General features: G+C 35.0%; 9 protein-coding genes, 2 long non-coding RNA genes and 1 other non-coding gene across 67 annotated transcripts; 5 read left to right on the plus strand and 7 right to left on the minus strand.

Moving 5' to 3' along the window:
- Positions 1–6,855: 6,855 nt before the first annotated feature.
- Positions 6,856–9,697, minus strand: LOC126707668 (disease resistance protein RGA2-like). Its single transcript, XM_050407487.1, has 4 exons — positions 7,907–9,697; positions 7,739–7,769; positions 7,539–7,592; positions 6,856–7,087 (listed from the first exon to the last, which is right to left on the minus strand). Exons 1-3 carry the CDS (start codon positions 9,544–9,546, stop codon positions 7,554–7,556), a joined length of 1,710 nt encoding a protein of 569 aa, XP_050263444.1. The 5' UTR covers positions 9,547–9,697; the 3' UTR covers positions 6,856–7,087; positions 7,539–7,553.
- Positions 9,582–11,452, minus strand: LOC126704740 (putative disease resistance protein RGA3). Its single transcript, XM_050403755.1, has 2 exons — positions 9,718–11,452; positions 9,582–9,596 (listed from the first exon to the last, which is right to left on the minus strand). The coding sequence occupies exons 1-2, from the start codon at positions 11,332–11,334 to the stop codon at positions 9,582–9,584; spliced, it is 1,632 nt and encodes a 543-aa protein (XP_050259712.1). The 5' UTR covers positions 11,335–11,452.
- Positions 11,453–24,425: 12,973 nt separating this feature from the next.
- LOC126707672 (uncharacterized) lies at positions 24,426–25,816 on the plus strand. Its single transcript, XR_007649043.1, has 2 exons — positions 24,426–24,625; positions 25,471–25,816. It is a non-coding gene; the product is annotated as an uncharacterized LOC126707672 (long non-coding RNA).
- Positions 25,817–35,717: 9,901 nt separating this feature from the next.
- On the minus strand, positions 35,718–103,855 carry LOC126707665 (putative disease resistance protein RGA4). The gene is made up of 7 exons (XM_050407485.1): positions 100,673–103,855; positions 37,596–38,168; positions 37,202–37,487; positions 36,934–37,090; positions 36,289–36,375; positions 35,955–36,132; positions 35,718–35,852 (listed from the first exon to the last, which is right to left on the minus strand). The coding sequence occupies exons 1-2, from the start codon at positions 103,685–103,687 to the stop codon at positions 37,746–37,748; spliced, it is 3,438 nt and encodes a 1,145-aa protein (XP_050263442.1). The 5' UTR covers positions 103,688–103,855; the 3' UTR covers positions 35,718–35,852; positions 35,955–36,132; positions 36,289–36,375; positions 36,934–37,090; positions 37,202–37,487; positions 37,596–37,745.
- Positions 91,392–170,690, minus strand: LOC126707661 (disease resistance protein RGA2-like). 50 transcript variants are annotated; one of them, XM_050407465.1, is made up of 24 exons: positions 166,925–170,690; positions 166,531–166,816; positions 165,147–165,303; positions 164,802–164,863; positions 164,397–164,484; positions 164,061–164,161; positions 163,174–163,844; positions 162,944–163,061; positions 162,464–162,610; positions 162,338–162,373; positions 162,165–162,252; positions 161,953–162,014; positions 98,821–98,907; positions 98,493–98,665; positions 98,169–98,370; positions 97,651–97,840; positions 96,992–97,540; positions 96,674–96,902; positions 96,471–96,563; positions 96,070–96,156; positions 94,412–94,520; positions 93,258–93,370; positions 92,271–92,471; positions 91,392–91,932 (listed from the first exon to the last, which is right to left on the minus strand). In XM_050407465.1, exon 1 carries the CDS (start codon positions 170,513–170,515, stop codon positions 167,075–167,077), a length of 3,441 nt encoding a protein of 1,146 aa, XP_050263422.1. In that variant the 5' UTR covers positions 170,516–170,690; the 3' UTR covers positions 91,392–91,932; positions 92,271–92,471; positions 93,258–93,370; positions 94,412–94,520; positions 96,070–96,156; positions 96,471–96,563; positions 96,674–96,902; positions 96,992–97,540; positions 97,651–97,840; positions 98,169–98,370; positions 98,493–98,665; positions 98,821–98,907; positions 161,953–162,014; positions 162,165–162,252; positions 162,338–162,373; positions 162,464–162,610; positions 162,944–163,061; positions 163,174–163,844; positions 164,061–164,161; positions 164,397–164,484; positions 164,802–164,863; positions 165,147–165,303; positions 166,531–166,816; positions 166,925–167,074. The 50 variants fall into 50 exon arrangements, 49 of the variants coding, with proteins under 49 accessions (XP_050263422.1, XP_050263430.1, XP_050263428.1 ...); XM_050407473.1 differs by lacking the exons at positions 94,412–94,520; positions 96,070–96,156; positions 96,471–96,563; ... (4 more) ...; positions 98,493–98,665; positions 98,821–98,907 and adding exons at positions 153,879–153,987; positions 157,150–157,465; positions 157,805–157,893; ... (3 more) ...; positions 161,173–161,345; positions 161,560–161,676; XM_050407471.1 differs by lacking the exons at positions 94,412–94,520; positions 96,070–96,156; positions 96,471–96,563; ... (4 more) ...; positions 98,493–98,665; positions 98,821–98,907 and adding exons at positions 153,879–153,987; positions 157,150–157,465; positions 157,805–157,893; ... (3 more) ...; positions 161,173–161,345; positions 161,560–161,676.
- On the minus strand, positions 113,246–113,405 carry LOC126707841 (U1 spliceosomal RNA). The gene has a single exon (XR_007649140.1). It is a non-coding gene; the product is annotated as a U1 spliceosomal RNA (small nuclear RNA).
- Positions 148,967–156,261, plus strand: LOC126707671 (uncharacterized). Its single transcript, XR_007649042.1, has 2 exons — positions 148,967–149,198; positions 155,878–156,261. It is a non-coding gene; the product is annotated as an uncharacterized LOC126707671 (long non-coding RNA).
- Positions 170,691–185,096: 14,406 nt separating the features above from the next.
- LOC126707740 (UDP-N-acetylglucosamine diphosphorylase 1-like) lies at positions 185,097–195,424 on the plus strand. Its single transcript, XM_050407607.1, has 15 exons — positions 185,097–185,481; positions 186,020–186,074; positions 186,166–186,317; positions 188,352–188,391; positions 189,483–189,575; positions 189,712–189,824; positions 189,945–190,019; positions 191,086–191,125; positions 191,252–191,334; positions 191,433–191,510; positions 192,716–192,859; positions 193,468–193,535; positions 194,381–194,495; positions 194,608–194,764; positions 195,131–195,424. The coding sequence occupies exons 1-15, from the start codon at positions 185,302–185,304 to the stop codon at positions 195,226–195,228; spliced, it is 1,491 nt and encodes a 496-aa protein (XP_050263564.1). The 5' UTR covers positions 185,097–185,301; the 3' UTR covers positions 195,229–195,424.
- Positions 195,425–197,059: 1,635 nt separating this feature from the next.
- On the minus strand, positions 197,060–203,473 carry LOC126706346 (urease accessory protein D). Of its 3 annotated transcripts, none has more exons than XR_007648560.1 (10): positions 203,307–203,473; positions 201,891–202,019; positions 201,684–201,749; positions 201,483–201,557; positions 201,188–201,232; positions 200,494–200,727; positions 199,780–199,862; positions 199,476–199,644; positions 198,672–198,850; positions 197,060–197,205 (listed from the first exon to the last, which is right to left on the minus strand). XR_007648560.1 is itself a non-coding variant. In XM_050405766.1 (9 exons), the coding sequence occupies exons 2-9, from the start codon at positions 201,990–201,992 to the stop codon at positions 198,737–198,739; spliced, it is 888 nt and encodes a 295-aa protein (XP_050261723.1). In that variant the 5' UTR covers positions 201,993–202,019; positions 203,307–203,473; the 3' UTR covers positions 198,275–198,736. The 3 variants fall into 3 exon arrangements, 1 of the variants encoding a protein (XP_050261723.1); XR_007648559.1 differs by having other exon boundaries at positions 197,060–197,290; XM_050405766.1 differs by lacking the exon at positions 197,060–197,205 and having other exon boundaries at positions 198,275–198,850.
- Positions 203,474–204,046: 573 nt separating this feature from the next.
- Positions 204,047–212,181, plus strand: LOC126707283 (potassium transporter 11-like). The gene is made up of 8 exons (XM_050406877.1): positions 204,047–204,471; positions 205,677–205,902; positions 206,879–207,124; positions 207,909–207,959; positions 208,349–208,609; positions 208,722–208,889; positions 209,936–210,190; positions 211,021–212,181. The coding sequence occupies exons 1-8, from the start codon at positions 204,343–204,345 to the stop codon at positions 212,064–212,066; spliced, it is 2,382 nt and encodes a 793-aa protein (XP_050262834.1). The 5' UTR covers positions 204,047–204,342; the 3' UTR covers positions 212,067–212,181.
- Positions 212,182–229,557: 17,376 nt separating this feature from the next.
- LOC126705736 (uncharacterized) lies at positions 229,558–241,279 on the minus strand. Of its 3 annotated transcripts, none has more exons than XM_050404909.1 (9): positions 241,088–241,279; positions 236,702–239,778; positions 236,526–236,606; positions 234,308–234,460; positions 232,918–233,081; positions 232,672–232,819; positions 232,130–232,252; positions 231,802–231,889; positions 229,558–230,059 (listed from the first exon to the last, which is right to left on the minus strand). In XM_050404909.1, exons 2-9 carry the CDS (start codon positions 239,582–239,584, stop codon positions 229,857–229,859), a joined length of 3,843 nt encoding a protein of 1,280 aa, XP_050260866.1. In that variant the 5' UTR covers positions 239,585–239,778; positions 241,088–241,279; the 3' UTR covers positions 229,558–229,856. The 3 variants fall into 3 exon arrangements, with proteins under 3 accessions (XP_050260866.1, XP_050260864.1, XP_050260865.1); XM_050404907.1 differs by having other exon boundaries at positions 241,027–241,279; XM_050404908.1 differs by having other exon boundaries at positions 236,702–239,792; positions 241,027–241,279.
- A 16,442-nt stretch (positions 241,280–257,721) lies between these two features.
- On the plus strand, positions 257,722–279,250 carry LOC126705659 (protein CHROMATIN REMODELING 4). 3 transcript variants are annotated; one of them, XM_050404770.1, is made up of 11 exons: positions 257,722–258,096; positions 259,425–259,766; positions 261,209–261,310; positions 261,456–262,217; positions 262,401–262,502; positions 262,627–265,404; positions 266,091–266,248; positions 270,912–271,026; positions 275,099–275,181; positions 275,614–276,274; positions 276,378–279,250. In XM_050404770.1, exons 2-11 carry the CDS (start codon positions 259,548–259,550, stop codon positions 278,400–278,402), a joined length of 7,005 nt encoding a protein of 2,334 aa, XP_050260727.1. In that variant the 5' UTR covers positions 257,722–258,096; positions 259,425–259,547; the 3' UTR covers positions 278,403–279,250. The 3 variants fall into 3 exon arrangements, with proteins under 3 accessions (XP_050260727.1, XP_050260726.1, XP_050260728.1); XM_050404769.1 differs by having other exon boundaries at positions 257,723–258,096; positions 262,398–262,502; XM_050404771.1 differs by lacking the exon at positions 261,209–261,310 and having other exon boundaries at positions 257,723–258,096; positions 262,398–262,502.
- The last annotated feature ends 7,775 nt before the right edge of the window (positions 279,251–287,025 follow it).

The following is a 287,025-nucleotide window of genomic DNA, read 5'->3' on the forward strand; positions in this document are numbered from 1 at the left end:
GTCTTCAAGCAAAACTGAATGATATTGCAAAACCCATTTGAGAAGGCTCTTGGAACCACAGCACATGAACTTCACTCTCATCTCAAACCTCCATGCAATGTCTCTCTACAAAATTTGTACTAAATATAATATTAATAAATGCTATTCAGGAATTTACAAACAAAGAAAATGATAAATTAAAACAAATAGAAAATGTACTCATATCTAACTATGAATTTAAATGGAAACATGAAAAATTTCCTATTTATGCATGTGTCTTTATCTATATCATGCAATGACTGCATTTTTGTAGCTCAATTGAAGTGGTACTTTCTCCCACTGGGGAACAAGATCAAGAGGTCTCTAATATATATCAGTCATCTTAATTATCAAGCCAACCAAGAAGAAAGAAATGAATGCATTGCAATTGCATGATCATCAATTAAATAAATAAATGAAGTTCATGCTTACATGTTCGTGACATAATGTGCATATCTTGCACTTGAACTCATAGCAAGGAACTCCAAGCCATTTATAGCATCCACCCATGTTTATGCAGCTTCATAAAGGATAGAATGTTCACTAGTGATGTTATATTTCTCTGGATATTTTTTGAACACAAAATCCATAACAACAGCTCCGGCATATTTCAATGCAAGTTATCTTGTAAAGCTAAAATTTCCTACAGTAATATATAGGAGATGACTACATTAGAGTTAAGATTATTAACCAAAGACTAAATTTCAATCTGATCACAAATTGGAGGACATAACAGTATGAGAAGAAAAACTAGTCTCAAAATTAAGAACAAACAATAATAATTACTTAACATAAACTTGACGGCCACCTCCATGCAAAGAGAGAGAGAGAGATCAATAGTTTATAAATAAACCTAAAAGAATACAAATCAGATGAACCAAACATACCACACAATGCTCACCATCAGATAGGAGTCTACAGAGCCACAACATGCCAATGCATAAGTACATGTTGAAAAGTGATTGATACAAACCCATGGGTCGAACTCACCCTTAAAAACTGGCTTGCAAGGGGAGGGTACCCAAAAGCTTATATACACATTGTTAAGCTCATGCTTAATCCATGCGGGACGCTAGGATCATAATAGTAAAGGACCGTAAACCCAACATACAAGTTTAATATATGTACTCTTCTTCCATATCAAATACAACCTCTCTTTCAATAACATTAGTCTACAATCAATTTTCGCTTGTCAATAGTGATAACAATGGAAGATGCATTACAACTACTACAAATGAGACATTAAACAAATAGAACACTAGGTTTTTCCTATGCCTCAATTGGTTTTGCATATGAGATCAAGCAAAATGTCACTCATCAGATGAAAATAGCCCAAGAGTTTCTTAGAAGAATAGGATAAATAATTAAGCACACACACAATGGACAAGTTCATCAATTCATCCCCACCAACCCCCAGGGCGTGAGCAATTTTTAGCAGCTGTTCCTTGTTTCCTACTGGCACCCTTTCAAATGTTTTCTCTATGCTTCAAACTGTTTCTACATATTCAAATCTATATCAGATGGTATGGCTATTTATGGAAGCAAGATATGGATAATTAAGAAACTTATGTGGTTGTCCTTAATTGACAATAAGATTCTTGTAATTAATATCCTGTTGAAACATCAAAAAGGCCTTCTTTTGATTCTCATGCAATCTTATCTCTTCTCTTTACCTATTTTTCCCTTTATTCCTCACTATCTTGTTTGCATCATTCTGCAAAGTTTTTAACCATGCACCTAATTATCAATGCACTAAGATGCATGATGCCTGGAACCTTAAAATTACTAGAAAAGGTCTGTTGATTTAAGGCACAACACCTACCCCAAGGTGACTTCAAAGGCAAAAGGCAACCTTAAGGTGCCAAATAGACTCGCTAACATGTGCGCGCACACACACACACATATATATTTCTATGCTCTACAGAAATTTAGCCACAACCAGCTATTCCTTAAGCCAAATCTCAAACTTAAAATCCTTAACACTTCTGATTGTTACAACAGTACAATGGCAGATGCTGTTGAAGACCAGCTCACATACTTTTCTTCTAAAACTATAATCACCATTGTAAAACCCAAATTTATTGGAGAAGGCCAATGAATCTTTAACGCAACAAAAAACCAGGAAGGAATCTTAAATTTCGAAACTCTTAAGGATGACAGAAAAGGAGACACCTATGGATGGAGCCTAAAAGACACTATAACCTTGATTCTATCCTGTATGTACTCCATTGTTCATTACATCTATAATTTCAACTCTTGTTCTTGTACGCCTTATGAACTAAGCTACGATTGTAAGCTATGTAAACTTGATTTCACTGTGCTTCAATAGCTAACTTGCTGCACAATTACACAGTCCTAAAGGATTGAATAAGCACCAACTTTGATGGAGAGATTTTTACTATGTCTCAATTAATCTTGCATATGAGATCAACTAAAATGCTTCCCATCAGAAGAAAATAGCATAAGAGTTTCTAAGAATAATGGGATGAATAATTAAAAATATACCTGATGGACAAGTTCCTTCCCTCCAAACTTTAGGTAAGCAAATTTTACTAACCGTCCCCAGTTTCTTGCTGGCACCCTTCCAAAGTTTGCTTTGTGCTTCAAAATATTTCTGCATATCAAATATGAAATTGTAAATAAATCATCCAAAACATATGCAGGGGAAGGAAAAAAAAAAAAAAAAAAAAAAAAAACCTAAATGTTCTGGATAGTATACCCTCATCAATTCATTAATAACCCTAAACCCTTTGTATGATACCTAAAAGACACTGTAAAGTAGAATTTGTTCTGGATAGTATACCCTCCTCAATTCATTAGTTCAATATTTCAACTCTTTTTCTTATAACCATATGAACTTGTTAACCAAGAGAAAGTTGAAACTCAACAGTGGTTCTAGCGCACTGAAGGTGTCAAAAGCCATAGTGTAATCCTAAGGATACTAAAACTAATAATGACTATATATTATATTACTACTGTGCCATCTAGTGCAAAAATATGCCATTTCAAGTGGAAAATAAGAAAGAATAACGCAGGCAGGAGGAGGTTTTTATGTTAGCAAATTCTTCACCCTTCTACAAGGTTATTACATTAATCAAAAACTTCACAAGTCTTCATCAAATATAATGAGTTGATTGGTTGTTCCTCTTCAACCATCAAATTCCCCCTTCTCATATTCAAACCACTTGATTTATCTCACTAATTGGGTTAACCTCCACATCTTTGTGGGACATTCTGTATTCATAGTTGTTGAGAATGGCTGATATGGAAAGAAAATATTTCCAACATGTAAAAGTAAAATAAAAAAACTAATAACAGAACAACACAACAAATTGATTTTATCCTTTCTACTCCTTTAATATAAAACTCACAACTCAGCAATGTAAGCAGCCTAATCAATGACACATTCCCCTTTAGAGAGGAAAAGGCTGAATCTTTCTCCAATGCTCTAGTTAATCAATGGCGGCCAATTTCAAAATTCTAGAGGAAAAGAGAAATATTAGGATCAACACCATCTATTTGAACCAAAGTTGGATTTCTTTTTCTGAGTTCAGAACTTCTTGTAGAGAACAATGGATAAAGAAAGCTTGGTATTCATTTTTTCGTTGCGCAATTTTTTTCCCAATGCAACAATATTTTCAGTAGGGGCTCTCCAAATTTCCTGACCCTGATGGACATAAAAACAAGAAATTAGTAGAAAACAAGGGACTGTTACGATAGAATTGAACTAGGTAACATATTTCTTTAGTACCTTTTGTTTTCCCCCAATTGCAAGGTTTTTTTTTTTTTTTTCTTTTCTGAGTTCTGAATAACTTTCTTCTAGAGATCATTGAAGAAAGAAAGCTTTTTTGTTCATTTTTCCTCGTGAAATTTTCTCCCATCGCAACAATATTTTCAACATGGGCTCTCCAAATTTCTTGACACTATGGGACATAAAACAATAAATCAGTAAAAAAAAAAGGAACTTGTTTACGATAAAATTGAACTAGGTGACACATTTCTTTAGTCCCTTTTTTTCCACCCAGTTGCAAGAAATTGTTATTTTATTTACTTTTATGAGGCATTCAATTTTAAAACTTTTAAACAGCCAACCTGTTTAACTAGCAAAACAACTATAGTGAGAAAAAAAAAATTAAATAACTGATTACCTTAGCAATATTCTGATACGAAGAAAAGACTATGTTCTAGAAGGTAGTGCTCGAACATCCCAAGTATCACCCGCCCAAAAATAAAGCTATTTTCAAAAAGGTAGAAACTTGTAATGTTGCATAACATCATTCTAGCAAACATAAGTTTGAGAATTTCAATAAAAAGAAGAAGATAATGTAGATTATGGAACTTGTAATGCTGCATGCAAAATTGAATAACTTATCCCATTTATCCCTATTGAGTAGAAATGTCCATTGTCAGCCATCATCCAAGCATCAAATAGGTGAAAAGGACAACCAAATTGGTGTCCCCCCCCCCCCCTCTCTTTTTAAGTAGACTATATTGTTTATAATATATACCATATGACACTGAGGAAATAAAAATGGATGGAAACATGGTACCTTATAATTGTGTATGGAATACCAAAGTCAACCAAATATTGCTCAATTTTTCTATTCCACACCTGTAATATAGTAAACAAGATAAAGCATTTGGCCTAGCATTTTGTTTTTATAAACTATAATATTAGCAAAGAATCAATAACCAAAGAAAGGGAAGAAAAAAAAAAATTGATATTAAAAAATTAAGTGGTCACAAACCAATATATTGTCTGTCACCCAAGCTATTTCTAAGGTATGATTTGAGTTTGTTCCACCCATAGAGCAATTTGCTTCACTCCCGTAGCCTTAACTGTCATATAAATCATATAACTCAAAAAAATAGAAATAAATAAAAATAAATAAAAAGCTGTTGTCAACAAAATTCAACTAAGTGAAAATGAGAAGAGCAAAAACTTCCCCAGCATCTATTTGGTTTTCTACCTAATCCAATCAACCTAAGAAGAAAAAACATTACATCAACAATATGAAGAGTAATAAAAACTAAAACATGAAACCATCCAAAAACCAGCAAATGTACTAATGACCAGTTCAGGATATGCTCCATCTTCAAAAAAGATCTCGGGCTTTCCAAGTTCCACCTTTGCTTGGATCAAGATCAGGTTTCATCTTTGGCACAGCACTTGGATTATAGGAACTATGCGGCTGGCATCCCTCATGTCAATCTCTTTTTGCACTTAAATCAATATAAACCAGCCAAGTAAAACATCTTATCAAGTCATAATATCTAGAAAGACCATCTTTATAAATTAAGAAAAAAAGAAAAAGAAGGTAATCAGCAATTAAATATTGAAAAATGTAAAACCCAAAAGTGTTCAACAAGAACAAGTTATGAGGCCCAGGCTTTTTCTAGGCTTCAATTTCTTCTTCATATCAAATCAACTCAAACATTTCTCATTCAAGAAGAAGAAGAAGAAGAAGAAGGTAATCAACACTTAAATATTGAAAATTGTAAAGCCCGAAAGTGTTCAACAAGAACCAGTTATGAGGCCCAAGCTTTTTCTAGGCTTCAATTTCTTCTTCATATCAAATCAACTCAAACATTTCTTATTCAAGAAGAAGAAGAAGAGGAAAGAAAGAAAGAAGAGAAAGAAGAGGAAAAACAGTGGAATTGGTATTTGTAAAGAGATTTGAGATTAATCATTAAACTTACACCGAAAAAGATTGATGATTGACCAAATTCATCCACTCCCAACATTAGTTTGAGGATGTGACCAATTTTGGGCTGCCCTCCATTGTTTCCCTTGACTCCTATTCAATTCTTTGTAGTGTGCTTCTAAAATTTTGCATATGAAATTGCATATAAATTGCAAAAAAAACATCAGCATTAAAGAAGATAAAGAATAAAAAAAAGAAGTGCAATGAGTGCCAAAAAAAGACATGTAGAAGTACATACTCATTGGAAGCAAATCTCTAGTTGAACAAGAATTTAGCTACTTGGAATTATTTTCAAACACAATGTTACTCCAACATTAGCAAGTTCCGCAGCAATGACTCGTTTGCCAAGTCTGAATTCCCACTTTATCATCAATAGTGACTCTCATTGATTCTAGAAACTTTTTTGGGCTCTTTTATTAGCCTTCCAATCTATTTATGCAGTTAAATCAAAAAACCAAGCATGTAAATCATCTTATCAATACTTAACATGTGAAGAAATCATATATAGAATGATTTTTTTTTTTAAGAAGAAAAAGAAGGGAATCACCACTTAGTTGTTGAAAATTGCAAAGCCCCAAAGTTTTAAAACAAGCACCAACTATATTTTTTTAAAAATATAAAATATTTTAAAAGAAAGCCATAAGTGATTTATAGAAAATTTTCAATTTTTTGACATAAAAACAGTTAAAATCAAAACAAATTAATTAGATCCTATTTGAAAGTAAATGGAAAAAAAGATAATGATACTTATGCTTTTCTTCTTCTCTCACTTCTTTCCCTCCAAAATCATCTTCTTCTTCTACAAAAACCCAGATAATGAGACCCAAGCTTTTTTCCAAGGTTTCAATTGTTTCTATATGGGTCAATAGAGTTTTTTCTTTTCTTTTTCAATAGACAAGAACAGTTCATATTGATTTATCATATCGGAGTAAGGGAGATGATTACCTGAAAATATGTTCTCGATATCAAGAATTGCTGATTGAGACGCTTCATAATTGCAAATAAATTTCCCAAACATAAGAAGATAAAACAAGTTGAAAAAGCAAATGGATTGCTCAAACATAAGAAGTGAAAAAAAAAATTAAAAGAAAAAAATTCTCTGATCAATGGTTATATTGATACGTACAAATTATAAGGCCAGAAGTATGTATTGAAATATTTTGGTACATAAGCAATCTTATTCCAGTCCTCACCAATATCCTTTTGGCATCTTTTCTCCAAACAGGGGCAATCAATGATGCTTAGTATCTGTTAAGAGGTGAGGCATCTCATTTCTTCAGGAAGATGTCAGATTAGGGCAATCATCAATTACAAAGTTTTAAAGTGATGTGAGGCTGCCGATCCACTCTAGTAATGTCATCAAGCTGGGACAAAAAAACAAGAAATTAGTAGAAAACAAGGGACTTGTTTATGATAAAATTGAACTAGGTAACACATTTCAATGGCAACTATCATTCTAGAAACTTTGTTGGACTCTTTATTAGCCTTCCAATCTGTTTATGCACTTAAATCAATAAAGCTACCAAGTAAATCATCTTATCAATAAATAACATGTGCAGAAATCATATCTAGAATGATTTTTTTTTTTTTTAAACAAAAAGAAGGGAATCACCACTTAGTTGTTGGAAATTGCAAAGCCCTAATGTTTTAAAACAAGCATCAACTATATTTGTTTAAAATATATAATATTTTAATAGAAAGCCATAAGTGATTTATACAAAATTTTCAATTTTTTGACATAAAAACAATTAAAATAAAAAAAAAAAATTAATCAGATCCAATTTGAAAGTAAATGGAAGAACAGATGATACTTACGCTTTTCTTCTTCTCTCACTTCATTCCCTTCAAAATCTTCTTCTTCCTCCTTACCTGCAAAAACCCATATAATGAAAACCAGCTTTTTTCCAAGGTTTCAGTTGCTTCTATATATGGGTCAATAGAGTTTTTTCTTTTCTTTTTCAATAGACAAGACAGTTCAGATTGATTTATGGTATTGGAGTAAGGGAGAAGATTACCTGTTCTATATATCGGGAACTGAGGATTGTTCTGCTTCAAAATTTCAAATAAATTTCCCAAACATAAGAAGTGAAGAAGATAAAAGAAGTTAAAAAAGCAAATAAGTTGCCCAAACATAAGAAGTGAAGGAAAAAATTTTTAAAAATCTCGGTTATATTGATACGTACAAATCATAAGGTACGTAGTATGTATTGGAATATTCTGGTACACGAGCAATCTTATTCCATTCCTCACCAATTTCCTTTTGGCATCTTTGTTCCAAATGGGGACAGCGAAGGATGCTTAGGATCTGTAAAGAGGTGAGGCAACTGATTTCTTCGGGAAGTGATGTCAGATTGGGGCAATCGTCAATTACAAGGTTTTGAAGTGATGCGAGGCTACCGATCCATTCTGGTAAAGTCATCAGACTGGGACATCTGGAAATCATGAGATATTGGAGAGTAGTAACGTGTTGAAGATACGTAGGGAGACACTTCATTTTGGTAACTTGTTTCAAGATCAAACACTGGAGGCGCTTAGGGCGACCTGCGCCATCATCATCCACATCGCTAAATAGATCAACTTCTTCGCAGCACCTAATGTCCAGCATCGTAAGAGAGTTGTTATGTCTGAGATATTGGGACAGAGATGTTAGTCTAGGGCACTCCCAAATCTTTAATTTTTTAAGAGAAGTCAGGTTCTGAAGCCACTCCTCTGGCAGATACTCTGTGTCCCGCATGTCTTCTAAATGTAGATACTTCAATTTGGAGAGAGGAGGGAAGGAGGAGGGAAGTGAAGAAGCTCCTGCCGTATTCATCTTCAACGCCATTGTTTGTTGCAATGCCTTCCAGCTAGCGCTTTTCAAATAAAGCGTGTTATCAAGATATGGAAACAGTGGCATGGAAGTCAGCAAACTGCAATGACATATTTCCAAGTAACAAAGACGAGGAAAGGAAGGCACCGATATGTGTTGTTGATATTGATGACTCCATGATGTGGATGTCATTGTTGTCTGATCGCTATTATCCACAATATCCCCCTTCCACCATCCCTTTAGATTGCAACAAGAGCTGAGCACGAGTGACTCTAGGGATGGAAAAAACACTGTCAATAATGAAGCAGAGACCTCATCGTTGATATCCGAATTTGATATGTACTCCAAACTATCCATATCTGAAAGAGACAGCGTTTGGAGAGACGGGAGTTGATACAACGGTGGCAATTGTTGGCATTTCTTGCAATTGTATATATATAATTCAGAAAGGTTTGTTAACGAAGAAAGCCAAATTGAAAATCTGGCACCACCATACCCGTGCACAGTCAAAGATTTTAAATTTCTGTGTGGTTGTAGGCCATCCAACAAATTTTCATCATCACCGGCATCGGCAACATTGCCACGCCCCCATCCTAATGACAAGGTATTGAGATGCTGCTTCCCCTTCAAATTTGCAGCCTTGGTATCTGAGGAAGCATCTTTCACCCATTTCAAAATTTTAATCACTATTTCTCCTCTCAAGTCATTAAGCTTGTTCAATTCTGCTAGTCCACCACAATGCTTGGAGGAACCGACAGGATCCTCACTAACAATAAATAAAGTTAATGTCTGAAGAGGAGTCAACCGCCCCAATCCATATGGCATATGAGTCAAACTGTAACATTCAGTTATCTCAAGATGCTTGAGGTTCACCAATTTTTGAATGTCTATTGGTAACTCCCTAAGTTTTTCACATGAAATGAGTTTCAATGTGTGCAAATTCACCAGTCTCGTAATAGAATCAGGGAGAACCTCAATATCATTATAGGAAAGGTCAATGTACTTTAGTTGCATCAACTTACCTATGATATTTGGCAACGTCTTAATTTTTAAGCCGTGTAGATCTAATGCACGGATATATCTAAAAGCAGAAATAAGTTTTCTGAGAGTTGATTCTTCCACTTCCACTTGATGGTTCAATTCATGGGATGTCAAAATGAATGTTCGTATCTTATTTGCTTTAACCAACGAGTTTAAATTCTCTCTAAAGAATGAATCATTATAAAATGAGAAAGATATATGACGAACTTTTTCGTTCACATGTTTTGCATTAGAATTAACCATTGTACACTCAATACTTGAAATCAACTGTGCAAGATCGTGGATTAAGTCATGCATTTTAAAGTTCATGAACATGCCTTTGTCTTCTTCTACTACTTGGAAGAAGGACCTCCACAATAGATCCTCGAAGTACTCATTCGCAATATCCTCCAATCGTAAGTTCTCTTCTTGTGATTGGATAAATCCTTGTGCTATCCATAATCGTATCAATGTCAACTTCTCAATCAAATAATCTTTGGGAAACAACGAACAATATGCGAAACAACACTTTAAATGTGATGGGAGATGATCGTAACTCAATTTTAAAACAGGGAAAATATCATCCTTTAGCTTAATTACATTTTTGAGTTCATTATCCTTAATATATGACCATTCAGATTCTGTCTTTTTGTAGTATAATACTCTTCCTATTGCCTTTATAGCAAGAGGCACACCACAACATTTTGCTACAATGTCTCTTCCAATTGCTTCAAAGTTAGGATTGATAGTATCTTGCTTTTTTTCAAATGCCATTTGTTTCAATAAAGACCAAGATTGATCGTTTGACAAACCTTTTAGAAAATACTGCATTGTGCCGGCAATATCTGCAACCAAATTGTTCCGTGTAGTTATCACCACCTTACTTCCCTTTGAGCCATCCAACAAAAGTGTTTTCAAATTACCCCATATTTCTTTGTCCTCATTCCAAACATCATCCAATACAAGTAAGTACTTCTTTTGGTTGAGACTTTTGCGAAGTTCAATTTGCAATTGATCCATTTCAAGGTTGTTAGGACTTTTAGGGTTTGCCGATGCAAGTATCTTTTCAGCAATTGTTTTCACATCAAAGTCATCGGAGACACACACCCACATCTGCAACTCAAAATAAGCCTTGACCTTCTCATCATTGTATATATATTGAACAAGTGTGGTCTTCCCTAGCCCCCCAATTCCTACTATGGATATGAACGAAACGTTCTCCCCCACATCAAAGTCCAACAATTGACCTATGATGGCCTTCTGATCCTCCTCCCTCCCGATAACGTCTTCTTCACGTACAAATGAGTGAGTCTGGTCCCTCTTCCTAGTCACAACTGCTGTCCCTAAAGGACGCTCTACCAACTGGAAATTGTTCCTATCCTTTGCTATATCATTAAGCCTCTCCCTCATGGCCTTTATTTTGCGAGCCATCTTAAAACCAAAAGCAAGTTGATTTGAGCTAGAAAAGAAAACGCGTACCTTCTTTGTCATTTTACCGCCACCCATCACATTTTGCCGCAAAACATGAGTGGAGAACTCGCTCAACAAGTCATCTGCATCAAAAACTGCATCTCTGAGCTTTGTAAGCCAGTCCCTGACTTGACGGCTATGGACCTGCTGGTCCTCTGCATCCTGAAGAACAGCTTGAATGGTGGAAACAGTGTTTGACATTTTTTCGAGGTCATCTTTGAAAACCCAGATTGATCCAACCTGTTGGAGAGTGGAGGAGGCCAAGCTTTCAATGATCTTCTGCGCAACGCCATACAGGATTGCATCGGCCATTTCTTCTTGTTGGGTGAAAGAAAGCACTGAGAGATAGACAAGAAAGTTGAAAAGACAAGGATGAAATGTGGTAGAAAGAAAGAAAGAAGATTAAAGTTTTGTAAAGGCAAAGACTGCTCAATTTCGCATTCACGTGGAAAGAAGGGCACTGATTGATGATGAATTTAATGATTCTGCGAGAAGTACAAGTGAGTGTATGTGAACATATGACTTTTTTTTTAGATCTAATGTGAGCATACGAGTGTCGGTGGGTAATGATTCCGCGTGAACATTAAAGAAGTATAATTGAGTTTTATAATTAACTAAATGCATTTTGTTTATCCAAAAAAAAAAAAAACTAAATGCATCTTAACATATGACTATTAGATTCACAAATTACGAGCATAATGTTTTGAATGACTTTTAACCCCCAAAAAAAAAAAGTTTTGAATGACTGTTAGTTGGCCATTGGTGACAAATTGCAATTTTTTTTTTTTTTTTTTTTTATGATGGGATAGTTACAATGGAGAGAAAAATGTTTTGAAAATATCAAGAAGTACCAACTAGTGAAGACACAGACATAAACAAACAACTAGCTGTATACCAAATTTTAGATTAAATATGCACATGCCATAATGATTTTGGCGGTAGATTTTAGTTTTTCTATTAAAACATGGGAGATTATTATTTTATGATAATTATTTTATATTATCTTATAAGATTCAACACATTAATAATTATTTTTAAGGAAAATTATTATTGCATGGGTTTGCATAAAAATGTAACATACATTTCTTTAGTTTATAATGTAGATCTTACATGAATAATATATTGTCCTATTTTTTAATGGATAAAACTTATATACAATACCTTAAGTACTGTTCTTTAGGTTCTCCTCTTAAAATTCTGTCATGTAACTATTTAACTAAAAAATACACTTTCTTCCCACGAGAAAAATGACACATAACAAAATCTTAAGAAATGAACCTAAAGAACAGTACCTACGTACTATACCAAAGTCTTACCCTTTTATTTTTTTGGAACATAAAGTCTTGCCCTTTTTTAATATAGACAGTTGCATCATCTGTATGTGTCAACTTCCAATCGTGAACCCTTTTGGCATGTTTCAGATGACAAGAAAAAGGTTCTAAGGGAGAAAAAATAAAAAGTAAAAATAAATAAATATATATATATATATATATAGAGAGAGAGAGAGAGAGAGAGAGAGAGAGAGACCTTTGGAAATATAAGGAAGATGTTGGAGCGGAAAAGAATCGAATTAGCTAACAGCTTCATTTTAGTCCAAATCTCAAATCTGACAGTTGAAATTAAATTTATAAATTGAATTTATTTCTCAAAAAATAAATTGATCATCCAACCCATTCTTGTGGCCAATGATCCCTACCAAAACGTAAACCCCTTTTTACATTAAAAAAAATAAATTAAAAATTAGATATTAAAAAAAAAAAAACATGTTTTCAGTTTTTAAACAATATTACACTCATTTCCACACTTTTTCACTCATACGTATTTTCAAAAAACTGAAAACAATTGTTTAAACACACGTATCAAACGGGCCTTAAGTGTTACTAGTATCATTTTGTTTTGTTTTTTTCCAAGTAAGATGATTGTGTTTGATTTTTTTTTTTTTTTTTTTTTTTTTTTTTTTTGATTCGAGTGATTATGTGTTTGACAGTTTAGTTGTTTTTTTTTTTTTGGTGAATTACAGTTTAGTTGTTTGTTGTCCACAATTAATAGTTTAGGACTTCGAGATTAATTAAGTGCTATTTTGCTGCTCTTTGATTTACATAACAGATTTATTATTATTATTATTTTTTTACTTGGCAATACGTTAAGAAAAATATTGGACATATTATAAAACGTAATGCTAAGCAATTGAGGTTATGTAGTTTCAAACTCTTTTTTGTATGTTTGGAATCTTTTAATTTTATTTTTTCCTTTTACTTGGCAACACTAATAAATTATTGTACATGGTTTTTGAGTGAGGTTTGCAGTGTGATTTTGTGTTAAACATTTTTCCTTCTTCCTTGTGTATATGTTTATTTCTCAAAAAAATAATAATAAATTATTTTTAGTAGAATAATATTGGACATATAAAATATAAAAAATTATTTGAATTATAGATTATAGGGAAGTTAACTTTAATATATGAATTTTTTTTACTTATGAATCTTGGCAAAACTAGATTTCACAATAAGATGGAAAATGATTTTTTAATGAAGTTTAAGTGTTATACATTGAAGGGAAATTGTTGCGAAATTAAATGTAAAAATATTAATCCAAATGCACACTTATTTACTAGACAATTTTCCTGTTTGACATCACTAATAAAAATTAATTATTTCAGTTTTTTATTGATTGTGCAACCTCAACAAAATATATTCATTCTCTCTCAATGGTATTTCTGAAGTTTTGATAATATTAAACGCAATTAAATATAAATTAATATTACAATTAAATAAAGATATAAATATAGACTTGTCACAATTTGAATTATATATTGGATGTATTCAAAATGACACTACCATATATAATTAAATTTCGAGTAGCTCACTAATCATCCGTAGACATATAACACGCTTTGAAAATGTGATCTCTAATGAAATATTTGACTTTTTATATATAACTCCTTGATTACAAAGACTTTTGTTAGTAATTAATTGCATGCACCTCCAAATTCAGGCATATTACTACATTTGATGGATAAGAAGTTTTATGAAGTTGTTATTGAGAAAAGTCAGCAATTTTAATTCTTTACTCCGAACTTGGTCAAACTTGAGATGCTTTTTCCATACATAGGGTAACTTTCTTCATGAGAATAATACCCACCAAACCTCAAAAATATTTTAATAAAAAATTTAGTGTTAGATAAATTTCCATGAACAAAACTCTAAGATTAGATTTGTTTAGATTAATCATCGGATAGTGACTTTGGTTGTGTGTCAGCTGTTCAATGAACAAGGTTTGAGTTGGTTTATTGATTTGATTTGAAAACCATTACACTCAAAGCTGTTGTAGAGTAATCTAGAGATCGAAAACCACACATTGATTTTATTAGGGTTGGGAATCCCCATTTTAGCTATTACTCTCTTCCATTTTTAGCTTATTCCTTAGAGCATTAGCATTAGCATGGGGTGTAAACACCCCCAATTGCTATTTTACCACCAAAACCTCAAAAATATGCTCCATCCGGGTATGGGGTTTTATAATTTTTTACATCCTGTAAACAGTTGATTCTTATATATAGAACCAATTGTAGCATAAGATGTAAGAAAAATATATTATTTTATTTGAAATATCTCCTCACTCTCTCTCTTGTCTCTGACTCTCTGCTCACTCTCCTTTCTCCGTTTCTTTTTTTCTCTCTCTCTCTCTCACTGGATTCGGTGGTACTTGGCATAGATTTTGGTGGCTCAGGTTTGAATCGGTGGCCGGGTTTTAAATTAGTGGCTAGGGCTTGGGTTTCTCTCGATGGTTTTGGTGGCCATTTCGGTGGCTGGGTTTTGTGGGGATCGACGTGGTGGTGAGTTTGAGTTTGTGGGGATCGGCATAGTGGAGGGTGTGGGTTTGTGGAGGAGGGTGTGGAGCAGTAGACATTGGTTTCTGTGGTGGACATCGGCGTCTATGGTGGAGCCGTGGAGGCAGTGGGTGTGGGTCATGGTGATTGTTAGGTATGTGGCTGGAGTGTTTCGATGATGGGTGGGTGTGGGTGAGACGGGCTTTGCCGTTTTTCTTTAATTTTTGTATGTGGGTATTTGTGCATCTGCAGGTTCGAGGTGGGTGGGGATGGGTTTGGCTTTTCTCTTGGATTTGGATTGAGGTTTGGGTCAGAATGGTGGTGGGTCTTGGTGTTTTGCTGGGTTTGTAGTGGTGATTCGGTTGTTTTTTGTATGGGTTGTGGTCTTATGGGTGATGTTGGCGGGTAGCAGTGGAGAAGTTTTTTTTTTTTTTTTTTTTTTTTGGCTGAATAGCCGTGGAGAAGTTTGTTGGGCAGAATAGAGAGACAAGAGATAAGAGAGAGAAATAGATTTTTATTTTTTTATATTTGTGTAGGTTATATTATTTTAATGATTTGAACGTAAAAATAGAAACTGAAACTAACTGTGAGTTGTAAAATGAAATAATAAAATAGATAAAGTAGGTTTTAAAGATATTTTACATCCTCCATGCATTGTGAGTATTTTATCTCTTTTTAGTGTTCTCGTTAGGTTTAAAGTGCTTCTTATGTGAGAATTTCATGTTAGATCTTTAGGATCTTCATGTTTCCTTGGAAAACCTCAGTGTGTAGTTTCTCTAGTGATGGGCTAGACTTTTGATGGTGATGGGCTAAATTTTAAGTGGTTGCTTGCTTGCCATTAACTTGCTTGTTAGAAGGATGAGCCTTGAAGACTTATTTTGTCTAATGGGCCCATTTAGCTAGCTTACGTACTTCATAAAAGAAGTGGGCTCTAAGTACATAATGACCCCTTGCCTACTTGGTATAAAAGAACCATGGGCTTTGGTGTTGTTTTAATGAAGTAGTCCACTAGGTTTTTCTTTTTCTTTTTTTTTCTTTTTTTTTGGGCAAATGACATGGGTCAGGGTTAGATGTTTTCCACAAAGTGACCCGTTTTGTGCAAAAAGGGCTATGAGGAAGGTTATCAGTCATGACCCAATCTGTATAGTAAAAGTCTATGGGTCATTAAGCCCATTTATAGAACCAAAATTCATGGGTCATAAAGCCCATCTCTAAAGTAGAAAATTTGGTTTGCAAGGCCTATCACGTGTAGTGGAGTAATTGGGCTTGATAAATGGCCCACCTGTATGAGAAAACCTTGAGTAACAAATCCCAACATGAAAAACAATTAATTGGACTGTGGGTCTTGCCCATTGTTTGCCAATTTTTATTCTTTTTGACTTGGCATTAATTGATGAATGAGACTATCAAACAAGGCCGGAAACAGTGAACCCACATCTATTGAAATTTGTAGATAACAGTTAACTAATGGAGTGCAATCATATTTTTCTTTGTTTAAATTTGCACTTAGGGACTAGGGAGAGTGGGATACATGATTGAATAAATCAACTAAAGGGTGTAATGAGCTAGCTCATTGCTAGTTGCTTTGTAATTAAAAGCAAAACCCAAAAAGAGATTCTTCTATAAGCCAAGCTCTATATCCAAGAGAAGATCTTCTATCTCATCCCCTCTCTCATTCCCAAATTCACTAATTAAATTCATTCCTCTTCTCCAACCCAACTGTGCTAAGCAAACAAAAGATTGGCTATTGTGGTGGCAAAGAGGGAAGGTGGCAGTAGTGACTAGTGAGACAAAAAAGAAGAAATAACTACAGTAAGATATAAATTCCCAAGATATCAAACAGCATCATGAGAGTTTTATATTCTCAAGGATAAATAATCTTACCAATCGTACATTCTCGAAATAAAAATTCTCCATTTGAATCTAATGATGGGAATCTTTTTATATCACAAGTAATACTTCCCAAACTTTTCTTAACTTTTATTTGAGTTTAATTATTTACCAGGCATGGAACTTCTTCATAACGACTTTGTTCCATGCCTCATTTCATAGAGAACCTCCTAAGTACACTCCAAAAAATACATTTAAATAAATAAATTTTTTTTCTAAGTAACTTTAAATAATTGATGCAAATAATAAATCAACTTAACACAAATCAAATATATATATATATATATATATATAAACCCAATTTCTTTGAGTTTTTTTTTTTTTTAAGTAAATAAAGAATAGATAGACTAAATAAAATATTGAAGATGGAGACTAACACCTACTAAATTATAAAAAATAAAAAATAAATAAAAAAGAAGTAATAATACTTTTGAAAGTAGAGGGAGAATAAGGGAATAAATCAAAATCTTTAACCTATGTTCTCCCCAAAGTAGCCAAGGTATTAGTGCAATTATTTGCTTCCCTAAACACATGCATGCTTGACTTTTGTGTGAGTGATCCTCCATAAAAGTCACTTGCAATCATCTCAAACTAGCATTAACATTAAAGCTTAAATGCATTAGAGCATTCCCATCAAGTGTGTCAAATGTCAAATATTTGACATTTGACACACCAAACTCTAAAAAACCACTTTCATCAAGTGTTTTAAATGCCATAATATTTGGCATTGATGAACAGTGCAATCTTAAATTTGAGACCGCATTGTTCACAAATTGTAAAACTTATATTATTTTTTTACTCAGGTGGGGCCCGCTTTCTTTCCTTCTTTATTTTTTCTACCTTTCTCATTTCCTTGTCTTTCTTCCCTATCTCTCATTCTTACTTTGAGCCTCCAACCATTTCTCTCTCTCTTTCTCTCTCTCTCTCTCTCTGACGAAACCCAGGCCGGAGCATCAAACCAAGCCGATCTCTATCGCAGTGGTTTTTTTTTTTTTTTTTCCTTTTAGTTTGTGATTTGATGGTAGATTCGACAGTGGTTGTGTGGGTTATGGATTTGGTGTTTTGGGGTATCTCATGCCTTGGGTTCCAATTTGGGCATATTTTGGTGGGTTTGTGATTTGGTTTTGGATGGGTATGGTTTGTGGTGGTCGGTGGTGGTGGGTATTTGTTTGATGGTTTTTTGCGATGGACCAGTGGTGGTTGATGGTGGGTGGGTATGAGTTTTATGGTTTGGTTTTGGGTTTGGGTTTGTGATTTGATTTTGGGTTTGTTTTTGTTTTGTGATTTTGGTGGTTGGGGGTTGAGGTTGTAGGCGGTGGTGTTTGGCTGTGGGTGTGGTTTTGGTGATCAGTTTTTGGCCATGGATGGTGATGGGTCATGGGTTTGGTTGGGTTAAGTTGGGTATGGGTGGTGGTGGGTTTTTTGGTGGCTGTTATGGCTGTTGGTATTGGGGTGAGGCTAGGCTGTGGCGGTGGCTAGCAGTGGCTAGACGTGGGTGTGGGTTGTGTCATGGGTTGAGAAAGATGGAGAGACAGTGGGAGAGAGAGACAAGGGGAGAGTGAAAAATTAAAAAAAAAAAATGAATAAAAATATTAAAGAAAGAATATTTAAATGAAGTTGTAAAAAAAAAAATAGAATGTTTGATGTTTGGTATTGCGGGGCCAGAGAATTTGGGGCCCTGGCCCACTTTACATCAACGCCCAAGGCCCGAGCCGAGGAGAGGAATTGCCGAGGACACACAATGAAAGTCCAAGTAGCTTTGATACATAGCCGAGGATGATTCTGCCTCGGCATCCCCAAGGCATTCCTAAAAGAAATGACAAGAACGGCATAGGAACAGTTTTGGGAAGAGCCGAACACATCCGCATCGATAGATAAAGGAGCCCTGGACAGTATGGCGACAAAAGACAAAAGAAAGGCTGCCATTACTGCCATTAAATACTCTGCGTCAAACAGAGCAATACTTTTCAGCTTTTACAACCACCCCCAACCACTCTGGGTATGGGCTGATTGGACAAGTATCAGTCCTGGAAAGTTGAACCTACACGTGGACATTGGGAGGGGAGTGAAAGCTACTATAAAAGGAAAAATAAGCAGTCCAGGAAAAGGGGCTGGGAAAAAAGGCCAAGAACCAGAGCCTCGCAGACCGTATCGAGGAGAAAGACTCCTCAAACGAACATCGTTTAATTCTGTATGAACACCATGACCAACCACCGTTCGGTGACCAAGGCCTAGCCTCTCAAACCCACGCTCTCTACAAATTATATTGTTTGGGCCCTCAACGTGCGAACCCAATACTATTTTGGGGCCGTCGCGAATTGAGTCCTTACAATTGGCGCCGTCTGTGGGAAGGCTTGTGTATTGGCACAGGCGGTGGGTCGAGAAAGTCCCCCCATCACTCCCAACAGCCTTTTGTAGTGCCCTAAAATAAAGTTCTGTTAGAGGCTACGCTTTTCCATTAGGGGCTATGCGTCGAAGCGTCAGTAGCGCGAAGGGTTCTAGGGGCTTGGCCGAGGGGCTAATCCCCCCAAACCAATGTCCCACGGCTTGGCCGAGGGGCTAATTCCCCAACTACTTAAAAAGCTAAGTTTTGGACATAACCAAGGTATTGCATGGTCCTCGGACTCAAACCTATAGGGAAACCAACTACTTAAAAAATTAAGTTTTGGGCAGAACTAAGGTATTGCATGGTCCTCGGACTCAAATCTATGGAAAAACCAACTACTTAAAAAATAAAGTTTTGGACAGAACCAAGGTATTACATGGTCCTCGGACTCAAACCTATGGGGAAACCAACTACTTAAAAAACTAAGTTTTGGACAGAATCAAGATATTGCATGGTCCTCGGACTCAAACCTATGGGGAAACCAACTACTTAAAAAATTAAATTTTGGACAGAACCAAGGTATTGCATGGTCCTCGGACTCAAACCTATGGGGAAACCAACTACTTAAAAAGCTAAGTTTTGGACAGAACCAAGGTATTGCATGGTCCTCGAACTCAAACCTATGGGGAAACCACCTACTTAAAAAATTAAGTTTTGGACAGAACCAAGGTATTGCATGGTCCTTGAACTCAAACCTATGGGGAAACCAACTACTTAAAAAATTAAGTTTTGGACAGAACCAAGGTATTGCATGGTCCTCGAACTCAAACCTATGAGGAAATCAACTACTTAAAAAGCTAAGTTTTGGACAGAACCAAGGTATTGCATGGTCCTCGGACTCAAACCTATGGGGAAACCAACTACTTATAAAGCTAAGTTTTGGACAGAACCAAAGTATTGCATGGTACTCAGACTCAAACCTATGGGGAAACCGCCTACTTAAAAAATTAAGTTTTGGACAGAACCAAGGTATTGCATGGTCCTCGGACTCAAGCCTATGGGGAAACCAACTACTTAAAAAATTAAGTTTTGGACAGAACCAAGGTATTGCATGGTCCTCGGACTCAAACCTATGGGGAAACCAACTACTTAAAAAGCTAAGTTTTGGACAAAACCAAGGTATTGCATGGTCCTCGGACTCAAACCTATGGAGAAACCAACTACTTAAGGAGAATTCTAAATTGCTCAGACCTATGGGATGATCATATACTAGAAGTCGGATTAAGTCCTAGACGGAATGAAAATCCCGACCTGTCCTCGGATCCTCAGTTCTAAGGGAACTGATGCAAACGAGCGTTTAAGTTCAGTACGATCGTACTTCAATCCTCGGACTGGATGCCAAAAATGGCTAAGGATAGGAAGGATATTAAGAAGGTGGCAAAGTACCCTAGTACTTGGCGACCTGTATGGGCAGCTCATTTTGGGTCACCCCTCCTCGGATGATTACCTCCTACACAGTACCGAGCATTCAGCTGTCATTTTGGTTAGTCTGGGGTATGTAACCTTTTTCAGGTCGGCATTATTGTGCCGAATAGTTTCAATAAGCTCGGAATAATATATTTTTCTTAACAAGGTCCTTGGCCCTAAGTATCGTTTTTTCAGGTCGGCATTATTGTGCCGAATAGTTTCAATAAGCTTATAAAGAAATCTTCTTCTTAACAGGGATTTCGGCCCTAAGTATCATTCAGAATTAAAAAAAAAAAAAAAAAAAAAAAAAAAAAAAAAAAAGAGAGAGGAGTCATATAATAGCACATCCATTCACAACATAACTATTACAGAAAAGAAAGAATACATAGAATAGAATAACGTCAACTTTTATTAATATAAAGAAGTAATACAGTGTATAATGAGGGGCTTAAACAAGCCTATATAGGAAGGTAATTACAAAAGAAAAAAAAAAAAAATACAATACAATAAAACGATGAATCTTTCTAAACTCTGCTCCAGTAGTGATCGTGTATGAGAGGGTGACCCCCTTTGATGGATGAGGAGAAGAAGAGGAAGAAGTAAAAGCACCTGGATGGATCTGGTGATGGGAAAGAAGAAGAAGGGGAGGCAAAAGGAGGTACTAGTGAAGGAAGAGAGGAAGAAGCAGGGATACTTAATCCCTGCGTCAACCCTGACTCCTATCACGCTAGTACCATATTAGCTATGCTCGAAAGAGAGCGGATGGTACTGATGATGAGCAACCCCAGCTTAGTTGCTCCAAAAATTTGATGCGATTAAGACCTACTTCGAATTTTGGCTAAAGGAAGATGAAAAATATCTTGAGTCTCTGCCTACCTTGTCCTGACCGAGCCATCTTAAGCTTCAGAGGGACACGGTGCTTCTGGAGAAGATGTGGTTCCTTCACCCCCACTTTTACCTCAGACATATCACACTCTAAGGTTTGATTGCGCTGATAAGGAAAACTTTGAGCGCAGCTGGAGGTTTAAGACTTTAGAAAGATTAAAGGGTCTCTATGTAAAGGAAGTAACTTCTTGCCTTGCTTCTTATATGGAAGGCAAGTTTAGTGGCATTTAATCCATTCAGATTTCCAAGAAGAGCTGCAAACGAGATAGTATCCATTTAACTCCCCAACGCCGTCTATAACCGTCAGATTTGATTGGCCTCGTAAAAGGAAGTTATTGAAGACGCGCCTCGTACACGGAAACGGCAGGAACGCATCGTGAGTAAATCTAAAAGAATGTCTCGTAACTCATTTTCTAGGCAGATGAAGAGACACCAACATTAATGAAGGACAACGCTGGGCAAGCCATGAGATAGGCCCGACATCACCAAAACCCTCCTCCCCGACTAAGAGGTCGGGCAGCTGGATTTTGAGGGGCTATTTTGGGGCCAGAGAATTTGTGGCCCTGGCCCACTTTACATCAGGGCCCAAGGCCTGAGCCGAGGAGAGGAATTGCCGAGGACACACAATGAAAGTCCAAGTAGCTTTGATACATAGTCGAGGATGATTCTGTCCTCAGCATCCCCAAGGCATTCCTAAAAGAAATGACAAGAACGACATGGGAACAGTTTTGGGAAGAGCCGAACACATCCGCATCGATAAATAAAGGAGCCCTGGACAGTATGGCGACAAAGGACAAAAGAAAGACTGCCATTACTGCCATTAAATACTCTGCGTCAGACAAAACAATGCTTTTCAGCTTTTACAACCACCCCCAACCACTCTGGGTATGGGCTGATGGGACAAGTATCAGTCCTGGAAAGTTGAACCTACACGTGGACGTTGGGAGGGGAGTGAAAGCTACTATAAAAGGAAAAATAAGCAGTCCAGGAAAAGGAACTGGGAAAAAAGGCCAAGAACCAGAGCCTCCCGACCGTATCAAGGAGAAAGACTCCTCAAACGAACATGGTTTAATTCTGTATGAACACCATGACCAACCACCGTTCGGTGACCAAGGCCTAGCCTTTCAAACCCACGCTCTCTACAAATTATCTTGTTTGGGCCCTCAACGTGCGAACCCAATACTATTTTGGGGCCGTCGCGAATTGAGTCCTTACAGGTATATTGTAAAATGAGGAGTTAAAATTGTAAATGCTAAAATTTTTATAATTGTTAATGAGAATGCTCTTAGTGAGAAAGAAAACCACGACAAGGGGATCCAATTCCAAATCCAATTCAACAATCAAATCATTAAAACCCATAAATGACATGAGAATGAGTTCATCTTACCATTTAGCAATGGTAGGTTTCAAAGTGTGGGGCTTATGGTTGAAGGCCAAAGCCAAGAACAACTAAAAGGCCCCATAAAAAGCACTTCCACAACGCAAAGAACTCGTTCCTAATTTCCTAAAGTATAAACTCACAGAAAATCAACATATTTCTTTCCAACCATAATGACCATAGTCCAAATGAAAATAAGATTCTCTAGGCAAAACATGCTTGTGAAATAGAGTTACAATTGGCTTATCTCTCTCTCTCTCTCTCTCTCTCTCTCTCTCTCTCTCTCTCTCTCTCTCTCTCTCTCTCTCTCTCTCTCTCTCTCTCTCTCTCTCTCTCTCTCTCTCTGAACAAACAATCAAACAAACAACCACCTCACAATGGGCATAGGGCATAAGGGGGAAACAATATCCATGCATCTAGATGCTATGACTTCTATTACATAGCATATCAAATTCATGAAGAAAACAAAAGAAATGAAGAAGAACTTGTGCATAAAAAAGAACCTGACCACAAGAGATGTGAAACAAGAAAGAAGAATAAAGATGAAAAATGACAGTAGCTTTATATTAGAATTTAGCTGATAGTGCAACAGCTTGTAGCTTAGCTATATGTAAATACAGCTTAGTGTTCACACGTAGTTTTGTTTTGTTATTTTTGTTTTGCATTCTGGCGTGTATGTTAATTAGGCTTTGTTTATATATTGGTGCACTCTATTATCTTATCCAAATAATGAAATTGACCAAAGTGGACTGTAAAATATCAAAGTAGACTAAAATAGACCAAATGGAGGAAATGAGTAACAAAATTGGGACAGAGAAGAAATTTGGATGGACTAAAATCTTATTTTATGGAAATAAGAGTGTTGACAGAGAAATTATTAGGTCCACCTAGAAAATTGCGGAGGTGGTCTTCCCTATCCTCCTAACCAATAAAACGTAGTCATTCATGCAAATGTGATATCACCTAATGATTTTTTATTTTTTATACTGATTAGGAAGCTGATTCACACATTTGCATAGATAAAGTCATTTTATTGGTTGGAATGACCAATAAAATGATGGGTTTGACTTACCTCCAGTACTTTTTTTTTAACTGGAATCTTCTTTTATTTTAATGAAAAACTGTCACATCACCCACTAACTAAATAAAAAGTGAAGATTAAAACCTACCACCACTTGTAATTGTTATTTAAAACAAAAAGAGATGTCCAGTTAAAAAAAATACTAAAGGTGAGCCAAACCCTAAAATGATTATCAACAAAATTTGGTATTTGAGCATCTAAAAATAGCTTCTTCTTTTTTTGGATGGATTTTGTTGTATTTGTGGCCATTGTTTATTCTTTTTCCCACTAGTTTAATTTGGTATTTGAGGTTCAAAAATAGCATCTTTTTGTGAATTTTGTTGTATCCGTGGCATTGTTTATTTATTTTTCCCACTAGCTTGCTTTAGATGAGCCCTTGGTAATCCCATTACGATCACATATATGATTATGAGGTCCATTACCCGCTAGGTTCAATTATTGGGGAACGATTAATGTCCTAATATAGTTTTAATTGGCAAAATAAGAAGCAAATTCTCTATGCTCTTTTAAAATGACAATTTACTCCTTGAACTTTAGACACCTGCCAAATCAATACCTCTGTTATTCTTCTGCTAATAAACTAACGGTAAAACTCACGTGAGAGGCACGTGGGAATAAAAACCAAAGCTGAATAACCTGAACCGTTGAGAGAGAGGGGAGATGATCCAACCAAAAGTCCATAACCACCTCGGTATCCTCTCTCCAGTGCCGGAGTTCCGCCGTCGTCTCACTGGCTGTTCACCGCTGGTATACATTTCTCTTTCCTTTTTTTTTTTTTTTTTTTTTGGCTGCTCTCTATTTTTTCAATTCTCCTTGTGCGATGTTTTTTTTTTTTCTTGGCTTGATAGCTAGTTGTGGTGGATTGGGTAGGCTTGGTTGTGGTAAAATGCCCATTGTTGGTTGTTTTTCCAATTCATTGCTCTTTGTATGTAAAATGCAATGCTTTTTGAGAATGCTACATAGCTGTTTGATGAAATGCCTAAGAGGGATATGACCATTAGAGGGGTTGGTTGTTTGGTAGGATTTTAGATGGGTTTGAAATTTCTTGATAATAGTACTAGTTTATTTTGATGCATTTCTAATAACTTAATCTTTTTGAGTATATTATTATGATGAATCCGTTGATGAGAATTTACTTTGGCACCATATGGTTGTGAGCTAATTGGTGGGAGAACAGGCTGGGCTACTATTATTAACTATTTACTTGGCTCTTCTGTAGTGAATGTGGTATTTGTAGTGTAGTCGATGATTAATAAGTGAGCTTGATTGTTTCATATAAGCTAATGGAAATTAAAAATGAAGCAAATGTTAAATTTGGGACTTAAAATTACTGTGACTCATCCAGTTGAGGTTGATGAAATGTAGAAAACTATTTTTTCATTATGTATTTCTTCTATATGCTGATCATTTTCATTAATTTTCATGACATGTGACACAAAGTTCTACTTTTTTGAATCATGTGGTGAAAGTACCAGGTTTGGGGGGTGTTCATTTGTTTCTTTTAGGTTTCATTTACTTGTGTTGGTTTCTAAGTTGTGCATAGTCTAATAAATATATATTTTTTGTTTATTTAAATTTTTTTTGTTGTGTAGGATCATAATGTATGCTATTGGAGAAGAGCAAAGTTGAAATGCACATAGAGGATCCCTAAGTGGCTTGGAGGACATATCAATATATTTTACCAAAATGTCAAACTCGTTTGTCATGTGAAGAAAATCAATCAACATGGAGGAGATGTTTTCAATGGCTTTTGTAAATCTGGACTCTAGTACCAGCTTACTATATATACATTGCAGTGACTATCTATGTAGGAGCCCTAAAAACAAGGCTTGTGATGTAAAAACAGGGCTTGTGATGTAATATACCTACTAGTTGTGGAATGATTCAAGCAGAAGATGATTGAGAAGAAACTCAGACACATTCTCGAATTTTATTTTATTTCATTTTCTTGTTTGTTTAGTTTTGGTCATGTGGCTATCTATGTAGAGTCCTAGGTGGCATAAATTTTTTTTTTTCGCCAATTGCCATTTTAGCATTTGTCCTCCATTATTTAACGACTAGTTTGTAGCTTGGTGCATATGCACAAGTACAATTAAAAATAATCACAGTTACACCGTTCAAATTTTTATTTTTATTTATTTTAAAAGATGTTCAAATTATATATGGTATTAGTTTACACTTTTTTTAAACCTTCATTTCTGAAATATATAATGGTTTCTCATATATATATATATATATATATATATATATATAAGGATTATTTTGACATAATACCAAAAAATTAAGTACTAAACTAACACATTTAACAATATAAACATTAGGACCAAAATAATAATTTACCCTATAAACAAAAGAAAAGAATAGCATTGGACTAACAAAAGAATAGATAGCATTTTTAATACACCACATTTTGGAAGATACTAGATAACAAGGATTTGGGAGAATATCCTATCACACTCATTAACTAAAATGAAATAGAGGTTCCCATTTATCACACTCATATTTCTACTCATACCCGAAATTCATTATTAATGAAAACAACATCCACTCCAGATATATACATGTTCTATTCCTTTCATATGATTACTTTAACGTGAGAAACAACAAGAATAACATGGACATGGAGTACATAGTCATCAGCATGCAACAAAACAAAATGAAATGCAGAAGCACCAAACAAGAGCTTAATAACCTCAGCTAAAATAGCAAATCCCCCAACAGCAACACAATGAAGTGTCCTGGTCCATCCAAACCACAAGCCTTGTTAACATCAATGCGACTGGTTTCAACTTTCAAGAATATAATTCAAGACACCCTTCCTTCCATGTATCCCAAGCTTGCCTCATCAGCATCATGACCCTCTTCTTCCATAGCATTTTTGAAACCAATTAAATCATCAAATTGTCTTCAAGCAAAACTAAATGATATTGCAAAACCCATTTGAGAAGGCTCTTGGAACCATAGCACATGAACTTCACTCTCATCTCAAACCTCCATGCAATCTCTCTCTACAAAATTTGTAATAAATATAATATTAATAAATGCTATTCAGGAATTTACAAACAAAGAAAATGATAAATTACAACGAATAGAAATCTACTCATACCTAACTATATTTAAACAGAAACATGAAAAATTTTCCTATTCATGCATGTGTCTTTATCTATATCATGCAATGACTGCATTTTTGTAGCTCAAATGAAGTGGTACTTTCTCCCACTGGGGAACAAGATGGAGAGGTCTCTAATATATATCACTCATCTTAATTATCAAGCAAACCAAGAAGAAAGAAATGAATGCATTGCATGATCATCAATTAAATAAATAAATGAAGTTCATGCTTACAAGTTCGTAACATAATGTGCTTATCTTGCACTTGAACTCATAGCAAAGGAACTCCCATCCAATTATAGCATCCACCCATGTTTATGCAGCTGCATAAAGGACAGAATGTTCACTGGTGATGTTATATTTCTTTGGATATTTTTTTGAACACAGAATCCATAACAACTCTGGCATATTTCAATGCAAGTTATCTTGTAAAGCTAAAATTTCCTACAGTAATATATAGGAGATGACTACATTAGAGTTAAGATTATTAACCAAAGACTAAATTTCAATCTGATCACAAACTGGAGGACATAAGATTATAAGAAGAAAAACTGGTCTCAAAATTATGAACAAACAATAATAATTACTTAACATAAACTTGAAGGTCACCACCATGCAGAGAGAGAGAGAGAGAGAGAGATCAATAGTTTATAAATAAACCTAAAAGAATACAAATCAGATGAACCAAACATACCACACAATGCTCACCATCAGATAGGAGTCTACAAAGCCATAACATGCCAATGCATAAGTACATGTTCAAAAGCGATTGATAAAAACCCATATGTAGAGCTCACCCTTGAAAACCGACTTGTAAGGGGAGAGTGCCCAAGAACTTATATACACATGGTTACGCTCACGCTTAATCCATGCGGGACACTAGAATCATAATAGTGAAGGACCGTAAATCCAGCATACAAGTTTAATATATGTACTCTTCTTCCATATCAAATACAACCTCTTTCAATAACATTAGTCTACAATTAATTTTCACTTGTGAATAGTGATAACAATGGAAGATGTACTACAACGACTACAAATGAGACATTAAACAAATAGAACACTAGGTTTTTCCTATGCCTCAATTGGTTTTGCAAATGAGATCAAGTAAAATGTCACTCATCAGATGAAAATAGCCCAAGAGTTTCTTAGAAGAATAGGATAAATAATTAAGCACATACACAATGGACAGGTTCATCGGTTCATCCCCACCAACCCCCGGGGTGTGAGCAATTTTTAGCAGATGTTCCTTGTTTCTTGCTAGCACCCTTTCAAATGTTTGCTCTATGCTTCAAACTGTTTCTACATATTCAAATCTATATCAAATGGTATGGCCATTTATGGATGCAAGATATGGATAATTAACAAATTTATGTGGTTGTACTTAATTGACAATAAGATTCTTGTAACTAATATCCTATTGAAACATCAGAAAGGCCTTCTTTTGATTCTCATGCAATCTTTTCTCTTCTCTTCACCTTTTTTTCCCTTTATTCCTCACTATCTTATTTGCATCATTCTGTAGAGTTTTTAACCATATACCTAATTATCAATGCACTAAGATGCATGATGCCTGGTACCTTAAAATTACTAGAAAATGTCTGTTGATTTAAGGCACAACACCTAACCCAAGGTGACTTCAAAGGCAAAAGGCAACCTTAAGGTGCCAAATAGACTCACTAATATATATATATATATATATATATATTTTTTTTTTTTTTTTGTGCTTTGCAGAAATTTAGCCACAACCAGCTATTCGTTAAGCCAAATCTCAAATTTAAAATCCTTAACACTTCTGATTGTTACAACAGTAAAATGGCAGATGCCGTTGAAGACTAACTCACATAGTTTTCTTCTAAACTATAATCATCATTACGAAACCCAAATTCATTGGAGAAGGCCAATGAATCTTTAATGCAACAAAAAACCAGGAAGGAATCTTAAATTTCAGAACTCTAAGGATGATAGAAAAGGAGACACCAATGGATGGAGCCTAAGAGACACTATAACCTTGATTTTGTCCTGTATGTACTCCATTGTTCATTACATCTATAATTTCAACTCTTGTTCTTGTACGCCTCATGAACCAAGCTATGATTGTAAGCTATGTAAACTTGATTTCACCGTGCTTCATTAGCTGACTTGTTGCACAATTACACAGCCCTAAAGGATTGAATAAGCACCAACTCTGATGGACAGGTTTTTACTATGTCTCAATTAACCTTGCATATGAGATCAACTGAAATGCTTCCCATCAAAAGAAAATAGCATAAGAGTTTCTAAGAAGAATAGGATAAATAATTAAAAATATACCTGATGGACAGGCTCCTTCCCTCCAAAATTTAGGTGAGCAAATTTTACTAATTGTCCCCAGTTTCCTGCTAGCACCCTCTCAAAGTTTGCTTTGTGCTTCAAAATATTTCTGCATATCGAATATGAAATTGTAGATAAATCATCCAAAACATAAAAAATAAAAATAAAAATAAAAAAAAAATAAAAAATAAAAAATAAAAACTAAATGTTCTAGATAGTATACCCTCCTCAATTCATTAATAACCCTAAACCCTCTGTATGATACCTAAAAGACACTGTAAACTTGAATATGTTCTGGATGGTATACCCTCCTCAATTCATTAGTTCAATATTTCAACTCTTATTCTTATAACCATATGAACCTGTTAACCAAGAGAAAGTTAAAACTCAATGGTGGTTCTAGCGCATTGAAGGTGTCAAAGGCCATAGCGTAATCCTAAGGATACTAAAGCTAATAATGACTATATATATTATTACTACTGTGCCGTCTAGTACAAAAATATGCCATGTCAAGTGGAAAATAAGAAAGAATAACACAGGCAGGAGGAGGTTTTTATGTTAGCAAATTCTTCACCCTTCTATGAGGTTATTACAATAATCAAAAACTTCACAAGTCTTCATCAAATATAATGAGTTGATTGGTTGTTCCTCTTCAACCATCAATTTCCCCCTTCTTATATTCAGACCAATTGATTTATCTCACTAATTGGGTTGACCTCCACAAATTTGTGGGGCATTCTATATTCACAATTGTTGAGAATGGCTGATATGGCAAGAAGATATTTCCAACTTGTAAAAAAAAAAAAAAAAAAAGAATGATGACAGAACAACACAACAAAATGGACACTAATTCTTTCCTTTCTTTTCCTTCCCAAAAGATTGATTTTATCCTTTCTACTCCTTTAATATAAAACTCACAACTCAACAATGTAAGTAGCCTAATCTTTCTCCAATGCTCTAGTTAATCAATGGAGGCCAATTTCAAAGTTCTAGAGGAAAAGTGAAATATCAGGATCAGCACCTTCTATTTGAACTAAAGTCGAATTTCTTTTTCTGAGTTCAGAACTTCTTCTAGAGAACAAAGGATAAAGAAAGCTTGGAATTCATTTTTTCCTTGCGCAATTTTTTTCCCAATGCAACAATATTTTCAGCAGGAGCTTTCCAGATTTCCTCACTCTAATGGTCATAAAAACAAGAAATTAGTAGAAAACAAGGGACTGTTTACGATCGAATTGAACTAGGTAACATATTTCTTTAGTACCTTTTGTTTTCCCCCAACTACAATTTTTTTTTTTTTTATGAGTTCTGAATAACTTCTTCTAGAGATCATTGAAGAAAGAAAGCTTTTGTGTTCATTTTTTCCTTGCAAAGTTTATCCCATTGCAACAATATTTTCAGCAGGGTCTCTCTAGATTTCCTGACACTGTTGGACATAAAAACAAGAAATTAGTAAAAAACAAAAGACTTGTTTACAATAAAAAAAGGGACACATTTCTTTAGTCCCTTTTTTTCCCCCAACTGCAAGCTATTGTTATTTTATTTACTTTTATGAGGCATTCAATTTTTAGACTTTTAAACAGCCAACCTGTTTAACTAGTAAAACAACTATAGTGAGAAAAAATTAAATAACTGATTACCTTAGCAATATCTGATATGAACAAAAGACTGATGTTCTAGATGGTAGTGCTTGAACATCCCAAGTATCACCCACCTAAAAATAAAGCTATTTTCAAAAAGGTAGGAACTTGTAATGTTGCATAACATCATTCTAGCAAACATAAGTTTGAGAATTTCAATAAAAAGAAGATCATGTAGATTATGGAACTTGTAATGTTGGATGCAAAATTGAATAACTTATCCCATTTATCCCCATTGAGTAGAAATGTCCATTGTTAGCCATCACTCAAGCATCATATAGGTGAGAAGGTCAACCAAATTGGTGTCCCCCCCCCCCCCCCTCCCTTTTTAAGTAGACTATATTGTTTATGGTATGTATCATATGACATTGAGGTAATAAAAATGGATGGAAACGTGGCACCTTATAATTGTGTATGGAATACCGAAGTCAACCAAATATTGCTCAATATTTCTATTCCACACCTGTAATATAGTAAACAAGATAAAGCATTTGGCCTAGCATTTTGTTTTTATTAATTATAATATTAGCAAAGAATCAATAACCAAAGAAAGGGAAGAAAAAAAAAAGTCATTTGATATTAAAAAATTAAGGGGTCACGAACCAATATATTGTCATCACCCAAGCTATTTCAAAGGTCGACTTGGGTTTGTTCCACCCATAGAGCAATTTGCTTCACTCCCGCAGCCTTAGCTGTCATATAAATCATATAACTCAGAAAGAAAGAAAAAAATGTTGTAAACTGAATTCAACTAAGTGAAAATGAGAAGAGCAAAAACTCCACTGGCAGCTATTTGGTTTTCAGCCCAATCCAATCAACCTAAGGAAAAACATTACATCAACAATATGAAGAATAATAAAAATTAAAGCATGACACCATCCAAAAACCAGCAAATGTACTAATGACCTGTTCAAAATATGCTCCATTTTCAAAATAGAACTCAGGCCTTCCAAGTTCCACCTTTGCTTGGATCAAGATCAGGTTTCATCTTTGGCACAGCACTTCGATTATAGGAACTATGTGGCTGGCATCCCTCATGTCAATCTCTTTATGCACTTAAATCAATATAAACCAGCCAAGTAAATCATCTTATCAAGTCATAATATCTAAGAAGACCATCTTTATAAATTAAGAAAAAAAGAAAAAGAAGGTAATTTGCACTTAAATATTGAAAATTGTAGAGCCCAAAAGTGTTCAACAAGAACCAGTTATGAGGCCCAGGCTTTTTCTAGGCTTCAATTTCTTCTTCATATCAAATCAACTCAAACATTTCTCGTTCATGAAAAAAAAAATGAAGAAGAAGAAAGAAAGAAAGAAGAAATAGAGGAGGAAAAACAATGGAATTGGTGTTTGTAAAAAGATTTGAGATTAAGTAATAAGCTTATACCAAAAAAGATTGATGATTGACCAAATTCATCCGCTCCCAACATTAGTTTGAGGATGTGACCAATTTTGGGCTGTCCTCCATTGTTTCCCTTGACTCCCATTCAATTCTTTGTAGTGTGCTTGCATATGGAATTGCATATAAATTGCAAAAACATCAGCATTGAAGAAGATAAAAGAATAAAAAAATAAATAAATAAATAAAAAAAAGAAGTGCAATGAGTGCCTAAAAAAGATATGTAAAAGTACATACCCATTGGAAGCATATCAGTTGTTGAACATGAATTTAGTTATTTGCAATGATTTTCAAACACAATGTTACTCTAACATTAGCAAGTCCCACAGAAACAACTCGTTTGCCAAGTCTGTTTATGCACTTAAATCAATAAACCCACCACGTAAATCATCTTATCTATACTTAACATGTGAAGAAATCATATCTAAAATGATTTTTTTTTTTTTTTAAAGAAAAAAAAGAAGGGAATCACCACTTAGTTATTGAAAATTGCAAAGCTCCAAAGTTTTAAAACAAGCACCAACTATATTTGTTTAAAAATTTAATATTTTAAAAGAAAGCCATAAGTGATTTATACAAAATTTTCAATTTTTTTACATAAAAACAGTTAAAATCAAAACAAATTAATCAGATCCAATTTGAAAGTAAATGGAAAAATAGATAATTATACTTACGCTTTTCTTCTTCTCTCACTTCTTTCCCTTCAAAATCTTCTTCTTCTTCTTCAAAAACTCAGATAATGAGACCCAGGCTTTTTTCCAATGTTTCAATTGCTTCCATATATGGGTCAATAGAGATTTTTCTTTTCTTTTTCAATAGACAAGAACAATTCAGATTGATTTATCATATCGGAGTAAGGGAGAAGATTACTTGAAAAAAGCAAATAGATTTCCCAAACATAAGAAGTGAAGAAAAAAAGTTTAAAAAGGAAAAAAAACTCTCTGATCAATGGTTATATTGATACATACAGCAATCTTATTCCAGTCCTCACCAGTATCCTTTTGGCATATTTTCTCCAAATGGGGGCAACCAATGATGCTTATTATCTATAAAGAGGTGAGGCGACTCATTTCTTCGGGAAGTGATGTCAGATTGGGGCAATCATCAATTACAAGGTTTTAAAGTGATGTGAGGCTGCTGATCCATTCTGGTAAAGTCATCAAGCTGGGACAAAAAAACAAGAAATTAGTAGAAAACAAGGGACTTGTTTACGATAGAATTGAACTGGGTAACACATTTCTTTAGTCCCTTTTTTTGTTTTCCCCCAACCTATTTAACTAGGAAAACAACTATAGTGAGAAAAAATTAAATAACTTTACCTTAGCAATATTCTGATATGAACAAAAGACTGATGCTCCAGAAGGTAGTGTTTGAACATCCCAAGTATTACCCTCCTAAAAATAAAGCTATTTTCAAAAAGGTAGGAGTGTTAGCACCAAGCTATGGTCCTCTAACATCATTCTAGCAAACATAAGTTTGAGAATTTCAATAAAAAGAAGAAGATCATGTAGATTATGGAACTTGTAATGTTGCATGCAAAATTAAATAACTTGTCCCATTTATCCCCATTGAGTTGAAATGTACATTGTCAGCCATCATCCAAGCATCATATAGGTGAAAAAGTCAAGCAAATTGATTTCCACCCCTTAAATCTTAAGTCAACTATATTGTTGATAGTATTTCATAAGACACGGACGAAATAAAAATGGATAGAAACACCGTACCTTATAATTGTGTATGGAATACCAAAGTCAGCCAGATATTGCTCAGCCTTTCTATTTCATGCCTGTAATATGGTAAACAAGATAAAGCATTTGGCCTAGCATTTTGTTTTTATTAATTATAATATTAGCAAAGAATTGATAACCAAAGAAAGGAAAGAAAAAACAAATAAGAAAAGAAGTCATTGATATTAAAAAATAAAGGGGTCACAAACAAAGAATAACTTAATGAAATAAGCGCAAAAAAATAAGTAAAATAACTTAGGTGAGTATAAATACCTTGAAACAAAAAAATTACATAAACAATACATGACAACATCCAAAAATAAGTGCAAATGTAGTAATGACCTGTTCAGGATATTCTCCATATTCGAAATAGAACTCAGGCCTTCCAAGTTCCACCTTTACTTGGATCAAGATCAAGTTTCATCTTCAGCACAACACTTGGAATGTAGGAACCATGCGGCTAGCATCGCACATGTCAATCTCTTTGTGGCTTTATACACTTAAATCAACAACCCAACCAAGTAAATCATCTTGTCAAGTCATAATATCTAGAAAGACCATCTTAAATAATTTTAAAAAAGAAAAGAAAAAGAAGGTAATCAGTACTTAAATATTGAAAATTGCAGCGCCCAAAAGTGTTCAACAAGAACCAGTTATGAAGCCAAGGCTTTTTCTAGGCTTCAATTGCTTCTTCATATTCAGATCAACTCAAACATTTTTCATTCGGACAATAAATAAATAAATAAAGGGAATAGAAAGAGGAAATAGAAGAAGAAAGAAGAAATAGAGGAAAAACAATGGAATTGGTGTTTGTAAAAAGATTTGAGATTAATTATTAAACTTATACCAAAAAAGATGGATGATTGACCAAATTCATCCGCACCCAACATTAGCTTGAGGATGTGAGCAATTTTGGGCTGCCCTTTATTGTTTTCCTTAACTCCTATTAATTTCTTTGTAGTGTGCTTGCATATGGAATTGCATATAAATTGCAAAAACGTCAGCATTGAAGAAGATAAAGAATAAAAAAAAGAAGTGCAATGAGTGCCGAAAAAAAATATGTAGAAGTACATACCCATTGGAAGCATATCAGTTGTTGAACAAGAATTTAGTTATTTGCAATGATTTTCAAACACAATGTTACTCTAACATTAGCAAGTCCCACAGAAACAACTCATTTGCCAAGTCTGAATTCCCACTTTATCATCAATGGCAACTATCATTTATTCTAGAAACGTTGTTGGACTCTTTTATTAGCCTTCCAATCTGTTTATGAATTAAATCAATAAACCCACCACGTAAATCATCTTATCAATACTTAACGTGAAGAAATCATATCTAAAATGATTTTTTTTTTTTTTTAAACAGAAGAAAAAGAAGGGAATCGCCACTTATTTGTTGAAAACTGCAAAGCCCCAATGTTTTAAAACAAGCACCAACTATATTTGTTTAAAATATATAATATTTTAAAAGAAAGCCATAAGTGATTTATACAAAATTTTCAATTTTTTTACATAAAAACAGTTAAAATCAAAATAAATTAATCAGATCCAATTTGAAAGTAAATGGAAAAACAAATAATGGTACTTACACTTTTCTTCTTCTCTCACTTCTTTCCCTTCAAAATCTTCTTCTTCTTCTTCAAAAACCCAGATAATGAGACCCAGGCTTTTTTCCAAGGTTTCAATTGCTTCTATATATGGGTCAATAGAGTTTATTCTTTTCTTTTTCAATAGACAAGAACAATTCAGATTGATTTATCATATCGGAGTAAGGGAGAAGATTACCTGAAAAAAGCAAATAGATTTCCCAAACATAAGAAGTGAAGAAAAAAAAGTTTAAAAAGGAAAAAAAAAAACTCTCTGATCAATGGTTATATTGATACATACAGCAATCTTATTCTTTTGGCATATTTTCTCCAAATGGGGGCTACCAATGATGCTTATTATCTGTAAAGAGGTGAGGCGACTCATTTCTTCGGGAAGTGATGTCAGATTGGGGCAATCGTCAATTACAAGGTTTTAAAGTGATGTGAGGCTGCCGATCCATTCCGGTAAAGTTATCAAGCTAGGACAAAAAAAACAAGAAATTAGTAGAAAAGAAGGGACTTGTTTTCGATAGAATTGAACTAGGTAACACATTTCTTTAGTCCCTTTTTTTGTTTTCCCCCAACCTATTTAACTAGCAAAACAACTATAGTGAGAAAAAATTAAATAACTTTACCTTAGCAATATTCTGATATGAACAAAAGACTGATGCTCCAGAAAGTAGTGTTTGAACATCCCAAGTATCACCCTCCTAAAAATAAAGCTATTTTCAAACAAGTAGGAGTGTTAGCACCAAGCTATGGTCCTCTAACATCATTCTAGCAAACATAAGTTTGAGAATTTCAATAAAAAGAAGAAGATCATGTAGATTATGGAACTTGTAATGTTGCATGCAAAATTAAATAACTTGTCCCATTTATCCCCATTGAGTTGAAGTGTACATTGTCAGCCATCATCCAAGCATCATATAGGTGAAAAAGTTAAGCAAATTGATTTCCTCCCCTTAAATCTTAAGTCAACTATATTGTTGATTTCCTCCCCTTAAATCTTAAGTCTACTAAAGCATTTGGCCTAGCATTTTTTTTTTATTAATTATAATATTAGCAAAGAACTAATAACCAAAGAAAGGAAAGAAAAAACAAATAAGAAAAGAAGTCGTTGATATTAAAAAATAAAGGGGTCACAAACAAAGAATAACTTAATGAAATAAGCGCAAAAAAATAAGTAAAATAACTTAGGTGAGTATAAATACCTTGAAACAAAAAAATTACATAAACAATACATGACAACATCCAAAAATAAGTGCAAATGTAGTAATGACCTGTTCGGGATATTCTCCATATTCGAAATAGAACTCAGGCCTTCCAAGTTCCCCCTTTGCTTGGATCAAGATCAAGTTTCATCTTCAGCACAGCACTTGGAATGTAGGAACCATGCGGCTAGCATCGCACATGTCAATCTCTTTGTGGCTTTATGCACTTAAATCAACAACCCAACCAAGTAAATCATCTTGTCAAGTCATAATATCTAGAAAGACCATCTTTATAAATTAAGGGGAAAAAAATAATTAGGAGGTAATCAACACTTACATTTTGAAAATTGCAGAGGCCAAAAGCGTTCAACAAGAACTAATTATAAGACCCAAGCTTTTTCTAGGCTTTAATTGCTTCTTCAAGTCTACTCAAACATTTATTCTCATTGGAGGACAAGAAAGAGCCGGAGGACAAACAATGGAATTGCTGTTTGTATAAAGATTTGAGGTCAATTATTAAACTTATTCCGAAAAGAATTGATGTTTGATCAGATGCATCCGCTCCAAACGTGAGCAATTTTGGGCAACCCCTTGACTCATCTTTGTAGTTTGCTTCTGAAATTCTGCATATGGAATTGCATATAAATTGCAAAATCATCAGCATTGAAGAAGATAAACAGTAAAAAAGAAGTTCAATGATTGCTGAAAAAGGAAATGTAGAAAGGACATACCTAGTGGAAGCATATCTATAGTTAAACCCGAAATTTGTTGGAATATTTTGGGACATCAGAAATTTTAGGCTCGCCAACACAATGTTACTCCAATATCAACGAGTCCCACAGCAACAGCTCGTTTGCCAAGTCTGAATTTTGACTTTATCATTAATACATCCAAGGATTATTGGAATATTTTGGGACGTGGGCAATCTTTTTCCAATCCTCCCCAATTTCCTTCTGACACCTTTGCTCTAAGTGGGGACATTTATAGATCCTCACGGACTGTAACAAGGTGAGGCGATGCATCCCTTCAGGAAGGGATGTCAAATTAGGGCAATCTTTAATTTCAAGGTTTTGAAGTGATGTGAGGTTGCCGATCCATTCTGGTAAAGTCATCAAGCTTGGACATTTGACAATCGAGAGGTTTCGGAGAATAGTAGCGGATTGAAGATATGCAGGAAGAGACTCGAGTTTAGAAATTTTTATGAAAGACAGAGACTGAAGGCACTTAACATGTTGAAATTTTGTACCATCATCGTCCGCATCACTAAATAGATCAACTTCCTCGCAGTCCTCAATGCTCAACTCCTTAAGAGAGGTGAGATGTCTCAGAATTTGAGACAAAGATGTAGAGCAACTCAAAATAATTAATTTCTCAAGAGAAGTTAGGTTTTGAAGCCACTCCTCTGGCAGAGGATCTTTGTCTAGCATCCTGTCCAAAACCAATTTCCTTAATTTGGAGAGAGGAGGGATGGAGGAGGGAAGTGAAGAAGCTCCTGCCGTATTCATCTTCATCGCCATTGTTTGTTGCAATGCCTTCCAGCTAACCCTATCCAAATAAAGCTGTTCTTCGAGATATGGAAACAGCGGCATGGAAGTCAACTTACTACAATCAGATATATACAAGTCAAAAAGACAGGGAAAGGAAGGCAGTGACATGCGTTGGTGATATTGATGACTCCATGATGATGTGGATGTCATTATTGTTGCATCGCCGTTATCAACAATATCCCTCTTCCACCATCCCTTTAGATTAGGACAATATTTTAGCGTAAGTGACTCTAGGGATGGGAAAAATGTTGTCAATGATGAAGCAGAGACTTCATTGGTGATATCCAAGTCTGATATGTACTCTAGACTATGCATTCCCCAAAGAGATATATTTCGAAGAGAGGGGAGTTGATACAATGGTGGCAAATGTTGGCATTTCTTGCAGAAGTGTATATATAATTCAGTAAGATTTTTTAGCGAAGAAAGCCAAATTGAAAATCTCACACCCCCGTACCGTCCTACAGTCAAATATCTTAAATTTTTGGGGGGTTGTAGGCCATCTAACAAATTTTCATCATCACCAACATTGATAACATCATCAACCCTAGAATTCCAACTTAATGACAAGTCACTGAGATGCTGCTTCTCCTTCAAGTACGTAGCCTCTGTTTCTAAGATAGCATCTTTCACCAATTTCAAATTTTTAATCTCTATTTTTCCTCTCAAATCATTTAGCTTGTTCAATTCTGCTAGTCCACAACAGTGCTTGGAGGAACCTATGGGGTCCTTACTAACAACAAATAAGGATAATGTTTGAAGAGAAGTCAACTGCCCAACTCCATATGGCATATGAGTCAAATTGGAACATGAATTTATATCAAGATGCTTGAGGTTGACCAATTTTTGAATGTCTGTTGGTAACTCCTTAAGTTTAAAACAATATTGTAGTATCAATGTGTGCAGATTCACCAATCTCGTAATAGAACCAGGGAGAACCTCAATATCATTCTTGGAAAGGTCAAGGTACTTTAGATGCATCAACTTACCTATGATATTTGGCAACGTCTTAATTTTTAAGCCGTGTAGATCTAATGCACGGATATATCCAAAAGTAGAAATAAGTTTTCTGAGAGTTGATTCTTCCACTTGATGGTTCAATTCATAGGATGTCAAAATGAATGTTCGTATCTTGTTTGCTTTAACCAACGAGTTTAAATTCTCTCCAAAGAATGAATCATTGTAACATGGGAATGATATATGACGAACTTTTTCGTTGACATGTTTTGCATTAGAATTAACCAATGTACACTCAATACTTGAAATCGATTGTGCAAGATCGTGGATTAAGTCATGCATTTTAAAGTTCATGAACATGCCTTTGTCTTCTTCTACTACTTGGAAGAAGGACCTCCACAATAGATCCTCGAAGTACTCATTGGCAATATCCTCTAATCGTAAGTTCTCTTCTTGTGATTGGATAAATCCTTGTGCTATCCATAATCGTATCAATGTCAACTTCTCAATCAAATAATCTTTGGGAAACAACGAACAATATGCGAAACAACACTTTAAATGTGGTGGGAGATGATCGTAACTCAATTTTAAAATAGGGAAAATATCATCCTTTAGCTTAATTACATTTTTGAGTTCATTATCCTTAATATATGACCATTCAGATTCTGTTTTTTTGTAGTATAATACTCTTCCTATTGCCTTTATAGCAAGAGGCACACCACAACATTTTTCTACAATGCCTCTTCCAATTGCTTCAAAGTTAGGATTGATGGTATCTTGCTTTTCTTCAAATGCCGTTTGTTTCAATAATGACCAAGATTGATCTTTTGATAGGCCTTTTAAAAGATAAGGTGAGATTGTACTGGTAATATCTGCAACCAAGTTGGTCCGTGTGGTTATCACCACCTTACTCCCCTTTAAGCCATCCAATAGAAGTGTTTTCAAATCACACCAAATTTTTTTGTCCTCGTTCCAAACATCATCCAATACAAGTAAGTACTTATATTGGCTGAGCTTTTCACGAAGTTTATTTTGTAATTGATCCATTTCAAGGTTTTGAGGTTTTTCACCGGTTGCGGAAGCAAGTATCTTTTCAACAATTGTTTTCACTTCAAAGTCATCAGAGACACACACCCACATCTGCAACTTAAAATAAGCCTTGACCTTCTCATCATTGTATATATATTGAACAAGTGTGGTCTTCCCTAGCCCCCCAATTCCTACTATGGATATGAACGAAACGTTCTCCCCCACATCGAAGTCCAACAATTGACCTATGATGGCCTTCTTATCCTCCTCTCTCCCGATAACGTCTTCTTCACGTACAAATGAGTGAGTCTGGTCCCTCTTCCTAGTCACAACTGCTGTACCTAAAGGACGCTCTACCAACTGGAAATTTTTCCTATCCTCTGCTATATCATTAAGCCTCTCCCTCATAGCCTTTATTTTGCGAGCCATCTTAAAACCAAAAGCAAGTTGATTTGAGCTAGAAAAGAAAACGCGTACCTTCTTTGTCATTTTACTACCACCCATCACATTTTGCCGCAACACATGAGTGGAGAACTCGCTCAACAAGTCATCTGCATCAAAAACTGCATCTCTGAGCTTCGTAAGCCAGTCCCTGACTTGACTGCTCTGGACCTGCTGGTCCTCTGCATCCTCAAGAACAGCTTGAATGGTGGAAACAGTTTTTGACATTTTTTCGAGTACATCTTTGAAACCACAGATAGATCCAACCTGTTGGAAAGTGCAGGAGCCCAAGCTTTCAATGATCTTCTGCACAACGCCATACAGGATTGCATCGGCCATTTCTTCTTGTTGGGTGAAAGAAAGCACTGAGAGATAGACAAGAAAGCTGAGAAAAAAAAGGATGAAATGTGGTAGAAAGAAAGAAAGAAAGAAAGAAGATTAAAAGTTTTGTAATGGCAACACTGCTCAATTTCGCTTTCACGTGGAAAGAAGAGCACTGATTGATGATGATGATTCCGCATGAAGAATAAAGAAGTATATTTGAGTTTTACAAATGACCATTTGAACATGACTGTTTACTGTTTAGTTTTACAAAGAAGATCACAGTTTTCACTACCGAGTTTCCAAAACGCGTGGTTGCACCGAAAAAATTTTGTCTGACTTGGTTTTTGAGATGTTTCTATCACTCAAAACTAACAAATTTAAGTGGTGATTATGGAAATTGAAAATAGAATTTTGGTCTTTTCAGTTTCTAAAATATGAGTTATAATGTCAAAAAGTGAGTTATGTGACTGAATTATGTGACTAAACAATTAAAGTTTTTAATAACTGTACTTGGGACATTTGGTGACAAATTGCAAATTTAATAACACTCCATTGCTATATGCATGTGAACATGTGACTGTTAGTGAGAGTCGGTATAAATGTGATAATTCAATTGAGGACTTTTATAGGTTTACTTTATAGTAACAAGGTAAACTAAGAATTTTTCTTTACTTAAACAGTCCTATTAACCAATAATGGTTCTTCCCATCAAAAAAAAAAAAAAAAAAAAAACCAATAATGGTTCTACGTGGAAACTGGAAAGAAAAGGACCCCTGTCGGTCGGCAATGATTCCGCGTGAAGATTGAAGAAGTATAATTGAGTTTTACAGTTTGACTAAAGGAACGTGAACATATGACTGTTAGATTGAGTTTGACAATTTGACTAAATTCTCAAAATTACAAGCATGTAGTATAATTGAGTTTGACAATTTGACTAAAGGGATGTGAACATATGACTGTTAGATTGAGTTTGAGTTTGACAATTTGACTAAAGGGATGTGAACATATGACTGTTAGATTGAGTTTGAGTTTGACAATTTGACTAAAGGAATGTGAACATATGACTGTTAGATTCTCAAAATTACGAGCATGAAGTATAATTGAGTTTGACAATTTGACTAAAGGGATGTGAACATATGACTATCAGATTCACAAAATTACGAGAAGTTTTGAATGATTGTTGGGGTCTGTTTGGATAGAATTTATTTTGTTGAAATTGAAAACTGAAAACACTGTAACAAAATAATTTTTAAATGTGTGAATAGTGCTATGAGTCCCATTTTTAATGAAAAAATTGATAAAAAAATGAAATTTGTGGGTCCGTGAACAGTGCATACGGAAGACCGGTCAAAAGTTGCGGCTACTGTTCATGTACCGTACATGAACAGTACCGCTTGTTGGGGGAAAAGGCGTGAAAAAAAAAAAAAAAAAAAAAAAAAAAGGAAAACGCAGAAACTTAAAACGGAGCAAACGTGGATCCAAACTGTGCCATAGTGGCACATTGGTGGCAAATTGCAATATATTTTTTTTTTTTTTTGGCGTAAATGCACTTTTAGTCCCTATATTTTGGGTCATTTTTCGATTTGATCTCTAAACTGATTTTGTTCCTAGTTCAGTCCCTGAAATTAGAAAATTGATTTTATTTTAGTATCTGCCGTCAACCCACTAATAGAAAATACATACGTGGCAAACGGCGTGTCCTACTTGCTGACATGGATATTAAAATATTATTAAAAAAACTTATTTAGCATTTTTGAAATACCACGTCAGATTTAAATTAATAAAAAATTAAAACGAAAAATCCAGGTAAGAAATTTTAAAATAAATAAATAAATAAACATTAATTTAATTAAATTGAGAAAAAAAAACTTTTTCAATTTAAAAAATTGAGTTCCTATCACAAAAAATCCCATGAACCCCAACCCAAATCAAAATTGAGTTTCTATCTCTCCGATTTCTTTTTCATCTGCTCCAAACCCAAACCACCCATGGCCAGAGAACCATCCCAAAATCAAAACAACCATCCCAAAATCCCTACCCTAACCCGACCGAGAGAGAAAGAGGGCAGAGGAGATTAAGAACATGAGGGAGAGGGAGATACAAATCGATCGAGAGAACCAATGAGTAGATGCCAGAGAGGGTTTGGGTGGTGGATCAGTTTGGAGTCGGCGAGTTTTTGGCTTTCCTAGAGAATCTGAATCCTGGAGAAACTGAGTTTTTGGGTTTTTTGGAGTTTTTGAGTTTCTGGGTTTCTTGAAGCAATCGAGCTTTTGGGTTTGAAGCCACTGAGTTTTTGGGTTTCTTGGAGAATCCAAAAATAGCTCTCTTAATGAAGGCAGTGGAGTCGGTTAGGGTGGTGAGTCGATTTGGGTGGCGAGTGTGCTGTGTTCACCAAGACGATAGGTGTGCTATGTTGTGTTGAGCTGTGTTGTTGTGGCCCAGATTGGCAGTGGTGCTGTGTTGTCGTGGCCCAAATCGGTGGTGGTTTTTTGTTGTTGTGAAGCCTAGATCAGTGGTTCTCACACCTCTCTCTACCTCACCCTCACTCTTTTCCTCTCTCTCTAATGGCTTGTTTGGAAGTTTAAAAAAGGAGGAGGAGTAGAGTAAAGAGAGGGAGAGTAATTCAATTACCTTATTTGGAAGTTTTTTAAGGAAGGAGGGGAAGGAGTTTGAAGGAGTTTGGAGGGGTTTCAACCACCTTTAACCCCTCATTTTTAATTCCCCCAAATTGGAGAGATTTGGAGGGAGAGTAAAGTAGATAAATTATTAACTAGATAAATTTCCTAATTTACCCTTTCTAAATTAATAATAGACCAATGTTGCAAGTCCATTTTCAAATAGCGGTAAATTTGTCTATTTTAATAATTTTCTCTCCTCTCCATCCTAATTTTTAAAATATCCAAGTAAGGGGAATGACTAATTACTCCTTTCTCACTTACTAATTTTAAAAATATCCAAACAAGATGGAGGGGAACCATTCCCCTCTACTCTCCTCCCCACCCCTCTACTCCCCTCTACTCTCCTCCCTCTCTAAACTTCCAAACAGGCCATAAGGTTGATTTGGAAGTTTTTAGCGTAGGATTTTTGTGGATTTGATGTTAAGGCTTTGTTGGTAGCTGGGAAATTTTGGAAGATTTAGGAAGATTGATTCGGTGGTGGTGCTTTACTGGTTGCTTGGGTTTATGGAATTGATTGTTGGAGATATGGGTTTGGGGTTTGGTTCTTTGCTTTGGAGATTGATTTGGGGAAGAACACAAAGAACAAGAACACGTTTTAAAAAAACAATGGAAGGAATTAAAAAAAAAAAAAAAAAAAGACAAGAAAGACATTCAATTAATTTATTTTGTTTTGATGTATTTAGTTATAAAGAAAGCACAAGAAAGAAACCGAAAATGATAAGAAAATAAATATTAATTTGCTAAGAATATGAATCATAGTATGAGGAAGAACACAAAAGACATGAATATGTTCTTCTGAAAGGAAAAAAAAAAATAAAAAAATTAGATTTCAGATTAAAAAAAATTAGATAAAAATTTTTTTAACTCAATTTTGTAAACTGAAAAAGCTTTTTTTTCCTTAATTTAATTAAATTAATGTTTATTTATTTTAAAATTTCTGACCTGGATTTTTTGTTTTAATTTTTTATTAATTTAAATCTGACATGGCATTTCAAAAATGCTAAATAAGTTTTTTTAATAATATTTTAATATCTGCGTCAGCGTCATGTCAGCAAGTAGGACACACCGTTTTCCACGTATATATTTTTTGTTAGTGAGTTGACGGCATGGACCAAAATAAAATCAATTTTCTAATTTCAAAGATTGATCTAGGAGCAAAATCAGTTTAGGAACCAAATCGAGAAATTACCCAAAATGTAGGGACCAAAAGTGCATTTACGCCTTTTAGTTTTAATGATTAGATAGTTATAACGCAAGAACATAAGGGCCTGTTTGGTAGAGGAGTTTGAGTAATGTTGTTTGTAATTTTTTGAAATACGTGTGGGTAAAAAAGTATATGAAAATGTGTGTAATATTGTTTAAAAACTAAAAATGAGTTGTTTAACAACTCTACCAAACAGGGTCTAAATATTTTGAAAGCGCTAAAATGTACCTACCGCAATCAGTTAAGCTACAAATATAAACAATGAACCTGCAGTATACTGTATTTTAGTTTTCAGATTAAATATACGCAGGCCATAATGGTTCCAGTTGTAGATTTTAGTTTTTATATTAAAACGTCTGCGATGATTGTTTTATGAGGATTATTTTATTATCATATCAAGATTCAAGACATTAATAATTTTTTTTAAGAAAAATTATTATTGTACACATTTGCATAAAAGTATACACTATATTGCACACATTTGTTTAATCTATAATGCAAATCTTATATTAATAGAATGTACAATATAAGGCAATAATTGTCCTATTTTTTTAATATAGACGGGTGCATCATCTGTATGTGTCAACTTCCAATCATAAACCCCTTTGGCTAGTTTCATATAACGAGAATTTGAGGTCCTATCGAAAAAATACATCCTTTCGTTTTGATTCCGTTTGGCTGAAGGATGAGCATTGTGGAGATATTGTTAATTTGTTAAGGAAGCATGGAACAGAGCGGCTTATAAGCATGGACAAGACTGAAGACTCTCCTTAAAATTCATAATTGCAGCAATAGATTGGTCTCTTGGAATAAAAAAATCTTTTGGAAATATAAGGAAGATGTTGGAACGGAAAAGAATAGAATTAGCTAACAGCTTGTTCATAAAAAATAAAAAGAATTAGCTAACGGTTTCATTTTAGTCCAAATCTCAAATCTGACAATTGAAAATTTATAGATTGAATTTATTTCTCAAAAAAAATAAACTGATCATCCAACCATTCCTGTGGGACTGTGGCCAAATGATCCTACCAAAACATAAACCACTTTTTACAAAAATAAATAAATAAATAAACTAAAAATTATTTATTTATTAAAAAAAACACTATTTGTTACTAGTATCATTTTGTTTTTTGTTTTTTTTCCAAGTCAAATGATTGTGTGTTTGATTTTTTTTTTTTTTTTTTTTTTTTTTAAATTCAAGTGATTATGTGTTTGACAGTTTAGTTGTTTGTTGTCCAAAATTAATAGTTTGGGACTTTGAGATTTAGGGGCTGTTTGGATTCATTTTTTTGGTCACTCAATTTTCATCACTCACCACTCATAACTCATCACTCATCACTCATCACTCTAAAATATCATGTTTGTTTGGCACCATCACTCACTTCCCATCACTCAATATTTTTCACACTATTTGTGGGCCCTATAACTGCCACTGGTGTAGCTTTTTCATTTTTTTTTTTCCAGTATCCAAACTCACTGAACCCAGTGAAAAAAAAAAAAAAAAAAAAACCGAACAGCCAACCCAGGAAAAAAAAAGTCAAAAGATGGTCAAAAGTTGCAGCTGTGAGTCCCTTATGTATGTTTAATTACAATATTGTCATTGAGTTATGAGTTATGGAAACTGAAAACAGTGGCCTTGTTTGGTTTGTTTTTTCCCATCACTCAAAATTCATCACTCAATTTTCATCACTCATCACTTATCACTCAAAAATACCCAATTTCTTATAACTTTGTTTATGGCTTGTTTGGGTGAAATATCTCAGTGAGTTTTTCAATTCCATCACTCACCTTTATGTCAACTCACTGGGTCCCACAAATATCAATTACAAATCTACTGTACAAAACGGTCATCAATCTCTCTCTCTCTCTCTCTCTCTCTCTCTCTTCATGCCCTTTCCACCCCAAAACGGTCCCCAACATCCAGAAACCCAAAATTGGCAAAATTATCAAAATCAAACTGTGCAAAAGCCCAGCATCATAAATCGGAGTGATGCTCATCTTCCTTATCTCAAACCTGTTTGCACAATACCCCAATTCCTCTCAGCATTTGGACCTGGCTTAAGGATCTCGTTGCCCCTCACTTCCCTGCCTCCACTACGTTAGATCCCTCCCTCATCTCGAACTCCAGAAAACTCACACGAAGGAATTCTAGACTCCCAACTCTAAACACAACCCAGGTATCCGACGTTGCTCATCTTCCTCACCTTCAACTTGTAAACCCATCGCGGCACTGTGGGTCTGCTGAAGAGAAACTCGTGAGCCCTCTGTTGGTACATGCACTAAATTTCTCTCTGTTCTCATGATTTTGCCTTTATATTTCATAAATATTTTACTGCAGATCTTGTAAATTGGATTTGAACAATCAAATGCTGTGAATACTCTGCTTGGATTTGAACATTCGTATGTTAGGTTTTTTTTAATATGAAGATTGTAAGACCTTTGTCTTTTGAGACCTCTGTCTTTTGCTTATTATGATGGGTGATTTCCCTCTGCTTTCAACTATAATCCATGGGTCTGCTGAGGTCAGAGAGTTTTGTTTGGGTAAAAGATGATAATTGTTAGTATATAATATTTTAGACATATATTTGACATGCGTTCTTTATCTCTTTGAACATTTGTTTTTAAAAAATTTTGAGAAACAATTATCTCTTTGAACTGCAACATTCAATTTTACTGCTATGTGAAAGAAGTGCTGAAAAGTAATGCTGAATATAGGATACTTATTCAACATGAAAGTGAAACCCTTGGAGACCACCCTCGTCCCCCTGTTCATTTTTCATTTTTTAAAATGAAATTGATGATTTCAGTTTTAGGGGAAAGTATGCTTAGAGAGTACAGTTCATAGTTAAGTTGCTCCTAATTTTAGTTGTCATTTCATGGTTAAGCTGTCTCTAGTTTTAGTTGTCATTTCATGGTTAGTTGTAGAGTTGGTACTTTTTGATATTGCTAAGCCTACACTTATAAGTATAGCAATTTATGCCAACCATGAACCATCATTGAAGACATAATAAGAGCAAATTCACAAACATCTAAGGGAATTTAGGACCAGGAACTGGTATAAGATGCGTGAAAAGACCAAGGGGAAAAAAAAAACTTTAAGGATACTGTAATTAGATTCATATGCCATACATATACGCAGAACATGAAAATGCCATTAACATATGCACAATATGCAATACATCCCTAATGTGTCACCACTACACAACTTTTACTGCTATTAATGACAGAAAAACATAAACACAATTTACTTCATTGACAGAGTCCCATGAATCAACATGAGTAAAATATGTGTGAAACCTCATACCATTGATCAACATGCAGCATGCCCTGAATGGGGCACCATGCATCCAGGTTATAAAATAAGAAGCAAAATATGCATGAAACCTCATACCATGATCAACATGGGCAATGATAGACATGTTACAAATGTTATGTTTGTAGTCCATAATTCTGCGAAGCTCATCAGCTGTGAACTTCACCTGCAAGTATCAAGATAACACTAAGACACATCTTGTCAATATTTTGAAGGTATGCCCTATTGCATATTAAAGCTTACTCGTTCTGCTTTCATTCCCTCAAATACTGCATAATCCATTATTTAGCTAAAAATATCATTTAGGATGTCTTGTCAAAGTTTTTCTAGCATTGGTGACATGTTTTTGCTCCACCCTCTTTTCAACATGTCTAAAAATATCGTTGAAATTAAGTCCAACCTGACTTAAGAGAATTTCTAAAGTCCAACCAAAGCAAGATTGTATGTTTGTATGGATGTGAATCATATGTTTAGTTTGCAAGAATCGGATACTGCTTTGAAATCAAGAAAGCCAGAATCTCATGTCATTGGTTAATTCTATTGTTACATCTTGCATGTCAATCGAATTGGTAACTCTTTACTTACCTGAATTCATGTATCTAATTGGAGTTGATTTGAAGCATTGGATTTGCAATAAAGGATTTGATTAATATTGTAACTTTATAGGCACCACTGTACCTCTTTATTTGAAGAAATGCCTTTAAATTTTCATATCTTATTAAGTGTAGCACTCATCCTAAAAATAAACACCCAAACAACATAAGTTCATAACAGGCAAAGAAGGGCAGGCTGGCTGGGCTGGTCTGGTCAGAATTTGCAGGCATTCTTTCTAAATTCAAGGGTGTGATAATAAGCTAAACTTAAAAACAAAAATAAAACTATAGCAAGACTACAATCTGCACTAGTGTCATTGACCAAAATAGGATATAAAATCTGCATTACTGTCATCTCTTACTGCATACATGTTGATGAAAACTTTTAGTACATGGTTGGCTATGTGTTGAATGATAGTGAATATGCCTTGTAGGGCTGGACGATTCACCACAATGTCAGAGGCAAGTGCCAGTAGCTATAACTCCAATTATAGGGGGCATGTGTGTGACATGGATTAGTGCGTGTTGCGGACATCTTTGCAGCTCAATAATTTTGGTAGACGGTTTTATGGTTGTAGACATTGGAAGCCTGTAAGTATCAACTGCGCGCTTACTATCATTGTTGTTTCATGGTTAAAGTTGCTATGCTCCTCAGCTCATGTACTTACCAGCTTTGTTTAATATGCAGGGCAGTGACGAACATTGTAAGTCCTTTAAATGGCTGGATGGCATCCCATGTAGGCGTGGAGCTGAAACAGCACCGATTGTCATTACGAAATTTACTAGGCTTAAGGTCGAGGCAGCTATGGCAAAAAACAATGAGATGGAAGCCCGTGCAGTGATAGCAGACCTATCCACAAGGAAGGAGTAGCAAAGCGTAGTGCTGAAAAAGCAAGGGTTTCCCTTCGTATGGCCAATGTGCGAGCACTTAAATATCAAGTTGCTCTACTTATGTCATGGTTGGCAATTGTGGTGTTTATTATATTTTCACTAGGTAATAGGGAGGTTGATTACGGCAAATGCGTCTGCCATGACCTTTTTAATTTTTATTAGTGGTTTGGAAATGTATTGTACATGTTGGGATGCCTTTTAGTGTAGGTGTTCGACCTGGCAATTGTATGTGTTGAATGACAAACTTATTGTATGATTCGTATACATATAATTGCTGTTTTGTAATGGTAGACATTCTGGTAGCATTCTGATTTTTTGCCATTCCTATTGTTTATGATTCAATTGCGTTGTTAGTATATTTAAGCATTAATATGAATAAAAACAGGGCAAGCAGAATAAATTGTGCTTGGTTCAGTTGTGTTGTATTTGGCTGTACCAGGATAATAAGTGTACTATTAATAAAAATCTACATGTTTATCAAAAAAAAATCTACACTCTTAAACAAAATAAAAATTAAGAATCTATTATTATCTAAAAAAGAAAAAGAAAAAGTGCACTATATATATATATGTTAGGTTTGTAATATGTTTCAAAAGAATAAATTACTTATTACAAACAAAATACTAGTATAAAAAAATTAGTCCGTTAAAGAAAAACTTTTTTGATAAAGCCTTTAAAGAAAAACTTAGAGAAACTCCTGATATGTTATATCATTCGCAAATAAGAATGTGAATATCATGATCTATAGCTCAAGTATGAAAAATATTTTTTAAAACTTAGCAAAAAGGAGATTACAAAAAATAAAAATAAATAATATAATTTGTTTATAACCATGTAATATATAGCTTACTATTTATTAAATATAAGAATATGTGAACAAAATCATTTTAAGAAATTTAAATAATAGATCTATTGACAATAGATAGAAGGGGTGAAGTGAACATGTCATCACAATTAGGAGAATAAAATCAACCTATTTCCAATCATCCCAAGACTTTTCAAAATTAAAAAATGATTTCGAACCATACAAATGAGTTTTGATCGAAATCATACAGAGAGTGTTCACAAATGTACTAGAAATGTAGTCTTACATGTCAATAGATTTTTAAATATATAATCATCTCACATTGCCACGGGCAATATAATCATTCCACATTGTGTTAGTGATATTGTCCCTAAATTCGCCCATTGCTCTCTTTGATGCACTTGACATTTCTAGTACATGCCTTTGGGTCGTTGGGCTTGTTGATGCTTCGACATTGCCACTGCTTTCGCTATTGGTCACACGTTCTTCGCCAACACTCTCCCCTATTGTTCTGAACAATTCATCACTCCGATTATTCATACGTATGAAATTGTGTAGAGCACAGCACACAATAACCACGTAACGCTGCCTATGTAGCTTGAAGTTTGGCATTGAATTCAAAATCGGGAAACGGGCCTTCAGCACTTTGAAAGACCGCTCAATGACCATCCGCAAGGACGAGTGCCTGTAGTTGTACAACTCTTTCTTTGATGTTATCCGTCTACTGCTTGAGTGAAATTCCTACGCATGGTACTTAGTTGACTTGTGCGGGGGGAGAAAACTAGTGCCAATTGGTAGACCTGAATCCACCAAGTAGTACGACTCTACACACACACAAAACCAGCTAGCACGTAATTAAGTTGTTTATAAACATACTTCTTAGAAGTGGATGATAAAATAACTTTAGTTAAAGTCACAGTAATGTATGGTACCTGTTGGTGGCCATGGGAATCCATGCTTCTGGTCACTGATTGCTTCCTCGAAAACCCTTTAGTCATTCGCATTGCCTTCCCACCCACCATGGATAAATGTAAACTGCATGTCCATGTTACACACACACAGCACATTAGTTGTTATAAGGCTCTTGCGGTCCCTATGTGCTTAAGTCGCATTTGAAGGAGGTCGGGCACTCACGTGCATTCCATCAATTGCTCCTATACATCTCTACACATGAAAGTTTTTGTTAATCTTAGCAAGCACATATCGATTTATCATATTATTTTCAGATTTATACAAAGTTAGTTAAGGGAATGTTTTGTACCTCAAACCATGGCCAGTACTTATTCACTTGAAGATGTTCGGGAAGGCCTGTGACATTCTGATTAGGTTTAATTAAATGCTTCGCATAGTGGTGGACAGCCCGCAATGCCTTACGAAAATGCCGACACACGGTTTCTGTTGAGTGTTAAAACCTGTTTGCAACAGGTCTAAAACGGGTGTTGTGTCCAAGTATATACAATAACATGGCCACGGCCTGAGTGGCATTCACCTTACCTCGTCCATTCGGAGGCAAGTAACCATGTTAAACCAACTCGTCCACTAAATGTAACAGTAATTCAGGCATCATACGGAACATCTCGTAACACTTAGCTGAATTACCTTCAATGACCTCGTCCATATACGCCTTGTCGGTCAACGTACTTGTTCGCATTGGTTCTTCATCATAATGGCGCTGCATATACACATACATCTCCCTAACTATAGGATTCACTAAATTAACCTCTGCTTCTTCTTCGCGTTCGGACTCTGAATCGGTCCAGTCATCATCATTATCTTCACAGTCATTGTTGGAACCAACGTCGTTGAAGTATGCATCATCGAATTCATAATCTTGGATTGCCTGCCACCAAGCATTTCCGGACGCCATAGGTGACCTACACATTAGCACAAACACACACTTCAAGTAGGTTATGTAAATAGAAACCTATCAAATAATCCTACTGATAACATCAACCATAGATTATAATTGTTATAAAAAATATAATCATAACAACTACATCGCATAACCTATCTTGTATAATATATATAAACGCCTAATTCAACAGTCATCATAATAAACGTATAAAAATCAACAATCATCCCAATAATCCATCACATAATATAACATAAACCATACAATCATCCCAAATCTGTCACATAATATAACACAAACCATACAATCATCCGAAGTTCATAAATAACACAAACCCGAATATTATCCATACGAAAAAAAATAGTGGCAAATAAATAGAACGACTCGAATCCATAGTACATAAAAACATAATATTTTAGTCTTAATGCAATACTGCTATCCCTCAATCCTCCTCTGGATTTAGAATGTCCTCAATCCAAGACTTTCTCCTATGTTCCAGCATACACATAAACACTACCCTATTATCCTTTTGCTGCAAAACCTTTGACATCTTGATATAGGCCTTGTTTGTCAAATCTGCATACGAATTCAGGACATCCATTGCCTTGCCAAATGAACAAGGATCATCCCCTATGGCGGATTGAGCGAATTGGTCGGATGAACAGCAAGACTTGCTGAGTTTACCACTGAACCTATCCTTCGTCATAGCGGTGCACTCCTTTAGAGCCACAATCATTTCACTTACCCTCTCCCCTTTCTTCAAGACCTTTTTACCCTTGCCACTTGCATCTTACACAGGACGTTTTCCCACCCGTTGGGTTACCTCCTCAACCTCATCATCCTCCACATTTTGCGGGAAACTCTCAAAGTTAGGGGTGTAACAGTCATCGTCCAGATGGGTGGGTGCACTTGCATCAGCATTGGCATTGGCAATCTCTTCCCCTAAGGCACGCTCCTTGTCACTATTCAAGGGAGGAGTGTTTGAGGAGATCTATAGGTTCCTAGTCACAGTACTAGAGGCAAACAACTGCTGCAATGATGGGTAGTCTGGGCATCCATGTTTCCTTAAGTTAGCTGCACCACGATTGCCCTACAATGTCCTTGGAAACATTAGTACACTAAACACAGTAGTTCATATATTACAAACTTGGAGGCAAATTGCATAAATAAAAAATTGCAATAAGTTATTTGATATTAATAAGCAACAATAAACATACCGCAAGCACATTTTGCCACACCTCGTCAGAACAAGTCACTGTTTAGGTCTGCCGGTCCCACCCCAACCCTATGCGTCTTAGCAATTGGCTCCACTTGCGTTGTTTGAGTCAGAGCCTATTGTGCTTCTGTTGAACTTGCTTAGTGATAAAGTCTTTCCCAGTCCTTTCATTAAGATCACGTTTAATTGATGCCCACGTAGAACCCTTGAACACACCGTTTGGCATGTTACCCTTAAGTTGATCCTCCAACATGATATCAATTAATGTATGTTTTACATGGGGAGGCCACTTTTTCTCATCCGTCTCTTGTGATTCATTTTCCATCTATTTCAAATATCTCACGTGATAAGCTCATCACAGATAATAAATAAATAAATTGATTAATAGGACTATAGGATTCATGTGCCATGTAGGTAGGTTTAAGGGGTAAAAAATTGAAAAATATTCCATAGTTAAATCAACACTAAGAAAAAGCATGCACAGAAACAGTAGTAATATATAAATCCTTCATCAAGGTTTACGATATATACAATGTGACCAGATATACAAAAGATGGAATATCGAAGCAATGAGTTAGTAAACTGAATAAGTGGTCACAAATACAACTACATTAGTGCATGATTAAGTACATGATAATCCATAAGAAAGTACGCTACTGAACATAATGGGAACAAAATATGGCAGTAGTATATCAAAAGGGACATGCACTAAATTGCTTCGAGTACGCATCTGCCTCTTACTGAGGCGGGTTATCAGCCAATCGGTTTGGAGAGGACACGGGGGAATCCTCATAGCGAAGAGACATGGTACGGACCTCCATTGCTCTGCGATAATTGGTACTAATACGCTTCCACCTCCTAAGTACCCGCCTCACAGTGAAGGCCTTCCCCATGGGAGCATTAAGATTGTCTGTTATCTCCTCCCACATTGGCGCATTGGCACAAAAACAAAGCAAATTCCCACAAATATAGTGTCCAAGTATAGAGTCACACAACACATCCTCGCAATTGGCATCCAACTCCGCAGCCATCTTAAAGAACAACACACACATCTCACACACAATCATATCACAATCATATCATCCTCTATTAACATGAGCTTGATTTATATTGACATCTTGAATGCAGAAGCTAAAGATAGCTACCAAAAAACTATTTTAAATATGACAAATGAATTATATCACAATCATATCATCCTCTATTAACATGAGCTTGATTTATATTGACATCTTGAATGCAGAAGCTAAAGATAGCTACCAAAAAACTATTTTAAATATGACAAATGAATTATAGAAGATTCAAATTTCTAAGAGGAAAGGAAATAACTTAAATGTCTAACGGGATTAAGTACAATCTGCACTAATGCTATTTGTCAATCAAGCACTAATTATTGCTATTTTTCAATGAGCAAGCATATACAACTAGCCATTACAATGCAACAACAATCAAACTGTACACCACAATTCTTTACAATTCAATGCACCCATTTGCACCCACAATGCAACTAGTCGGAATTGTTAATACTATTTTGAGGTTTTCGTTGATAATGGTGTTACACATTTGCAATTAGGAAATGGTAAATATAGAAGAAAGACTGATGTTAATAATTTATATTGCTATGACCATTTTTCTGGAAACAATGCACATGACTATATTTGTGAATCAAAGCCCCTTTCTTTTGAAAATTATGTAGAATACCCTGAAAATCCACAACGGATCAATCCTTTGAACTGTAACAATCTAATTACAGTTCAAAACCATACAAATCATCACGCCCCAACTGCATCAATAATGCTGCATGCACAAAATGTCACAATCCTTCTACTGTATAGTGCAAAAGCTGGCAGCCTAGCCAATTGCTTAATTTGTACTGCATAACTCTAAAGAGTGAGCCTAGCCATTTCAAAATTAATATTAATTTTTTTCATTACCAACCACACATTCCATCCATCTCAATGATCAGAAAATTATGACCCCACCAAATAAATTTTCATGTATCCACAGCATTGCTGTGTCTTCCCTTACTCTCATGGATGAGTCTTCCCTTACTCTCATAAGAATTTATGCTTATTAATGGACCAATCCATGTCATCAGGAATCACATTGTTGCTAATACTCAATCAGCTTCCAAGAAATACAATTCCTCAAAATGCCTAGAACAGACCCTTAACATTACTGGAATTGAGACCATCTACTTGATTACCTTAATAAGAGACAGATAGGCATGCACGTCTTGCACTAAGATGACAGATGTTTCATCAACAATTTGGTCATTAACCATGGCAGATTTTTTGTAAATTTATCTAAATTAAATACTAATGAGAAATGGAATATCATTGCTAATATAAAGTGTGAATAAGCAAAATCAACTGATAATTAAAAAAACTAGTGTTCAAATCCCATAAAACCCACAAAATAAAAAAATCAACATGTGCATCTGCTTTAATATCATAACTCAGTTAATAGTCATGTAGCTGCTCTTATAACTTGGAGAAGACCACAATGGCAAGCTAATCCACATGTCTGGAATGATAACCCATTTCTCCATTTTGGCAAAAATTTACTTAAAACAACAGAGCCAATAAGTTCTAACAATAAAATAATAAACCCAGTTCCTGTTGAAAAAATCAAAGCCCTATAACACAAAACCTAACACCCAAAAGCCATACAAATCCAGCGAAAAAAAAAAGAAAACTAACATGGGTGATTTGGTCCGCATCTATAGGGTAATGGTTCGAATCAGATGCGAAAACTCTGCTTCTTACAAACAAAGAAAAAAAAGGAGGGAAAAAAAACAGAAAAGCAAGCTTCTCATCACCATTGTAGCTAATTCGATGTCCAAAGATGCGAAATACCTTGCTAAATACAACAAATCAGTATATAAAATAGCTCAAATGTAAAGAATACCTTCGGAAAAAGCTGAGAAAGGGCTGAGAAAGAGGTCTGTCCATGACACAGCGTCGCGGTCTGGCTGAGCTCAGATCAGTGAACCGCTGTGTGAGGAGGTGAAGGCAGTGAGATGAGAGAAGTTTGAGATGAGGAATGGAGATGAGAGAAGTTTTTTGACGAGGGAGTTCTGTTTTACTAAAGAGAGAAGTCTGAGATGACAAGCTGAAGAGAGCCGTTGAAGACTGCATCAAAAAGAGCACTTTCACGTGTATGGGTTCTGACTGTGGGACCAGGAATGTAACGTTATTTACAAAAAGGAATGTAACGTTATTTACAAAAATGCCTTTGAGTTATGAGTTTTGGAAACTGAAAACACATCACTCAAAAATCAGAGAATTGAGTGATGGAAACAGAGTGATAGTGATACCAAACTGACTTTTAGCTATGAGTCCCACTATTTTTGAGTTATGAGTTATGGAAACTGAGTTATGAGTTATGGAAATTGGCAAACCAAACACCCCTTAGCTGTTTTCAGTTTCCATAACTCATAACTCAAAAATCAAATAATTGAGTGATGGAAACAGAGTGATGGTAATACCAAACAGACTTTTAGCTATGACTCCCACCATTTTTGAGTTATGAGTTATGGAAACTGAGAATTGAGTTACGGAAACAGCTAAACCAAATAGTCTCCTATTTTGCCGCTCTTTGGTTTACCTAACAGATTTGGGTTTTTTTTTTTTTTTTTCACTTCGCCATACGTAGAAAACTATTGGACATATTATAGAACATAATGCTAAGCAATTGAGGCTGTGTATTTTCAAACTCCTTTTGTATGTTTGGAATCTTTTAATTTTATTTTTTCCTTTTACTTTGGCATTCAACACTAATAAGTTATATTTAGTAGAATAATATTGGACATATAAAATATAAAAATTTATTTGAATTATAGATTATAGGAAAGTTAACTTTAATATTTGACTTTTTTTACTTATGAATCTTGGCAAAAGTAGATTTCACAATAAGATGGAAAATGATTTGTTAACGAAGTTAAGTACTGTATAGGGAAATCGTTGCGAAATTATACAAAATCAATCATAAATGATTTTATAATATATAAAAAAATAAAAAATAAAAAAACTTCAAGTTCTATTTTACTAGATGATTAAATGAAAATGTATTAAGAAATAATTATTATGGACTTTTCTTTTATTTTTATTTTGTTCATATTGAATATACAAAGTATAATTACACTTTTGCCAATTTCAACAGATGAACAAATTTTTTTTAATAAAAATATTAATCCAAATGCACACTTAATCACTAGACAATTAAAAGTAGTTATTTCAATTTTTTATTGATTGTGCAACCTCAACTAAATATATTCATTCTCTTCTCTCTATTTCAATTTTTTATCGATTGTGCAACCTCGACTAAATATATTCATTTTTTTTCGTTCTTGATAATAGTTCTTTATTATTAGACCAAGACACTAATTAGTTTTTAGTATAGGCGAAGATTGAATCCTATATCTCTTACCAGTTGAGTTAACTGGAACCCACTCATTATCTCTCAATTGCATATGCCTAATAGGATATTTCTGAAGTTCTAATAATATTAAATGCAATCAAATATAAATTAATATTGCAATTAAATAAAGATTTAAATATAGACGGGTCATAGTTTGAATTATATAGGATGTATTCAAAATGACACTACCATAATTAAATTTCCAGTAACTCACTAATCATCCGTAGACATGTAACATGCTTTGAAAATGTGATCTCATTATGAAATATTTGACCTTCTATATATAACTTCTTGATTACAAAAACTTTTGTTAGTAATTGCATGATGAAATGCACCTCCTGACCTCCAAATGCAGGCATATTACTACATTTGATAGATAAGGAGTTTGATGAAGTTGGTATTGAGAAAAATCAAACAACTTCATCGGAATCTGAATCCAACCCAAACCCCATTAGAACCCACTCATTACGCTGTGAACACACCAATCTCCACTACGCCGTGACCATGCTGTGACCACGCCGATCGCCATGCCGTGACCACTCCGAATCCAACTCAACTCCGCTAACAAGCTTTGAGAGAGAGAGAGAGAGAGAGAGAGAGAGAGAGAGAGAGAGAGAGAGAGAGAGAGAGAGAGAATTAGAGAAAAAAATAAAAGAAAGGAAGAAGTAGAACTGAATGGCTGACAAAGAGAGGAAAAAATAATATAATATTATACAACATGCTACAGTACCGTCATAAAAGTAAGACAATACTGTAGCACTATTGTAAAAATTTTTGCAATTAGAAGTCCAGGTAATACATGTTATTTGTGATTTAATGCTAAAATATACCACATTTTACCATTCAGTAGCCCAAATACTGATGCTCTTACTAGCTATAAGAGCTTTTATAGGTTAGAAATCCTTTGTGAGTATTTTATCTATTTTTAGTGTTCTCATTAGGTTTAAAGTCTTTATTATGTGAGAATTCTAATTATTCATGTTAGATTTTTAAGTTCTTCATGTTTCCTTGGATAAGAAAACCTTGACGTGTGTACTTTCTCTAGTGATGGGCTAGACTTCTGAAGATGATGACGGGCTAAATTTTAGGGGCCAAAATGGCCCATTAGCATGTTTTTTTGAAATATTTAGCAACAGAGCACTGTTTCGGAAATAATTAGGGAAATACCACTTTTTCTGGTACTCGAGCTTGGTGAGCTCGAGTACCATGTTTTTTACTGGTCAAACATCTTCTAAAAAAAAACGCCGCTATAGGGCCCGAAAACGTCACTATAGGGCTTAAAAACGCCACTATAGGGCCCTTGAACCTGTTATAGGATTTATAAAAAAATTTTGCAGGAAAACGCCGCTATAGGGCCCAAAAACGTCACTATAGGGCTTAAAAACGCCACTATAGGGCCCCTTGAACCTGTTATGGGGACTTATAAAAAAAATTTTGCAGAAAAAACGCCGCTATAGGGCCCGAAAACGTCACTATAGGGCCCCTTAACCTGGTATGGGGGCTTAAAAACGCCGCTATAGGGCCTGAAAACGTCACTATAGGGCTTAAAAACGCCACTATAGGCCTCCTTGAATATGGGGCGACAGTGGATTAAAAAAACATGGTACTCGAGCTCACCAAGCTCGAGTACCAGAAAAAGTGGTATTTCCCTAATTATTTCCGAAACAGTGCTCTGTTGCTAAATATTTCAAAAATTAATGCTAATGGGCCATTTTGGCCAAATTTTAGGTGCTATCTTGCTTGTTAGAAGGATGAGCCTTGAAGACTTATTTTGTCTAATGAGCCCATTTAGCTAGCTTACTTACTTCATAAAAGAAGTGGGCTCTAAGTACTTAATGACCCCTTGCCTACTTGAGATAAACGAACCATGGGCTTTGGTGTTGTTTTAATGAAATAGTCCACTAGATTTCTTTTTTTTTTTTTTGGTTGGTTGCAAATGGCACGGGTTAGATGTTTTCCACAAAGTGACCTGTTTTGTGCAAATAAGGGCTATGAGGAAGGTTATTAGTCCAATCCATGAAGTGAAATTCATGGGTCAAAAAGCCAATCTCTGAAGTAGAAAATTTGGTTGCAATGCCCAACAGGTGTAGTGGAGTAATTGGGTTTGATGATGGCCCACTTGTATGAGAAAACCTTGGGCGACAAAGCCCAACATGATAAACAATTAATTGGGCTGTGGGTCTCGCCCATTGTTTGCCCAATTTTTATGCCTTTTGAGTTGGCATTAATTGATAAATGAGACTATCAAATGACCAAAGAAGAAAAACAAGGCCAAAACAGTGAACACACATCTATTGAAATTTGTAGATAAAAGTTAACTAATGGAGTGCAATCATATTTTTCTTTGTTTAAATTTCCAATTAGGGAGAGTGGGATATAAATCATATGCTACATGATTGAATAAATTTACTAAAGGGTGTAATGAGCTAGCTCATTGCTAGTTGCTTTGTAATTAAAAGTAAGACGCAGCTGTGCTATGCAAACAAAAGATAGGGTACGGTGGTGGCAAAGAGGGAAGGTGGTAGTGGTGACTGGTGAGGCAAAAAAGAAGAAATAAATACATTAAGATATAAATTCTCAAGATTTCAAACAACAGGGATCATGAGAGTTTTATATTCTCAAGAATAAATAAAATAAAATAATCTTACCAGTAGCACATTCTCGAAATGAAATTCTCCATTTGAATCTAATGATGGGAATCTTTTTATATCACAAGTAATTCCCAGACTTTTCTTAACTTTTATTTGGATTTAATTATTTACCATTCATTAACCCCTAAGTACACTTCTTTCAGGAACTTCTTCATAACAACTCTCATTTCATAGAGAACTTCCTAAATAATTCACTCTAAAAAATACATTTAAAATAACTTCTTCTTCTTTTCTAAGTGACTTAAAATAATTTAAACAGATAATAAATCAACTTAATACAAATCAAATATTAAAAACAACCCCAATTTCTTTGGGATGCTACACAAGAGCCACTTGCAATCACCTCAAACTAGCATTAACATTAAAGCATAAATGCATTAGTGAGAAAGAAAACCACAACAAGAGGATCCAAATCCAATTCAACAATCAAACCGTTAAAACCCATAAATGACATGAGAATGAGCTCCTCTTGCCATTTAACAATGGTATTGGTAGGTTTCAAAGTGTGGGGCTTATGGTCGAAGCCCAAAACCAAGAACAACTCAAGCCCCAAAAAAAGCACTTCCACAAAGCAAAGAACTCGTTCCTAATTTCCTGAAGTATAAACTCACAGAAAACAAACCTATTTCTTTCCAACCATAATGACCATAGTCCAAATGAAAATAAGATTCTCTAGGGCAGACCATGCTTGTGAAATACTACTGTAGAGTTACAATTGGCTTGTAACTAGCTAAGGAGAAGTAAACCGGAAAAGGAAATGTGAAAGTTCAATTAGTGTATAAAACACCTTGAACATTTAGACCCCTAATTTACAAATTATCAATTCAAACTTATTATCAAACAATTAATGTGCGAAATATGAACATAAGCATATAACAGAATTGATAAACAATCTTAGACCAAATAAAATCACATTCACAACAAAAATTAAATGGCAAAGATTAAGGAAGAGAGATGCAAACACAAGGACAACACACGATGTGTTATCGAAGAGGAAACCGAAGCCCTCGGCGTAAAACCTCTCTGTCGCCCTCCAAGCGATAAATAATCCACTAAAGAATGTAGTTGAGATACATGAACAGCAAAAGATCCTTCAAGCTTAATCTACCCAGTGTACCTAAGCCCTCCAGGCTCCTACTCCAACGAGGTTTCGCCGAACCTAATTCTTTTTTAACTTCCCGGATTCCGCTACTTGACCATAGCATCAACCAATATGAAATTGGTCCATTCTTAACTGCTTCCCAGACACCAAATGACCTTCTCACAGATATGGGTATGGTGAGAAAAGGTTTTCGTAATGTACCTCTCAAGAATTTGACAATAGAGAGGAAAAGAGTAGAGAAATTTGAAGAGTCTCTATATGAAGATTGTGGATGAATCAATCTTATTTTTCTCTAGGGTTTCTCTCTCAAAATTCTCTCTGTGAGCTCTCTACATTTCGTGGGTATAAGGGTCTATATATAGTAGGATGAGAAAGGAATGTGAAGAGTCAGTTTTTCCCAAATAGGGTGGTCTAGCGAATTGGCCTCGCGACTGGACTAAGTCGCAAGTTCAAGCCACAAGCTAACGGCCTGGCCAGCCTGGGACTTTTGTCCTGTAGTGTAATAGCTAGCATGACTCTTCAGCTCCCCTGCATGCTTCACACGTGTGCCAACTTTGGTGGCTTTCCAGTCACGAGTCACCCGCGAGTTCCAACTGCGAGTCTTTGCGTCCTTGCACAATCTTGAGCATTTCTTCACATTCTCTCACTCACTACTCTTACATGATTCCCACCTAAATACAAAGTTACTAATTGCTAAAATACATGCAAATTTGATACGGAATAAAGCCAACAAGATGATTGATAAAATTCAACCTTACAAAATGCATTAACCAGGGATCCTCAACGGATTCCAAAACGAATAGATCTCATGGCTCTCTTTCTCACAACAATGGGCTAAAAAAACAAACCAAAAAAAAACAACCACCACCACACCATGTGCATAGGGTAGAAATCAATAATGTCCAAACTTCTAGATGTTATAACTTCTCTTACGTGGCACGATGCTATATTTAAGGTTCAAACTCTCACATGATACACTAAGGGTCCGTTTAGATAGAGAGAGGAAGGAGGGAGAATAGAGGAGAGCGGAGTAGAGTTGGCTAAAAATAGACTAATTTTGAGCCAAATTTACTTTACTCTACTCTCCCTCCCTTCCCTTCAATCCTAACGGATAAGAGTCTTGCAGATCAAATGGTTAACACTTTTGATATTTCTAACCAAATATTTAAGGTTCAAATTCCCTAATCATTTATTATTGATATAAAACAATAAATAAATAATGAAGACATGACACGGGAAGAATATGACTTTAGGAACTCTCTAACATTTTTCTAAACCCCAAATTCACTCCAACCCCAATTATTTATTTTCAAATTTATTCCATTTGATTAGGATTAAAATGAGTGACCAAATTAAATACATTTTCACTTAATTCAACTAATAAAGTCTTTTATCCTCGAATAAGAGATATATAATTCAAATTCTGAAGCTCTATACCCACACCAAAAACCAACTGATATCTTAACATGATGATGATAAAAATAATTATTACATCATAGGTTTAAAGTCTACCACATCTGTCATTCTATCAAAATCAAATCAAATACATCTCACTATCATCTCTAGTGGGAATGGACCAACATGTGGTTCATATAGTCACATCACATGAGGGCGAGAGCCTAACTAGTGACTTCGATCTCATTTTCTACGTTGATTTCAATTGTCTTGACAAGTACGCTGCTTCATGGGCACGCATGGAAAAGATACTCACGCAGTGTATAAAGTGGAGGCATATTCCTTTTCTTTGTTCCCAACAAACACAAAAATAACGAAACAACGAAATTATAGATAAAATAAAAGGTTGGCATATCCCTCTATATATATATATAGCCCCAGGAGGGGTGGCCCAGTTGGGAGAGATCCCACATGCAAGCATAAGGTCCCTTGTTCGAGTCGTGGCGGGTACCGTGTGGGAGGAGGGTTTCCTAGCTTGCATTGTGCCTCTCTTGCTGGCTCTCTTGGGGTGCTAGGGTGAGGTCTGTGGCGTCCCGGCCACAGTAGCTATGGCTCAATCCAACATTCCCTAGCGGGGGGGTGCCCCTATTAGGTCACGCCCTGGGGGGTTAGTCACAAATGGTCGCCCCCGCCCCCCTTTTGTTCATCAAAATATATATATATATATATATATATGCAAATTATGCGATCATCATAATTAATTGGTACAAACAAGAGTGCTACATATGCAGAAGGCCACAGATATATACGTGAGAACCATTTCACTAGAGAAAATCACTTCTAGAATCAGTATAAACTAGTAAATAGGCATATTTTTCTTTTCAATAAGTAGTCGAATAACACAAAAATTTTCATTTTTTTTTTAATAACTGTTAAAGTGACAGGTTCTTATTGATATAGAATAAAAATATTGTCAATGATAATACTATGTGAAAATGATGTTACACTAATCATATATGTCATCTTAAAAATGAGTTACACTGTTAGCTTAACAACAAAGATGTGAAATTTATTATGCCATCCTTGGTATTATTAATATCTTTTTCTAACTTTTTTTTTTTTTTTTTGGGAGAAGATATCTTTTTCCAACTTGCTTACTTTAGAAGAGCACTAGATAATTACTTCCATTGAGATTAAATATATGGGGTCCTTTAATACCTGCTGGGTTCCATTATTAGGGAATGAACAATGTTCTTGTAGGGCTTTGGGCATAAAGAAAAGAGTTTTAGTTAAGAACGCTAAAGGTCTTTTTGAAAAATAAAAATTAAGTTTTTTTGAGGAAAAATTAAAAAATAATAATAATAAAACTTCACAATCTAATATTCATAATTTCATATAATATGAATATATATTTTTATATATCCATAACCTTAAAGCACTATTTCACTATAATTTGCTAAACACTTAGAACACAAAATAGTTTTTTAGTTAAAGTTCTATATCACAAATGATTTATTACTAAAACTTTAATGTTAAAGTTGTACTTCCTACATTTATTCGAGTCGTGAGGCCAAAATGGGGATATACCCCTTTCGCTAAACTTTCCAGCAAAATGCCTCTGTCTGAAACTATTTAGGGATATGCTCCTGTTTTAAACTCGATTTTTTAAAAATTAAGTTTCAATGAAAAACTCGATTTAGCAAAAATCGAGTTATAAGCAATCAAACTTTAAAAAATTAAAAAAAAAATTAAAAAAATCTTGCATGGAACTCGAGTTCCATGCAGGATTTTTCAAACAACTCGATTTTCAGCAAATCGAGTTTTTCATTGAAACTCGATTTTCTAAAAAACGAGTTTCAAAATTGGGGCATATCCCTAAATAGTTTCAGATATGTGACATTTTGTTGGAAAGTTTCGGGAAAAAGGAGTATTTTGCCATTTTGGTCCGAGTCTTGGACATATTCCTAGGACTATATATATAGTGCATTCGAGCTGGCAATCAATACAATGAAATTGCAAAAGCTAGTAAAGTGTAAGTCGTGCAATATGTACATGGAGCCTGTTCTTGAGTTGATTGTTGCTGTGGATTATTCAAGAAGAGAAGAAGAAGATAGGATCATCATCACCTATATCTTTATGTTGGCATAAAAGAATGTGCAGGGAATGGGCACTATCCACTAGCTAATAGATCAATAAGTTAAAGAAATGTGACATCCAAAACATGCGTAGATGTGTTTTTTCCTCGCATTATTGCTACAAAGTTACAAACACTTTTTTTTTTTTCTTTTTTGACAATATTGATGATGACTGTGGAAATAATTGGCATTTACAAATTTACCGTTCACAGTTAACTACTTTAACAATTATTAAATTTGTTGTGAACAAATTTGTATTCATTACGTTATTGTTTTCCAAAATGAGATTTGGAAAATTCTGAGTTTGCATGAACAATACAATGTAAAGTCTATATTACAGGTAAAAAATTCTTCCAATGTAGCTATTAGTTGTCATTTTGAGAGAAAGTGTATAATCTTTTTGCCTATAATGTACACTTTACATTATACTGTATATGTAAACTAATAATTATTGTTAGTACTAATTGTTTGTTATGGTGTGAATGGTCAACTAAATAAACCGTAATTTGTTTCATTGTCATTTAATATTAGCTTTTGGGATAATTAGTCATGATAAGCTAACACGGTTTCCACAAAAATTTACCATAGAAAGTTGTTGAGAACTATCGACTGGTAGAGAAACTGATCAGAAAGTTCCACTTAAACTTTAATTAATGTCGGTAGCTGGGAAGGTTTAGTATATTCCCAATCTTTTCAAGAAAGGATTTCAAAAATAAAAAGGGAAAATTATTTCTTTTTTACATTAAAGTATTAATCCAAATAAGTATTAAATAATTTGAAAAGATTCAAATGATATCCTTCATTTCTTCGTGCATGTTAAGCTTAATAAGCATTTATCTACCTGTTAAAGTTTTTGGAAAATTTGATAACCCAATTATCTACCATGTTTTTGAGTACTTCCAAGACCCAACCCTAACTATATATTTTTTTCTTAATTTGTTAATAGATAGTTTGGTCAATTGATAGTTAAAAAATAAGCTAGATATCAAAACATACCTTTTCTTTTTCCTTTTTTTTTTTTTTTTTTTTTTAATGTGACCACTTTCTGCTTTACCCTTTTCTTTAATGAAATTTTCTTCTTTACCTTAAAACCCTGTTCATTAAGTTATATTATGTAGCAAACAACTGCCCAAATCTTTTGTTGACTGGTCCTCGCCAATTAGTTTCTACTGCAGCAATGATTTTACACAATTCACCTGAGTTCTTTTCCCGTTTGGCCCTATTTTCATAGTTAGGTTTCACCTCTAAGGCCCCATTTGATGGGGTGATTTTGGAGGATAAAAATGGGGAAGAAAAAATAGGGAGAATTTTAGATAGTGCCTTTGCTAGATTGAGGGAGTGATTTTGGTGGAATCGAGTGTTTTCTTTCTAGACTCACAATTTTGGGTATTTTGTTTTCTCCCCAAGTTAAGGAGAAAATTGGAAAGAAAAAGTGGTTTAGAGCTTTAGATGAGAATTTACGTATCGTCTCCTCTTTTTCCTCCACGTTACTTTCCTTTTCTATCTCTTACTTTTCCAAGCCTTTTTGGTCAATACCCAATTTTGTTATACGTGCTACACTTGTACTATAGTATTATTATAGGAAATATTACACTTTGTACTCTTATTTTGGACCTTTGTAGTTTGTACTTGCCCCATTTAACATACTTCTAGATTTTAACAAATGATGACTTAGATTTCTCCTCATTCTTTTTTTTTTTTTTTCCTTTATATCTACTTTTCAGTTCATAAAACATGATTGAACTCTCTGTTTTTTTTTTTCATCTCTAGTTTGGATTTGTAATTTTAAAATTAAGAAAAATGAAATTAAGATAATCCATTTTACGGTATTCATTTTATTATTTACATTTAGCGGTATATATATACACCGCTAAGTCATTTAAAATTATAGATCAGGCCATCATCACATACACTTTAAATTTTGCAAAATTTAATCTTATTAAAAAAAAATTATAAACTTTAGTCTAGATGAAATAGTATGGAAGACTTTTATTAAAAAAAAATAGTATTCAAGACCAAATTTGGAGTGGGAAGCTTGACTTCATTAAAATATGGTTATTAATAAATATACTACAAATAACTTATGAATGATTAAGAGAAGCCAACCCTCAAATAACTTGCCAAGTTCGTTAGTATTTACAAAATTCCAAACAATGTTTGTAACAACTGAAAAATCATGGGACCCTAGGCGACTTTGCTCATCATAATGAGAATATAGTAGTTATGTTTATTAGTTGCAATTTAATGCATTTGCTTACTTAAAATATATATATATATATTCTCAAAAAAAAAAAATTTAAAAAAAAAAATAAATAAATAAAGAGACAGCACACCCAAAAGATAAAAAAGAAAACCCAAAACAACAGTGTCAAGAAATTCCTTGTAGATCCAATGCTGTTGAAGGTGGCCCCATCATTATTGAACATGTAAACACTAAACAGAAGGCAAAAAATCATAATAATAAATAATGATGAAGTGACAACCGATAAGTATGATTAGGTGATGAATCTTAATCATGTACAACCTCTCTGATTAGTAGATGATGATGGTACATGTGGCCAGAACTGGTGGCCCATTCTTTGGTATATATTTTGATCTTCATATCTTAATTCACAATTGTTTTGGTACGTGGGAGGCACGCAGTGAAAAGCTGATCCTACTAGGAACCCCTTTTTTTCTTCTATTTCTTGGTCCATATCCTACAAGGCTACAAGTCTTTTCTTTTGTATTGAATACCCTACAAGTCTAATACTTCACTCTTTAAGTAGTATTAAGTTTTTTCTCATTAAAAAAAAAAAAAAAGAGAGTAATATCATGTTGTATTTAATCCTCAAAGAAATTCTTGAAGTTCCCAACCAAAAAAAAAGGGTATAAGTTGGGCAATTTAAATTATTAAGGGCAAGTAATTTCAATATATTATTTCAATTATAACGCGTTATCAAAAGTGAACATGTGTTATCGTTGTAACAAGTCCGGTGCACTATAACATTATTAGACTCAAGCCAAGTTCAATTATTAATTTTTTTTCAATATGTATCCCATGTAATGACCTCCAAACTCTATTTCCGTAATGCATGGAAGGAAAGGAGAAGAAAAGACTTGATAAAAATAATGATAATGATAATAATAATAAATCAAATAATAATAATAACAGGAGAAGTAAGCATTGGCTTTAAGCTGTTTTTCAAAACTATTCTAATTCTAAGGAGCAGAAGCCACCTTTAACTTATTGAAAAAATGTAGGTAGTACTAGTTATACATTTTATAATAGTTGAAGCTACCCACAAAATCTGTCCACCGAATGGAACCATAGTCTCCCGTGAATTAAGAATTGGACAAGTAAACCAATTTAAATACCGCATTATCAAGTATCAACCGTATCAATTGTAAACTATTAGATTGACAAACAGTCAACTGAGCACATGCTTCTGACAGTGATTAATTACGAGTTTTAATTTTGATAAAATTATCAGAGTTTTAATTTTGTTTTTCACATATCAATATTTCTCTTTCTTTTTTTTCTTTTTTCTTTTTTTGAGAAACATTTCTCTTTCTTTTTATACTAGGTATTCATGATTTTTTTTAAACAACCAAATAATTGTTAGGATATGTGTAACCTCACCACCAACACAATCAATTATAACAAAAATGTCGGCGTGATCATATTAGGCCTAAACATACAATTTAACTCCTTTTATTTTTCCTCTTAAAAAAAAAAAATTGGGTGTCACGTTAAACTAAAATTTAGATACACTTAATTGCTCATAATTAGTAACAACTCTTTCATGCATTGCCTGTGAATCCCACGATTATGTTATGTGAACAGTTTGAATTTGACAAGGATGAGATGTAAAAACTTACACCATCTAATAAGAGATTGTCACATTAGTTTTTTACTTAAAATTCAATAGATCCTACCACCCGTAATAACATCTCAATAAACTCACAGTTAAGTTAGATTTTCAAATAAGTATTAAAATCAATTGAGTATGATGATATGGCATATTGAGATTGAAGGGATAAAACTTGAGTTTTACGCTACTTTCTTATAGAATTTAATCTCTTGCGTGAAATCCATGATCAAACGAGACTCACAAATTATGATAGGGAAAGTCATACCCCCTTCCCCACCCCCCCCCCCAAAAAAAAGAACAATTTTTGGAAATTTTAATGTGAACCTATTTATGGTAAAAGCTAAAAAGGTTTAAATTATAGATATGGATTTGCTTATGTGACTAAATCTAATTATAATGATCATGGGACCCATCTTATACGACATAAGATTTACTCCACCAAAAATTCTTAAAATCTTATCCATTCTGTTTGAGGTGAGTAGAATATATTTTATTGCATCATTGACATTAAATAATTTTAAAAAAAATATTGACTATCACAATTTTTGTTATTTATTTAAACTATTGATAACATGGTAAAAGATAATCTACTCAATTCAAAATGAATGATAAAATTTTAAGAATTCTACAGCGGAGTTAACCTAACAAGTCTAGATGATCATAGCCCATAATTCAAATGGTAGACTAAGAGCACATCTCCAAATTGCATGCACATTAATTTATATAATTGTTATCTAATCTTACCCATGTATCCAATTTATTTTTCTTAATTTTGGTGTCATTTATTATACTCAGTACAAAATATGAGATAACAGTTTAGTTATAATTAATTATAAACATAACTTAAACACCTCCTAAATTCCTAATGTTCTATTTTAATTCCTAGAATATTTTTTTTTTTTAAAAACTATATTTTCCCCTTCAAATTTTAAATATCCCTCATTTGCTCTAACTTTGGGTAGAAGATGTTCCTTTCACCATCCTAATGTTATCTTATAGTCAATCCAGGCAAACTTTTCAGATTAATGATATTCTTTTGTCTTTCTTCTCCCCCAAAAAAGGGGGGCTTTTAAAATATATTGGGAAGAAAAATTCAACTTCAAGCAAACTCTACCTCAAGGGTTTGAAAAAAATCATTATTTACGTGGTTTTAGATCTGTTGGGACGATTGGGGCCCATCTTTATTGAACGGATCAGAATGGCCACGTGCAGATTCTTTGCATATCAAAGAAGCATATAAAACAGAAGTATAATTAACAACTGAAGCTGAAGCTGAACAAGCTACGGCAATAATACGTTTACACTTCACACCTTTAATTAATTAATGGTTGTTTTTATTTTAATTCTATCCCCTTTAGCAATCTATCCCTGAAGTGCCAAGTAAATATTAAATAAATGCCGTCCATTAAGAGAAGTTAGCTATATATGATCAATTTCTGTTAATAATCAAATGGCATAAGTTTGGTCCTAAAGTTACATTAGTTTTATAAATATTGAACCAAACTGTTTATAAACAGTTTGAATTTGGCTTGAAAAAAAAAATGTGTTTATGTTCGTTTATTTAGAAAACAAGTTAAGTTCAAGCCTAAAGTTTAGACTCGATTATTAAACGATTCAAGCTCAAACATGATTATTTGTTTGTGAACAAACTCGTGAATATGAAAAATCAATTTAACTATATATAATATTATATTTTTATATGTATATTTAGCCAAAAATATATTTATATAAACTTTAAATTAGATTATATAAATTTCTCAATATGTTCATATGGTATTAAATTATTATTTGTAACTTATTTAAGTCAAGATTTCATAATATATATAGGAAAAAAAATAGGCTAGTTAAATAACTTGTGAACAAACTCATGCTTGCTACCTTTATAGTCCTACCCAAAAATGTTAAGTCCGTAACCTAAGAAACACATACATGGATACAAGTACACAAAATGGCAATATGAGTAATTTTTGAAAAATTATAACATGACACGGCTAATACAATATTTGTATAATACGAGTGTGACATTAGTATTGTACGGCACCGAGCTCCCAAAGCCCATACTGGCCTTGGGCCCAGACCCATCTAGGCCCCGAGCTCCCAAAGCCCATACTGGCCTTGGGCCCAGACCCATCTAGGCCCCGGGCCCAAGCCCATACCGGCCTTGGGCGCAGGCCCAGCAGAAAGTTCCAGTTACCTTATGCCCTTCTTGAAACTGCCTTAGAGCCAAAAACAAGTTTTGGGTATTAAGTTCTCGGGGTTGACCGGTTAATATTTCCCGGTAGAGCGCATGAGTCAATACCCGGGAAGGTCATGATATGCACGGGAACGTGAGTTGCCGAACACAATCAGTGAAAATGGAGCCAAGTTCCAAGATCATAAATGTTGCACCGCCCTTTCACCTAAACAACCACTTTAACCAGATAATACTGGACCTTCAATAGCACTAACGGTGAATGTAATCATGATCTCCCCACTAACCTTGGCTATAAATAGAGGAAAGTTGGGAGAAGAAGGGGTTCAGAAAAATTGAGAGAAAATAGTCAAGGAGAGAGCATTTCAACTGAGTGTTGCTTTGAGTCTCTCTGCCGAGAACGACCCATTGTAGGAAATCCTTAAACCCACTACAAATAAATTGTGAGCCCAAGGGATTTAAGGCCCAGAACTCTTGTACTTGGTTCTTACAATTGGCGCCCACCGTGGGGCCATCCTACGAAGCTGTGGTTCGAGTGAGACTCAAGCAAAGAAGATGTCTGAGGAGCGTTCAAGAGGGCACGTTCCGAGCAATTCCGCAGGATCTTCTCGGGGATCGACGTGGAGGGAGAGAAGGCAGAAGCGGCTGGAGGATAGGGAGCATTCAAGAGGAGAGGAAAGGTCCGGATTGGGAGAAGGATCGGCCCAAACGCACCGGACGATTTCAAACGCCTCAGCACATCGGCAACATGATGATAGAGACCGGGAGCTGGAGCGGTTGCGCAGATTGGTAATGGACTTGGAGCTGGAGGCAAGGGGTCGGCGCCACGAAAGGAACCACAACCCCCAACCCAGGAGGAACCGTGGCGAGGAAGGTTCCAGCCGATCTGTTACACAACAACACCGAGACCGATCCTATTCTCAAGAGTCACGTCGTCACTCCCGGGATATTCGTCGTAGACGGGACCGTTCCCGGTCGCATGGATATGATAACCGAGGGTCAGAGTCGCCAGAGGAGCGGCAGCACCACAACGCCGCGATGGACGCCATGAGCAGGGCCTTGCGGATGGCGGCCCGGTCTCCATTCTCTGATGAGATTGAACGGGCACCCATGCCGAGTAGATTCACGCGTCCACCATTCAATTCCTATGAGGGGAGGACAGACCCCGTGGAGCATGTTAGTCATTACATCCACATGATGTCGTTGCATGCGCACAACGATGCATTGATGTGTAAAGTATTCCTCTCTAGTCTCGGCTCTACCGCACTGAGATGGTTCAATGGGTTGCGGAAAGGTTCTATACACAGCTTCGCCGAGCTGATTCAGGAGTTCGGCAGCAGGTTCGTAACATGCAGCCGAGTGCAACAACCGGTCGACGCGTTGCTTTCCATGAAAATGAGGGTCGGGGAAACCCTTCGGAGTTATGCCAGCCGATACTGGGAACTCTACAATGAGATTGGTGGGGGAAACGAGAAAATTGCGGCTAGCACCTTCAGGATGGGGCTTCCCGAGGATTCTGAACTACGGGAGTCGCTGACAAGAAGACCCCCGGAGGACATGAGGCAACTGATGAGACGCATAGAGGAGTACAAACGCCTGGAGGATGACCGGCTGCAAAGCAGGGGGAAAGCCCCTTTTACGGGGAGATCTCGGCAAAGCATCTTACCGCCAAAGTCGAAAAGGGACTTCAGAATGCAGGAACCAGAGGTGCAGATCGAAGGGGTTAATGTGTTGTTTAAAGAGCTCGTGCACAAGATACTGGAACGGATAAGGAACGAGCCATTCTTCAGATGGCCGAACAAAATGGGGGGCGACCCATCTCGGAGGAACCAAAGTCTATACTGCACTTATCACAGAGACAAGGGGCACACCACCGAGCAGTGTAGGGTATTGAAAGATCATCTCGGGCAGTTAGTGAAGGCAGGGCACCTGAAAGAGTTTGTAGCAGATTCCACTGACCGGGAGACCGAGCAGGGCGCCCCACAGAGAAGGAATCCACTTCCACCACCCCGGGGGGTAATCAACGTCATTCATGCCGCACCGAGAGGGGCAACAGCGGCAAGGATGGTGATGACAGTGGCTTGCGCGGAGGGAGAATCATCCAAGAAGCAAAAGAAAGTTGGACGGCTAGACATCTCGTTCGGAGAAGATGATTTCGAAGGAACCATCCAACCTCACGACGACGCTTTGGTGGTGACCGCCCGGATAGGCGGATTCCTGGTGAAGAGGGTGATGATTGATCAGGGTAGCGGGGCTGACGTCATGTACCCGGACCTCTTCGAAGGGCTCGGGTTAAAAACCCAGGATTTGGCAAAGTATAACACGCCATTGGTCTCGTTTGACGGGAGAATTGTGATTCCCGAGGGGCAAATCTCACTCCCAGTGGACATGGAGGGCAAGGAAGTTGTAGTTACGTTCATAGTAGTCCGATCGTTCGCACCTTACACCGCAATCCTGGGGAGGCCGTGGATTCACGCCATGGGGGCTGTTCCGTCCACCCTTCACGTGAAAGTAAAATTTCCTACTGAGCACGGAGTTGTAGAGGTAAGGGGAAATCAGCAGGTGGCGAAGCAATGCCTCGTAGCCGCGGTCCAGTGGGAAAAGGAGCAGCTCGGCCAAGCTGAGCACGCCGAGAAAGAGACTGCATAGCAATTACAGATACCCCAGGAAAAGGGGGCGGACGTTGCCGAGGAGGTACTGAAGAGATGTTGTTGTTCCTGTTGCAGAACATAGATGTCTTCGCATGGAACCCGTATGAAGTGCCCGGCGTAGACCCCGAGTTCATTATTCACAAACTCAATGTGGACCCATCATTTCCTCCGAAAAAGCAGAAGCCGAGAAGAGCATCAAAGGAGCACGTCGATGCAGTAAACCTGGAGGTCCAGCGACTGAAGGAAGCCGGGGTCATAAAAGAAATATTCTTCCCGAGATGGCTAGCAAACACTGTCGTAGTAAAGAAGAAGAGCGGTAAATGGAGAGTTTGCGTGGACTTCACCGATTTAAACAGAGCGTGTCCCAAGGATCCGTTCCCGATGCCCAAGATTGATCAGTTGGTGGATGCCACGTACGGGCACCCGAGAATGAGTTTCCTGGACACCTTCCAAGGCTACCACCAGATTGCCTTAGCACCCGAGGACCGAGAGAAGACAGCATTTATATCCCCGAACGCAAACTATCACTACGAGGTCATGCCGTTTGGATTGAAGAATGCCGGGGCCACCTACCAGCGTATGATGACAAGGATGTTCCGGGAAAAAATTGGTTGCACGGTTGAAGTTTATATCGACGACATGGTAGTAAAGAGCAGAAAAGAGTCGCTGCATACTGAAGACCTTCGGGGAGTATTCGAGATACTACGACGACACAGGCTGCGCCTCAATGCCGAAAAGTGCACTTTCGGAGTGGGGGCTGGCAAGTTCCTGGGTTATCTGATCTCCACTCGGGGAATAGAGGCTAACCCCGACCAAATAGAGGCAATCAATCGCCTAAAACCACCGAGCAACCCTAAGGAGGTGCAGGTGCTCACCGGGATGTTGGCCGCCCTGAACCGATTCATCTCCAAGTTTGCCGATCGCTGCCGGCCATTCTATCAACTTCTGAAGAAGTGGAAGGGGTTTCAGTGGGACGAGAGCTGCGATGAAGCTTTTCGAGAACTAAAGGAGTATTTGGCAAAGGCGCCGAGGTTGACGGCCCCGGAACCCGGGGAGGATCTGTTTATGTACCTTGCAGTCACCAATCATGCCGTAAGTGCTGTATTACTAAGGGACCGGGGAGTGCAAATACCGGTGTATTACGTAAGCAAGACCTTGGTCGACGCCGAGACGAGGTACCTGCCTCTTGAAAAGTTGGTTTTGGCCTTGGTACACACCACGAGGAAGTTACCACACTACTTCCAGGCACACACAGTGTTCGTCCTCACCGAGTATCCATTGCAATCACTGTTGAAGAGATCCGATTTCACAGGACGGATTGCTAAATGGGGGACTCGGTTGGGATCGTTTGACATAAGATACCGACCTAGAAGCTCGGTGAAAGGGCAGATTCTCGCTAATTTCATCGCGGAGTTTACACCTAAGAATGAAGGCCAGGTAATCTGTAGTGCGGAGATTCGCCCGTGGAGGTTATTTGTGGACGGCGCATCAAACGCTATGGGGGCCGGGGCTGGTATTGTCATAATCACCCCTGAAGGTATGCGACTGGAACATTCCTTCAGATTGGGGTTCAAAGCCTCGAACAACGAAGCCGAATATGAGGCCCTGTTGGCCGGACTAAGGGCAGTATTGCATCTGGGCGCCAGGGACGTGGAAATCTACTCAGACTCTCGGCTGGTTGTTTATCAGATCACTGGGGACTTCGAGGCTCGGGATCCCCGAATGAAAGCTTATCTGAGTACGGCAAAGCAGATTATCGGTCAGTTTGGAACGATAAAGATATCCCAGGTGGCCCGGTCGCAAAACAAGCATGCTGACTCTCTTGCCACGTTAGCCTCATCGGCTACCGAGGACACCCCGAGGCTTATCACGATTGAACTTGTAAGGGAACCAAGCATCTGTGTGAAGACTGCCCTCGACCGGGCCGGAGTAGAGGTTGCGCAGGTGGCGGTGGCCGGACCATGCTGGATGAACCCGATCATAGACTTTCTTTCCGAAGATAAAGTTCCAGAGGATGAGGCCGAGGCCAATAAGATTCGACGAATGGCTCCCAGGTACTGGTTGTCTTCGAACCGAAAGTTGTACAGAAGGTCCTTCGCTGGCCCTTACCTCTTGTGCCTGCATCCTGAAAAAGTCAAGGAGCTTCTAACCGAGCTGCATGAAGGAGTATGCGGCGGGCATGCCGGGGGACGATCTTTAGCACACAGAGCAATGACGCAGGGGTTTTGGTGGCCACAGATGCAGAAGGACGCCGCCTAATACGTTCGGAGTTGCGAACAATGTCAAAGGCACGCCCCAATGATCCATCAGCCGGCCGGACATCTAAACCCTGTCAGCAGCCCGTGGCCATTTGCACAATGGGGGCTCGACATCCTCGGGCCATTCCCCCGAGCAACGGGGAACCGCCATTTTGTACTAGTGGCCGTGGATTACTTCACAAAGTGGGCTGAAGCCGAAGCCTTGGCCAATATCCGGGATACCGACGTGAAAAAGTTTGTGTGGAAAAACATAGTTACAAGGTTTGGGGTGCCGAATTCACTAGTGACAGACAACGGGCTACAGTTCGACAGCAACGCTTTTCGGACCTTTTGCAGCGAGCTCGGCATCAAGAACAAGTATTCAACCCCGGCATACCCCCAGAGTAACGGCCAAGCTGAAGCAGTAAACAAGACTATTTTGAACGGGCTCAAGAGAAGGTTGGATGGAGCGAAAGGAAGGTGGGCAGAAGAACTACCCAGTGTTTTGTGGGCCTACCGCACGACCCCCAGGAGATCCACGGGGGAAACCCCATTTTCTCTGGCATACGGAGCAGAAGCAGTGATACCAACCGAGGTGAGCTTGTGCAGTGCGCGGGTCGTCGGGTTTGACCCCGTACAGAACGCCGACCTTATGATGGAGCAGTTGGATTGGCTAGAAGAATGCAGGGAGGCCGCGACCGTACGTCTTGCCGAGTATCAGCAGAAGCTGGAGCAAAGGTACAACCGAAATGTAAGGACCAGGGAATTCAGTGCCGGGGAATTGGTGTTAAGAAGGGTAGTAGGGAACATGCGGGACGTGGCTGCAGGGAAGCTTGCTCAGAGTTGGGAGGGACCATACAGAGTCACAGCCATCGCAGGGGCAGGGGCTTACTACTTGGAGGACCTGGACGAGAGGCCGCTCCCCCGACCATGGAACGCCAACAACCTGAAGAAATTCTACGCGTAACCATCGATGTAAGCCGAAACTTGTATTCTATGAAGATTAAGAGTATGATGAACTTTTTTGTCTTTGCTGTTTTTGACCCTGTAGCCGCGCACCAAGAGAATCGCCAACAGAACCTAAGGACAGAAACCTGACTCTCGGCTCGATCAATATCGCCGAGCAGGTGAAAACCTTACAAACAAAAACCTAAGGACAGAAACCTGACTCTCGGCTCGATCAATATCGCCGAGCAGGTGAAAACCTTACAAACAAAATCCTAAGGACAGAAACCTGACTCTCGGCTCGATCAATATCGCCGAGCAGGTGAAAACCTTACAAACAAAAACCTAAGGACAGAAACCTGACTCTCGGCTCGATCAATATCGCCGAGCAGGTGAAAACCTTACAAACAAAATCCTAAGGACAGAAACCTGACTCTCGGCTCGATCAATATCGCCGAGCAGGTGAAAACCTTACAAACAAAATCCTAAGGACAGAAACCTGACTCTCGGCTCGATCAATATCGCCGAGCAGGTGAAAACCTTACAAACAAAATTCTAAGGCCAGAAACCTGACTCTCGGCTCGATCAATATCGCCGAGCAGGTGAAAACCTGACGAATAAATCTTAAGGGCAGGAACCTGACCCTCGGTTCGGTCAAAATCACCGAGCATGTGTGAACCTTGCAATTAAATCTATGAAGATAAAAACTTGATTCTCGGTTAAAATCGAATATCCGGACAAACGGAAACTTTGCAAACAAATGCTCGAAGGACGGAAACTCAATTCTCGGTCAAACCAAAACCTGATAAAAACCTAACCCTTTTTACAAAAACTAAGTCCAAATAGCGCTCTCAAAACTACCCACAGCTCCGCACAACAGGTTCTCGGGGGTACCATTCTATTAAGCGGCCATAGCACAGGTATAATTCAAGCAAAGCACAAACGGATATAATTTCATTCAACAAATTGAAACAGGAAAAGAAAACGGACTACCAATTAAACAAGTAAAAGCAATTGTTCAATCACCACATCCCGGTGACATGGGCAAATAAAACCAATAAAATTAAAACAACGGTTCAATCACCACATCCCGGTGACATAGGCAAATAAAGATGAAATAAAAATAAGCTAAAATAAAATCAACTAGGAGGTTGAGTCGGCGGTGGCACTTCCTATTGGAAGATCACGAAGAAAGGCTGGGCCTCGTCAAGAAGTTCCTGCACAGTAGGTATGCTCGTGGCCTCCAGTTCCTCGGGCTCGGCATGAGAGTCGATTTGCTCAACCAACTCCCTCATACTGGCCGTCTCCTCCTCGTCTAGAGAAGCCGGGGCATTCTGGACGGCAGGTACAGGGTTCGGAAATGGAATCTGGTCAGGGTCTCTCAGCTGCGAGTCTTCAGGAACTCCCATTGCCTGAAGAGCAGCAAACCACCCGGCTTCGAAACCCATATGCCGAGCCCGAGCCACCACCGGCTCTGCGGAGTTCTCGGCATCGGCGAAGCCTATGTCGTACCACTTTTGCTCCGCGGCCGCCAAGCCTGCCCTGAGATCAGCTATCTCGTTGGTATGAGAAGTGTTGAGGCTGAGGGCTTCGGCCAATTTGAATTCCGTCTCATTTTGCCTGGCCAGGAGGTCAGTACACCTCTGTTCGGCCGATGCTCGGAACTTCTCCGCGACAGCAACCTTCTTCTCGGCAGCCTCAGCAATCTTGGCCTTTTCCTTAGCCGTTTTTACTGCTGCCTCCCGCGCCCTCTTCTCGCGCTCATTTTCCTCATCAAGCTCCCGTGCCCGGGCAACCACAATGTGAGCCAGTTGAGCGGCCTAGCAAGCGCGAAGGTTAGCAAAGTGACAAAAGGAAATCTACAGGTGACAAAAGGAAATCTACATGGAGCAAATAGACAAAAGAATTACCGCAATGGCGTGCCACTCTAACTGGCGCCCCACGGACTCCTCGGACCCATCATCAAAGGCGTGCACGTCCTCGGGAAGTTGGAGAGCTCCGGCCAAGGTTTGGGCAATACGGCCGCCCTCGCCCTTATCCCACATCTGAACAGAGGCCGTCGATGGCAATGGCTTGCCGTCCAGAAGGAACTTTGGCTCCCACGCTGGAGCCACTTGGGAGGAGGACGCGCCCCCCGTGCCGGCTTCGGTCGGCGGCTCGCGGATGACAATCCCCCCTGTTGGTCGGGGAGGAGTCTTGGCAGCGGCGTCCCCCGAGGCCGTGGAATGTTGCTCGGTTACTTTCTGTTTCTTCTGGGCACGTCCGGACTGCGAGGGGGGAGGAGGTTGAGAAAGTGGACCCCGACCCTGAGTAGGCGGGGGCTGGTTGGTCGGCCGGGCACCAGGCACGAACCTGTCAAGGGTCATTACTCTCCTTGCCACCATTCTTGCACCAGGCTGGATCGCTTCAGCTAGCAGGTTAGCCGCGTCTGTCACTTGCTGTTGATGCTCAGCGGGTGGATCCTCGGGATGGGGCTGCTCTTGGGCTTGGTCCCCTTGTTGTATAGCTTCGTGAGCTCTCTCTCTAAGGCGCCGGGATACCTGTTCCGCGGAATCGTCTCGAAGGGGAACTAGTTCGTCCGCGGCAGTGAACCGCCGACCAAATTCCCTCGCTTCCCCGGTTGTAAGCTTCGGCGGCAAGAAATTCACGTACCTGACGTCTATGTACGAGAGCAGGGGGCTGTCAACTATCAACGCCTGCTTGAAAGGTTGCCAAGTAGAGTAAACCGGTTCCACGCCGAGGATCAGGTGTGAGGCCCGGAGTTGCCCGTCCCAATGCACGTAGATCTCGGAACGAAGGACGAAGTTTAGGTCCCTGACGTGGACGGCTCTGAGGTCCTGAGCAAACACGTTGCCGTCTGCAAAAGAACAGATAACGCGTTAGCTTTTAACAATAAAAGATTTTCTTTTACTCAAACAACTATAAGAAGGGGAGGGTACGAACCCACTTCACGCCGTGTGAGGGGGCAAGGGATCTCCCCGGCAAACCAATTGCCGCGCACCCTGACAAACTCCCCGGCGGAGTTCCTGTTCGAATCGGGTAGGCACGATATCAGCCGTACCCGAGCATCCCTTGTCTTTAAGTAGTAATTTGTGGATTTGCTCCCACAGAGGCTGTACATTTGGTTAATATCATGGTGGTCTAGTTGTAAGTTAAAGGTATGGTTCAACTGGCCGACACAACTAACTACCCGGTAAAAATTGGGGGGAAGCTGGTCGGGGCACAGCCCATAGTAGGTGAGTGTGCTTATCAGGAGGGGATCTACCGGGAACCTAACCCCACCTTCTAAGATGGACATCAAAGGAAAGAAGGCTGTACCCTGCCCTCGGTGGAGTTCCATATCACTCTCATGGCAGTAAGCCACGTCCACGTCACTGGGGATACTAAATTTACTCCTAAAGGTGGCTAAAGCAGCCGGGGTATCTAGAAGGTAAGAATAACCCATCTATAAAGCCTAAAACTACAAGAATAAACTCAAAGAAACAAAGCTGAAGGAACAGGAAGGGGAAGAAAGACTTACTTTGGGTTCTAAGGAGGAAAAGAACGCTGAGCAAGCAAGCACACAGAAATGTGGTCGGCAGAGAGTAGGCACTAAAGATCAGAGGCGAAGGAAAAATGGAGTGACGTTTGGAGAAGAACTATTTATAGAGCCAGAAGAAATGGGGAAAGAAGAAACGCTTGATCAAGCAATAAATGGGCACAGCGAACGAGCGACCCAGCAAATGCCAAGCGTAACCGATTTGCGCGCCGCTTCGGTTCACGAACCGTCAGGCAATAATGACGACTGCGCCTGGCGCCGCGAAACGGCGCGTCTTTTGAGATGACTATTAATGAGAAGTGACAGCCAGAAGTCCCAGACTAAAAGATTCCCGAGGTCAAAAGGCCCGGGCAGCTCCTTGATTCTCCTCGGCGACCGAGTATGAATCAAGGGGGGGCTATTGTACGGCACCGAGCTCCCAAAGCCCATACTGGCCTTGGGCCCAGACCCATCTAGGCCCCGAGCTCCCAAAGCCCATACTGGCCTTGGGCCCAGACCCATCTAGGCCCCGGGCCCAAGCCCATACCGGCCTTGGGCGCAGGCCCAGCAGAAAGTTCCAGTTACCTTATGCCCTTCTTGAAACTGCCTTAGAGCCAAAAACAAGTTTTGGGTATTAAGTTCCCGGGGTTGACCGGTTAATATTTCCTGGTAGAGCGCATGAGTCAATACCCGGGAAGGTCATGATATGCACGGGAACGTGAGTTGCCGAACACAATCGGTGAAAATGGAGCCAAGTTCCAAGATCATAAATGCTGCACCGCCCTTTCACCTAAACAACCACTTTAACCAGATAATACTGGACCTTCAATAGCACTAACGGTGAATGTAATCATGATCTCCCCACTAACCTTGGCTATAAATAGAGGAAAGTTGGGAGAAGAAGGGGTTCAGAAAAATTGAGAGAAAATAGTCAAGGAGAGAGCATTTCAACTGAGTGTTGTTTTGAGTCTCTCTGCCGAGAACGACCCATTGTAGGAAATCCTTAAACCCACTACAAATAAATTGTGAGCCCAAGGGATTTAAGGCCCAGAACTCTTGTACTTGGTTCTTACAGTGTCAATCAACTAATATTTATTGTATGATCTATAAGTTTATATTTTATATATAATTTTAAATTATAAAAACTTACAATTTAAAAAATTTATTGATAACATAGCTAGTGATCTTTAATTTTCTTGAAATTTTGCAAACATAAAAAATATAAGAAGAAGATGTAATCCAATGATAGATTTGTCAAAATTCACCTCTACTAAAAAAAAATATTGAATAAGATTGTAATCTAAAACTACAACCAATTTTGTAATTAAACTTTGTCCATTTTAATAAAAAAATAGCTAGTTGTTATTGAGAAAAGATAGTCAATTAGTGCAATTATAACAACAAGGTTACCAAAAATAATTTCTAGAAAATTAAAGATTAATAGCTGTGTTATCAATAAATTGTTTAAATTTTAAATCTTTGTAGTTTAAAAATAAGTATAAAATATAAGCTTATAGATCATCTGTGTTAAAAGTGTAAAGAACATACAATCCAACAGGTATATTTTCAAAATGACAAAATTTAGTTACAAAATTAGTTGTAACTTAAGGTTTCAACCTTACTTAATAAAATAAACATTACTACATATTTTAAAAATCTAATCATTGAATTGCATATTTTTTATGCTCTTAATACAGATGTCAAATTTTGTATCAATCAGATGTTATCTACTATATGATCTATTATTTTTAATGCATAATGTTATTCTACAAAAATTTGCAATTTAAACAATAAATTGATGTATAGCTATTGATCTTTAATATTTTGGAAATTTTACAATAATTGAGAATATTAAAAAAAAATGTAATCTAATAGTTGATTTGTCAAAATTTACATCCAATAAAAAAGATATTGAATGAAGTTGTAATCTTAGGCTACAATCAAGTTTGTAGCCAAACTTTGTCCTTATTATTATTTGTATATTGATGTGCATGAAATATATACAATTAATGAAGTATCCTCATATATGCATCTTTAACCTCATTATTATGTTAAGTTGTGACTAATTATAATCTATCTTTTGTTTTATAGGTTATTAAGGATTTACATGCTAACGAGAATTGGTGAAAAAAAGAAGAAAAAAATGTGATCATCATCATCCTTCATGAACACATGACATCCACAAGGAAGTTGAATGCTCCAAGGTGAGTCTAGGCCAATTGAGTCCTGCCATTTTGAGAGATCCCGACCAGACATATGTGAGAGAAAAGAATTCAGAGAAGAAATAATAAAGAAAGAAAAAGAAGTCCAGGCGTGAAGTTTAGAAAGCAAAGGAAAAAATGAATAAAAAAATAATAATACATTAGGCGTGAAGTGGACAAGGGATGTACAGATGAGCTTGTGGTCATAATTGCACGTATGAGCTTTCCTCTTACTCCACCGAAACTAAATAAGGAGTTTCCATTGGTCCACTTCAGTCTTGGTTTTGTAAAAAGAAAAGTTTTAGGTCGGTGTGACTTGGTGAGAACATAAATAGAGAGCAAAACAGAAAATACAGGAGGCTGAACGTATAGAGCCGCTGCTACCACTTTGGTTCTCTTTGGTTTTCCTCTATAATAGTTAGTTTTATTTTATTTGTTTAGTTTAATATTTAGTATTTTATTTTTGTGTTTTATTTTAATTATTATTAGTAGCTAAATTCTAATTAGGGTTGAGGATGACATCTTGTTAAAGATTATTAATAGTATTTATGTGATTTAATTTTTCTCACAATATTTTAATGATTTGAATTGTTCTTGCTTCATATCAATTGACTAAGATGAGATTCTAGATATGAGTTCAATTATGTTTTTCCTCATGATTTAGGATTTATCTTAATTAATTGAATGCTTAGATTATGATTGTTTGATTTTAAAACTAGATATCTCTCATGATTTGTTCGTCAACGGATACAATTAATGATTTAATTTTATACCTAAGAAGAGAAAAAGAGTATTGCTTTATATTTTTAAACATAAGTTTTAATGATAATATTTTCTATGATAACAAGATTGATTTCTAGATTATCATGCATTGGTTGGAAAAAATTAATGATCATAGATATATGCTAATATGAATTAATAAAGCGGATTCTAAAACCTTAATTCCTTTCTCTTGATTGTTTACATCTTTCTACTGCTTTATATCACATCTTTGCTTTGTTTAATTATTTGCTTTGTTTAATTATTTGCTTAGCTTTATTTAATTTCAAACAACCAATTTTTATTAAACTAAATTAGGATTAATTTGGTTAAAATTTCATTAATTTTCCTATGTTCATACAAGTCCTTGTGGGTTCAACCTCATTCTTGTCAAACTATACTTCGGTATGGTTCGTGAACTTGTGAGTACTTTAAAATTTCACAACAGATATGATGTTTGCCCATAATTTTTTTTAGGGAGCCCTTAAATTTATTTTAAACCAAGTCAACTTTATAACCTATTAAGTTAGAGTTCTTATACACTCACACCATTTACTACAATACCTTGAAAAGGTTGACTATTAGAGGTGGAGAATCACTTCCACATAGATTTATTATTTTTTCTCCTTCACCCACAATTTTCTACCTCAGAATTGTGGCACAAAAATTGTGTAATCAAGTTGATACTTTGTTGGCCTGAATACAGTTCTTTTAAGCACAATAAAATTGATGCTTTCTTAAATTTTTTTATGATAAAACTGAAACCTTTTACAATTATCAAACTTTGGATAATATTTCAAAGACAAAAAGTAAATTTAATACCTAATGTGGTGACTATTGACTAAAATTCTTTCCAAATCTAATCACACATGAATTTTCTAGTTCAAATATAATAATATATCATAATATCTAAATAAAAAAATGTATTGTCTTATTTCTAATGTTCTATTTTATGCTCTTCAAGTCGGCAATTTGTTTCTTTTTTTTATTAGGACAGAAAATTTTTATTCAAAATGTTTTGAAACTTTCACTTTTACTATTTTGGCAATTTTTTTTACGTATTAAAGGTTATGTAGTAATGTTTATTTTATTAAGTAAGGTTGTAATCTCAGGCTACAATTAATTTTGTAATTAAACTTTGTCATTTTGAAAATATAATTGCTGGATTGCATGTCCTTTACACTTTTAAATCAAATTTTATGTTAATAAGATGTTATTTACTATATGATCTATAAATTTATTTTTTATACATAATGTTATACTACAAAAAACTTGCTATTTAAACAACAGATTGATGCATAGCTATTGATTTTTAATTTTCTGGAAATTTTACAAACATTGAGGATATAAGAAAAAAAATGTAATTTAATAGTCGATTTGTCAAAATTTACACCCAATAAAAATATATTGAATAGAGTTGTAATCTTAGGCTACGACCTAGTTTGTAGCAAACCTTTGTCCTTATTATTATTTGTATATGATGTTTGTCCATAATTTTAGTGCGCGCCAAAAATAAGGCTATTGGGCTTGACCTCACTTGGGATCACAACTTACTTATAAGGTGAGCTTAGGATTTCCTACTTTGGGTCGTTCTCGGCACAGAGACTCAACGTAGTTTATTCATCCTCTTGTTGAATCACTGTTTCTCTCTACTCTTTATTTTTTGTGAACCTCTCCACAACCCTTTTTCCTTTTCATCTTCGTATATTTATAGCTCTGGATTAGTGGGGAGACTATAATTACAACCTTAGTTAGTGCAATTGGGGGTCCAATATCATTAGTTGTAAGTGGGTGGTTAGGTGGGGGTGGAATATAGTGAATGTGGCCTTGGAACTTGGTTCCAACTCAAGTAATAATGCTCGGTAGTTTTTTCCTGGAAACTACTGAGCATGCTATGGTGTATTCGGATTTCAGTCTTTCTTTATTATTCGGGAACTTTACGCCAAGCAATGGTTAAGTGATGAGATTTGGACTTGTAGTTTGTGAGGGTAGAGTAGAAAGAGATTGAAAGTGTGGGCCGTGCTGCTGGGCCTGAATCCAAGGCCCAATTGGGTTCGGTAACCTCGGTGCCGTACATGATCTATAAAATTATTTTTTATGCATAATGTTATTTTTTTAAAATGGATATTAACTTGATCAAAGTGAAGTTTTATATTCGCATTTTTTCTTCTTCTTCTTCTTCTTCTTCTTTTTTTTTTTTTTTTTTTTTTTTTTTTTGAACTTTGGCATATATGGACAACCCAGTTTTGACGACTACCACAGTACAATGCCAACTTGAACAATTATTTACAAGAAAGAGTCAGCTTCTTTAACGTTCCAATAAGGTTGAAGCTGAGATTTTCTATAAAAATAACTCCTCATTTCCTTCTCAAAATGTCTTCTTCACAGTTCACCTTCACCATCTACCTTCTAACCCTTGCTCTCTTTCTCCAAACCATTTTTGGAGCCATCCCTGTCTTCCATTATTGTTTAAGCTCAGCTGGAAACTTCACCTCCGATGACCCGTATGGATCAAACCTAAATGTGCTTTTGGGTAATCTTTACAACCAAACCCCTCCCCAAGGTTTTGGCCTCGGTTCAGTTGGTTTGAACCCATACCAAACTTATGGACTTGCTCTTTGTCGTCGTGATGTTGGGCAAACTATCAAAAGAAGCAACTCTCACCCCTGAACTCTATGCAGGTGAATTGCTAGACTTAGCAGGTGGAGATTCAAAGAAGCTCTATGGTATGGTCCAATGCACTAGGGATCTTTCCTGCAATAACTGCTTTAAGTGTCTTGAGAGCATAATTGCTAAACTTCCTTCTTGTTGTAGTGGTAAAGTTGGAGGAAGAGTTGGCGCTGGGAGTTGCAACATAAGATATGAGATGTACCCTTTCTTCAGTTTTTAGGTAATATATGCATAAAATAATAAGGGGTGTTTGTATGAACACATCCTTTCTGCAAGTATGTAGCATTACCAGTTGCCATGTATCTTTGTTGCATTTTTCAACCTATTTTTGAATAAAATTTATGTGTTTCTTACTATGATTGTTGTGGATAAATGAAAATTTCCTCATCAAGTTTTGGACAAGAGGGTTGGATTAATAGTTCGAAAACATAGGTAAACACCAAATTCAAATTTTACAACTTTTGCATGATAGATTAGGAGTGTCAATTCGGGTTAGTGTGTAGTATCGAGATAAGGGTATTCGGTTAAATAACTCAACTTGAACTCAACCCATTTAATAATTGGGTTATGACCCTTCAACCCTAACACAACATATTAATAAAATGGGTTGACATAGCACAACTCACTTAACATGCTTAATAAACGGATCGTGTTGAGTTGACACAAATGTAACATGACCCACTTCATCCCACCTAATATTAAACAAGCCAGCTTGGTTGACACAAATTCAAACCATTTAACCTGCTTCAAAAAAAAAAAAACCTAATTAATATTGTTGCAAATTTAATACAAACTCATAACATCAAAATACCTATTAAGTATACAATTTGAAAGTTAATAATAAAATCAAATACTTAAAACACATCATCCAAAAGTTCAAAATAACATCAAATTACTTAATAAATATTAACTTCATAATGTTGTACCATCTATCTAGAAATAGGTTCTTTACATCCCAAAAGAAGTGCATACACTTCAACCCAAATCAAAATAACAAAGATCAACAAAAATATAACATTCATCTATAGATAAGTTTTTTACATCCCAAAAGAAGTACATACACTTCAACCCAAATTCAAAATTGCATTGTTCAATAAAACTCGTCAAATGCTAAGTATCAATATTGAAAGAGTTAGAACAACCAGTAGACTGATCATGACTATGACTATGAGTATCATCCATAAATTCTTTTGGATTTGTAAAGTTTCAACTTACAATTATATTACTTATAAGTGTTTGTAATTTGTCATTTTATTTTTAAGTTTAAAATATAGGTTGGATATAAAGGGTATTGACAAATCTAAAATAAACTAAATATTTATTTGTCATATGAGTTAAACAGGTTGTGTTAAACGGGTCATTACGGGTTGACACGAATAAATTGGCATATCAAACATGTCAATTGTGAGTCACACGAATTGACTTGCTTATGACATATTTCTTATCGTGTCACTCTCGGGTCGACCCATTTATAACCCAAACCCGCTAAGACCCAACCCTAATCTACAAAAATATGTGTCGTGTTTGGGTTGTATTCGTGGGTCATGTTAAACATTGGCACCCCTATGATAGATGCAGACTAATAGACCGAGTTTTTTTTGTCTTTCTATTTTTTTAATGAATAAAAAATTGAAATTCAATCCACTTTGAGTCTTATGCAACTATGAAAATAGGGGACATTGAACACTTGCCTAAAGAATGCCACAAAGGCTTTAAGTCCAAAACTTGTCTCAAAAGATTACATTCTTATAAAATGTTCAGTAGGGGTGGCAAAATTCGACACCACCTACGAACTCAACATGACACAACATGAAATTAGCAAATTCTGGGGTTGAGGTTTAATGGATTTGTGTCATATTTGGGTTGACACGACTGATCTATTTAATAAACATGTCAAGTTTGTGTCCAACCTATGGAACCTGTTTGACCTGTCTGACCCGTTTGATTAAATGACATTTTACCAATATACCATTCAGACCTTAGACATAAAAACTTATTATTTGTTGTGGTTTATTTTCTTTAACATATTGTGATTGATTATTTGTGATATTGAGATATGCTTTAGTTTTGAATAATTATTTGTGATGCAGTTACTCGTTAGTTCTACATTTTATATTTAAAAAAATTATCTGTTTAGTTCTTCATAGTTCTAATCAATTTGATTAATACTAAAATTTGTATTTTTTTTTTTTTTCGTATTGATAAAATCTAAAAAATTGGTCAACATGACTGACTCGTTTAATAAACAGGTTGTGCTAGGGTTGAAGAATTTTGACCCGTTTAATAAACGTGTCAGGTTAGTGTTGACCCATATAGTCAAATAATCATGAGTTGACACGACACATGAACACAAATTGTCATCCCTAACATTTAGTACATTGAATAGAAATTACGTTAGGAATAATAATTTTGAGGAAAAAAAAAAAAAAAAGATGTAACTTTTTTTTTTATATAAGAAAGATGTTGTAACTTGTAATATAATAACTATATATTCCTATCCATAACTTTGGCTACTACCTATGAAAAATTTATAAAATATGATTAATATCGAAAGTTTGTATTTTTCTTAAAATATATTAATTTTAAGAGTTCTTACGTGTATTGAGGAATAGTTTATAGTCATTTTAGAGAGGAATATATATTCCTCAATTTAAGGCATAAGTACTCCTCAAGTTAAGGATTAGTAGCTACTACTAAATAATTATTCTCTATAATAAAGATGAAACCAAATATCGGAATATTTATTACAAATGATTAATCATCATTTCATTATAAGAGCTATTATAGTATACCAAATGTGTCCATAAAATCCCATAAAAAAATGTGTACTTAAAAATTAACCCAGCAGAAAAATTAGAACATATTATAGAAAATTTTACACCAAAACAGAACACCTCCTAAACATCAAGAATACACAAATATTTGGCACAGCAGAATAATTTATCCCCAAATAATAGCAGAGAACATTGTTCAAATATTTGGTTCAGGACTCTAATCTTCCTCCAACATCCTTCATAATTATTCTCAAAATCTGATCTTCAAATTAAACCAGTGACCCATTATATATGTACAATGGCATTTCTATGAGACCAAACATAATACAGTGGCCCATGGAATCTTACAAATAGATGATCTCAGATTTCTCCCTCTCAAGTTGGTAATGCCCTAGCTCATCAGATCATGCCAGCCGTACTTAGTATCTGAAAGACTTGAAACTCAGCATTACCCAATGACGGTGGACCGAAATGGACCAAAAGTGTACCAAGTAGACCAAAATAAATTGAATGGACCGAAGTGAACTAAAATAGACTGAATGGACTGAATTTATTGAACTAAAATAAACTAAAATGGACCGAAATAGATCGAATGGATCGAAGTGGACCAAATTGACCAAAATTGACCAATGGATTGAATTTAACCAAAGTGGACCGAACGGATCAAAGTGGATTGAAACAGACCGAATTGAACAAAAATAGACCAAATGGACCGAAGTAGACTAAATGGACCAAATGACAGTTTGATATGCTCACACATTTTTTGGGTCTAGACAGTGGAGGAAATAAGTAACAAAATTGGGACAGAGAAGAAATTCAAATGGACTAAAACCATATTTTATGGAAATAAGAGGGTGTTGATGCCTCTGCATATATATGGGAAATAAAAAACAAAACTTCCAAAATCAATAAGTCGAGCATACTTGACATATTTGAGGCAAACAAGGAGTTTTCAGCCTTTCGTACCCATAACAGCTGCTGCCTAGCCTTGTGACAAGATGCTGCCTTTAGATTCATGCCAAATCTCATTGGAAAGATTGGAATTTTTACTTGTTCATCATGACCTATTCTGAGTTTGAGGAATATGTAAAAAGTACTTACTTAATAAAACAAAAGGATTTCATTCTATAAAAAAGAGCGAATTACGATTTTATTTCTTAACATCTACATTATTTGTCAACTTGGTTCTTAATCGTTTCAAGTAAGTCAATTTAGTGTCTTACTTATTTTCTTCTCTCTTTTTAATGGGAAATGACTTTTTGGTATTATTATGTCAAAATAGTCATTTTTGCTAAATGATAGATAAAAAAAAAAATGGTTAGTCACACACTTGGCTAAAAGCACAAAATCGTAAAAACCCGATATTTCAGCTCAATGAAAGATATCCACATTGTCACTTCTTTTCTTTTTTTTTTCTTTCTCTTTTTTTTTTTTTTTTTTGTCTCTAACAAAGATTAACAAAAATCTGGATGGTCAGTGTGGTTTCATAGTTTAGTAACTGAAACACAATTACCATATTGTAGAGGAAGTACAACCCAAAATAGTCCAAACCCAGCAAACAACATTGATGCCCAGTTGAAGTAAAAAGTATATATATATAATTAGTAATTACAACCCTAACTTAAACAGAATCAATATTCGTATAGAAGATACAAGGGTGAAATAGGGAAACCCAGATATGATGATTGAGAAGAAACAAAAACACAGACCTCTATTTTTTTTTTTTTTTGGCCATTAGCCATTTTAGCAATTTTCCTCAATTATTTAACGATAAGGATTAATTTGACACGATACCAAAAGATTAAGAATTAAACTAACACATTTGAAATGTTGGAGACCAATTTGACAGAGTGTAAACATTAGAACTAAAATATTAATTTATCCTATAAACAAAAGAAAGGAAAATGACATGCTAGCATTAATGCCATTTTTATACACCACAATTTGGAAGATACTAGATAACAAGGATTTGGGAGAATATCCTATTTTAACCCATTTAGCCCTCATTGGGATTTTCTATTTGTTTTGTTTTTAACTTCTATATAAATTACTTTTTAAATCCTATCATTTGGTATGATGCTTAGAAAAAAATCTCTCAAGCTAAAAAGTTTCTTACTTATTGAAGTTGCATTTGGTATAATATTGAAAAGGTACCCTTTTTTCAGCACGACATTATAACTGAAATGAAATAGAGGTTCCCAATTTTCACTTATGTTTCGATTCATACCCAAAATGCTTATTAATGAAAACAACATCCACTCCAGATATATACATGTTCTATTCCTTTCATATTCCTTTCATATGATTACTCTAATGCGAGAAACAACAAGAATAACATGACCATGGAATACATAGTCAACAGTATGCAACAAAACAAAATAAAATGCAGAAGCACCAAACAAGAGCTTAATAACCTCAGCTGAAATAGCAAATCCCCCAGCTGCAACACAATGAAGTGTCATGGTCCATCCAAACCACAAGCCTTGTTAACATCAACGCGACTGGTTTCAACTTTCAACTATATAATTCAAGATATCCGTACCGCAAGCTTGCCTCATCAGCATCATGACCCTCTTCTTCCATAGCATTTTTTACACCAATAAAATCATCAAACTATCTTCAAGCAAAACTGAATGATATTGCAAAACCCATTTGAGAAGGCTCTTGGAACCACAGCACATGGAATTCACTCTCATCTCAAACCTCCACGCAATCTCTCTCTACAAAATTTGTAATATATATAATATTAATAAATGCTATTCAGGAATTTATAAACAAAGAAAATGATAAATTACAACAAATAGAAAAAGTACTCATACCTAACTATGAATTCAAATAGAAACATGAAAACTTTCCTACTTATGCATGTGTCTTTATCTATATCATACAATGACTGCATTTTGTAGCTCAATTGGAGTGGTACTTTCTCCCCACTCGGGAACAAGATGGAGAGTTCTCTAATATATATCACTCATCTTAATTATCAAGACAACCAAGAAGAAAGAAATGAATGCATTGCATGATCATCAATTAAATCAAAAATGAAGTTCATGCTTACATGTTCGTAACATAATGTGCTCATCTTGCACTTGAACTCATAGCAAGGAAGTCCCAGCCATTTATAGCATCCACTATGTTTATGCAGCTTCATAATGTTCACAGGTGATGTTATATTTCTTTGGATATTTTTTGAACACAAAATCCATAACAACAGCTCCAGCATATTTCAGTGCAAGTTATCTTGTAAAGCTAAAGTTTCCTACAGTAATAGGAGATGACTACATTAGAGTTAAGATTATTAACCAAAGACTAAATTTCAATTTGATCACAGATTGGAGGACATAAGAGTATGAGAAGAAAAACTGGTCTCAAAATTAAGAACAAACAATAATATTTACTTAATAAAACTTGATCATCACTGGCCACTTTCATGCACAAAGACAGAGAGAGAGAGAGTGATCAATAGGTCATAAATAAACCTAAAAGAATACAAATCAGATGAACAAAACATACCACACAATGCTCACCATCAGATAGGAGTCTACAGAGCCACAACATGCCAATGCATAAGTACATGTCCAAAAGTGATATTTTTTTTTTTTTTTTTATAACTTAGCATTTTTCAAAAGTGATTGATACAAATCCATAGGTAGAACTCACCCATGAAAACCGGCTTGCAAAGGAAGGATGCCCAAGAGCTTATATACCATGATTAAGCTTACGCTTAATCCATACGGGACACTAGGGTCATAACAATGAAGGACCCCAAACCTAACATACAAGTTTAATATATGTACTCTTCTTCCATATCAAATACAACCTCTCTTTCAATAACATTAATTTAGAATTTATTTTGGCTTGTGATTAGTGATAACAATGGAAGATGCACTACAACTACTAGAAATGAGACATTAAAATAATAGAACACCAGGTTTTTCCAGTGCCTCAATTGGCTTTGCGTATGAGATCAACAAAAATGTCACTCATCAGATGAAAATAGCCCAAGAGTTTCTTAGAAGAAGAGGATAAATAATTAAGCACATACCTGATAGACAGGCTCATCCCCAGCAAGCCCCAGGGTGTGAGCAATTTTTAGCAGCTGTTCCTTGTTTCCTACTGGCACCCTTTCAAATGTTTGCTTTGTGCTTCAAACTGTTTCTACATATTCAAATCTATATCAGAAGGTACGGCCATTTACGGAAGCAAGATATGGATAATTAAGAAATTTATGTGGTTGTCCTTAATTGACAATAAGATTCTTGTAATATTATCTTGTTGAAACATCAAAAAGGTCTTCTTTTGATTCTGAGGAAATCTTATCTCTTCTCTTCTTCTTTTTTCCCTTTATTCCTTACTATCTTGTTTCCATCATTCTGCAGAGTTTTTAACCATATACCTAATTATCAATGCACTAAGATGCATGATGCCTGATACCTTAAAATTACTAGAAAAGGTCTATTGATTTAAGGCGCAACACCTAACCCAAGGTGACTTCAAAGGCAAAAGGCAACCTTAAGGTGCCAAATGGACTCACTAATATATATATATATATATATATATTTCTGTGCTCTTCTGAAATTTAACCACAACCAGCTATTCCTCAAGCCAAATCTCAAATTTAAAATCCTTAACACTTTTGATTGTTACAACAGTACAATGGCAGATGTTGAAGACGTACTCACATACTTTTCTTCAAAAACTATAATCACCACTATGAATCCCAGATTCATTGGAGATGGCCAATGAATCTTTAATGCAACAAAAAACCAGGAAAGAATCTTAAATTTTAGAACTCTGAGGATGACAAGAAAGGAGACACCTGTGGATGCAGCCTAAAAGTAACTACAGGGTATACTCTTCCTCATGTTTCATTATTCATATTTTATGTCCTGGGACATAATAGATATTATATATACCAATTATGAATCGCCAAAGTCTTCCTACTTCTCCATTGTTCCAATCTGATCTGAAAGACAAGCTACGATTGTAAGCTATGAAAACTTGATTTCACTATGCTTCAATAGCTGATTTGTTGCACAATTACACAACCCTAACAGATTGAATAAGCACCAACTCTGATGGACAGTTTTTTCCTATGTCTCAATTAATCTTGCGTATGAGATCAACTGAAATGTTTCCCATCAAAAGAAAATAGCATAAGAGTTCTAGGAAGAATAGGATAAGTAATTAAACATATACCTGATGGACAGGTTCCTTCCCTCCAAACTTCAGGTGAGCAAATTTTACTAATCGTCCCCAGTTTACTGCTGGCACCCTTTCAAAGTTTGCTTTGTGCTTCAAAATATTTCTGCATATCGAATATGAAATTGTAAATAAATCATCCAAAACATAAGCAAGGGGAAAAGCAAAGAAAACTAAATGTTCTAGATAGTATGCCCTCCTCAATTCATTAATAACCCTAAACCCTTTGTATGATACCTAAAAGACACTATAAACTTGAATTTGTTCTGGATAGTATACCCATATGAACTGGTTAACAAAGAGAAAGTTGAAACTCAACAATGGTTCTAGCGCACTGAAGGAGTCAAAATCCATAGTGTAATCATAAGGATACTAAAGCTAATCATGACTATGTATATTATTACTTCCGTGCCATCTAGTGCCAAAATATGCCATTTCAAGTGGAAAATAAGAAAGAATAACACAGGCAGGAGGAGGTTTTTATGTTAGCAAATTCTTCACCCTTCTACAAGGTTATTACAATAATCAAAAACTTCACAAGTCTTCATCAAATATAATGAGTTAATCGGCTGTTCCTCTTCGACCTTCAATTTCCCCCTTCTTATATTCAAACCACTTGATTTATCTCACTAATTGGGTTGACCGTCATAACTTTGGGGTATTCTGTATTCATAATTGTTGAGAATGGCTAATATGACAAGAAAATATTTCCAACTTGTATAAAAAATTAAAAATGAATTGATGACAGAACAACACAACAAAATGGACACTATTAATTCTTTCCTTTCTTTTCCTTCCCAAAAGATTGATTTTATCATTTCTACAAAAGATTGATTTTATCATTTCTACTCCTTTAATATAAAAACTCACAAACTCAGTAATATAAGTAGTCTAATCAATGGCACATTCCCCTTTGGAGAGGAAAAAGCTGAAGCTTTCTCGAATTCTCTAGTTAATCAGTGGATGCCAATTTCAAAATTCTAGAGAAAAAGGGAAATATCAAGATCAGCACCTTTGATTTGAACTAAAGTCGGATTTTTTTTTTCTGTGTCCAAAATAACTTCTTCTAGAGAACAATGGAGAAAGATAGCTTGGTATTCATTTTTTCCTTGTGCAATCTTTTTCCCAATTCAACAATATTTTCAGCTGGGACTCTCCAGATTTCCTAACACTGATGGACATAAAAACAAGAAATTAGTAGAAAACAAGGGACTTGTTTACAATAGAGTTGAACTAGGTAACATATTTCTTTAGTACCTTTTGTTTTCCCCCAACTGCAAGCTTCTTCTTTTTTTTTTTTTTTTTTGAGTTCTAAATAGCTTCTTCTAGAGATCATTGGAGAAAGAAAGCTTTGGTGTTCATTTTTTCCTTGCAAAATTTTTTCCCACTGCAACAATATTTTCAGCAGGGGCTCTCCAGATTTCCTGACACTGTTAGACATAAAAACAAGAAATTAGTATAAAATAAGGGACTTGTTTACAATAAAATTGAACTAGGTAACACATTTCTTTAGTCCCTTTTTTGTTTTCCCCCAACCGCAAGCTATTGTTATGTGATTTTGCTTTTATGAGGCATTCAATTTTAAGACTTTTAAACAGCCATCCTGTTTAACTAGCAAAACAACTATAGTGAGAAAGAACTAAATAACTGATTACCTTAGCAATAGTCTAATATGAACAAAAGACTGATGCTCCAGAGGGTAGTGCTTGAACATCCCAAGTATCAACCGCCTAAAAATAAAGCTATTTTCAAAAGGTAGGAGTGTTAGCATCAAGCTATGGTCCTCAATAACATCATTCTAGCCAACATAAGTTTAAGAGTTTCAGTAAAAAGAAGAAGTTCGTGTAGATTATGGAACTTTTAATGTTGCAAAATTGAATACTTATCCCATTTATACTCATTGAGTATAAATGTCCATTGTCAGCCATCATCCAAGCATCATATAGGTGAAAAGGTCAACCAAATTGGTTTTCCCCACCTTTTTAAGTCGACTATATTGTTTATAGTATATATCACATTACACTGAGGAAATAAAAAATAGATGGAAACACGGTACCTTATAATTGTGTGGAATACCAAAGTCAGCCAAAAATTGCTCAACCTTTCTATTCCACACCTGTAATATGGTGAAAAAGACAAAGCATTTGGCCTAGCATTTGTTTTTATTAATTATAATATTAGCAAAGAATCAATAACCAAAGAAAGGGAAGGAAAAAAAATAAGAAAAGAAGTCATTTAAAAAATTAAGGGGTCACGAACCAGTATATTGTGGTCACCTAAGCTATTTTCAAGGGTCAATTTGGGTTTGTTCCACCCATAGAGCCAACCAACAAATTTTTCTTCGCTCCTGTAGCCTTAGTTGTCATATAAATCATATAACTCAGAAAAATAAAATAAAAAACTGTTGAAACAGAATTCAACCAAGTGGAGATGAGAAGAGCAAAAACTCCACCAGCATCTATTTGGTTTTCTGCCCAATCCAATCAACCTAAGAAGGAAAAAAATTACATCAACAATAGGAAGAATATAGAAATTAAAACATGACACCATCCAAAAACCAGCATATGTACTAATGACCTGTTCAGGATATGCTCCATCTTCGAAATAGAACTCAGTCCTTCCAAGTTCCACCTTTGCTTGGATCAAGATCAGGTTTCATCTTCGGCACAGCACTTGGATTATAGGAACTATGCTGCAGGCATCCCTCATGTCAATCTCTTTATGCACTTAAATCAATAAACCAGCCAAGTAAATCATCTTATGAAGTCATAATATCTAGAAAAAATAATTTAAAAAAAAAAAGAAAAAGAAGGTAATCAATACTTAAATATTGAAAATTGCAGCGATCAAAAGTGTTCAACAAGAACCAGTTATGAAGCCAAGGCTTTTTCTAGGCTTCAATTGCTTCTTCATATTCAGATCAACTCAAACATTTTTCATTCGGACAAAAAATAAATAAAGGGAATAGAAAGAGGAAATAGAAGAAGAAAGAAGAAATAGAGGAAAAACAATGGAATTGGTGTTTGTAAAAAGATTTGAGATTAATTACTAAACAATAAAGAAGAAAAGATTTTTGGGCTGCCCTCCATTGTTTTCCTTGACTCCTATTCAATTCTTTGTAGTGTGCTTGCATATGGAATTGCATATAAATTGCAAAAACATCAGCATTGAAGAAGATAAAGAATAAAAAAAAGAAGTGCAATGAGTGCCGAAAAAAAATATGTAGAAGTACATACCCATTGGAAGCATATCAGTTGTTGAACAAGAATTAGTTATTTGCAATGATTTTCAAACACAATGTTACTCTAACATTAGCAAGTCCCACAGAAACAACTCGTTTGCCAAGTCTGAATTCCCACTTTATCATCAATGGCAACTATCATTTATTCTAGAAACGTTGTTGGACTCTTTTATTAGCCTTCCAATCTGTTTATGAATTAAATCAATAAACCCACCACGTAAATCATCTTATCAATACTTAACATGTGAAGAAATCATATCTAAAATGATTTTTTTTTTTTGTTTAAACAGAAGAAAAAGAAGGGAATCGCCACTTAGTTGTTGAAAACTGCAAAGCCCCAATGTTTTAAAACAAGCACCAACTATATTTGTTTAAAATATATAATATTTTAAAAGAAAGCCATAAGTGATTTATACAAAATTTTCAATTTTTTTACATAAAAACAGTTAAAATCTAAATAAATTAATCAGATCCAATTTGAAAGTAAATGGAAAAAGAAATAATGATACTTACGCTTTTCTTCTTCTCTCACTTCTTTCCCTTCAAAATCTTCTTCTTCTTCTTCTTCTTCAAAAACCCAGATAATGAGACCCAGGCTTTTTTCCAAGGTTTCAATTGCTTCTATATATGGGTCAATAGAGTTTGTTCTTTTCTTTTTCAATAGACAAGAACAATTCAGATTGATTTATCATATCGGAGTAAGGGAGAAGATTACCTGAAAAAAGCAAATAGATTTCCCAAACATAAGAAGTGAAGGAAAAAAAGTTTAAAAAGGAAAAAAAACTCTCTGATCAATGGTTACATTGATACATACAGCAATCTTATTCCAGTCCTCACCAGTATCCTTTTGGCATATTTTCTCCAAATGGGGGCAAGCAATGATGCTTATTATCTGTAAAGAGGTGAGGCGACTCATTTCTTCGGGAAGTGATGTCAGATTGGGGCAATCGTCAATTACAAGGTTTTAAAGTGATGTGAGGCTGCTGATCCATTCCGGTAAAGTCATCCAGCTGGGACAAAAAAAAAGGAAATTAGTAGAAAACAAGGGACTTGTTTACGATAGAATTGAACTAGGTAACACATTTCTTTAGTCCCTTTTTTTGTTTTCCCCCAACCTATTTAACTAGCAAAACAACTATAGTGAGAAAAAATTAAATAACTTTACCTTAGCAATATTCTGATATGAACAAAAGACTGATGCTCCAGAAGGTAGTGTTTGAACATCCCAAGTATCACCCTCCTAAAAATAAAGCTATTTTCAAAAAGGTAGGAGTGTTAGCACCAAGCTATGGTCCTCTAACATCATTCTAGCAAACATAAGTTTGAGAGTTTCAATAAAAAGAAGAAGATCATGTAGATTATGGAACTTGTAATGTTGCATGCAAAATTAAATAACTTGTCCCATTTATCCCCATTGAGTTGAAATGTACATTGTCAGCCATCATCCAAGCATCATATAGGTGAAAAAGTCAAGCAAATTGATTTCCTCCCCTTAAATCTTAGGTCAACTATATTGTTGATAGTATTTCATAAGACACGGATGAAATAAAAATGGATAGAAATACCGTACCTTATAATTGTGTATGGAATACCATAGTCAGCCAGATATTGCTCAGCCTTTCGATTTCATGCCTGTAATATGGTAAACAAGATAAAGCATTTGGCCTAGCATTTTGTTTTTATTAATTATAATATTAGCAAAGAACTGATAACCAAAGAAAGGAAAGAAAAAACAAATAAGAAAAGAAGTCATTGATATTAAAAAATAAAGGGGTCACAAACAAAGAATAACTTAATGAAATAAGCACAAAAAAGTAAGTAAAATAACTTAGGTGAGTATAAATACCTTGAAACAAAAAAATTACATAAACAATACATGACAACATCCAAAAATAAGTGCAAATGTAGTAATGACCTGTTCAGGATATTCTCCATATTCGAAATAGAACTCAGGCCTTCCAAGTTCCACCTTTACTTGGATCAAGATCAAGTTTCATCTTCAGCACAACACTTGGAATGTAGGAACCATGCGGCTAGCATCGCACATGTCAATCTCTTTGTGGCTTTATGCACTTAAATCAACAACCCAACCAAGTAAATCATCTTGTCAAGTCATAATATCTAGAAAGACCATCTTTATAAATTAAGGGGGAAAAAATAATTAGGAGGTAATCGACACTTACATTTTGAAAATTGCAGAGGCCAAAAGCGTTCAACAAGAACTATTATAAGGCCCGAGCTTTTTCTAGACTTTAATTGCTTCTTCAGGTCTACTCAAACATTTCTTCTCATTGGAGGAGAAGAAAGAGCCGGAGGACAAACAATGGAATTGCCGTTTGTATAAAGATTTGAGATCAATTATTAAACTTATACCGAAAAGAATTGATGTTTGATCAGATGCATCTGCTCCAAACGTGAGCAATTTTGGGCAACCCCTTGACTCATCTTTGTAGTTTGCTTCTGAAATTCTGCATATGGAATTGCATATAAATTGCAAAATCATCGGCATTGAAGAAGATAAACATTAAAAAAGAAGTTCAATGACTGCTGAAAAAGGAAATGTAGAAAGGACATACCTGGTAGAAGCATATCAGTAGTTAATCCCGATATTTGTTGGAATATTTTGGGACGTGGGCAATCTTTGTCCAATCCTCTCCAATTTCTTTCTGGCATCTTTGCTCTAAGTGGTGACATCCACAGATCCTTAGGGACTGTAACGAGGTGAGGTGACGCATCCCTTCGGGAAGGGATGTCAAATTAGGGCAATATCTAATTTCAAGGTTTTGAAGTGATGTGAGGTTGCCGATCCATTCCGGTAAAGTCATCAAGCTGCTACATGTGACAATCGAGAGATGTTGGAGACTAGTAACGGATTGAAGATATGCAGGAAGAGATTCGAGTTTAGAAATTCTTGTGAAAGACAGAGACTGAAGGCACTTAACATGTTGAAATTTTGTACCATCATCGTCCGCATCACTAAATAGATCAACTTCCTCGCAGTTCCGAATGCTCAGCACCTTAAGAGAGGTGAGATGTCTCAGAATTTGAGACAGAGATGTAGAGCACCCCCCAATTTCTAATTCCTCGAGAGAAGTTAGGTTTTGAAGCCACTCCTCTGGCAGAGGCTCTTTGTCTGGCATCTCCCACAAAACCAATTTCCTTAATTTGGAGAGAGGAGGGATGGAGGAGGGAAGTGAAGAAGCTCCTGCCGTATTCATCATCATCGCCATTGCTTGCTGCAATGCCTTCCAGCTAACCCTTCCCAAATAAAGCACTTCTTCGAGATATGGAAACAGCGGCATGGAAGTCAACTTACTACAATCATTTATACGCAGGTTAGAAAGACAGGGAAAGGAAGGCAGTGACATGTGTTGGCGATATTGATGACTCCATGATGATGTGGATGTCATTATTGTTGCATTGCTGTTATCAACAATATCCCTCTTCCACCATCCCTTTAGATTAGGACATTTTTGTAGCGCAAGTGACTCTAGGGATGGGAAAAATGTTGTCAATGATGAAGCAGAGACTTCATTGGTGATATCCAAGTCTGATATATACTCTAGAATATGCATTTCCATAAGAGATATCTCTCGAAGAGATGGGAGTCGATACAATGGTGGCAAATGTTGGCATTTATTGCAACAGTGTATATATAATTCAGTAAGATTTGTTAGCGAAGAAAGCCAAATTGAAAATCTCACACCCCCGTACCCTACTACAAACAAATATTTTAAATTTTGGGGTGGTTGTAGGCCATCTAACAAATTTTCATCATCACCAGCGTTGATAACATCATCAACCCTAGAATTCCAACTTAAATACAAGTCACTGAGATGCTGCTTCTCCTTCAAGTTTGCGGCCTTTGTTTCTGAGATAGCATCTTTCACCAATTCCAAATTTTCAATCTGTATTTTTCCTCTCAAATCATTTAGCTTGTTCAATTCTGTTAGTCCACCATGGTGCTTGGAGGAACCTGTGGGGTCCTTACTAACAACAAAAAAGGATAATGTTTGAAGAGAAGTCAACTGCCCAATTCCATATGGCATATGAGTCAATTCGGAACATGAATGTATAACAAGATGCTTGAGGCTAACCAATTTTTGAATGTCTGTTGGTAACTCCTTAAGTCTAAAACAAAATTCGAGTTTCAATGTGTGCAGATTCACCAATCTCGTAATAGAATCAGGGAGAACCTCAATATCATTATTGGAAAGGTCAAGGTACTTTAGATGCATCAACTCACCTATGATATTTGGCAACGTCTTAATGTTTAAGCCGTGTAGATCTAATGCACGGATATATTCAAATGCAGAAATAAGTTTTCTGAGAGTTGATTCTTCCACTTGCACTGGAAGGTTCCATTTATGGGATGTCAAAATGAATGTTCGTATCTTTTTTGCATTAACCAATGAGTTTAAATTCTCTCCAAAGAATGAATCATTGTAAAATGAGAATGATACATGACGAACTTTTTCGTTGACATGTTTTGCATTAGAATTAACCAATGTACACTCAATACTTGAAATCGACAGTGCAAGATCATGGATTAAGTCATGCATTTTAAAGTTCATAAACATGCCTTTGTCTTCTTCTACTACTTGGAAGAAGGACCTCCACAATAGATCCTCAAAGTACTCATTGGCAATGTCCTCTAATTGTTGGTCCCCCTCTGGTGACTGGATAAATCCTTGTGCTATCCATAATTGTATCAATTCCACCTTCCTAATCAAATGATCTTTGGGAAACAACGAACAATAAGCAAAACAACACTTTAAATGTGATGGGAGATGATCATAACTCAATTTTAGAATAGGCAAAATACCATCTTTTATTTGAGTTACATTCATGAGTTCATTATTCTTAATATATGACCATTCAACTCCTGTTTTTTTAAAGTATAATACTCTTCCTATTGTCTTTATAGCAAGAGGCACACCACAACATTTTTCTACAATGTCCCTTCCAATTGCTTCAAGGTTAGGATTGATGGTCTTTGGCTTCTTTTCAAATGCCATTTGCTTAAATAATAACCAAGATTGATCATTTGATAGGCCTTTTAAAAGATATGGTGAGATTGTGCTAGTAATATCTGCAACCAAGTTGGTCCGTGTAGTTATCACCACCTTACTTCCCATTAAGCCATCCAACAGAAGTGTTTTCAAATTATACCATATTTCTTTGTTCTCATTCCACACATCATCCAACACGAGTAAGTACTTCTTTTGGCTGAGCTTTTCACGAAGTTTTTTTTGTAATTGATCCATTTCAAGGTTTTGAGGTTTTTCATCGGTTGCGGAAGCAAGTATCTTTTCAACAATTGTTTTCACATCAAAGTCATGGTCAGAGACACACACCCACATCTGCAACTCAAAATAAGCCTTGACCTTCTCATCATTGTATATATATTGAACAAGTGTGGTCTTCCCTAGCCCCCCAATTCCTACTATGGATATGAACGAAACGTTCTCCCCCACATCAAAGTCCAACAATTGACCTATGATGGCCTTCTTATCCTCCTCCCTCCCGATAACGTCTTCTTCACGTACAAATGAGTGAGTCTGGTCCCTCCCCCTAATCACAACTGCTGTCCCTAAAGGACGCTTTTCCAACTGGAAATTGTTCCTATCCCTTGCTATATCATTAAACCTCTCCCTCATATCCTTTATTTTGCGAGACATCTTTAAACCAAAAGCAAGTTGATTTGAGCTAGAAAAGAAATCGCGTACCTTCTTTGTCATTCTACCACCACCCATCACATTTTGCCGCAACACATGAGTGGAGAACTCGCTCAACAAGTCATCTGCATCAAAAACTGCATCTCTGAGCTTCGTAAGCCAGTCCCTGACTTGACGGCTCTGGACCTGCTGGTCCTCTGCATCCTCAAGAACAGCTTGAATGGTGGAAACAGTGTTTGACATTTTTTCGAGGTCATCTTTGAAACCCCAGATTGATCCAACTTGTTGGAGAGTGGAGGAGCCCAAGCTTTCAATGATCTTCTGCACAACGCCATACAGGATTGCATCGGCCATTTCTTCTTGTTGGGTGAAAGAAAGCACTGAGAGATAGACAAGAAAGTTGAAAAAACAAGGATGAAATGTGGTAGGAAGAAAGACAGAAAGAAAGAAGATTAAAGTTTTGTAAAGGCAAGATGCTCAATTTCGCTTTCACGTGCAAAGAAGAGCACCGATTCAATGATTCCGCGTAAGTATAATTGAGTGTACGTGAACTGAACAAATGACTTTTTTTAAGATCTAATGTGAACATACGAGTGTCGGTCGGTATAGATTCCGCGTGAACATTAAAGTAGTATAAATTTTTTTGAGAAGTATTAAAGAAGTATAATTGAGTTCTACGATTAACAAAATGCATCCCCATAAAATAAAATAAAATAAAATAAATATTACGTTTATAATATTTTTACAACAAATCACAGGTAATTAGTTGTTATTGATTCAAATTTGAAACTAATACTAAGATTATTTTTTTGCCCTAACAATAACAACTAGTAACAATCTGTTACTTAGAATTTGTTATAAAAATGTTATAGACATATCATTTCTAAAAAAAAAAAGCATCTTAACATATGACTATTAGATTCACTAATTACAAGCATAAAGTTTTGAATGACTGTTAGTTGGCCATTGGTGACAAATTGCAATTTTTTTTTTTTTAACTTTTTAATGATGGGATAGTTATAATAGAGAGAAATATGTTTCGAAAATATCAAGAAGTACCAATTATTTAAGGTATAGACATAGACAAAAAACTGGCCGTATACCAAATTTTAGATTAAATATACACGTGCCATAATGATTCTTGTAGGGCCCTTAGGCCTAGGAGTTCATTATCTAACTATATATTGGGCCTGTAGTCTAAGCCGAGGATAAGGATCTGTTCTAGGAGAAGGAGTCCTCGTCAAATGAGATTGTGTTGATAGATGAAGAGATTAGTTTTGGTCATAATGGCTCATGTGAGTGGGCCGAGGACGAATGCGTCCTTGGCTAAACAAAACCGAGGTCCAAAGATATGGCCTGTCAACAAGGGTAACGATCCCGAAAGTTCAGCTAGAGCAGATAAGCATTGCAGAGACATCGAATAAGAAGGGATCCTAAAATATCTAAAGAGAAAGTTATTGCCACCGTATTAAAGGCTCTACAACTAACTCTTTGGCTGTATTGATGTGGAGAAGACCCCTGAACAGGGCTATATTAGCCGCCCCAACGCACAAAGGAGCCTGAGAGGGTGTCCTATGGGACAAGCACTCAAGTAGAGGCTTAGATGGTCAACAAGTGAAAAACCAAGATCGTTTGAAAGGAACTATATAATAAAAGAAACCCACCATGTAAGGGTGATCGAAAAAATCAAGAAAGAAATACTATAACAATCTAGAACCAGACTCGTAACATTATCTAAGAACATTATATAAGAACCAAAGTCCTCGGACTTCACCGAGGACCTTTTTTCTTCAGTTTACACTTATGTTTTTTTGTTCTTTTATCATTAGATCTACCTAACTTGTTGTCTGGTTAACCAAATCTCAGTTTTCTAACTCATTCTCTACAAATTCATTGTTTAGGGCTTTTTGGGTCCAAATCTATTTATACCTTGGGCTAGGATTCCAAGTTTGGCCCTTACAATTCTAATTGTAGATTTTAGTTTTTCTATTAAAACGTGGGTGATTATTATTTTATCTTATCTTATCAAGATTCAACACATTAATAATTATTTTTTAGGAAAATTATTATTGCACCCGTTTGCATAAAAATGTAACATACATTTCTTTAGTTTATAATGTAGATCTTACGTTGATAATATATTGTCCTTTTTTTTAATATAGACAGGTGCATCATCTGTATGTGTCAACTTCCAATCATGAACCCCTCTGGCTAGTTTCAGATGACAAGAAAAAGGTTCTTAAAAAATAAATAAAAAGACCCTTTCACTTTGAATCGGTTTGGCTGAAGGATGAGCATTGTGGAGATATTGTTAAGCTTTGATAGGGCGCCGATGGACAAGACTCTCCTTAAATTCATAACTGCAGCAATTGATTTGTCTCTTGGAATAAATAAATAAAATCTTTTGGAAATATAAGGAAGATGTTGGAGCGGAAAAGAATCGAATTAGCTAACAGCTTCATTTTAGTCCAAATCTCAAATCTGACAATTGAAATTAAATTTATAAATTGAATTTATTTCCCAAAAAATAAATTGATCATCCAACCCATTCCTGTGGCCAATAATCCCTACCAAAACGTAAAACCCTTTTTGTATTTAAAAAAAAAAAAACTAAAAATTATATATTAAAAAAAAACAAGTGTTACTAGTATCATCTTGTCTTTTTTTTTTTTTTTTTCTAAGTCAAATGATTGTGTGTTTGATTTTTTTTTTTTTTAATTTTTTATTCGAGTGATTATGTGTTGACAGTTTTGTTGTTTGTTATCCAAAATTAATAGTTTGGGACTCCGAGATTTATGTGCTATTTGCTGCTCTTTGGTTTACTTAACCGATTTGGTTTTTTTTTTTTTTAAACTGGCAATACGTTAGAAAAATATTGGACATATTATATAATATAATGCTAAGCAATTCAGGCTTTGTATTTTCAAACTCTGTATGTTTGGAATCTTTCAATTTTAATTTTTCCTTTTACTTGGCAACACTAATAAGTTATATTTAGTAGAATAATATTGGACATATAAAATATAAAACTTTATTTGAATTATAGATTATAGGAAAGTTAACTTTAATATTTTACTTTTTTTTATTTATGAATCTTGGCAAAATTAGATTTCACAATAAGATGGAAAATAATTTTTTAACAAAGTTTAAGTGTTGTACAGGGAAATTGTTGCGAAATTATGCAAAATCAATCATAAATGATTTTTTTTTTAACATCAAATTCTATTTTATTAGATGCTTAAATGAAAATGTATTAAGAAATAATTATTTTGGACTTTTCTTTTATTTATATTTTGTTAATATTGAATATACAAAATATAATTATACTTTAGCCAATTTCAACAGATGAACAAAATTTTTTTAATCAAAATGCATGCTTAATCACTAGACAATTTTTTTTTTTATTTGACATCACGGATAAAAAGCAGTTTTTTCAATTTTTTATTGATTGTGCAACCTCAACTAAATTTATTCATTCTCTCTCAATTGCATATACCTAACAGGGTATTTTTGAAATTATGTAAAGGAAATTAGATACAAATTAATATTACAATTAAATAAAGAGATAAATATAAACGGTTCATAGTTTGAATCATATATTGAATGTATTCAACATGACACTACAATAAATAAATTTCCATGTAACACATTTTGAAAATGTGATCTCTATTGAAGTATTTTACCTTATATATTTAACTCCATGATTTTTTTTTTTTTTCCTTTCTTTCTTGAGAATCAATGCCTTTTCCATAACACAACTTTAAGATTATATTTGTTTAGATTAATATATGGATAGTGACTTTGGATGTGTGTCAGTTGTTCTATCATCCATGAACAAGAATACAAGATTTGAGTTGTTTCATTGATTTGATATGAAACCATTTTACAATCAAAGCTATTACAAGTCTGTTTGATATATATGTTTAAAAATTGAAAATTGTTATTTGAAAATATTTGTGAAAATACGTATTAATAAAAAAATGTATAAAAACATGTAAAATATTATTTAAAAACTGAAAATGATTAATTAAAAACATAAACCAAACACCTCCTACGCATTTACACATAACACGTTGATAGTTTCATTCTTAGTTTTTTATCCCCACAAATATAATAAAACAAAAGTTTTGTAAAGGCAACCCTGCTCAATTGCGCTTTCTTTTTTTTCTTTTTTTCTTTTTTGCTGAATAGCTCAATTTCGCTTTCACGTGGAAAGAAGAGTACTGATTGATGATGTGAACATATGACTTTTTTAAGATCTGATGTGAACATATGAGTGTCGGTCGGTAATGATTACGCGTGAACATTAAAGTGTTACTGGTATCATTTTGTGTTGTTTTTTTTCCAAGTCAGATGATTGTGTTTGATTTTTTTTTTTTTTTTAATTTGAGTGATTATGGTTTATTTGATGCATATATTTAAATAATAATTTTTATTTAAAAATATATATGAGTGAAAAAATATGTAAAAATATGTGTAATATTATTTAAAAATTAAAAATATATATTTAAATACATATACTAAACTGACCTATGTGTTTGACAGTTTAGATATTTGTTGTCCACAATTAATAGTTTAGGACTTCAAGATTTAGGTGCTATTTTGCTACACTTTGGTTTACATAATCCATTTTTTTATTTTTTTAACTTTGTAATGCGTTAAGAAAAATATTGGACATATTATAGAACGTAATGGTAAGGGGGTGTTTGGTAGAATGTTTAAACAACAATTTTTGTTGTTTAAATAACATAACACGTGTTTTTATAATACTTTTTTACTTATACGTATTTTTAAAAAATTTAAACAACATTACAAGAATAATATTATCAAATAAGTCCTAAGCAATTGAGGCTACGTAGTTTCAAACTCTTTTTTGTATGTTTGGAATCTTTTAATTTTATTTTTTCCTTTTACTTGGCAACACTGATAAATTATTTTATATAATTTTTTAGTGAGGTTTGTAGTGTATATTTGTGTTAAACTTTTTTCTTTTTCCTTTATGTGTGTTTATTTCTAAAAAAATAATAAATTATTTTTAGTAGAATAATATTGGACATATAAAATATAAAAATTTATTTGAATTATAGATTATAAGGAAGTTAACTTTAATATATGAATTTTAAATATTAGTTGGATACAATATTATATATGCGTATGACCTTATAGTGATTCACGTGGCTCTGTAATCTCTTTTTCTGCGTTGGCTGTGTATGGTCTATTCTACAAAAGTGATTGTCAGACTTGGATTTGTTTTTAGTGCAGATTCATTTTCTTTTGACTTTTGATTGTGATTCTTTGATACTGTGTAGAATACTTTTACTTTTATATATCTTTTGTATATTCTGACATTACACGGTGACTAGTTTTTTTTTTTTGAGAATGGCACGGTGACTAGTTGGTTTCTTATATAATATATGTTTTTTTATTTTGCCTTAAAGTAATACTCGAATTGCAGTGCCGTGTCAAGTCTTTCTAGATTGTTGTGTAATATAAAAAATAAAATAAAATAAATGCTACGGTTGGATTTTGAGAATTCAATCTGAAGGAGTTTTGTTTTGACTGAAATGTCGAATAAAATTGTGTCTGTTGTTGCTCTTATTACTGTTTCTGTTAATCATAGAGAAAAGTCAGAAAAATTCAATGGTATTGAGTTTAAGAGATGACAACAAAAAATGTTGTTCTATCTCATAGCATTCGCAACCCAAATGGTATATTGTATATGTTGAGATATTTTATTATCACAACCTTCAAATGTTGCTCCAATCTGACTTGCAAAATATGCCAATTATGCCAATTGTAAAAAATTTTACAATACTGCTACAGTATCATATTATTTGTAGGAAGGTATTGTAGCAATATTGTATAATTAAAAATTATTATTATATATTATCTCTGATTCTTCTCTTTCTTCCTTTTCTCTCTTTCTTTTTGCTCTCTCGTCTTCTTGCTCTCTGATTCTTCTCATTACCTTCACTCTACGCTAAACTCTCATCAACCTAATGGAAATGCAACGCAAGCAGTCATCATCCTCTTCGTCTCTCTGATCGGCATGGTGGCGCTGTTGAGTTGGAGATTAGCGAAATCGACAGTGGTGGGTCTCCACGTTTTTCTTTCTCCAGCAACTCTCTCTCTCTTTCATTTTTCCTTCTCCACGTGGGTCAACAAAATCAACTTCCTTCAAACTTCCCAGCGACGAATTGAGCAATCCGGCTTTCATAAATTTTTGTTGTGTTTGTGGGTGAAGATTATGTGGCTTCGCAGTGGTTAGCGATGGAGATCGCGATGGGTTAGTGTTGGGTCACGTGGGTTGTGTGGGTCAGGTGGGTTGTGATCTGTGTGGGAGTGGGTTTTGGGTTGGTGGGTGGTGGTGGGTTGATCTCAATAGGCGTGATTTTGGTGGGCAACAGCATGGTCAGTGGATGCAACGGCGTGGGTCTGGTAGTGCAACGACTTGGGCAGTAGGTGCAACGACGTGGGTTTGCTGGTGATGGCTCCGATAGGTTTGAATGGGTTTAACAAAGATTTGAATCGAAGCTCCGATGGCTCGGATAGTGATTTTTTTTAATGGGTTTGACCGTGAGTTGCTGTGTTTTTTTTTTTTTTTTGGTGGTGTTGATGGTCGAAGAGGGTGGTGTTGATGGTGTTGGTTTTTTTTTTTTTTTTTTTTTGGGTGTTGACAGTAGATTATGGGTTGCTGCTACTGCTGGTGGTGTCAGGTGTGTATAGTGCAACGGTGGTGGTGATTGTGATTCTTGAACAAAAAGAAAGAGAGAGAAAGAATAAATAATGTGTGGGATTGTAAATGATGGTGATTGTGGGATATATTATTTTATTGTGTAGAAATGTTATTTTAATGAGTAGAATAGGAAAATAAAAGTTGGGATGCTGGGAGTATTGCAAAATTGTATTGTATAATTGATAAAGTGACTTTTTGAGATGGTAAAATAAGATAGGATAGAATTTCCAGTTGGAGATGCTCTCACAACACAACACTGAATTTGGAAAAATTCTTGTATGAGAATGCTCCAAAACTCAAGGAAAATAAGACAGATAGGCAAGTGGTTGCTGCTGTGGAAGTATGGAAACATGCTGATTTCCTGTGCAAAACTATATTCTGAATGGATTGGACTACACATTGTATAATGTGTATAGTTCAATCAAGACAACAAAAGAATTGTGGGATTCCTTGGATAATAAATACAAGACAGAAGATGCTGGGACTGAAAAGTTCATTGTGGGCAAACTTCTAGATTACAAAATGGTGGATTCCAAAACTGTGCTTAGTCAAGTGCAAGAGCTACAGGTAATCTTACATGAAATACATGCTGAGAGTATGTCTGTAAGTGAATCATTTCAAGTGGCTACTATCATTGAGAAACTACCTTCATCTTGGAAAGATTTCAAAAATTACCTGAAGCATAAGCACAAGGAGATGCGGCTAGAAGACTTGATCGTAAGATTGAGAATTGAGGAAGACAATCGTTCTTCAGAAAAAGCTGTAGGGAATCACTTACATGGAACCTAAAGTAAACATTGTGGAACATAATAAGAATAAGAGGAAGTACTCTGGTGAAAGCTCAAATCAAGGAACTAGTGGGGGTAACTTTACAAAATTCAACAAAAAATGCTATGTGTGTGGCAAGATGGGGCATCGTGCTAAGGACTGCCATAAGCGTAAAGATCAAGGGACCAAGAAAGGCTCTCAAACCAACATTACTGAAGTGGAAAATCTTTCTAAGTGATTTATGAAGTGAACTTGGTAAGAGGAGATACCAAGGAATGGTGGATGGACATTAGGTCTACTTGCCATGTATGTTTAGATCAGAATTTGTTTCCTGACAATGGAGAAGAAATAGTCATGGGTAATTTCTCAACCTCTAAGGTTGTAGGAAAAGGAAAGGTAATATCGAAGATGACTTTAGGCAAGAAACTTACTTTGAATGATGTGTTGCATGTGCCAGATATTCGTAAGAACCTTGTTTCTTGCTCACTGTTGAGTAAAAATGGTTTCAAATTGGCCATTGAATCTAACAAGTTTGTACTCATAAAGAATGGCATGTATGTGGGAAAGGTTTATATAAGTAAGAGCATCAACAGGGAAAAAACTGTATGCCAAATGTAAGTTTATTTTAGTATTCATGCCCAATAACTCTCAACAATGGAACGACTAAACATGTAAACTTGTAAAAAAATTGCCATAGTGCTACATTACCGTCCTAAAGGTAGGACGGCACTGTAGCACAATGGTATAAACAAAATTTGTTTTTTAATCGGTTTGGTTCTTCTCTCTCCTCTCTCATTATTTCATAATTTTCGTTATCTTTCTCTCTCTTTCTTTCTGCTCTCTCTTCTTCATGCACTCTCTTCTTCAAACTCGAAAACTCTGCCTTCCTCTCTCTTAGATCGGCATGGAGGCAACGGCGTTGGAAGCTTGATCATCTTCTATGGTGGAGGCGTGGAGGTCGTGAGTTTGGTCATAGGTTTCTGGCATGACTGTGGGTTTGTAGGATTCTCTAGGCGAGATCGGCGTGGTCAAGGATTTGGTAGTTGTTGTGGCGGCGAGATCGGCGTGGTTGTGTGTTTGCAAATCGAATTTGGTTGTAGGTGGTGATGGGTTTACTAATCAATTTTGGCCGAGGGTTTGGGGCTAAGTTTCGGTGGTGGATCATGGTGGGCCGTGGGATCGGTGTGGTCAAGTGGGTTTGCCTGGTGTTTCCCGTGGTGGCTTTGTGATGTGATGGTTGTTAGTTGTGTTGTTGATGGTGGGTGGTGGTTGTGTTGTTGATAGTGGATCAGTGGGTGATGGTGTTGTTGATGATGGATCGGTGGGTGGTGATTGGAAATTTTGGGTGGATTAGTGGGTGGAAATTTTGATGGTTGGTTAAGTTTTTGTTTTGGGTTTGTTTGGGGTTTGAAAAGAGTTTTTGTGTTGGTTTTTTTTTTATTAACTGTACTGGGGTTTTGGGTCTTCATGGTGGTGATGGAGGTGATGAGAGAAAGAGAGAGAGAGAGACAAATTAAAGAGAGACATAAATATATTTTATTGTGTAAATATATTATTTTAATGTATTGTATAAGAAAATAAAAGTTGAGATGCTGGAAGTATTGTAAAATTGTATAGTATAATTGATAAAATAGTTTTTTAAATGGTAAAATAGGATAGAATGACATAAACCATTGTGGATGCTCTAATGGGCTATTATTTTAATGTATTGTTTAAGAAAATAAAAGTTAGGATGTTAAGAATATTACAAAATGATATGGTATAATTGATAAAATAATTTTTTAAAATGTTAAAATAGGAAAAGATGACATAAGGGCTCTTCAAAATTAATATAGAGTTAATCTGAAATATTGCAAGTGTGGATTTGGTTTATAATAATTTAAGTGTGATATTGTAATGGTGTGATACTGTAGGCGTGTGATATAGAGATGACTTTTATATTTATAACTTGTAGTTTATGTACTTTTGTATTGTAAAAGTATATATATAATACTTCAGGAGGCTTATATGTGTTTCTCAAAAAAAGAAAGAAAAAAAAAAAAAAAAAAAGGAGGCTTATATGTGTTTGACGTTATATATCTAGAATTAATTTTTTTTATTTCGGCTTCTCTTTAACTGTAGATATGATTCTTTACACTTTTCCTTTTGACTGCTTTTTGGAAAAAGTTGTTTGTCATATTACCGAAGGAAAAGAAAATTAAATGGCCTAGATATCTAAGTTGACAGGCTAGACTTGTCAGATCATTTAATATGCTTAAGTAAAGCCACGTGAACCTGTCCAGTATGAAAGTGAGGCATAAGAATTGTTCTTTAACACAAAATGATTTTGAATATAATTGAAAAAAAAGATTTTAGATGTGGAGGAAGACATTCCCACGTGTGAAAGGAAGAGTTTTTTTTTTTTTTGATAGGGGCCGCGCGTACGCAGACCCCCACTTCAACAAATTATGACGTAGGTTCCATCACTTGGACAAACCTTAACCGAGCACCCCTCCGTAGTGCAATGGAAGTCACAAGCTTAGGCCATGGGCCTTTTTGATCACCCATTGACCCCGTCCAGGTAAGTGGAAGAGTTCCTTTTGTTAATATTATATTCTCTAACTAGTTGCATCAATATAAATATATATATATATATATATATATATATGTAAGACACTATGAGTTATGAAAATGTCAAATAATTTTTTTATAATTCTTTAAATGTGGAGGGTGTTTTCTTAAAAAGAAGGTGGTAGGATCAAAACTCATGTGAAGGCTTATTTAAAGAGGTTTTGATTGAGATACAAAACAATAATATGATAAATATGCTATCTATTTTTAAATGTGTTATTACCAATTAAGTGTCTTGATAGTACACATAATTATGGTAGGTTTTGACATATTTGTCAGAGACGTATTACCATTAGGCAATTGTTCTCAAATGGAATAGTTTAAAATTATAAAACAGATCTGTAATCAGTTATTTGAGTGGAGAGCAAATAAATTGCTCATCGAGGGGAATTGGGTTAAAGCCTTTAACCTAAAAGTCTCTGGGATGGTAACCCAACCTAGCTGACTAGATATCCCAAGATCTAGGTTCAAAGGAACAACTGAATCGTGGAGACTAATTTTTATCACTATGGAGATAAAATCTCTCACCAATTCCTATAATGAAATAATGATGTCTGTAAGCGATGTTCATGGTAAACTTTACTTTTAATGATTCTTATATCTTGAAATTCTATGTGGGGTATAGCAGGATACTCTTAATAAGAGTCACCTATATGAGTGTGAAGTGGCCCGCTTCCATGAGAGTTTTAAGGTTGAATTTTCTAAAACACTTCATGAATTTACCAAGATACGTTCAGGGCCGAAATGAACACAACTATAAGAACGAAACATGTTCGAAAATGAGCTGTGTGAATTCTATTGTCTTGGTATACACAAACGGCTGACAGTTCAAAAATATCATGTTCACTGATTAGTTAGTATATCCGATAGTCCTTTACAAAAGAAGGTTCAAAGCCAAAAGCCACCTCTCCTGATACAGTAACTTTTCTTCTACTCTCTCTGTGTCTGCATCATCATTTGCATTGTGTTTATTAATTTCTATTCATGTGGGGAATTGTTAGAAAAATAGTATGGAGTGAATAAAAAATTGATGTTTTTCTATGTTTACTTGAATATGTTATTAAAAGTTGTAAAAATCCTAAATTCCACAAAGGAAAGGAAATAGATAATATATGAGTTTATATGCTCATGAATTGGACATTGGGTTGGGTTTTGGAATATGTGAACTGGGCCTACTTGTCCAAATAATAATATTTTATTATTTTAATTTTTGAGTCAGTTAGTCTGTGCATAGCAGTTATTACTGAAACAAAGTGTCTGTTCAGTAACGTATAATTTTTCATAGTCCCTCATTCATAAAAACTACTTTGAGAAAAAAATCTCCCAGTGAGAATATTTTTGTGCATTTCATTTTGTGTCAAAGAGAGAGAAGAGACATTAAGTAATTCGCAGAGCATGACCTTGTGTGCTTCATTTTCGTGTTGTAGGTCATTTTATCCTAGGAGGCAGACATCCACAGTGATTGTGTGAGGGGCGAAATCTACTTTAAGGAGATTGTGTCAAACACAAGACTTAATCTAAATCATTCATCGTTCACACATTTGGTTTGTGAGTTTTTAATTATTTGCAGATTTCTTCTTATATATTATATTTTGCATTTGCCTATCATATCTATTTGTTTTATTGCTTATATTTAGATCTGTATGTTGTTCTTTTTGCTTGATTACTGTCGGGGACGTTTTTGCGACAAGGGCTGAAAATGCGAGAATGGCCCAAATCTCCCCTTGGGTTCTTTAGAAGTGTTTATTTGTGGAGAATCAAGCCCAAAATTCCAAATGTATAATGAACAAAAGGCTAATGGTGCTTTGACAAGAGAAAATCAAAATGCTAATAATGAGAGTGCAGAAAAAGTATAAAAACATAACAGGTCTGAAACTTCGACCCATAGTTACACAAAAGAAGAAAATGAGGAAGGTCGTGAGGAAGAGAGGGAAGGTTCCCCTGTACCCATATTTCCACCCCTAATGTTCAGAATTGTGAGAATGTCTCTTGACTCAGTGGGTTTTTGCTCTCAAGTTTCAGCTCTATAGAGAAAACGTGGTTTAACAGGTCTGAAACTTCGACCCACAGTCACACAGAAGAGGAAATTGAGAGAGGTAAAAGAGGGAAGGTTCTCCTATACCCATATTTCTACCCCCAAACTTTAGAATTGTAGAATAGCTAAATGGGTTTTTTGCTCTGAAGTTTCAGGGTTCTAAGTAAAACATGGCTCCCCTTTTTTAAACCTGATTGTGGAATTTGTATTGAGTTTGGGGTACTCTAAGTGACTGATTTTTGGTCAATAGAAAAGGTTTTGGACCCCAAGGTGTTAAGCTAGTAATTTTCAGGTTTACTTTTGTTTGGATAAAAGGAAGGATTACTTTTATCATCATTAAGGGAAATGCTTGACTAAACCCTCATTGGCTCCTCATTTTCAGTTGTTTCAAACTATTGGAAGGCTCAACTAGATGAGAGCTGGCAGCTGAAGTTGGCCAATGAGAGCCAACCATTTTTAAAGGAAAAGAAAAGGTTCGAACAGAAACTTTGGGCCACAGTCACACAGAGCATAAAAGCACTAGTAACACTTAGTGTTTTATATATATATATATATATATATATTTTTTTTTTATTCGAGTGATTATGTGTTGACAGTTTAGTTGTTTGTTATCCAAAATTAATAGTTTGGGACTTCGAGATTTAGGTGCTATTTTGCTGCTCTTTGGCTTACATAACCGATCTGGTTTTTTTTTTTTTTTTTACTTGGCAATACGTTAGAAAAATACTGGACATATTATATAACATAATGCTAAGCAATTGAGGCTTTGTATTTTCAAACTCTGTATGTTTGGAATCTTTCAATTTTAATTTTTCCTTTTACTTGGCAACACTAATAAGCTATATTAAGTAGAATAATATTGGACATATAAAATATAAAACTTTATTTGAATTATAGATTATAGGAATGTTAACTTTAATATTTTACTTTTTTTTACTTATGAATCTTGGCAAAATTAGATTTCACAATAAGATGGAAAATGATTTTTTAACAAAGTTTAAGTGTTGTACAGGGAAATTGTTGCGGAATTATGCAAAATTAATCATAAATGATTTTTTTTTTTTTAACATCAAGTTCTATTTTATTAAATGATTAAATGAAAATGTATTAAGAAATAATTATTTTGGACTTTTCTTTTATTTATATTTTGTTAATATTGAATATACAAAATATAATTATACTTTTGCCAATTTCAACAGATGAACAAAATTTTTTTAATAAAAAAATTATTCAAAATGTACACTTAATCACTAAACAAAATTTTTTTTTTTGTTTGACATCACAGATAAAAAGCAGTTATTTCAATTTTTTATTGATTGTGCAACCTTTTTTTTTTTGAGAAAAAATTTTATTCATTCTCTCTCAATTGCATATACCTAACAGGGTATTTCTGAAGTTCTGTAAAGGAAATCAGATACAAATTAATATTACAATTAAATAAAGAGATAAATATAGACGGTTCATGGTTTGAATCATATATTGAATGTATTCAACATGACACTACCATAAATAAATTTCCATGTAACACATTTTGAAAATGTGATCTCTATTGAAGTATTTTACCTTATATATTTAACTCCATGATTACAAAAACATTTTGTTAGTAACTAGATGATGAGCTCCAAATACAGGCATATTACTACATTTGACCTTTCTTTCTTGAGAATCAATGCCCTTTCCATAACAAAACTTTAAGATTATATTTGTTTAGATTAATAGTTGGATAGTGACTTTGGATGTGTGTCAGTTGTTCTATCATCTATGAACAAGATATGAGTTGCTTCATTGATTTGATATGAAACCATTACACTCAAAGCTATTACACATAACACATTGATAGTTTCATTCTTTAAGGGTCTGTTTAGATACAGTTGAAAACTGAAAATTGAAACTAAAAACTGAAAAACACTGTAACAAAATAATTTTTAAATATATGAATAGTACAGTGGGACCCATTTTTAATGAAAAAATTGTTAAAAAGTTAAATTTGTGGGTCTCATAAACAGTGCACAAAACCCACTGATATGCTGAAAATGATGGAAAAGTCCAATATTGCTGCTACTGTTTATAAACAGTAACCGTGTTTGTCTCTCAAACTTGTGCAAAAAAAAAAAAAAAAAAAAAAAAAAAAAAAGACACAGACACACTGACTTTCAGCCGAATCCAAACGAGCGCTTAGTTTTTTATCCCCACAAATATAATAAAACAAAAGATTTAAAGTTTTGTAAAGGCAACACTGCTCAATTTCGCTTTTTTTCTTTTTTTTAGCTGAATAGCTCAATTTCGCTTTCACGTGGAAAGAAGACTAGAAGAGTACTGCTTGATGATGAATTTAATGATTCCGCGTGAAGTATAATTGAATGTATGTAGCCCCAAGAGGGGTGGCCCAGCGGTGTGGGATCCCGCGTGCATGCTCATGGTCCCATGTTCGAGTCGTGGCGGGTACCATGTGGGGGGGGATTTATGGCATGCAATGCGCCCCACACTCTAGCTCTCTTGGGGTGCTAGGGTGAGGTCTGTGGCGTCTCGGTCACAGTAGCTATGGCTCAATCCAACATTCCCTAGCGGGGGGTGCCCCTATTAGGTCACGCCCTGGGGGGTAAGTCACATATGGTCGCCCCCGCCCCCCCTTTAGTTCATCCAAAAAAAAAAAAAAAAAAAAAAAAATTGAATGTATGTAAACATATGACTTTTTTTACGATCTGATGTGAACATGAGTGTCGGTCGGTAATGATTCCGCGTGAACATTAAAGTGTTACTAGTATCATTTTGTTTTGTTTTTTTCCAAGTCAGATGATTGTGTTTGATTTTTTTTTTTTTTTTTTAATTGGAGTGATTATATGTGTTTGACAAGTTAGTTGTTTATAGTCCACAATTAAATAGTTTAGGACTTCGAGATTTAGGTGCTATTTTGCTGCTCTTTGGTTTACATAAGTGATTTTTTTTTTTTTAATATTTTAACTTGGCAATACGTTAAGAAAAATATTGGACTTATTATAGAATGTAATACTAAGAAGGTGTTTGGTAAGATATTTAAACAATAGTTTTCGTTGTTTAAACAACACAATACGTATTTTTACAATACTTTTTCACCTATACATATTTTCAAAAAATTTAAACAACGTTACAAAAACAATATTACCAAATGGGTCCTAAGCAATTGAGGCTACATAGTTTCAAACTCTTTTTTGTGTGTTTGGAATCTTTTAATTTTATTTTTTCCTTTTACTTGGCAACACTAATAAATTATTTTACATGATTTTTGAGTAAGGTTTGTGGTGTGCGTTTGTGTTAAACTTCTTTCCTTATCTCTTGCGTGTGTGTTTATTTCTCAAAAAAAAATAATAAATTATTTTTAATAGAATAATATTGGACATATAAAATATAAAAATTTATTTGAATTATAGACTATAGGGAAGTTAACTTTAATATTTGAATTTTTTTTACTGATGAATCTTAGCAAAACTAGATTTCACAATAAGATGTAAAAATATTAATCCTAATGCACACTTAATTACTAGACAATTTTCTTGTTTGACATCACTAATAAAATTCAGTTTTTTTCAGTTTTTTATTGATTGTGCAACCTCAACAAAATATATTCATTCTCTCTCAGTTGCATATGCCTAACATGGTATTTTTAAAGTTTTGACAATATTAAATGCAATCAAATATAAATTGATGTTACAATTAAATAAAGATATAAATATAGACTAGTCATAATTTTTTTTTTTTTTTTTGAGAAATAATTACAACATGCTGCTAATCCCGCAGCTCGAACCCTTTCCCTCCTAGACCCCCAAGCACTTTGTGCATGGGGAGGTATCAATTTAGCTACAAGGCCTTTGACTAGACTTGTCATAGTTTGAATTATATATTAGATGTATTCAAAATGACACTACTATAATTAAATTTCTAGTAGCTCACTAATCATCCGTAGACATGTAACACGCTTTAAAAGTGTGATCTCTAATGAAATATTTGACCTTATATATATATAACTCCTTGATTATAAAAACTTTTGTTAGTAATTAATTGCATGATGAAATGCACCTCCAAATACCGGCATATTACTACATTTGATGGATAAGGAGTTTGATGAAGTTGGTATTGAGAAAAGTCAGCAATTTTAATTCTTAACTCCGAACTTGGTCAAATTTGAGATGCTTTTTCCATACATAGGGTGACTTTCTTCGTGAGAATAATACCCACCAAACCTCAAAAATATTTTAATAAAAAATTAGTGTTGGATAAATTCCATGAACAAAACTTTGAGATTAGATTTGTTTAGATTAATCATTGGATAGTGACTTTGGATGTGTGTCAGTTGTTCAATGAACAAGGTTTGAGTTGGTTTATTGATTTGTTTTAAAAACCATTACACTCAAAGCTTGGAGGACTAGCATTAGGTGTGTTAAATGCTAAATTTTTACATCAGATCATCAAAAACACCCTTACATCAGATCTCTCAAATGCTAAACTTTTTTTCCATTTGGCAGGCCAAAATGGCCATATACCACCTTTTTTGGAAATTTTTAGCAACAAAACACTGTTTCGGAAATAAATGGCAAAGTACCACTTTTTCCAGAACTCGAGTTTCAAAAACTCGAGTTCCTCATCAGTTCTGCCACCATGGCACTGTTGAGTTGGATTTGTGCGAATAAAAAAAATTATGTGGAACTCGAGCTTGGTAAACTCGAGTACCATTTACACAATACTCGAGTATACCAAGCTCGAGTACATTTTATAAATAAACTCGAGTACTGTGTAAATTTTTTTTGTTTTGTTTTTTTGTTTGGGGATAAACAACAAATAAACCTAAAGATAAAAATAAGTATTATTTTTTATGTTTTTATTTATTTAAATAGAAGCATGGGAAAATATAGAGATTTTAATTTCGAAATATGAATTTAATTTTTACATTAATTAAAATTGTTCACTGTTTTCTCATAAAAATTATTCACTGTTTTCTGTATAAACAATTTCTATGATTTTGCATAAAATTATTTTCTGTTCAGCATTATTTATGAAATTATTCGCTCTCTTTTTTGCATAAATTATATTCTGTTCACTATTTAAAAAATTGTTCGCTGTTTTCCCATGAAACACCTAGTCGAATTGTGTTTTCAAAATTTAAAAGCTAAATCTGAATGCTTTTTCATGTTTAAATTTCATAATAATCGAATTTGTTTTTTTGCATTGATAAAATCTGTTTCAACGTTAATAAGATTTGCTCTCTACACATCATGTTTACTGTATTTTCGAAGTTGCTTACCGCATTCATAAAATTTGTTTTTTGCATTAATTAAAACTGTTCAATGTTTTCTCATAAAAATTGTTCACTCTTTTCTGCACAAATTGTTTTTAGCGTTGGCGTAGTTATTGCATTTATATGGTTTTTGTGTTTTTTTAAAATACGTAACCATATGAATAATGGACAAACTCCATGAAAGAAAAATGAATGATTCGTACAAATCACCTAATGGTAAATGCCTCGAAAAATTTGAATTTGTAAAAAAGTTCAAATTAGTTGAATGTAGAACTGTTCACTAAGTAAAACTATTTTCGAAGCTGCTTACCGCATTCATAAAATCTGTTTTTTGCATTAATTAAAACTGTTCACTGTTTTCTCATAAAAAATTTTCACTCTTTTCTACATAAATTGTTTTCAGCATTGGCGCAGTTATTGCACTTATATGGCTTTTCTGTTTTTTTTTTTTTTAAATATGTAACCATATGAATAATGGACAAACTCCATGAAAGAAAAATGAATGATTCGTACAAATCACCTAATGGTAAATGCCTCGAAAATTCGAATTTGTAAACAGAAAATAATTTATGCAAAAAAGAGAGTGAACGATTTCTTAAATAATGCTGAACAGAAAATAATTTTATGCAAAATTGTAGAAATTGTTTATGCAGAAAACAGTGAACAATTTTTATGAGAAAACAGTGAACAGTTTTAATTAACGCAAAAAAAAAAATTTTATGAATGCGGTAAGCAGATTTGAATATACAGTAAATATGATGTGCAGAGGGAAAATTTTATTAATGTAAAAACAGATTTTATCAATGCAGAAAAATATATTCGATTATTTTGAAAGTCAAACATGAAAAAGCATTCAGATTGGGCGTTTAAATTCAGAAAACACGATTTCACTAGGTGTTTTATGAGAAAACAGTGAACAATTTTTTAAATAGTGAACAAAAAATAATTTATGCAAAAAAGAGAGTGAACAATTTCATAAATAATGCTGAACAGAAAATAATTTTATACAAAATCGTAGAAATTGTTTATACGAAAAACAGTGAACAATATTTATGAAAAAACAATGAACAATTTTAATTAATGTAGAAATTAAATTCATATTTTGAAATTAAAATCTCTATATTTTACAATGCTTCTATTTAAATAAATATAAACATAAAAAAATACTTATTTTTATCTTTTTGTTTATTTGTTGTTTATCCCCAAACAAAAAAACAAAACAAAACAAAACCAAAAAAAAAAAAAAAAAATTTACACAGTACTTGAGTATACCAAACTTGAGTACTGTGTAAATTTTTTTTTTTTTGCATTTTATTTATAAAATGTACTCGAGTTTGGTATACTCGAGTATGGTGTAAATGGTACTCGAGTTTACCAAGCTCGAGTACCACATAATTTTTTTTAATCGCACAATTTTTATAAGAAAACAGTGAACAGTTTTAATTAATGTAGAAAATAGTTTTACTTAGTGAACAATTCTATATTCAACTAATTCGAACTTTTTTACAAATTTGAATTTTTCGAGGCATTTACCATTAGGCGATTTGTACGAATCATTCATTTTTCTTTCATGGAGTTTGTCCATTATTCATATGGTTACATATTTTAAAAAAAACAGAAAAACCACATAAGTGCAATAACTGCGCCAATGCTAAAAACAATTTACGCAGAAAAGAGTGAACAATTTTTATGAGAAAACAGTGAACCGTTTTAATTAATGCAAAAAATGGATTTTATGAATGCGGTAAGCAGCTTCGAAAATACAGTAAACATGATGTGTAGAGAGCAAATTTTATTTACGTAGAAACAGATTTTATCAATGCAGAAAAACAAATTCGATTATTGTGAAATACATGAAAAACATTCAGATTTGGCTTTTAAATTTAGAAAACACGATTTCACTAAGTGTTTTGTGGGAAAACAGCAAACAATTTTTTAAACAGTGAACAGAGAATAATTTACGCAGAAATGAGAATGAACAATTTTTTAAATAATGCTGAACAGAAAATAATTTTGTGCAGAATGCTAGAAATAGTTTATGCAGAAAACAATGAACAATTTTTATAAGAAAACAGTGAACAGTTTTAATTAATGCAGAAAATAGTTTTACTTAGTGAACAGTTCTACATTCAACTAATTCGAACTTTTTTACAAATTCAAATTTTCGAGGCATTTACCATTAGGTGATTTGTACGAATCATTCATTTTTCTTTCATGGAGTTTGTCCATTATTCATATGGTTACATATTAAAAAAAAAAAAAAAAACAGAAAAGCCATATAAGTGCAATAACTGCGCCAATGCTGAAAACAATTTATGCAGAAAAGAGTGAACAATTTTTATGAGAAAATAGTGAACAGTTTTAATTAATGCAAAAAACAGATTTTATGAATGCAGTAAGCAGCTTCAAAAATACAGTAAACATGATGCGTAGAGAGCAAATTTTATTAACGTAGAAACAGATTTTATCAATGCAGAAAAACAAATTCGATTATTGTGAAATTTAAACATGAAAAAGCATTCAGATTTGGCTTTTAATTTAGAAAACACGATTTCACTAGGTGTTTTGTGGGAAAACAGCGAACAATTTTTTAAACATTGAACAGAGAATAATTTACACAGAAAAGAGAGTGAACAATTTTTTAAATAATGTTGAACAGAAAATAATTTTGTGCAGAATGCTAGAAATAGTTTATGCAGAAAACTATGAACAATTTTTATAAGAAAACAGTGAACAGTTTTAATTAATGCATAAAATAGTTTTACTTAGTGAACAGTTCAACATTCAACTAATTCGAACTTTTTTACAAATTCAAATTTTTCGAGGCATTTACCATTAGGTGATTTGTACGAATCATTCATTTTTCTTTCATGGAGTTTGTCCATTATTCATATGGTTACATATTTAAAAAAAAAACACAAAAACCATATAAGTGCAATAACTGCGCCAATGCTAAAAGCAATTTATGCATAAAAGAGTGAGCAATTTTTATGAGAAAACAGTGAACAGTTTTAATTAATGGAAAAAACAAATTTTATGAATGCGGTAAGCAACTTTGAAAATACAGTAAACATGATGTGTAGAGAGCAAATTTTATTAACGTAGAAACAGATTTTATCAATGCAGAAAAACAAATTCGATTATTGTGAAATTTAAACATGAAAAAGCATTCAGATTTAGCTTTTAAATTTAGAAAACACGATTTCACTAGGTGTTTTATGAGAAAACAGCGAACAATTTTTTAAATAGTGAACCGAAAATAATTTATGCAAAAAAGAGAGCGAACAATTTCATAAATAATGCTGAACAGAAAATAATTTTATGCAAAATCGTAGAAATTGTTTATACAGAAAGCAGTGAATAATTTTTATGAGAAAACAGTGAACAATTTTAATTAATGTAAAAATTAAATTCATATTTCGAAATTAAAATCTCTATATTTTACAATGCTTCTATTTAAATAAATAAAAACATAAAAAAATACTTATTTTTATCTTTAGGTTTATTTGTTGTTTATCCCCAAACAAAAAAACAAAACAAAACCAAAAAAAAAAAAATTTACACAGTACTCGAGTTTACCAAACTCGAGTACTGTGTAATTTTTTTTTTTTTTTTTGCATTTTATTTATAAAATGTACTCGAGTTTGGTATACTCGAGTATTGTGTAAATGGTACTCGAGTTTACCAAGCTCGAGTACCACATAATTTTTTTTATTCGCACAAATCCAACTCAGCAATGCCACGGTGGCAGAACTGATGAGGAACTCGAGTTTCTGAAGCTCGAGTTCTAGAAAAAGTGGTACTTTGCCATTTATTTCCGAAACAGTGTTTTGTTGCTAAAAATTTCCAACAAAGGTGGTATATGGCCATTTTGGCCCCATTTGGCATAATACACTTTTATCAATAGAAGTGAACCGTACTATGTATTGTTTCTTTTTTTTCTTTTTTCTTTTCCTTCCCTCTCTCATCTCACATGTCAGATCTCTCCTTTTGTGGTTGAAACTTTTTTTTTTTCCTTCTTTAACGTCACGGGTTGTATACTTTGTGACCAAGTTTTTTTCTTTTTTTTTTCTTTTTTTATAAAAGGTTGATATTATTTTAGGTTATTTTAATGGTGATGTGTTAAAATAAGAGATCTGGTATAGGTGAATTCTAAAATGATATATTAAAATAGATAAAATAACTTTTTATGTGTCGAAATAGCTTTTTTTTAGAACGTCTGATACTAGTGCTTTAAGTAATCTAGAGATCAAAAACCACACATTGATTTTATTAGGGTTGGGAATCCCCTTTTTAGCTATTACTCTATTCCATTTTTAGCCTATTTCTTAGATCATTAGCATTAGGGGATGTAAACACCACACAATTGCTATTTTACAACCAAAACCTCAAAAAAAAAAAAAAATGCTCCATTCAAATATGGGGTTTTATAATTTTTTACAACTTATGAACAATTGGTTCTTATATATAGGACCAACTGTAGCATAAGATGTAAAAAAAAAAAATTGTGGTGGGCCTTTTTAGCAACTATAGGCTGGGCTATCTCCTGTCACATTATGACCCAAAGGTTCTTGGTATGAGAGTCAGGACTGGCCTGACTGTAACACATCCCAACCAACTTGTGCACAAACTAGAGCCTCTTTACTAAAACTCTAGTCAATTGCCCATGGCGAAGAAAACTATTACAAAAAAGTTATGGCAGACAGGTGTAAAATGGCAATAATAAGAAGAATATGCTTACTGTCAGCCAAAAAACAAAAAATACCAAATTATAATCTTAATAAGGGAAGGAGCAATGCAACAATATAAATGAGATGATAACAATAAAGAAAAGGAAATCACAGTAATGCTTGATCAATAAAATAGAGGAAGAATGGTCAGTTTGTCGTGCTTGATTTCTCTACGGAGTTAAGTCCAGGAAGGGAACCACTCTTCAATGTGGGCAATCTCACAAGGAAATCCTGCCACGAAAATTACCCACTTTGAAATAATGGGCCTAAGTGGCATATCCTCAAATTCCTTAATCCTTACTAGAGGGTAGGCTTTTAGAGGGAGAGAAGAGATTAGCCTATTAGTGCATGCCTACTATCACACTCTTGCTTACTCTCTGTTTTCTTTCTAATTCTTTTTTCCTTTCTAAGTTTTCTGCTCTATCTTTTCACTCCCTTTCTTACTTCTTTTTCTCTTTATTCTCTCTTGCTTATTCCTCTGTTGTTCTGTTTTTCTTTCTGTGCATGGCTAAAACCCCTTTTATACTGCTTGCCGTGATAGGTTTTACTATTTTTCCCTTTAACCGCTTTTGTCCTAGTGTGAGTGTCCTTCCCAGACCACCCACTAATTTGTCAACTGCCCTATTACCACTTACCTGTGCTAGCCGTGCCACATCTCATTCCCAGACAAAGTGTCTTATTTTGTTTGCTTGCTCACCATGGCATTTCCATCAGAATAAGGATAGGCATTCTCTATTACTATCCCTCATGGCATGCACCTAGTGATTTCAACTCATCTTTCCCTCTTTTGGGTAGTATGTCATTCTAGCAGGATATTTCCTCCAAAAGAGTTTGAGCAGGAACCCCAGAATAGACTCTCCCCTTCTCCCCACCACCAAACCATACCCTCTCTTACCTCTGACTCATGACCCATCACTCCAGTATTGGCTGGGTACAAGTTGGTGGTGCTTGAGCCTTCTGTGTGCTCCACTTCCATGTGTGTCCATAGCTTGTCTACTGTTCACGCGTTTACCATGACCTGAAAATTCGTCTACACATTCTGTTGCTCGTTCTTGACCTCTTGTGGCGTGAATAAGTCTCTGAGCTTTCATCCTTTATGTCTTATTTCTTTCCTAGGCTGGGCCTTGCTTGACCGTGGGCCTTTCCTATTCCAATCCGTTTCTTATCCTCTTTTGCGGGTCGGTTAATACTTCTGCCATGTCATCCTGTTGTTCCTACCATGCTATTATTTGACTTGTGCTTGTTGGGCCCCTTTTGGGCCTACTGTATGTTTTCCCTTTGCTTAACTCCAATGGTCCAACATCATTATTGGGCTAGTGCTCATGCTGTTTTGGGCTTCCTTGGCCCATTCCATCGCTTCCAGGCTTCCTTAGCCCATTTCATCCTTTTAGGCATTTTTGGCCCATTCCAATTCTTCATTTCCATGAGCTTTTGTTAAGTCTTTTGGGCTTCCCCGACCCAAATTACCATATCATTTGCTTTCGGGGTTCATGGGCCTTTCCACCAACCCTTATTTACTTAATTCTTTCCTTTGGGCTCCTTTGGCCCATTCTTGCTTGCTTTTAATTTCTTATAATGCCCATAGGTTTACCACTTCTCTCTCTGGGCTCCTTCAGGCCCGCTTACTTTCTTTGAAGCCTTTTTGTTATTCTTTTGACCTATGATCCATTATTCCTATCATTCGGGCTTAATGGTTTTCTTCTCAATCTACTAACTATTTTTCTCTCATATTGTTAGGCTTCTTCATATTATTGAGCCCCCTTACCAAAGTGGGCATCAACAAATATATTATTTTATTTAAAATATCTCCTCACTCTCTCTTCTCTGTTTCTTTTTTTCTCTCTCTCAGTGGATTTTGTGGTACTAGGTATAGATTTCGATGGCTGAGGTTTGAATCGGTAGTCAGGTTTTGAATCAATGGCTAGGGCTTGGATTTCTCTCGGTGGTTTTGGTGGCGATTTTGGTGGCTGAGTTTTGCTCGATGGTTGAGTTTTGTGGGGACCGGCATGGTGGTGGGTTTAGATTTGTAGGGATCAACATGGTGGAGGGTGTGGAGCAATGGACATCGACATCTATGGTGGAGCCATGAAGGTAGTGGGTGTGGGTCACGGTGGTTGTTAGGTATGTGGCTAGAGTGTTTGGTGATGGGTGGGTGTGGGTGAGATGGGTTTTGCTTTGGTTTTTGTATGTGGGTAGCGGTGCATCTGCAGGTTTGCAGTGGGTAGGGATGAGTTCAGCTTCTCTCTTGGATTTGGATTGAGGTTTGGGTTGGAATAGTGGTGGGTCTTGGTGTTTTACGGGGTCTATGGTGGTGGGTCTTGGTGTTTTACGGGGTCTATGGTGGTGGGTCTTGGTGTTTTGCTGAGTTTGTAGTGGTAGTTTAATTGTTTTTTGTATGGGTTGTGGCCTTGTGGGTGATGTTGGCAGGTAGCAATGGAGAAGTTTGTTGGGTAGAATGGAGAGATAGGAGACAAAGATTTCTTTTAAAAAAATATTTGTGTAGTTTATATTATTTTAATGAGTTATATGTAAAAATAAAAACTAAAATGTAGGGTGAGTTGTAAAATGAGATGGTAAAATAGATAAAGTAGGTTTTGAGGATGTAAAATAGTGTCTCTTTAGAGAGCTAAGAGCTTTTATAGGTTTGAAATCCTTTGTGAGTATTTTATCTCTTTTTAGTGTTCTCATTAGGTTTAAAGTGCTAATTATGTGAGAATTTCTAGTTATTCATGTTAGATCTTTAGGTTCTTCATGTTTTCTGAGATAAGAAAACCTCTGTGTGTAGTTTCTCTAGTGATGGGCTAAATTTTAAGTGCTCGCTTGCTTGCCATTAACTTTGCTTGTTAGAAGGATGAGCCTTGGAAGACTTATTTTGTCTAATGGGCCCATTTAGCTAGCTTACGTACTTCATAAAAGTAGTGGGCTATAAGTACATAATGACCCCTTGCCTACTTGATATTAAAGAACAATGGGCTTTGGTGTTGTTTTAATGAAGTAGTCCACTAGATTTTTTTTGGGCAAATGACATGGATTAGATGTTTTCCACAGAGTGACCCATTTTGTGCTAATAAGGGCTATGAGGAAGGTTATTAGTCATGACCCAATCTGTATAGTAAAAGTTATGGGTCGTAAAGCCCATTTATTGGATGAAGAAAATAGAGTTTATAAGAACCAATCCATGAAGTGAAATTCATGGGTTATAAAGCCCATCTCTAAAGTAGAAAATTTGGTTTGCAAGGCCTATCGGTGTAGTGGAGTAATTGGGCTTGATAAATAGCCCACTTGTATGAGAAACCCTTGAGCAACAAAGCCCAACATGAAAAACAATTAATTGGGCTGTGGGTCTTGCCCATTGTTTGCCAATTTTTACGCTTTTTGAGTCTGCATTAATTGATGAATGAGACTCTATCAAACAAGGCCTGAACAGTGAACCCACATCTATTGAAATTTGTAGATAAAAGTTAACTAATGGAGTGCAATCATATTTTTCTTTGTTTAAATTTGCACTTAGGGACTAGGGAGAGTGGGATACATGATTGAATAAATCAACTAAAGGGTAGGGGTGTTGTTGAGGTACAAATTTTCGGGCCTTGATTTTATTAGCCCACTCACAAAATACCCATATAAGCCCACACATTATTCTAAACTCACATAAATATTCCCATATATATATATTACCCAAACATTCTCCATGTTATTGGGCCTTCACAAATACTCCATACGCAAGCCCGTAAATTGCCTTGGGCCCTCTCACAAATGTTATCTATTATATCCCACATATTACCCAACTTAGATTTTTCACAAATAATACTCACCATATTGCTACCAAAATTGGGCCACAAAACTACACTATCTCCACAAAAAGCCCAACAATACCATTTATTAAGCCCGTTGCTACACGGCACCCCTAAAGTCCAGTACGATCCGGCATCTCTAAAGCCTGGTACGATCCGACACCTCTAAAACTCATTGCTACACGACACCTCTAAAGTCCGGTACGATCCGGCATCTCTAAAGCTCGGTACGATCCGACATCTCTAAAGCCCGGTATGATCCGGCATCTCTAAAAGCCCGTTGCTACACGGAAATATCTTTTACAAAATCTCAAACCATTTTTACAAAGCCCAAATACTAATTTGGCGCTTATTTTCCAAAGCCCAAAAATGCTATTTTAGCAAAAACAATTACTCTATGCTCAAAGCCCAAATACTTATTTGGCACTTATTTTCCAAAGCCCAAAAATGCTATTTTGGCAAAAACAATTACTTTATGCTCAAAGCCCAAACATCAATATTTGACACTACTATTAATTTTACACTTATTCTATAAAGCCCAAATATTATTTTGGCAACTATCTCATAAAGCCCAAATGCTATTTTGGCACACATTTACAAAATCAAATACTATTTTGACATTTGTTTTATATATACTAAATCCCTCACTCATGGGAAATATAAATTACTCATCTCTCAAAAAATATTGCTTTCACAAAATTTATGGGAACTATGTCTATTCTTTCCATAATCAATTAACTACAAAGCCCATGAATATCACCCATGGCAAAACTACTCATTTTGTAGGGTTAACCAAGCCCAAGCAAGCTTATCTACAAAGTCCAGCTGGGTCAGGCCAGCCCACACATAAATCTCAGCAATCGGAAAACACGTGAACTGGTCAGCCAAATTTCAGCAACAATTGAATAGCTGGAGCCCCTTCCTATCAGGTCCCAACTTGTCCAATCATATCAGAAAAGGGACATGTGTCCACCAGGGGATGAATCCTTTCTCTACAAGCTGAAATCCTATCATTCCTCAAGTGACATAAAGCTGAAGGTTATGTGACAGAAAGCCGGGAAAGCTTCAGCCAGTTGCCACTTCTTTCTCCTTCAACTCATTCAGTCAAAAACCCAAAGCTACCATGCCCAGGCCAGTGAAGCTCCTGAAACGACATAAAATCAGCTCATTTTCATACCAAAAATGTGTATTCTCTGGTTTATCAACCCCAAATGGGGAAACTTAGGGAAATGTGGTTTGGAGGGCACCAAGGGGATCCCAGTAGAGTTCCTAGCAAGGGCTCCAAGGTTGACACCTGGCTTGGGGTGGTCCAATCTGCCCTAGGGAACTCTGATTCTAGTTGCAACATAACCAAGATCATTAGCCTCAAGCATGCTCTAATCCCATCAGCCAAGGCTAATCAGCATTCAATGCTAAGCCAGAAACCCAGCTGTTATTGCCTAAAACAGCAAGAACTTTTTTAAGTTGAGTTTACCACTCTTAGCTAAAAATCCTAAGAACGATTTTCTAAGGATTTTCTGAAGATTGGAAAAGATTTAGCAAAGATTATTTGCTAATCACCCCCTAAAAATCCAGATATAAATGGAACTCTTCCTTAATGCTTCACCAACACATAACCAACTCATTAAGCTACACACCAAGATTTTTCCTTAGCCTCTTTGCAAAAAGTCTTCTCTAAGCTCTAAAAAGTCACTGAGTTCTCAGTCTCAAGCTTAGAAACCGAGTTCCCCAGCTCCTAGCCTATAAACATTTCTCATAGCTCTACTCATAAACACTTACTTACCCCAGCAGAAAGCTCCATCAACTTTGCTATACACTCTCACTCATTGCTATACACTCTCACTCATTACTTATACTACCCACACATTACTCATACTACTCACAAATGACTCTCTCTACTCATTACTCACTATATATTCATTAGCATGTCTTGGCACCATAATGATCTTGCTACGCTAGTTGGGATCTCTCTTTCTCCCTTCATCTCACACTAAGTTTTCTCCATTATTCGTTATTATGGAACTCATGATATTTACTTATTCATTTACTATTAATGGTTATGATGTAACTGTCACTATAGAATTTTTCCCCCATATTGTTGTATTAGAAGACTTTTCTCCAGAGCTAACGGATGATGAGTCTAAAAGTGTAGATACTTCCCTTAATTTGTAAAGTAGCTAACAGCTGAGGTTTTATTCTATTCTATCTTATTTTACCACTGGGACATTTTACTGCTGGGTTATCTTCTGCAAAAACACTCTACCGCGGGGTTATTTTCTGTAGAAACACTTTACCGTTGGGCTGTTTCTTACAGTATGCTTTTTAATCATGCTGACGTGTCTGCTGTAGGGATTGTTCATGGGCTACTCTTATCAGTTCTAATATAGGCCCAAGGCATAAAATATAGTGGATTCCTCGGATCTTCATCGATAGCCTTTAGGTCGTGCATCAAGCCCATCATTGAGTTTCGATTTAGACCTCCAACCCATTAAATCTTATTTGTTGGAAGGAAAACTTTTTCGCCCTTGACATTTTGGAGACTCCACTGGGGAGTCTACTGAAGCCAAGAGTTCACCATGCCTCCTAGGTTGCGGAATAGCCGGCAAGAGGGGACTAGAAACACCAATCTCCCAGCAGCACAAAGCCATCACAATCAAGCTCCATAAGAAGAACAAGCTGACCAACATGAGGTCAACCAAGAAGATTCTGACCGCCGATTCTCTTTCCTCTTGGAGACATTACAAGGAATGCAGCAAGCTTAGTTTGAACTTGCTGAATCTTTAAGGGTCTTAAGAGAGACTCAAGGGCTAATGCCCCAGCCATTACAGGAAGAACCAGATCCTAGAACACAGCAAGAAAGAGGATCAACCGCTGGGAATTCTCAGTCTAGTGAGCAAAATGCCTCTCTTTCTCAGTTCGTTACATTATCTGATCTCACTACTTTGCTGGAAAAGGAAAGGCTTAGCCAGCCAAAAGAACCAAGGCACTTTGTTCGTAGGCCTCCCTACCCAGCTTATTTATTAAGCAAGCCATCTCCGGAGAAATAAGAAACTCCCATCTTCTCTCTTTATGATGGGAGGAAAGGGAATGCAATCGAGCATGTCAACAAGTTCCTTGATTCTATGGGTCCTTTTGCTGGAAATGGTGATCTTTGCTTAAGGGAATTCTCAAAATTTCTTACCGATCGTGCTTACACATGGTACTCCACTCTACAGCCAGGTTCCATTGCCACATGGGATGACATGGTTGAAAGTTTCTGCTCAAAGTATTTTCATGGAGAGGAAAAGGTTACTATCCTTATTCTTCACAACACTAAGCAAAAGTCCTCCGAAGGACTCCTTGATTTCATCCGGCGGTTCAGAGATGCTGCTTTTGATTGTTATAGGCAGTTTAAAGAGCAAGAGCTAGTTAAGATTTGCATTGACAACATGTCTCATGAATACCGGGCCCATTTGGAGAACCTTGATATTATGCAGTTTGCCCAGCTACTCCAGAAGGCTCGAAAGACAGCCGTATCAGTCAAGCCTTCCACATCTGAAAGGCCTAAGTCAGAAAAGAAAAATGCTCCTCAAGCTCTCACGGTTTCCACCAACGAACCAATGGTGGGAGAGAAGTGAAAGAGGGAAGAAGAGGAAGAGTATCCTCCTATTCCGTGCACCGATGAAGAAATAAATGCTGTCATTGACAAATGGGTGGTTGATGAAGTGCTTAGGCCCTTCAAGCCTATTCGAGAGCATACTCCGGAAGATATGCGAAAGCCACTTTATTGTCGATATCATAAGTATGTGAGTCATGGAACTAGAGATTGTAAAGTAATCCGGAGAACATTTCACAAGAAAATTTCATATGGCACTTTGAACCTCACTCGTGAACAAGAGGTCCAATGAAACCCACTGCCTCAGCATCATAGAGGGAAAGCCATAGCCGCTGTACTTTTTCATAATGGGGCTGATGAGAATGAAACTGCCAGCGGTACAAGCATGCCTCCAGCAGCTATCTTTACTCTTCAAAGAAGCCCTACCTTTCGGACTTTGTTTAATCAGTTAGGGCTCAATGAGGAGTCAAGGAGATCAGCGACCGAAGCTCTTGTATCCATCGCTGCCAGTTCTGGAACACACTGCCTCACAGCTAAAGCTCATGCTAATCGTGCCTTCCTAGAGACTACTAATGTTATCACCTTCACCGACGAGGATATGGAGGTACAACACCCTGATCATAGTAAACCATTATAAATTGCTGCTCAAATTAATGATGTTCACATAAGAAGGGCACTAGTCGACACGGGTGCATCCCTTAATCTTATTCCAACCAACACACTCAAAGCAGCTGGGATCTCACTCAGCAGAATATCTGGGCCTCCTATTGAGGTTTTTGGCTTTGCTGGAATTCATGAGTGTACTATTGGGAGTATACAGTTAGTTCTTAAAGTGGGGCCCATTGTCGCTCTCGCCAGATTTCATGTTATCGACTCACCCATTTCTTATCATGCTCTACTTGGGAGGCCATGGCTCCATAAACACAAGCTTGTGCTATCTACTTACCACCAATGTGTCAAGGGGAGGTTTAATGGTAAGCCCATACGCATTCCTACTAATCCTACACCATTTGATCTATCCGAAGCACACTACTTTGAGGCTACTTTCTATGATGAGCTCACCCCAAGTGGGGAAGATTCTACTTCAAGGCCTGTTAGGATCCCTTTACCCAGCTGGCAAGACATTGAGAATAATCTAGAAATAGACATGAGGTCTTTCCTTAATCAAAGAAAAAAGAAAAGAGAATGTGGGGAAACCTCCAACGGTGCCTCACAGCCACGTTGTGTACAAGTCCAGCTGCTGGATGGTCGTTTGGGGTATCATTTATGACGGTACGCAGGGCCTAGCTGTCTCAAACAGAAGGGTCCCGGACTAAGTGAAGCAAGCACTACACCAACATGTTGTTATACTCAAGAAAAAGAATCACTAGCGATAGAAGAAAATCTGCTCAGCAGTCTGGCAGAACTGTCTGAAGAGCCCCTAGCTGTTACTAATTTCTCACCTGATGTGAAGCTGGAAACCATTAATCTCAATGATGATCCTAATGTCCAGCGACCACTTCAGTAAATGCAACCTTGCCATCGCTGGAAAAGTCTCAACTCATTTCACTATTAAAAGAGTACCTTGATGTCTTCACTTGGGAGTACCATGAGATCCCCAGTTTGGATCCTAACCTAGTAGCACATGCTCTTAACATGGAATCAGGGGCAAAGCCAGTAGTACAGCCCATGCGGAGCTTCCATCCTGATGTTGAAGCTCAAATCATTTAAGAAATCCAAAAACTTCTCACAGCTGGGTTCATCAAGCCTATTATGCACCCAAAGTGGCTTTTAAATATTGTACCAGTCAAGAAAAAGAATGGGCAAATACGATGCTGTGTTAACTTCCGGAATCTTAATAAAGCATGCCCCAAAGATGAATTTCCACTTCCTAACATGGATATGCTCATTGATTTAGCTGTTGGGCATGCTATGTTTTCATTCATGGATGGCATTAGCGGCTATAATCAGATCAAAATGTCATCCAAAGATCCAGCCAAAACAGCCTTTAGAACTCCTATTGGCAACTTTTATTACACCGTCATGCCTTTCGATCTAAAAAATGCCGGAGCCACATATCAAAGGGCTATGACCGCAATCTTTCATGACATGATGCACAAAGAGATCGAAGACTATGTGGATGACATTGTTGTGAAGTCAAAAACCAGAGGAGATCATCTTGCTATCTTACGAAAGGTCTTTGAAAGGTGTCGACTTTACAAGCTTCGCATGAATCCACTCAAATGTGCTTTTGGAGTTACGGCTGGGAAATTCTAGGATTTATTGTACACCAAGAGGTATAGATGTTGATCCTAGCAAAGTGCAAGCCATTACTGCTATGAAGTCACTTGCAACACTCACACAGCTCAAAAGTTTCCTTGGTAAACTCTCATACATTCGGCGGTTTATTCCGAGTCTCGCTGCCCTCACAGCTGCCTTGCACCACTGCTGAAGAAAGGAAAGCCCTTCCGCTGGAATTCCAGATATCAGCAGGCATTTCTCCAGTTGCAGCAACTCATGACCAAACTACGAACCGTGTGTGCGCCCATACCAGGGAAACCACTCAAGCTATATTTGGCTACCAATAACGAAGCAATAGGGGCACTCATAGCCCAAGATGATTAAGAAGGGATTCAGCGACCGGTTTATTATGTTAGTAGAAAGTTAAAGGATGCAGAAACCCGCTATCCAAGGGCTGAAAGGGCTTGTCTTGCTCTAATATATGCTGCCCAGCGACCATGCCATTATCTACTAGCTCACACGGTACAGCTCTTAACAAAATCTCATCCAATCCGCTCACTCTTAAGGCGACCGGTTCTTTCCGGAAGACTAGCACAATGGCTCTTGCAATTATTTGAGTTTGAGATCATAGCAACCACCCCAACGGTTGTTAGGGGTCAAGCAAATGCTGATTTGTTGTCAAATTTTCCTGGTGAAGACAACTGGGACATTACTGACGATGTACCTGGAGAACTGCCAGCAGTTGCACTGGTGGAAACAACTGGGGCAGTTTGGACTTTACATTTTGATGGATCCTCTACCACTTCTGAAGGAGGGGCTAGAATAGTCTTATCCAAAAATATTGGAGAAATAGTAGGTATGTCATTCAAGCTCGATTTTCCGTGCACTAACAATATGGCTAAATATGAGGCATATCTCACGGGCCTAGCGGTAGCTCATGAAATGGGTATCAAACGTCTTCGAGTAATTGGAGATTCAAATCTGGTTGTTTATGAAGCTAGAGGAGATTTTGCACTCAAGGAACCATCTTTAGGTCCATATAGATCTATGGCTCAAAGGTTGGAGGACTCTTTTGAAGAATTCAATATTGAACACTCCCTAAGGTCCGACAATCGCTTTGCCGATGCTCTAGCCACATTGGGATCAAAAATCAGGTTTGAAGGTGCCACTAAAGATGTTACTATTGTGAAAAGGCCAATCCCAGTGGTACAAATGTTAAAGGAAGAGTTCTCTGATCAACCGTTGGGACAAACAGATTGGCGGTCTTCTATTAAAGAAGCACTATTATCACCGGATGAGAAGGATCATTTGAAGGTACTCAAAGATTATGCTCTAATGGCAGGAGAATTGTACAAAAAGCTACCTGGAGAAGTTCTAGCTAGATGCTTGAGCCCTAATGAGTCCACTAAGCGATTAAAAGAAGTTCATGAAAAATCTTGTGGCTCCAGCGATTCTGTCAATCTCTACAGACGCCTCTTACGGTTAGGTTATTACTGGCCAGAAATGGGCAAACAAGCTGCCACTGTCCAAGCTGCCACTGTCCAAGAGCAATGCACCAATTGCCAAAATGTCTTTGATCAGACGCAATCATGTGCAGTTCTTACTACTAGCGATTGGCGTGTACCTTTCCTTGAGTATCTCATAGAAGGCATCTTGCCCGACAATCATGAAGAGGCCTATCGCTTGAAAAGGTTGGCTACTCGTTATTTTGTGGAAGGAGGTATTCTTTTCAGGAAGGGATTCAATGGGGAGCCTTTGAAATGCCTAGGGACCCCCGAAGCACAATCGGTTATGCAAGAGGTACATGCGGGAGAGTGTGGTGACCATTAAGGCAAAAGGCAACTTCTCCACCAGCTGCTCAATCTGGGGTATTTCTGGCCCACAGTGAAGCAAGATGCAGCTGAATGTGTGAAGACATGCCATACTTGCCAAGTCCATGGGAACCTCATACATACTCACCCTACCAACCTCCAAAACATGATGACTCCTTGGCCATTTCATACTTGGGGGCTTGACCTAATAGGCCCAATCAATCTACCATCCAAGGGTCATATTTGGATACTAGTGGCCACCGAATACATTACAAAGTGGGTTGAAGCCATCTCCTTAAAGAAGGCTACAGGCCCAGTTATTGCCAATTTCATCTGAGAGCACATAATCTGTAGGTTTGGTATTCCTCACAAGATTGTTACTGATAATGGCACTCCTTTTGTCAACAAAGATGTCCGAAAATTACTTGATCATCGCCACATCAAGCACTGCAAGTCCACTCCTTATTATCCACAAGGCAATGGTTAAGTGGAAGCCACCAACCTAGTGCTATTAAGAATTCCCAGCATGATGGTGCATGAATACGAGGGTGGTTGGATAGAACACCTGCTGGAAACCCTGTGAGCATACCGAAGCTCAAGCAAAACAGCCACCGGACAATCACCATTCTCTCTTGTATATGGTACTGAGGCTATATCTCCCATTAAGCTATTAGTTCCCACACCAAGGGTTGCTTATGGACAAGAAACAGACATAGATGCTGCCACTTGTGCAGAAATCAAAACTACAGACCTTGAAACCTTAGAGGAGATGCGAAATCTTGCCTATAACCGCACCCAGTAGTACCAGCAGCAGATGGCCAATGCTTACAACAAGGCCACGAAATCCAAGGTTTTTGTTAAGGGACAAATGGTTTTGAAGGCAACAGATCACATCAAGAGGAATCTCTCAGCACCCTCTAAGTTTGCCCCAAGTTGGGAAGGGCCTTATCTCATAAGGGAAGCTAGTGCCAGCGATTATTATCGTCTAGCTACAGCAGAGGGCGAAAGTCTCACGGAACCTATCAATGGCAAATGGCTTAAGTTGTACTATGCTTAATTCGACTTTCAAGTATATACCAAGTAACTCTCTTTTGTATGGTCTTATGCTACTTCTACCATGACAATAAAGAATTAAGCATTGCCTTTTGCCTTAAACATGAATTCTTATATTTACAAGTACTCTAATATTATACTTACTCTAAGCTGTGAATAAGGTTACAGCCCTAACAGTTGGGTATTCTAAACCAAAATAGTCATGAACACAACAAACATTTGCAAAACTATGTATATGATTTCCATGACTATATTTTAGCTTGAGCATACTATTCTTTGATAAATGAAGTATTTTTCATAAAATAAATTCATGTACTTGTTCATAAACCAAAAACACAGCTCGCACAGCTAGAGAAATACTGAGTTACTACACAAAGTTTATATGGCTGGTGCACCTCTGCACAAAACACAGCCTACATAGCTAAATAAACTCAAAATACATAACATGTTTCATCACATCACAATGAAAAGACAAACTGTCTACTAATAATGATAAAAAAGCTAGTCAAATAAGCCATCGCCAAAGGTCTCCATTGAGGGGGAAGCACCTCCAGCTGACGATGACCGCATCAACGCATCTCTTTGACTCAGCAAAAGTGGAAGCTCAGCTCTCTTTGCTACTATTTCTCTCTCAAGATCAACTATTTTCCTTGAGAACTCATCATCTCAGGTAATACAAGCCTTGGCAGTAGCCCGAGTCTTGTCAAGGATGAATTGAACTCCGAATTTCATAAACAACAAGTCTTTAAGAGCACTCTTCCACTCAAATACTCTCTGCAAGTTTGAACTATCAAGCTTCGTACGCTACATGTCTAGTAGCACTGCAACAAGCAATTCAAGACCAGATTTCCTCAAAGAGGCACCTAACTTACATCCAGCTATGAAATGTGGGGGTTTCCTCATAATTGCTGCTAGCAGTGGCTGGCCTTCTACTGGAATTTCTGATCGCTAAAATATGACAGTGTCACCTGAAAAAGGATGAAAGTCAGTTGCCACTTTTTCATTCTCTTCATTTTCTGCAAATCTTTCCATAAATTCTTCAAGGCTCATTCCCTTAGCAGCACCACCAGAAGACTCAGCCCGTGACTCTACAAAAGAAAAGAGGCATGATTATATCCTCAACAATAGTAGAAAAGCATTCACACAGCCAAGTTTTATTGAACAAGAAGCTTATTTTACTATTCGCATGAACAATTCAAAGTTATCATACCTGGAGGTTCTTTGTCATGATGTGCATCATGAATCGTTGGAGAAACAGCTTGTCCTTGGCTGGGCACACCAGTAACAGCTTCTCCAATAGTAATAGCGACATCCAGGTCCTTGCCAGTAGATTCCTCGCTGGATTCCCCAGCAGCAGCTTCTCCAGCAGTGACAACAGTAGTGGGCCTTTCACCAGCCATCTCTATGTCTTCATCAATTGGACCTAGAGAATAAAGGACGTCAACAGAGGAAACGCGAGAAGAAACCGAAGCGAGGAATAGTAGTTTACCAAAATCAGCAGTCGTACCCTCAGAATCATGCCCCTCTGATTGCATTTCTTCACCAGACTGTTGCAGCCATAAAAGCACACAGTTAGCAACAAAGAATGAAGGCAAAGAAGAAAAGAAAAAGAGAAGTAGAATAGAAAAACTGTAAGAAGATAAGGGCTTCGAAAAGATACCTCTTCTGAAGTTTCAAGGATCTGTACCCTGCCAGCACTGGTTTTCCTTCTATAGTGCTTTGTTGGTGATGATGAGCTAGCAGGGGCATCAGTTGGGGCATTGGACTTAGAAACCTGAGCAGCACCAGAGCTGGATTGAGCAACCACTCGGGGCTTGGGGCTGCTAGCCTTAGACTTTTCAACACCTGCTCTTTGTCGTCTCACCTTCTTGGGCTTGTCTTCGGATGAAGGTGATTTGCCACAAGGTCTTTTGGGTGCACCAGTGGCTGGGTTGGACTTGGGGGCTTTTGCAGTAATTTTCTTTTCACTCCATTCCATGGGAACATCACCCCCATGGACCACCCAGCCATTCAGATCAGCTCTCCACTCAGCAAAACCCAAGTTCTGTCTAGCAGCCCAAGCTGAAGCTGCCTTTGTGTTTGGAATAAGTTGGGCATTTGAAGAAAGCCCTCTCAAAGTAGGACCTATCACCACCTCATCAACTTCTCAAGTTTTCACATAACCTTCAAAGGTACTCATCACTTTCTTCCAATACAATTTCATACTTGGGGTTGCTTACCCCTTACGATGCCTTCTCGAGACCAAAATTCTCTCTATCTTATTAGCCCAATACTCTAGGGCTATACCATGTACTAATGGTTGCACTGCATCACTCAATGCACAAACTGTGGTGTTAATGTGTGGAACATCCTAGTCAAATCCGAATTGTCTCATGACTCTATGTGGGTTGTACTGTGTTAAACCGAATCCGTCAACTCTTGGGTACGGAATAAATGAGGGCAATGTGATGAGTAGGAAATCGGGGATCTTCTCATTCTTATCTAGCCCAAACTCCTGGGATCCAGGTCTGGCACTCGAAAATGGGTTTGGACATTGAAACCTATCGGCAACATATGAGTAGGGCTTCTAAGCAAAGATGCCTCCATCATCCAACAGTGTAATGGAAGGGAGGTTCCACACTTTCAGCCCCATCCATTTCATCAATAAGGGTAAGCCATCTTTAAACCCAAGAAACTGAAGCTTACCGTCAGGACCAACAAGTCCAATCACCCAATTGCCTGCCTTTACATCACCAACATCAACATAATCCTTCAAATGCTCCCACATGAAAGTTTGCAGCAATACCACATTGATACTAGACTCTATAATATGATAAGGAGATCCCTCAAGCTCATCACTACGCAGCCTATCTAGCTCAGAATATAAGGTGCCTAAACACAGGGTACCTAAAGGCAACAATGCACCTCTACACAACATTACAGCCAAAGGAAAAGTAAAAGGTTTCACAAATTGAACCGGGGTAGTATTAAATATACACTTACTCATCCATAAAGCCAAGAATGCGGCTCTTCTGACATCACCATTCTCAAAATTTCTAAACTCAGAGATCTAGAAGGAAAACTGAGCTCTATTACCTCCCCAAGAAGTGGAGGTACCTCCGAATGTCTCCAACAATTTACCAACAATCTCAGATTCTGCATTAGACAGCTCCAACTCTAAAGGATTGACATCTCCTATACTGGGTAGCAAGCATATCCTCTCCACGTCCTCAAGTGTGACCGTGGTCTTACCCCAAGGGAAGAAAAAAGTGTGGGTATCAGTGTGCCAACACCGTACCATGAATCGGAGTGCCCTCACATCTTTATACATGTTCCACCCAAGAGATAGGACCATGGCTTCGAATATTCTGGCATTCCTCAAAATTTGGCAAAAACCTTCATCAGCAACTTCTTACTCCACCTAGTCAGACCAACTACTAGTTGTGCCGTAGGGGCACAAGAACTGAATAGGAGCCGGTAGAAGCTCCTTTCGCTGAAATCACAGGTCAAGTATACCGATGGTAGCTGGGACCCACGCTGTCTTTGGACTGGGGGCTTCACCTTTAAGGATCCATTTCTTTGGCACCCCAGGTGGACTAACCTCAGAGGCCCCAATTACTGGGAAAAGAAGGGATGAACAGTACCATGGGTCCTGTAACGGCAGCAAGGGCTCCCCTGGTCCAACCTCTACATCATCACTCCCAGCAGCTGCCTTAGCTACGCCCCCTGTCGCAACATCTCTTTCTGGCATAGCTACCCCAACAGTGCTGACACCATCAGAACCCAGTGGTTCTTCTCCTTCAGCCATGGCTTACAGAACTAGAGGTATTGTTTCTTAGAGAAAAGAGAGAGAAAAAAAAAGCAGAGGAATACCCATGGCTACCACGGGAAGTAAGAAAAATTGTGGGTCTTCCTCTCACTTGGCCGAAATCAACAAGAGAAGAGAGAAATAATACAGTACCTCACTAAACCCTGGCCCGCCCTTTCTCTCTCTCACTCTTGGTTGGAGACAATGGAAAAGAATAAGAAAAAGCTCTACTTCTCTCTCTGTTTGGCCGAAAATCTCAGTCACTCTGTCTCTATCTTGGTTAAAGCTGGTGTTACTCTCTCACCCTTGGCCGAAAATAGAAAAGGAAAGGGGAAAAGATGCTCTCTCTACGTTTCTCACTCAGTTTTTCGATCCAGGCAAAAAATAAAAGAAGAAATCGGCAAGGCCAGCCCTTTACTAGTAAACATGAAGGGTACAGATGACAAGACAAGGAGAAGAGACCAGCATTTAATGCCATAAACCTGAGGAGTAACTAAAGACCCACCAAGTGCTGAACGTGGGAGAGTACTGGATGTGAGAAAGTTGTAGAAGCCCACTATTCATAACTGCCACCAAATTTCAAACTCGCACGTGTGACCAAGCAGAAACTACTTGCATGTGTGACCAATCAGGGGGCTAAATGTTGAGATACAAATTTTCGGGCCTTGATTTTATTAGCCCACTCACAAAATACCCACATGAGCCTACACATTATTCTAAACTCACATAAATATTCCCATATATATATATTACCCAAACATTCCTCATGTTATTGGGCCTTCATAAATACTCCATACGCAAGCCCATAAATTGCCTTAGGTCCTCTCACAAATGTTACTTATTATAACCCACATATTACCCAACTTAGATTTTTCACAAATAATACTCACCATATTGCTACCAAAATTGGGCCACAAAACTACACTATCTCCATAAAAAGCCCAACAATACCATTTATTAAGCCCGTTGCTACATGACACCCCTAAAGCTCGGTACGATCTGGCATCTCTAAAACCCGGTACGATCCAGCACCTCTAAAGCCCATTGTTACACGGCACCTCTAAAGTCCGGTACGACTCGGCATCTCTAAAGCCCAGTACGATCTGACTTCTCTAAAGCCCGGTACAATCTGGCACCTCTAAAGCCCGTTGCTACACGGCACCTTTAAAATCCGGTATGATCCGGCATCTCTAAAGCCCAGTACAATCCGGTATTTCTAAAGTCTGGTACGATCCGCCATCTTTAAAGTCCGGTACGATCGGCCATCTCTAAAAGCCTGTTGCTACACGGCAATATCTTTTACAAAATCTCAAACCATTTTTACAAAGCCCAAATACTAATTTGGCGCTTATTTTCCAAAGCCCAAAAATGCTATTTTGGCAAAAGCAATTACTTTATGCTCAAAGCCCAAACATTAATATTTGGCACTACTATTAATTTTACACTTATTCTATAAAGCCCAAATATTATATTGGCAACTATCTCATAAAGCCCAAATGCTATTTTGGCACACATTTACAAAATCAAATACTATTTTGACATTTGTTTTATATATACTAAATCCCTCACTCATGGGAAATATAAATTACTCATATCTCAAAAAATATTGCTTTCACAAAATTTATGGGAACTATGTCTATTCTTTCCATAATCAATTAACTACAAAGCCCATGAATATCACCCATGGCAAAACTACTCATTTTGTAGGGTTAACCAAGCCCAAGCAAGCTTATCTACAAAGCCCAGCTGGGTCAGGCCAGCTCACACACAAATCTCAGCAATCGGAAAACATGTGAACTAGTCAGCCAAATTTCAGCAACAATTGAACAGTTGGAGCCCCTTCCCATTAGGTCCTAACTTGTCCAATCAGATCAGAAAAGGGACACGTGTCCACCAGGGGATGAATCCTTTCTCTACAAGCTGAAATCCCATCATTCCTCAAGTGATATAAAGCTGAAGGTGATGTGACAGAAAGTTGTGAAAGCTTCAACCAGCTCCCACTTCTTTCTCCTTTAACTCATTCAGTTAAAAACCCAAAGCTACCATGCCCAGGCCAGTGAAGCTCCTGAAACGACATAAAATCAGCTCATTTTCATACCAAAAATGTGTATTCTCTGGTTTATCAACCCCAAATGGGGAAATTTAGGGAAATGTGGTTTGGAGGGCACCAAGGGGATCCCAACAGAGTTCCCAACAAGGGCTCCAAGGTTGACACCTGGCTTGGGGTGGTCCAATTTGCCCTAGGGAACTCTGATTCTAGTTGCAGCATAACCAAGATCATTAACCTCAAGCATGCTCTAATCCCATCAGTCAAGGCTAATCAGCATTCAATGTTAAGCTAGAAACCCAACTATTATTGCCCAAAACAGCAAGAAGCTTCTAAAAGTTGAGCTTACTACTCTTAGCTAAAAAATCCTAAGAATGATTTTCTAAGGATTTTCTGAAGATTGGGAAAGATTTAGCAAAGATTATTTGCTAATTACCCCCTAAAAATCTAAATATAAATGGAACTCTCCATTAATGCTTCACCAACACACAACCAACTCATTAAGCTACACACCAAGATTTTTCCTTAACCTCTCTGCAAAAAGTCTTCTCTAAGCTCTGAAAAGTCACTGAGTTCTCAGTCTCAGGCTTAGAAACCGAGTTCCCCAGCTCTTTGCCCATAAACACTTCTCATAACTCTACTCATAAACACTTACTTACCCCAGCAGAAAACTCCATCAGCTTTGCTATACACTCTCACTCATTGCTATACACTCTCACTCATTACTTATACTACACACACATTACTCATACTATTCACAAATGACTCTCTCTACACATTACTCACTATATATTCATGCGCATGTCTTGGCACCATAATGATCTTGCTGCGCTAGCTGGGATCTCTCTCTCTCCCTTCATCTCACACTAAGTTTTCTCCATTATTCGTTATTATGGAACCCATGATATTTACTTATTCATTTACTATTAATGGTTATGATGTAACTGTCATTATAGAATTTTTCCCCCATATTGTTGTATTAGAAGACTCTTCTCCAGAGCTAATGGATGATGAGTCTGAAAGTGTAGATATTTCCCTTAATTTATGAAGTAGCTAACAGCTGAGGTTTTATTCTGTTCTGTCTTATTTTACTGCTGGGACATTTTACTATTGGGTTATCTTCTGCAGAAGCACTCTATCGTTGGGCTATTTTCTGCAGAAACACTTTACCGCTGGGCTATTTCTTACAGTATGTTTTTTAATCATGCTGACGTGTCTGCTGTAGGGATTGTTTATGGGCTACACTTGTCAGTTCTAATCTAGGCCCAAGGTATAAAATATAGTGGATTCCTTGGATCTTCACCGATAGCCTTTAGGCCATGCATCAAGCCCATCGTTGAGTTTCGGTTTAGACCTCCAACCCATTAAATCTTATTTGTCTGAAGGAAAACTTTTTTGCCCTCGACAGGTGTCAATTCGCATTAGCATGTCGGGTTCGTGTCTTGTTGTGTTAAGGTAGGGGTATTTGACTAAATGGCTCAACCCTAACCTAACCGATTTAATAATTGTCTCATGACCTTTCAACCCTAACCCGACTTGTTAATAAGGCAGGTTGACCTACCCCAACCCATTTGAGATGCTTAATAAACGAGTCATGTTGACACGAATGTAACAAAATTCATTTCAACTTGCATAATATTTAATATAACAACCATCTAGAAATAATTTTTTTTTTTACATCTCAAAAGCCGTGCATACACTACAAGTCTTCAACCCACATTCAAAATAATATAGTTCAATAAAAATATAACATTCATCTAGAAATAAGTTTTTTACACTCTAAAAGAAGTGCATACATTTCAACCGAAATTCAAAATAACATAGTTAAAAAAAAATATAATATCCTTGGAACTCGCCAAATGCTAAGTATCAATATTGAAAGAATTGGAGCAAATAGTAGACTAATCCTAACTATGACTACGATTATCATCCATAAAGAGAGAGAGAGAGAGAGAGAGAGCAATAACCGATTTAAGACTTTGAGTTTGAGAATTGGGCACGAGACTTAAGATAGTAGAGTGAGTAGTATGGCTGAAATAAAAAAATAAAATTAGAAGGTTTAGAGATTTAGGGTTTGTAAGGTTTAAAGATCTAGGGTTTGTAAAGTTTCAATTTGTAATTGTATCCCTTGTAAGTTTTTGTAATTACTTATTTTTCTTTTTAAACTTAACATATATGTTGGATATAAAAGGAATCTAAAAAATCTAAAATAAAATAAATATTTATTTGTTATATGAGTTAAACATGTTGTGTTAAGTGGGTCATTTCGAGTCGATACAAATAAATTGACTTGTCAAATGTGTTTATTGCGGGTTATACGGGTTGACCCGCTTATGACACGTTTCTTATCGTGTCACTTTCGGGTCGACCTGTTTATGACCTAATCCCATTAAGACACAGCCCTAACCCGCAAAAACCTGTGTCGGGTCGAACATTTACACCCCTACTAAAGGGTGTAATGAGCTAGCTCATTGCTAGTTTCTTTGTAATTAAAAGAAAAACCCAAAAAGAGATTCTTCTATAAGCCAAGCTCTATATCCAAGAGAAGATCTTCCACCTCATCCCCTCTCTCATTCCCAAATTCACTAATTAAATCCATTTCTCTTCTCCAACCCTGCTGCGCTATGCAAACAAAAGATTGGCTATGGTGGTGGCAAAAAGGGAAGGAGGCAGTGGTGACTGGTGAGGCAAAAAATAAGAAATAACTACAATAAGATATAAATTCTCAAGATTTACAACAGCATAATGAGAGTTTAAAATTCTCAAGGATAAAATTTTTTACCAATCGTACATTCTCGAAATGAAAATTCTCCATTTGAATCTAATGATGGGAATCTTTTTATATCACAAGTAATACTTCCCAAACTTTTCTTAACTTTTTATTTGAGTTTAATTTTTTACCATGCATAAACCCCTAAGTACACTTCTTTCAAGAACTTCTTCATAACGACTTTGTTTCATTCCTCATTTCATAGAGAACCTCCGAAGTATACTCTAAAAAATACATCTAAATAATTTAAAAAAAATTTCTCTAAGTGACTTAAAATAATTGATGCAGATAATAAATCAACTTAACACAAACCAAATATATAATAAAAAACCCAATTTCTTTGAGTTTTTTTTTTAGTAAATAAAGAATAAATAAACTAAATAAAATATCAAAGATGGAGACCAACACCCACTAAATTATAAAAAAGTAATGATACTTTAGAAAGTAGAGGGAGAATAAGGGAATAAAACAAAATCTTTAACCTATGTTCTCACCAAATAGCCGAGGTATTAGTGCAATTATTCGCTTCCCTAAACACATGCATGCTTGACTTTTGTGTGAGTGATCCTCCACAAGAGCCACTTGCAATCATCTCAAACTAGCATTAACATTAAAGCATAAATGCATTAGTGAGAAAGAAAACCACAACAAGGGGATCCAAATCCAATTCAACAATCAAATCATTAAAACCCATAAAGGACATGAGAATGAGTTCATCTTACCATTTAACAATGGCAGGTTTCAAAGTGTGGGGCTTATGGTCGAAGCCCAAAACCAAGAACAACTCAAGAGCCCCATAAAAACACTTCCACAAAGCAAAGAACTCGTTCCTAATTTCCTAAAGTATAAACTCACAGAAAATCAACATATTTCTTTCCAACCATAATGACCATAGTCCAATTGAAAATAAGATTATCTAAGGCAAACCATGCTTGTGAAATACAACTGTAGAGTTACAATTGGCTTGTAAGTAAGGAGAGGTCAACTGAAAAAGGAAATGCATTAACTAGAGATCCTCAACTAGTTTAAAAAAGAATCTCTCTCTCTCTCTCTCTCTCTCTCTGAACAATGGGTTAAAAAAGAAACAAACAATCAAACAAAACAACCACCACCGCACCATGGGAATAGGGCATAGGGGGAAACAATATCCAAGCATCTAAATGTTATGACATCTATTACATTGCATATCAAATTCATGAAGAAAACAAAAGAAATGAGGAAGAACTTGTGCATAAAGAAGAACCTAACCGTGAGAGATGTGAAGCAAGAAAGAAGAATAAAGAAGAAAAATGATAGTAGCTTTATATTATAATTTAGCTGATAGTTAGTGCAACGGCTTGTAGCATAGCTATATGTAACTACAGCTTAGTGTTCACACGTAGTTTTGTTCTGTTATTTTTGTTTTGCATTTTGGCGTGTAAGTTAGTTAGGCTTTGTTTATATATTGGTGCACTCTGTAATCTTATCCAATTAATGAAATTGTCCAAATAGATCGAATTTGACCGAAGTGGACCATAAAATATCAAAGTAGACTGAAATAGACCAAATGGAGGAAATGAGTAACAAAATTGGGATAGATAAGAAATTTGGATGGACTAAAATCTTATTTCATGGAAATAAGAGTGTTGATAGAGAAATTATTAGGTCCACCTAGAAGATTGCTGAGGTGGTCTTCCCTATCCTCCTAACCAATAAAACGTAGTCATTCATGCAAATGTGACATCACCTGATGATTTTTTATTTTTTATACTGATTAGGAAGCTAATTCACACATTTGCATAGATAAAATCATTTTATTAGTTGGAAGGACCAATAAAATGATAGGTTTGACTTACCTTTAGTACTTTTTTTTAACTGGAATCTCCTTATATTTTAATGAAAAACTGTTACATCACCCACTATCTAAATAAAAAGTGAAGATTAAAACTTACTACCACTTGCAATTGTTATTTAAAACAAAAAAAGATGTCCAGTTAAAAAAATACTAAAAGTAAGCCAAACCCTAAAATGATTACCAACAAAATTTGGTATTTGAGCATCTAAAATAGCTTCTTTTTTTTTTTTTTCTTTTTTTTTTTGTGGGATGGATTTTGTTGTATCTGTGGCCATTGTTTATTCTTTTTCCCACTACTTTAATTTGGTATTTGAGGTTCAAAAATAGCATCTTTTTGTGAATTTTGTTGCATCCATGGCATTGTTTATTTATTTTTCCCACTAGCTTACTTTAGACGAGCCATTGGTAATCCCATTACGATCACAAATATGATTATGAGGTCCATTACCCCGCTAGGTTCAATTATTGGGGAACGATTAATGTCCTAATATAGTTTTAATTGGCAAAATAAGAAGCGAATTCTCTATGCTCTTTTAAAATGACAATTTACTCCTTGAACTTTAGACACCTGCCAAATCAATACCTCTGTTATTCTTCTGCTAATAAACGAACGGTAAAACTCACGTGAGAGGCACGTGGGAATAAAAACCAAAGCTGAATAACCTGAACCGTTGAGAGAGAGGGAGAAAGTTTGGGCTCAGTTTAGAGAGAGAGGGGAGATGATCCAACCAAAAGTCGATAACCACCTCGGTATCCTCTCTCCGGTGCCGGAGTTTCGCCGTCGTCTCACTGGCTGTTCACCGCTGGTATACTTTTCTCTTTCCCTTTTTTTTTTTTTTTTTTTTTTTTTTGCTGCTCTCTGTTTTTTCAATTCTCCTTGTGCGATGTTTTTTTTTTTTCTTGGTTTGATAGCTAGTTGTGGTGGATTGGGTAGGCTTGGTTGTGGTAAAATGCCCATAGTTGGTTGTTTTTCCAATTCATTGCTCTTTGTACGTAAAATGCAATGCTTTTTGAGAATGCTACATAGCTGTTTGATGAAATGCCTGAGAGGGATATGACCATTAGAGGGGTTGGTTGTTTGGTAGGATTTTAGATGGGTTTGAAATTTCTTGATAATAGTTCTAGTTTATTTTAATGCATTTCTAATAACTTAATCTTTTTGAGTATATTATTATGATGAATCCGTTGATGAGAATTTACTTTGGCACCATATGGTTGTGAGCTAATTGGTGGGAGAACAGGCTGGGCTACTATTATTAACTATTTACTTGGCTCTTCTGTAGTGAATGTGGTATTTGTAGTGTAGTCGATGATTAATAAGTGAGCTTGATTGTTTCATATAAGCTAATGGAAATTAAAAATGAAGCAAATGTTAAATTTGGGACTTAAAATTACTGTGACTCATCCAGTTGAGGTTGATGAAATGTAGAAAACTATTTTTTCATTATGTATTTCTTCTATATGCTGATCATTTTCATTAATTTTCATGACATGTGACACAAAGTTCTACTTTTTTGAATCATGTGGTGAAAGTACCAGGTTTGGGGGGTGTTCATTTGTTTCTTTTAGGTTTCATTTACTTGTGTTGGTTTCTAAGTTGTGCATAGTCTAATAAATATATATTTTTTGTTTATTTAAATTTTTTTTGTTGTGTAGGATCATAATGTATGCTATTGGAGAAGAGCAAAGTTGAAATGCACATAGAGGATCCCTAAGTGGCTTGGAGGACATATCAATATATTTTACCAAAATGTCAAACTCGTTTGTCATGTGAAGAAAATCAATCAACATGGAGGAGATGTTTTCAATGGCTTTTGTAAATCTGGACTCTAGTACCAGCTTACTATATATACATTGCAGTGACTATCTATGTAGGAGCCCTAAAAACAAGGCTTGTGATGTAAAAACAGGGCTTGTGATGTAATATACCTACTAGTTGTGGAATGATTCAAGCAGAAGATGATTGAGAAGAAACTCAGACACATTCTCGAATTTTATTTTATTTCATTTTCTTGTTTGTTTAGTTTTGGTCATGTGGCTATCTATGTAGAGTCCTAGGTGGCATAAATTTTTTTTTTTCGCCAATTGCCATTTTAGCATTTGTCCTCCATTATTTAACGACTAGTTTGTAGCTTGGTGCATATGCACAAGTACAATTAAAAATAATCACAGTTACACCGTTCAAATTTTTATTTTTATTTATTTTAAAAGATGTTCAAATTATATATGGTATTAGTTTACACTTTTTTTAAACCTTCATTTCTGAAATATATAATGGTTTCTCATATATATATATATATATATATATATATATAAGGATTATTTTGACATAATACCAAAAAATTAAGTACTAAACTAACACATTTAACAATATAAACATTAGGACCAAAATAATAATTTACCCTATAAACAAAAGAAAAGAATAGCATTGGACTAACAAAAGAATAGATAGCATTTTTAATACACCACATTTTGGAAGATACTAGATAACAAGGATTTGGGAGAATATCCTATCACACTCATTAACTAAAATGAAATAGAGGTTCCCATTTATCACACTCATATTTCTACTCATACCCGAAATTCATTATTAATGAAAACAACATCCACTCCAGATATATACATGTTCTATTCCTTTCATATGATTACTTTAACGTGAGAAACAACAAGAATAACATGGACATGGAGTACATAGTCATCAGCATGCAACAAAACAAAATGAAATGCAGAAGCACCAAACAAGAGCTTAATAACCTCAGCTAAAATAGCAAATCCCCCAACAGCAACACAATGAAGTGTCCTGGTCCATCCAAACCACAAGCCTTGTTAACATCAATGCGACTGGTTTCAACTTTCAAGAATATAATTCAAGACACCCTTCCTTCCATGTATCCCAAGCTTGCCTCATCAGCATCATGACCCTCTTCTTCCATAGCATTTTTGAAACCAATTAAATCATCAAATTGTCTTCAAGCAAAACTAAATGATATTGCAAAACCCATTTGAGAAGGCTCTTGGAACCATAGCACATGAACTTCACTCTCATCTCAAACCTCCATGCAATCTCTCTCTACAAAATTTGTAATAAATATAATATTAATAAATGCTATTCAGGAATTTACAAACAAAGAAAATGATAAATTACAACGAATAGAAATCTACTCATACCTAACTATATTTAAACAGAAACATGAAAAATTTTCCTATTCATGCATGTGTCTTTATCTATATCATGCAATGACTGCATTTTTGTAGCTCAAATGAAGTGGTACTTTCTCCCACTGGGGAACAAGATGGAGAGGTCTCTAATATATATCACTCATCTTAATTATCAAGCAAACCAAGAAGAAAGAAATGAATGCATTGCATGATCATCAATTAAATAAATAAATGAAGTTCATGCTTACAAGTTCGTAACATAATGTGCTTATCTTGCACTTGAACTCATAGCAAAGGAACTCCCATCCAATTATAGCATCCACCCATGTTTATGCAGCTGCATAAAGGACAGAATGTTCACTGGTGATGTTATATTTCTTTGGATATTTTTTTGAACACAGAATCCATAACAACTCTGGCATATTTCAATGCAAGTTATCTTGTAAAGCTAAAATTTCCTACAGTAATATATAGGAGATGACTACATTAGAGTTAAGATTATTAACCAAAGACTAAATTTCAATCTGATCACAAACTGGAGGACATAAGATTATAAGAAGAAAAACTGGTCTCAAAATTATGAACAAACAATAATAATTACTTAACATAAACTTGAAGGTCACCACCATGCAGAGAGAGAGAGAGAGAGAGAGATCAATAGTTTATAAATAAACCTAAAAGAATACAAATCAGATGAACCAAACATACCACACAATGCTCACCATCAGATAGGAGTCTACAAAGCCATAACATGCCAATGCATAAGTACATGTTCAAAAGCGATTGATAAAAACCCATATGTAGAGCTCACCCTTGAAAACCGACTTGTAAGGGGAGAGTGCCCAAGAACTTATATACACATGGTTACGCTCACGCTTAATCCATGCGGGACACTAGAATCATAATAGTGAAGGACCGTAAATCCAGCATACAAGTTTAATATATGTACTCTTCTTCCATATCAAATACAACCTCTTTCAATAACATTAGTCTACAATTAATTTTCACTTGTGAATAGTGATAACAATGGAAGATGTACTACAACGACTACAAATGAGACATTAAACAAATAGAACACTAGGTTTTTCCTATGCCTCAATTGGTTTTGCAAATGAGATCAAGTAAAATGTCACTCATCAGATGAAAATAGCCCAAGAGTTTCTTAGAAGAATAGGATAAATAATTAAGCACATACACAATGGACAGGTTCATCGGTTCATCCCCACCAACCCCCGGGGTGTGAGCAATTTTTAGCAGATGTTCCTTGTTTCTTGCTAGCACCCTTTCAAATGTTTGCTCTATGCTTCAAACTGTTTCTACATATTCAAATCTATATCAAATGGTATGGCCATTTATGGATGCAAGATATGGATAATTAACAAATTTATGTGGTTGTACTTAATTGACAATAAGATTCTTGTAACTAATATCCTATTGAAACATCAGAAAGGCCTTCTTTTGATTCTCATGCAATCTTTTCTCTTCTCTTCACCTTTTTTTCCCTTTATTCCTCACTATCTTATTTGCATCATTCTGTAGAGTTTTTAACCATATACCTAATTATCAATGCACTAAGATGCATGATGCCTGGTACCTTAAAATTACTAGAAAATGTCTGTTGATTTAAGGCACAACACCTAACCCAAGGTGACTTCAAAGGCAAAAGGCAACCTTAAGGTGCCAAATAGACTCACTAATATATATATATATATATATATATATTTTTTTTTTTTTTTTGTGCTTTGCAGAAATTTAGCCACAACCAGCTATTCGTTAAGCCAAATCTCAAATTTAAAATCCTTAACACTTCTGATTGTTACAACAGTAAAATGGCAGATGCCGTTGAAGACTAACTCACATAGTTTTCTTCTAAACTATAATCATCATTACGAAACCCAAATTCATTGGAGAAGGCCAATGAATCTTTAATGCAACAAAAAACCAGGAAGGAATCTTAAATTTCAGAACTCTAAGGATGATAGAAAAGGAGACACCAATGGATGGAGCCTAAGAGACACTATAACCTTGATTTTGTCCTGTATGTACTCCATTGTTCATTACATCTATAATTTCAACTCTTGTTCTTGTACGCCTCATGAACCAAGCTATGATTGTAAGCTATGTAAACTTGATTTCACCGTGCTTCATTAGCTGACTTGTTGCACAATTACACAGCCCTAAAGGATTGAATAAGCACCAACTCTGATGGACAGGTTTTTACTATGTCTCAATTAACCTTGCATATGAGATCAACTGAAATGCTTCCCATCAAAAGAAAATAGCATAAGAGTTTCTAAGAAGAATAGGATAAATAATTAAAAATATACCTGATGGACAGGCTCCTTCCCTCCAAAATTTAGGTGAGCAAATTTTACTAATTGTCCCCAGTTTCCTGCTAGCACCCTCTCAAAGTTTGCTTTGTGCTTCAAAATATTTCTGCATATCGAATATGAAATTGTAGATAAATCATCCAAAACATAAAAAATAAAAAAAAAAATAAAAAAAAAATAAAAAATAAAAAATAAAAACTAAATGTTCTAGATAGTATACCCTCCTCAATTCATTAATAACCCTAAACCCTCTGTATGATACCTAAAAGACACTGTAAACTTGAATATGTTCTGGATGGTATACCCTCCTCAATTCATTAGTTCAATATTTCAACTCTTATTCTTATAACCATATGAACCTGTTAACCAAGAGAAAGTTAAAACTCAATGGTGGTTCTAGCGCATTGAAGGTGTCAAAGGCCATAGCGTAATCCTAAGGATACTAAAGCTAATAATGACTATATATATTATTACTACTGTGCCGTCTAGTACAAAAATATGCCATGTCAAGTGGAAAATAAGAAAGAATAACACAGGCAGGAGGAGGTTTTTATGTTAGCAAATTCTTCACCCTTCTATGAGGTTATTACAATAATCAAAAACTTCACAAGTCTTCATCAAATATAATGAGTTGATTGGTTGTTCCTCTTCAACCATCAATTTCCCCCTTCTTATATTCAGACCAATTGATTTATCTCACTAATTGGGTTGACCTCCACAAATTTGTGGGGCATTCTATATTCACAATTGTTGAGAATGGCTGATATGGCAAGAAGATATTTCCAACTTGTAAAAAAAAAAAAAAAAAAAGAATGATGACAGAACAACACAACAAAATGGACACTAATTCTTTCCTTTCTTTTCCTTCCCAAAAGATTGATTTTATCCTTTCTACTCCTTTAATATAAAACTCACAACTCAACAATGTAAGTAGCCTAATCTTTCTCCAATGCATTTCTTGATAATAGTTCTAGTTTATTTTAATGCATTTCTAATAACTTAATCTTTTTGAGTATATTATTATGATGAATCCGTTGATGAGAATTTACTTTGGCACCATATGGTTGTGAGCTAATTGGTGGGAGAACAGGCTGGGCTACTATTATTAACTATTTACTTGGCTCTTCTATAGTGAATGTGGTATATGTAGTGTAGTTAGATGATTAATAAGTGAGCTTGATTGTTTCATATAAGCTAATGGAAATTAAAAATGAAACAAACGTTAAATTTGGGACTTAAAATTACTGTACATATCAAGTGAGGTGATTTTGTTCTCTAGTATAATATCATGTCATTCTTTTAATGATTTGCGAAAGGAAGTTTGAAAAGGCAGTGGCTGTATTACATTTGGTGGTTCAAAAGGTAACACTGGTTTTTTAAATTTTCTTCTTCTAAATGGTTCAAGTGAGGTGATTGATGATTTCGTTAGTTTGATTACCAGAGAAAAAGAAGAAAAGGATAATTTTAACTGGCCTTGAGTTTGTTGGTGGTGTAAGTATGTAACCAATATTTGATGTTATGAGCTTATGACTCATCCAGTTGAGGTTGATGAAATGTAGAAAACTATTATTTCATTATGTATTTCTTCTATATGCTGATCATTTTCATTGATTCAATTATATATTTTTGTTCTTTAGAACTTCTTTGCTTACATTATTGGAGTCCTGTTAATTGCAACTTAGTTTTGTAAAGGAAAAATTTGACACTACCCAAACATAATGAATTTATGATTATGGTTTTATTAGATTTACTAGTATGAACTAATATCAACTGCAGATTACGTCTTAATCTGACAAGCTAAGAATAGAGCCATTAATTTTCATGACATGTGACACAAAGTTCTACTTTTTTGAATCATGTGGTGAAAGTACCAGGTTTGGGGGGTGTTCATTTGTTTCTTTTAGGTTTCATTTACATTTACTTGTGTTGTTTTCTAAGTTGTGCATAGTCTAATAAATATATATTTTTTGTTTATTTAATTTTTTTTATTGTGTAGGATCATAATGTATGCTATTGGAGAAGAGCAAAGTCAAAATGCACCTATCAAAAAAAAAAAAAAACCAAAGTTGAAATGCACATAGAGGATCCCTAAGTGGCTTGGAGGACATATCAATATATTTTACCAAAATGTCAAACTCGTTTGTCATGTGGAGAAAATCAATCAACATGGAGGAGATGTTTTCAGTGGCTTTTGTAAATCTGGACTCTAGTACCAGCTTACTATATATACATTGCAGTGACTATCTATGTAGGAGCCCTAAAAACAGGGCTTGTGATGTAATACACCTACTAGCTGTGGAATGATTCAAGCAGACGATGATTGAGAAGAAACTCAGACACATTCTCCAATTTTATTTTATTTCATTTTCTTGTTTGTTTAGTTTTGGTCATGTGATAGTCTATGTAGCGTCCTAGGTGGCATAAATGTTTTTTGGCCAATTGCCATTTTAGCATTTTTCCTCCATTATTTAATAGCCTGGTGTATATGTACGGATACAATTAAAAATAATCACAATTATACCGTTCAAATTTTTATTTTTATTTATTTTAAAATATATGGAATTAGTTTACACTTTTTTTAAACCTACATTTTTGAAATATATAATGGTTCCTCATATATATATATATATATATATAAGGATTATTTTGACATAATACCAAAAAATTAAGAACTAAACTAACACATTTAACAAATAAACATTAGGACCAAAATAATAATTTACCCTATAAATAAAAGAAAAGAAAATGACATGCTAGCATTAGTGCCATTGGACTAACAAAAGAATAGATAGCATTTTTTATACACCACATTTTGGAAGATACTAGATAACAAGGATTTGGGAGAATATCCTATTCTAACCCATTTCGCTCATTTGCATTCTCTATTGTTTTGTTTTTAACTTCTATATAAATTACTTTTTAAATCTTAACATTTGGTATGATGCTTAGAAAAAATCTTTCAAGCTAAAAAGTTTTTCTCTTATTGAAGTTGCATTTGGCATAATATTGAAAGAGTACCCTTTTTTCAGCACAACATTAACTGAAATGAAATAGCGGTTCCCATTTATCACACTCATGTTTCTACTCATACCCGAAATGCATTACTAATGAAAACAACATCCACTCCAGATATACACATGTTCTATTCCTTTCATATGATTACTTTAATGCGAGAAACAACAAGAATAACATGAACATGGAGTACATAGACATCAGCATGCAACAAAACAAAATGAAATGCAGAAGCACCAAACAAGAGCTTAATAACCTCAGCTGAAATAGCAAATCCCCCAGCAGCAACACAATGAAATGTCATGGTCCATCCAAACCACAAGCCTTGCTAACATCAACGCAACTGGTTTCAACTTTCAAGAATATAATTCAAGACACCCTTCCTTCCACGTACCCCAAGCTTGCCTCATCAGCATCATGACCCTCTTCTTCCATAGCATTTTTGAAACCAATTAAATCATCAAGTTGTCTTCAAGCAAAACTGAATGATATTGCAAAACACATTTAAGAAGGCTCTTGGAACCACAGCACATGAACTTCACTCTCATCTCAAACCTCCATGCAATCTCTCTCTACAAAATTTGCAATAAATATAATATTAATAAATGCTATTCAGGAATTTACAAACAAAGAAAATGATAAATTACAACGAATAGAAATGTACTCATACCTAACTATGAATTTAGATGGAAATATGAAAATTTTTCCTATTCATGCATGTGTCTTTATCTATATCATGCAATGACTGCATTTTTGTAGCTCAAATGAAGTGGTACTTTCTCCCACTGGGGAACAAGATGGAGAGGTCTCTAATATATATCACTCATATTAATTATCAAGCCAACCAAGAAGAAAGAAATGAATGCATTGCATGATCATCAATTAAATAAATAAATGAAGTTCATGCTTACATGTTCGTAACATAATGTGCATATCTTGCACTTGAACTCATAGCAAAGGAACTCCCAGCCAATTATAGCATCCACCCATGTTTATGCAGCTGCATAAAGGACAGAATGTTCACTAGTGATGTTATATTTCTTTGGATATTTTTTTGAACACAGAATCCATAACAACAACTCCGGCATATTTTAGTGCAAGTTATCTTGTAAAGCTAAAATTTCCTACAGTAATATATAGGAGATGACTACATTAGAGTTAAGATTATTGACCAAAGACTAAATTTCAATCTGATCACAAACTGGAGGACATAAGATTATGAGAAGAAAAAATGGTCTCAAAATTAAGAACAAACAATAATAATTACTTAACATAAACTTGACGGTCACCTCCATGCAGAGAGAGAGAGAGAGAGAGATCAATAGTTTATAAATAAACCTAAAAGAATACAAATCAGATGAACCAAACATACCACACAATGCTCACCATTAGATAGGAGTCTACAAAGCCACAACATGCCAATGCATAAGTACATGTTCAAAAGTGATTGATACAAACTCATGGGTAGAACTCACCCTTGAAAACCGGCTTGCAAGGGGAGGGTGCCCAAGAGCTTATATACACATAGTTAAGCTCACGCTTAATCCATGCAGAACACTAGAATCATAATAGTGAAGGACCGTAAGCCCAACATACAAGTTTAATATATGTACTCTTCTTCCATATCAAATACAACCTCTCTTTCAATAACATTAGTCTACAATTAATTTTCGCTTGTGAATAGTGATAACAATGGAAGATGTACTACAACGACTACAAATGAGACATTAAACAAATAGAACACTAGGTTTTTCCTATGCCTCAATTGGTTTTACATATGAGATCAAGTAAAATGTCACTCATCAGATGAAAATAGCCCAAGAGTTTCTTAGAAGAATAGGATAAATAATTAAGCACATACACAATGGACAGGTTCATCAGCACATCCCCACCAACCCCTGGGGTGTGAGCAATTTTTAGCAGCTGTTCCTTGTTTCCTGCCGGCACCCTTTCAAATGTTTGCTTTGTGCTTCAAACTGTTTCTACATATTCAAATCTATATTAGATGGTATGGCCATTTATGGAAGCAAGATATGGATAATTAAGAAATTTATGTAGTTGTACTTGATTGACAATAAGATTCTTGTAATTAATATCCTGTTGAAACATCAAAAAAGCCTTCTTTTGATTCTCATGCAATCTTATCTCTTCTCTTCACCTTTTTTTTCTCTTTATTCCTTGCTATCTTGTTTGCATCATTCTGCAGAGTTTTTAACCATCTACCTAATTATCAATGCACTAAGATGCATGATGCCTGGTACCTTAAAATTACTCGAAGAAGGTCTGTTGATTTAAGGCACAACACCTAACCCAAGGTGACTTCAAAGGCAAAAAGCAACCTTAAGGTGCCAAATAGACTCACTAATATAAATATATATATATATATATATATATTATTTTTTCTGTGCTCTGCAGAAATTTAGCCACAACCAGTTATTCGTTAAGCCAAATCTCAAATTTAAAATCCTTAACACTTCTGATTGTTAGAACAGTACAATGGCAGATGCTGTTGAAGACCAACTCACATACTTGTCTTCTAAAACTATAATCATCATTGCAAAACCCAAATTCATTGGAGAAGGCCAATGAATCTTTAACGCAACAAAAAACTAGGAAGGAATCTTAAATTTCAGAACTCTAAGGATGACAGAAAAGGAGACACCAATGGAAGGAGCCTAAAAGACACTATAACCTTGATTTTGTCCTGTGTGTACTCCATTGTTCATTACATCTATAATTTCAACTCTTGTTCTTGTACGCCTCATGAACCAAGCTACGATTGTAAGCTATGTAAACTTGATTTCACTGTGCTTCATTAGCTGACTTGTTGCACAATTACACAGCCCTAAAGGATTGAATAAGCACCAACTCTAATGGATAGGTCTTTACTATGTCTCAATTAATATTGCATATGAGATCAACTGAAATGCTTCCCATCATAAGAAAATAGCATAAGAGTTTCTAAGAAGAATAGGATGAATAATTAAAAATATACCTGATGGACAGGCTTCTTCCCTCCAAAATTTAGGTGAGCAAATTTTACTAATCGTCCCCAGTTTCCTGCTGGCACCCTTTCAAAGTTTGCTTTGTGCTTCAAAATTTTCTGCATATCGAACATGAAATTGTAGATAAATCATCCAAAACATAAGCAGGGGAAGAAAAAAAAAAAAAAACTAAATGTTTCAGATAGTATACCCTCATCAATTCATTAATAACCCCAAACCCTTTGTATGATACCTAAAAGACACTGTAAACTTGAATTTGTTCTAGATGGTATACCCTCCTCAATTCATTAGTTCAATATTTCAACTCTTATTCTTATAACCATATGAACCTGTTAACCAAGAGAAAGTTGAAACTCAACAATGATTCTAGCGCACTGAAGGTGTCCAAAGCCATAGTGTAATCCTAAGGATACTAAAGCTAATAATGACTATATATATTATTACTACTGTGCCGTCTAGTGCAAAAATATGCCATGTCAAGCGGAAAATAAGAAAGAATAACACAAGCAAGAGGAGGTTTTTATGTTCGCAAATGCTTCACCCTTCTATGAGGTTATTACAATAATCAAAAACTTCACAAGTCTTCATCAAATATAATGAGTTGATTGGCTGTTCCTCTTCAACCATCAATTTCCCCCTTCTTATATTCAGGCCACTTGATTTATCTCACTAATTGGGTTGACCTCCACAACTTTGTGGGGCATTCTGTATTCACAGTTGTTGAGAATGGATGATATGGCAAGAAAATATTTCCAACTTGTATAAAAAAAAATAAAAAATAAAAAATAAAAACTGATGATAGAACAACACAACAGAATGGACACTAATTCTTTCCTTTCTTTTCCTTCCCAAAAGATTGATTTTATCCTTTCTACTCCTTCAATATAAAACTCACAACTCAGCAATGTAAGTAGCCTAATCAATGGCACATTCCCCTTTGGAGAGGAAAAGGCTGAATCTTTCTCCAATGCTCTAGTTAATCAATGGAGGCCAATTTCAAAATTCTAGAGGAAAAGGGAAATATCAGGATCAGCACCTTCTATTTGAACCAAAGTCGGATTTCTTTTTCTGAGTTTAGAACTTCTTCTAGAGAACAATGGATAAAGAAAGCTTGGTATGTTTTTTCCTTGCGCAATTTTTTTCCCAATGCAACAATATTTTTAGCAGAGGCTCTCCAGATTTCCTGACACTGATGGACATAAAAACAAGAAATTAGTAGAAAACAAGGGACTGTTTACTATAGAATTGAACTAGGTAACATATTTCTTTAGTACCTTTTGTTTTCCCCCAATTGCAAGTTTTTTTTTTTTTTTTTTTTTTTCTGAGTTTTGAATAACTTCTTCTAGAGATCATTGAAGAAAGAAAGCTTTTGTGTTCATTTTTTCCTTGCAAAATTTTCTCCCATTGCAACAATATTTTCAGCAGGGGCTCTCCAGATTTCCTGACACTGTTGGACATAAAAACAAGAAATTAGTAAAAAATAAGGGACTTGTTTACAATAAAAAAAAGGGACACATTTCTTTAGTCCCTTTTTTCCCCCAACTGCAAGCTATTGTTATTTTATTTACTTTTATGAGGCATTCAATTCTTAGACTTTTAAATAGCCAACCTGTTTAACTAGCAAAACAACTATAGTGAGAAAAAATTAAATAATTGATTACCTTAGCAATATTCTGATATGAACAAAAGACTGATGTTCTAGAAGGTAGTGCTTAAACATCCCAAGTATCACCCGCCTAAAAATAAAGCTATTTTCAAAAAGGTAGGAACTTGTAATGCTGCATAACATCATTCTAGCAAACATAAGTTTGAGAATTTCAATAAAAAGAAGAAGATCATGTAGATTATGGAACTTGTAATGTTGCATGCAAAATTGAATAACTTATCCCATTTATCGCCATTGAGTAGAAATGTCCATTGTTAACCATCACCCAAGCATCATATAGGTGAAAAGGTCAACCAAATTGGTGTTCCCCCCTTTTTTAAGTAGACTATATTGTTTATGGTATATGTCTATGACACTGAGGAAATAGAAATGGATGGAAACGTGGTACCTTATAATTGTGTATGGAATACCAAAGTCAGCCAAATATTGCTCAACGTTTCTATTCCACACCTGTAATATAGTAAACAAGATAAAGCATTTGGCCCAACATTTTGTTTTTATTAATTATAATATTAGCAAAGAATCAATAACCTAAGAAAGGGAAGAAAAAAGAAGAAGAAAAGAAGTCATTTGATATTAAAAAATTAAGGGGTCACGAACCAATATAGTCATCACCCAAGCTATTTTCAAAGGTCAATTTGGGTTTGTTCCACTCATAGAGCAATTTGCTTCACTCTCGCAGCCTTAGCTGTCATATAAATCATATAACTCAGAAAAAAAAGTGTTGTAAACAGAATTCAACTAAGTGAAAATGAGAAGAGCAAAAACTCCACCAGTAGCTATTTGGTTTTCTGCCCAATCCAATCAACCTAAGAAGGAAAAACATTACATCAACAATATGAAGAATAAAAAAAATTAAAACATGACACCATCCAAAAACCAGCAAATGTATTAATGACTTGTTCAGAATATGCTACATCTTCAAAATAGAACTCAGGCCTTCCAAGTTCCACCTTTGCTTGGATCAAGATCAGGTTTCATCTTTGGCACAGCACTTGGATTATAGGAACTGTGGCTGGCATCCCTCATGTCAATCTCTTTATGAACTTAAATCAATATAAACCAGCCAAGTAAATCATCTTATCGAGTCATAATATCTAAAAAGACCATCTTTATAAATTAAGAAAAAAAGAAAAAAAAGGTAATCTGCACTTAAATATTGAAAATTGTAGAGCCCAAAAGTGTTCAACAAGAACTAGTTATGAGGCCCAGGCTTTTCTAGGCTTCAATTTCTTCTTCATATCAAATCAACTCAAATATTTCTCATTCATGAAGAAAAAAAAAAAAAAAAAAAGAAAGAAAGAAAGAAGAAATAGAGGAGGAAAAACAATGGAATTGCTGTTTGTAAAAAGATTTGAGATTAAGTATTAAACTTATACCAAAAAAGATTGATGATTGACCAAATTCATCTGCTCCCAACATTAGTTTGAGGATGTGACCAATTTTGGGCTGCCCTCCATTGTTTCCCTTGACTCCTATTCAATTCTTTGTAGTGTGCTTGCATATGGAATTGCATATAAATTGCAAAAAACATCAGCATTGAAGAAATAAAAGAATATAAAAAAATAAGTGCAATGAGTGCCGAAAAAAGATATGTAGAAGTACATACCCATTGGAAGCATATCGGTTGTTGAACAGGAATTTAGTTATTTGCAATGATTTTCAAACACAATGTTACTCTAACATTAGCAAGTCCCACAGAACAACTCGTTTGCCAAGTCTGTTTATGCACTTAAATCAATAAACCTACCAAGTAAATCATCTTATCAATACTTAACATGTGAAGAAATCATATCTAGAATTTTTTTTTTTTTTTTTTTTTAAAGAAGAAAAAGAAGGGAATCACCACTTAGTTATTGAAAATTGCAAAGCCCCAATGTTTTAAAACAAGCACCAACTATATTTGTTTAAAATATATAATATTTTAAAAGAAAGCCATAAGTGATTTACACAAAATTTTCAATTTTTTGACATAAAAACAGTTAAAATCAAAACAAATTAATCAGATCCAATTTGAAAGTAAATGGAAAAACAGATAATTATATTTACGCTTTTCTTCTTCTCTCACCTCTTTCCCTTCAAAATCTTCTTCTTCTTCTTCTTCAAAAACCCAGATAATGAGACCCAGGCTTTTTTCCAATGTTTCAATTGCTTCTATATATGGGCCAAAAAACTCTTTTTCAATAGACAAGAACAGTTCAGATTGATTTATCATATCGGAGTAAGGGAGATGATTACCTGGAAATATATTCTCAATATCGGGAATTGCTGATTGAGGCGCTTCATAATTGTAAATAAATTTCCCAAACATAAGAAGATAAAACAAGTTAAAAAAGCAAATAGATTGCCCAAACATAAGAAGTGAAGAAAAAAAAAGTTAAAAAAAAAAAGAAAAAAATTCTCTGATCAATGGTTATATTGATACATACAAATTATAAGGTCGGTCGTATGTATTGGAATATTCTGGTACATGAGCAATCTTATTCCAATCCTTACCAATATCCTTTTGGCATATTTTCTCCAAATGGGGGCAATCAATGATGCTTAGTATCTGTAAAGAGGTGACGCAGCCAATCCATTCCAGTAAAGTCATCAAGCTGGGACAAAAAAAAAAAAAAAAAACAAGAAATTAGTAGAAAACAAGGGACTTGTTTGCGATAAAATTGAACTAGGTAACACATTTCTTTAGTCCCTTTTTTTGTTTTCCCCCAACTGCAAGCTATTGTTATTTTTTTTTTGCTTTTATGAGGCATTCGATTTTAAGAACTTAAACAGCCAACCTGTTTAACTAGCAAAACAACTATAGTGAGAAAAAATTAAATAACTGATTACCTTAGCAATATTCTGATATGAACAAAAGACAAGATGCTCTAGGAGGTAGTGTTTGAACATCTGAAGTATCACCCGCCTAAAAATGAAGCTATTTTCAAAAAGGTAGGAGTGTTAGCACCAAGCTATGGTCCTCTAACATCATTATAGCAAACATAAGTTTGAGAATTTCAATAAAAAAAGAAGAAGATCATGTAGATTATGGAATTTGTAATGTTGCATGCAAAATTAAATAACTAGTCCCATTTATCCCCATTGAGTAGAAATGTACATTGTCAGCCATCATCCAAGCATCATATAGGTGAAAAAGTCAAGCAAATTGATTTCCTCCCCTTTTTTAAGTCAACTATATTGTTTATAGTATATCATAAGACACAGATGAAATAAAAATGGATAGAAACACCGTACCTTATAATTGTGTATGGAATACCAAAGTCAGCCAGATATTGCTCAGTCTTTCTATTTCATGCCTGTAATATGGTAAACAAGATAAAGCATTTGGCCTAGCGTTTTGTTTTTATTAATTATAATAATAGCAAAGAACTGATAACCAAAGAAAGGAAAGAAAAAACAAATAAGAAAAGAAGTCATTGATATTAAAAAATAAAGGGGTCACAAACAAAGAATAACTTAATGAAATAAGCGCAAAAAAATAAGTAAAATAACTTAGGTGAGTATAAATACCTTGAAACAAAAAAATTACATAAACAATACATGACAACATCCAAAAATAAGTGCAAATGTAGTAATGACCTGTTCGGGATATTCTCCATATTCGAAATAGAACTCAGGCCTTCCAAGTTCCCCCTTTGCTTGGATCAAGATCAAGTTTCATCTTCAGCACAGCACTTGGAATGTAGGAACCATGCGGCTAGCATCGCACATGTCAATCTCTTTGTGGCTTTATACACTTAAATCAACAACCCAACCAAGTTGTAAGGTTGAATTTATTCAACCATCTAATTGGCTTTATTCCGTGCCAAATTTGCTTGTAATTCAGCATTTAGTAACCTTGTATTTAGGTGGGTTTGTTGTAAGGGTAGTGAGTGAGATAGAGTGAAGTTTGCTCAAGAGTGTGCAAGAAAACAGAGACTCGCGGCTGGGACTCGCGGGTGGACTCGTGGCTGCAAGCCGCCAGAAGCTGCACACGTGCCAAGCATGCTGGAAGATGAACAGTCATGCTAGCTGGAGCACTACAGGACAAAACAGGACAACTGGCCATACGGTTAACTCGCGACTGGATCTCGCGACTTGGTCAAGCCGCGAGGTCAAGCCGCGAGCCACCCCTGTTTTGCCAAAACCTGACGTTTCACATTCCTCTCCCACTCCAGTATAAATACCCCTTTAACCCACGATTGAAAGAGAGCTTCCAGAGAGAATTTTGAGAGAGAAACCCTAAAGAAAAACCAGATTGCTTCACCCACAATCTATACCTTAGAGTCTCTTCAAATTCCCTTACTCTCTTCCTCTCCATTGTCAAATCCTTGAGAGGCATTATACCAAACCTGGTTCTCACCATTATCATCTCTGTGACACAGCTGTTTGGAGTTCTGGGAAGCAGTTAGGAAGGAGCCAATCTTCATTGGTTGATGCTACGGTCTAGTAGCGGAATCCGGGAAGCTAGAAAAGAAAAAGGTTCGGCGCAACCTCGTTGGAGCAAGAAGCTTGGAGGGCTTAGGTGCACTGGGTAGATTAGGCTTGGAGGGTCTATTGTTGTCCTTGTATCCCAACTGTATTTTCTAGTGGATTGATTACCGCTTGGAGGGCGGCGGAGAGGTTTTTCGCCGAGGTCTTCGGTTTCCTCTTCGATAACACATCGCGTGTTGTCTTTGTGTTTGCATCTTCCTTCCTCTCTATCTTTGCCTTTATATTATCTGCTGTGGTTTTATTTTGTTATGGCATAGATAGTTTATAACCAATTTCATATTATAGCATGTGTTAAGTTTCCGCACACTAGTTGTTTGACATATTGTTTGACTTGGTTAAGTTGTATTTTGGGGGTCTAAACGTTCAAAAGTGTTTTTGTACACGTTTTTGAACTTTCACAAGTAAATCATCTTGTCAAGTCATAATATCTAGAAAGACCATCTTTATAAATTAAGGGGAAAAAAATAATTAGGAGGTAATCAACACTTACATTTTGAAAATTGCAGAGGCCAAAAGCGTTCAACAAGAACTAATTATAAGGCCCGAGCTTTTTCTAGACTTTAATTGCTTCTTCAGGTCTACTCAAACATTTCTTCTCATTGGAGGAGAAGAAAGAGCCGGAGGACAAACAATGGAATTGCTGTTTGTATAAAGATTTGAGATCAATTATTAAACTTATACCGAAAAGAATTGATGTTTGATCAGATGCACCCGCTCCAAACGTGATCAATTTCGGGCAACCCCTTGACTCATCTTTGTAGTTTGCTTCTGAAATTCTGCATATGGAATTGCATATAAATTGCAAAATCATCAGCATTGAAGAAGATAAACAGTAAAAAAGAAGTTCAATGATTGCTGAAAAAGGAAATGTAGAAAGGACATACCTAGTTGAAGCATATCTGTAGTTAAACCCGAAATTTGTTGGAATATTTTGGGACATGAGAAATTTTAGGCTTGCCAATACAATGTTACTCCAATATCAGCGAGTCCTGCAGCAACAGCTCATTTGCCAAGTCTGAATTTTGACTTTATCATTAATAATTCCACCGAGATTCATTGGAATATTTTGGGACGTGGGCAATCTTTGTCCAATCCTCTCCAATTTCCTTCTGGCATCTTTGCTCTAAGTGGGGACATTCATAGATCCTCAGGGACTGTAACGAGGTGAGGCGACGCATCCCTTCGGGAAGGGATGTCAAATTAGGGCAATCTTCAATTTCAAGGCTTTGAAGTGATGTGAGGTTGCCGATCCATTCCGATAAAGTCATCAAGCTGGGACAGTCGTCAATCGAGAGATTTCGGAGAATAGTAACGGATTGAAGATATGCAGGAAGAGACTCGAGTTTAGAAATTTTTGTAAAAGACAGAGACTGAAGGCACTTAACATGTTGAAATTTTGTACCATCATCGTCCGCATCACTAAATAGATCAACTTCCTCGCAGTCCCCAATGGTCAGCACCTTAAGAGAGGTGAGATGTCTCAGAATTTGAGACAGAGATGTAGAGCACCTCCTAATATCTAATTCCTCGAGAGAAGTTAGGTTTTGAAGCCACTCCTCTGGCAGAGGCTCTTTGTCTGGCATCTCCCACAAATTCAATTTCCTTAATTTGGAGAGAGGAGGGATGGAGGAGAGAAGTGAAGAAGCTCCTACCATATTCATCTTCATCGCCATTGTTTGTTGCAATGCCTTCCAGCTAACGCAACTCAAAAAAAGCTCTTCTTCGAGATATGGAAACGGCGGCATGGAAGTCAACTTACTACAATCAGTTATAGTCAAGTAAGAAAGACAGGGAAAGGAAGGCAGTGATATGTGTTGGTGATATTGATGACTCCATGATGATGTGGATGTCATTATTGTTGCATCGCCGTTATCAACAATATCCCTCTTCCACCATCCCTTTAGATTACGACATTCTTGTAGCGAAAGTGACTCCAGGGATGGGAAAAATGTTGTCAATGATGAAGCAAAGACTTCATTGGTGATATCCAAGTCTGATATGTACTCTAGACTATGCATTTCCCAAAGAGATATCTCTCGAAGAGATGGCAATTGATACAATGGTGGCAAATGTTGGCATTTCTTGCAACCGTCTATATTTAATTCAGTAAGATTTGTTAGCGAAGAAAGCCAAATTGAAAATCTCGCACCCCCATACCATTGTACAGACAAATATTTTAAATTTTGGGGTGGTTGTATGCCATCTAATAAATTTTCATCATCACCAACGTTGATAACATCATCAAGCCTAGAATTCCAACTTAATGACAAGCTACTGAGATGCTGCTTCTCCTTCAAGTTTGCGGCCTTTGTTTCTGAGATAGCATCTTTCACCAATTCCAAATTTTTAATCTCTATTTCTCCTCTCAAATCATTTAGCTTGTTCAATTCTGCTAGTCCACCACAGCGCTTGGAGGAACCTATGGGGTCCTTACTAACAACAAATAAGGATAATGTTTGAAGAGAAGTCAACTGCCCAACTCCATATGGCATATGAGTCAAATGGGAACATGAATTTATACCAAGATGCTTGAGGCTGACCAATTTTTGAATGTCTGTTGGTAACTCCTTAAGTTCATAACAATAATCGAGTTTCAATGTGTGCAAATTCACCAATGTCATAATAGAACTAGGGAGAACCTCAATATCATTATTGGAAAGGTCAAGGTACTTTAGATACATCAACTTACCTATGATATTTGGCAACATCTTAATTTTTAAGCCATGTAGATCTAATGCACGGATATATACAAAAGCAGAAATAAGTTTTTTGAGAGTTGATTCTCCCTCTTCCACTTCCGCTAGATGCTTCCATTTATGGGATGTCAAAATGAATGTTCGTATCTTGTTTGCTTTAACCAATGAGTTTAAATTCTCTCCAAAGAATGAATCATTGTAAAATGAGAATGATATATGACGAACTTTTTCGTTCACATGTTTTGCATTAGAATTAACCAGTGTACACTCAATACTTGAAATCGACTGTGCAAGATCGTGGATTAAGTCATGCATTTTAAAGTTCATGAACATGCCTTTGTCTTCTTCTACTACTTGGAAGAAGGACCTCCACAATAGATCCTCAAAGTACTCATTGGCAATATCCTCTAATTGTAAGTTCTCTTCTTGAGATTGGATAAATCCTTGTGCTATCCATAATCGTATCAATGTCAACTTCTCAATCAAATAATCTTTGGGAAACAACGAACAATATGCGAAACAACACTTTAAATGTAGTGGGAGATGATCATAACGCAATTTTAAAACAGGAAAAATATCATCCTTTAGCTTAATTACATTTTTGAGTTCATTATCCTTAATATATGACCATTCAGATTCTGTCTTTTTGTTGTATAATACTCTTCCTATTGCCTTTATAGCAAGAGGCACACCACAACATTTTTCTACAATGTCTCTTCCAATTGCTTCAAACTTAGGATTGATAGTATCTTGCCTTTTTTCAAATGCCATTTGTTTCAATAAAGACCAAGATTGATCCTTTGACAAACCTTTTAGAAAATACTGCATTGTGCCGGTAATATCTGCAACCAAGTTGGTCCGTGTAGTTATCACCACCTTACTTCCCTTTGAGCCATCCAACAAAAGTGTTTTCAATTTACACCATTTTTCTTTGTTCTCATTCCACACATCATCCAACACAAGTAAGTACTTCTTTTGGTTGAGACTTTTGCGAAGTTCAATTTGCAATTGATCCATTTCAAGGTTGTTAGGCCTTGTACCGATCGCCGATGCAAGTATCTTTTCAGCAATTGTTTTCACATCAAAGTCATCAGAGACACACACCCACATCTGCAACTCAAAATAAGCCTTGACCTTCTCATCATTGTATATATATTGAACAAGTGTGGTCTTCCCTAGCCCCCCAATTCCTACTATGGATATGAACGAAACGTTTTCCCCCACATCAAAGTCCAACAATTGACCTATGATGGCCTCCTTATCCTCCTCCCTCCCGATAACGTCTTCTTCACGTACAAATGAGTGAGTCTGGTCCCTCCCCCTAATCACAACTGCTGTCCCTAAAGGACGCTTTTCCAACTGGAAATTGTTCCTATCCCTTGCTATATCATTAAACCTCTCCCTCATAGCCTTTATTTTGCGAGCCATCTTAAAACCAAAAGCAAGTTGATTTGAGCTAGAAAAGAAAACGCGTACCTTCTTTGTCATTCTACCACCACCCATCACATTTTGCCGCAACACATGAGTGGAGAACTCGCTCAACAAGTCATCTGCATCAAAAACTGCATCTCTGAGCTTCGTAAGCCAGTCCCTGACTTGACGGCTCTGGACCTGCTGGTCCTCTGCATCCTCAAGAACAGCTTGAATGGTGGAAACAGTGTTTGACATTTTTTCGAGGTCATCTTTGAAACCCCAGATTGATCCAACTTGTTGGAGAGTGGAGGAGCCCAAGCTTTCAATGATCTTCTGCACAACGCCATACAGGATTGCATCGGCCATTTCTTCTTGTTGGGTGAAAGAAAGCACTGAGAGATAGACAAGAAAGTTGAAAAAACAAGGATGAAATGTGGTAGGAAGAAAGAAAGAAGATTAAAGTTTTGTAAAGGCAGCACTGCTCAATTTCGCTTCTTTAATCACACTGATTGATGATGATTCCGCGTGAAGAATAAAAAAGTATATTTGAGTTTTACAAGCATATGAACATATGACCGTTTACTGGCAAAAGTAAGTAAATAAAGTTTTTAATAACTGTTCTTGGGACCTTTAGTGACAAATTGCAAATTTAATACTAACGATCCATTGCTAAATGCATGTGAACATTTGAATGTCGGTCGGTAATGATTCCACGTGAAGATTAAAGAAGTATAATTGAGTTTTTCAATTGATTAAATGCATGTGAACATATGATTCTTGGATTCACAAAATTCGGAGCACCAAGTTTTGAATGACTGTTAGTGGGGCATTGGTGACAAATTGCAATTTTTTTATTTTAATGTTTGGATAGTTACAATGGACAGGAGGATTTTTTTTTTTTTTAATATAAATTTTACTTTGATCTAATTTAAGCATATATGTGTGTGAAACTCCTTAATGGAGAGTTGAGACTTAAATTCTAACTCTTACCCCCATAAGTATTTGTGAGTTAACCAATGCATCAAGAGTGAACACTAAAAAATACCAACTAATTGATGTATAGACAAAGAACTGGCCATATACTATATTTTAGTTTTAAGATTAAAATATACTATACACAGGCCATAAAGATTCTGATTGTTGATTTTAGTTTTTCTATTAAGACGTCGGTGATTATATTATTATAGGAGGATTATTTTATATTATCTTATCTAGATTCAAGACATATTGATAATAATATATTTTTTAGAAAAATTATTATTGTATACATTTGGATAAAAGTGTAGCATGCATTTATTTAATTTATAATGTAAATCTTATATAGATAGTATATTATCCTATTTTTAATATTGTCCTATATTGTCAACTTCCGATTATAAACCCCTTTGACTAGTTTTAAATGACAAGAAATTAAGGTTCTATCGAAAAAAAAAATAGACCCTTTCGCTTTGAATCGGTTGGCTGAAGGATGAGCATTTTTGTGGAGATATTGTTAAGCTTTGATAAGGCACCGATGGACAAGACTCTCCTTAAAATTCATAACTGCAGCAATTGATTTGTCTCTTGGAATAAATAAATAAAATCTTTTGCAAATATAAGGAAGATGTTGGAGCGGAAAAGAATCAAATTAGCTAACAGTTTCATTTAGTCCAAATCTCAAATATGACAATTGAAAATTTATAAATTGAATTTATTTCTCAAAAAATAAATTGATCATCCAACCCATTCCTGTGGCCAATGATCCCTAACAAAATGTAAACCCCTTTTTATAATAAAAAAAATAAACTAAAAATTATATATTAAAAAAAACACTAATTAAAGTGTTACTAGTATCATTTTTTTTTTTCCAAGTCAAATGATTGTGTGTTTGATTTTTTTTTTTTTTTAATTAGAGTGATTATGTGTTGACTGTTTTGTTGTTTGTTATCCAAAATTAATAGTTTGGGACTTCGAGATTTAGGTGCTATTTTGCTGCTCTTTGGTTTACATAACCGACCTGGTTTTTTTTTTTTTTTTTTTTTACTTGGGAATACGTTAGAAAAATATTGGACATATTATATAACATAATGCTAAGCAATTGAGGCTTTCTATTTTCAAACTCTGTATGTTTGGAATCTTTCAATTTTAATTTTTCCTTTTACTTGGCAACACTAATAAGTTATATTTAGTAGAATAATATTGGACATTTAAAATATAAAACTTTATTTGAATTATAGATTATAGGAAAGTTAACTTTAATATTTAACTTTTTTTTTATTTATGAATCTTGGCAAAATTAGATTTCACAATAACTTGGAAAATGATTTTTTTAACAAAGTTTAAGTGTTGTACAAGGAAATTGTTGCGAAATTATGCAAAATCAATCATAAATGATTTTTTTTAAACATCAAGTTCTATTTTATTAGATAATTAAATGAAAATGTATTAAGAAATAATTATTTTGGACTTTTCTTTTATTTATATTTTGTTAATAATATACAAAGTATAATGATACTTTTGCCAATTTCAACATATGAACAAAATTGTTTTAATCAAAATGCACACTTAATCACTAGACAATTTTTTATTTATTTGACATCACGGATAAAAAGCAGTTATTTCAATTTTTTATTGATTGTGCAACCTCAACTAAATTTATTCATTCTCTCTCAGTTGCATATGCCTAACAAGGTATTTCTGAAGTTATATAAAAGGAATCAGATACAAATTAATATTACAATTAAATAAAGAGATAAATATAGACTGTTCATAGTTTGAATCATATATTGGATGTATTCAACATGACACTACCATAAATAAGTTTCCATGTAACACATTTTGAAAATGTGATCCCTATTGAAGTATTTTACCTTATATATTTAACTCCATGATTACAAAAACCTTTTGTTAGTAATTACATGATGAAATGCACCTCCAAATACAGGCATATTTCTACATTTGATGGACAAGGAGTTTGATGAAGTTGTTATTGAGAAAAGTCAGCATAGGGTGATTTTTCTTTCTTGAGAATCAATACCCTTTCCATAACAAAATTTTAAGATTATATTTGTTTAGACTAATAGTTGGATAGTGACTTTGGATGTGTGTCAGTTGCTCTATCATCTATGAACAAGATTTGAGTTGGTTCATTGATTTGATATGAAACCATTACACTCAAAGCTATTGTAAGTAATCTAGATATCAAAAACCACACTTTTTTTTTTATAGGAAAAACCACACATAACACATTGATAGTTTCATTCTTAGTTTTTTTTCCCCACAAATTTCATAAAACAAGTTTTGAAATTCTTTAGAATTTCATTAAAACTGAAAAAAAAAAAAAAAAAAAAAAATCATTCTACCCATTTGAACTTCAAATGAGCTTCTTAGGAGCAAAAACATCTTCTGCTCATTTGAACATTCTTCGTGAAAAGTTTCTATGAGTAGCCATTTGTTTTCTTAAAAACAAGGTTTTTAGAATTCGAGGCACAATTTTGTAAAAAAAAAAATTGTTCTTTTATTAGCGTTCGGAATCCCCTTTTTAACCTATTACTCTCTTCCTCTTTTAGCCTATTCCTTAGAGAGCTAAGAGCTTTTATAGGTTAGAAATCCTTTGTGAGTATTTTATCTCTTTTTAGTGTTCTCATGATAGGTTTAAAGTCTTTATTATGTTAGATCTTTAGGTTCTTCATGATTCCTTGGATAAGAAAACCTTGACAGATCAAACCCACACCCTTTAATACACTATTTTGTCTAACGAGCCCATTTAGCTAGTTTACTTTCTTCATAAAATACGTGGACTCTAAGTACTTAATGACCCACTTGCCTACTTGATACAAAAGGAACCTTGGGCTTTGGTTTTTTTTTTTTTTTTTTTTCAAATGACATGGACATAGGTGTTTTCCACAAAATGACCCATTTTGTGCAAATATGGGCAATGAGGAAGGTTATCGGTCATGAGCCCAATCTATGTAGTAAAAGTCTATGGATCGTAAAGTCCATTTATTGGATGAAGAAAATATAATTTACAAGGTTCAATCCATGAAGTGAAATTCATGGGTCATAAAGCCCCTCTAAAGTAGAAAATTTTTGGTTTGCAATGCCCACCATGTGTAGTGGAGTAATTGGGCTTGATTAATGGCCCACTTGTATAAGAAAACCTTGAGCAACAAAGCCCAACCTGTACAAACAATTGATTGGGCTGTGGGTCTTTTCAGTTGGCATCACTTGATGAAGGAGACCCTATCAAATGACCGAAGAAGAAAAACAAGGCCTGTAACAGTAAAAACACGTCTATTGAAATTTGTAGATAAAGTTAACTAATGGAGTGCAATCATTTTTCCACTCAGGGAGAGGGATATAAATCATATACCCATTACTGCTAGTTGCTTTGTAATTAAAAGCAAAACACAAAACGCAAAAGAGAGATGCTTCTATAAGCCAAGCTCTATATCCAAGAGGAGATCTTCCATGTCATTCCCAAATTCACTAATCAAATTCATTCCTCTTCTCCAACCCAGCTGTGCAATGCAAACAAAAGATAGGCTACGGTGGTGGCAAAAAGAGGGAAGGTGGCAATGGTGAGGCAAAAAAGAAAAAATAACTACGGTAAGATATAAATTCTCAAGATTTCAAACAGTTATCACGAGAGTTCTGTATTCACAAGAATAAAAAGATCTTACCAATTTCACATTCTCGAAATGAAATTCTCAATTTGAATATAATGATGAGAACTTTTTTATATCACAAGTAATATTTCCCAAATTAAACTTTTCTTAACTTTATTTTAGTTTAATTATTTACCCATAAACCCATGAGTACACTTCTTTCAAGAACTTTTTCGTAGTGACTCTGTTTCATACTTAATTTCGTAGAGAACCTCCTAAGTACACTCCTAAAAATACATTTAAAATAACCTCTCTTTTTTTCTGAGTAACTTTTTAAATAATTAAGGTAGATAAAAAATCAACTTAATACAAATCAAATATTAAGATTCCTTTGATTTTTTTTTTTTTTTTTTTTTTTTGGTAAATAAAGAAGTAGATAATCTAAAAAGATAGAAGTTGGAGACTAACATACATCCACTAAAAAAAAGTAATAATACTTCTGAAAGTAGAGGGAGAATAAGGAAATAAAACAAAATCTTTAGCCTACTTTCAATTATTCACTTCCCTAAACACATGCATGCTTGACTTTTGTGTGAGGGATCCTCCACAAGAGCCACTTGCAATCATCTCAAACTAGCATTAACATTAAAGCTTAAATGCATTTAGTGAGAAAGAAAGCCACAACAAGGAGATCCAAATCCAATTCAACAATCAAACCATTAAAACTCATAGATGACACGAGAATGAGCTCATCTTGTCATTTAACAATGGTTGGTTTCAAAGTGTGGGGCTTATGGTCGAAGCCCAAAACCAATAACAACTCAAAAGCCCCAACAAAAACACTTCCACAAAGCAAAGTTCTCGTTCCTAAAGTATAACTTCACCAAAAACCAACCTTTCTCTGTCCAAGCATAATGAATATAGTCCAAGTGAAAATAAGACTCTCTAAGGCAAACCATGATTGTGAAATACAACTGTAGAGTTACAATTGGTTTGTAACTAGCTAAGGAGAGTTAAACTGAAAAGGAAATGCATTAACAATGGATCCTCTCTCTCTCTCTCTCTCTCTCTCTCTCTAAGTGAACAATGGGCTAAAAAATAAAAACACAACCACCAAAACACCATGTGCATAGGGGAGAAATCAATAATTAATATCCAAACTTCTAGATGCTATGACTTCTCTTATGTGGCACGATGCTATATTTAAGGTTCAAACTCCCACATAATACATTAAGGGTCTGTTTGGATAGAATTTATTTTGCTGAAACTGAAAACTGAAAACACTGTAACAAAATATTTTTTAAATGTGTGAATAGTGATGTGGGACCCATTTTTAATGAAAAAGTTGTTAAAAGTGTAATTTGTGGGATCCGTGAACAGTGCACGGGAGCACTTTTCACAGTTGAATTGTCAACAATTGTGGGTTGAACAAAAAAAAAAGCAAAACGCACTACAATAAAACGTGGACTTGGAATAAGCTGAATCCAAACTGCACCCAAGAGTTTTGCAAATCAACTGCTAAGCACTTCTAATGTTTCTAACCAAATATTTAAGGTTCAAATTCCCTCATCATTTGTTGTTGATGTAAAAAATAAAACAATGAAAGAATCTAACTTTAGGAACTCTCTTAGATTTTTCTAAACCCCAAATTCACTCCAACCCCAATTATTTACTTCCAAATTTATTCCATTTTATTAAGATTAACATGGGTTACCAAATTATATACATTCTCACTCAATTCAATTAGTAAAATTTTTTATCATTAAATAAGAGATATATAATTCAAACTCCATACTCATACCAAAATCCAACTGATACCTTACCATGAAATTAAACATCGTAGGTTTAAAGTCTACCACATCTGTCATTCTATCAAAATCAAATCAAATACATCTCACTATCATCTCTAATGGGAATGGACCAACATGTGGTTCATATAGTCACATCACATGAGGGCGAGAGCCTAACTAGTGACTTTCAATCTCATTTTCTACGTTGATTAATTCAATTGTCTTGACAAGTACGCTGCACGCATGGAAAAGATGCTCACGCAGTGTATAAAGTGGAGGCATATTCCTTTTTTTTGTTCCCAACAAACACAAAAATAACGAAACAATGAAATTATAGATATATAAAATAAAGGTTGGCATATCCCTATATATATATATATATATATATATATATATATGCAAATTATGCGATCATCATAATAAATTGGTACAAACAAGAGTGCTACTGTTCATAAAAAAAAAAAAAAAAAAAAAACAAGAGTGCTACATATGCAGAAGGCCACAAATACATATGTGAGAACCATTTCACTAGAGAAAATCACTTCAAGAATCAGTATAAACTAGTAAATAAGCATATTTTTCTTTTCAATAAGTAGTCGAATAACACAAAAATTTTCATTTTTTTTTAATAACTGTTAAAGTGACAGGTTCTGATTGATATAGAATAAAAGTGTTGTCAATGATAATACTATGTGAAAATGATGTTACGTTAATCATATATAATCTGTCACCTTAACAATTTGTGAAGAAACATGTGAAATTTATTATGTCATCCTTGGTATTGTTAATATCTTTTTCCTTTTTCTTTTTTTTCTTTTTTTTTTGAGAAGATATCTTTTTCCAACTTGCTTACTTTAGAAGAGCACTTGATAATTACGTCCATTGAGATTAAATTTATGGGGTCCATTAATACCCTCTAGGTTCCATTATTAGGGAAAGAACAATGTTCTTGTTGCGTTTTGGGCATAAAGAAACGAGTTTTAATTAAGAACTCTAAAGGTTTTTTTGAAAAATAAAAATTAAGTTTTTTTGAGGAATAATAAAAAACTTCACAATCTAATATTCATAATTTCATAATATATATATATATATATATATATATATATATCCATAACCTTAAAGCACTATTTCACTATAATTTGCTAAATACTCAGAACACAAAATAGTTTTTTAGTTAAAGTTCTATATCACAAATGATTTATTACTAAAACTTTAATTTTAAAGTTCTACTTCCTACATTTATTTGAGTCTTGGGGCCAAAATGGGGTTATACCCCTTTCGCTGAAACTTTCCAGCACAATGCCCCCTGTTTGAAACTATTTAGAGATATGCCCTTGTTTTAAACTCGATTTTCTAAAAATTGAGTTTCAATGAAAAACTCGATTTGGTGAAAATCGAGTTATAGGCAATCAAACTTAAAAAAAAAAAAAAAAAAAAAAAAAAAAAAAAAAAAACCTACATGGAACTTGAGTTCCATGCAAGATTTTTCAAACAACTCGATTTTTGGCAAATCGAGTTTTTCATTGAAACTTGATTTTCTAAAAATTGAGTTTCAAAATAAGGGCATATCCCTAAATAGTTTCAGACAAGGCCATTTTGTTGGAAAGTTTCGGCGAAAAGGATATTTTGGCATTTTGGCCCGAGTCTTGGACATATTCCTAGGACTATATACATACTAGTGCATTCGAGCTGGCAATCAATACAATGAAATTGCAAAAGCTAGTAAAGTGTAAGTCATGCAATACGTACGTGGAGCCTGTTCTTGAGTTGATTGTTGTTGTGGATTAATCAAAAAGAAGAAGAAAATAGGATCATCATCACCTATATCTTTATGTTGGCATAAAAGAATGTGCAGGGATGGGCACTATCCACTAGCTAATAGAATAAGTCAAAGAAATGTGAAATCCAAAACATGCGTAGATGTGTTTTTTCCTAGCATTATTACTACAAAGTTACAAACACTTTTTTTTTTTCTTTTTTTGACAATATTGATGATGAATGATGGACATAACTGACATTTACGAATTTACCGGTCACAATTAACTACTTTAACAATTATTAAATTTGTTGTGAACAAATTTATATTCGTTATGTTATTGTTTTTCAAAATGAGATTAACCTAACATATTGGCAATAAAATAAAGTGGAAAATTCTTAGTTTACATGAACAATACAACGTAAAGTCTATATTACAGGTAAAAGAATTCTTCCAATGTAGCCATTAGTTGTCATTTTTGGGAGAAAGTGTATAATCTTTTTGCCTATAATGTACACTTTACATTATACTGTTTATGTAAATTAATAATTATTGTTAGTACTAATTGTTTGTTATGGTGTGAATGGTCAACTAAATAAACCATAGTTTGTTTCATTGTCATTTAATATTAGCTTTTAGGATAATTAGTCATTATAAGCTAACACAGTTTCCACAGAAATTTACCATAGAAAGTTGTTGAGAACTGTCAACTAGTAGAGAAACTGATCAGAAAGTTCCACTTAAACTTTAATTAATGTCGGCAGTAGGAAGGGTTAGAATATTTCCAATCTTTTCAAGAAAGGATTTCAAAAATAAAAAGGGAAAAAATTATTTCTTTTTTACATTAAAGTATTAATCCAAATAAGTATTAAATAATTTGAAAAGATTCAAATGATGATTTTGCATCCTTCATTTCTTTGTGCATGTTAAGCTTAATAAGCATTTATCTACCTGATAAAGTTTTTGGAAAATTTGATAACCTAATTATCTACCATGTTTTTGAGTACTTCCAAGATCCAACCCCAACTATATCATTTTTTTTCTTAATTTGTTAATAGATAGTTTGGTCAATTGATGAGTCAAGCTCATCTAAGTTAAAAAATAAGCTAGATATCAAAACATACCTTTTCTTTTTCCTTTTTCAACGTGACCACTTTCTGCTTTACCCTTTTCTTTAATGAAATTTTCTTCTTTACCTTAAAACCCTGTTCATTAAGTTATATTATGCAGCAAACAACTGCCCAAATCTTTAGTTGACTGGTCCTCGCCAATTAGTTTCTACTGCAGCAATGATTTTACACAATTCACCTGAGTTCTTTTCCTGTTTGGCTCTATTTTCATAGTTAGGTTTCATCTCTAAGGCTCCATTTGATGGGGTGATTTTGGAGGATAGAAATGGGGAAGAGAAAATAGGGAGAATTTTAAATAGTGCATTTGTTAGATTGAAGGGGTGATTTTGGTGGAATCGAGTGTTTTTTTTCTAGATTCACCATTTTGGGGTGTTTTGTTTTCTCCCCCAACTGGGAAGAAAATTGGGAAGAAAGAATGGTTTAAAACTTTAGATAATAATTTAAGTATCGGCTCTTCTCCTTCTTTCACGTTAGTTTTCTTTTCTATCTCTTACTTTTCCAAGCTCTTTTGGTCAATATCCAATTTTGTCATACGTGCTACACTTGTACTATAGTATTTTTATAGAAAATACTACACTTTGTACTCATATTTTGTACCTATGTAGCTTGTACTTGCCCCATTTAACATACTTCTAGATCTTGACAAATGATGACTTAGATTTCTCCTCATTCTTTTTTTCCTTTATATCTACTTTTCAATTCATAAAACATGATTGAACTCATCTCGTTTGGATTTGTAATTTTAAAATTAAGAAAAGTGAAATGTAGATAATCCATTTTATGGTATATATTTTATTATTTGTATTTAGAGTTATATATATTTGATTCTAATAAGTCATTTAAAATTATAGATGAGGCCATCACATACACTTTAAACTTTGTAAAATTTAATCTTATTAAAAATAATTATAAACTTTAGTCTAGATGAAATAGTATTCAAGATCAAATTTGGAATGGGAAGCTTGACTTCATTAAAATATGGCTATTAATAAATACCCTACAAATAACTTATGAATGATTAAGAGAAGCCAACCCCCAAATAACTTGCCATGTTCGTTATTATTTACAAAATTCTAAACAATGTTTTTAACAACTGAAAAATCATGGGACCCTAGGAGACTTTGCTCATCATATTGAGAATATAGTAGTTATGTTTATTAGTTGAAATTTAATGCAGTTGCTTACTAAATAAATAAAAATAAAAAATAAAAAAAGTTTACTAAAGAGACAGCACACCCAAATGATAAAAAAGAAAACCCAAAACAACAGGGTCAAGAAATTCCTTGTAGATCCAATGCTGTTGAAGGTGGCCCCATAATTATTGAACATGTAAACACTAAAAAGAAGGCAAAAAATCATAATAATTAATAATGATGAAGTGACAACCGATAAGTATGATTAGGTGATGAATCTTAATCATGTACAACCTCTCTGATTAGTAGATGATGATGTGTGGGCAGAACTGATGGCCCATTCTTTGGTATATATATTGGTCTTCATATCTTAATTCACAGTTGTTTGGTGGGAGGCACGCAGTGAAGACCTCATCCTATTAGAAACCCTTTTTTTTCCTTCTATTTCTTGGTCTATATCCTACAAGGCTACAAGTCTTTTCTTTTGTATTGAATACCCTACAAGTCTACTACTTCACTTTTTAAGTAGTATTAAGTTTTTCTCATTAAAAAAAAAGAAACATTAAGTTGTATTTATTCCTTAAGAAATTCTTGAAGTTCCCAACAAAAAAAAAAAGGTATAAGTTGGGCCAATTTAAATTATTAAGAGCTAGTGGTTTTAATACATTATTGCAATTATAACATATTATCAAAAGTGAACATGTGTATGTCACCGTTGTGATAAGTCTGATGCATTAGAACATTAGACTCAAGCCAAGTTCAATTATTAATTTTTTGTAAATATGTATTCTATGTAATGAACTCCAAATTTTATTTCCATAATGCATTTTCATAATGCATAGAAGGAAAGGAAAGGAAAAGACTTTATAAAAAATAATAAATAAAATGATAATAATAACAGGAGAAGTAAGCTTTGGCTTTAAGCTGTTTTTTCAAAAGTATTCTAATTCTGAGGAGCAGAAGCCACCTTTAACTTAATAAAAAAATGTTGTGTTCAAAAAAAAAAAAAAATCTTATTAAAAAAAATGCAGGTAGTACTAGTTATACATTTTTTTTTTTTTTTTTTTTTTTGCTAAATAGTACTAGTTATACATTTTATAATAGTTGAAGCTACCCACAAAATCTGTCCACCGAATGGAACCAGTCTCCCATGAATTAAGAATTGGACATGTGAACCAATTTAAATACTGCATTATCAAGTATCAACCATATCAATTGTAAACTATCAGATTGACAAACAGTCAACTGAGCACATGCTTCTGACAGTGATTAATTACGAGTTTTAATTTAGATAAAATTATCAGAGTTTTAATTTTTTTTTTCCACATACTAATATTTCTCTTTCTTTTTATACTAGGTATTCATGATTTTTTTTTAAACAACCAAATAATTGTTAGGATATGTGTAACCTCACCACCAACACAATCAATTATAACAAAAATGTTGGCGTGATCATATTAGGCCTAAACATACAATTTAACTCCTTTTATTTTTATTTTTTTTGGGTGTCACATTAAACTAAAATTTAGATACACTTAATTGCTTATAATTAGTTATAACTCTTTCATGCATTGCCTAAAAATCCCATGATTATGTGAAGAGTCCGAACTTGATAAGGATTGGGGGTGCAAAACTCATGTTTTACACCATCTAATAAGAGATTGTCATATAATAGATTCAACCACACATAATAACATCTCAATAAACTTACAGTTAAGTTAGATTTTCAAATAGGTATTACAATTTTTGACGAAAAATGGATACTAGAATTGATTAAATATGGTTATGTCTATTTTTTAATATGTAATATGATGATGTGGCGTATTGAGATTGAAGGGGAAAAACTTGAGTTTTACACTACGTTCTTATAAAATCTAATCTCTTATGTGAAATCCATGATCATACGAGACTCACTGATTAGGAGAGGGGAATGAATACCTTTCCAATACATAAAGTCATACCTCTCTCTCTCTCTCTCTCTCTCTCTCCCCCCCATACAAAAAAGAAAAAAGACAAAAAGAAGAAGAACGATTTGGAAATTTTAATGTAAACCTATTTATGGTAAAAGCTAAAAAGGTTTAGATTATAGATATGGATTTGCTTATGTGACTAAATCTAATTATAGTGACCATGGGACCTATCTTATATGACATAAGAGTCTCTAAAGTTCTTTAGATAACTCCACCAAAATTTCTTAAAATCTTATCCATTCCATTGGAAATGAGCAGAATATATTTTATTGCATCATCAACATTAAAAAAAAAAATATATATATATATATATATATTGACTATCACAATTTTGGTTATTTATTCAAACTATTGATGATATGGTAAAAGATAATTTTCTCAATTCAAAATGAATGATAAAATTTTTAGAATTATACGGTGGAGTTAACCTAACCTAACAAGTCTAGATGATCGTAGCCCATAATTCAAATAGTAGACTAAGAGCACATCTCCAAATTGCATGCACATTAATTTATATAATTGTTATCTAATCTTACACCTTGTATCCAATTTATTTTTCTTAATTTTGGTGTCTTTTATTATACTCAGTACAAAATATGAGATAACAATATAGTTATAATTATAAACATAACTTAAACACCTCCTAATGTTGTTTCTCAAAAAAAAAAAAAAAAAAAAAAAAAAAAGGAAACTCCTAATGTTCTATTTTCATTCCTAGAATTTATTAAAATATATATATATATACACACACACACACATATATATATATAAATATATATATATATATATATATATTTATATTTATATATTCCCCTTCAAATTTTAAATATCCCTTCTTTGCTCTGACTTGGTTATTATTATTATTATTTTTTCCATGTCAACATAATGGATATTTTAGAGATAACCATAGATTTTTTTTTTTTTTTAGGATCAAGATAAATATAGAACTTGAACTATATTTTAGGTACCAAAATAACATACTAAGTTCTATTTTTATCCCTACAAATATTCTTGCATTTCTATTTTTGGTCCTTTCCTCATTTGCTAAAATGCTATATTTCATAGATTCCTTTGATACGATTTCTTTTTCACATACTCGTAAATAAGAAAATGACTAATACTACAGTCACAAATTATTTTACAATATTTTTATAAACTGTTGATGTGGCTAACTTCTTACTAGTTTTCATTTAGGTCTACTATTATCATCACTTTTTCATTTACCAATAACAATTCACCACATCAACCGTTTGTAAAAATTTTTATAAAAAAAATTTATATCTCTAACATTACTCATAATTATGTAATTTATAACTTAACTAAACATGTCACATATATTAGTGGTTTAATGGAGGGGATAGAAGAGGTTCCTCCTCTAATGTTATCTTTAGTCAATTGTGGCAAACTTTTCAGATTAATGATATCTCTTTGTCTTTCTTCTCCCCCAAAAAAAGGGAGCTTTTTAAAAATAATAGGAAGAAAATTCAACTTCAAGCAAACTCCACCTCAAGGGTTTGAAAAAATCATTATTTACGTGGTTTTAGATCTGTTGGGACGATTGGGGCCCATCTTTATCGAACGGATCAGAATGGCCACGTGCAGATTCTTTGCATATCAAAGAAGCATATAAAACATAACAACTGAAGCTGAAGCTGATCAACAAGCAACGCCAATAATACGTTTACACTTCACACCTTTAATTAATCAAAGGTTGTTTTTATTTTCATTCTATCTCCTTCAGCAATCTATCCCTGAAGTGCCAAGTAAATATTAAATAAGTGCCGTCCATTAAGAAAAGTTAGCTATATAAGATCAATTTCTGTTAATAATCAAATGGCATAAGTTTGGTCCAAAAGTTACATTAGTTTTATAAATATTGAACCAAACTGTTTATAAACCGTTTGAATTTGGCTTAAAAAATATATATATATGTTTAGGTTCATTTGTTTAGAAAACAAGTTAAGTTCAAGCATAAAGTTTAGACTCGATTATTAAACGATTCAAACTCAAACATGATTATTTGTTTGTGAACAAACTCGTGAATATGAAACATCAATTTAACTATATATAATATTATATTTTTATATGTATATTTATCCAAAAATATATTTATATAAACTTTAAATTAAATTATATAAATTTCTCAATATGTTCATATGGTATTAAATTATTATTTGTAACTTATTTAAGTCAGGATTTCATAATATATATAAGAAAAAAAATAGGTTAGTTAAATAACTTGTGAACAAACTCATGCTTGCTACCTTTATGGTCCTACCCAAAAATGTTACGTCTGTAACCTAAGAAACACATACATGGATACAAGTACACAAAATGGCAACATGAGTAATTTTTGAAAAATTATAACATGACACGGCTAATACAATATTACAATATTTTCACAATAAATCTTAAATAATGTGTTATTATTTATAAATTAAAAAGTATTGCCGACATTTCTCTTACTATAATAAAAAATCAAAGCAATTAATAGGAGTGTGGGTGATATTCTCCATTGTCTCGTGGGGGGTCAAAATAAAAATTTTAATATAATATTTTTTATTTAAAAAAAAAAATTGGTATGGATGAAATACAGTAGAGTAGGCTAGGTGGTGGTTACTCCTCCATCTTGTTTATACACTGAAGAATAGAATCTTGTCTTCTTCGCCACTGTTCTTCTTCTCTCTATAAGCTTAGCTCAACCACCAACCAACAATAACAACACCTATAGCCTCTGCAAAAAAAAAAAAAAAAATCCCAAACAAACAAACAAAATTTTCTTAGAGAATGAGAGAAACGCAGAGTGAAGGTGAGAGCAACAATAACAGCAGCAACAACGGTTCCTGGACGCAACAGCCACCGCAAGCTTTGCTAGAGAGGCTCAAAGATTATGGCCAAGAAGACGCTTTTGCCCTCTGGGATGAACTCTCTGCCGACGAACGAAGCTTTCTCGTCAAGGACATCGAGGTCATTTCTCTTCACTCTCCTCCTCTACCATCAATCTAGATCTCTCTCTGAATCCTGATTTGTCCTTTTCCAATTCACTTCGATTTGAAGCTCGGAAGAAAATGAGTTTTTTGAAATATCAATGTTGCTTTTTTTCACTGGCGGTTTCTTTCGCTTTTTCTCTCGCGCCAAACACTGCATAAACAAAAAAAAAATAAAAATTTGCTGGTTTTGAAATTTCCGATTTCGTTATTTGTAATTGAGCTTTTTTTTTTTGGCTGAATTTCGTTGATTCTGTTATCAAATTAGTGCATTTCCTGATTTCTTTCGCTTTTTTCTCTCGCGCCAAACAGTGCAAACCAAAAAAAAAAAAGATTGATTTAGAGATTTCCGATTTCTTTTTTCTTTTTCTTTTTCTTTTTCTGAATTTCATCAATCTGTGATTGAATCAGTGTTTTTCGAATTGAAACGAATTCATTCTCATTATGAAGTTACGAACTGTTTATATATATATATAAAACATTTTTTTTTGCTTATAATTTGATGATGATTTCTTCAGAGTTTGGATCTTCCACGGATCGATCGGATCATTCGATGTTCGCTTCAATCTCACAGTGAGAATCTCTCTCTCTATGAATTTTATATTCACACTGCAATTCCAATAGTCTTTAACTGTGAATCACATGATTCGGTTTGAGATTTCAGGTTTGCCGGCGGCGGCAATTGAGCCGGTGCCGGAGAGCAGTGTGTCGACGGTGGAGGAGCGAACACTTGAAGAGAGAGAGCGGTGGTGGAAAATGGGTTTGAAGGCTATCTCAGATGGAAAATTGGCTGTGTTGCTTTTGTCTGGTGGCCAGGTATTGCTATTTTTCTTTGTTAATGTGTTTTTATCTCTAATACATACTTTGATTTGCTATATTTTTTTGTGTAAATTGCTTTTTCTTTATGTTCAACTTTATACCCAAAAAAAAAAAAGTTGATTAATTTAATAATTGTATTTGAGTGAGACATAGTTTTGGTATAATGTAGCTTTTTGAGATTATGTTATGCTTACTTAATCATAATGTAAAAGTGGTCACCTTTAAATGTTCTGTGTTTTTAACTTTAATACGTACATAATCTGCTATGTTTTTGTGTAAATTGCTAATACTTTATGTTCAACTTTGTGCCAAAAATAATGATTATATTTAAGTGAGACATAATTTTGGTATAATGTAGCTTTTTTGGGATGACAATTGATGATAGTTATGTTTAATCAATCATAGTGTAAAAGTGATCGCTTTTAAATGTTCTATGGAGAGTCTCACTTTCTGGATGCCCACTGATGGTGATTAAGAAGTCCACTTAATTATAGTGAAGCAATGATTTTAGCTTTTTCTGTGATAAATCATTATTTGCAGCAAAGTTGCTTTATAGGATTCCATAGCCTTCTTATTCGGAAGCAACTACGGAAAAAGAAAAATTCTTTAGGGATATCCTCTTGAAGATCATTCGATGTGAAACCCAGGCCCCAATCTGTTAAAAAGAGAACACTTTTGGGAATATTTTAATTATATTTTTAATTTTTTTTTATATCTTTTTGTTTAAGGACTTAGCTGTAGGGACCTTGTATGTATTTATGTTTTTTTTTTTTTAATCTATTTTCAATAAATAAAATTACAAGATAAGATACTTTTCAAGCTGCTTCCCCCCCCCCCCCCCTCTCTCTCTCTCTCTCTCTCTCTCTCTCTCTCTGGGTGAGTTACCCATGCACCTAGTAAGTTTTGAACTCATAACCTCCCAACTCCAACCATTTTTTTGGAAGGAGGAAATGCCATTTGATTTAGAGTGCATTGGCCTTTTCCAAGCTACAACTATTGAGATTAATGTACCCAAAAAGACAAGCATTTGAGTGGAACTATTTTGCATGGACCTTTAGATTCCAATGAACTCTAACTCAAATGGATAAACCTTCCATACAAGATGGTTTGTAAATATATTGCATGGATCTTGAGATCCTTTTTGATAAGTAATAAATTTTATTGATGAGAAAACTTTACATCAAGTATACAGGGGATATTCTATATGAATAAAACATTTGGGTTCTAAGATTACAGTGATCCATAAAATCTAGTAACTTATAGCAAGGATATGCTCCTGCCGCCATCATCCACTCAAGCAAAGTTCAGAATCATTGCATATTCACTTCTAAGATAGACCTCTCACAATCCTAAAAAATTCTAACATTTATTTCATGCCAAATGCACCACATCAAGTAGTGAGGAATAGCCTTCCATACATGGACCTTGAAGTAAATGTTAGTTTTAATTGATTACGAACAAACCTTCTATAAAAGATGGATTGTAGGTTTCAGTTACGTCAACTAATAAAGTATCTTGTTGTCAAATAAAGGAATTAGAATCAAATCATTCCTATACCAAAAAGAAACCCATTGGTGTATTGGCCTGATAGTATTGAAAAATCATCATGGAGTGGATGTATAATTGTATATGTTCAAATTCTATCACATCTAAAAATAAAAAAATAAAGAATTTTTTTTTTCTATACAAGATGGATCATGGGCATAGAATATATTTTCTGGAACTAATGGTGGCTTTTAAGTGTAGAGCAGCAAAAAATATAGATGGTCATCTGAGACGCCATGCAAGGGTTGCAGGAGATTCCTCTAAACTGATTAAGAATAAAATTTTGTTGATTAATTTTTAAGGCCCCATTGGGATGCATGTCATACTGCCTCCATGGGCATGGGTTGCTCTGCAGATACTTTAATTTCATGTACAATTCTACTTGTTAGATATTTGTTTCTGTCCTCTCTTCTTTTCTTCGCTCCCTCTGGCATGTGTCATCTAATTATTACATGTGTTTTTTTTGTGATTGAAATTTAATTGCAGGGAACTCGGCTCGGAAGTTCAGATCCAAAAGGGTGTTTCAGTGAGTGTATACCAAGTTAACTTCATGTTTAAGCAATTTTCTGTGGTGCGAGTTTCATTTGCTGATATGTCTAATCTAAAGGATTGGTGTTGAACTTGGAAATGGCAGAGATACAGGGGATCAATACCCTGCGTCTCCAATTTCTCTCCTACCAATCTCAAAGAGTTGTTGAATAGGAAATACATACAGAATGCTAGGTGTGGATATTGAGATAGTTGTAAAAATTTTAAATGTTTTTTTATTCTTACCGTTGGTCAACAATTAGGATGGTTTAATAAGACATATCACTAAAAATTGAATACCTGATTGTTTACAAAATCATAGCACTATGCTTTGTCAGCTACAAAATTGTCTTTGGTCTAGCATGGGTCTTGTCAATCATAGCATCATGTTGTTCCTTCTGGCGTTGGGCAAAGTTTTCTGTCATCTTCTGTTTGTCCTTGTGCTTTCTTGTTGATTTACATGACCTTGATGGAGAAACTATTCCTTTAAGTTCTCAACAATTACATTTAATTCTGACCTTTCATCTTATTTATCAAAAAAAAAAAAAAATCTGACCTTTCATCTTGCCAGCTATCCATTTGACATTTTTAGTTCAGCCATACTTGTTTATGGTGGACATTTCTGTTCACTGTCTAGCATTTTGTGTTATGCTAATAATATTTTTACGAGTTTAAAATTCTCATGAAAATAAAATTTATATTTTGGATAAAAATTGATTAATAACTGCTATTCTCGTACTAGTAAAAAATTTCTAAAATTTCAGTGTCAAAAATTTGAAAATTTTTGTTTGCATTGCAAGACTAGAGATATACAATCTTTGATATTCATCTGTTTTTCCTTCTTATTCTTCTTTTTTACTTAGGAAAAAAGAATCTCCTCTATTTTTAATATTATGTATTTATTATTTTATTTTTAATTACTTTTGCTAACATTGTTTAACAGAAGCCTGATGGTTTTCTATAAAGGATTTTATGGCAGTTCGTATTTTTTCAGATTTATGTGATTCTCAAGCTTCCATGTGGTAGATTTACAACAGATGGTTCTTTTTCTTTTAATCTTTTTTAAAATTATTTTTACTTCCATTTTAGATATTGGGCTTCCATCTGGCAAGTCACTTTTCCAACTTCAAGCTGAGCGAATTTTATGTGTTCAAAGATTAGCTGCTCAATCTACAAATGAGGGTAAACTTCTCTCTCTCTCTCTCCAAAAAGAAGTCTGAGTAAACAACAGAAAACCCCCATGTTCAGTGTTCAGCTATATCCTATATCTTCTGTTAATTATACATCATTTGACATTTTGTTTTCATAATACCTGCAGGCTCTGCTGGCTCAGTGCAAATACATTGGTATATAATGACTAGTCCATTTACTGATGATGCCACCCGCAGATTTTTTGAAAGTCATAGATTCTTTGGTCTGGAACCTGATCAAGTAAGAAATTTTTTTTTTTTTTCTCTATTAGTTTTTTTTTGTTCATCAGAGAGGAGTAAAAAAAAAGGAGGGGGAGGGCATAGGTCTTTCTGCTCACATTGAAGGATATGCTTCTTGCAGGTCACCTTCTTTCAGCAAGGCACCATACCTTGTGTTTCAAAAGATGGTAGATTGATTATGGAGACTTCATACAGAGTATGATTTTTTTTTTTTTTTTTTTTTTTTTTTTTCTCTAAATGAACTGAGCTGGATTTTGTAAAGTTTCCTTTCTTTTCTGCAAATTAGCTGATTTTGAGCTCAGATTCTGTTGGAACCCTGTCTTTGGTTTCTACTCAAAATAATCGAATCATTTGGTTGCACGAATTATTAATGTATTGAGGAGAAACCAAGCAAAGATAAACTATAGTATGATATTTTATTTAATAAAGTAGAAGTATGAAGTGCTTAGAGAGCTGAAGAATTCAACAAGTCCAATTTTAAGTAGTTACAAAAGAAAAGATGGTGCTGTCAGCAATCAGTCGTCAAGGTTTAAAAATTCCTGAACGTGACATCTGTCTGATGGGTTAACCTTTGTTTTGAATTACTACTCAATCTCGTAACATTGCAACTTTGAGCTGACTAAAATTTTAATAAATGGCATTTAATTAATTTGATTGGTTTGATCTTCTCAGAAGTATAATCTAATGGTGGAGATCAATTAACCTCTCCATCAAAGGTTAGTAAGTACTATGAACTGAAGTGCCTGCAGGGGCCTGTTGGGGCTCTAACATTGTTGCCAACACCAAGGAGGACATATTGTATGATTCATTTATTAGGAGAAAGCACTGCTATAATGAAAATGCACAATATGCTTGCAAGAATATTGTGGCCCAATATTGCAATGATGTATACATTTTTCCATACTGGTTTATTTGGGTACATATGCATGAACTTTTAGATTTGAGAGAGAATTGAACTATTCCCATTTGCAGTCAAAACATATTCATTTAGGCTTTTCTGAAATGCTGAAGAGAAGATCACCTGTAAATCTTGAAGAAAGAATGCCTTAAGTTATTTTAAAAAAAAGTTTTGAGTGTTTTTTTTTTTGGGTGCATGAAAGAGGTGGTCCTTACTGTATTGTTTCTCAAAAATTTTCATCATTTAAGGTTTTTATCCAGACAGTTACTAGGATCATTTCCAATTCTTTTGTTTTATTTGTTTTCTAAGTTACTTTTCCATTTTGCCAATATGGTGGTTACATGAGTTTATTTTTTAAAGCCAGGTAGCTAAGGCTCCAGATGGGAATGGAGGAGTATATTCAGGTATACTTTTCTAAAAAAATTCCAGTTAACATGATGAGTACAACTGCTAAACTTTATTTCCTTTTTACTCACATTATTGCTTGGACAGTATTCATTGGTTTAACTGGACCACTATTTGTTGATCAGCTCTAAAGTCTTCAAGGTTATTAGAAGATATGGCCACGAGAGGGATTAAATATGTGGATTGCTATGGTGTTGACAATGCACTGGTCAGTTTTATGTTCTTTTACTTCTCTTCTTCATGTTTGAAGCTCTCTAGACCTTGTTTTTTGATGTGAGAATATAGTAATTAGGGTCTTGAAAGCAGGTCCGTGTAGCTGATCCAACTTTCTTGGGATATTTCATTGATAAAGGTGTAGCTTCTGCTGCAAAAGTTGTCCGTAAGGTAACTACTTAAAAATAAATGGACATGCATGAAAGCTTCAATTGTTTAATTTATCATTATTTTTATTTAAAAGATAGATTTGGGGAGGCTTCTGAATTGCTTGTGATGCTTTTGTTATGCTACTTGAAGACATCATTTCCCAAATTTGAACTCTCCCTTTTCTCTGATTATGTACTGGATTTTGTATTTGAGTATTACATATCTACTACAAAAAAGAAAATGCATGATTAATTTGATTTGTGAATATAATTTTCATCACAGTAGACAAAAAAAAAAAAAAAATGTGGCAGGACAAATTGGAACATTTGACTACGTGTGCTTGTGGTGGGTTCAGGTTTAGAAGGATTCGTGGATCTAGGATTAGAGTTGTAGAAGAAAGGTTTAGGGTTCAAAATTGGCTAGAGTATAATGGTTGTTTTTTTTTTTTTTTTTTCCCTTTTTAAATAGCTATACAATGGGGAAAATATGTGGGGTTTTATGGTTTTGATAGGTAAAAGGAATTGAAGAGAGAAGGGAAGGAAAGAAAAAGAATAATAAGGCCAACATGCCTCAATACTGAAAAAAAATCAATATTTTCATTAATCAACTACAAATATTCTTCAATTGCATTGAGCATAAATATTTATGGAGACTCTTTCTTATATTGGTAGTATTAGGACTCCTAGTTTGACTAGTAAACTAAAAATCTAATTAGTTAATAACCAATAAAAGCCTAACTTGGACTCATTGAAAATAAAGATTCTTAGGATCTCCTAAAAACTTTAGACTCAAATTACCCTTAATTCATAATAAATCTTGAATGGATGAATCTACAAAGTAGTAACAAATTAATCTTCCATAATTGCATCACTTTGATAAACTATTATAGGCATTGAGGCCATTTTTTTATATGTTAAATGATAATTAATTATAACTTATAAGAAGTGTTAACATATACAGTTTCGTAATATTTTAACAGATCGGTTGGAATGGATCTGGCTTAGCATCTACTTTTTGATTTAAATGAATATGACATAACATATTAATCAACTTACTCTCTTACTAATGGGTAGAAGCTTTAAATAAATAGATAATGCATAAATTAGACTGCGGTTTGATTTGTTTTACTTGGACAATGTCATTATTCTCTGTAGAATCTGTTGTTTCTTGTATACACTAGTATAATGTTGTCTAACGACTTAATTTCATGGACTCGTTGGTTTCAGGCATATCCCCAAGAAAAGGTTGGTGTGTTTGTAAGGCGAGGTAAAGGTGGACCTCTTACTGTAGTTGAATACAGTGAGTTGGACTCATCACTGGCTTCTGCAATCAATCAACAGACTGGCCGTCTTCGTTTTTGTTGGAGTAATGTAATGTCTGCTGCCTCATTGTTTCATCTAGTTTTCCTTGTTTACAATACAATATTGCTTGCGCGTTGGCATTATTTTCTAATTATCTTTGGTCCCAATTGTGCTGGTGCCAAAGCTTGGGGACTAATACTTTGTTATTGTTTATGTTGTCTCAAATGTGTGCAAATGACTCCTTTGAAATCCTCAACTCTTACAAGTTCTTATGAAAATTTTGATTCATGAAAGTAGGGCAATATGATCCTACTGTTCCCCCCCCCCCTTCTCTCTCTTCTCCTCCCAAAAAGAAAAAAGAAAAGCTGTGAATTTTGCATGATGCTCATAGGCATGATGCTTTATAAGCTGTTAATTTTTACAACATTGTATGTTGACATGCCATATATAATAAGCAGTATGTTTGCATTCATTTAAGTATATTGAATGCTCAATACCAGCATGTTTGGCTTCCTTCTCAATGTTTTTAGTGAAATTTGATATTGGAACCATAGAGCATCAGATTATGCTGTGCATTTTGGCTTCTCATCTGCTTATTAGTTACTGTTGCATTGATAATGGTTTTACCTTCTTCCAGAGTTTTCTTACACATTTGCTCATCGCTTTCTGCTTTTCAGGTGTGCCTACACATGTTTAGCTTGGATTTTCTTAACCAAGTGGCAAATGGCCTAGAGAAAGACAGCATGTTACTCTCTCTCTCTCTCTCTTATTTCATTGATTTTATTCTAGCATGGTTAAATTCATTATCATTTCTATAATCTGAAAATTATGGTTCTTTTATGTAAAATAGATACAAATTTTTTGTTGCTAATATTTTATTTATAAATATAAATTAAGAAAAAAAAAAAAAAAAAAAAGGATGCAAAATTTTAGTTTCTCTCTGTTTACCCATTAAATCATCAATCAGTGACGTGCTGGCAGTCAGGGTCTGCAGTTTGTTTATGCATGCTGCTAACTGATGCATTTATCTAGCTTTAAATATAAATAGTATCATTTTTTTTCTGGTCAAGTTCAAAGCTCTCTTTGCATCGTCTCTGCTTGACTTTAGCAAGTAATGCTGATTGAATGAGTCATTTGGATTATGTCTAGCTTAATAGGAAATAGGTGAACATATTTGCTTTCTCATCCATGTAATTTAGTCCAATACTTGTTTAGCCTCCTGAGGATGAGGAAGATCCATAAACATTACACATTTAGGTCCTATAAGGCTAAGGGTCCTTGAACGCCTGTTAAGTAGTGCAAGGAAGAACCTGATTCTTGCTTCTGGGTATTGGAACATCCATTTTGGTATCTATCAGTAAACTCTAGGTGTTAGATATGTCTACATATAGGCAAAAGCACTGATAGAATGTGATTGCATGCCACATTAGTATATCATATGGTGGCCACTAAATAGAAGAATGCCAGTTCTCAAATCTGAAATTTGTTTTGCAATGTAACACATCACCATCATCTTATATCTGTAGTACTTAACCTATCATTTATGACTATTACGAGGATGTTAATGTGCGCATGTTTTTTTTATGGCAGTTACCATCTTGCTGAGAAGAAAATTCCTTCTATCCATGGGCATACAATGGGATTAAAACTAGAGCAGTTTATTTTTGATGCATTTCCATATGCTCCTTCTACTGCACTTTTTGAGGTGAATTTGTTTTCCCATTTCTCACTGTAATTCCGGCAATTACACTCCTTATATTCTGATTCTTGTGAAGGATTCTTGCTTTGAACTGGGAAAACTTTTTGTCAATATTCAGGTATTACGTGAAGAAGAGTTTGCCCCTGTAAAAAATGCCAACGGCTCAAATTATGACACCCCGGACAGTGCTAGGCTTCTTGTTCTCCGACTCCACTCTCGTTGGGTAGTTGCTGCTGGTGGCTTCTTAACACATTCAGTGCCCTTATATGCAACTGGTAACTTCACAATTTATTTTGTAGGCATTCTTGCATTTCAATGGAAGCATATAAAGTGCATTCTTGAGCTAAAAAGAAGGAAGTAAAAGTGAAGGGAAATGGAAAAAAAGGGAGGGGGGGCTTAAAAGAAGTAACCATTTAGATTCTATTAAGGTTTATCAATGTCACACTAGCTTTCGGGAATTATTGCTGAATGGAACAATGGCGTATGAGTATGACATGAAAGAGAACAAGAGAGAAGAGTGAGGGCCTGAGGGGGGAGTCCAAGCATTTTATTTTTTTACAGCTGTAGGAAATAATTTTTCTATGTTCTTTATGTTCTTAATGTCATTCTTAGCCCTCAGGCATAATTGATCTTATTGCCAGGTGTGGAGGTGTCACCACTATGCTCTTTCGCTGGAGAAAACCTAGAAGCTATATGCCGTGGAAGAACATTCCATGCGCCTTGTGAGATTACATTTTAGTTGAGTTCAATCTATATATTCTCAAATTATGCGGCTCTACTTCAACTGATGTTCGAATGAGTGAGGTTCATCTATCTCATGCATGTATCAAATAGAGTGGGTGAATGCTGGTATATGGATTAAAATTTTTAGGATACTTTGGGCTTGTCAAGATTGATTTGAGCATATGAATATATTTTGTGCATTTTATTTTTGAGCTGTGATGCCCCTTCATTTCTAGTCATGTGCCCCATTTGTGGTCGTTGCTTTGCAAGTTCAAACCATTTCGAGTACCAGAATGGGATATGAAGCTTCAATTTTGATGTTTTCAATTAATGATAGTTATTTAAGAATTAATTTTTTCACTAAACTCTCCATAAATGGAATGCGAGAATGGTAGTATGCAAGATGCTTTGAGGGATGTGAACAGTCCATTCTTGAAATTAAATCTCTATTTTTTCACACTAATTGGAATGTTTCTTTCAAATCTCCTCCGTGTTATTCTTTATTAGGTATGCCTGAGTATTGTAATTTGAAAATTTGATTGTACTGCTTCCTGCATACAATGCCACTGTACTCGGGTGATTTTATTTTGGTTCAATAGATTTACGTTGCTTAAAAAAATATGTATAAAAATAAAAATAAAAATAAAAATAAAAACATTCCATGAAACATGTATGAAAAATCACAGAAACACGTGCATTTGTAAGAAGAGAGAATTACCGTTCAAAATTTTCAGATCCTACTTGTTTCAGGGACTTATTTGTGCCATGGTAAAGAGACATTGTTCAGCTATCCCTTAAATGTGTAACTTACCAATATAAAAGAAAATTGTTTAAATGTTCAATAGCGATGTGGCCGATGTGGAGAACCATCAGAAGGTGATTATTAGTCTACCGATATATAGGAGCCTAATAACAATCTGCTGAATTGGCTAAATATATGTACTTCATCCACACTCTACTAAGATAAGTATGCTAGGTTGTACAAAGACTATGTTCAATGAGCGCAGCCCTTGTAATTTTGCAGTCTTTTTAGCCATACTGCAAGGACTCTTGGTTGATTTCACGGTTTTCATTCCAAACAAAACAATATGTATGAAGCAAACAAAATTGAGATTGGTTGTATAAATGGAAATTATGTGATAAACAAGTTACCATTTTGTAATTCTGATGCACAAGGCTTCAGCAGATTCAGATTGAGTTAAATTTCTCCCTACTGAGATTAATTTCTCCCTACTGAGATAAATCACCGTAAAACAGAGAGTTGACACCAAACTTATCAAAAAGCAACTTTTGTACGCAATTCTGGAAGAGGTGAATAAACCAAAGCTCTCGTGAGGTTAGCTAAAAAAGAAGGCAGAGCAATTCCTTATGCTGCACATGTTCTAAATCGTGTTTTCATGTTTTGTGAATTATAATGTCCACCTTCTCTCAAGCCCCTTCACTCAAACTCTTCGTTCTAGTTTGGTACCTATAAAGTGGGGGAAATCCTATCCACAAACCCCACTATTCGAGGCTAGACTGTGTCATATTCCACTGCATTATTCTCTAGAGCTGCACAAACACCCCTCAGCCAAGGGCTACAGGGTTTAACTAAAGTAATCTTCTTTCTTTGAACTTGTATTTCGAAAATCTCCCAAGGCGGCTAACTAGATAAACATGCTCTCCAATCTCCACCAAAAGTTTGCACAATGACTTGTGTGGGGAAAAAACAGTTAAAGTCAGTTTTATACCACAGGTCACAGATTACAGAATTTCTCTTTCCTTTTTGGTGAGTAAGGGGTGGGGTGCCAACATAGAAGGATTATTAATTCTTAGATCACATCATGCAGATTAGAGAAAAGACCAGATTAAACAACATTATTGAACCCAGAATCCAATTTATAAATCTTTAAATTATTGCAAGACACCAATCCATGGACTGTTAACTCTTGCTCTGTTGCAAAAGCAGCATGCAAAAAAATGTTGTCGAACTGGAATGTAGTAGTTTGGGAACCTGACAATGATGAAGTATATATTAAAACAAGCCCATGCTAATGTCAGCTCAGTACAGTCGAACTGGAATGTAGTAATCTGGGAACCTGACAATGATGAAGTACGTATTAAAACAAGCCCATGCTAATGTCAGCTCAGTACATTCATGATATAACATCAAAGATAATATATTATTTTTATGGCAATCAATTTTTAAATTTAACGCCAGCCATAATCAAATTAACTATAACTTATGAATACAATTACTCTAGAACTTTGACAGCTGCTGTTGATGGCTTGTGATATATCAAATTCATGACAATGATCAAGCATATCAATGGTAGCCTAAACATTCCCAAAAATAAGTACATTATAGTAAATATCCTCAGAATTCCTATTGCAGTTAGCCAAAAAGACAGGTTTTTCCACTGATTTATCTTCCATGAATTGCCAAAAGAAATTAAGTTCATTAAAGTCAAGATTTAGTACATCTGAGAGTTCAGAGTGGCTTCAAATCAAGAAGATTGAAATATTGCATTTATTCTTCAAGGACAAGAAAATCATGATTTGGAGGAGGTTGTGAACGATGGGTGTCAGATTTCACAGAATGACTAGAAGTAATGCATTATATCAAACTCTCCACAAGTAATTTTTCGATGTGACAAATCCCATAATTAGATCACAAGACAGATAGCATGGGAAATTAATAATTTAGATGTCTAATGCCCATGTAAACCTATTATTCATGGCAATTGGACCGCTTTGAATGCCCAAAAAACAACCAGGTGTCAGAAAATAGAAGAAAGCCACTCAATTTTTTCACTTGTGTGAAAATCATCTATCTATATTTACTTACCTGTTATTCCTTCTCTTCAGATGTGAGGATAATTTAAGTAACAACATGAAGGCTCTTTTTAAAATTTACTCCTAAGTTTGATATGGCTTGTGTTCATGCTGTTAGTATTTTAAGAAGAAGAAGAACAGGGTGACACTAGAAAGCAACATCTTTTTTTGGTAGCACATATGCAGTTATAACAATTATTACCAGGATAGAGGGTGAAGTCGTGAGTTTAAGATCCACTGTGTGTGTGTAACTCACCAATAAAAATAAATAAATAAATAAAAGTCTATGTTTACTCCAGACCTCATAGTCAGAGCCCTCATAGAGTTAACATTTTACAAGATTGTTGAAGAAACATCGTTGTTAAAAAATTGATAAGGGAGTCCTAATCTAAATATTTTCCCCCTTTCTCACACAGCCTATTACAATTCCCTGCATTGAATTCCCACATACTGGAACCTTAAACATTTTAAATATTAATTACATTTTGTAAAGGAATAAGGAAACAATTGCTATGATAATGACTCTGCCCAAAAGAAATCATTTAGATAGATTTTGGGAGCAAACATACTGCGGTCACCAGAAAATTAAGGAGAAAGTAAAAATTCATAAATAATGACGGAAATACAATATAGTGATATACTTACATTAGAAACAAGGCTTTGGTGCCACTAACAACTTTGTCTGTGAGAAACACATTCTCCCTGCATGTTTAACGATAAGGTGACATCCCAAGCAGGGGCTCCAGGCAAGCCAATTGGTGGTGCAGAAATTTATAAACGGACTCAGTTGTCATGGCAGCTATACGAACAACAACACCTATTCCCTGCACACACAAAGAAATACACGGGCTAGCATTTTATTCAGATAGCTCAGCAATATGGCTGTTGTATAATACTTATGTTAAATGTTCAGAAAAATGTGAGCAGCCTTTCAGTTGGATCTTCAAATACATAACCAAAGTTTGAAGGCATAGAGGGAGTAGAAGTACATTGACATCTAAGAACAAAATAACCAATGAACTCTATTTCATATGGCACCTCTTCTTAATAATAGAGTTAAGGGTAAAATCATCAGTACCCTTGGGTGTGTTTGTAACTTACCAAAAAGAGAGAGAGAGAGAGAGAGATCAGATAACACACTTTGAGCCCTTATTTATGATCTACATAACAAAAAAACTCCTGCATTCTGATTTCAGCCATTGCAAATAGCAGAACTGTTTTTGTGACAATAGGCATATTAAAAACTGTTTTTAAAGGTGAGTTGAACACACCACATCGAATGCACACAAGGAGAGCAATCTTTGCATCCTAGTTACATAAATTTGAAGTAAAAACATGAAAATGAACTAAACTTGATTCCTGAAAAGTACTATAATAAACAGATATGAAGGCAAACAAAAATATAAAGTTTATTGACTGCTTTGTGGCTGAACAATCTGACAAAATTACCTTAGGACCAAAGACACTGGTGGAAGCAATAAAGCTTGGTTTCATCAAGAAACGATCAGATTTTGTTATTACTTGGTGTCCCAATGAAGCAGAAGGAATGTGTAATTGCTCAGACATTATCCTCTTCACATCTTTTTGAACTTGGTCCTGAACTTGCTTCAGCTTTGGCCTACAGTGAAGCAATTGCAAGGCCTAAAATTGATTTACTTACTCAACTTACTTACATCCCATTTGAATGTAAATAAGCCAACAATACAAAAGAGGTAAGCTGGGATCGAGTTATAAATCATTAAAAAGTACTCACCCCAAGAGTACAACCATTGCAATTACTTGGTAGTCCTGCATGTGCTCTGCAATAGAGGCTATGCTTCCTCGCTCCAGAAGCACCTGTGCTAGAACATTAAGTCATGTGAGATGAAGCAGTACGCAAAGAAATTAGAATCTCCAGGAGTATGATGCACAGATTTGCATTTCCCAGAATTTTAGTATGACAATAAATCAGACCAACTTTGCAAAATCTTTGGTTAGTCCAAAATAAGAATCAACTCAAATCACAAAAGTTATAACCCAAAATTAAAATTGTACAAAAAGATGCAAAAATAAGACCAAAATATGGCATCAAAATGCTATGATTTAGATAAATTTGAAAACACTGAAAGGGGATGGAAAGATTGGAAAGGACAAGGAGAGAAAATAGCATAAGGTGACATGATCATTATGAAAATAGCATAAAAGAGCTGATAAAATTGAAATACTTTTTTTTATAAGTGATTTTGTGAAGTAAGTATTTGGATGTTGCCTTGGAACAGGACATCGGCTCTTTATAACATTGTCCTCAGAATAGATACCAATAAAAAAAGAATTTTGAGAGGTTTCCAGAACCACTAAAGAGAATTTTGAGAACTTTCCAGAACTCCCTTCAATAAAAATAATTTCCTTCCTAGCATTAACTTAAATATGCAACAGAAAATTAGTAATGCAACAAATTAAGAATAAAACAAAAAAACAATAGCATTACCGTATCAAGAAACAAAGGTTGATTGTCTTCTAAGAATATGTGGTTGGTGCTCTTATAAAGATCAAAATCCCATTTTTCTCCACTTTCATGGCGCCCACTGGTAATCCAATCTACAATGACCAAACTTGAGTCTGAAACCACCCTGAAGACTTGTTTCTGAGAGTACCTTGCAGTGGAAAAACATGTCACCGGGTCTGGAACGACAGCCAATAGAGCATCACTCCCAATACTTGCCTACTGCACAGTATAAACTCACCACCGTCACTTTAATACCATCAGTCAAACCAATAAGCAGAAAGGAAATTTTCTTGAATAAGTCATTATGTCTTTCAATGAATGTCAACTTGTAATTTCCAACAGGAGAAACCTCCTACACCTAATCCTCACAAATGGATTGAAATTGACATAATAAACCATAACCATATACAAAAGCAAAAGATCAAATAGAAAAGGTAGAAATGAAAATTTTTAGAAGTAGATCAAACCCCTTTATTCCTTGTATCTCTGGATCTCAAATATTAAAGAACAAGTTGCCTACTAAATGACACCATATCAGATGAAATGGTCAACAAAACAGCAACCAGAATATGGAAGATGAGCATTTTAACATAACATTTGTACATTACTGAATTTTTAAAAGTAAAACAATGGCAAATACTTTTTATCTTTAATTTGGTTAAGGCGAGATGATTACCTCTAAGACTTGTTCAGAGCACTTGGATCCCATAGACTTGTATACCTGCAGTAGAATAAGGTAAGACCATGTTGACAAACCCATATGGAACAAGAATCAAACGAAGGATAGCAAAATCATATAGAAATTTGTCAAACGTACACAACCCGTTAATCCATTTATATATAAAAAATTAAAAAAAAAATTAATTTAAAAGAAAAAAAAAAAAAAAAAAAAAAAAAAAAAAAAAAAAAAAGAGGACAAGTTATTAACAAATCATAAATCAATTTGAGAGAAGCCAAAAAAAAAAATCAACCTTTGTCGAAGCTTGGGTTGTAAGGACAGTGGTGCAAGCATCTCCAATGGTAAACTCACATGAAATAGAATCTCCCTACACCCAACCCAATATCACACAAATTCAGAAACCTTTGCAAGCATAATTAGATCTATCAAAAGATATATATAACACAATAAATTAAAGATGGAAAGAGTAAGAGATGAATATATAATGACATACAGAAACAACTCCACCACCATATGTGAGGCTGTAAATCCAAACAGCGTCAGTTTTGGAGGGACCAACCTAAGGAAAAAGCAGAAGGAACATGCCAACAGCCTCAGTTAAGATTATTTGTGATGAAAATCAATTGGCCACACATAATAACAGTACAACAATGTAAGACATGGTTGAGTTACAGTAGAAAGAGAAAGTCAGCTAGTAAACCTTTCTGGGAATGATGAACTTGAGGGGGTACTTTGAGAAGCACCTTGTTACTGATGATTTCTCTCCCACTTTCTCCACCACCACCTTACCATCACTTGCCATTCTCTCTCTCGCTCTTGCTCTCTGAAACTGAAATGCCAGCGTATAAACCACATTGTTTTTTTTTTTTTTTAAATCTCAAGTCGGGTCCAGAGTACTGCTTGTCTAGGATTCTCCTAGACTAAGCAATCTTTAAGACAAATAATCAATATTCTCCGACAATAGGGGATAAACATTTTAGTCATAGACAATAAATATAAAGATCTTATATATCTATATCTAAGATCTCAGCAAATTTCATCGGAAACAAACTCGTTAAAGTTAAACAAAAAAGGCCAAATACAGCAAGTAATCAAACCACTCAACCCGAGAAGCTTATAATTTTGAAGAATCTGTGTAATGCATATATAAATCCACATTCATAACATATACCAAATTAACTATGCCATCACTACAACTCAGAACAAGTTTAACTCCTTGTAAACAATCTTATAATTGTATTATGCTCATTCCATTGATTTGAAGCTTCCTATTACCCCAAGCCCCAAACAATGGCAAAACCATTGCTACAAATTATCTTTTTCTAATGTTTTACCTCATTTCCCATAAACCAAACAGTTGACTGCACACAAATTCATGGCTCATGGTTCCTATCTCAATTCACCAACCTAAAAAAAAAAAACATATGCACACACAAATGTAACCAATAATTAATGCTACTAACAAGTAAATCAGTCACTGGTGATTAAGCAACACAAATAAATTCAAAGAATAGAATATAACTGCAATAAGCTTAAAGGGTATAGGAATTCTGCTAGCTCAAGTGTAATAACATACAATCTATCTTAAATGGATACCAAAATCAAGCACCACATATACATACACTGATACACCCAAAGAATCGAGTAGAACTGAAATTGTCAAACAAAGTGCACCACTTTAACTAAATGTTTTCGCTTGAAAATGCTATTGACAAGTGAACCAATGTTACATAGAAGAAAAAAAGAAGTAAATCAATGTTACTGAAAAGTAAGCACAGACAAACATACGTTACCCAGAAAACAAGCATTTCGGATACACAGAAATTAACCTCAAAATTTAATAAAGCTTTAATCTTTTAGCTCCCAGAAAACCCAGAATCAGCACCAAACAAAAACTAACAAAACCCACACGAAAACCAAACTTAAATATCTAACATATCAAGTCAGAGTACGTCTCAGACAGACCCAGTTGAATTCATTCAAAGATAAGCTCGAAACTTAACATGAAGAGCCAAAATCCTCCATCACAACACAGCAAAGAGCAAAACACAATCAGTAGTATTAAAAAAGAAATGAAATTTTTGTGAGAGATGTTGCTCAAAATAGTTATATTTACCTGAAAACCTTAAAAAGAAACGTAGGAGAGGCTCAAACTCAAAGTAGAGTTATATTGCCATTGCAGTTAGATGTAAAGCTTTAAGCTTGCTGTCTTGAAACATGGACATCTGAAAATTGACAATTGACTTTGGGAAAGACGGTTCACTGTTTCTAAGAGTAATTGTTTCTTTAATTATAAAATTAAAAAAATCATATAAAATTATATAAAATATATCTATAAATTACATTATATCATTTGTTTATGTACATTTAATTGTAAAATTTTTATAAAAAAAATCATATAAAGCTTTTAATGGTTATTTTCACAACTTTTTTTCGTAACAAATTTATGTGTTAAGTTTTTGCTTGCGGTTGTTGGTAGAGAAAAAAAAAGTAATTTCATATAACAATCTCCCAACTAAAAATTGTTGTAAAAATATTACTCCGTATAAACGTAGAGCATTTAAGAACCTTATTCAATGCTAAGAAATTTGACCTGTTGAGATTTATTTCATCTATGCCAAAAATAAACTAAAAAGGATAAAAGAGCAACTATTATATCATCAATGTTATAAGGTTTTTTTTTTTTTTTTTGAGAAAATCAATGTTATAAGTTCAAACCAATAAAAAATATTTAAATTAATCTTACAATTTAATTATAGACAAACGGAAGGATATTTAAAAAGTTTTTTTTTTTTTTTTTTTTCATGTTAATAATTTTAGCATTTCTTTATTAAAATACCCCAAAACGGACGGCTTGAAACATTGTCATCCGTACAACAACAACAGAGATGTCTGTTCTCTGACAATAGCTTCCTCGTTTGGCCACAAAAAAAGAAAGACCACCTCCTTGCATGGCCTGAAAAAACAAGACCTGGGTTTTTCTCATTTCATTGTTTTGGTTCGTGGGTATCTGACAAAAATTGAAAAGAACGTAGAATATGAGAATTGGGACTGAGAGATAGGTACATATTGGACGTGCTTATTGTGTGTTGATTGGCTTAAAACTAAAAGGGTCAGTTTCATATTTTGAAAAAAAAAAAAAAGGTTACAAAATGGCCTCAAGAATGGGGACTGATGAGGAAATGGGTCAGAACAAAAGTAATGGTTGGATGTTGGATCAAAAGCTTGATCAACCAATGGATGAGGAGGCCATGAGGCTCAAAAATACGTCTACAGAAAAGGTGAGTTTGCATTTCTCTTCTGGTGTGAATTTATAATATAAGATATTCATGTCCTTGTGATTTTACTCTCTTATGTATAATGTATGTGTGTGAGACCCCTTATTGTTATGACTTATGATACTTAAGTCGTTCTTCAGTTTTAAAAGTTTTAGAATATTCATATTGTTATGATGTTAACCTAAAATGTGGAGTTTCATATTACAGTTTAAATTTATAAAGCTATGAATATGTACATCCTTCGTATATAATGGAGTCAGTTGAATTTATTGAATTGAACAAATTTTTGTATCTTGTTGGGTTGGTTAAGTTGATTCAAAGGATTATTTATAATCAAATTTAAAGTTTCTCAGATATGAAACCATGGAAAGGAATGCATTAGTGTTGTTAAATTATGAGTCTGCAGTATATTGATTGTAATCTCAAACACGGGTACAACATGGTGACATAAGCAATTTCTGAAAAATTATTACATGACATGGCGGATACGACATCGGTATGACATGGGTACAACACCCCATATGATTATAGTCACTGTTATTCTTGCATGTGATATATTTGAAGTAACCGCGCCAAAGAGGTATTATAGTTACGGATTAGTGCTGCGTGTGCAAATCTAATGGGAAGTTAGTGGATCACCTCTTTCTAAATTGTGAGGTTGCAAGAGACTCATGGTCGCTTATCTTGTGCTTGTTTGGGGTGTGTTGGCTAATGCCAAGAACTGTTCTTGAAGTTTTTGCTTGCTAGACAGGTCTGTTCGAGACCAACAAAAAAAAAAAAAAAAAGCTTTGGAGACTTGGAAGTTCATTCTGTTGTGCTTAATGTAATGTCTTTGGAGAGAAATGAATGCATGAACTTTTGAAGGACAGGAATATCCATAGCTCAACCAAAGTTTCTTTTTTCTGTAGTCCTCATATACGTGGGAACACGCTGCCAAATCTGTTGGCTCATTAGATTTTTATTATTTTTTTTTTTTTTTGGGATTTACTTTGTATACATCCTGTGTACATGGGTAGCACCCCATTTTGCACCTGTTTAATTGAAATTTTTTAAATTATAAAAAATATTATACCAAGTTAGCACATATAAAGATTGGCGAGTCTACTATTATTAAAAAAAAAAAAAAAAAAAACACTAAAATTTTAGAGTCTTAGGAATTTAAGTTAATTCTCCTTGTTGATGACTTGATGCAGTTTTATGTCCTTTAGGAAATTTCAACCATATTGCTTCTGCAACTTGCATTCCAGAGTCTTGGAGTGGTCTATGGAGATTTAGGCACATCTCCCTTGTATGTTTACTACAATACATTTCCTCGCGGAATTGCAGAACCAGAGGATGTGATTGGTGTTTTATCATTGATTATATATTCCCTTACTCTTGTTCCACTCATCAAGTATGTCTTTATTGTGAGTAGAGCAACTGACAATGGTCAAGGTAAATCGTTATTTTCTGGCAACTTACTTCTTTAATTGCAGATAATTATATTATTTTGTATGTATGTCTTACATCCCATGGTGTAAATAATATTTTTGGAACTACAGATAGTGTTATGCCTTTTTGTCTTTGTCTGTACATCAAGGAACAATGAGGACATTGCTAGTATTTCTTCCTACTTCATTCTCATTAAGTAGAATTTTTACCTTTGAGAAGTGGGAAATTTTATTACTGACACCTTCATCTAATAGATACTTGGAATATGTATCAGTTCAAGGGGTGAAGAAAGAGGGGTTTGAGGAGGGATTGGGGGTGGTGGCAGTTGAAGATTTTAAAAAACACTTGCACAAACATTAACACATATGATACACCCGTACACATCACTAAACAACTTGGATAGCCTAACATGTTTCTTCATATGCAGGATATATAGATCACAGTTTTGATATCTAAGATCCACCTTGAAAGTAACAGATTTTAGGCTTTCTACCTGCCTTAGTCACATGGACAGAGTGAACAGAACAAATTTATAGTTGAAAATAATTTATCAAAGATGATAAAATATTAAGAAAATAAATATCTTGAAAGTGGTGAAGTTACATATATAAATCCCTTCATCAACATTGCTTCAATATGCAGTATGCCACAAAATTATGCTTTGACACCAAACTGAAGATCTTTCTCCAAAACACAGGAATACAGGATTAATAACAATCTTGTGGAAATGATTTATAAAAAGGAAACTAAAGCTTTAGTTACATCATTTTACATACCACTACATTCTAGATTAGTCTTTTTTTCTCTTTTTCAGTATTGCACATCCTTTTTTATGAATTTAATGATTTTGACTGCATTCCTCCAAAGGTATTATAGCTTAACAATATCATCTCCCTTTTTTTTTGTTGAAGCATATACACCTGTTCAATGCTATCAAAGCACCAGTAGGTTTCTCCATACTCATATCCTTATGCCGCAGGTGGAACATTTGCTCTTTATTCATTACTCTGTCGGCATGCAAAAATAAAGATTTTTCCTAACTATGACCAGAGTGATGAGAAGTTAACAACATATAATTATCGTTCATACCATGAAAAATCCCTTGCTGCAAAAACCAAGAGATGGTTGGAGAAATATGCATATGGGAAAACTGCACTTCTTGTTCTTGTCCTTGTTGGCTCTTGCATGGTGATTGGTGATGGGATCCTCACTCCAGCTATATCAGGTACATTTCTAGATGAGTCCTTGGAGCCTTTTTATGTACTTGGAAATATTCTTGAGTTTTCTGTCTAGAAAATCAGGTGCTTAGATATAATTGATGCCTGCATGGCATAATAGATTAACCACTAAATGAGACAAGCAAGCAGCATATGAAACAAACAGATTAACCACTGTTCAGCAATGTGCCTTGTGTTGGATGAGACATGAACATAAGCAAATTTAATTTCTCTTAGTGATTAGATCATAATAAATATAAGAAGAAGAAACTGTTTACCCCAAGAATGGTTGATTACTCATTCTGGCTAGAAACATGTTCAAAAGATTAACCATATATAAGTTGTTAATACCATTTATTTGTATTTACGTAAGAAGAGGATTGAGGAAAAAATAATTTTATGTTTGGTAAATGCCAAGCTGCAAATAGGATTAATAACAGAGATCTTGTAATTTATCTGAAAGGACACTTCCATATAATACAAGAAGAACACCAATTGGGGCATTTAAGTTAGTAGAAATAATCAGAAAAGCAAGAACTTCATACGAATCAATCAGTGTCATTGATATAAAAAAGGAAATGCCACAACCCTACCAATACAAATCATAAAGCTCTACAAGCAACCTAGATAAGTTGTTTTTTAATGCTTCTCTCACATCCAACATATGCTTTCCATACTCTTTATGTCTAAGGCTGCAATTGTAAGATTTACCATGCTTGTTAGTATTATTGACCTGTTTAGTACTTATGAAATGAAATTATTCTTTCGTAACTCTTATACAATATTTTACAGTTTTATCGGCTGTGGATGGGATCAACATTACTCACCCCAAGTTGAGTAAAGGTATCTCAATGCTGCTGAATCATAGATTTTCTTGTATTTGCTTCCTATTTTTGCAACTTTTTTTTTTTGATAGATAACGTAAAAATATTATTAATAAAATGCCAAACCAAGTACATTGGGGATGTACTATGGGGGCACAAATCAGGAACCAAAATTGCAACGATCAAGAAAAACAGGAAGGGAAGAACAAGAAAAATGAGAAAAGACCACACTCCAATCAAAGAGAGTGTGCAACCATATTCCATTTTTTCATCATTAGTTAATTAACATTTACCTTTTTTCTGTATTACAGATATAGTTTTGATGATTGCCATTGCCCTAATAATAATTATCATATTCCAGTTTTTCATCGTTAGTTAATTAACATTTACCTTTTCTCTGTATTACAGATATGGTTTTGATGATTGCCGTTGCCCTAATAATAATTTTGTTTAGTATGCAACATTATGGTACGGATAAAGTTGGCTGGCTGTTTTCACCAATTGTGTTCGTTTGGTTCCTCTTAATTGGAGGTATTGGCATATACAACATTTGCAAATACGAAACCAGTGTCTTGAAAGCTTTTTCTCCTGTCTATATATATAGGTATTTTAAACGGGGAGGGAAAGATAGTTGGACATCCCTGGGAGGTGTTATGCTTAGTTTAACCGGTAAGTTTCTTGTTGTCTGAGTTAATCCTTCTTTTTCACATTTTTAAGGTTTAACCAAAAAAAAAAAAATTCTGTGATTTCAGATTAGATGACTACTTATGAAATATTACAGGCACAGAGGCACTTTTTGCCGACCTATCTCTTTTTCCAGTTCCAGCTATACAGATTGCTTTCACAGTTGTTGTGTTTCCTTGCCTTCTTTTGGCCTATGTTGGACAAGCTGCATACCTTGTGCAAAACTCAGATCAAGTGGTTGGTTTATTTTATCATTCTATTCCAGGTTTGTTCTAATCCAAAAAAAAAAAAAAAAAAAACGAATCAACTTGGGGAGTGTTGAAAATTTATAGGGTGATTAAAATCTCATGTCTTAATCCATTCCATGGTCTCATATTTTTGTAAAAGTGTTCAGAGATTTGGAAAATTGTTTATATAGTGTGCCATAATGGATACAATTCATTAACTTAATGAGACCTAACTACTTACTTATAGTGTGCCAAGTTACATGCGAAAAACTCACCTTTGTAAATAGGTTTGCCTAACTTCATTGGAACATTATATGATACAAACCTATGGGTAGACTCAACCTTGAAAACCAGTTTGCAAGGGGAGAGCGCCCAAAAGCTTATAAACACATGTTTAAGCTTACACTTCATCCATGTGAGACACTAGGATCATAACATTATAACACTTGTAAAGAAGAGGACATAAAATTTGAATATGGTTTAAAACTGGCCATCAGTCTAACAATCCTCATTTTTGCTGGCTAGGGACTGGTTGAGAAAAAATAAAGCGCTACAAATGATCCAAGCAGAGAGAAAAGGCCATTACCTGGTGTCAGTTAGCCAATCTTTAGTCTAGAGAGGAAATGACTTAATGCCGCCTTGTGTTTGAGGGAGTGAATGATAAGCCACTCTCAAGCATTGGGATTTTAAACTCGCACTTAGAAGCCAAAGACTTTTATGGCTCTCAGAAATGATTTATAATAACTTCTTTCTTGAGTATTTTTAATATTTTAAAACACTCATCAATAGATTTGGTCTCATGGAAACTTTGGTTTTTTCCTATACATTCTGGGAAGATTTTAAGAACTCAAGGATTTGTAGGATTCAGTTGTTAATGTGAAGGAATTTTTTATCTATATGAAGTGGTTCCTAGCACATCATATTTGGTGGAGATCAAAGATTTTTTGCCTCACTGATATCAAAAAACTCAACTTTTGTTATTGTATGTCTTTCTAAATAATTTTATCAGTTTGTCAAGTGGTAGATGCCCCATTCTCCATGGCTAGGTTTGTCTTTCTAATGATGATTATTCACTATTCTGCAGATAGTATATATTTTCCAGTATATGTTGTTGCAACTTTAGCTGCTATTGTTGCAAGTCAGGCCACCATATGTGCAACTTTTTCATTAATCAAGCAAGCAGTGGCACTTGGATGTTTTCCAAGAGTCAAAGTTATACATACATCAAAGAAGTATCCCAACCAGATATATATTCCAGATATTAATTGGATCCTCATGATTCTTTGCATTACGGTGACAACTGCCTTCAAAAGCCAATACCAAATTGGAAATGCCTCTGGTAGGTTTATCCACTCTTGAATGTGGTGAAGTTCATTTTATACATCTTCTTTCATCCTGATAAATCAAATGCTTTGGGTGAGAGAGCCTAAAATTGTTTACTTGTCGCAAATGTCATTTTTTTTTAGGCAGTAATGCAATTTCCATGCCTACCAACCACTGAATTCTTCATTTGTAGACTTTATAGACCAACTTTTCTGTGATGTCTCAATATTACAAAATATACAGTCACACAAATAGTTACTAAGGGATATATATATATATATATATATATATATGGAAATGAGGACTATTTCAAGACATGACAAGTTTTATGTCCTTTTTTCTACCTGTTATTTCTTCCTTATTTTGAGACATCTTTTTGTTGCATTAAATTCCAAAGATAGATGCCCTAATCATAATACATAATAGAATGATTTTACACTGTCTCTATTATTTTTCTATTTCTTTATACATTGTTTCATATGCAAATTTTATGCATTTGGATCAGTTCTATATCCTTATAAAAACAAATTGTCTTGCATAATTATGGGTTCACCATACTAGATGGTTCTGACTTAGTTGTCACCTTCAGTGGTGCCCATGTAAATCAAAATTGTAGTACTCCATGTCTCTTTCCTTTTGTTAGTTAAGTGTAAACACCTCCTTTCATGAATGGTAGACAGTGATTAATGTGATACTGATGATCATAGGGCTAATTATGCTAGGTAAAATTACATATAATTTGTCTGTTTTTGCTTCTTTCTTTATGTCTGCTACTAATGATTCCAAGAAATCTTTGTTGCCAAATAAGAATTGCATTCAGTAGCATAACTTTTCATGTGATAACAGGGGCAGCAGTCGTGATAGTGATGCTGGTAACCACATTTCTTATGATTCTGATCATGTTATTAGTATGGCGCAGCCACTGGATGCTTATCCTGATCTTCACTGTCTTATCACTTGCAGTGGAGTTGACTTATTTTTCTGCCGTAATCCTCAAGGTAAATCAGGGTGGTTGGGTTCCTCTTGTGATTGCAACAGTCTTCTTTATCATCATGTACGTTTGGCATTATGGTACGGTGAAACACTACGAGTTTGAAATGCACAATAAGGTTCCACTGGCGTGGATTCTAAGGCTTGGCCCAAGTTTAGGACTGGTTCGGGTCCCAGGGGTTGGACTTGTTTACAGTGAGCTGGCCAGTGGAGTGCCAAACATCTTTTCCCACTTAATCACCAATGTACCAGCCATCCATTCTGTTGTTATTTTTGTTTGTGTGAAATATCTTCCCGTATACACAGTCCCTGAAGGAGAGAGATTCCTTATAAAGAGGATAGGAACCATGGATTTCCACATGTTCCGTTGTGTTGTGAGATATGGTTATAGTGACCTCCGTAAGAAAGATGATGACTTTGAGAATAAGCTCTTTGATAGCCTCTTCATGTTTTTCCGGCTTGAGAGCCTGATGGATGGGTTTTCAGACTCAGATGAGCATAGTTCATGCGACCAGGAAACTGAGGAGTCAAGAGATGATTGCCTGTTGAATGGTAATGGCAATGCACCTGAATTTAATGTGAATTCCAACATTTCATTTGGGGACTCAATCGTGCTTGTTGATTCTCCATTGCCTAAAAACAATACTATCGTGTCTTCCAGTCAGGCATGCAAACATAGTGAGGTTGATGGGTTAGCGTTCACGAAAAGATGTAGAGATGCTGGGGTGGTGCACTTAATGGGGAATACAATATTGAAAGCTAAGAGCGATTCACGATTCTACAAGAAGATAACCATTGATTATGTATATGCATTTCTTAGAAAAATATGCAGGGAGAAGAATGTGATCTTCCATATTCCCTATGAGAGTCTCTTGAATGTTGGGCAAGTGTATTATGTATAATTCTTTTGTACCACCACCATTCGAGCCTGGATTTGTTTTCTTAAAACTATTACTGCCATAGTTGGCCTCTGTTGTAGATAGAGTTACATACTTACATGGAAAGGTTCATCCAAAATTCTTTTTGAACACTAGTTCTCCTAATAAAATAGAGCAGAGTATGCCATTGAGAGCTATATGGCGAGCTACAAGGCTCTTGATGTCCAAAATTCAAATTGGAAAGCAAACTAAAAGAAAAATTCCCAAATATTGGGATATAACTAGGCAAGCCTTTGCCAAAATGGAACCATACAAAAGAAATCAAAAGACTGTTGTTGTGAGCTTGACCAAAGCTAATTAACATCCTCAACCAAGGTTGTTATGCACTTTATAGAAACTCCTTACATTTGTAGTAATATATTATCTGTGTTATATCAATATCAAAACAGAAGGAGACTAGTATTTTAACTGAAGTGAAGTGCCCGACTGTCTGGTATGGTGTGTATATATGAATTTTTTTGAATCACTCCTTAAACTACTTCCAATTCCTTAAACCCATAATTAATACGAAGCACGAGTTTTAACCCAACTAGTCACAGACCCGCGCGTTGCGCGTGATTATTTTTTATGGTGGTCTCATTATTATTATTATTATTTTGTAATTTGAACTAATTTAATGAAAAGTAATGCATTTCATAATCATATTTATCACAAAATAATTTTTTATTATTGTAGAATTGTTTTATTTAAAATTTGAAACCTTAATTCTACCGTAGTTGGTTGACTAATTTTTACATCTCTAAGTCAATTAAACACGTTTTGCATGCTACATGTAAACCTTCTTTTCCATAAGGGTTGAAATAATGTGCGTAATATTTTTTTTTTCTATGGAAGTTAAAAAGAATAAAATTCACCTTGTCTTGATGTTTTCTAAAAATTAAATTTAGAGATTCTCTTTCAATAATTGTGAAAATTCCAAGCAATAATTCAGAAGGTAATACATGTTACATGTTCATGCTTTGATTGTGTAATTGTATGATTGATTTGGGTTGTAATTTATAAGTTGAATATGGTGGTGTATATCCAAAAGGGCCTAACTATGTTGTTTAGGATATTGAATATAGTGTTGTGTGTGATTTATAGAGTAGCGATGGTTGTAGTAATTAAAAATTGGTTTTTCATTGTCTTTTAAGTTAATAAAAACCTTACATCTACTTTTTTTTTTCAAAAAACCTTTACATATTTTTTTAACGTGAATCTTTATATATACCTTAATAAGTAAACCCTATACAGTTCATTTTCTTAGATGCATAAAAAAAAGACATCTATTCCATAATAATAGTGGCTAATTAGTTTTTTCATGTTCTCATTTATAATGTTTCTTACTATTATCATATTTTACTGGTTGTTGATTTTCATAATAGAGGCATTAAATGAGAGTTAAATTCTTCGAACCTTTCATTAGATTTAAAAGTCATGGTGTGTGAAGAATATAAGCATTTAAGGACTTTTTTATATATTTTATTATTTATAAATAATGTTAAATGAAATGTCAAAAAAAAAAAGGATTTTGAAAATTTTCATCTTTATTTCTTATATATTTCTATTATTACTAAAGAACGTTTTCCTTTTAGTTTTGATAATAAATATGATTTTCTAGATTAGAGTTTGATTAGTTTCAAGTTTAAATTTTGTATGATTTTATTTAATTGTTGATTATATGATTTAATTAAGTGAATTTAACGATTTATTTATTTGCATTGTAAAGTTTATAATAACATTCGTAGGGTCATCTTTAATTAATTTTTTACTCCTTTAGCCGTCGGTCTCTTTGTTTTCCAATTAACGGTTACTAATTAATTTATTTAATTGACGTTTGATTTCTTTTACTAATCTCTTTCTCTCCCTCTTTGTTAACATCCTATTTTTTTCCCAAATTTGATGATAATTCTAATGTACTAAATATGCATATTGTAACGTTTATTTTTATTTTTATTTTACTCCATTTTGCTACCATGAAGTTAGTACATCCATAACTATTAGTTTATTATTTTATGATATGTTTGGTTTGATATTATTATTATTATTATTATAAATTTAGTGTTTCTAAAATAGCATGTTTTTTGTATTCTCTTCTTCTATTAATGCATTGTAACTTTTTATGGGAATACTTTATAAGAAAATTGTTTATTCTTTTTTTTTTTTTTTAAATTGAGTGTTTCTAAATTGATATTTGTTTTGTATTTCATTTTTCCATTGATGCATTGTAACATTTCATGGGAAGACTTTATAAGAACAATTTTTATTTATTGAATAAAATATTATACGTTTAATTTTTAAAAAAAATGAGACAAAATATAAACAATTATGATATGGAGGATGTTGCTAAATTTAAATGTTGAATAAAATAAGATGAGAATAAAATAATAAAAATGAAATGTATAGCAATAAACACCATATTATTTTAGTTATGCTATGTAATAAAATAATATTATATTTTTATATACTATCTTTATAATGCAATAATATAACATTTAACAACCAATGTGAATAAAAAAGATAACAACATAAAATATAAAACTAAATCGTATCAAGCTGGATTACTTGTCAATTCCAATTTTAGCAAACTAACTGACTTCTATTAGTCTAAAACTGATTTCTGCGATGCATTTGGTGGAGCTTTCAATACTACATCAGTATGTTTTGATGGTCAACCTATTACACTAAAATTTTAAAATATATATATACCAAAAATTGAAGGAAAAAAAAAAAATATATATATATATATATATATAGAGAGAGAGAGAGAGAGAGAGAGAGAGAGAGGGGCTTTTGTGTGTGGAAAAATAGAAATTATGCATGGAATAAGAGGGAGAATGACAATTTTATAGCATGAGAATAAGAATAAGAAGAGTCAAAAATAAAGGAAGTTAAAAAGATAGAATAATATTAATATTGAGAGTAGTGGGGATATGAAAAGTTGAAATGGAATGAGAAAGGTTGAAGAAAGTTAAGGTAGAGAGTAGTGGGGATATGAAAAGTTAAAATGGAATTGAAAATTTAATAATAAATAAGAATAATTAAAAATAAGATAAATTAAATATGATATTTTGATTGTAATATAATTGTAATATAATAGAGTTTTTAATTCACTTTAAATGTTAAAAAATTGTATAAAAAAATTGAAAAAAAATTGATAATGACATAGCTGCTGACGTGGCTCAATGGAAGCGTAGCAACATTAAATGCTACGCTTCAGCTTTTAGTAATATATTGAATATTGACTAGCTAAGTTGTGCGATACTTAGGAATTTTGCATTAATGCGATAATACATTTCTTCACTGACCAAAAAATTAGAAATCCAAAAAATGTTATGAATGAATACAAAGAGATCTATTATTACAACGTAAAAAATAAAAATCCATTTATAACATGACATCCAATTTGTTCTAGAGCAAATTCAAAGAAAAATCCACACCATAGATCTTGAATCTATACATGGAGTAAACTCTATGATTAGCTCTCAATGTAAGCATATCCGATGATTGTTACAATCATCTTTTAGAAACCTAAAACTACTACTTGTCTTTACTATATTTTTCATCACTTGGAGTGTTAGTTTTCTTGCTGGTGAATGATGAATCCGCTCTTGGCAAAAGGCCCAAAGGTCTTGTTCGTTTGTGGATTAGAGTCTTTATTAGTGGGCATGCAACTCCTTCATTGTTAGGTTCCTATGGTTATGTAAAAATGCAACAGTTCTAATTGGAGGCAAAGATAAACCTTATAATGATTTGATGGCCAGTCATATAAATACACTTCATAATCTACAATAGCTGATGAGTTAATAGACTGAAACTTTCTACCAATACAAACTTTGGAACCTAAGGCTAGAAAATAAAGTGGATCGAATGGAAGACTTCCTATTACGAAGTTGATTTTCATTCTCTCTAATGGCATGGATTTGGTTACCAAATAGTTGGTATGCACATATTCAAATATTATATAAAACTTTTTTTTAAGAGAGTTTCAACCTATGGTGTCTGCTCCTGATGATAACTCTTTATTATCAGACCAAGATAATAATCGGCTTTTTGTGTAAGCGGGGATTGAACTCCAGATCTCTTATTCAACAATCAGAAACTCTACCAGTTAACCTAATTGGAACCCACAAATCTATATCTGTATATATCTAAAAGCTGAAGCATAGCATTTATTGTTACTACGCTCCAGTTGAGCCACATCAGCGTCCACGTCATTATCATTTTTCTTTCCAATTTTCCTATAATTTTTTTTAAACATTTACTCTTTTTTTTTAAATATTTACGATTTCTCTATCATTTACCTTTTCATCTCCCCACTACCCTCTACCTTAATATCACTTCTCATCTTTCCTATCATCTTCCTTTTTTTTTTTTTCCTTTCTTATTCACACACTCTTACTATAAATTTGTCATTCTCTCTTCCATTCTTTTCATACTTTTTCCTCACAAAAAAAGTTTCTCTCTCTCTCTCTCTCTCTCTCTCTCTCTCTCTCTCTCTCTCTCTCAATTTTTTGGTGAATTTTTTATTTTTCTTACATCTCTGCTTTAGGTTGATAATTGTTGTGTTCTTTAAAACTTTATATTGAGCTAATGCGATTTAGTTTTGTGATTTAAATTTTTTTCTCTCTTTAATTTTTATTTTTTATTACATGTGTTTTTCTTTTCTTAGTTTGGGTTGCTTTGAATTCACCTATTTAGCTGTTCTATATATGTTATTTTGTACAACATGACATTTGTTCTATGAAATTCCTTTTAGACTTGATATGCTATATTTTCATTTGATTTTTTTTTTTTTTTTCTCTCCTCATGTGCAAGTAATTGTCTTCTAACAAAAACTATTCTATTTATACATTTAGAAATCTATTTCTTTTTAATTCCAACCGTTTAAATTTTGTATGGGCCATGGTTTCTGTGGGGGCCGGTTAATTAATAATTATTAAAACCGTGTTAGTTGGGCCTATGGCCCATCCGAGGACGTAAAACTGTCCGAGGAGGCCTATATCAGGTTTTAAGGGTAACCAAATAAAAAGACGAGTAGATATCACGTGAGATGAGTTCAGTATTCATCCGAGAACAAAATCCTTCTCGGCAATATGTGTCCAAGGACGACCTGAACGCCATATTATTGCGAACACACTTCAAAGCTACGTTACCACTAAAGGTGGGATATGGGACCAAAGGTAGGAAAGAAAAGGTAAACGAATATCTTTGACAACAGCTGCCTCCGCATTAATTGCCTCTCAACCAACTCTCTGGCCGCATTAATGTGCAGGTGATACCTGAACAGTGATGAAGCAGCCTTACAACTGCTGGTTATAGGTTCCAGAAGGTGTTAGATAGGACAGAAAGGGATCCCCCGAACCCAACCTACACGTGTGTGGTGAGGATGGAATCAAGAGAGCAGTATATAACATGAAAGAATGCATTGAGAAGAGGGATCGGAAGTTCAAAACAAAGAGTACTCAGGATAAGACCTTATGAAATACAGAGCTAAACTTGTTTCAAGAAGAAATTGATCGTTATATTAGTGCTAATCCATCTGTAAACGTGAAGTACAATCGTTTTTCTTTTGGAGTTAACCTAGTTCTGTGATATCCACGCTCTACAAATTTATTATTTGGGCCTTTAATGTACAAATCCAATACGAATTTGGGATCGTTACAAATTGAGTCCTTACAGTTTCTATTGAGCAATTAATATGAAAAATAAAATAAAAGTAAAATAAATTCTACAATAATTTGCTTTATAGGGATCGACTCCTCTAAGTTATACATTGTTCCTTAAAATTAGTGTGAGCATAGTTGTCAATATCGTACGATACGCGATACATATCGTAAAGGCGTATCATAAGTGCTCATGAATCGTCCAATACATAGGTGTGTATCGTATGAATCGTATAGTATCAGTGAATCGTACGTATCGTACGATACATAGACATGTGGGTTTAAAATGAGTTTTTTTGTTAAAATTTGTAGTTTTATTTGATTTAAACAAGTTGTTAGACTTTTTTAACACAAAATTATTGGGAAACTTAATTGAGTCTAATGAAATAGCAAGTCCATGAGTTTTTTTCCTCCCTTCTCTTTCTCCTACAAAATTTAGACTATACTCATAACACTCACTTTCATATGTGCAAATTTATTTCTATGCTATTAATAATGTATTAAATGAAAATATAATTATTTTTATTTTGTTATTATTATTTTGAGTCTAAAAAGCTAGAATGCCAAGAAAAAATATAAAGAAAAAATTATTAGAATAAAAAAAAAGAAGTAAATATTGATAATAATAAAGAAAATGTCTATGAAAAAATAATTTTGCAAGATGCTAAATATGATGATATCATTGACTTAGATGGAGTTGATTAGTCAAGATGATGAAGAGATATTATTATTTTGGGAGATTAAATTCTATAAGGATGGAGTGTAAAACCCCTGTTTTACACCATCCAATAAGTGATTGCCACATCAGCATTTTACTTAAAATTTAATACATCCTACCACACCTAACAACATCTTAATAAATTCCCAATTTGGTTGGATTTATATATGGGTATTAGAATTGATTGAATATATTGTATTTATTTTTAAATATGTGATAAGATGATATAGCATATTGGGATTTGAGGGGTAAAACATGAGTTTTACACCACGTTCTTATAGAATTTAATCTCTTATTTTGGTTCATATATCATGTATTAATTCTGAGTTTAATCAATTTTTTTTTTTTTGAGAGATGAGTTTAATCAATTTGAATGTGTATGTTATAAACATAAGTTAATTTGATTTATTTAGTTAGCTTTGTTAAATTTTATTACATAAGTAATGATTAAATTGGTCATTAGTTGAATATATTTTGAATTTATAATGAATATACCTTTTATATTTGTATAGCTATAATTATTTTATAATTTTATTAGGTGTTTGTGTATCTTACGATACACAATTCGATACAATACACGATACAGAAAAATCAAAAATCGATTCACGATATAATTTACGATTTGACAACTATGAGTGTAAGAGAAAATAATGGTTAGTCTGTCTATGTAACTAATGTTTCTAATCTTTAAAAAGTTTGGGGAGCATATACCCTACAAATTAGGTCATCTAAATCATTTGAATTAAAAATCAACTATAACTCATAAGGAACAAAAGGGTCATAATACATTCATGTTCTCCTCATATCGTGATAAATTTGAGTAGTTGAATAATATTGTTGTTTAATTTACCACTACTACATATTTTTTCTTGAAAGCTACATACCGTCAATCGTAACACCAAATGGATATTTCGAAGTTCATTTGCATGATTGCTTTGCTGTGTGGGGAGTTGAAACATTGTTGGGTAATGATGTACGTTAGATTGTATGTGTAGCCTCTTGACTTGCAAAGGGTAAATACTAATTTATGCTAAGTTTTTGTTATTGGTATTCTTTAGAGCTATAATGGTTGATAGGTCTAATGAGGCTTTATTAATTTATGCGAGGCTTCAGTTTCACTCAAATGACAAGTAATAAAACAAGACAATTCATGTTCAGCTTTCAAGTTTCAGGTTTTTTTTTTAAATGCTTACCTTTCTGGTAACCACCAATTCGTTTTGTTAACTCAACATCATAAAGTAACTTTAATTTAGTTATATGGAAAGGGTTTATCATTTTTCATGTTGCAAAAAAAAAAATATATATATATATATATTCAAGTTAACATTAATAGCACTACTACAATTGACCATTTAAATTTAGCCATATCCTCCATATCATTAAATTATTAATGTAAGGACTCAATTCGTGACGACCCCAAGATGATATTGGGCTCGTACGTAAAGAGGGCCCAAATAATATCATTTGTAGAGCGTGGGTTTGAAGGGCTAGGCCTTGGTCACTGGTCGGTGGATAACCATGGTGTTCATACAAAAGTAAGCCATGTTCGCTTCGTGGAGTCTTTCTCCTCGAAATGGTCTGGGAGGCTCTGGTTCTTGGCCTTTTTTCCCAGCCCCTTTTTTTGGCGCATCAACCTTCACATTATATAGCCCTTCTTGGTTGATCATTGCCCTCCACTTGTTAATCAGGCAGGTGCCTACTTAAGTCCCGTCCCATCGGCTGCCTCCCCTTACTTTTTGTTAGTTGCGATGACCGAGGCCACCCTGTTCAGGTTTCTTTTCTCATTAATATGGTTAGGACGTTTACAGACGCATTTAATGCGGAGGGGACGTATTTACCTTGAACCAGTTCCACACCGTACCCCCACGTAGGTCCCATTCTACTCGCCTCTTCTTTAGGGGGCTTTTTGGGGGCAGCCTTCAACGAGATGTTACTCTTCCCTTTGAAGTCTTGGAATGCCGAGGACAGGGTCATCCTCAGCTGTGCCCCCAGGCTATTCAACCTTTCCCTATTCGTCCTCGGCAAATACCTTCCTCGGCACAGGCCCTGGGCCCTAGTAGAGCGTGGGCCGGATCATAAGTTCTCTGGCCCCACAATAGCCCCTCAAAATCCTGTTATCCGGCTCCTCGGACGGATAAAAGGGTTTTGATGACATCAGACATCTGTTAATGCCTGTCAATCCTTATCACCTATCGGTTCCCAAGACTTTTCGTCTGCCCGAGACACGTTCCTGGAGACTTTGGAATGTGAAACGTGGCCTCATTAAATGTGGGCGACTCTGTGTTTCCCACGTTCTACGGCGTGATGGAGATCTAACGGTGGGGATTTCCTTGCCTTTATGGGCGGGAAAATTCGTGCAGTTACTCTCAATGGGAGGCATAAATGATTTTTGGAACGGATTTAACTCTTCAGTTTTGCACTTAAGAGTTCTAGCGCATATACCCTGGGTTCATCTGAACTTTCATCCAAACTTAAGTCTATCTCCAGCACAAAAAGCCTGTCCGAGGCGCCTTTCCTCTTTTTTGTAAGTTCCCTACCTCCATTAACTCGTGCTTTTTTCTTTTCTGGGTTTATTTTTCTCTGGTTCCCTTCCTTCTCCCGTCACTGGTTGAGTTTGTTTAGTAACTCGTAGAGATGGTTAAATTGAGACTGAGGAAATTGGTTGATCTGAGGAGGCGATGGAAAAGTTCATCACCGACTACAAGATTCCTCCCAACGTGAGTCTGAGGCATTGTAAGATGGGGGAGTGGCACTTTCTGAGGAGAACGGGCGAGGTGGTAATTCCTGTCCTCGCCTTCGTAGAGGGAGGTATGAGAATCCCCATGGGGCCGGTAACGAAGGGTTACCTCAGGCACTTTCGATTAGCCCCCACGCAATGCACCAACAACATGTTTAGGATTCTGGGTTGTGTGGATGCCTTAAACGAAAAGATGGGGCTAAGATTGACCCACCACGATGTGAATTGGTGCTATAATCTCCAAAATTTGAAGGGGAAATCCTATTATATGAAGACGAGAGACGAGAGGGTTCGACTAATTTAATGCCTCCCTGATTCCAACAAGGGGTTAAACAAGGATTTCCTTATCGTATCCGGTGAATGGCATGATGGCGATCTGTGCCCCACGGTAGAGGGAGAACCAGGTGGGGTATAGAGAATGGAAGGGTGTTGATCCTTTGTGCCATTTTAATTTGATGTGGTTCGGTTACTAACCATGCACATGTGTTTTTCTTGCAGATCCACACGCTTTTCACCAACACTTTCACCTAGTTAACCGGGTGGACTTGGAGACTGTTCTTCAAGCGGCAGTTTTCGTAAATGATGAGGATGGTCAAGTCCGAGCCGCTCACAAAATCTTAGGGTACGCTCCCCTTTAAAAGTCATTTGCCGACCCCAGGCACGTGATCAATGCCAGCCGTCCTCAGCTTCTAAAAATTACCGTGGTCGAATCAGGATTTTTAATCTCCGAAGGATCATCTGTCCCAGAGGGCATCCCACTGGTGGACCTCTCCTCATCTCACCAAGCTGCGGAGGACGAAGGCGAGTTGGATCAATCCGAGGAGGGATTTGGGGTATTTGACCTAGCCGACCAATCCGAGGATCCTTCTGGTGATATAGGTGACCCAGCCTTGTCCGAGGCGGAATTGTCATCAGTAGGCACATCTTCCCAAACTGAGATGGGACTTAAGAGAAAGCCCCCGACCAGCTTATTCGACCTCCTCGAGGGTCAACCGGGGAAGGGTGCGTAGGGAACACCACAGTCCAACGCTCCGTCTCCACCACCTCAACCCCAGACCATCCAAACTAGGTCATCCTCCACTAAGTCTCAGCCACAATCTCCCCGCCCCAAACTTCCTGCTCATCCTCGATCAGCTTTGCCTTCTCGACCAGAGTCCACGGACCCAAAGAGAAAGAGGAGTCCCAAGGGTAAGGAATCCATGGACAGGGGAAAGTCCCAATCTCCTCAGGAGAGGGATGAAGCCCCGCGTGTGAAACAATTAAAGATCGGGCACCAAAGCAAGGGTAAAGAAACCGAAGCCCAATCTGCCCAAAGCAAGGGGAAGGGGATCGAAGTCCAATCCTTGCCAAGCGCCTAGCTTCCCGCCCCAATACTCCACGGGGGGCCACTGCTGGAAACCGCGTCCATGAGGGACCTTGGAGATGGCGAAGGCGATTATGTGGCCGATGCATTAGGGAGAACTATGCTGCTTCCCAATGACGTGGATGAGTTGAAGAAAATGAGGATGCAGGAGGTTTTCCTCAGTACGAAGAGGTACTTGGAAATGGTAAGGCTCTTGAAACCTAAAACTTTATTAACTCTTGCTCCCGGTTTGTCATTCACAATGTATTTACCTCACTTGACAGGCTCTTCAGGCCACATACAGAATGGAGGAGGAAGTTAACAAGCAGAGTAAGGCCGTCGAGAATGAACGCTCCAAACGCCTAGACGCCTCGTGGACTCTCAAAGCTTTCGAGGACGACCTCGCAAAGGCTAAGGACGCCTTAAAGGAGACTATCCGAGAAAGGGATAGTGCCTCGACGGGTTTAGATGGTGCTCAAAAACAGGCCGAGGAATAAACAAAACGTCTACTCGAAGCCGAGGATCAGTTGCGAATAGCCAAGGCGCAGATCAGTGATTTAAAGAAAAGACTGATCTTGGCGGAGAATGCTAAAGGCATGGCAAAGTATGCCCGGGACAAAACCATGAGGGCTAAGCAGGAGGCTGAGTTTGCCAGAAACGAGGCTGAAGCTGCCAGGGAAACGGCCGAGGATGAGGGTTACAACACGGGGGTAGCTGAAACCCAAGCCTCCCTTAAAGCCCAAATTCCCGGAGTGTGCAGGCTATACTGCTCCCAGGTTTGGGAAGAGGCCTTAAAGCGAGCTAGGGTGGATGCTTCGTCTGATTTGTGGAAAGCGGAGAGCATATTTTACCCTACAGCCATCCGTGAGGCCGCCTCCACCAGCTCCGAGGTTGTGAGTGATCAACACGAGGGAGGGGTCACTCAGTCAGAAGCTACACAGGTCAGCGTCCCTCCTGGCGAGTTGCTTAAAGGGGGAGAGCTCCATGATGTGATAGAAGCACCCGAAAGTATGGATCCCGAGGTGTCCAAAGAAGATGCCGAGCCTACGGTCAGCGCTTAGATCCCTAATGCCGAAGAGCCAGCCATCCTTGCCCAGCCCCTGCAGGCAATTCCCCTTACTGAGGTCCCCAAGAGTACCGACACCGATCCCGCTCAGCTTTCCCTAGAAGCGACTATCCTCCAGGGCGACGAAGCCAGTCCTGTTCTGCCTTCCCAGGATGTGGCCGACACAGAATTGAAGAAGTAGAAACCCCGGCCAGTCTCCGTATTTATTTTTAGTTCAATGATTAACTAGTTTTTCTTTTATTTTGAAAACTTTGTAGTTTGCCTGTAGTTGAACCTGTTGAACACACATATGAAATTCTTTTCTTCCTTTTTCCGTTTGATTACATGTTAGTTGCCCTCGTCGATGCTTACTATCACTGATGATTTTTGAGCTAATTATCTTAATATGTATGAATGGTTGTGCATAGAACATGTTTAGGATCATGTTTCGGAATGCTAGCTCACCCGCACCCATAGGGTATTGAAGTCGTGTCTGAACCTATTTCAATAGGGATATAGGCATCACCTGAAATGTCATATGTGTCATTAGGACCAACTTGGTGTCCAAATTTCCTTTAAGTAGTTGGTTTCCTCATAGATTTGAGTCCGAGGACCATGCAATACCTTGGTTCTGTCCAAAACTTAGCTTTTTTAAGTAGTTGGTTTCCCCATAGGATTGAGTCCGAGGACCATGCAATACCTTGGTTCTGTCCAAAACTTGATTTTTAAGTAGTTGGTTTCCCCATAGGTTTGAGTCCGAGGACCATGCAATACCTTGGTTCTGTCCAAAACTTAGCTTTTTTAAGTAGTTGGTTTCCCCATAGGATTGAGTCCGAGGACCATGCAATACCTTGGTTCTGTCCAAAACTTGATTTTTAAGTAGTTGGTTTCCCTATAGGTTTGAGTCCGAGGACCATGCAATACCTTGGTTCGGTCCAAAACTTGATTTTTAAGTAGTTGGTTTCCCTATAGGATTGAGTCCGAGGACTATGCAATACCTTGGTTCTGTCCAAAACTTGAATTTTAAGTAGTTGGGGGAATTAACCCCTCGGCTATGGCGTGGGACATTGGTTTAAGGGGATTAGCTCCTCGGCCAAGCCCCTAGAACCATCCGCGCTACTCACGCTTCGAAGCGTAGCCCCTATTGAAGAAACGTAGCCCCTAGTGGAACTTTATGCTAGAACACTACAACCGGCTGTTGGAAATAATGGGGGGACAGTCACAACCCACCGCCTGTGCCAACACACAAGCCCTTCCCACAGACGGCGCCAATTGTAAGGACTCAATTCATGACGAACCCAAGATGATATTGGGCTCGTACGTAAAGAGGGTCTAAACAATATCATTTGTAGAGCGTGGGTTTGAAGGGTTAGGCCTTGGTCACTAGTCGGTGGATAACCATGGTGTTCATACAAAAGTAAGCCATGTTCGTTTCGTGGAGTCTTTCTCCTCGAAACAGTCTGAGAGGCTCTAGTTCTTGGCCTTTTTTCCCAGCCCCTTTTTTTGGCGCATCAACCTTCACATTATATAGCCCTTCTTGGTTGATCCTTGCCCTCCACCTGTTGATCAGGCAGGTGCCTACTTAAGTACCCGTCCCATCGGCTGCCTCCCCTTGCTTTTTGTTAGTTGCGATGATCGAGGCCACCCTGTTCAAGCGTCTTTTCTCATTAATATGATTAGGACGTTTGCGGGCGCATTTAATGCGGAGGGGACGTATTTACCTTGAACCAGTTCCACACCGTACCCCCACGTGGATCCCATTCTACTCGCCTCTTCTTCAGGGGGCTTTTTGGGGGCAGCCTTCAACGAGATGTTGCTCTTCCCTTTGAAGTCTTGGAATGCCGAGGACAGGGTCATCCTCGGCTATGCCCCCAGGCTATTCGGCCTTTCCCTATTCATCCTCGACAAATACCTTCCTCGGCACGGGCCCTGGGCCCTAATAGAGCGTGGGCCGGATCATAAGTTCTCTAGCCCCACAATTAATATTTTCTCATTTTTTTAATTTAAAAAAAATAAACATATAATGTTTTAATTAAATACAAATAAATAAAAATTTCCTTTTAAATCATACTCAATTTTTTTAACATTTTTACTTTCTTCAACATTTATCATTCCTTTCACATTTTCATCTCTTCACTACCATCTACCTTAACATCACTCTTCATCTTTCCCTTTATTTTCATTTATTTTGTTTCTTCTTATTCTTATCCTCTTATTATAAATTTTTCATTATCTTTTCTATTCTATATTTCTATGCATAATTTTGCCTCACAAAAAATGATATTTCTCTCTCTCTCAATTTTTTGGTGGATTTTTTATTTTTCTTGCATCTCTGCTTTAAGTTATTAATTTTTTGTATTTTTAAGAACTCTACTTTGAGTTGATGCAATTTAGTTTTGTGTTTTAAGTTTTTTTTTCTTTTTTTGTTCTCTTTGATTGTTAAATGTTGCATTATAAAGAATATAATATTATTCTATTACATAGTATGATTTGGATAATTTTACCATATAAGAACTTTACATAAGTTACATAAACAAAAGTAAAACAATAATAATAATATATATTTATGAGATAGCTTTAAATATATTATCACACGCAATATGCAGGTGTGCAACTAGTATTATATAAAACTTAAGTACCCACTTCCAATAATAGTTATATATTAAACAAAACTCTAAACAAATCAAAATGATAAAAAAAAAAAAAAAAAAAAAATAGAGTACCAAGGCCTCCAAAAGCTCCTCAAACCACTCTCCATATTCTCATCCTTCATCTTCTGCTTCCCAACATACATCACCACATTCAACCTCCCAATCATTCTCACCCCACAATCCAATGAAAACCCAAATGCACCTTGACTTGTCATATATGCTGTCAACTGGTTTTCCATGATTAACCTCCATAACCGATTTCGGACTTGCCTCTCTCACATCCCAAAGCTTAACCATGTAATCATATGACCTAGTGACACACATTTCATAACTAACAGGTGATAAATCACCACAACACACATAATTCTTACAACCCTAAAGCTCTAAAAGTGGAGTCTCAAAAGAAACATCCTAATACTTACCAATAGCATCATCACCACCAAACCAAATGGAGCTTATCATGAAATTATGAAGAAAAAAAGCATCAAGGCAATATTACTGGAGCCTATCATTCATGACTAAACTAAAATTGTTAATATTCTTAATAAATAAATAAATAATGAAAATCAAACGGTGTAAATTTAGTCCTTTAATTTTGACTATAATCGTAAAATTAGTTTATCATGTAAAAATTATTATCAGTTTAGTCCATTATTTTGTAAAAAATAGTCATCTAATTCTTTGTCTAAATCTTTTAGTTAGTAAATGAAATCGTTTAAATGTTTTTTTTACAATTAAAATTTTAACTGAAAACATTTATAAGATGTTGTATATATAGGTATATTCATGGATAGGTTGTAATAATGATGTTTGAGTTTGGAGAATATTGTTTCATAAAGTGAAAATTCAAGTTCTAAGATTTTCTAAGTGAAAATTCGATATACAGCATTTTCGATTGGTCGAAACTTTAGCTCAATCGATCAATCGAAATAGTAAGAAAATAATCCTGGAGTCTCTAGATGTCTCGATCGCTATTCGATTCCTTCTCAATCGATTCTAAAGAGCACTCAATCCATCGAAAGTCGAAAATCAGGATTTTCTACAAAATTTTTTGGTGATTGCTCAGAGAATTTGAAGAGGTTTCAAGCATTATGAACAGTTTTATGAAATATTTTAACTCTCCATAGTGCCTTTTGATGAAATATAACCCTATAGGTATAAATAGAAGCTTATGTTCACTTGAAAAATAACTAACTCCACAAAATAGTAAGTTAGAGAGAAACACAAGAAATCATGTGGTTATTCTCTAAAATTGCTATCTATAGAACCCAACATCTTAATTGTATCCTGGGGATAACCCTTTAGCAATAATAGTGTGGGGGGAAATATTGTCTAAGGAAAACGATATTGTGCCTCCAAGTTATCTATTTTATGTTTGTCTTTTGTGTTAACCTTGTTATTCCATTATTACTTTGTGTAAATATCCCCAACAGATGCATTATTTAAAAGATATTGTTGTTTGATTAATATTAATTTAAAAACTGCTTAAATGACTTCTTGTATAATTTATTTGGACAAAATAATTAAATTAACTCATTTAGTTATTTACTAATAGATTTTACAATTTAATAATTATTTACTTCCTTTCCAACATACAACTTATATATATTTATCAAAACATATAACATACATGAGAAAGAATATGTAGGAAGAACAATCGAGGTAGACTTAACCTCAAATGTGTACCAAAATCTAGAATCACACCTAAATGAAAAAGGTAATATACTCACAACTAAAAACACTTACTCCATAATCGATTTAGCTCAAAAATAGTTTTAATCAAGTTTTAAATCAAGTGATTACATTCAATTGAATATAAAATATAATCAAAATATACCCTACCCAAAACATATACCCAACTCAAAGACCATATCCAAATTGAGAAAAAAAAAATGGCAGAAGTGTATCACAACAAATCTTAGGTGGCAAGCTATTAGATTTTCAAATTTCCTAATGATTATCACCATAAATCTTTGGTGGTAAGTTATTATTAATGGGTAAAAAAGTGACCTAGGAGATAGGCTCATATTGAAACCAATACAACTTGTCACCTAGGATTTGTTGTGAAATTGTTATTGATAAAGCATTTCTCTAAAGTATATGTATATTCACGTGTGTCTGTGTGTAATGGTATGAAAGGTATGGACCAAAGTGGGACCGAAATGAAATAAATGGACTGAAGTGGACGAATTAGACCGAAAGGACCAAATTGGACCAAAATTACTGAAGCAGCCCAAATTGGACTGAATGACCAAAGTAGACCGAATTGGACCGAAGTAGACTGAAATGGATCAAAATACTACACTGATGTGGCTCAACAAGAGCATAGCAATAATAAATACTACACTTCAACTTTTAGAAATTATATAGATTATCCTGTATAGGCATGCATTCCAAGAGAATAAAAAAAACATTTAGAGGATAATAATCATGTCAATGTTGTTTTTGAGGTCAAACAACATATCATATTCTAAAGCAGTCTAAACAAAATCCATTCCATTCTTGATATAATTCAATTTGGCTAATGATACCAATCCACCACTCCACACTTTTCTTTATATGGCTTATGTATATCGTCTAAAGACAGCTGTCTCTCAAGACTCAGGATGCTTTTCCTGCATCATACTCGTAAAAGATAAATTTTGTGTACTCTTCTTTAGTAAACATTTTACGAAGTGAGTTAAATATTTCACCTTTGACAAATAAGATTTATAAGATGTAAAAGAATTCCTATTATAGTTTTTACATCATTTCATACAAACGAGTGCCAAATCGAACCTAATGATTTCCAATAGAAATGTTGAGTTTCTTTCCATGAAACAGGTTATATTTCCTGATATGCAATACTGCAACATCCATCATTATCTCAGGAGAATTTGATTTAATTTAGAAAGCTCATGAACTAGTTAAAGGTTGCATTGCCCTGAACAAATGACAAACCATGATTCCTACACAAGGGGAGAGTACAGTACACAGTTGACCTGGACCCATGTGACACTGATCAAGGACCCTCCAATCAAATTTATGGGGCTACTTCAAATTCATATTGCTGAAGTTGATATAAGCTTCTCCCCATCACAACCACAAGAAAATACTAGTTTTCTTACAAAATACTATTCGATAAGAAAAGCCACAAAGGGTCAGGCTTTCTTTCCTAATATTCTTAAGGCCAGGAAACAGAAAAATGTCAGTTCTACACAACAAACAGGGTTGGTACTCTTATCTTCACTCCAAAATATTTCCATCCTGAGAGTAATAAAAAATGATCATATTTACTATTACAAGTTACAACAATCAGCCCGCAACTCTCCACCATAAAGACAAATTTGTATTTTGTTATTCACAGTTTCACACATAATACCAAATGTCTGTATTTACTATGGATACAAAGAAATAGCTTTACATATAAACCAATTTTCTTCAGCTTTCTCTCAAACACGATCATACCGTCCAATGATGATTTGGTTCCAACCTATAATTTCACCCTCTAAATGGGAGCTCCTCCTCCCTAATTATATAATACACAATCTTTACATGGTATACAAAGATAAACAACACTCGTCATCACAAAAGCTTGATAAGAGCTAGAATGGCTTAAGGGAATCGTCAAGGACAATCACTTGGGCACTGAGGTCTGTGGCTGATGACCCTGTGGCTTAGTTGGGCAAGCTGCAGACATCTCACGTAAGCGCCTGGCAATCTCTGTAAATGATGGACGGGCCACTGGGTCAGGGGCCCAACACTGCTCCATTAGTAGTCTCCATTCAGAATCACAAAAGCTTGGCACAGGCGGTCTCAATGTGTTGTTCACTATGCCTCCTGCATGCAAAAAGAGAGGCTATCAGATAAGAGTACCATTTCTAGCATATCTTCCCTATCCACTAAGGCGTGATGGAAACCACAGAAATATCAAACTGGCACGAAATATTGGAAAGATAAAATTAGAAATTATCATTTTCTTTAATAAACTAGTAGTACTGATTCCAAAGGCAAGAGAATAGAAAATATGGCACAAGAAACCCAAAATAAAGGTCTTATCCAAAGCACAAAACTCTCGCTTTTGCAGAGTCTGGGAGAGGTGATTAGGGCAGCCTTACCACCATTTTTTTTTTTTTTTTGGAGAGGCTGATTCTCAAAAAGAAACCCTAAATGAAGTCCCAAATTGAACTCAGAAATTAAAAGGATTATCTGCTGTAAAGCTTGCTGGAGAGACTTGATTTGGCAGTGATCATTTTCTAATATTGGCCAGCAAGTTAGGTCTCTGATATCCTAGGAAGCACGGGTGCGTTTCGGGACTCGGGTGCGGGTGCGGGTGCGGGTGCGGGACTCGGCAATTTTTGAAAAAGGTGGGTGCGGGTGCGGCAGGACTCGGCGATTAAAAAATTAATAAAAATATTTTTATTTATATTTTTAATATATTACTAGGCATATTTTTTCACATTATTTACACATATACCAAATTTAAGAATAATAGTAGATAATAACTAAAACATGATTTCATAAATTAAATAAAACCCACAAGATTAATCTTTTTTTTTTTTAATTCTCTCCATTCACCTGCCACTCCAGTGCCAACAAGTCATGGTCTCATCAGAATATCAACTTTACCTTTTTTTTATTTTTTATTTTATTTCCCCAAGGCTTCCATTTTCCAAAGCTTAATCTACACCACACATTTTAAAAAAAAATCTCTACACCAAGTCAGCCTATCACTTCTACATATTTTTTCTTCTTTCGTCTTCTACCTTAACCTTTGTTTCTTCCGTCACTCCCCTTCCCAGTTCATACCTTTTCTTTTTTTAACCCTTCTTTAGTTTTCTTAAACTAGTTTACGCAACATCTAGACTGAGTAGAGGCAGGAAAACAAGACAGAGAGAGAAAGAGAAGAAGATTCTGCACTTTTTTTTTTTTGAATTTCGGTGTTTCGGCAGGATGCGGCAGGACGCGGCCCGACGCGGCACCGACACGCGGTCAGCGGCGTCCCTCGCGCGTCGCCGCGTCGCGCCGCGTCGGACGCGGGTGCGGCTCCTCTGGCGCCGCGTCCGTGCATCCCAGCTGATATCTATGCTAGGACCTTCAGCTCTGTTGCCAGTCAATTGGCTTCGATGTTTTGATTTGTTGGGTTAAGTTTATTTCCTACCATGTTAGTTTACCGCATTAAGAGTTAAGTCATATTTTACATATTTTTCCAATGTGTGCCACAAAGCTCACTTGCCATTTGATACACTTAGAAAGGAAAGTTTCACATTCCAGGTGCAGGAGTGTGTGCCACACAAATAATTTAAGGGTTTTAGTGTGCCACACCTTGAAGGGGCACCTCAAGAACCTCTCTTAAACCATTAACCGATAGCCCTTAATAAACTATACTATAAATCAAAATTAAACTCACCACCAAAAAGGCTCATGCATTAATCTCAGAAAAGAATTTCTCTTGCATGCAGTTTCAGCAATGTTTTAGAATTCCAGGGAAATCGAAATTTGCAAAATGGACTGAAGCCCACATGCCTCTTGACTAAAATTTGTAAGACATTAGAGAGAGCGAGAGAGAGATTGTTTCTAACCTATTATTGCTCCATAGTGCATATTTGCATAAGGCTCCTCACCTGTGAGAATCTCCCATAGGACAATACCAAACGAGAACACATCAACCTACAAAAACACAACAAGTTACACATGCATGCAACTATGATTGATTGGGTTCAAAACAGATAAAACAGGTTCATGCAAGAAAATCCTCTTTTTAAGTATAATAGGAATTTCTCAAACCAACAGATGGTATAGGCCAAGTTCGCGTCTCCTGAAAGTACTAAAGAATCATCCACTATAATGATTATAGCTAATTTCTTCCTCTTCAATCTGCAAGTAAGAAATAAAATTTTAGCACCTCACCTTTTCAGAGACCTTACTGCTGCTACCATTTAATAGCTCTGGAGCCATCCATGGAAGTGTTCCCCTTACACCACCAGTAACCAAGGTATTTCTTTTAATTTTTGACAAGCCAAAATCTCCTACCTGCAAATGAGTAGCAATTCACCTAAAAACTGTTGTTTGATTCAGAATTTGGTAATTGGTAATAAATATGGGTGGAAGAAAAAAAAAAAGGAAGGCACTAGAAAGGCATTGTGGGTCACTAAAAAGAGAGACATTTACCAATAGCTTTGCAGGCTGGTGGTATGTCTCTTCCTCTAAAAGGTGGAAGTCTAGGGCTCAACCCCTTAGTGGGGGTTTGTGATGTTAGGTTTTTACTCTATTGTTTGTAGAGAGGGAGAGAGAGAGAACTTTGTTAGAATGGTATTGGTTAAGTGATTAGATTCACCTTTTCCTATAAGTTTAGGCTTTTAGAACAACAAGTAATTTACTCAAGATTCATCTTAACTTCTCAAACTATTTATGAGGTCTGCCAAAAACAGCAAACCATCAGCAAAAATTACCTTGCAAATAGGTCGTAAAGGATCTTTAAGGTTGACAAGCAAGTTGTCACATTTCAAATCGAAATGAACAATATTCTTTGAATGCAAATATTCCATTCCAAAAGCTGCATCCATTGCAATAATGAGTCGCTTGCGGCGGTCAAGATGCCTGGATATTCAGAAAACATATTAGACAAAATCAATCTCAGCAACACGTCTAAGACAAGAGGGAGTTCTGACATATTAGAAATAAAACCAAAATATTACCTATCCTTGCTTAGCAACACATGTCTAAGCGAGCCATTTACCATGAACTCTGTCACAGTTGCTAGTGTTCCTCCAGGTCCATCTTGCACCACTCCATAAAATGCCACCACATTGGGATGGTGAAGCTTTGAAAGAATTTCAGCTTCACGCCAGAACTCCACAGTCTGAAAAGTATGATTACTGGTTACTGAGAAACATATGACAAAATCAATCTCCCTTAATGAGCAAAAAGAAGCTAAAGGAACCAATTCACACCAGGGACAGACCCAAGATTTTAAACTAGGGGGGGTCGGGGTAAAAAAAAAAAAAAAACTCCAAATAGATATCCAAATAGTATTAAAAAATTATAAATACACAAAATCGTCGTTGCTTCTAAATAAATTAAGATGCAATCATTTACCAAAAAAGACAAAATCAAAATAATGTTTTTTTTTTAATACTAGGCTGGCTAGATTTTTTTTTTTTTTTTTTGAAATTAGAGCATTCACAATGGTGGTGCTAAAAATTTTAGTTTTTAGTTCCTCAAAAAGCTACTTTATCAAATGTTCTATTTTTTTATCACTTTATTTAAAATAATATAAACAACTCATTAAAATAATAAAGAAGAAAGAGAGTTTGAGTTTTTTAATTGAAGGAAAAGATTTAATCTTAATAAAATATCATATATTTTATTTTTAACAACTTACTACAGTCAACTGCTATTTATACCAGTTAACATTAGTTGCAAAAAATTTAGCTTTAGCTTCTTCAATAACACTTTTTTTTTTTTTTTTTTTTTTTGCTCTTTGGTGGTAAAATAGATTTTTTGGTAAAATACAATCACCATTGTGAATATTTTTATTGTTTTTGTTAAGTTATTGAGTTGGATAGTTGCTATTTGGGTTTAAGCTAGTTAGACTAACTAGGGAGAAGGGAGGCTCAACTACAAAAATGAAATATAGAATGACTAAAAAAAAATATTGTTTTCTCAAAAAAAAAAATTTTAAAAAGGACCCGCGCGCCGGGGGGGGGGGGGGGGGGGGGGGGGGGGGGGGGCACCTGGGTCCATCCCTGATTCACACACAACACTGCTGATGAAGACCACCATCCACCAGTAAGTGTCAGAAGGAAACTGAAGCACCACAAACAGAACTACCCACCAAGCTAATAATTGAGGGATCACAGCCATCTCAAATTGGTAATATAAATCCTTCCCAGGCTACAATTTCATAATTTGGGTAATACAAGTGAAATGTTAAGTGACCAACTTAAGTTTGACTATCGCAAGTTCGCAACTGAAACTTTCACAGCCTTTTATGTGCTTATAATCGATAATTAAACAGGAAGATAAATTCTTTTGTTATAAGTAAGATAAACACTCAATAGATACATTGAATGAAAGAAAACTCACCAATCTTTCTTGCTCTGATGAGCGACCTGTGAAACAGCTCTTTTTTATTCGCTTAATGGCAACATCAGTTCCTCTCCATTTTCCATGATAAACAGTCCCAAATGTGCCAGAACCCAATTCCCTCAGCTCTTCAAGATCTTCATTCTTTATGATCTGTTATGGAATCCAAAAATATAAACAACAAATGGTTGATATAGAAAAACTAAAAATCAATGTCATCAGTTGACAGTCTCCTGAAGTAATCAAACAAGTGAAGCATAAAATTGGTTCAACATAAATGCATAAATTACCGGATGGTCTTGCAAAACTTTAACACAAACAAGTACAGAAAATTCTGTCATGGAAGAAAACAACATACAGTGCAGAGAAAACCTTTTTTTTTCCTATGAGCAAGTTGCACAAACCCCCAGTAAGTTTTGAACCCACGACCTCACACTCCACTTCGCACTTATAAGGGGAGGAAGTGTCATTTGAGTTAGAGCTCATTAGCTATAAAGGCAGAGAAAACAACAATCAAAATGATTTTTGGGTGGAAAAACAGAGCTCGTTCTCTCTGTTTTTTATTTTGGAGAGAAGGGGGGATAGCAGTCAGTTCATATGAGCATTGGAATGAGTATGGAGAATCAGTTAACTGAATCGATTATGGGGTGGAAAAATAAAATGGTAACAAGTATGGAGAATGAGTAACAAAACTATTTAATGGATTCTCAGAGACTACTGCACCTCCAATTTATAAAACTCCTTCCCTTAGCCATCAAACAATTGAGGAGGTCATGGTGGAATTACCAGTGTTTCCCACATTAAGGGAAAGCTTTTCGCAGCTATTTTGGAGTTCTCGACAATGATGACTGCATAATATGTTTTTTACTGAGGATGAGCTTGATTTTACTATGCTGGTCACAGTACTAATAGAAGGAGATGATACTTATATCTCAATCACTTTAAAATGTCTTTCAGACGCCTACCAATGGCTTCTAGAAACCAAAGAACATATAAAGCCTAGAAATTTTCTAAAAGATGCACGCACAAAAGAAAAAAATTTAGAAGTTTAAAAGTCAAAAAGTAGATCATAATTTAATTGACTCAAACTCACCGTTGAACTAAGAATTGTATTCCTGTGACCACTGCACTACTTTTTTCACTATGCACACTTTCTTATACTTAAAGTCACATCTGATCTATACAGAGACATAAATAGAATAGCTGAATAGGTATCTATTTATGCTCTGGAGATCATGTGGATCCTAAGGTATTCTGAACTAAACACTCTCACTTCTCTTCTTTAATATTGTTCCATGCTGTAGTTTCTCAACTTCCATGTTTGTCAACATAGACATTCGATGTTTTCAAACCAAGTGTGAACCTAAGCTAGCCTTTCAATCAAACATCAGACATCAGACATCAGACATAAGAACATGAGCATATCAGCCTAATCACCTCACAATCCACTGAGACAGTATGTGAGACCCTTCCAATTCCATAATATTAAGTGACATTATTACATTTACGATGTAAAGACACAAAACTATACAATAGAGACTAGCATCTTTATATGTTAGTTAAAATTTTGAAAAGCTTTTGTTTGAACCCCACCTCCCCCACTATCTAGCTATCAAAAAACAATTCTTCAACATCTTTTAAAGCAAACATGGACCAAAAAGAATCAAGTTGGAGTTAACTAGTTGTACTTATCAAAAATAAAAAATGAGGGGAGGCAGTAATTTTCTTTTCAAAATAACATACTCTAATAATCATGCGACTTGCGGGATTACATACATCACACATCAGAACATGTATGTTATAAAGCCACAACAGTGAGCAATTGAGACTGGCATCTTAATATGTCGTCAAAATTCTTGGAAAGCTTTTAACACAAACCCAGACCTAAAAGATAAATCTGCAGTTATCTGGTTGTAGTGATAAGATTAAGAAGAGGGGAGGCAGCATTTTTGTTTTCAAATAATCCAATAATCATGCCTCTCACATATAAACACACAGTTGTAAATGAAACTTCAGAGTCCATACCAAACATGCTTTTAATGCATTATTTTTCAATTGCTTGCTAATGCAAGAAAAGTACTACAAAGTCATATCCAAACAGTGCTTTGACAAATTTATTGGAGTGTAAGATAAAAGACTTTCATATAAAAATGACACGTAGCTTCATTTCAGATGGGCAAAATAAGGCATGATTTAACTCAAACTATGAGCATTATACCTGCAAGGTACTAATATCAAAATCTTCAAGAGAAATATCAACAAGAGGTGCACCAGTATTCTGAATTTCCAATTTCCCATCCTACAAGTGAAAAGAGAAATAAGAATGAATTGCCACAGAAAGAAATACAAGTGTAATAACAGGGATTGCTAAAGAAAAATGTATAGACAATGTACCTGATAATCTGATTCTGGCATTCTGAGGTTAACCCCATCCAACTGCACACTTTCATTGCCCTTGAGCTCAGGACTGTAATCTGGATGCAAATTCATGGTGTTGGATCCAATAACAACAGACCCTTGTCGAATGTCCTCATCAAAATTGATACGGGAGTCAATGTTACTAAGAGCAACTCCATCAGACATCAAAGGCGGATAGCTGTAATCTATAGCAACCTCTTCCTCAGCATTTGTAAGTGGGGATGAGAAACCCAGATGATCTTGATCCATAAGAGAAACATCTTTTCTAACAAACTCATCCTGAGCCAAGTTTCGAAAGTATGACCAATGCTTAGGTTCATGATTCTCCATGTTCAAGCTCAAGCCAGTTCCATCACTATGCAGTGGACTGATACCAGAGAGATTTTCTGAGATTCTCGCCTTTGAGAATACATCAGACAGGAAATCACGAGGAAAGCGGTCATTTATATCAATAAGAATGTCCCCTTGCTCAGGAGTGCCAACAACAGCAGACTCTTCCATGTGCTTGCCAGAAGTTCCTTGACTTGCTGTTAGATTGTTCAAACCAGCTGCATCTGTATCCTTTATAGAGGCGTCTTTGTAGTTTTCTTTTACCCAGGCCAATCCACGATTATCCACAGGATTAATTACATGTCTCAACTCAGATCTCTGTAAATTTGACTCAAGTGCGTCCCCAGAAATATTGGAATTTATGTTACTAATATTGTCAGCAAACTCTTTATATTTTCCGAATTTTGCCAGTTCATCTTCAACAGTCTGACTATTTGTATATAGTTGCTTTGAAGATGAAATCACCTGCTCAGTCTGCAAATAAACATGTTGCCCATCATGAAATTTATCAACTGATTCGGCAATTGATTGAGAACGATCAGAACGTGCTTGAGTCATCAGAAACTGAGGATTAAAGGAATCATCAGATTTGGACAAACGATTCAACTCTGCCTGCTCCCTGGGAAAACGCTCAGAATGAAAAACCGGTGGAGGAACCATGGTTGATTCATAGATAAAGTCAGCTGGATAACCCTCAGAGCCACCATGTCCCGGAGGGAACCGTCCACCAGATGCATAAAAATGGCCATCATCACTATTTTTTGTCCCATCATGTACTCCTTCAGGGAGCTTTTTTTTCTGAATGGATTCCTGGAGCTTTTTATTACTTTTCATAGACACCAAGGGAGATCCTATTTCTGCTGCTGAACTAGCAATCAATGCTTCTTCCCTAGAAATATAATTCGGAGCAGAAGAATCATGTGGATGAGAAGAAACATCATACTCATGGGCCAAAGATTGATCTTTATCAGTTTCATTTATCTTTTGGAGTGAGCTCTCTCTTTTCATTTTTGACTCCTTAAATGATGCTTCCTTCTCCGGCAATTGAATTTTCTCAGGTTCATTTAGCTTCTGGCCCGAGCTATCTCTTTTCAATTTCGGCTCTTTCACAGATACTTCTGAATCTTGTGCATGAAAGCCACTATACAGCTGCTCATTTAAACCTGCCTGTTGAGTCAGATGGCTATGGACATGTATTGGAGGTAAATTCTCCCCAGCTGCCGCATGGTTAGAACGGTCAGAACCATAAACATATTGCAATGGAACAGACAAAGGAACAGTAGTCTTATCATCTTTCTTAGGGAAGCTCTCCAATGGGTTGAAAGGAGAGAACAGATGCTGCCCAGCTTCTCCATGATGTGTCCTCTGTCCCTGGTAAGGTTGTGATTTGGATTCGAAAGCATTAGTTGAGCTTGGTGGCAGCGGTTGAGATGATTGAGTAGTCAATGAAGGTGCATTAATTGTCAAATGTGCAGTACTGGACCCGGCTAATTCTGGCACTACTCGACCACTCCCCCTTTCAACATTTAGGCTGAGTAACTCATCCAAATTGTTTCCTGAAGCACTCGCCAAAGCACTTGAGCTCTTTCTTGAAATTAAGTCCATACCATTCACAGCAACTACATACTGAGCCTCAGAATCACCCTCAGGGTTTTCAAGGCCAAAATGAGCATCCTCCAAATCAACACTAGAAAACAAGAACATCCTTGGTTTCTGTGATCCCCCATCTTGCAGTACAATGCATTCATCCATCATATTTTGTAGATCTTCATCAGAAGATACAGACACTAATGCATCAAGATCCTCACCAGGAAGCTGATATTTTATCGAATTAGTTTGATTGTAAATTGTCAATGTTTTCTGCACAAGATCCTCCCAAGAAATATCCCTCCTTATCTGGATAATACGTGTTTCACCACCAACATATCTAAGCTTTCCATCGCTTGGACGAGGCAAAATTTTACCACCAAAGCTGCAGAGGAACTTCACCTTTGTTGATGAGCTATCAGAGGCCCCCGATGAGGCATAACCATGAAGTCCTCGATTAACGTCATTCCTTGATGAGGTTCGTGGCACTGATCGCACAGAATCATAACAACTTTTGTCCTCATGTGTGGAAGATCCCCCTTTCTCAAAATCCTGAATGTGGCCCTTTTCCACCGAGTTGAGCATTGTGATATCTGACCCACTTTCTGAACCTCTGAGGTTATTTCCCAGTATATCTTTGAGCTCCATATACCCAGTTGTACTGTGAGGCTCACCATAAGAATGTTGAATGAACTGCTGCCTTGGATTCGCCCTTTCCCGCATAAATTCAAATGCAAACTCCTCACCAGTTTGAATGGAGAAATTCACAGGTCTAGCTGCAACTGACATATTGTGATCTGGAGGTCGCAAGTTGGTGTTAATATTACTCGATGGATCCTGGGAAAATCTTTGATTTGCAGACCCAAATCCCTCATCTCTACTTTCAACATTGCTGTATCGAATCTGTTGATCCCCAGTGCCCTTCCCGAGATTTCTCTCCATTCAGTTCAACTTCAATGGGACAAACCCCCGAGGTGAGATACCATGAATATTGACCCAGTGCAATATCAGCACAACCTAAAGTGCATTTTTCATGCAGACAGCCTTCAAATGCAGACAAGTGTTTCAGATCCTCAACCAGGAATCAAAGAGTAGACAAGCTTTCAGTAACTCAGTCACCCAGACATAGAACTCTCCTACATTAAGCAATCTTTAAGAAAAATTAGCAATATTCTCCCACAAGAAAGGATACTTAAAGCATTTTAATTATAGACCATAAATACAAAGATCTTGCATAACTACATCTAAGATCTCAGCAAATTTCAAAGGAAACAAAATCGTTAAAGATAATTCCGTATAAAGGTAATTTACATCTAAAACAAAAAAGGCCAAAGACAGTAGTCAAACCACTCGACACAATAAGCACAGAATTTTGGAGAATTTGAGTAATGCATTATAAATCAACATACATCTTAACATAAATTAAATTAAAGATGTCATCACTATAACTCAGAACAAAGCTAACTCCTTGTAAACAATATAAGGAGCGTATTAGGCTTATCCCATTGATTTTAAGCTTCCAATTACCCACGAGCCCTAGACAATGGCAAAATCATAGCTTCAAAATATAAATTTATTATGTTTTACTTCTCATTTTCTCAGCAACGAAACAGCTGACTAAGAATAAATTCATGGCTCGTGTTTCTCATCTCAATTTAGATTAACATTCGATCACATTAAAAGGGTACATCTTGGAGCTAAAATTAAACAAAAAACACACATGCACACATAAATGTAACCCAGAATCAATATTCCTAACAAGTAAATTAGTCACTGATGATTAAAGAACCTCAAATAGACCCAACAGAATTGGATAGAACTGCAATCGGCTAAAAGGGTCTACGAATTATACTAGCTTAAATGTAATTAACATGCAATTATCTTCAATGGGTACCAAATCAACATAGAATTAGCATTAGTAGACGAAGTAAGCACCAAAAACACACCTAAAGAGTTGACTACAACTGAAATTGTCAAACAAAGTGCACCACTTTGACTAAATATTGCTTGGTTTGAAAATGATATTAACAAGTAAACCAGTGTTACTGACAAGTAAAGTAAGCACACAAAAACATAGAAACCCAGAAAACAAGCATTTTGGGTACACAGAAATCAGCCTCAAAGAAATAAATAAAGATTCAATCTTTACGATCCCAGAAAGACCCAGATTCAGCACCAATCAAAAACCAACAAAACCCACAAAAATTAAACTCAAAAATCTAACATATCAAGTCAGACCCACTTGAATTCAATCAAGATCAGCTCGAAATTTTTACATCGCAATCCAAAATCCCCCATCAAAACACAAAATACCAATCACTAAGAATTAAAAAAGAAATCAAATTTTGTTAGAGATCAAGCCCTCAAAGTATATATATATTTACCTGGAAATATTAAAAAAGCACCCAAAAAATAATTAGCACCAAATACTCAGAGCTTGCTTACTCTTCAGGTGGACTCAAGCAAATTTTCCCTTCTCTCTTTTTCTCTCTCTAACATAGTTTATCTTCCAAAGCTCAAAGACTCTCTCTCTCTCTCTCTCTCTCTCTCTCTCTAATTTTCCATTTTCAAAATATTTAATTTTTCAAAATAGAATAAAAAATATTTTAAGATATTTTAAGTGTTTTTTGATTAGTATGAGCTTTCTCTCTGTCTCTCTTTTTCTCTCTATTTATACGACTTTTTTTGTAAGGTAATGATGTTTTTTTTTTTGTTTTTTTGGTGAGAGAAATAGGGGCATTCTGCATTAGGGCTTGTTTGGACGATATGCTCTTTAAAAACCATTTTGGTAGATAGAAACAATCCACAGACTGACAGAGGGCACAGGCAACAACTCAGTACCTTTCTCTCCCCCCACTCTAATTTCCACAAATATCAAATACTTAATGATTAAGAGAGGACTGACCGTTGTAGTTTTGGTTATTACGTATGAGTTTAAGGTTTATCGAAAAAAATGATTAAGAGAAGAGAGAGATAAATAAATGTCTACAAATAATGAAAAAAAATCCCTTTTATAAGTTGATAACATTGCACAATTGCAACAAGATTTTGTTATTTTGGACACTCCATTTGTGGAGTTACCTCTCTTTTTGTTATATGAACCTTAACTGATTTTAGTTGTAACTTAATATGTACCAACCCTACCTTCATGGAAGTGTAGTTTTGTTTCTATCTAATTTCCAACTACCAATATATATATATATTGCACAATTAACATTATTCATAAGTGTATTTTCCAAAAATTAAAGAAAATATTGAAGAGAAGACAAATGTCTAAATGGATATTTCTTATATGCTTTGGTTGGTGTGAAAAAAATATGATGGAAAATAGGGGAAGATAAAAGAGAGAAAAATGTGATTTTTTTATTGTTTGGATGGAGTGAAAATTGAAAGGAAAGAAAATAGGGCGCTTGGAGTTTTCCACCAAAACCCACCATTTTTTTACTTCCAAATTCAGATGAAAAAACAAAATTGTGAGAAAATGATAATAAGAAATGAAATTACAAAATTACCCTACCTTTTTAATCTTTTACTTTTGATAATAAGGACATAATAATAATTTACTTTATATCCTTCAACTTTTTCATCCTCTCTATCAAATACACATGGTGAAAAACATAAAATTTTCTATTCTCTCACTTGTGTATCCTTCTAACATTTTCCATTCTTGTACTTTTTCATCATCCCAACCAAAAATAGCTAAAAATGTATATTGTGTATATTTTTATAAACTTGATATTGTACACTAATGTACTGTTTATATATTATAAACATATTTCCCATTGTTATGAAAAAAAAATCATAAAATTACCTATATAAAGCTTTTCATAATTGTTTTTCATCTATTAATGTAGCATATTGTAATTGATGCTACTAAAAATAATGAAAGCAATGTACGCATGTGATGTCTACATCTTCAACATTTTTAAATTTTTTCTCTTTAAAATGTTTTTTTTGGAAACAAGTTTGCCATAATATATGTACTACATCTTCAACATATTTAAGTTTTTTCTCTTTAGAATGTTTTTTCGGAAACAAGTTTACCATAATATATGGACACCGGAGATACGATATTTTGTAATGTTATGGATTGAGATAACTAATGATAGATACAAAAAGTTTAAAAGCATATGGATGGTGTGTCAATGTATCTATTGATCATTAGTTTTTTTATTAATAAATATGTTAATATTTAAAATTTATGGCATTTGCTTCATAATGATTGCTCCACATCATTAGTCTAAGACATTCATTGGGTTTTTGGTGTAAGCAAAAATTGAATCTCAGTTTTCTTAAATAATGACAATAACTTGTTTGGTTCTTCCAATAACTAATGTTTTGTTTTCATTTTCATTTTATGTATCTATTTTCTAAATCTAAGAAAAAAAAAAAACACTAGCTACCCTATTTGGCACTTAATTCTTACCTATGGTGAAAGCTATTTTTTTCATTGATATGCTCAAAATCTTCAATTTTGTTACAAAAATGCTACTAAACTCATTTAACTGAAAATAAAAATGTCTAAAAGTTGTTTTCATATTCTGTTTTCATTATCACGTTTTTTGGATATTGAAAATGAAAATGATAACAAAAAAACAAATTCAAACAAGTTTTTTATTAGAGGATCCTACAAAAAATAGGAAATGAAAAACAAAATATACCATATTTTCATATTTTCAAATGAACCAAAATTACCTAAATTTTACTAGTTAAGTTAACTGCACTCGGTGCATCTAATACTCTTCTATCTCATGCGTTTGTATGCTTTTTATTTTATTTTTTTGAACTGTTAAAAAAGAGTATACTATTTTTAACTTTGTTCACAAACACATATGTTTTCTTAAAATTTAGGGCCTGTTTGATAATATTGTTATAGTAATGTTGTTTGTATTTTTTGAAAATACATGTAGATAAAAAAAATGTGTAAAAATACATATAATATTATTTAAATACTGAAAATTGTTGTTTAAACAACAATAACAATAACAATAACAAACTCTCTCTTAATTACCAAACACGGCTTTAATTTTATCCATCTAAGACAGGTCAGTAATTTGGGATTTCGTTGAGACCCCACGCGAGTACGAGCGCGTTGAAAGTACGGTCCAATTGTTGAATATAATATATTCTCTTTCGTAGGCGTCAAGGTGGGATGTGGTCCCCACTTGCCGGAAGTAGTGGCGCTAATATACATTAAAGCTAGGAGCAAGAACACTATACGGGTGTCCTTGTCAAACTTACCATGCTCTCTTTTTCATGCATATATGGAAATTACATCATTACTCATCACATCAATCAATAAGATAAGATAATCTTATCATATATAATCTTATATTATATGGTATTATCAAAGTTGATTTTTTGCTTATAAAAAAAAAAAATCAAAGTTAAATTTTTTTTTAATATTCATATAAACGAGTTGTTAGTCTCTTTCATGTGTTATATAATATATATAGTTCGAGATAAAACATCCTATTATTATCATGCAACATTTTTGGAAATTGATTGTTGTCCATAAAATTGTTACATTTTGTATTCTGATTTCAATCAACACATAGAACGTATCCCATTTTAATGGAACTAAATTTTGATTAGGTAAGGGACGTAACATTTATCATTGGAGAATAATAAGGTTAAGGCCAATTTTATAAGCTGCTATCAACAACAACAAAAAAGACCAATTTGATATGGGTCCATCATATATATATAAGGAAGTGGTGTCTCAATCTTTGGTCAGATTATATATCCACTTTTTACTCAAAAGACACATAGAAAATTTTAAGGATTAATAACGTGGTTGAATTGAACTTGAAACTTTTAAATTTAAATCATGCCCAAGATTAATGAGTCCACCACTCGTTTATTATTTTCCATCAATCATTATTTGTCATTTCAATAAATTGTGAAAAAAATGTATGTCCTGTCCATAGAATTTTTTTTCTTCTTATGACAAGTGGGGTCATAAGTTGATTTATTTTTTAAGTGAGCTTAAATACATTTTTTTTTTTTTAATTTCCCTTTCTTTTTGCTTTTTAGACATAACTGTATTCTTAAGCCTATAAAAATAAGTTACGCTAAACATAGATTTATTATTCTATAAATGTTTACGTAATTCTCAAGTGATTTATGAGCTAGAAATAAAGAGTTTATGGAAACTTGACCTGGTACAAAAGCATATGCAGCTTTCACCATTTGTTGGCTGCTGTTGTTGGAGTGTGGAGAACGGATTGGGTGAAGCACATGGTAAGGCAAGTGGGCTGCAATTTATTTTTTCTTTTAATTGGACCTGAGGAGGATTGTAAAACAATGGGCCTTGTAAACACTGCCATGCCCTGATACAATATAGTCTATATTATTATGTTTCCGGCTGAAAACCATGTATCTAGTTTTTGCTAAAAAAAAAAATTTGTTGAAAATACTATAAATAAAATATACAAGTTAAATAAAATAAGTTAGTGACTTACATGAGACTCGCAAATAGTAAAAGTGTATTTTTTTTTTCCTTCTTTTATGTTGAAAAGGAGAGTGTGCTTTTTAATGGTTTATATATATATATATTATATTATAATTCGGTAGTTACAATAATAGGGGATATGAATTTAAATAATGGTTTTCCAAATAAAGGAGAGTAAGCTATGCCATTGAGCTATTGTACTCTAGTGTATACCCATAGATTGATCATGAAAAATGCTTATAAATCTCATCCACTTATTTTCTTTTACCAAAAAGAAAAAAAAAATGACATTACATGCATACAACCATTGGGTTCTTAAGAACATGGAGCACTAATTGTCAAATTAAGATACCATGCATGGATGATGGCATGGCTTATGTTGTGCTACTACTTGCTTTCAGTATTTCTTTAACCTTGGCTTCTTAACATTGTGAGAGTCCGTAATGCCTTTTGGTCAAAAAAAAGAGAACTTGGTTCATTTTTTAGTGAGCTAGCTTTGTTAACTATGGGATATTAATGATCATTAATGAGTAGGAGTACATATGGATGGAGGAGATTGGAACTTTTATGCCGAGCAAGGACAAGGAAAGCATAGTTGACCCTAGCAGGAATTGTGCTGATAGCTAGCAAATGATTTTGATTTAAGCAAGATGTGGAGGAAAAAAAAATTAGTCTCACAAGTTATTGCACAACTTTGTCACGATTGTGATGTGAAAGAGTGTAATTGGTGAAGAAAAAATAATAAGTCTATGTGTAAGTGATAAGCAACCATTCACATTTTACCACATTAGAATTGTGGCAAAAAATTGTAGAATAATTTGTGGTCCTAGATCCATTCGGATGTGGACTAGAAGGGAAAACCTATCTATCACCTATTTATCCTACTTTAATTTATAGGGAGAATTTAACCCTTTTTTTTTTTTAATAATGGGGAATTTAATTGTTTTATTTGTCATTGCTATGGATTTTTAGGGGCAATTTGATTTACGGTGAGAGGAATCTGTTAAAATATTCATAATTAATTAATAGTTTTTGAACTCAAAAGATTCTAGCAAACTCCTGCAAATCTCATTTTCCAAGGTAATCTTAGGTGGAATATCGGTTTTGAGCATATGGGAGTACTCTGCCTGTGATTAATAAAAAAAAAGGGTTAATACTTAATTGGATAAATCCATCATAATTTGGGGGTATTTGGACTTTGCATTCCAAATTATGGTAACTTGCAATCACCACCTCAATTTTTATAAATTTTGCAAGATGCACTCATAATCAAATTTATGGCTAAAGCATTGTTTAAGAGAGTGTATTGTGTATAGTATAATTTGCCCCACCTTTCCTTAAATGTTATTCTGACTTTTGAGTGGAGTTTGTGGTGTGTATTTGTATTAGAATATCTTTCCCTCTATCTTGTGTGCATGCGTTTGCTTCTCAAAAAAAAAAATTTGATTAAAGCTTATGATTATGTGCAAATCACACGACCCTAACAAATTAATTCTCTTTTATCCTTGCACACAGTTTAATTACATATCATAAAGCTCTTACTAATTTCGCAAATAGACCAAAATGCACTACCACCTCTTTCAACAATCACAAAATGGGAATGGATGGCGCAAGCTCAAAGGAGGTGGTTTACATTGACCAGTGAAAATGATGATGGTTTCGTAAAAGGGTTAGAGGGTTGTGATGGTTGGGTAGGGTTGGTGCTTAATGAACGAAGGCAATGCTGATGCAGGAGGTTTCAATAGGTTTAGTACTTGATATAACCATGTTTGGTACTCTAATAGAAGGGGAGAAATGAAGAAGAAGAAGACCTAGAATTCTCATTTCTTTGACATTTTTGCCATGATGTCACTTCTATGAGCATACTAATGTTTAATATTGTTATCAATCATCTCTTTTGTTTCTTCATTTTTATACTTCCTGTGTATAGGTTTACCCCCCTTTTGATGTATGACTTGAGAAAATCAAAGTATATACAAACAATTTGAAAACAAATTTCACACCAGTTGAGGTGGCAATCTGTAATAGGTATATCATAAAATATTGATAGTGGTGGCCCCATATGAAAATAATGTTACCACCAATCATATTCTGCCAACTTGTGTTTGTAGCACTGCTCATATGACTTTCCATTTGACTCGTGGCTGTGATGGTTAGACTCACATTATTTGCCTTGGAAGAGGGATTACGAACCTTTTTAAGGAGTCATATGACATTATTCTAGTCAATTAAAATTGTGTAGAAAATTAATTGTCTTCTAAGATTTCCTTACGAGCTACTTTATAGAGTGTATTGCATTTTTTGTTTTAAAAAGATTTGGAGGATTTCTATTGGCCCCTTGGTGACTGTTGGTACTTGGTAGGGACTGCAAATTTCTAACATGTAAATACTCTCACTTCATTGCTTACCATACAATTGTGTATATTTATATATATTTACATTTATTTTGTAATTATGTCCAGGTCTTGATTGTTGTGGATCAAGGGAAGACACTTATGAATGCCTTGCAGGATGCTGTAACTAGAATTTTGCTTGCCTAAGGTAGAAATTTAAGATTACATATCATCTTTCTTCAAATTAACCAGATAAAAAGGGCCAATGAACTCACAAATAGCTTGATTGACACTAAATTTGGCACAAACAAACCTACTGGAGATCTAGAATTAGATCTCTCTCTAGGGAAATCACAAAGAACTGTCAACTTGGAAAGTGTTCTAGGGCAAATGGGAGAGAATTTTAATTTTTTTTAGGGTCAATGAGACTTGCATATGATAGTTACTTTATATAATAAATCTGACAATTACTATAGAAAAAAGGTAGCCGCATTTATAAAATGTGGCTATAGCTCTTGAAAACGTGGGTATAGGTCAATTTGACCTATAGCTGCGTTTTTTCAAGCCGCATTTTAAGTCATGACCTAAAACCCATAACTATAAGTCTGAGGGGTCTATAGCTATGTTTTTACAAATGCAGCTATAGGCCAGGACTAGTGGCTACATTTCTAAAAATGTGGCTATAGGACATACTTTAGCCGTGTTTATAAAACGCGGCTATAGGGACAGCTACAACCACATCTTAAAAACGTGGCTATAACTCCTTCTTTTTTCTTTTTTTTTTTTTTTTTTTTTTTTTTTTTTTTTTTTTAATTTGGCTTTAGCCGCGTTTTTAAAACACGGCTATATATATATATATATTCTTTTTTTCCTAGCCAGATGCATGGATGGAGCCATGGTTGGACTTGGGGGGGCAATGGCCCCCCCAAATTAAAAAAAAAAAAAAAATTATTATATATATGGGTTCTAATTTTAGCAATTTTGTTTTAGAAAATTATACTTTTGCTCCCTTAAAAATATCATTAATTCTTTTAAGAGTATTGTTATAGTCACAAATTTTTCTATAACATTTTTACAAACGGTTAAAGTAGCAAATTCTTATTAGTTCACATTTGGGCTCACCACTTACATTATCAACAATTTGTAAAAAAGTTTATAGTTCAAACATTTTCCACATTTTAAAGACCATTAAAATATATTTATAAGTCTAAAATCTAAAAAAGCAATATGCAAGCCCAAAAAAATTATTACAACAGAAAAAATTATCAATAGTAAAACTAAAAAAAAGTTAAGCATAGTCAACCAATTTTACTTAAAACAAACAATCTGACCCTTTAAAAAAGTTTTAAACAACTAGCAGCTAAGCGACTAAGTAGCAACAAAGTTGAAGGCCGAAGTCACTACACACAACTGACAACAAAGCCGCCCCCCTAACTCTAAGTTTTGGCTCCGTCCCTGGCCAGATGGCAAATGCATTAGATATATATGTATTTATGTATGTATTACAGCTTTTTTGAACTATAACAAAAGGAAGATTCCAAGTAAAACATAACCAAATGATGAGGGTTAAGTGCAAATATATTTTACTAATCCAGTGACATAAATGAACAGAGTAATCATGAAACTATCTCCAACTTCAACTCTTCTCTCAGTTCCAAAATGATCCGAGGGAAACAATGAATATGTACAAATGAAATGACACTATCTAACTTTCCTTTAAAGGAAATTATCTCCCAACATCTTGTTTTAAGCTTTGAGTAGATTTTACTAATGAAACAAAAAACCCTCAATTCCAAACAAAAAATCCCCATCACAATTCACAAAACAAATCATAGAAGTAGGAGTTCAAAATATATGCAAGTGCCTTTATAGTATATATGGATTTGTGCGGATGAAAAAAATCATATACATGTAAATTAAAATTTATAATTCAATAATATAATTCTTTTTTATAATTCAATAGTTACTACAGTTGTAGGGCAATTTAATTCTAAGGTGTCTCTGTCAGAAATATCAAGAAGTGTCAGTCAATTAAACTATAAGACTCTTGGTACTTCAATAATATAGTTGAAATTAAAAAAAAGAATAAATAATAAAAATAAAAGAATGACTATTAATTACTTTTAACTAATTGTCAAAAGGCAAAAGTACATAGCATAAGACTATATTTTTTTATCATAACAAAATTTTTTTAATAGATTCTTAAAATAAGTAAAAAAAATAAATAATGAATCCTTTCAATTTTGTTGGGTTAAAATGAATTGACTCGTTGCAAATTAATTAATTAAGTTCAATTACATGCAATGACTTGGTAACACAAACAATTCACCAATTATACTAAATGTAGCGGAAAATAAATTTGACAAGGGTGATTTGTTTACGAATAGAGAAAACCACTGAGGCAAAACCCCACCGGGTGATTTTAAGGTCACTACTCTCAAGAATCCACTATTATCAATCACAAGCAGTTACAAGTATAAGGAATCTTACCAAACCCTTTGGCCTATCCCGAAATACCAACGTACAGTTGAATCATTTACTCCAATATCCAATTGGACTTATATTATAGTGACAATCTTCCAGTTCAATGCACAAATCATAGTTCGTGACTAACTAATGATGCACAGATCCAAGTATGTGACTAACACCGACAACTTGAAGAAGATGTTGGCTGCAAAGTTCTTCACTTCATCAACAATGAAGATTAGGAAGCTCCTTGGTCATAAAACCCTTAGCGTAAAGACACAGTAGCTTCTTCAGAGAGAATGATGAACTAGGTCACTTTTTGCATATGTTCTCCTTGTATAATGACCTTTAAAATAAGCCTTATATATGTCTAAAGTTGTGAGAAAAGAAACTCTATACATACATGTCAGCTAGGGCCAAAAATCAGATCTGGAAATTCTGATTTCGTAAATCTCGACAGATTCAGCTTCTGTCGAGTTTCTATCGAGTTTCGTCTTTAAATCTTGATAGATACTGTTTCTATCGAGGTATCTGTCAAGTTTTAATGAACAGCTCTTCTTCACTTGTTTCTTAGTCAGATTTGTATGGTTTCAATACTTAACTAGAACACTTGTTTCTTGAAGTACTAAGCCCATCCTAGATCTACCCAATTACAAATAAAGTTCGTTTTGTCAAATGATTAGCCAATTTACATAAAATATGTCCCTGACAAATTTTATTGAAATTTTTTGGTAATTTCATTTTAATCATAATATTAATTTAAATGTCTTTTTAAAATTATTAATATAATTTAAAATAAATAACAAAAATCCTTAAAAATTTTAAATTTCTTGAAAACCTTTGGTTTTTTTTTTTTTTTTTTTGGGTTGAGAAAAAGGTAAGTATAAATAGTATTTTATCTTTTTTTGGAAAAACTTTTGGTAATTAATTTTTAATTATAATATTATCTTAAATTCCTTCAAAGCTATGTTAACAAATTTTTTTAAGGAACTACGTTAACAATTTAAGAACTTATAATGCATTACGTGACAAAAGCATGCATACGTATAATATTTATGTTGAACAACGTGTAAGGCATAATTTTTTATTATTATTTAAAACAAATATATATTATGATAGATTATTAAAGTAATATAAAATAAATAATTAAACTTTAAAAAATGGTTGGTAATATAATTTTTATTGAAACAATAATTTTAAACTTCATAGAACTTTAGTGTAGAGTTTAGTTAGAGGCAAACTATTTTATTAATCTTAACATTCACTTAGATGCAAACAAAGCTTGTAAAGCTCAATTTTTATTATATAGTATAGATATATAGTGTAAAATATGTTGTCACTCATTTTCATAATGTTGCCCACCAACCATTAGCCAGAACCCATCAACCACCCTTTTTAGCCCATGTTCAATGGAAGCCACCCACTAGCTACAACCTTCACCATAAAAATAAAAGCTCCTTCTATAGTATCTATTTAACAACTGATCTTTTTTCAAGCCTAGATAAAACTGGTTATCATTCTTGAGAATTTTGAAGTTTCATGCAGCATTTCTATCTTGTTATAAAAAAATAAAAAAAAATTTAAAAAAAGTTTCATGCAACATGCAAAAATTGGTACTAGAGCTAGTTCACGGATTCAACTCCCTGTTGCGCATGTGCAGGTGTTGGGGGTGGGATTGTTGGGTGGAGGTCTAGTTGGCCAAGTCTAACATCTTGTAGAGGTGGAGGCTAGGTTGGGTCAAGTTTCAGTCAACTTGGTAGCAGGGGCGTAGCCATGAATAAATACTTGGGAGGGCCGGGTTGTAACAGAGATATACTAAATATAATTCTTAAGTCTATTGGATACAAAATTATCAACTTTCATATATCATTATATACTTGAAGGTTGAAATCGACGACGATGAGTATCATCATTGTATGGATAGTCTATATTTTTAGGTTGATATGGACCTTCTATGAGATAAGCTCGTCAGATTTCATCTTATTTGTTGATAGGAAATTCAAATATTTGTTTACGTGATCCTGGATCACGATCTATCTCTTCAAATTGAAGTTTTGGACATTTGGAGGGGTGTTCATTAGGCATTGAAGTATTAACATTTGTTTCTACAGCCACAGGTGTCCTAATTTCTGAATTGCTAACATCTTTTTTCTTAAAGAATGCATCAATTGTTTTTCGTTTGCTTATAATTCTTTTAGCTTTAAGAATATGACTCAAAAATTAACCTGAAAAGAATTTTAAAAAATAAAATTTTAATTATAAATTTTTACTTAGTTATATGAATGTTATTCATACTCAAGAAAAAAACAAAATTTCCACTATAATTTAAACAGTCAATCCATTTTTAATACAACTTTAATTAATAATAACCCCTCAAACAAAAACAAAAATAATTTAATTAATTTGTCTTTTATAATGTATTGGTTAATTTAATTATATAGCTTTAATTATTGTTGTTTAGCGTAACAATAAACTATATTGCTTTAATTTATTTGTCATTAATTATACTGCTTTAATTTGTTATATTGTTTAGCCCCTTGTACATATTATATTAAAAGAGCCGAACATTATACATTCCATATGCAGCACAATAATTAAAGCAGTGTAATGTGCTGCACATTACATTGCTTTAATTATTGTTTACTCGGCCCCATGAGTCCATCTACCCCCTCCCCACCCCACTCAACAAGCAACAGACAAGCACAACATGCGCCCCAATCACAATAGCCAGCTGCAATCAGAAAATTTTGCAATGCCAATCACAAATCACAACACACGTTACACTAAATGACAATCAATATTTCACCAACACCAACACACTGACCAACAAAAAGGGATAAGATAAAGCCAAATTTAAAAAGACAAAAACAGGAAAAAAGCAAAAGTCAGCTAATAAGAGACTCACAGTTCAAAAGAGAGAGAGACTTACTAAGATCAGATAGGCTATTAAAGAATAAAGAGAGAGACTCGTTCATAAATTTCATTTCATTTTTTCATTCAATGAGATAAAGAAAGAAAGACTGAGAGAGAGTCAGAGAGAAAAACCTTGAGGGAGGGCCGGACTGCCGGAGGGAGCAACGAGCATCGCTGCACCGGAGCAGAGGCAGAGCGATCTGCGATCTCTGATGACCAATCTACGATCTGCGAAAATTTCATTTCATTTTTTCATTTCAGTGAGATAAAGAGAGAGAGATTGAGAGAGAGTCAGAGAGAAAAAGAGAGAAATACCTTGAGGGAGGGCAGGAGGGAGCACCGAGCACCAAGCACCGGAGCAGAGGCAGAGCGATTTGCGATCTTCGATCTAAGATCTGCGATCTGCGATGAGGGGCGAGCGACGGCGACGACGACGAGCGAGCTGCGGCGACGTGACCGTGGGTTACTGGGTTTGGTTTGCTGGGGTTTGGTTTTGGTTTGTGTATTGGGGATTTTTTTTTTTTAGATAAACACCTCTGTGTTTGGTTTGCTGGAGTTTGTTTTGCTTTTGCTCTGTATAGACAGTATTGGGGTTTGATTTCTCTGCCAGCGACGTCATGGGTTTCATTTCTGATTCTCTGTATTGATTTTTTATTTTATTTTATTTTTATTTTTTTGGTTGAGAATCCGTGGGCTTGCCGTGAGCGAGCTACCTCTGTAATCTATTGGGCTCGCCATGGGCTTGGCTCTGTTACAATTTATTTATTTATTTATTTCATATTTTAGTTCAAATTTTGTTTGGGCTTTTTTTTTTTTTTTTTGCTTGAAAGTAGAATAGATAATTTTTTTTTTTTTTTTTTTTTTTTAATTTGAGGGTGTTCCTAATTTTTGATTGAGGGCTGGGAGAATGGGTGAGAAATGGGTAGGGGGGCCGGCTGTCTAATGTTGGGGGGCCCATTTATTTTTTCTTCATAGTCTAATGGGAAAATTTATTTTTTTTGCAGGGGCCACGGCCCCCCCTAGCCACTATGTGGCTCTGCCCCTGCTTGATAGCGCTAGGCTGCTATCCTTTAAGGGAATAAAGTTGCGTCATTACCATTAAATATAGCTTTTAATGTAGTAGGTTAGTAGGTTAGTGCTTGGTCTTAACAAATTGTATTTTCAAAAGAAAGTCTACAAGAATGTTAGATGGCAAACCAAACAAGGAAATCTTGTATTTTGATGGGAAATTCAAGATTCTTTGAATCGTACCATCTCTTAAAACATTCAACTAATATCTTAAGATAAAAAGTCTCTACATTATGTATTGTATGGTCATAGAAGTAAATGCATAAGAACAGGTATTAATTGGTAACATGTTACTGAAGCAAAAGTACAAGTAAAAGTGACTGTGAGACAACATATGAGGTAAGTGTTCTAATTATCTCCTTGTTGCTATAGGACCATGACTGAAGACTTTTGGTTGTGTAATGCTTCCAATTGTACGTTACAGAAATTAATGAAATAATTAGTTGCTTTCTAAAAAGTTAAAATGATATACCATGTTATTAAATAAAGCAATGAAACAGTACTTTTTTATTCAATAGTCGTGTTTGAAAAGTTACTTTTTAATTCTCAACCTTAGTCATTGAGAACAATTGCATATAACGCTAAACACTAGAAGTTGCACCTAATCTCAATCAAGAATATGCTAATTATAAGGATTTGTCTACAAAAATTGGAAAAGTTTCACCACCATTAGAAATTTTTACTGAAAATCAACGTCTATTGAGTAACCTTTAGGAAGAAGTTATGAAAGATAAAAGAGTTTGATGAATCTATATATATCCTGGCGTCTACATAGGACTATTAATAAGTTGAATTTGTCATCCCATGTATAAAGATTCTCTTATTTGGGAAATACATTTTCTATGTTTTCATATATTTTCTTCCTTGATTAGCTTTTTTATTAATTGTATTTTCAATAAGAAAAAGACAAAATGTTTGTGTCATATTATGACCATAAAGTTATCATCAAAGAAGGATATCTTTATTACCATTAATTAAACAAATACACAAGAAGTAATAATTAAACACATTATTACCTTTTTTTCAATATTGTCTTATGCAGTTATTAACTGATAATTCATAATTGGTCAACCTTGAATATTCTATATATGAACTATATTCCTTAAAAAGAAAAAAGAATTCAGTTCCTCTAAATTTGAACTGAGTATTTTAATATTACTAAATTGAAATTTTAAAAGTTAATACCTCTTGTAAATTACTGTTTCTTCTCTCTTCTTAATAAATTCCCTGCTTCGATGCACTACGTACTAATGTACAATATCCAAAATGGCCTGGACTATAAAGTTGTTATGTAAATGAAATTCTATTTTCCTAATTAGTTTTATTATTTTAAGATAATTGTATTATTCTATAATACTAAAAGTACACTTGTTAAGATCAGGCATTCATTCGTAGCCACACATATAGTGGTGTTATGTCTTTATCTACTAAAATCACGACCTCTCGTTTAGGTGTACAGTCCTTTAAGTGGTAATATTTCTTCTAAAAAAAAGTGGTAATATTTGACAAGTAATTGATCTTGATAATTTCGTCGACCTAATTCTTGATAATTTCTCACATTTAGTTTAACTTTCAAAATTTTGTTCAAAGACATTTTGAGTAATTACAGCTATGCTTTTCAATGATTCAACCTTGTGTACAATTAGCAAATTTGGCAATATTCATCCACTCATAAGTGATCCTAAAAATAAGTGTGTAGCTAAACTGGTAGAGTTTCCTGCCGTTGAACTTGTGTACACCAAAAATCGATTAATATTTTAATATGATGATAAAGATAAAAATCAATTATCATAAAGTAGACACCGAAAATTAAAATTCTATCATATCTCTAAAAAATAAGTTTAACTAAAAAATATATTAGATAAACGTCAAGAAATTTCTCATGCATTATTTTTACTTCTTCACGCACCTTTTGAAAATTTGGAATGTTCAGCCATTTTTTTATAGCATAAAACCGTAGAAACCAACCATACAAGTTCTTGATGTCCATAAAGATAAAATAATGACAAATAGATAATGGATGTGATTATAATCCAAAATTACAAAAGAAATTGAGAGGTTTAGTGAACTAAAGGACGGCCGGACTATAAATTTTTCTTTGGGACCAAACTATATAAGAATATAAATGAGTATAAATTTGGAGTTAATTAGGATTCCATGGTTGATATGCACTATATTTTTGGGGAGTCGCCATTAATATTTTAAGAAAGTGCCATTAGCAAATGCCAAAATCATTTTGCCCATAAGGCCCATAACATAGTTCAGTTTTTGACTGAGGCAAAATGACAAATATATGATATTATCAAATGCCAACAAATAAGAATTTCAATTTAAAATGGAGTGTGTGTTTCTCACAATACGTGAGTTCTACAACTGTATGAGACTCACATAATGTGAGAAAGATCATGCATATTAAATGCATGAAATATTACTGGTAGCTTAATGTCACTATCTGATTAGTTGTTTTGTAGTTTCTCAACAAAAAGAAAAAAAAGATTAGTTGTGTTGTAAAATAACTTGGGTTTTGCGAGTGTCAAACCAAACTTTTCCTCTCAGCGCACGATTAGCCGATTCACATGCTCTGCTCCGAGACGTGCTTGTCTCCGCTCATTAGTGGGTTCTCAGCCGCAGTGTGCCTCGGTGACAACTTCTTTTTGTGGCTGGGGTGAGTTAATTTGCCCTTCTTTCCTGTAGTGGTGCCCAAATCTTAGAAGAAAACTTATTTGGTAAGTGTTGCCCATGCCATGGGCAAGTGTGCAACACTCCAAAACTTAGTTTTAAAATGTAATAACTCATATCTCCTGTCTTTAGCTTGGGATGCTTGGAAAATGCATGTTTCTCTTTTATTTGTTTAATGAAAATTTCTCTTTATAAAAAAAAATGTCACTATCTTATTGACCGATATAAGAGAATATGGTTCAAATTACTTCTTCCCACTTATTGATGAAAAAAAAAATTCTATTAACAAAACCCATATAAATGAAGGGCAGTTCTCCTTAGCTTTTCATTGATGCCATGCATTGCTATATCTATAATTGATTTTACTTTACAAGAATCTATTGAAACTTACCTAAAACATACACACACATACAATTTTAGCAAATAGTTAATTCACTTGGTGCTTTCCATATCTTCCATAACGGTAACTTACTCTTCCATACCATTTCTCAAAACAATAAAGGGAATTTTTTTTTTTTAACCTAATAGGCTAAATACTGCTAGTAATCAGCTTTCTTCAAAATTTAAAAATCTTCTCAATTCTCATATCCAAACATAGCAAACATCATAATCTATCCTCAAACCTTTATTAAAGAATGGAAAAGAAAAAAAGAAAAGAAAAGTGGCTAAGATAACTAGTCAAAATTCAAGTACCATTTACGTTAGTAGCTGTAAATAGGGTAAGCCATCAAAATGGGGACTGAGAAAATGTTTGGAATATTAAACAAAAGAGGAAAGGAAACACCCAGAAAAGAAAAAGATCACAACAAAGGCTGCAATTTGAAAAAAGTTGAAAAAAAAAAAAACAAAGCAAACCCATCAAACAAAAACCAAAAAAAAAAAGCAAAAGCAAAACACAAACAACATCAACAAATACATTAACAAAGAGCAAATAGCAATTGATGGCGGCTATAATGAGCAAAGAGAGAAAGCAAAGAAAAGAGTGAAAGACTCAGAGAGAGAGAGAGAGAGAGAGAGAGAGAAAAGCAAAGCAAGAGAGAATGAAGGAAAAGAAAAGGAAAATTTGGGATATGGGGAAGAGAGAGAGAGAGAGAGAGATGAGAGAGAAAGAGAGGGAGTGTGAGAGGAGTGTGACACGTGGTGTGTTGTGATTGGTTGAGTGGTTTGGGGTTCAACAACATACGGCAACACCAACAACAACAAAAACAAACATCAACACCAACACATATATACACACTCTCTCTCTCTCTATCTTTGCTGCCATGTCAGAGTGTAACCCCGTCCTATGACCCCGGCGAATCCGTATTTGTATGCTTCTCTCTCTAAAAACTTTCTCTCTCTAAAGTTAAACTCTCCCTTTCTCTCTCTCTCTCTACATATATTTATTTGTTTGTCTCCTATACACTTTCTCTCTCTTTCTTTCTTTGTTTCTCGTATCTCTCATCTATCTCCAAAGTTTCTATACCCTAATCTTGCTCACCTCTTTCTATATCTCTATCTCAATCTGGTGAAGTTTGCTCTTTGATCCAAGAATAAGATTGGTAAGCTTCTGAATTCAACTGGGTACTGTGTATTTTTCAGTTTTTTTTTTTTTGCTTGTTTCTTGGTTTGTACTTTTGTGGGTATTTGTTTATTTGTGTGAATTTGAGCTGACCCAGGTGAGTTTTCATGCTCATTTTGGTGTGAATGTTGTTGGATTGTTTGGATATTGGGTTTTTGGGCTGTGATTGTTAGTGCTAAAGTTGGTGTCTTTAGGTATGTTAGCTGAGTTTGGTGAATTGGGTATTTGGAGTGGGGTTGTGGGATAAGTGGGTGTTCTGGGGTTTAGTGTGAGCTGAATGTGTGTGCATGCTGAGATTGATGTGATTTGGTTCCTGAATTTCAGCATTGTTGTTCTCTTTTGCGGTTTATGTAGTCATTTTGAATGACTCATGGCTTGAAATAGATGGTTTAGTAGATTCAACTATTGGGTTTGTAGTATGTTGGATTTGGCAGTGATTTTTCCTTTTAGTAGTTGATTATTGTCGTTTTGAATGGGTTTTATAAGTTTTTCTAATGATACTTTTGTATTGGGCATGTCGAAATGTACCATTTATCTTTGAATCTCCTGCTATATCTAGTGAATTTGTACCCGTGCATTCTTTTTTGATTAAAGAGTTAATGAGTTCGATTCATTTTGTTGCGGTAGCCATGAATTAATTGCCTGGTATTGTATTTTGGATTGCTCTTGCTTCAACGTGTTCTAGTACTTCTCATCGAACTAATTTTCTGCGTCCGCTTTTGGCATGGCAAGCTACAGAGTGAAACTCTTGTGTGAACCACTAGTTCGTGCCTTGATGTGTTCTATTTAGTGCGAGGCAAACAAATAATTTGCTTGCAGAAATGCATTGTTTTTTGTACTGAATCAAGTTTGTATAATGTTTCTTGAACTTTAAATTGACGTTTGGTCCTATATCTACATTTTTTGTGCTATACTTAGTGATTTGGAAATTCTCCGCTTAATGACATTTGTTTCGGTCTTAGAAAGCAATGTCTTTATGTGTCTGTGTAGTAATCAGTTATTTAGAGTTGGCACCAATTTGTAGTCTGCACCTTCATATTTTTCCTTTTGTCGCATGATTCCTATCTTTCCTCTGTTGGCACATGTTTTTTCTGCCACTGTCAGTGGAACTTTTTTTTTGGCTATGCATTGTGCTTGATTATTGAGCTCTTTTCACATTTAATTTATGTGATATGAAAGCTGTTACTATTGGGTTCAATTCCAATTTTTTGTTAGTCTTGCATTTTGTTTATTTGATCTTTGTTTCCATTTACTGTAAGTGTATGACTTGATCTTTACGCTGTTTGCTGCTAAATTGTTATGCTGCAGGAACAAAACTTTTAGAGCTTGCAGCGGAATGCTGTCTAGAGGCTTTGATGCATCAACCTTATTGTGGACTTGCGATATACTTGCTATACCTTTGATCCACCTATGAAAGACCCAGGTTGAAAGATGAAGGAAAGCGATTCATCGGCTAGTAAAATGATTAACAAAAACTGGGTCTTAAAGCGCAAACGGAGAAAACTCCCTTATGGACCAGGTCTATCCAATGGTAAAGAAGACAGCTCCGTGGCACCAGAATCCCCAAAGAGTACTTCTTCAGCTAAACGCAGGCTAAAGGGTGAAATTAATTCTGAGCAATTTTTATCCAAGAAGAAAGGAAATGATGGGGTAGGTTATCTTCCGTGCGAAAATCATTTTCTGTTGTTTATTTCTTTTAGTTGCTGAATGTTTTTCAAGATGTTGCATCTTTTATTGATTAAACATGTATTCAAGAGGAATTTTTTTGGTTACAAACGTTATAGGCCCCATGCTGGAAGTTCTACATTAAGTTATACGTGATGCAATTTAACATAACATTGTGTAATCATATTACCCCTTCTACTGAATTGAAGCACTTAAAGAACTGCTGTTGCCGGAGTTACTTTATCATTGATGTTGGATTTAGCTTTTTTATGTATTCCTTTTCCTTTTCCTGCTGGCATGGGTTATATCACTATTGTTTGTTTGTATTTTTTTCAAACATCCTTGATACCGAAAGAGTATTCAGAAAATCATCACTCTGGGCTCATTGAAGTGATTTCTTGAGCTCTTGCTTGTTTTTGAAGTTGCTTGATAATTAGTTTCTGTGGGCTCCCATAATATATCTGTTACTCATTTGTAGCTTTGAAATTATGCTTACCAATATGTTTAAAAAGATGCTCCAAAGCTTTAAAACTATGTAGCATCTTCCTTGTAATTCAAAAGAAGTGTTCATACTATCGAACTTTTGATTTGGTTCTTAGTTTTGCATACTAAGAATAAGGTGGGTTAAGGGTTTGACCCACTGAAATAGGAATTGATTTAGTTTAAGATTGTTTCTTCCACTTGTTTTAACAGACACAGAGACAACCATGCCAAGCTTACCTTTAAATAAAAAGAACTTTAGTTTTATTCACATGCTGCGCTTATCCTTTTATGTCAGCTGAGCAAGTTCTGTTATTATTATTATTGTTATTGTATGAAACACTTGCCAACTAAAATGGTCATCCTTGTTAAAGTTAGGGTCCATTTGGTTGGGAGCTTGGAAAAGTGAGAGGATTGAAAAGTTGAAGTATAGAAAATGTTCTAGTTTTCTCTCGTGTGTTTAGTAGAGATGATGGAAAAGTGGAAGTATAGAAAATGTTCTAGTTTTCTCTCGTGTTTTAGTAGAGATGATGGAAAAGTGAAAGGATAGAAAATGTGAATAAATTTATTGTTATACGCATTTTATATAAGGGGAGGATAAAATAGATTGCGTAAAATAGTAAATTCCAAGTGAAAAAACATTTTCTCCCCACTTTTCCTCCCAAATTGGGAGGATGGGTTTGGTGGGCCCGGTTGGAAAACTCCACACACCCCCTTTTCCATCCTCCCTCTTTCACCACACCAAACGAAGGAAAACTTTCATTTTCCATCCTCCCCCTTTTCCACCCAACCAAATGGACCATTAGGGTTTTTTTGGGCACTCTTTCAATAAAAATTACTTATAAAAAAGGGTCTTTCTGCTTTCTGTCCCTTGCAATAGTGGCTGCAGGTCAAGCATTAACTAACTAATTCCCCCTTTTGCTCTACCCAATTTCTTTGTCTTCCAGTATTACTATGAATGCGTGATCTGTGATCTTGGTGGCAACTTGTTGTGTTGTGATAGTTGTCCCCAGACCTATCATCTCCAGTGCCTTAATCCACCTCTAAAGGTATGTTTAGTTAATGTATCTTTAGCTAGCTAACTTGAGGGCTATTTAATTTATAATTTTTTTTCTAGTCATATATGCCGCTCTCGACACTTGTTATTTTCTTGTTTTGATTTTTGATTTTGTGTGTGTTTTTAATCAAATGAAGCGCATTCCAATGGGGAAGTGGCAATGTCCAAGCTGCTGTCTGAAAAATGACCCTTTAAAGTCCATAAGCCAACTTGATACGATTTCAAAACGAGCAAGGACGAAGATAGTCACCGGAAAATCAAAAACTGGAATTCAGTCTGACATGGCCAAAGTATCCCGTATTTTTGGAAGCTCCATTATTGCAAGGAAAAGGTCCTCCAGCAAAGGAAAATCTGTCAAACTAATTGAACAGAAACCTGTCTCCCCCCAAATAGATATAGCCTGTAACACCAAGCCAAGTGATCCATCTCTTGGTTTGCTGGAGGGTAGTTCAGCATGTGTGAATGATGATAATGAGAAGAAGCCTGATACAGAGTCCCCTGTGGACAGGAAGTCAACGTCTCCTGCTAGGGAAACTTCATCTCATTCTAAAGTCACAAATACAGAGGCAACTGAGGAAGCTCCTGAGGTAAAGCCTGATTTATCTAGTAAAAATGTCTCCCCAGGAAGAACTCTGGTTCTTGCAATCAGTGCTGCCACTGAGGAACATAGAAAAAGAAAACCGAAATCGAATAATGAAGACAGTCAAAAGAAGCATAGGACTGATAAGGGAAAATCTATTCTTAGTTCTTCTAAGAAACGTAAATCCAAAGCAAATACTGCCAGCCCTGTAACTAGTAAATCACTGCAGAAGCGTAAGTCTATCAACCATGAGGTTTCCACAGCTTTGTCAAAGGAGGATCTTGGAACAAAGAGTTCAGATGCTCAGAGGAAAGATGAGGTATCATGTTGTTTCCTATTTGTGTGAGTATTTATGTGTACATTTGTTCTGTGTCTTTTCAGAAAAGATTAGAAACCACCGGACACTTGAAAGCATGGAGAATAAAAATAGTAGTTGCTGCAATGTTTCTGTTGTTTTTGTCTTTGAATATGATTAGTAAATATATTTATTTTGATGCAGAAGCTTCCTCAGGAAGCAACAAACCTATCACATGAGTTAAACAAAAAAGGTCATGTTGATGAAACAGTAATCTGTGGAGAAAGTGTTGCCACTGAGACTCTGCAGGTAAATGAATCTCTTCAGCACAAAGTTTCTTAGATTTCTTGTATTAGTGTCTTAAATATAGGCTATGCGGGTCAATTGTGAATATCATGACATATTTTTGTATTTCGTATATGTCTACATGCAGGTTGATCGGGTTCTGGGGTGTCGAGTTCAAGGCGATTACACGGGCCTTTCACGTCACTTATCTGTGAATGTAGCTGATGACCTACGTTCTGAGGACTTACTAATTTCAGAAAATCAAAACAGACTCTCAGAAGAAAATTCTGCTTGCGATACTGATTTAGATGTAGGAGCTGCTGAAAATCATACTGAGGGTTGTCAGAATATTGATAAGAGTTTTGACAGGGAAGAAAGCATGAAGAATGAAGTGAAAGTGGATAAAATACATGTATACAGAAGATCTGCAACCAAAGAATGTAAAAAAGGAAATGCCATGGATCTTTTAAGAAAAGATATCAAGGATTCAGATTCTTGTGCTATGAATGGTAAAGATCAAGATGAATCTGCTGTAACTACAGAGGATTTTGAAAAGGCAAATGAAAGAATGGTTACGGAGGAGAATACTGATGTCGGTTTGAGAAATCAAGATATTGATGAAGTTCCAAAAATTTATGAAACACACGTCTCTAATGAAACAAAAGACGATAAAGAGGTTGATTTAGAAATGGGAATGAGAAGCTCTGCAGAAAACAAAATTCAGGAAGCCACCCTGGCTGAATCTGGTTGTGTTGATGGAGAGAAGGTATCTTATGAGTTTTTAGTTAAGTGGGCTGGGAAGTCTCATATTCATAATAGTTGGATTTCTGAATCCGAGCTCAAAGTTCTGGCAAAGAGGAAACTTGACAATTACAAAGCAAAGTATGGGACAGCTGTAATAAATATCTGTGAGGAACGCTGGAAGCAACCTCAACGGGTGATTGCTCTCCATAATTCCAAACTTGGTACTGGTGAAGCTTTTGTAAAATGGACTGGTCTCCCTTATGATGAATGCACTTGGGAAAGATTAGATGAACCTGTTCTTCAAAAATCTTTGCACCTGATTGATCTGTTTAATCAATTTGAATGCCATACATTGGAAAAAGATTCTCCGAAGGATGCTTCACTAAGGGGGAAGGGTGATTGTCAGCAAAATGAAGTAGTTACTCTCACAGAGCAACCGAAGGAACTAAGAGGTTCATTATTTCCCCATCAGCTAGAAGCACTCAATTGGTTGCGAAAATGCTGGTATAAATCCAAAAATGTGATACTTGCTGATGAAATGGGGCTTGGGAAAACAATTTCTGCTTGTGCTTTTATTTCATCTCTGTATGTTGAGTTTAAAGCTACTCTGCCTTGTTTAGTATTGGTTCCACTTTCCACAATGCCTAACTGGCTTGCTGAGTTTTCATTATGGGCTCCCAACTTGAATGTTGTGGAGTATCATGGGTGTGCAAAAGCAAGAGCCATTATTCGCCAATATGAGTGGCATGCTAGTGATCCTAGTGAGTTGAATAAGAAAACAGCTGCCTATAAGTTTAATGTTCTTTTAACTACATACGAAATGATTCTTGCTGATTCCTCTCATCTGCGTGGAGTTCCTTGGGAAGTTCTTGTGGTTGATGAGGGCCACCGTCTGAAGAATTCTGGAAGTAAGCTTTTCAGCTTGCTGAATTCATTCTCCTTCCGACATCGTGTACTGTTGACTGGTACACCTCTTCAAAACAATATTGGTGAGATGTATAACTTGCTTAACTTCTTGCAGCCAACTTCATTTCCTTCTCTATCGGCATTTGAAGAGAAGTTTAATGATCTTACAACTGCCGAAAAAGTCGATGAATTGAAGAAACTTGTTGCTCCGCATATGCTTCGAAGGCTTAAAAAAGATGCAATGCAAAATATCCCCCCTAAGACTGAACGAATGGTTCCTGTCGAGTTGTCATCCATCCAAGCAGAATACTATCGTGCAATGCTGACAAAGAACTATCAGATATTGCGGAATATTGGGAAAGGGGTTGCCCAGCAATCAATGCTAAATATTGTGATGCAGTTAAGAAAAGTTTGCAATCATCCGTATCTCATACCCGGTACCGAACCTGATTCTGGGTCAGTAGAATTCCTTCATGAAATGCGGATAAAAGCCTCAGCCAAGTTGACCTTGTTGCACTCGATGCTTAAGATTTTATATAAGGAAGGTCATCGAGTCCTTATTTTTTCACAGATGACTAAGCTTCTTGATATTCTTGAAGATTATTTGACAATAGAATTTGGGCCTAAAACATATGAGAGAGTGGACGGCTCTGTTGCAGTGGCTGATCGTCAAACAGCAATTGCGCGCTTTAACCAAGATAAAAGTCGGTTTGTCTTCTTGTTATCAACGCGCTCATGTGGCCTTGGGATCAATTTGGCAACTGCTGACACTGTCATTATCTATGATTCTGATTTCAATCCACATGCTGATATCCAAGCTATGAATCGTGCACATCGAATTGGACAATCAAATAGACTTTTGGTATACCGACTTGTAGTTCGTGCTAGTGTTGAAGAGCGTATTTTGCAGCTTGCAAAGAAGAAACTGATGCTTGATCAGCTTTTCGTGAATAAGTCTGGATCACAGAAAGAAGTGGAAGATATTCTGAAATGGGGAACAGAAGAACTTTTTAATGATTTTCCTACCACAAATGGGAAAGATACTGGAGAAAATAATGGGAACAAAGATGAGGCAGTAGTAGATACAGACATTAAGCATAGGAAGAGGACTGGTGGTCTGGGAGATGTCTACAAGGACAAATGTACGGAGAGCAGCAGCAGGATATTGTGGGATGAAAATGCAATTTTAAAGTTGCTTGACCGTTCAAACCTTCAGTCTGGATCAACTGATATTGCTGAAGGGGATTCAGAGAATGATATGCTTGGTTCAGTGAAGGTGATCAATTAATCTTATGTCTAAGTGATTGCACTTTTTAAATTTTAAAATCTTTCATCAGTGTTTACTTGGAATCACAATTTAGTGTGCGTTTGGATGTGGATTAAAATGATAAATTATTTCACTATTTAGCTTATTTTTGCTACTATTCATGAGCCCTACTGCACTTTTTGACACTATTCATGAGTCCTACTGCACTTTTTGACACTATTCATGAGTTTCACTGTACTATTTCAACTAATTTTTGCTTTTATCTACAGTATTTTCAGCAATAAGTTTTCATTTTTAGCAAAATAAGCGGTATCCAAACAAACTTTTATTATAATTTCATGTGTTCCATTGACATAAAACGTATGTGAATTTGGCAATGCAACACATTTCTTTTTTTAGAACATTGTTGACTTGTATTTATTGCCTGCTTCTCTCTCCTCTTAAGTAGCTACAAATGGGACTCATGTTTCTTTTTTAAATGCTCCAAATAGTTGTAGATGAATTTATTTAAATCTCTTCACTCTGATGATTGTTTTTTCTTGTTGATTTCTGGTAGATTAACCTTCTTGTTTCATATTGTTTACTTTATTTATTTATTTTTTTTTTCGGGAAGTTGTTTCTAATGACTATATAGACAAGCTATGTAGAATCTAATCTCCTTTTTATTGCTTCTTTTCAATTGATCTTTTAACCAGGCGGTCGAATGGAATGATGAACCAACAGAAGAACAAGGAGGAGCTGAATCTCCTCCTGTTGTTACTGATGATATTTGCACACAAAATTCTGAGAGGAAAGAGGATAATGCAGTAACTGGTACAGAAGAAAATGAATGGGATAGACTTTTGCGTCTGAGGTTAGGAGTTTTTCCTGTCATCAGTTAGTTCCAAAGTTTTTATGTATTACTCTAGTACTGCTAGTCTGTGACACTTGAACTTTGTAATAGGTTGTCCTATCTGCTTTCAATTTATACTAATTTCATTGCATCCAAGAGAAGAGTAGGTTTGGCAGGAAAAGTAATGCAGGGCAGATAAAAAAGGAATAGGAAGGGGAAATAGATTAGGAATTTTGGAAAAACAATTGAATGGAAAGTAAAGGATAGGCCCTAAGAATCAGCACTTACACTATGGTTGGGTTGAAATGGGAGAAGATGGAAAAATGGGGGAAGAAAAAGGGCAAGGAAAATGTAATTTTTCATTGTTAGGTTGGAGTGAAAAGGTAGAGGAAAGAAAATGGGTGGATGGGGTTTCCACCCGAGCCCACCATTTATTTTCCTTTCATATTTGGGAAAAAATGGGAGAGAAAATGGTAATGAGAAGGAAAGTACAAAATTGTACTACTTTTTCATCATTCTACTTTTAACAATGACATAATAGGAATTTACTCTTTTATCTTTCCACTTTTTTAACTTCTCTACCAAAGACACATGGTAAAAAACGCAAATATTTCTATCCTCCAACCAAATAGAGCCTTAGAGTTTCCTTGGGATCAACACCAAGCAGAAAAACTTATGAATTAGTACCTAAGTTGCTAAGAATTAGCACTCTAACAATTGGAAAAATTCTAATTAAAATATTTTTTTTGATAGGTAATAATACTTTTATTGAAAAAAACTGAACATCATGTTCACGATGGTGAACACTCTACTCTGAACAAGGAACAATTACAACCAAATCAAGAACTAAAAGAAAGGGAAAGTAAAAATTCAGAAAATTGAAATACAATTCCTACACCCCCATATACAAGTCCACTGAAACAAAGTACCAAAGAGAAGAGATTTTAAGCGGTCTAATGGTCTCTCTTTTCCTTCAAAAATGCGAGTATTACATTCCTGCCAAACTAACCACATTAAACATGCCGGGACCATATTCCATATGGTTGAAAGGTGCTTTCCAAACCAATTTGTCCAGGCAAAGAAAAGAGAGCTAACTGACTTCGGCATTACCCACTGAATCCCAAACACTTCAAAAGCTTCACACCATAAGGCGCGAGAAAACTTACAATGAAGTAGAAGATGATCCATTGATTCCCCATTGCAGCAACATAATCTGTCTTCTATGTTTAGCCCTTTTAAATAGGCTTTCTAGGAGTTCATAAATGTGGAAAATAATTCAAAAACAAAATATAATCCCACATAATCCTCAATTAGGATAAACTTACATCAATGAAATTTCAAATTTCAATATTCAAATTAGAACTAATTTCAGTGGATCTTGATGTCTGCACCACCACTCCTTTCTATACCATTATTTTGTTCTATGACAGCAATGGCAGGATTAGTTTTAGTTAGTTTTCCTGCTTTCATAAATATATAGCTATGAAATGGTAATTAGTTAGGTTTGGAGTGGGACAGAAGAAGCCGGGATGGGAAAAAAGAAGCCTCTTAAACCCGTATCCATTAGAAATATATAGCCCAAAATGATTTCAAATGATTTAGATTTACATAGCTGATCTTATAACAGTCTTTTAAAATTTTCTCCTTAAACTTAATAGTTATTTTACAATCACTCAATAATCTTGATGCATCTCTCGATTTCATCTATTTTACTCTTGTCCTATGATTTACACCCTCTTCAATACCTCCATCTTTATGAATCATTGACCCAAGATATTAAAAGCTCAAGCTCTTTAGCATCTCTTGACCATTAAATCTTACAGCTCCTTCATCTTTGTTTCTACTTTTATTTAACTTACATTCCATGTACTATGTTTTAGTTCTACTTAATTGAAAGCCTTTAGATCCTAAAGCATTTCACCAAATTTCTGACTTGAAATTAACTCTACCTCTAGCTTCATCCACCAAAACTATAACATATGCAAAAAGCATACACTTAGTGAGCTCATCTATCTCTAGCGCAGAGAGATATAAAACTTGATGCCTATCCTTGATACAAACCTTTAGTAACAAGAAACTCAATTGTGATGCTTCTACCTCAATTGAATGTCTCTTTGTTCTTATAAATAGGTATTAGAGTACTTCCCCTTCACTCACTAGGTTTTTTTGTTAACACTTAAGATCATATTGAAAAGGTTTGTAACCAACATACACTCTCATCCGGCAAGCACTTCTAAACTTCAATGGGGATTTCTTTGGGTCCCATGGCTTTTCCCATTTTCATCACGCGCTTTACCTTTGCTGTTCCAATTCTTCAAACAAACCTATGGTTTCTATCCTTAATTGGGTTACTTAATTTGCTCCCATATTTTGTATTGTTTCTACTAAAAAATTTATCAAAATAACTTTTCCATATCTCTTTAATCTTCTATTCTTTTACTAATGCACTTTGATCTTCATATCCAATGCACTTGATACCATTGAAGTCTCTTGTTTTGGTTTCCCTTGCCCTAGCAAGTTTATAAATATTCTTTTCTTCATCATCCATCCCCAACTTGCTATATAATTTGTCATAAGCCTTAAATTTATCAAGATACAAACAAAATTGATATTATTCAAACTATTGAAAGATATTAAAGATGCAAAATAACAATTTAAATTTTTTATATCACATGAATATATGTGTTATAAGGGGGTGAGATGAGAAAGAATATGATAATAATGTTCTTTTTTTGATGACATGGAACCTTGCCAGGGCAAGGCCCTTTGGACCTATCCTTGAGGAGTAAACCACGGATACACAACCCCACTAACCAAAACTGTGTATCGGGTACTCTAGGAACTCCTAGTGGGGATCGAACCTAGGATATCTGGGCTTACAGCTTGTCCCCAGCCTCCAACCATTAGGCTGCACCCTAACGGGTAAAGAACATGATAATAATGGTAGAAAAAGGTTATAGAAAACATAGGATTTTCATGAATTTTGACTATGCTAGAAATAATTTATAATTAACTTGTATAATCAGATTGGGTTTGGATACAAAGGCCAAAATCCCAAACCTTGTTGGGGTTTAAAATTTAAGCCTAAACCCAATTTCAAATTCATTTACACACACAAACCTGCCGAAGTTGTCCCATTTTATCTTTACATAGAGCAACATTCACAAAAAAATCTCCATCAAACTTGGGACTTTTAGAGGTAGTACTACTAAACTAAACCATGCCAAACCAACCGTCAGTGTTCTCAGGCTAAGCTAGTTGAAATATGATCTTTGTTTAAGCTGCACTCAAGCTTGATTCAAGCTTCCCACCTTGCTTTCAGGCTTGGCTATCTCTGTGAACGAGCAACTTGTTTTTGGACTGGCTGGCCTTAGTTATGTCATCAAGTTCAGAGATTCTAGTCCTTCCACGAATCACAATCGTGCTTGGGCAGAAAACATTTGAAATGCCCTTTGTCAAGTTTGTGAACGGTTGTCAATCCCAAGGGGGTAACACAATCTGTCAAGAACCATGCCTCATGGAGTGGAGGTCATTAGTTCAAATCTCTGCTTCTGTCTCACCATGAAGCCAAAACTCACTTATTAAAAAGTCTGAACGATTTTCTCTTGTTTCATTCTTCCAAGGTTATTAAATATTAGAGGAAATTACACTTTTCCGCCTTAAACTATACCTCATTTTACACTTTGCCCCTTGAACTATCAAAACGCACAATCAACCCCCCAAATCGAAAACTTTGTAACACTTAACCCCATGCCATCTGTTTTGCTGTTAAGTCTAACAGAATTTAGTATTAAAAAACCAATTAACCTCTCTATCATTTGTTTTGGAGGGGTAAATTTTTCTTTCAATACTTAATTCTGTCATACTTACACCAAAGCAGACGGCAGGGGGCAGTTGAGGCATAGTTATTACTTTGGGGGCTCAATCGTTCATTTCAATAATTCAGGAGGCAAAGTGTAAAATGGGGTCAATCGTGCATCATCATGAACATCTTGTAATTCTCATTTATTTTTTTCCCTCTTTAATATAAGTTTTTTGATTACCTACAAAAAAAAGGGTGGAAAAGTGTAATTTCCCCTAAATATTATTACTCTCATTTCACATATTGCCTATCTACATGCCATTATTAGACCTTTTCAACTGCATCAGTATTTTTCTAACATGCTATAATGTTTGTGACTGCCTTCTTTTTAAGCTGAAAAATTGGTTGTTTGTGCTTGGATTTTGTATGAATCATCTTGAATATTTGGCTTGAAACTGGCTCATATTATGTAGACAAGTTTGAATTGAGTTAAGTGTTATTCATGACTGGGGGGGTTTGTTTGCAGCTGTAATTTGAAGTCATGTAGTTGTGCCTGATTATCATTGATGCGAGTTAAGACTGCATACAGATATACAAGTTCACTTTTGAGCAGAAAAGGGAAAAGCTGGTCATTATAAATTAATAAATAAATGTATTATTTTTGTAAAAACCTAAATAAGAAAATATAGGAAATAGAAATTAAAGCACAGGAGGCTCCAAAGCTGGATACAAAAAAGTTCCACAACATGAAGAATGTGCCATTAAGTCTAATCTGTCTACAATTTAGCTTCTACTCATGGAAAACATTGGATTTTCAAATAGTGACTAGAAGTAATAGACTGTTATCTTGAAAACTCTGATATATTTTAATGTGTTTTGTAGGTGGGAAAAATATCAAATGGAGGAGGAAGCAGCTCTTGGTAGAGGGAAGCGCCAGCGAAAAGCTGTTTCTTACAGGGAAGCATATGCTCCACACCCAAGTGAAACATTGAGTGAGGTACTTTTTTCTTTCTGCTTTAAGCATGAGGCTTTTCCAAGTCTATGTAATATCTGTATATTTTCTGTGACATTGTCAATAAAGATGTAACTAGAATAGAAAGTTTGTTTTTAACTAAGTGATTCTTACCTCATTGTTCACAGTTTGAGCTTGGTGCTTGTTTTGTTTTTTTGTTTAATAAGTAAACGAAATTCTTTAAAAGCATAAAGGGGCACAACCCATGTAGTCAGAAGCATACAAGAGATATGCTAAAATCAAGTTAATAAAAATATCAAGAAATTCAAACAGGTTAGAAAAAGAAAGACAGTGACAAGCTGCTAAGCAGTCTAATAAGGTCTTCAATGGCAATATCTTCTACTATACAACTGTTTTCTCACAAAGATGAAACTATGTGCCGTACTCTCCAAATACACCACATAATGCATAAAGGAATGACATTCCATATGCCTGCATGACAATGCCTGCCAAAACGTCCCTTCCAGCAATTGAGCATATCTGCCACCCCGTCTAGGCATGACCCATTGTACCCCAAACATATACAAGATCATTTCACAAAATTTACCATCATTGATATAGATTACAACCTCTCTCAACTAAACCTCACAAACCAACACAAAGAATACTAACAAACCTCAGAAACACAAAGGCACTTAAAATCCATAACAAATACTAACTCACTCAAATCCTAATACTCCAAAAACAAACAATCAATACTTAAAAGTTGGACATTCTCACAATTTCAACACCCTAATACAACCATCGGCGTTCTCTCACTCAAACAATAGTCAAGCTTATTTGTTTTTATTTTTTTGATGATGTGGACCCTCACCAAGGCAAGGCCTTTGGACACACCCCTGGGGAGTAAACCACGGATTCAAGACCCCATCTGCCAAACAAACAATAGTCAAGCTTATCTCACATACATGGGTATCTTTCAATTCTAGAAGAAACCTACTAATGTTCTTCTTAGAGTCTTCTCCTCTTCCCAATGGAAGACCTCTTGGATTGAAGTACGCCAAACCCTTTATGCTCTTGCATATATAAGATTTCAATAACCATTTCTTGGTGGATAAGGAATATCAAATTAGTTATTTTATAAGGAATAAACTTCCTTGTACACCAAGAAAACTCAAATAGTAACCAACTCAAAAGGGAATTTGAAACAATAGCTAACACCCCCATATACTCTTCCAAGGAAAAGGGGTACTGTCCTTAGGGATCAGTTTTAATATGTTTTAACCTCAAATGAGTGGTCTCTAGATGAAGTCCAACATAATTTATCTTCTCCATCACTCCTAAGTTTAGTGGAATAGAGAAGACAAAGAAAAGAGGATTCAGCTTCCGACTCTCAATCCTACTAAAAATTATCTGATGTGAGAAAGGTATAGAGGGTACTCTTGTTTACTATTTAAAAAATATAAGTTTTAGATGGTACTCTTTTGTATTAAAGATAGGGAATCTCTTGGGCTGCACCACTTTTGTGCCTATAACAAATTTTTTTTTCTTATCAAAAAAGGCCTTGAGTTTCCAAGCGCTAAGTTCATGGGTTTGAGTTTTGAGAACGATCACTTCATGCAAAAATACTGAAGGATAGTACCAATCCAAGACATCCCTCCAAGGAACCTACTTGAGTGTGACCAACATGGATACCTAAAACCTTAAATATCAAACCCTAATCAAGAATTCTTCAAGATTTATTAAGAATCCTAATTTAGTGTTAAACTTTTTGTTAAATTACTAATTCTCTCAAAAACTTAAACTATTAGAAATTGTAAATTTAATCACTTAATCATAATTCAAACACTCCCTCTCATGTGTGGGCCTAAACTTCCCCTTAATATGTGGAGGCCCAACACGTGGGATTTTTAAAATTTTAAATGGGAGGTAGAGTAAAGCCAGGGATCAAACTTAGGATCTCCTACTTTGATTTCATGTTAAATTACCGATTCTCCCAAAAGGTTAAGCTATTAGGAAATGGTAAATTTAATCATTTAACCATAATTTTAACACTTTTAAAGATCCTATATCAAAATTGGTATTGAAGGCCACTAAAACTCATCCTGCCACTGCATCACCTACGTACATGAGATTTGTTTCCTATACCTGTTAGCATGGACAATAAATTGGAAAAAAAATACAAAGGGATTTCTTATGGGGTGGTATTCGTAGTGAGCATAAACTCCATTTGGTAAATTGGTCTACATTGTATTCTAACAGTGGAGTTTGGGTATTAGAAAACTTCTGCTCTTTAACCAAGCCTTACTTGGTAAATGGCTGTGGCGTTATGTTGTTGAAGGGAATCATTGTGGATGAAGGTGATTGATGGCAAATACGGTACTGGTAGGGCTGATGGGGGCCCTGGTGTTGTCAAAATCCATTATGGGGTTGGCTTATGGAAATACATTTGAAATCTATAGATTTAATTTGGAAGGATCATTCAACTAGTAATAAAATTTTCAAAGAAACATATCCTGAATTATTAAGAGTTTCTAGAGATGGAGATGACCTTGTATCAGACCATATGGTGTGGATAAATGGTCAGTTACATTTGAAGCCACTTTTCCTTGGAGAAGCGCAAGATTGGGAGATAGAATTGTTGGAACACTTTTTTGATGATCTACATGCAATGAAAGTCACTGATATGGCAGATGATAGATTGGTGTAGCTCTCATTAAAGAAAGGATTTCAAGTTCAAAGTTTCTATAGAGCGTCTAGTTAGGAAATGCAATATCCACCCCATTTCCTTGGAAGTGCATTTGGAAAGCTAGAACCCCACCTGGACTGTAGCAACAACAAACAAATCCTTTATCTGGAATGTAGCACAAGGAAAATTTTGACATTGGATAATTGAAGAAAGATGGCAATAATAATTGTGGACTGGTGTGTACGTGTAAGTCTAATGGAGAGTCAATGGCCCATCTTCTCTTACATTGTCCTATTGCTAGGGATTTGTATGATATTTGACTCTGCATATTTGGAGTCATGTATGCTCAATTCTGTACTTGCTACGTTGGAGTCTTTGAAAGGTACTTTGGGCAGTCCTAGAGGTGGAGACTTGGAATCGTACTTTGGGCTGTCTTAGAGGTGGAGAGGTGTGGGGCACCACTCCTTCATGTCTCATGTGGTGCATTTGGGAAGAGAGGAATTGTCGTACTTTTGAGGGCAAGGAGTTATCTTTGCCAAATCTTAAGTTCCTCTTTCTGAAGACTCTCTACAAGCGGAGCTCCATATCCTATACTTTCTCCACATTTTCCTTCACGGACTTTTTAGATGACTCATTTCTCAGCCTATCTCTCGGGCTTTGTAATTTTATTTCGTCTCTGTGCATTTTTTTCTTTGCTATTCTGTTGTGTACTTCCCATGTACGAGATTAGTACTTTAATGATTTTACATTACTTATGAAAAAAAGTACATGAGGTTTTGTAATATTAAAACAAATTGTAATTGAAACCATATGGAGCACTGTTTTAGTAAACATGTACCGCCATAAGAAAACATGACTGGTATTTTCATAGCTATGCACGAGGTATGTGAATAAATGATTGTCTAATAATGACCAATTTATAGTTTACACGTTCTTTAAGATATCACTCTTGTTATGTGTGGCCTCTTGAGAGAATTTTGTAAATATTGTTTTTGAGCTTGATAAATGATTGTGTTGAAAACACTATGACACAGACACACAGCATCAAAAGATTTCAACTTGTTTGCCAGCCTGTTTGTTTTTTGCATGGAGCTTTATTTAGAACCGTATCTTCTGATCTTGGCAATCATGTCTTTCCTCAAGGCCTTCACTGCCATTTTTTGGCCTCCTTTTGAATGAAACAATCTTTTCTTCTTCTTCTTCTTTTTTTTTTAAAATTTTAATTTTATGGAATCCAATCACTTTGATGATTGGTGTAAAGGAATTTCTCCCTTAGATTAAAAATTAGAACCATCTAGGCAAAAACTCATTGTGCGTTTTATCAATGATTTAGTGAGAACTTTCAGAATAGGTACTTGAACTTGCTCCAAATTTGTCTCTTTTTTGTGATTAAGTAGAGTATCCTAACTGTTAAGCTTGTTAAATCAGAGTGCTGGAGAAGAGGAACGAGATCGGGAACCAGAGCCTGAGCGGGAATACACACCAGCAGGACGTGCTCTAAAAGCAAAGTTGTGAGTTTAAATTCTTTTCTACTGTGATTGATTTTGGTTGAGAAGGCAACATAGTGAAAACTTTTAGCATGGATAGTTTATCATTGGCACATAAAGTAGTTGACCAGAAGACAAATTGACAAGGTAAAATTAAAAAAAAATTGCTGGGAAAAAATGCAGCATGGTAGCATAAAAGGAGGCTTTTTTCCTCAGTATGAAATTGTCAGAACAATTTGGCAATTTTCTTAAGTATTAAGATTTTATTTGTTTAAGTATTATTATTATTGTTGTTGTTTTGGTACTTGTGAAATAAATTGTGACTTTCAAATTATTGAATAGTATGTGGTTAAATTAATGTTTTTCACCCTTAGCTAGATTGATCGAGTTTACTTTCGGATCCTTGTTGTTTTGACGCTGGGTTCTGCAATTTACTATCTAGTTTTCATTGTACAGTGCTAAACTCCGTGCTAGACAAAAAGAACGGCTTGCTCAGAGGAATGCAGTTGAAGAATCTCGTCCTACTGAGGGACTGGCTGGACCTGATTCAGTCACTCAATGTCCTTCCTCCAATCCCAAGGAAGGGGATGCGACTGAATTAGATCAACCTATCAAAGAGAAGATTTCAGTAATTGACTTGGAGGATGATAAAGTTTTTCAGCTGGCAGATGTTCCAAAGAGTAAGACTGATTCACCTTTAAGGCTGAGCAGAATGCAAAAGTACAAAATGAGTAGTCACCTGGATTTTCCTGTTAATCCACTTGGTCACCCCTCTCCTGAAATTTTCCTTCCAAGTCACCAATTTCAAAGCATGAGCTACACAAACTCAGTGCCCACCAGTAACTTGTTACCAGTTCTGGGACTCTGTGCTCCCAATGCTAATCAAACAGAACCATCATATCGGACCTTTTCCAGATCAAATGGAAGACAAAGTAAGCCAGGAACTGGACCGGAGTTTCCATTTAGTTTAGCTCCTTGCTCTGGGACTTCAATTGAGACAGATGTAAAATGTCAGGACTCTACCTTAGACAGAGCAAAAAAACCAGATGCATCTGCTGAATTTTTGCAACAGCGTCTTAAGAATGGCATCCCTGATAATTGTCTTCCGTTTGCTCCAGTACACTCTCTCTCTCTCTCTATATATATGTGTGTGTGTGTGTTTGTGAATGCTGTCCAATCATTGTATATGTACATAACTGCCATCCCTTTTCTATTTGCAGGGCCCTCCAGCTGTCAAAGGAAAATCTTCTGAACGCTTGGAAAGTTCTGGTTCTACTTTCTCAGATTTTCAAGAAAAGATGGCACTACCAAGCCTACCATTTGATGAAAAAATGCTGCCCAGATTCCCACTTTCAGCTAAGACCATGCCAACACAATTTGACTACCTACCTAGCTTGTCATTAGGTAGCAGACTTGAAGCTGGGAATGGTTCTATGCAAGACCTCCCAACGATACCATTGCTGCCCAACTTGAAATTCGCAGCACAAGATGCAGCGAGATATAATCAGCAAGAGAGGGAATTGCCACCCACATTGGGTCTTGGACATATGCCAAATACATTTTCCTCGTTCCCTGAAAACCATAGGAAGGTGCTTGAAAACATAATGATGAGAACAGGATCCGGATCAAGCAGCATGTCTAAATATTATTCAAGAGGGGGAATAAGATGGTCTGAAGATGAACTTGATTACCTGTGGATCGGTGTTCGGAGGCATGGACGAGGTAATTGGGAGGCCATGCTAAGAGACCGCAGGTTAAAATTTTCTGGTGACAAAACTCCAGGAGATTTGTCAGTAAGGTGGGAGGAGGAACAACTTAAGCTCTTCGATGGGGCAGCCTTTCCTGTTCCAAAAATGAAGCCAACAAAGTCTTCAAAATCTTCATTGTTTCCAGGCATCTCTGATGGAATGATGGCCCGGGCATTGCAAGGAAGTAGACTTGTTACACCCCCAAAATTTCAGGCCCACCTGACAGACATGAAATTAGGTTTTGGGGATCTTGCATCGAGCCTGCCAAATTTTGAAACATCTGATCGACTTGGGTTGCAAAATGACCAATTTGTACCAATTTCAACTTGGAATCAAGAAAAATATCGGGCAAATCTTCCTGGGGAGTCTTCTGCTGGTCCTTCTGATCGTCCAGGAACTTCTTCAAATGTACCTCCCATTGACAAGCCAAATCTGCTCAATTCTTCCGGAACCAATAACTTGGGTTCAAACTGCTCGAGTGGCTTTGATCTACAGAGAAAGGAGGATGAACAGAGTGCCAGAAAGTATGGGAAGTTGCCCAGTCTCTTGGATAGATCACTAAATATTTTGCGTGATTCCCATCATAATTCAGGAGGTGGTGAGTCCTCCAATTCAGGATTGCTTCCTGATCCTAAAAAAGGGCTGAATCTTTCACATCTAAAGGGTGAAGAAGCAGCTGGAAGTAGTTCTTCAAAGGACAAACTACCCCATTGGCTACGGGAAGCTGTGAGTGCTCCTGCAAAACCCCCAGATCCCAACTTGCCTCCCACTGTATCAGCAATCGCACATTCAGTTCGTTTGCTGTATGGGGAGGATAAGCCAACCATTCCTCCTTTTGTGATCCCAGGTCCGCCCCCTTCCTTACCAAAGGATCCAAGACGGAGCCTAAAGAAGAAAAAAAAACGGAGGTCACATTTGTTTAGGCAGGTCCCACCGGATGATGTTGGAAGTAGTCAGGATTTTCAAAGAAACATTCATAGTGACAATGCTGCTTCAAGCTCAATTCCATTGGCCCCAGCATTTTCAATGCTTCCACAGATTGAATCTAACCTGAACTTGCCTCCTCTCAACTTAAACATGACGAACCCATCATCTTCTTTATCACATTTACACCCACAGAAGAAAAAAAGCATGGGATTGTCCCCATCTCCGGAAGTGCTTCAGCTGGTAGCATCATGTGTTGCTCCTGGCCCACATTTATCATCAGTTTCTGGCATGACAAGCTCAAGCTTCCTTGAAAGCAAGCTCCCAGTGCCAGCTTCTGTTGACCTAGTAGGATTTCCAGACCCACAAGATGCAATTTTGGAAAAGAAGGCTAAACAGAACTCCCCTCTTAGTGTATGGGGTACAGTTCCTGGGGAGAAAGTAGAACATCCTGAAAGTGGAGATTCCAGCAAAACTCATTCAGATCCCCCTCGGACTGAACGGCCTGATGTTGAGGAAATATCATCTGAGGGCACTGTCTCGGATCATCCTGTGAGTGACCATGAATCATAGCTATAATATTAGACTGAAAATTTGAACATAGCTATTCTTTCATGCTTCTAAAGTTTCAGGCTCTTTCACCAATGTGCTCGAATTTTTGTAGGCATGATGCAGTGAATTATGAACTAGCAATATAGGTTTATTAGGACATCGCATGTAAAGTTTCTTAAGAGAAAAATGCAATATAGTGTCGCTTGGTTTTGCTTAATTCATTGCCTTGCTCCAATCCATGAGCTTCCTTTTTCCTTCTGATCTCCGACCAATGAGATTATTATTTTTGTGGTGTCAAATCCACGGGTTTAAACAACAAAGAGCTGGTGCTAAAGTCCTGTCAGCCATGTCAGAAAACAATGTGGCTCACCACTGCTTTCATACTGGAGTAGAGCTTTAAGCAGTGAATAGCTTATCCACGAGGCCGAAATGAGCTAACTCCTGGTGCTGAAATGCAGTTTTAGGACACTGCAAGCAAGTAGGGTCAGAATGAGCAAGTTTTGGGTTCTAGAGAAACAGTTATGTAAATCTCTCTCTCAACTGGTCCATTTATAATTGTAAAGAACTGTGTTAAGAGTTGATTTGGTTTCAATGTAGAATTAAGGCAAACAGATTGATTTACATGTAATTCTCATTAGGACTCTTCAGTGCTATTGGGAAAGAGACAAATACTAGTCCAAAAGTGGCTACATGTACTAGACACCATGTAGCCAAAAAGCTTGTTTTCTAGTTATCAGGTGCAAGTTAAAATTGTGAAAAATATTGAGATTTCCACAGTTCATGGACAAGGATGGAAAGCTCCCTTGTTAGAGAGGAATTGATTGTGAAAATAATAGAATATGTTGTATCCAAAGTTTGGATGACTCAGATGTTTTCAGGTTTCATGCACCAGTGAAAGATCCATCAGCCCCTCTTGCCTTCATTTGTTTTTTGAGAAACAACCTTCTTCATTTGTTATACGTACAAAATCCCTCAACTTGACCTTTCTCTTTCCTGCCATTCAAAAAAAAAAAAAAAAAAAAAGATTTTTATTTTTATTTTTTTAAGTTCTCAAGATTAGAAGTAACATGAAAGATATCACAAAATAATAAAAACGATAGTGCTGCTAAATCGTCTCTTTGGATTGTTATGACTTAGATTCAGTTTCCAAATCCACTGCTTTATAATTGGGTTGAAATTTTTACCGACCTGAACTTGACCCAATTTAAATTTCAAAAAAAAAAAAAAAAAAAAAATCACATTTTAAACCCAACCTAAATAACGAAAAACCAATTTCATGTATATGGTTTGGTTAGGTTGGATCAAGTCATGAGATCGTCTGATCACTGATGAGATACCTTTTTCTAAACTATACATATTAGTTTCTTCTTTATTTAGACCATTGTCAACATAGATGCCCTTTTTTGCAAATTTTATATTACAATAAAATAAATAAAAAAACATTTGGTTTTGACATATCTAACATCTGCAGGCACTTTGACTGTGCAAGAATTCTACAACATTGTTGGTTTGTTTATATTTAAGTGTTTATGGTCATTCTAGATCCCTCTTTCGTTGTGAACGACCATTTTGGGTTCATATATCATTATTACGTCCATAAAATCCTCTGGTGTAGTTTTCTTTTTAATAAACAAAAAAAATAATTCTGGCCTTATTATTTTTCTAGATATTCATTTTGTAGTATTATTCTCTTAATATTATACCACACAAAATGAGTATAATAAATTACAAATAAAACTTCCTACAATTAAAACAAAAATGAAACTAAAGTATATTCACACATCACATGGCACATTAACTAGTAATATATTAAAGTGGACACTCTAAGATTAAGTTAATCTTCTCTAATTTTGTGTCAATTATCCCTTCAACTTAAAACCATTTCAAGCATTGTAACTTTTTTTTTTTGGCAACAGAAAACCTTGAAACTTAGCTGACACCATTTGGTGTTTTTAATGAAGATGTCTAAGGCTCAAATCACTCTTCACCCAACTATCAAAATATAATAATAATAATAATAACTATGGGGTTTTCCACTCACAATGAAACAACTTCAACCGAACATGCTCTATTCAATTACTATCACATGTTTCTCTATTTAAGAAGATAAGATTATCTGGTAAAGATCTCTCTCTCTCTCTCTCTCTCTCTCTCTCTCTCTCTCTCTCTCTCTCTCTCTCTCTCTCTCTCTCTCTCTCTCTCTCTCTCTCTCTCTCTCTCTCTCTCTCTCTCTCTCTCTCTCTCTCTCTCTCTCAAGAACACAATTGATTTGAGTTTCAGAGTAATACAACCCTACTTGGTGTGACATTGCTCTTTTCTCTATGTAGAACCTAGGTTGTGTCAAACTTTTAGCAGAGCTTCCTTTGATCAATAAATTCATTGTAAGAAAATTAATCAATCTCGATTTGAACCCACTACAATAATAAAACCATTTCAAGCCCATTCAAAATTACTTAAAATCTTTTTATTTATTTATTAAATTTAAAATACTTCAAAATTATTTAAAACTATTTCTAATCCATTTGAAACCAATTTTTTTTTTTTTTTAAACCAAGGGAGTTTATTCTATATAAAACTAATTAAAGGTAAAGTATGATATTAGTTTTTACTCCCAAAAATATCAGTGAAACGTTTGTAAAATAAATAATAATAAAAATTCGGTGAAACATTTCAAGGATCATTGGTGGAATATTCAAGATAAACACACATATTACTATTCCTAATTCCTAATTCCTAATTCCTAATTACTGTATATCAAAGATTGAAACAGGCCTGTTTAAACGTCGCTATCAGGCATATAAATTTTGTTTTCAAGAAAGCGTTTGCTTAAAAAGAGCTCTTCTTCTTCTTCCTTTCTCCTTTTTCTAACTGAAGAGTGAAGAGTACCAATAGTGCATAACCAAAAGATACTTTTACCATCTTTTAAAAGAAATTAGTACACTCTTTTATTATTTTAATGAAATATAGTTTAATTTAATTTTGAATAAGATATTGGCCTGTGATTAGGCCAAAAAAACAGTATTCAGATTCACATGTTTCTCGAGATTTTTTTTCCCAAGTACTCTTTTATAACTAATAATTTATCAACCATTGTTTAGTTTTAATTTGAACAAGATATAGGCTATGATTAAGCAAAACAAAGTATTCATATTCACATGTTTCTTGATTTTTTAAAAACAAGTAAGGAAAGAAGATTTTAATCAAAGTTCTCTCCATGAAGAAAACCAAACAATGCCACTAACTCATAAGAATCTTGATTGTTCTGGTTCTCTAAGACTTAAAGTATGCTTGACATCAGTTTTTAGCATTAGTTTTTTACCTTTTATATACAGTTTTTTAAAACTTAATGTATTTTTTCACTTTTTTTCACTTTTTTAAGGTACGAGTATACTTTAGTACACTTTCAGCAAAAAATTTTAATAAAAAACTAGATAAATTATTCTCAAATAAACACTTTAATATAAGTTCTAGGGTGTTCTTTTTACTTCTTCTCTCTCTTTCTCTTTCTGTATGTACTTTCTGTATTACATACAGTTCTTATTTATTTTTCAGATACTAGACTGCAAAATATACTTGTCCACCATTAAATACGGAATAATGTCTCCCAAAATAATAGAAGTTGCAATATTCAACATTTTTTTAATGATTTTCTTGGAGATGGTAGCTGACTTGCACATGGCTCCAACTTTTCCAACAAAACTCTCTCTCTCTCTCTCTCTCTCTCTCTCAAAATAGTACCATTTAATTTATTATGCATACAAAATAAAAGCTCACCAAGCCTAGGAGCCCACTTGGAAGCATAGATATATCACTATCAGTAACTGAGACAGGTTCTACTTGGTCATAAACTATCTTCCTCTCATTTTCAAATGAAAATAACTACTATTCTCCCATTCTATGAGGCTAGCAATCAAATGGGCTTTTCTTTGATTCCCAACGAGGTGATATATATACAATACATGAGTCAATTTACCATTCATTCCACTAGGACACTATCACAATAGCATCTTGTTCATTGTATTCAACTAACCAGTAACTTTGCTTCTTTTAATTTAATCATAGTATAAAATAATAAATTGACCCGTATTTAGAGTCTTAGACCCCATATATTTTCACCATATGATCTTCTTGCCTACCCTATTCTATATATCCTGGTCATCTATGACCATCAACTGACTGAACATCTGCACCACAAAAATATTATAATTTATCTTTAACAATCGTTGATGTGATTGTAATCGAAGTGATATCATTTTTACATGACTAATATTAATAGGGATTTAATAATGTGTACTCTTAGGGTATATATTAGTAAACCATTTTAGGAAACTTTTAATGAAAAAACGAAACAGTAATTCACTATATTATAACATATCACTTCAACAGTTATAAAAAAGATCGTTAATTTTTGTAGTTTTAAACTTGTTCAAATGGAATAGAAAAAGAAGAAGACGAAGAAAAATAGAAAGAGATTAGATTTTAGATGTCATCAACTATAAATATATATATTACTGTTGTAATCCAACTAACAGAGACAGGATTTAACCCAAAAAAGAAAAAGAAAATCTACCCAAGAAGTAAAACAAAATAAAAGGGTTGCACTAGTTTCTAGTGAGAAGCGGCCACTAGTACTCTTGGACAAGAGGTTAATCTTGGGTTGGCTACAAATCTCGAAGAGAAGGAGTAAAAGTGATGGTAATCTTCATCCAACAAGCTCCCACATCCAGTGCTATCAAAGTTGAGAGAATAGCTCAATGGATCATATCGACATTGGAATGAACTCTGTCGACTTGTGGTGGCACGTAGACCTTTGCTACGTCTCTTTAGTTTCTTCACTAGTTTGGCAAGACAAGAACAATGTGATGATGAGGCATTGCGTGCTAGGCAAGTGGCTGACACGGCCGTGTTGGCCACAGCGGTGGTGATGGTACTGGCGGTGGTCGTGGCGGCTATGGTTGTGCCACCGGGTTCGCAACCACTTTTGGTGGTGGTGGGACTAGTGTTCTTTGGCCACCAATGGAGCCACATTATTTGTGTCATGTCTCTCTCTTTCTTTCTCTCTAGATGTGTTACAAAGTAAAGTTGTGAAAGTGAGCAAGAAGTACAATTAGAGATGTGGAAGTGAGTATCCAAAGAGTTTCTTTGAATGTATATATATAGGGAATTGGGGGAGCTAAAATGTTTCACGCGTCAAAGGGGTAGTCAAAGAAAATTTTATAGATTCCACCTAAAAGTTAAAAGTGGATTATTTTATTTTATATTTTATTTTGTTTTGTTATTTACAACTAAAAAAGAAGATTAGAAGAACAAGAAAGATTAAACTTTTGATGCAAATCCAAATGTGAACGGCTTCGTTGCACTTGATAACACTTTAGAGACCCAGTTGCATCATCATCCACGAGACACAGAAAACTATGCAAAACCTAGTTTATTGGCAAACCTTAATTAGTTTAGTTACTAGCTTTATATATGTTTCTTAATTTCGACCCCTAGTTGGATGTGGAGCTAGTCATCTTACTAGATAAAAGGTAGGAAATAATTACAAATTAACTCCCTATGGTTTGAACTATTTTCTTGTTGCTTACCCAGTTTATAAAGTATTATTTTGTCTATTTATCCACCTCATTCCCATTGTTAATAATAAATAAACAAACTAGCTAGATAAATCAAAATTTAAAAAGGGTTTTTGGAAAAAAAATTTTGTGGAAGCTTTGCTCTACCTTGAACACTAAAATCTGCATAGCGGGATAAAATCCTCTTTGAATGTCAAGCTCTTGCTCCGCCTTTGACATTGAAATTGGTGGATAACGTATTATCATCCCCAAAAGTAATTACTTCTTTCATGATAAGAATTATTAATCTCAATGAATTCGTTTGAATGATTTTTTTTTTGTTATTGTTCAAATTCATAATGTGTGAATGATTAATATGGATATTCATGTTATCTTACTTGAAAAAAATTATTACTCTTATTTGAAGTCTGCCTCCTCACCAGGTTTAGTTTTGGAAGTCGTATTCCCTAGTTTACATTTAAGAAGAAGAAAAATAATCACCTCTGAACTTTATCTCCAATATTGGTTTAAATGACATTTCAACTCAAATTTATAGTGTTTTGATTTTAATTATTGCAACCATCACACCTTTATGTAGGTCGATATCTCCTCACGCATTAAGTGCTTAAAATTTCAATGGAAATCATAAGTTTGAGCTGTTAAGACTCAAGACAACATATTAGTAAATAGTATTTCTCACCATCCTTGAAAAAAAAAATTTATTGCAAAATCTCTTCATAGCAATAGCTTTAGCTAGAAGCAAAATTCTTGAACTAAAAATAACTTCTTGTTTGGGAGAAATTAAAAATTACTTTCTTTGATAATTGAACAATGAACACTTTTCCTAATGTAACAAAATCATTAATTTCATTTAACATGCTTAATCTCAATTTAATCTAAAAGTGGGTGCTGGTAACAACGAACTTGACTGACGAGGGTATTATTTACCTTGTATTATTATATATTCTTTGATAAATTTCAGTTTAATAACAAAATAAAGACAAGAAATATATTTACAAAAATTGGAAAAAAAAAAAAAAAAAAAAGTCACCCCTGCACTTGTTTCTGGTTGGGTGACAATTATGACAAAATTACTATGGCCCGTACGGTTTGGTAAGAGCACTGTAGCTTTGGTTTTCAAAATAACGGGAAAATTGTGATTTAAAAAGTGTACTAAAACATGTCTTTTGAGTACTTATAATGTAAAAAAAATGTGTTTGGTAACATATTTTTGTAACATTCTTTTAAAACTAAAAACACAAAATTGGGAGAGTATTTGGTACATGCACTTAAACAACAGTTTTTAAACATTACACGTATTTTCATACATTTTTTCACTACACATATTTTCAAAAAATATAAACAACGTTACTAAAACAATATTACCAATCAGGCCATGCATATTTGGTATGAGTTTTTATATATATATATATAGAAAAAGTGTACATACACAACCATGAATAGTGTAAAATAATTTATTTTATTGAAGAGAGAGAAAACTCCCTCTTGAATATCAACCGCTATTATAACTTTTTTTGTTCTCTTTCTTCCTCTTCCTCTCATCCCATCTCCTCACTTTGTTCTCTCTTCATTGTCTATATATATATATATATATATATATATATATATATATATATAGGTTTTACTAATGTATGCTCTTAAAGTATATGTTACTAATGTATTCATTCCTATTGAGGGTCAACTATAATTTAACTTAGGCTACAATCTCTCATGTTCCATTTATTGGCGTGGTGTGATATAATTGTTACCATGATTTAGAAGATTTGGAGATTTAAATGGGATATTATGAGGAGCAATGTGTGATAGTTGGAAGTTGATAGGAAGATCTGAAAGATTAATGTTGAATTGAGAGAACGCTGAGTGGATTTGAGAGAGAGAGATAGTGGTGAGATGTTGATTTGGGACAGATTTGAGATGAGCATTTGATAGAGAAATCTTGTCTAAAGCATGAAGGAAAGAGAGAAAAAAAAAAGCAGTTGTGTTTTGTCAAATCAATTGACTATTTTATCCAAAAAAAAAATCAATTGACTATGTGCGAGTTCCACGGTTTTTACAATATTTACCATTATGCTATTCATAACTGTAACTTAAGTGTTGAATACACCTCCTTATGGTTCTCTAAATACATGTTTTAAGCTACCTATATTGAGCACTACAATCTAAATATCCTTGTAAGAATTCCCCTACCAAGCAATTCACTTCAAAGTGGACCCCATAATTTTTAGCATTTAATTGATTTAGGTTTCTCTATCGCTAAGAAAGATGGTTCTCCCCCTTTCTTAGGCAGTAGAATTCTCGTACCTTCCTGTAAGGTTTCTTCTCCCCTCTCATGACAGAATCACGTGTAGGGCTTGTGGTTCTATTTTTCTGGAGTTTTGGGGAACAATATTCTTGTTTTCTTCTCTCCCTAATCTTGGTCGGTTTCAATTTTTCTTCTTTCTTTTCTTTCTATAGGTTGTGTTCTTATGGAGGATCTCACAAGGCATGGAACTGTTTATCTCTGTCTGAAAGGAAAGGTGATGATTTATGTTTCAAAAAAGATAGGTGCTCCAAAGAATATATCATAGCAGCTCAATTTCTCACTAAGCGTGCACTGAATATGGAGGCGGTAGCAAAGACTTTCTAGCCGCTTTGGAGGGCAGATAATGGATTTATGGTGAGCAAGGAAGGATCCCATAAGGCTCTCCTTGTTTTTGATAATAAGGAGGATGTTGATCGTATTCTCTCCGGTGAACCCTAGAGTTTCGACAAATATTTGGTGGTTCTCGAAAGGTATGAAAGACAAACTCCCCTTGATGATTTGAAATTTGACAAGGTGACCTTTTGGGTTCAAGGACACAACATCCCAATTGGTTATAGGAATAAATCAGTCGTTGAAGACATCTGTGAGGTAACTGGTCAAGTGGATAGATCAACAAGGGTCTCAGACAATGAGGGAGGCAGTTATATTAGAGTAAGGGTCACTGTGGATTTTTGTCAACCACTTTGTCGTGGGAGGATAGTCACCTTTGAGGAAGGAGGAAAAACATGGGTAAGTTTCAGGTATGAACGCTTACCTAACATCTGTTATT

This window comes from Quercus robur, chromosome 11, assembly GCF_932294415.1.
Source record: "Quercus robur chromosome 11, dhQueRobu3.1, whole genome shotgun sequence".
NCBI classification, from domain to species: Eukaryota; Viridiplantae; Streptophyta; class Magnoliopsida; order Fagales; family Fagaceae; genus Quercus; species Quercus robur.

Coding starts and splice junctions, on each gene's coding strand:
- LOC126707668 (XM_050407487.1), bottom strand. CDS start 9,546: ATGCAACTAAAGTACATTGACCTTTCCTATAATGATATTGAGGTTCTC. Junction 7,770..7,906: donor TACTACGTACCTTATGATTT/GTACGTATCAAT, acceptor ATTTTGAAGCAG/AACAATCCTCAGTTCCCGAT. Junction 7,593..7,738: donor GTTCCCGATATATAGAACAG/GTAATCTTCTCC, acceptor GGGTTTTTGCAG/GTAAGGAGGAAGAAGAAGAT.
- LOC126704740 (XM_050403755.1), bottom strand. CDS start 11,334: ATGGCCGATGCAATCCTGTATGGCGTTGCGCAGAAGATCATTGAAAGC.
- LOC126707665 (XM_050407485.1), bottom strand. CDS start 103,687: ATGGCCGATGCAATCCTGTATGGCGTTGTGCAGAAGATCATTGAAAGC. Junction 38,169..100,672: donor GACATCTCACCTCTCTTAAG/GTGCTGAGCATT, acceptor ACCTCTCTTAAG/GAGTTGAGCATTGAGGACTG.
- LOC126707661 (XM_050407472.1), bottom strand. CDS start 170,515: ATGGCCGATGCAATCCTGTATGGCGTTGTGCAGAAGATCATTGAAAGC.
- LOC126707740 (XM_050407607.1), top strand. CDS start 185,302: ATGAGAGAAACGCAGAGTGAAGGTGAGAGCAACAATAACAGCAGCAAC. Junction 192,860..193,467: donor TTCGTTTTTGTTGGAGTAAT/GTAATGTCTGCT, acceptor TCTGCTTTTCAG/GTGTGCCTACACATGTTTAG. Junction 194,496..194,607: donor CTTCTACTGCACTTTTTGAG/GTGAATTTGTTT, acceptor GTCAATATTCAG/GTATTACGTGAAGAAGAGTT.
- LOC126706346 (XM_050405766.1), bottom strand. CDS start 201,992: ATGGCAAGTGATGGTAAGGTGGTGGTGGAGAAAGTGGGAGAGAAATCA. Junction 201,233..201,482: donor CAACCCAAGCTTCGACAAAG/GTTGATTTTTTT, acceptor ATTCTACTGCAG/GTATACAAGTCTATGGGATC. Junction 199,645..199,779: donor GCAATGGTTGTACTCTTGGG/GTGAGTACTTTT, acceptor GCTTCACTGTAG/GCCAAAGCTGAAGCAAGTTC.
- LOC126707283 (XM_050406877.1), top strand. CDS start 204,343: ATGGCCTCAAGAATGGGGACTGATGAGGAAATGGGTCAGAACAAAAGT. Junction 208,890..209,935: donor ATTTTATCATTCTATTCCAG/GTTTGTTCTAAT, acceptor ACTATTCTGCAG/ATAGTATATATTTTCCAGTA. Junction 210,191..211,020: donor CCAAATTGGAAATGCCTCTG/GTAGGTTTATCC, acceptor ATGTGATAACAG/GGGCAGCAGTCGTGATAGTG.
- LOC126705736 (XM_050404909.1), bottom strand. CDS start 239,584: ATGGAGAGAAATCTCGGGAAGGGCACTGGGGATCAACAGATTCGATAC. Junction 231,890..232,129: donor GCAGTAAGGTCTCTGAAAAG/GTGAGGTGCTAA, acceptor GTGTTTTTGTAG/GTTGATGTGTTCTCGTTTGG. Junction 230,060..231,801: donor GCACTATGGAGCAATAATAG/GTTAGAAACAAT, acceptor TTTTGCATGCAG/GAGGCATAGTGAACAACACA.
- LOC126705659 (XM_050404769.1), top strand. CDS start 259,548: ATGAAGGAAAGCGATTCATCGGCTAGTAAAATGATTAACAAAAACTGG. Junction 259,767..261,208: donor AGAAGAAAGGAAATGATGGG/GTAGGTTATCTT, acceptor TTTGTCTTCCAG/TATTACTATGAATGCGTGAT. Junction 275,182..275,613: donor CGTGCTCTAAAAGCAAAGTT/GTGAGTTTAAAT, acceptor TTCATTGTACAG/TGCTAAACTCCGTGCTAGAC.